Source organism: Caretta caretta, chromosome 21 (assembly GCF_965140235.1).
Source record: "Caretta caretta isolate rCarCar2 chromosome 21, rCarCar1.hap1, whole genome shotgun sequence".
NCBI classification, from domain to species: domain Eukaryota; kingdom Metazoa; phylum Chordata; order Testudines; family Cheloniidae; genus Caretta; species Caretta caretta.
In genome coordinates this window covers 9397012-9683373 of record NC_134226.1, presented here as the reverse complement: position 1 = coordinate 9683373, position 286362 = coordinate 9397012, and the positions used below count along the sequence as shown (strand labels likewise).

General features: G+C 48.5%; 2 protein-coding genes and 1 long non-coding RNA gene across 10 annotated transcripts; 2 read left to right on the top strand and 1 right to left on the bottom strand.

The window, feature by feature from the left end:
- Nucleotides 1-82099: 82099 nt before the first annotated feature.
- Nucleotides 82100-224876, top strand: FOXP4 (forkhead box P4). Of its 7 annotated transcripts, none has more exons than XM_048826603.2 (17): nucleotides 82100-82511; nucleotides 125784-125988; nucleotides 147246-147335; nucleotides 166547-166669; nucleotides 169369-169455; nucleotides 182689-182836; nucleotides 183979-184183; nucleotides 184617-184721; nucleotides 190763-190850; nucleotides 194052-194135; nucleotides 195584-195785; nucleotides 195884-195960; nucleotides 197426-197527; nucleotides 210646-210767; nucleotides 212061-212127; nucleotides 213299-213459; nucleotides 214127-224876. In XM_048826603.2, exons 2-17 carry the CDS (start codon nucleotides 125800-125802, stop codon nucleotides 214269-214271), a joined length of 1995 nt encoding a protein of 664 aa, XP_048682560.1. In that variant the 5' UTR covers nucleotides 82100-82511; nucleotides 125784-125799; the 3' UTR covers nucleotides 214272-224876. The 7 variants fall into 7 exon arrangements, with proteins under 7 accessions (XP_048682560.1, XP_048682559.1, XP_048682558.1 ...); XM_048826602.2 differs by having other exon boundaries at nucleotides 184614-184721; XM_048826601.2 differs by having other exon boundaries at nucleotides 182686-182836.
- A 17192-nt stretch (nucleotides 224877-242068) lies between these two features.
- MDFI (MyoD family inhibitor) lies at nucleotides 242069-281172 on the top strand. Of its 2 annotated transcripts, none has more exons than XM_048826950.2 (5): nucleotides 242069-242415; nucleotides 242789-242893; nucleotides 265979-266197; nucleotides 277708-277977; nucleotides 279333-281172. In XM_048826950.2, exons 2-5 carry the CDS (start codon nucleotides 242800-242802, stop codon nucleotides 279587-279589), a joined length of 840 nt encoding a protein of 279 aa, XP_048682907.2. In that variant the 5' UTR covers nucleotides 242069-242415; nucleotides 242789-242799; the 3' UTR covers nucleotides 279590-281172. The 2 variants fall into 2 exon arrangements, with proteins under 2 accessions (XP_048682907.2, XP_074978059.1); XM_075121958.1 differs by lacking the exon at nucleotides 242069-242415 and adding an exon at nucleotides 242438-242612.
- On the bottom strand, nucleotides 270798-273423 carry LOC142069752 (uncharacterized). The gene is made up of 2 exons (XR_012665706.1): nucleotides 273052-273423; nucleotides 270798-272561 (listed from the first exon to the last, which is right to left on the bottom strand). It is a non-coding gene; the product is annotated as an uncharacterized LOC142069752 (long non-coding RNA).
- Nucleotides 281173-286362: the final 5190 nt, after the last annotated feature.

Below are 286362 nucleotides of genomic sequence, written 5' to 3'. Positions count from 1 at the left end.
CTATTCAGATGAATGCTTGCTGATGTTATTCTGCACTGTTCACTCTGCTCTAATTGTACGTAAATCCCGTACCAAAGACTTTCTTACCCTTCAGTCTATGGGCTTGTCTACACTTGAAATGCTTCAGCAGAAGAGCTGTGACATCACCGATGGGAGGGGTTTGCGCATCAGCATAGCTAATCCACCGCCCCGAGAGGTGGTAGCTAGGTTGACACAAGAACTCTTCTATCTACCTAGTGCTCTCTACACCTCTCTGTTTAAAAAGCCCCCTGATTTTCATGAGCCCTTTTCCTCGGAAACAGAAAGAAAGGAGGGAAGGTAGTTTAAGGGAGGAATTGGAAATGGGTCACACCCTCCAGGAAAGTTCTCAGACCTTGCAAAGTGGAGCACACCGAGAGTCCGGGGACTTGGCGTTTTGGCTTCAGCTGCACAAATGATCCTGAGGCATTTTCTGCCGATAGTAGCAGTTTCAAACAGCCCCGTGTTTGCTGCCAGCCCCACCGTGCAGCAACTTGTTCCCCGATTACGTCATCCTGCATAAAAGGGGATTATTCAGACCTTGGTTTCAGCTAAAACAATACTGCAAATTAGCTAAACGTGTGCTCCACTCTCCTTCCCTCCCTTCCCCCCAATCTTCTAAGGGACAAGGGCCGCCTGGTTCAGATGAGGAGGGCAGGTTGAAATTAGACCTGCTCCAAGGTTCAGGGGATTAAGTCACTGAAACCGATTTTGTGGGGTTTAGAAAAACACCCATTTCCTTTGGGCGGGGACAAAAACCCTTTGAAAACAAGACCCACCACGAGAGGCATTTCGAGCAGCTGGTTTGCACTAGGGAGAACCCGCAGTGCTTCCAACCCCCGGCACCTTCCCAACCAGCAGACCCCGCTGCCCTGCCCTGCAGGATCCCGCCATCTCTCTAGCTCTCCCCATTCCTCTGGCTTCCCAAGTCCCCTGCTCCTTCCCATCCAGGAGATCCAGTGCCCTCTGCCCCAGGATCCATAAATTTCTCCAGCAGGCCCCATGCCGACTCAGTGCTCTGTACCCTGAAAACCACCATCTCGCCCCTTGCATACCAGGCCTCCTGCCCTATCCATCCAGCAGACCCAGTGCTCTGCGTGCCAAGACCTTTGCCTTTCTCTTGCAGTCCCCGTGCCCGCCCCTCTCAAGACACACACCGTGCCCCTCCCCCCATGCACCTCCCCACTCAGCAGACCCTCTCACTGCAGGATCTCTGCACCCTGAAGCCGAAGCAGTTCTCCCCACCCTGCATTCCAGGACCCTCCCACCTGTCCATCTGCCAGGCCCCAGGAGCACCAACCCCTTCCAGAAGACCCAACTCTCCCCCGCCATCCCATCTCGTCTCTATCCCGCCAAGCCCGACAAAACTCCAAGGAAATACAAGAGCCAAAGCGAAGCTCAAACATTTTTGTTCTCGCCATTCACTTGGGGAAGCGGGGTGGGGGGAAGCGAGAAAAAGGGGAGGGGGGGACAAAGGGGGTTTAATAGGCTTCAGTGACAGCACAATGTCCACATTGGGAAAAGATTAATGATGAAAATTAATCGCATGACCTTTCTTTCGAGGAGCTGGAGGTGAGGCGAGCCATTAAAGCCTCTTATGTTGTAATTAACGTTTGAGGGGAGAAAAGACTGGCTTCAGAATGGATGTGATCATTTAATTAGGGTTATGCATCAGTGCCGCAACAGGTTCAGGGAAGTCATAATTTAACTATAGCTTTAAATTACCCAGTCAGAATGCGGACGGCAGGGTTTAATGACAGAAGAGCTGTGCCACCGAGGAGCAGGGAAAACAATTAAATAAACACCTCCAATGGCAGAGGGCGAGGGGCGACAGACACAGAGGCAGAGAGGGGCGTCTCAGCAGGGAAATCGCCAGGATGACAGCGTGGGTTTGTTTTAAGGAGAATAGTATAAAATCGGAGCGGGACCAAACCTCAATGCCCTTTCATCCCGATACACGGACAGCCTGATGTGTTCCTGCTGATGCTGGCATAAACCAGGCCTCCAATGGGCCCCATTGTCCTCTCCCTCACCCCACGGTAAAGCAGGAGCAACTCCACCGAAGTCAACATTTTGTTGGTGTGAAGCTGGTGTATTTGCAGAATCAGGCTCTTTGCAACTCCCTGGGGTCTGTGATGATCCCCTCACTAAATATTAATAAACCAGAACATAGAAATCGTCACCCTGGATCAGAACAATTAGATTTTAAAACTACTCCAGCATTCTGTCTCTGACAGCAGCCAGTATCAGATGCTTGTGTGAAAAGTGCTAAACACCTGACAGTCGACTATTGTGAAATAAACAAGTGATCAGAGTTTTAATCCTGGATAGCAAGCCTGTGTACATCGGTGAACAGTTACTCCCATAAGTCATCCCATTACTTTCAATGTGTGTGAGTAACTGCTAACCAACGTGAGTAAAAGGGTTACAACCTGACCCATAATGCAGTGCAACTGACCCTTTAACATCTCAGCAGTCCTGCAGAAACAGAATGTCTTTTTGCAGGAACTCAGAGTTATTCAATGGAATTCATCCAGTGGAATTTTTAGGCACCAAGGCTACCTTTCAAGGGATTTAGGGGAAGAGTTAATATATGAGCTGCTCTGCAAAAAATGACCAAAAAACGGAGGCAGAATTGTTATCTACAGTAGATACATTCTGCAGGTAAAGAAATATATTTTCATGGATGTTCATTGACTTGTGCTTAAATGATGCAAGAGCATAAGAAAATTTTAATTATTTAAAATATATATAATGCTAGAGGTTGGGATAGTATGGGGATTTTTTAGACAATGAAAAAATAAATGAAAAATAAACAAAATATAGACAAAGAGAGATGTGGGCTTTTTTTCTCTCAAATATGCAAAAATGTCCACCTGGCAAATGCACCAGCTGCTTAAATGCCACTGATGAAAGCACCTCTTTTCAGTCGATGAAACAGGAATTGAGTCTTGCAGGTCTGCTAGCAACAATGCAAGATTCTGTTGAAAAAGCTCGGCATGCTGACAGAGGCGGGAGCTCTGTGCTCTGTGGGGCTCTATTGTGGTGATTCTAAAGAAAAAGTTGTGTTCTGTTTGAGTTTGGTACATTTAACAGATTTATTGACTATTCGGTCCAGTATGGATGGGAGTATATGGTGGATGGCAGGTAGAGGTGGACACGTAGAGTCTAGGAAAATTATATATGAAAAAATATATAATGCAAATGCAAAAGAAAAAGCCAAAACAAAATAAAAAACCTCACTATGTTGAATGCGTTGTTAAAGGTCAAAATTAAAACATGCGCAATATTACCAAGCATGCAAAAACCACGAGTCAGGTCCCCCATATCAAGAGATTGCCTTAAAAATAATGAGATTTTTAAAACTAATACATTTCAGGGTCTTTGTATATGCCTTCTGGTTTTGGAGCCTTGAGGGGGCACGTTTTCAAGTTTTTCTCTGCAACCACAAGGGCTAGACACTTACCATTTATTTCTGAAATGAAAGCTGAGATTCTCATGTAATTCCATGGCTCTGTGAGCTGAGGCTTTAAGATAAACGCCAAATATCATGAGAGATAAAATCACAAGAGTTGGCAACCCCGTGATTCAGGAGTAAGGAAATTGAAAAATTAAGATCCCCGGCAACAATGCTAAATCAGACACACTACATAGACTATAATATTAAAAGAGACAATGTCAGGTTAAATATTGCAGGTCAGATCCTGTTCTCATTTAGATTGATGTAAATCTGAAATAACTCTGATGACTGCAGTGGAGATGCATGGGAGTAAAACTGGAGTAAATTAAGATCAGCATCTAGCCCTATTTTTAAAAAATATCTTTACTAATCATAACAGCTCAGACTGGTAAAAGTGAAAGAATTTTAAAACTCTCCTTTACTTTTCACCATTTACTCTGCTTTTCATTTCAGTTTCACTCAGCCCAGGGGGACTGTAAATACAAATGTGTGTGTTTCACTTTGGTTTCTTATCAGTTTCACTTTCTGGTTCTCTCACCCTAGAGCAGAGCTGCAAATAACGATGGGAGGAAAAAGGATTTCCTAGCCTTCAAATATCTTCAAGAGTTCAAATTTTTCTTCTTTCTCAGATTCAGACAAAATGTTAAAATCTTAAAAATATTTGTATATACATATAAAAACAACGAGGAGTCCGGTGGCACCTTAAAGACTAACAGATTTAAGCTGAAGAAGTGGGTTTTTTACCCACGAAAGCTTATGGCCAAATAAATCTGTTAGTCTTTAAGGTGCCACCGGACTCCTCGTTGTTTTTGTGGATATGGACTAACATGGCTACCCCCTGATACTTGTATATACATATCTATGTTGTTTTTTATTTTGGGATGATTAAAATGTTTCATTTCAATTTCAAACTTTTTTTAAACCCCCTTTTTCAGTTTAAATAGCTTAACTTTTGTAACCACACTGTCATTTCGATCCAGAATACCAGAATTTTTCCTTTTGAAAATGTCAAACTGCAATGTTTCGACTATTTCAAAACTTTTTTTTTGCAGCTTCTTTTTTTAATTGGGGAAATTCATTGCACCTGACCTTGTTTCACAAACAGGTTCAGTTTTGACGAATTGGCATTTCTGAGGGGGGAAAATGATTGATCAAAAAAATTCTAAGCAGTTTGGGTTCCAGATCACAAGGGAAAATGCTTGCATTTGAACAGAATAATCAATAACATTCTTTAAAGGAGGGAAAAAATTGAAAACAATCTTATTAAGCCATAAACATGAATATTAGGCTTTGGAAAACATTTTTTGGTTTAAAAAAAGCGCTTCTGGGACTGCCCTTTTAACATACTATACTTGTGCTTTGTGGGCAAGTTACTGTTCTGGGAAACTTCTGAATGTGATTCGCCTCTCACACTACTTTAACTTCAGGGGTTCTCCTGATTTACACCAGTGTGAGAGGTGATCACACCCCTTGTCTTTCCTGCATTATGATGCTACTAAAGTCAATGGAAACTTTTCCAGTGACTTCAATGGGAGCAGTACCAGGTCCTTAAATTCTTAGCCTCAATGTTTCTTCAGTATAGGGTTTGTTGGTGTGGGTGGCGAGCACATCTTTGCCTATGTGTTTTGCTTGTTTTTTCTAGAAGGCGAATGAAATAGGTGCATTTGAACCACGGCCCATGTTGGCTCCAACCATTCTGCATTCAACATTTTTATGCAAAAGCAGGGATGCAGCCATTATTTCCCTGACCTCCAATTAGGGTGACCAGAATCCCTGATTTTATAGGGACAGTCCCGATATTCAAGCCTTTGTCTTATATAGGCACCTATTACCCCCCACCCCAGTCTCAGTTTTTCACACTTGCTGTCTGAACACCCTACCTCCAATCTAGACAGTTTCAGGTTTTTGGAAGATTTGCAGGTTTTGCAAGCTAGGAGCATTCGTTTTAATCACTCTGCAAAATTGCATTTCCTTGCCCCGCCCCATACCTAATTTAACTGCAGTCTTGCTGTAGCTCCAACTGCTTCTGCACAGAATTGCCTTGACTAGTTTCAGGCAAAACCTTGCACTTCCTCATCAGAGAGCTGCACTGGCTGGGGAGTGGAAGCGATGGGATTGGAGGTACCCTGTGATCGGCGTGTTTGATGTTAGTGTGAAAGAGCAGAACTGAGTGTCTCATGTCACCGTCAGAGATGGGTGGCTAAGGTGTCCCCCACCATTTTCCTGGTTCCTATGGCCCCAATTCAGCAAAGCACTTACGTACTAAGTATATGCTTTACTTTTGTCGAAGCTGAGCCAAATGCATAAACAGAGGCAGCCAGTCGTCAAAAGAACTGCTCCGAGGCTTCAAGTGAAGTCCGTGCTTAAGTGCTAGGCTGAATCAGGGGCTATATGTGAAAGACAATCTCTACTACTCAGTCAGGTACATCCCTGTTGTCTCAGTGGTTTGACTGAATTAGCAACCTGGGACAGCACCATTGATCTGACTCCACTTTGGCTTTGGGTCAAATGCGAAGGAATCCAGGATTCATTCCTTAAAAGACCTAATTTGTGGCCTGTCCGTGATTTTTAGCTCTTGCATGGTCTCGAAACCGTGACACACACCTGGTTTTTTCCCCTACTCGCTGAACGAGGGTTTGTTTTATTTTCTCTCTCACTCTCTGCTATTAAATCAAGACAAGAAGTTGCAAATTATAGGCTATAACCCCCTCATGGGGTCTTAAGGATACTGGAAGCGGTGGGAGTGACAGCTGGACAGGTTTCATAATCATCCGATTTATAACAGACAAGCACCGGAGAGGCTGCATGATGTAGTGGGTTGAGCAGGGGGCTGCGTACCAGGGCTCATGGGTTCTGTTCCTGACACTGTGTTGGGGTGAGTCACTTTGCCTTGCGGTGCCTCAGTTTCCCGTCCTGTAAAATGAGGATAATGGTGCTCATTTCGTGGGGGCGGGGCAACAGGCTAAGCGGCTTCTTCTGCTCATATGTTTTAAGATCCTGAAAAAGAAGCACTTTCTACAGGAAGGACTTGGGCCTGCACCGCACAAGGCCGGTGTCCTGGGTGGGTAAATGCAGGGGGACCCCAGCACAGCTTTGCTGCATGACTGACAAATTACTCTTGCCTCCCAGCAGGAGTGAGACCTACGCCAGGTGCGGATAGCTCAATGCCTTTGTTATTATTGTGTGTATACCGAGATCAGGGCCCCATTCTGCTCACAATCTAAATAGACAAGACGGACAAAGGGTGGGAGGGGAAACTGAGGCGGGGAAGTGGTTTGCCCAAGGTCACCCAGCAGGTGAGTGGCAGAGCCAGGAATACAGCCCAGGTCTCTTGAATCCAGTGCCCCACCCATGGGCCCAGACTAGCTCTGTGTTACCATAATGGGGATCCCGCTGAAGGCCCTGAACTAGCCCACCATGTGAATAGTCTCATTGGTGTCAATTGAGTTGCTCACATGCTTAAAGCTGAGCACTTGTTTAACTACTTCGCTGGACTGGGGCCTAAACCCTCATCTCCTCAGATCTACCCCCACCCTAACCCGTGGGTGACAGTAGCAGCCGGGACTGTAGCAACCCCCCATCCCCAGAATTCCTTGGCTGCAAGAGAATTTGGGCCTTAACCAGGAACATGCTCAGAAAGCAATCAATGGCTGAGAGTGCAGTTTCTTTTCAGCTGCTGGCGTTTTGAGGGTCGAAGCTCTGGGATCTCCCATCACTTCCGCTCCGGCCTTTCTCCCTTTCCTGCCCCTCCAAGATTCACACCGCCAAGGCCGGCTTTGTGGGTCCACATGCCTGCAAGTGGAAACCTCGTCAATCTTCGCCACTGACTGCCCCATAAACCCTGACGCCCTCAAAAGGGGAAAAAAAAAAAAAAAAAAAGGAAATGACTTCTCTCCTTCACGGAGGTCTCGTGGCCTTAAAACTTAATAGTCTCTCAAATGCCGTAATGCAAGAAGGGGCTTTTATGGACTTGACAAGGGATAATATTATTAAGGTGTGTAATTATCTTAATTCCGGTGTTTCACAAGTTTGGGGTGGGAGGGAGAATAAAGCCCTTTTGCTGGGGAGTTCTACGTCTCTGCCTTTTTACCTACCGTGGAGGTTGTTCTCTCCAGCTAGGCTGGACCTCCTCGGCCAGCTTTCCCGGGCCATCGTCACTGAACGATCCTCCTCATTTTTCAAACAGATGGTCAGGGTCCTGGTGAGAGGTTCAGCCCTGGGGCAGCTCTCTGGCACGTTTGAAGCGTGACGGGTTCAGACGGGAAGGTTGGGTAAATAGCCTGGTGACTAATGACCAACCATTTAAAGCTTGTGCTTGAGTCAATGGAGAGCAGATGGAGAGGGCTGGGGGTGGAGGAACTTTGCAGCGGCATCAGGAGGAGTTGCAGGCACACTGGGGAAGAGAGCGAGGAAGAGACCTCTGCCAGAGTTTCTCCAGATTCTGCACGCTGGTAGCTCCTCGTGTGTACCCAGGGCCTCTGAAATTCTGCTCCCCAGAGAGACAGATCTAGATCACCTCACCACAGAAGCGCAGATCGCTATGGGGCAACAAGAAGTTACGTCCGCTTTAAGCAGGGGCCTGGCACTCAGAACTCTTGAGTTTTATTCTCAGCTCTGCTAGTGATTTGTCCTGTGATGCTACAGAAGTCTTTTTTTCTTCTTTGTGATTTTCACCTGTAAAAATGTGGATCATGCTTTTTGCAAAATGCTTTGAGATCCTTAGATAAAGACCAGTATATTCTAATCACCAAGATTTACCGGCGAGAAAGAGCAAACACACAAATATCTATCTATCCATCCTATATTAAGACACTAGACTGGAAGCAAAGGCAGTCCCTGCAATTTCCTCCTGCCCTGTTCCCACTTTAACCTCACACCTCTCTGTTGGTTCCTTTTCCTTTTACATTTGTTGCTTTTGCTCTCCTTATTTTCCTCTTTTCTCTCTCTTTTACCTCTCTGAGCCAAAGTGCCTGTCGGGAAGGAGCTGGGGTGTTGGAGTCCAGCCACTGCCCAGCTTTCAGCGTGTGTGGGCAACCCCAAACAAACAGACTGTAAATAAAATACCCTCTCTCTCACACATGTGCATATTTTCTCCATTACCTCGGCTAATACTGTCTTTCTTCCATCTTGAGTTCAATGTTGGTTTTTGTCTCTTTCAAACCCCTCCTCATCCTCCTCCCTCCCCCTCCCCCTCAATTTATTCCAGCTGTGAAAACCTTTTTGCCATCTCCTCTGTCACACGGGCAGATAGGTGAGTGGCAGGGAGAGAAGCCTCTTTAAGCCACTGTGGATAATCTATTCCACATGTGCATGCTGGCAGGCATTCCACCACCAGCGCTGGGCTGGATTGCATGGCTCCTGGTGAAATCATCTTGGCCGTTAACAGGCTCTGGCCCGGACGCTTCTCCTCTCAGGCTGGAGGAAAGCAGAAGCACGGATGCAACTTCCAAAATTTTATTTCATGTATCTTTATTATTATTACTTATTATTAAGGCTTATTGCTTTGGGGGATAACACACATCAATTTAAGGGAACCCAGGGAACAGAGGAGAACAGACAGGGCTGCAGAAGTGAAAGAAAGAAAGAAAGAAAGAAAGAAAGAAAGAAAGAAAGAAAGAAAGAAGAATATGAGGTTATAGTTGGGGGATTAACCAAATACCCAGCCCTGACTATCCCCATATTTTGTGGGTTCATAAGCTGAACATGGTTCTGCTTTTCACAGCTAGGCTCTATCTCCGTTTCATAGAGTTTAAGGCTTGAATGGACCAGTAAATCATTTAGTCTGACCTCCTGCATAGCACAGGCCACAACATTTCACCTCGGTGTGTTGAGCCCAATCATTTTAGTCAGACTAAGAGATTTCAGTCCTCAGGAGGCTATACTGTTGTGTGCTACAGGCAGAAACCAGGCGAGACTGAGGTACACCAATGCCCCTGGGAATTGGTTCAGGGAGAGACACCCGGGTGATTCATGCCCTGTGCTCCAGGGGAAGGCAAAGTATTCTTTGTCCTTTTGCAGCACCTGCCACACACAGATAGCAAAGCGCTTTAGAATTAATCCTCACAAGGGTCTCCTATGAGATAGGTGTCGTCTTCCCCGTTTTATAGCTGAGGGGCAAAGAGATGAAGCAGCTTGCTCAAGGTCAAACAGCTCAAGTCAGTGGCAAAGCTGAGAACAGAGAACGCAGCATCCTGATACTGAGGTGTCTGCTCCAACCCCCAGAGAACACGTCCTCAGGGAGCTGGGCATAGAACCCAGGCGTCCTGACTCACAGGCCTTACGCACTAACCCACTAGGCCCCTCTGTGGCTAACTGGGATACAAGAGAAATAAACCACATGCACTATTGCAGTCACGTGATGCTATATTAGTCAATGAACGTGTCCTTGATCATAAGAACAGATATGCAGAGAAAGCTCAGATGGCCAAATCCACCCTTTCTCTCTGTTTTGAAATATATTTTTGAGGTTTTCGAAAAATAAAATGAAAGTGTTTTTGGCAGTTGGCAGGACTTTGTGCCCGAGCCAAAGTGAACTCCTGTCAGTCAGATTTATTTCTCCATCCCTCTGAGCTGCCAGTCAAAGGGATACAGGGGATGGATCACTCAGTGAAGGTTTGTTCTGTTCATGCCCTCTGAAGCACCTGGCATTGGCCACAGTCAGAGACAGGTTACTGGGCTAGATGGACCCTTGGTCTGACCCAGTCTGGCTGTTCTTACATTCCCCGGAAGAAGGCTGACAAAGCAGGCCCTGGAGACTGCTAGTGAGGTTGGGGGTGGGTAGAGGTCAGTTAAAGCTTTTAGTAAGATCACTTTATTTAAGAGATGGTTTCTATGAGTCTATGGCTCCCATTACCACGGTATCCGAACACCGCACAAGCATACAGGAATTTACCTACACAATCCCCCTGTAGGCAGGGCAAGGCTAAAATCTCCACTGTACAGATGGGGAAACTGAGGCAGAGAGAAATTAAAGGCCTTGCTCTTGGCACACAGGGAGTTGGTGGAAGACCTAAGAATCAAACCAAGACCTCCTCATCCAGTGTCTTACCCACAAAACCATCCCTCTCTGACCAAAAGCACCCCTATATTTACACCCTACACGCTATTGTAATAATCTTTGTAGGAAATATGCCTTGTGAGGTATCATTTGAAACCTGATAACTCCCTGGTCAATAATATCATGGAGAGATGTATGTAGCAACATTACATGTAAAGTTATGAAATCCCCCTGTATGAAATTATTAGCACACCTTCAAAACCAAATAGTCCTGTCTAGTCAAAAGTTGTTAAACTTTAGGTCTATCCTAAATAAAGGAATGTGTGTTTACCTCAGTTAACATATAAGTAGTAAACAGAGTCCTCAAGACAGCAAGGGGAGGAAATGGCAGGAGATAAAGCAAATCTGCATTTCAGCAAACACTGGTGAGAAGAAAGAAGACGGAGTCTCCTACCCCACCATAGTCCATGTCACCTTCCTCACCATCTCAATAAACTGTGCTCTGAAGGGTAATCTTCAGAAGAATCCACTTTCAAGTTTCACTGTACTATAAAAGAAAGGGGCAGAGAACCCCAAGTTGTCTCTTTGGACCTCTGGGAAAGATCTTGACCAAGGAGAGGGTCAGTCACCATCTGGCTGGAAGACTGCAGGTGAGAAAGTCCACCTTGAAAAAAACCTTGAACCAAAACTTGTTAGAGTAAGTTTTAGATTTTTAGATGCATGCTTTCACTTTTATTTGCTTGTAATCATTTCTAACTTTATCTCTTAGGATTTTAAGTGAATTCAAGCATATGTCCTTTTGTTACTAAACTTGTTTTATTAATCTAAACCAATCCAGGGCTGTGTTTAAACTGAACTGTTTGGTAACTCCAGTTAAAGTAGCAAACTCTTGCATATTGACTCTGTGCAGGGCAATGAACCTTAATATCTGGGCTGCCCAGGAGAGCAGAACATGTGTCTTAATATCTGGACAGCACAGAACACATGTTTGGGGAAAATTCAGGACTGGGAGTGGATTGGAGTCACCCTGCAGGTAGTAACCAAGGCTGCTGGAAGCCAGAGTGTGGCTGGTGTGTTGCTGACAAGCTGCTGGGGTCAGAGTTGCTGGACCAGGTCTGCAGGCTACACCCAGATGCTTAGGCTGTGACCTGCATGCCAGTAGGCTGGTTGTGAGTGGTCCAGGGTGGGCACTTCAACAGCAAAGAATTGTGAGGCATCCAAGGTTACGGGGTAGGCAGTCTGGTCTGGATTGCACCCTGGAATGTGACACCCTCCCATGCAGTTCTAGCTTGCTTCTGTTTCTGTGTCAATTGGGAACGTGAGTCCATCAGAGCTACTTATTGGGGCCCCATGAGTGTAGTGGCTGATCACCTCTTAGTGTATGTACACTCACAATGCTTCTGTGAGGTAGGGCAGTGCTATTATTCCCATTATTGGAACTGAGGCTCAGAGCGTAAATGACTTGCCCAGGTCACACAGGGAATCTATGATGAAGCAGGGACCTGAACCCAAGTTTCCGGCCCCCTGTCCCTCCAACTCAGAATGGATGTTGTAGGTAAATGCATCCTGATCCAGGGGGAGCGGCCTGTATTAACCATATAATGTATATTTTACATTTCTAAACACCTATCCAAAGACCACAAACGCTCTGCAAGTATGATGAGATGAAGGAGGGCTTGGGATAGTGTTGGAAGGGGGCTTCAGGTGCCAACTGAACGAGAGGAGGCAATCCTCAGTATGGGGAGGAGGATGGCACAGATCAAGCAAGTTGGGGAAGTCCTCCATGGGGAGACGGTGGGTAGGGAGCAGTCCTCAGCAGGAAGGCAGTTTCAGGTGAGGACTGTGCGTTGGTTTCCCCATCTGTGAAACGGAGACACTTGCTTTGCACACCCAGGAAATGACAAATTGGCACAAGTTACTTTACTCTGCCATGAATGCACCTGTTTTCTGGCCCAGTTACACCTGATGCGTCACTTGCACCAGTTTTAACGTTGGTACGGAATTTGGATGGGAGCCATCCATGAGAGTTACCCAGGCTGCTTTGCCTGAGCTTGGCCAAGTGAGGTTACACACATACCCCGAACCCCTTTTCACCTTTATTCTTGGCTGAGGCTCCAAGGGTGGAAATTGTAAGATCCTATGAGAAGCTATGTACGAGCAGCATTTCCAGCTGGACCAGAAGGCCTGCAGGCTGAAGCGGGTTGATGATGCTAGATGAGTTTGGAGGAGCAGATGAAGTTCAGAGTGCTCACCCAAACTAAAGGGAACCCCAAACTTTTGATCATCACTAGCAGAGAGAGAGCCTCCTGCCATAAACACACACACACAGCAAGATGCACTTTCCTGATACGTGCATCTCTCTAATCGTCAATTAAGGCAATTCAGTTATCTCCAAACCCACAAAGGAGAACATACCCAGCTCTATCTATCTACCTCTCTATCACACACACACCTTTCTCTGGTGCCCTGTTCTGTTCATTCCTCCTGAAGCATCTGGCACCAGCCATTGTTGGGAGACAGGAGACTGGGCTAGATAGGCCATTGGTCTGAGCCAATCTGGCTGTTCTTATGGTTCATCTTTAACTCATCTTTAACAGATCCCTTCCTGTTTCTCTCCCTCCCCTCTGCCAGGGATTCCAAGCAGGAACCAAGGTGAGATGGGAGTGATGAAGAAAGCAACAGAGAGATCAAATGAAATAGTGGGAGTATAAATTACCAGGCAGACTCTTTCCACCATCTTGGCTTCCCCCTTTGCTGCACATCCCTCTATCTTGGGTTCCCAGCTCTCTTTGCACAATCTCTAGGTGGTGTAGCTCCCCTCCATTCTCATCTCTCTGTGGATCTAGTGCCTTGCATTGCTCAGCAGAGACCTCTCTGGTCATTCCAAACAGCAGCAGTGATGGCTCTGAGAGGAATCCCAACCTGTCCTAGGGATGTGAAAGCCTTGCTGATTGGAGGAGAATGTCGGGGGACTCTTTTCTTCCATTTTAAAGTGTATTTAGCACCACAGAAATGTGCTGGCCTGTTTGAGCCTAGTATTAGAGGCTGGAGCCTGTCAAAGCAGCAGAAGGCCAGCACGTCATGGGGCCACAGAACCCAGGCATCAGTCGAAGACCAGGGACAATACAATTACGGGGATGTAGGTAATAGGGTTAAAACAAGGGAAGCAGAGAAGGGACAGAACGGGCAGTGGCAAGATGAGCTTCCCGCTGATGGCCTCGACCCTGGTTTGGATGGTCTCTCTAGTGGGGACAGGATGGTCGTCTCCAAGCTCATTCAGGCCCCTGGCCATTTGCAGAGATTGCCAGAAAGGCACTGTCGTATGTGATGGGGGTGGATTTTTTTGACACGGATGCTGGGAAACTGGGCCAAGCATAGGTGCTGGAACCTGGAGTGCTGGGGGTGCTGCTGCACCCCCTGGCTTGAAGTGGTTTCCATCATATGCAGGGTTTACAGTTTGGTTCAATGGCTCTCAGCCCCCCCCACTCTACAAGTTGTCCCAGCCCCGCTGGGGCCAAGACACAAGCTCATTTCATACAGGCCACCAAAGAGCCATGGGGTGGTGGAAGCTTTGGTTTCAAATACTGTTGGGCCTGGGTTGAGTGCCCTCCTGCAGTCTAGGTTTGAATATAATGTCAGGAGGCATAAAGCATGGCCAGATCAGTGTGTCTAGGGGACAGCTTCACAGCAGTAGCGGGGCTCCACAGTGTCCCTGGGAGGAGAGGAAAGCAGCCCAGCTGCTGTCGTACTCCACATGGGGATGTTGTCTACAGAGTTACACAGAGACCCTGAGGCGGGGAGAAGAGAATAATCTCCCTGAATTTCCCCCAGATGTGTGGTGGGCTCACATGATTGATGGCATCTGTCTTTTGCTTTATTAAACTTGCCCGGCCATGTTCAGCCCTGGATTTGCAAGTGGCTTAATGAGCATTAAGGAGGAATCTTTGGCAGGACAGAGAGATTTCAGGGGTTTGCTGAGGCAGTGGCAGGAAATGTCCCATACAGCACAGTGCATCCTGTGGGGAACTCGATCCAAGACCCTGGGAGGAAAGGCCAAGGCAGGAGATAGGGGTGACAGCTCACATTCTGCGCTCTAGGGTCCTGATCTGTAGCCCCTGGCAATCAGTGGGAAGATTCCAACTGCGCTTTGAATCGGTTCCTATGCGGGGAAGTCAAGATGGCCAAGTTAACAAAAAGTTTGGACGAGATTTGAAGCCTTTTAAACCAGGCCAGCAGGGATGAGTGAATGAGCCAGGGCACTGGCAAGATGGTGCTTTTTACTTCCCAGTTCAAATCTGACTGGATCAGTAGCTGACCTGAATCTGTTACAGTTCAGAGGCCTCCACGGAACGACTTGGTGCTTCGGTCCAATTTCCAGCGGACTCAAAAGCCACGGTCTTGATGGTAGCCCGTCAGCTGTCTCAGCACAAAGGCCAAGGACTGGGCTCAGGCTTGCTACCATTGCGCCAGGTCATCCAGTTTCACTCACACTTAGCAGCACCTTACTGTGCAAGCAATCCCACCGAGCTAGCTGGTGACTCGGGTTCCATGCCAACACAGGAGACCATGAGGAAGTCAGAACCCACCCCCACCATCCCATCCCACCACTGCATCCATTCCCCAGACCTTGGGGCCAGGCATCCAGGATTCATCCTGGAGTAGTGAGGGCGTGAATAGATAGAGCTTTGACTCTGACTCTCCAATGCACCAGCCAGCAATTCGCTGCTTGTGTAGGTCAGCAGCAAATAATTACCACTTTGCGAGAGCAAAAAGGAAGCAGGGAGGGAAATGAGTCTTAGAGGTTTGTCCCTACAGCACCGCCCTCCTGGGGTCTTGCAACTTATGTGCATCCCTTGTTCCAGGCTCTGCCTAAGGAAATAGTGTAGCCCATTGATTTCAGCAGTAAGGTACCACTTGGTGTGAACAAAGAGGGCTATTTCTAATATGTTTTCTCTCTGTGTATCAGCCTTTTCTAGCCTCCCTGCCTTACGCCTTTGACTCAGGCTGAGAAAACATTTCACAGCAGCCGTGTATTTATATCTCTGTGTGTGTGTGCGTATATACATATATAGTACTTTTCATTTGCAAACATTCACTAATTAATTGAAGAGCTCATTAAACATAAAACTTGCTCAGCTATTAGAGAATGTTTTGCTTCCCCCACCTCGGCTGCACCCCTGGGAAATTACTTCAGGATGTTTCCATAAAGATCACTGGACACATCTCACGGCATGGAACACGATGTAAAACTTACACGTGCGGTGTCCCTGGCCAGATCCACCCCTTGTCAATGTTCACTGGGTGAAATTCACCCCTCTGCAGAGGGCCTGGCACAAGGCGCATGCATAACTAGGCCCAAACAAGCCCTCAAAATAAGCAAGACATTAGCCTTTGTGCTAGATTGCTGCATTCAGGGTGAACTACCATACCCACTGATCATAGCTCCTTCATGAGCTATTCGCCTTCCTCTTTTCCTATCTGCTCTCCTTCCTCTCCTTCCTCCTGTTCTCTTTTTACGCCTACTTCCTGAGCTTGCATTGTCCGTTCCAAATTCTGCAGGGTTTCTCTTGCTCCTTCTTCATTAAGATTATAATTATTTTATTATTATTTGTAGTACTGTAGGGCATAGGAGCCGTAGTCATGGGCCAGGACCACTTTGTGCTAGGTAGTATGCTACTTAAGTTTCTTCTTCTTCCTCTGCTAGTCTTTCACCTTCGATCCTGTTCCTACGCCACACCCTCTGCTTCCGTCTACAGCATAGCCAACCCCAAGGGTTTAAAAATTATGACTTAAGCCCCTCACACCCCCAAAATATCACAAGATTGACATAAAAACCATGAGATTTTTTTTTTAAAGAAATACAGTTTGGGGTTTTTCACATTTACCTTCCCATATTTGCATGCTTTGGGGTTAGGTTTTCAAGCTTTTCTCTGCAACCGCAAGGACTAGAAACTTTCTTTTTAAGTGAAAGCTGAGAGTCTTTGGTGATAACAGGATTGCAACAGCTGGGGATTTAAGAACCACCCCGACTCCACATTCCCCCCACCCCCAACCCCTGCAACCAAATATCGCAACAAAATTGTGGGAATGGCAACACTACAATCTACCAGCTCTGTTGGCACCTCTTGTCTCTGTGACGGAAGGCTGTGGTTGGATTCAAGACTCAGGCCTATGGGGCGTGGGCTCATCCTTCCTAACCTTGACAGTATAGGGCAGCATTTGGGCCATCTTGCAGTGCATGGAATCTGCAAGGAGCCACATTAAACACAAGTCCCAGCTCTGAAATTCAAGTGACTTTGAAATTTCCCCATTGTCCTGTCTCTCTCCCTTTCCTTCTTTGGCCTCTGTGTTTCCTTCCTTCTTTCCTTGGCCACCTTGTTCTCTTCAGCAGCTTTTAAGTGCCTCCCCGCCTTGCTTTCTGTCTCTTGTTTTTTTGTGCCTCTCTTTGTTGGAATTAGTCAGGGCTCAACTGCCTCCACTCCCCAAGGAGACCCTATTTCACCCTGCCTAAAGTTCACCGCCTTGTCAAACCAAGCTAATCTCCTGCAGGGGAGGAAAAAGCCTTATTTCAAACTGCTACACATTTGGGGAGGGGAGCTGGGGGAGAGGAGGAGGAGGTCTTCCTGGCTGCAGCCTGAAAAGACCCAGGACAATAATACCCCTTTTGTTCTAAGCCAGTGGGAGGGGGGTAGGCGGTAGAAATGAAAGATGGGGAATATTAAAGGAGCAGGTGAAAGACATGTGTCTTCAGCAGTCACAGATAAGAACCTACCCCCTTCTAATCTGACTGAAGCTTATTATCTTACTGCCACAGTCATTACTATTAATATGAAATACAAAAAAGAAAACGGCGTGAGACAACAACCTTACGGGACTGGCTTAAGGCACCAGCAGACTCAGAGGTAAAGCTGGCGACCCAGGCCAAATTCACCGCTGGGGAAAACAATTTATTCTATGTGTTTGAGACTGCAAGCGCTCAGAGGTAGGGACTATTTGTTACTTCTCTGTCCGGTGCCTAGCACAATGAGGCTCTGATCCTTGACTGGAGTTCCTAGCCATATACCGAGATACCAACATATAATATAGGATCAGATCCTGACATTGTTTCTTGGGCAAAATCCTCACTGGAAGGTTGGACTGAGAGAAGACCATGTAAAGCCTTCTGAATCTGACCCACTGTATGTAAGATCAACCTTCTCCAAGGCAATAGATTTCCTGAGCCAGCTAGAAAGAAAGGTAACAGAACCTACTGAACATTGAACATTCCCTGGAGGCTTGGTTCTAATCCAAACGCTCCCATTTCTTCTGACCTCAAACAAGTCACTCGTTATTGGCACTGTGCAAGTAACCGATCATTTGGTTGGCTGGCCAAAGCGAAAATTCAGGCAAAAAAAATAATTGGTTGGGGTCAAACTAAACATTTTGTTTTGTTTTTGAGTTTTTAAAACACTAAACCGGCAGTAACATTCAAAATAAACAGTGATTTTGAACTGAAAAATCCAAATGTCAGAATGGCACCTGTCGCTTTATTTATTCATTCATTCATTCATTCATTCTGGTTTTTTGTGACTGAAACAACTCAGCAGATTCAACATAAATTTGCAGGCTGTTTAGCGTCCACTCAAATCTGCACTTTTCAGTGAAAAAGTTTCAGTGAATAATTTCAACCCACTCCTTTATTCATTACTTATATAGCAGAAACATCCGAAGGCACCAGACAGGATCAGAGATGAATTGTGCTAGTAGAAATACATAGAAAGACACAATCCTTGCCCAGAGGCGCTCACATGCTGAATCTCTCTGCCTCAGTTTCTCTGTCTGCAGAGTGGACATAACAGTACTCATTAGTGCTTGTTGAAATATTTGGTAATTTAAATAAAAATCTGACATTTAAAATTTAATTTACTAAAAACAGGAAAATTTCTGACATTTTCACCCTTCTGAATTTTTCAACCAATTACCGAGCAGGTTAGAAATTTTTACATTTCAAAATTTTGTTAACATTTCCAGTTGCAAAATTTTGAATTAAGGAAAAGAAAATCAAGAAAAATAATAGAAATGTTTACAAACTTTCAGCCATTTTTTTTCAACTATGCACAGCCCCTCCTCAGGGGGGCAGGTCATGAAGATTATTTAATTAAAGGGGGCTAATGCATTCCCATTGTAACACTACAGACGTGAAGAGAGTTACAGCAGGGATGAATTTGGCCCTCGGTTCGCAGATTGATTTAAGGTTGCTGGAGAGGAAGAGTGGATTTGTGGTTAATACCCTGGTCTGGGATGCTGCAAATCTTGATCCAATGCCTGGCACTGCCCTGGACTCAATGGACAACCTTGGGCAAGTCACTGCATCTCTCTGTGACTCATCTCCCCATTTGTAAATTAGGGAGAATAGCATTTCCTTTGTCTTTTTACAATGTAAGCTGTTCAGGGCAGAGACTGTCTCTTACTGTATATTGGTACAGCACCTTGCACAATGGGGCCCAGATCTCAACAGAGGCCTCTAGATGCTATGGCAATACAAAATAATACTAATTAAGTGCTAAGAATCTGTAGAGGAGGACATTTCATATTAGAGGTCATGGCCTGGACAAGTTGTTGGAGGTGAATCTCAGCTGTCACTGGTTAGTTCCCAAACTCCCCTCCTCCCGAAGCCGAGCTGGGTGCACAAACAATGAATAAAAGGAGCTCTCTAGCAACGGGAGGGGTTGGTTTTGTTGCTGTTTGACAGACCATGTTTCTGGAATGCGGGTTGCCTGTGGCTAATGCTTTCTGTGCACTGGGGCATGAGCCGGTGGACACCCAGTAACGTGGGCAAGTTTGAGAGCCTGGTCTCATTGTGCATGTGCGTTTTCTGAACATAGGAGGGGTGGGAGTGGCCAGCCACCTCTGGTGGGAGCCTTCGAGGCAGGTGTGCAGCGGCCGGGGCGTGGGGGGGGAGGGGATGAATGTGGGGCAAGAGGGGCTGAATTAACCTTTGCCCTCCAAGCCAATTCTTGCTCCTCTCTGGCTCTGACTTGAGGAAGTAACTTGTCGGGGAGCTGATAGCAGCAGGCCTAGCGTAGTGAAGCTGCTCCTAAGTTTTGCAGCACATTTGAGCCTGGGCATGGAGTGCCTCCTGCTATTCCAGGATCTCCACTCTGCCCACTCACCTCAGAGCACCTTCTGCTCTCCCAAGGCCCTAAACCCTCTTACCTCGTTCACTGCCCTGCCACGGTATCTCTGCTCTGCTTCGATGCGCCCTGGTAAGAGTAAACCAGTCACACCTCCCCCTCCCTCCGGCAGTCCGGTCTCATCCCCAGTCCGCTCCCTCCCTCTTCCAGCCTGTTCCCGTCCCACCCGTGCTCCACCCACGACCCATCTTGGGATGTCTCTGAACCTGGAGCTGCTGCAGAGGTAACACACAGCCAGTTTAGCTAGCTCTGCACTATACCCATAAGCTTCCTGCAGTGGGAGTATTCTCTTACTCTGGGGGAGGAGGGCTAATGTCCATCGTGTGTCCCCTTCTGCACCAGCCTATCTCACACAAAGGGGCCCAAAGGCACAGGATAACTGGGCCCTCGGTGTTTCCCTGCTGCACGCACCCCAGCAGAGTTGCTGCAGTCTTTCCGGAAGCGGAGTTGTGAATGTGACTCCCAGCCCTCCCCCTCTGCCGTTCCAGCACTCCCGGAGCAAGTGAGGCCAGGGTGCTGAGGAGGGAGGTCTAGAGAAGAGACCTCTTGCTGCGTTCCTGGCTCTAGAGCCCAACCCAGGAGCCAAGCCCCCTCTCTGAGGCAAGCAGACATCAGCCCCTCAAGGCTCCTCTCGGTGCAATTCCTCCTGCCAGAACTCCAGCACGGAAAGCTGCTGAAAAGAAAGATAATGAACTTGACTTCTGAGCAGGCTCTTTGTTGCAAAGGCTGAAGAACAAACAACCAGCCTTTCTGGCACAAATAGGACTGTTGATCTTCCCGCTGACCTTTCCGGTTCCTTCTTGCATCCTCCCTGCTCCATTCCCAGCTTCTCCAAAGGGGGGGGAAGGTAGTAAAGGAGGTAGGGGAGGGGGGGCGGCTTCCCTGCCAAATGTGCTCCATCCACGGGTTTCCCTGCTCGATGACATCAGACAGCCCTCGACTGCAGCTGCGTGTGCTGTAGCTGGGAGAAGATCCTGACAGCCGAGCAGCAGAGCCACGATGATTTGTTTGGATCACTTTTCGTCACTTATACGGGGCCACATTGTGCCCTTGTCTGGCTCAGCGGAGATGGGGAATAAGGTCCCTTTCACAAACCCCCAACTCGGCCTTGGGACCGCAGCATGGCCCCTTACTCTGAGGCTGGAAAGTGGGGGTGTGGAGAGGGTAGAAGCTTGGCTAGTCACTGGCCAGGTGACCTTTTCCAGGACTGTAGCCACTTGCCACTGATCTCCCATGAGTAAGAGAGGAGCCGGGGAGGAATTGTGACTCTGAATCGCAATCCCTTCCATGGGGTGCTTCAGGGCAGAAGCAGTTACGTGTCCCCACCTTACTCAGAGCTCGGCCTAGAGGCTCAGTCTAGTCCACAGGGCTTGTGGTGCGTTCTGTCCCATCTAAGTTCCCGATCCTGCAAACACTTCCAGCCCCAGTGCTGCTGGAGAGGTTACAAAATGCCCCCGGTCTCCACCTGGGGACTCACTGCTGCCCTTGGCTTCTTTGCACCTGGATAACCAAGGGCAGAATCGGTTCTGCAGAGTTCAGCCTAGCCCGGCAGCCGTTCCCAGGGATACCAGGGGCTGTCGGCAGCGGTGGGAGGGCTGGAGTGAGGGTGAGGCGGCAACGTGGAATGTTTGAAAGCGGCCTCCTCGTACAATAAACATGAACAGATGACCCCGGAGCAGCGTGCAAGGGTTTGAAATAGTCTGTCTGTGCACTGCAGAGGCGTGGGAATGCAAGAGCCGGTTACGTCATGCCGGGGACACAGGGCAGCCTCGGGGACCACATTTGTAACTGTGGCCTGCGAGTCAGAGCTACAGCTCTTCTCTCTGTACCAGCAGGGTCTCTGATTCACTCAAGTGCCTCTCACGCACAGCACTGCAAACACAATCCATGCATACTAGACATATTTGTGTGCAAGTGGACTAGATAGATCTGAATCAGAACCCTGGGCCCATCCCCTGACCTGGAGCCAAACTTAACAAACTTGGGCCCTTCTCTTTAGTGAGTCCAAATCAGAATCCCAAATCCAGTCAGTCTTTGACTATAGGAAAGCTCAGGTCAGGGGCAACTTCTCTTGCACTGGGCTCGTTTCAAATGTATAGTCAACGGGAGTCAATTTGATACTGCATTGAAAGGGTGATTTTTAATACAGAAGCTGATTAGTGATAAAGGCAGATTTTAAGGTTTGGCATTTGGGTTCTGTTGGGATAAAGGCCTTGTCTTCCCTATGCAAAAAAGTGTGTTTATTAACCTCAACCAGCTAATACAGATTAAAACGACAACTGCCTTGTCTACACTTGGATACTAAAGTGCTAGCAAACGCCTGTTAAAATACCCCTTTTTTTCTAGTGACCCAAAAGACTTATCCAAAAAAACTCTACAAACTTGTTTGGTCTCCAAAACTGGCCTGGATATTTCAGGAGAACAGGTTTGATCATGACTATTTGATGCTCTTGGTTCTAGTCCCAGGTGGAAACTGGAAGCAACTGCGGGACTCATATCCAAACAGTTTGGAGCCTTTAAAAGGTTTGGTTAAACTGAGTTTTGGAATGAGTGAAGTTCCAGAGAGGGAACACAGCCTTGCAGTTAACATGCAGGTCCAGAAGGCAAGAGATCTGGGTTCTGACTCTGTTATGATAATATACTGTTTTATGTGTTTTAAAATGTCTGAATTGGGCTTGTCCTGGCTTCTGGGCTACTATTTTTATTTCATACAAAAAGGGCAACCCTTTAATTTCATTCTGAATTAATTTTATTTTAGATTAATCAAAGCAACAAACAAGAAAGAACAAGAGTAATGTCTCCATGAGAGAGCGTACTGTGTGTGTCTCTTGTTTGACAGTCTGCATAGAACTGAATCTAAAAGGGATGCCTGCCATAAGATCAGAAGAGTCTGTAGAGCTTTAAAGGTGCAATACACAGAAAAGAAAAGGCATGACAGGTCTCCTCCATAACCAAACAAGACCTCCTCAAACAGCTTAATTTCAGTTTTATAACCTTATCCTGCGTCAAACTGAGGAAATTCCTCAAATTAGTATTATAGGACTGAAACTATAATCTGGACACTTTTCTGTATACAGTATGGCTGACACAAAAAATCATCAAAAATCTTATCATTCTTATTAAGTTGCATGTTGAAAGATGACGTGTTTAGTTTAAGACTGATGTATATTTTCACAAAATTAATCCATTTAAGCAATGATAGGGACCCAAATAATATCATGCATGCTGGCGGTTTTCCATTCCTCTTTTTCAAAGTTAGGTATATATTTTTTTGCTCTAGACAGTCTGAATGTGCTGTTTCTTATCTAATCTGGTATTGATGTGTCTGTTAAACTAGGTATGCAGCGTGTGTCACTTCTGAATGCTGGCATTTGGGATTGGTGAACCAGTCTGGATAAGCTATTAATACTTTGCACTTCTGCCACATAGAGGTTTCTATTTGCAGATCTTAAAGCACTGGTAGTTAGTTAGTTAGTTAGCCTTTAGATTTATAAAACAGTAACATCAAGACACAGTAGAAGCCTCTGACATGTACATAAAACCACATCAAATCAAGGAAAGAGACAGCAACACCGTACACATAACAATGCTAAAGAACCAGACAGACCCAAAAAATAAACCAAATTCCCCATATTACATTAAATTGCCCAGCAATGTTTGCTTCTTCAGTAGCTCTCTTAAGAAGGTACAGGCGTCCCTGAAGGTCAGCAGTTTGGGGCTATTTTGGACATAACAAGCATTAATTAAGGATCATGAGATAGGTATTTTGTTGTGGCTTTTGCTCTTTACACAACAAAAACAATGTGAAGAAACCACATAGGCACAGCTGGGTCCCAGATAACCACGTTTGCTACATACACACAAACATGCAGACCTAGTCACATACATATTGTTGCTCCGGCTGGTTTCTTCTGATGGATTCTAAAACACAGAACATGGTGAGCACCTGCGGAGGGCTCACAGACTATTTAAAAGGATGCTACTCTATTTCCCTATGCTACTGTAGTATTATCTCTGTTTTACAGTTGTGGGAGCTGAGGCCCAAAGCATCTAAAAGCCAGCATTTGCAAAAGTGGCCTCTGATTCTAGTTGCCTCAATTTTGAGGGCGCCTTGGTCCTGATTTTCAGAGGTGCTCCCATTGACTTTAGTGGGGGTGCGTGGGCTCTCAGCACCACAATGATTTCAACTGGGCTCTCAGAATCAGGGCCCCCCCCTTAATGATTACTCTACTCCCCCAGAGAGGGGAGGTCAGGCATTGGATGTGATTTGAAACATCACATGGCCGATGACTTGGGCATCTGTTTCTATTGTACATTCTTCCTGCATGTGTCTCCTATCCCAGCTCAGCTCAACCAGCTAGGTATCTCTTCCATTCTTGTCCCTACTCTGGGCCTAACTTGGGAGACATCCGGCTAAATTCACTCCTGACAGTTATTGACTTCACTGGAGCTCTGCATCTTATTCCGACAACAATTAATATGAGCATCACCTATTCACAGAAGTCTTTCTCCCACACTGGTTCCAGTCTACTGTGTGTGTGTGTGTGTTTGTGCATGTATTCTGTGTGTACAGGATGTCTGAATATGCTCGTGGGAAGATTTGTGATGCTAATGCGAATGTGCACTTGTGTTATCTGTCGGTACATGTGCTGTCTGTGTGGTATATGCATTTGTGGCTTGCTAAATGCCCTGGGTGAAATGCTGGCCCCACTGATGTCAATGCAAAACTCCTATTGATTTCACCCCTACCTTTTTCTGGCCCTTCAAATAAGTTAAACTATTGGTATTTGGACCAAAAACCCCTACCCTTCTATGTGATCTTCAACACTTCTGTTTGTATAGATATGTGCTCTGTTATTGTGGTGGTATTATTATTTATCACCACCAACATGCCAACAGTGTGCCAGGAGTTTTATACACAGTAGGAGGGCAAAGTCTTCCTTTCAAACACTGCCGCTTGGATAATAACATGAGAGGATGCCATGTTTCTAAAACTAAACTGCCTCTTATTAAGAGAACTGTTTATAGAAATGCTACAGTGGCATAGAAGCCAGCCTTCCAGCTATGTGCATGTAGACTGGCTTCTGGGTCCCTCCTCCAAAACTCTTCCTTTCTGCAACCTGTTCTCCTCCCACCAAGTTCCATACAGGTTGCTAGATTCTCTGCCCCGAAGAGCTTGAAAGTTACATAAACAATAAATCACAGGACTGATGAGATGGCAGATGTGTATACATGTGGGTGTGAATTCCGTGTTTCCAGTAGAGTAGGTCAGAAAATGGTGGCAGTTTTGGAAAATTTTGACTTTTGAGCAAAAAAATCTAGATCTGAAATATTTCAGCTGAAGACGGAAATATTTAAATTCCCAAATGGTGCCATAGAGCCTCACGGGACTGGTATTTCAGGTGCTTCATGCTCCCATTTTCTACTATCGGACAGACTCCCTGGTCAAACTACATCTCCCATGATGCACTACTGTCACCATTTTTGGTAGAGGAGCCAGTGTTTCATAGGAGTTGCCCGGCCACAGTGCATCATGGGAGACTGTGGGGCTGGCTGGGGATCCCAACCCATCAGAGCTCAGCAAATTACAACTAAGTTACTGTGGTGGCATTTTTGATTGCAAATATTTCTGTTTTCAGGCATTTGTTTTTTCGACGAAAAGTTGAAATTTTCCACTGAAAGCAGGAAATATTGTTTAGTCAAAAAATTTTGCATCCAAAAAACAGTTTTGGCTGGTCTTAGCTGACGGTCAGTCTGGGCTGAGGGCTATATTTATGTTCTTATACCTTTATGTGTCTATAAACTGAAAGGCCAAAACTTTCCAATCAGAGTGGATGCCTAAACTTAGGCACCGATATCCATATTTAGGCAGTTAAATAAGTAGCTTGCTTTTCAGAGTCACTGAGCCCCTGCAGATCCCACTGAAGTTAATGAGAGTGGTGCCTTCATATGCCAGAGCTGAAATCAAACCTCTGGGTGTTTGTGCATGCGTCTGATAATACACTCCGTGTGTTTGCCTATATGTCTGAGGGCCCGTGCGGGCTGGGTGTTTGTCCACATAGACTATGCATACTGCATGTGCCATGCTATTCACCGGAGCCTCAAACAGATCCTAGCAAACATAGGTGCTGGACCTAGGGGTGCTGGGGGTACCCCCTGGCTTGAAGTGGTTTCCATCACGTATAGGGTTTACAGTTTGGTTCAAAGGCTCTCAGCCCCCTCACTATACAAATTGTTCCAGCACCCTGGCTAGCAAAAGAAAAAAACAACAACAGTGGAATTAATAAAAAGTGGGATTTTTTTTAAGAAACAGAAGTAAGAAAGCTCAAAAGGAAAAGGAGCTTCACCAAGTGACACTTAATTCAAAGCTTTTACTTTGGCTTTTCCACCTCAGAAGCATGAAAGCAGCTAAATTAGCAAAACAGAAGTAAACTGTTGACTGCTTCATTGCAGTATTAAGTGTGATAAATGGAGGTTTTGTTCAGCCTCGGTCCAGATGTTGTGTCTACGTTGTGGGTTCCCCCCCCCCCCTTTTTTTTTTCTTTTTTCTTTCTTTTTTTTTACATTCTTGGCCCAGAGCCCATATATATTTTGGATACTGCAGGGAGTATATAATATCATTGGAAAATGATGTGGTCTGGTAACCTTTTAAATAACATTTCCTCCCTCCTCTCTTTTCTAATAGTTTGTTTTTCTTTCCATGTTTTCCTTTTATTGGGGGGGGGGGGATTTTTTTTTTTTTTTTAGAAATTAATGAGGCCAAAGCTTTAAAACAAACAAAAAAAACTTTGCTATTTTCCTCCCTTAACGGGAGAGAGCAGGGGAGAGAGTAAAGGCACTCATAAGGGCGCTGGATAAGGATGTGTGTGAGACACTTTTTTTTTTCCGGTCTAAAAAACTTTCCTGATTATTTTTGAACATTCGCAGAAAACTCAGCCCATCAAGCACAGTAGGGATTTCTCCATAGATGGCAGGTTTTGCTCACCTTTCGCCTTCTATTGGCATTCTTAAACCCCCAGAAGGTGCTTCTTTGAGTTTTCTAGGAAGTACCTGCCAAGGCTAGAAGCTTCGTGTGAAAAGGGGAAGTTGACTTGCCTTTCCCAAGTTTAAAAATATGGTATCCGGCAGGAATTCAGACCTCCCAATTTTAAGAAAAACAAACAAAGCAAAGATTGTCAGAGCAGGTCCCAAAGAGCTGGCCTGCCACCATGCAAGTCAGTTTCTGCATTCTTTTAAACCTGGGCCTCCCCTGCTTTGGACAATGCCCACTCACCTGATATTCTGTTCCAGCATCCTGTGAGTAGCATCCAAAGGAGAGAAGATCAGAGAGATGCTTTTTCTGTCTCCCTAGCAGAGATACAGGGGTCGGAGCCCTGGAAATTGCCTCCTGGTTTTGCACTTTCTCCCTGTATTTCAGGGTCCCATTAGGCAAAGTGACATTTCCCTATCTCTGCTGCATTTTTTCACAACAGGTTGGCAGCACATTTCAACTTTGGTCCCCCAGGGAACCACATTACCCAGCCTGCTTCACTTGCCACAGTGTTGGCCACAGAGGGCCAGGTGCTCATTTCTGAGGGTCATTTGTTGTATAAATATTCAGACTTGTCAGAAGTATTGTGCATTTGTGATAAGAAGCCTTTCAAGCCCTCAGCTTGCAGTACACTGACCGACAGATCCTACAACCTGCCTACAATCCAGTTCACCTTCAAACTCTACCACGTCCATAGACCCAGCTGCAACATAATAGTGTCCACGTTCTCTAAAGAACCTTTTGGTCTCACTTATGGAGATGAGACCAGCCCAACGTAGCTACATCAACCTAACTTTTAAATATAGACCACGCCTGAACCACATGCCAGTACTGAACTTTGAGAGACCATCACACAACTAGTTCCAACAGCTAAACGCCATTCGGGTCCATCTACACTGCAAGACCACACTCTGTTTTAACCGTGCGAGGATGATACTGCATTGAGCCAAGGCCCCCTGCTGGAACCAAGGATCTTAGCTCCTGTCCGCACTGTGTTAGGAACCGTTCAATGGTTAAACATGGTTTCTAACATAGTTTGGATAGCCAGTATGGACAGGGCCAAAGTGTATTAGAATAATCTGATTTAACTCATCTATACCAGTAATGATAACCTGTAACCAGTAATGTAACCTGTTTACCTTGAACCAGATTTGAAGCAATTTTAACGATACTTAGCCTTTTCACAGCACTAGATGTGTCCAAAGCACTGTATAAAGGATAATAATACTCTTACTCTAACCGTTTGTCTTGTCTGCTTAAGTTGTAAGCTTTTCAGGGCAGGGACAGTCTCAGACCAAGTGTAGGTACAGCACCTACCACAATGGGACTCTGATCTGGGTTGAAGTCTCTAGATGCTACCGGAATACAAATAATACATTAGCATCCTACTAGAACATCCTCCCAGCATCCCAATGAGGTGGACTTAAAGATGACACCTTCCTACCACGAGGTGAAATGTTAGCATAGAGAGCTCCTGGGTCCTTTGTCACTGATTCAAGTCCGAAACCAAGCACAATGACCTAGTACAGTGGTTCTCAGACTTTTCCATGCCACGGCCTCTTCCTCAGGGCTCTCATCCCATCAAGGTGAGTTTTAGCCAGGACCCACCTCCCCGTATGGGGAGGACAGGACGCTTGCAACCTCCTGCCACAGGTTGAGAGCCCCTCACACCTCAACGTGTGACCCAGCACACAGGTGAGGTCTCCTTTTTTCCTCCCATGTAATTTTCATGCCTTGTCTGCACTGGGCATTTGCCCCCGTTTCAGCTCCCAGCCTAACTTCACCAGTTGCAAACCCCTTGGCGTACACTGGGAGAAGCCACCACAAGCTGCAATTTGCACAGACGCCGTTTCAAACAGGGGTGAGCTGCATCAGCGCTAATAGTGGCTTTCCCTGCTTGCACCAGAGGTTTGCGCTGATGCAGCTACACTGGTGGCTGGAATGGGGGCAAGCCCCCAGCTACAGGCAAGGCCTCATGTGCCGTTGCTTCAGATTTGGGGGGGAATATAAAAAGGTGAGAACTTCAGAAGATAAAACTGAAAAGCAGCAGCCGTTCGCAGCAGTAAACACCTTGGAAACTTGCTCCCAGTTTCTCTTTCTCCTCCCCGCCTCCCCTTTCTCTCTTAAGGTAGCAGCTTGGGAGCTTTGCCAAAACATTGCGGTCCCGTGGGGAAGCTTTCCTCTCAGTGAAAGAGTCCTTACGCCTGCCAGCCCAATTAAAACAACGTGAAAGGAAAGCAGCATCTGGAATCGCACTGCCTCTCACAGCCAAGTCACAATTGTTTAGTCTGAAAGTCGTTTCAGGGAGAGCTGGGCTGGCTGGCTGTGCAGTGGCCCCCACATCTGGAGCTGCGGCTAGACAGCCTCTTTGGCTGCAGTCCTGTGTGCATGTGCATTTTTGACTTTCGGATATGCTGACAAGTTAAGAAGTCAGAAAGTCAGTCACAGTAACAGCCTTAGTGGCCCCTTCCTCCCTCCTCCCCTTTCTGACACACACCCACAGAGTTGACTAAATACAATTTTCTGACATCCTTTCATCTGGAGAGAGTTTCTTCCCGTTCCAGGCCGCCGCTCTGGTCCCATATGAGTTATCTGAGCCAAGCCAACACATATGAACAAAAGTCCTCTCTTTAATTTACACTTAGAGCCCTGTCCGTGCAACTCATGTTCCACCTAAAGTGAGGTTCCATCATGCCTGTTACTACCTAGGTTTCCTTGAGGACGGCAGGCAGGAATTCTCTGTCTGAGAGTCATCTCTGAATCATATTATAGATGATCTAAGGGGTGTTGCTCATAGTTTGGTTGGCTAGCGTGGTCCTCAGGGAAGCTATGGAAGCCGTGACCGTGATTTGATATGGTTGTAGCCTCAGATGCACCAGGGTCAGGGCCTTGCGTGATGCACTGTTGCATCTCAGCAAGAAGGGAGGCCATGGTGCCTCATGGAAGATGTAGTCTTGCCAAGGGCTCAGTGCACAGAGGAAAACTGGGGCCTATTGCACTGGAACCTCAACTGCCATGAGGCACCGCAGTGGCATATCCAAATTGCAATTTTTGCTTTTCAACAAAAAGTTTTTTTCACCAATTTTTTTCAGTTTTTTGGTCAACAATTTTTGGTTTTCAATATTTTGCTGAAAAGTCAATTTCCCCCCACCACATGTTCTAATAGCCAAGGCCAGAAAGGACCATCTGATCATATTTGTGTCACTAGGCTATTGATTAATTAATATATGTATATGTATTTTTACAGCACCCAGAAACATACCAAATCCTCTACCAATATGGGTCCTCTTGCCCTCCCAGGAGACTAGACGTGCCCAAAGCACATGGGAACTTGCCCAGGTTTTCCCGGAATTCACTAGCACAAAGGCATGGTGGGTGTGAGCAGCTTTCCTGCCTTGAGAACAATGGTGCTGTGCAGATATGTTCACCAAAACCATGACAGATGGGCACATCAGAGGCTGGTTACACTTCTCATAGTTCTGCAGGATTGGCAGTGCAGTGAGAGGCCTAAGAGAAATCCCTTTTTATGATTGAAATACTTCCCTCTGTGCTACCGAAAACATGGCCACAATCTAGCTAGCAGCTCCTTGCCAGGCTTTGACTTGTAGCCTTTGCTTTGCCCAGCTGTGCTTCTGCGGTATTAATCCGCATGCTGTTTCAAAGCAGTAAAAAGATAATAAAAGAAGGGAAAGTTTCCATTTTAAGAGATGCAGTTGTAGCAGACCGGAGGGCCCTGTCTGCCATCTGCAGCCTTTACTTAGCAGTGTTTTAGTCTCAGATGCATGCCTGGCTGCCTAAGATTTCTCAGTGTTTTCATTAAGGCCAAAAATTTTCAAAAATGGCCACTGGTTTTGGGTTGCCCAACCTGGGGCATCTCAATCTTGATATTCAGGCAGGCGGAACGCCCGTTGCAGCACGCATGCAGCTCCCATTGACTCCAGCAGAGCTGGCCCCACTAATCCCATGGGAGGAAATGCAATGGCTACAGGATCTGAACACTAGAGGATCCGAAGTTTCATGTTGTCCCTTTGTGTTTGATATTTTGGTGCCATGTCCATGTTGGGAACCCACCCACATCCTCGCAAGTTCTGCTTTGAGCTCTGGCTTCAAATGAACAATAAAACTCAAATGGAGCCTCCGATGATACGGCTCCGTTTTGCTGGATTTCAGGTTCAAACTCTATGAGGCCACCAAATGTTGCTTTGTTTCCAGCTAGTACTATATATTGTCCGCCGGCTACCCAAACCTCAGCTCAGATTCACTCACACTGTTGGCCCAGGTTCACACCAGGCCTGTTCCAGGTTCATTGAAATGTCCAGGAATCCAGCACAAGTTCAGGGTTTGTAACGAAAGGTTTGCTCGGCTCTCACAAAGGGTTGCTGTTTACCCAGATGGGCCTAGGTAGGCTGCAAGAGAATGCCTTTAGCCCCTAAAGGTTTGGGTTTAGTTATTTTATGCTGATCAGGGCTTTTATTTTAACATTTTCCTTGTGTGTGTTTGCCTGGATGGCTACAGACGAGGGGTGTTATTCCCCTACTCGCATAGCTCTCATCAAACTAGCGTGAGTAGAAATAGCCGTGGAGCTGGGGGGCGGCGGCAGCTGAGATGTGCCGGGTACGTACCCACTGGCTTCAGCTCACCGCACTCACCACAGCTCAGCCAGGCCTGTGCTTCTCTGGCTACATTGCTATTTATACTCACTGTAACAGCTAGTGCCAGCATGTATACACAAGCAGGGGAATCACACCCTCTCACTCGTAGCCTATGTGTGTGTACGTTTGTCTATGTGTGTGTTTGCGTGCCCGTGCATATTTTGGGTGTGACGGTGTGTATACATGCAGTGTGTAGGGGTGTGTGTTTGTGTGTGTGTGTGCTAAACAGGTTTAACAGCTCTTTAGGGATGGGATATGTTGTTTCCAAAGTCTCACAAAATAATACATTGTTCACCAAGCTCTCCTGCATAAATAAATACCCACCATTTTCTCTTTTGACCTTTACTCTCTTGCCGGGTTTCTTGTAAGTGCAGAGCATACGAAATAACCTTTTATCTTTAAAGAAGCCTGGAGCACTGCACCGCTCTATTTTGTGCGTGGGATTACAAGCCAGAGCAATTGCAGGGGCACGTCCAGAGCTATTCTTGGGCCATGGGAAGAAGGATATTAGAGTACTGCCAGCTACAGCATTCAAAGATCAAGATTCAGGCCTCCAAAAATCCTGAGATTGGGTTAAAAATCATGAGATTAAAATTATTATTAATAATAATAAATCAATGCTATTGGGGTTCTTTTTATCTGCCTCCTGTGTTTTGAACCTGAAGGGTGCAGTCAGGTCATATTTTCGGTGTTTCCAATGGTTCTGATTTTATTACAAGTCTCGTGCTGTTTGGTCTATTTCTTAACCTTCCTGGCTTCCTGGAGTCTTGCGAATACACAAGAATCTCAGCTTTCTTTCTTTCTTTCTTTCTTTCTTTCTTTCTTTCTTTCTTTCTTTCTTTAAAGAAGTACATTTTAGTCCTTACAGTTGCAGAGAAAAACTTGAAAATGTGACTCCTAAAGTTCAGAAGCCAGAAAGCTCATTAAAAGTAGTAAGACAAGTAGGGCTGGTAGCTTACATAGTCAAAGACATGTAGAAATGAAGGCATCAAGTCCAACCCGCTGCACTGAGGCAGGACCAAATAAACATAGACCACCCCTGACAGGTGTTCTTAAAAACCTCTAATGATGGGGATTTCACAACCTCCCTTGGAAGTTTATTCCACACCTTAACCACCCTTACAGTTAGAAGGTTTTTCCTAATCTCTAACCTAAATCTCCCTTGCTGCCCATTACTTCTTGTCATACCTCAAGAAGAAAAAGATCCAGCACCCGGGGGGGTAAAAGGAGATACAAATATATCACATAAGCTTCTTGAAAGAACAGAAGGCCCACAAATGCCTGGTCATAGCCCCATACCCACCGGAGTCCAAACTGAGGTCAGAGGTGACTTTCTTGCAAGTAGCAGACATCGACAAATGTATTGTTTTTAAAATTTCAGGATTTTTAAGCCACTCTCGTGGTTATGGGGGCCTGCTGCAAGAGTTTGGAATGCCTGGGAATTCACCTCCTGTGATGCAGCCGCCCTGTGACCGCTGTGATGAGCCAAGAGAGGAGACTGCAGTGCAATCATGGGAGACGTAGTCGGACGAGGGAGCCCGGCCTATAGCGGAGAATAGTGGCATGAGGCAGCGGGACTACAGATCCCATGAGGCACCACAGCAGCATTTTAGAATCAAACGATTTCAGTTTGGGGCCAAAATATTTTACCAAAAACTTGAACATTTCTGTTGAAATACCCGCCCCCCCCCAACAATTTCTGACCAAGTCTAGTACAAACTGCTTGGTGTAACTCCCTCCCTCCCCCTGTGGTGTCTCCATTTTCCTGTCTGTGAAACAGGGGAAACAAAAAATGACCTACTTCCCACAGGTGTAGTGAGGCTCCATTCGTTCATGCTGCTAACGTGCTTTGAGATCCACAGATTAAAAGAAAGGGCAGAGTATGATCAATATAACTTATTATTTCATGGAGCATTTTAAAAAGTTTCTTAAAGAGAATAGGCCTAATTCTGATCCTCATTTGCACTGGTTTTGCATCACTCATCTTCGTGATTCATACCCGTGTAAGAGCAGAATTGGGCCCGTGTCGTTTGATTCTCCAATGGAAAAATCCAAGGCTATTAGATGACAAAGCTTTTCTCTGATTTAGAGATCTCACCCCATCCATGCAGTCTCCCTGTTGAAAAGCATTGCACGGTATTGATAACTCCCTGATGGATGCCTTGTTTACCAATAAGAAAAGGAGTACTTGTGGCACCTTAGAGACTAACCAATTTATCTGAGCATGAGCTTTCGTGAGCTACAGCTCACTTCATCAGCTGTAGCTCACGAAAGCTCATGCTCAAATAAATTGGTTAGTCTCTAAGGTGCCACAAGTACTCCTTTTCTTTTTGCAAAGACAGACTAACACGGCTGTTACTCTGAAACTTGTTTACCAATGTGGGTGTCATGTGAGCATGTGATAGGCCGGCAAGAGCTGTAAAGAGGATGCTGTGTAATGCTACACACCTGTGGGCCATTCAAACAAAGGAAAAGATTCCTATCCCCTTGAAACACCTTACAGTGGAAGCAAACTTCGGGTCAGATCCTCCCCGAACAGACCAAAAAGGAGGGACTACTGAAAAGGGAACTGTACTTTCTTTATATGGAAATATACTGTCTTGTCTTACACTTAGATTGGAAGCTCTTTGGGGCGGGGGCTAGCTTTTTGTTCTCTGTGTGTACAATGGGGTCCAGGTCCATGCTGGAGTTTCTACAGGCTGTTGTAATGCTTTCATGGGACAGAAATTACCAAGCCCGCTGTCTCCAGAAGGACAGAATACATACACCCATCTGCTGGCTCAGCTGAGGTTACGTGCCTCACTTGAATGCCACAGCACTGAGATGAATTATAATAAAACAAGAGTTAATTTATTAATGAAGAACAGAGCTTGAAGCGATAGTATGCAGAGATAATAGAAACAGAAAATGGTTACAAATAAAAGTGTAACACGCTTTCTAGTGACTAAAAATTAACAGGCTGCAATCCTTGCCTCAGGCAGCTTTCTCACCTACAGCTACTTCTTAGCGTCACCAACTCACATGACTGGTAGCCACCATTCAAAGACCACTACTGACCTCTTTGTTCCCTCAGTGATGGATAACAAGATGCCCTTTTGCTTCTCCTTATATTCCTCAAAGTTTCCTTGTCTGTATCTCAAGAGCCAGCATGATCCCCTGGGATTCAGACTCCAGTATGTCCTGACACCACGCTGTTTCATCCTCCTGGCATTTGGTGTTCACCTCAGATGCAAATGAACTGCCCATCGCTCGCCCTCCCTCTTGTCTAAAAGAAAACCTGGTTTTCCCTTTGGTTGGTTACAGACTTTGAAGCATAATATCAGTAAGTCTCCATAATTCCTCCCAGAGTGCTAATACATCCATTTCATAATGATATTAAGGACCAATGTGTCCCCAGCTTTCACGTGATATCTCACGTGACATTCTTTATAGACAAGTACTCCCTGACAGCACGGTGATAGGTGTAGTGAGTTTGTCAGGCTTGATGGGAACTGCTGTTACATGGCAGTGAACCCTTCGCCAGTGGGCTGTTAGGGTCACAGTCGTGTTCTGCAATCATTCAGTGCTCAGGGTGTTTTCAAAAGCTTTGCTTTTTTCTTTGCTTGGGCATAGCAACAAGAACGCCGCAGCACCCCACTCAGGCTCTCTGTTTGGGAAACTCACCCCTTAAAGGCAAAGTCCCCAACAGCACTTCTTCCCTTCCCAGCCAACGTTTACCACTGTACAACTAATAAATTATAATTATATCTGTGCCCCAGTCTGCCTGTACTTCCACCAGTGCAGATCCTGGTTAACCCGACTGATTTCAGTGAATTTACTTTGCAAGGGGGTGAGCTAAAGCCCACTGAAGTCAATCTAATTAATTGGATTAATTGGATTAATTAATTAGTTAATCTAATTAATGGTGTTACTCTGGATTTACACTGGTGTAAATGAGAGCAATATCTGTCCCCTTCTTACACAGATTTCCCACCTCTAGCAGTGGGGGAGCCTCAGAGCGTGCCCTTCCTTGCCTGTTTTTTAATCAGATCCATTGCAATCTTTACCTTCTGCAGTAAATTATCTCTGAATGCACTTTAAAGCATCAGGTTTTCCTATCCAGCTGTTCATACTATTCCCAGGGCTTTCTGGTCTCTCTCGCTCTGACTCTCCTACCCCCTCCTCTAAGTGCCCAAGCTTGTCTCCAGAAGCAGAGGAACTGGCTGTGAGGTTTCAGGTGTTGAAAAGTCTCTTTGGAGGTGAGCGCAAAAGTATTTTGCCCTGGGGCCAGCAGGTAAGAGCCAGAAAAGGGGCTGTGGGCAGGAAAGGCTGGATGTTTTCATGTAAACACTGAGTGAAAGAGGCTTCCATCTGCTTGAAGGGAAGGGGCGGGGGAAATTAAAAGCCAGAAATGTTTCTTCTCTCCCTCTTTCTCTCCTTGCTCTCCACTGCGTCTGGCTCAGGAGAGACCTGCTCTAGAACTGTCTAGCAAATAAAAACTAAACTAGGGCTTGTCCACACAGTTAACACTGGTTAAACAGTTACACTGGTTTAAAGGAGCTTATTTCCCTATACCTGTATCCATACAAGGGGTGTTGTGCTGCTTTACCTATACCAGTTCAGTCAAAGCGGTGTGTGTAGACAAGGTTAGCTTAAATCAATTTGGAATCAGTTTAAGCTAAACTGAAATACGAGTGTCACCCAGGTGTTCGCAGTATAACTGCATCCACACTGAGGGAGCATCTTGCTTTAATTATACTGGTCTAATTAAAGTTGTAGAAGATTTGCGTGTAGAAAAAGCTTCTAAGGATATATCTCTATTGCCCACAAAGCCTCGGTTCTGACTCAGGTTTGAGCCCAAGCCCTACGTCCATGTATATACAAATCAGTCTAACTTGGGTCAGCAAGCACTTGGGACCTGGGCCCTAGGATCCTGCTGCAGGGGCAGGTCAGAGCCCAAGTCCTGCTGAGACTTGGGTCCAAGTCCTGTCATTTTGCAGGGTGGATGCAGCTCAAGCCACAAGCCCAAATCAGAACGTCTGCATAGCGCAGTATGGATACATTAACACGGCTATGAGACCTAGATCCAGCAATTGTAAACCCATCTTTACAATGTAGCATGAATGCTTAAGCACGGGCCTGGAAACACCAGGTGCACAAGTGTGGGTCCCACAGACCTGGGCTTAGTGTGCTGTGTTGACATACCCTGAGTCGTCATTGCAAATTGGGCCATGGCTAGCCACAAAATTACTCTGCTTTAACTAGAAGTGTGCTTTTTTAAAGTGATGAATCTGGTGCAAGCCCTGGCGTAGACTCTATTAAATTACTTTAGACCTGACTTTTTCAATTTTAGCTTGTCTACTCCTTACTCCATTACGCTAAATCGATATAAGCTTATTGGAGACAGCGTGGCCTAGTGGAAAGATCATTGGGCTGGGACTCAGGAGATTTCAGTTCAACGTCTGGATCTGCGACTGGTTTGCTGAGTGACTTTGAATAAGTTGCTTCACTGCCCTTTGCCTCAGTTTCCCCGTCTGTAAAATGGAGATGATGATAGTGATTCCTTTGTAAGTGCTTTGAGATCTACTCATGAAAAGTGCTATATAAGAGCCAGGCATTATTATTACGATGAATTAAGTGTCCCGACAGGGGTGTTCACTGATTTAACTAAACTAGTTTTAAAAACCAATGTATGTTCAACCAGTGCAACATTGTGTGTAGCCCAGACCTTAGGTTACAAATTTGCCACGAGATGCTAAACATAATTTCAGAGTCATCTTAGCCAATTGCTGAGATGAAAAACTTCACAGGAAGAATGGAAGTTGCGGCATAATGACACGGGATGCTGTAGCCAAGGAGGAAGCATGTTGTGTGCAAAACTAATGAGAACCAAACTTTTCACTCACCCTTCCCCCCACACGCGCACACGGTTTCTGGGTTTATTTTATATTTTTCCTCATAAAGGTTTGGGCCTGTGTTACTTTCCTATCAAAGCCAGTGGCGGCCCCTAGGATAAACATGCGGTCAGAAGACAGAAAACTCCAGGCTAAAACACTGTTCGTTTCACCCATAGCAGCATAAACTGAGAGGCTTTTAAGAAGGGCGAATGGTTTTCAGTAAATCTCTCATATCAGCAGAAACCTTTGAAAGCGTTTGTTTAAAGGCTGTGGAGATAAACAGCCCAGCCAAGTGTTTGTTTAAGATGTATGTACTCAGTGTCGACTGGTAGGCCGGTATTTATATCAATGGGGGCAGGAAGGCGAGCCAGGATCCTTTTGACCCTTTGCTAGCTCCGACTGCATGAGCAGGGCATTTTAAGAGCTGGAGGGACTCCAGCCTTCTGGCATAAAGCACTGGCAGTCTCCTCTGGGTGTCATGAAGGGAAACCTGGATGTAGCTGTGGGTAAAATGAGGCAGCAGGATCAGAACCTCTGAGAAGTACTGACCGGTTTTATGTGATCGCTGTTATTTTTTGTCCTACAGTTGTGCTTAAAGGTCCCATCCGAATTCAGGGCCCTATTGTGCTAGGTGCTGTATGAGCAAATGCATGGGAAGAGACTCCTTGCCTTGAAGAGCCTGCAATCTAAATAGACAACAAGACAGGAGAAAGTATCTTTAACTCCATTTAACAGAGGGGGAATTGAGGCACAGACTTGCCTTAAATCACACGAGGAGTTTGTGTCAGAGCTAGGAATTGACCCCAAATCTCATGGGTGCCGATCTTGTGCCTTAACCATGCGACCATCCTCATTACAATGAACGTCAAGGGCTTTGCTGGGGCTACCAGGGTTAAGGTTCATACAAGATTATTCCATTTTGAGTGAAACAGATTTTTGGGAACGAGATGCAGGACGGGATTAGACACAGCCTAGCAGCCGGCTGTCCAGGCTTGCTTTGATGAGTGTAGAACAGATGTGATTCCAGAGGGATTATACCAAGACAATGGGTGAGGAACAGAACCCAGATAGAATAGAATGAGGCTAAAGCCCATTTTAGCAATTATAGGGGAGCAGCAGCATTGTAGAATGGATAGGCATTGTAACAGAGGACAGTCACCATAATCTGGGCAGGGTGTGAACATGGTAGAAGATCATATTATTATTATATTTATTATATGTATTGCGGTAGAACCTTGGAGCCCCAGTCACGGATCAAGTCCCCATGGTGTTCGGCACTGTACAACCAGAACAAAAAGCCTCATTCCAGATCCCTACCCCAAAGAATTTAATGCAGTGGAAGGGATGGGAAGTGAGATGATCAATTCGCAAAGACTCCATTGTTCTAGACGCGAAATTCACAACAGCAAAACAGTGACCGACAAGCAGAGCTGTTCAAAAAATGGTTATTGTGGTTCTTGGGAAAGTTTGGAAGTTTGTTTAAATTTTCTCAGATTTTTTTTCAATGAAAAACTGAATTTTTTTTATTGTTGCCAACCAAAGTGATTTGGGATTTTGTCAAATCACTGGAAAAGATGGGAGCGGGGAAGAGAGAGAAAAAGAAGTCCCCCCTCCCCCCCATAAAAAAGTTGGTTTCCAAAAAAAGGCCATTTTTCACCCCAAAATAATTTTGACCAGCTTTACTTGTATCGCAAACCAGGTGAGGAGAGAGGTGTTTGAGGAAAGCCCAGAGTTTCCTTTGAGTCATATTTATGCTTCCCTCCATTGCCTGCTAAATTTAGCTCTGGGAAGCCAGCTTCCTTTTCTCTGTGTGTGAGTCTCTCTCTCTCTCTCTCTCACACACACACACACACATACTACACACACGCTGGACATGGCAGAGACACCGCCAGCGTAGCACCTGAGCCTATAAATTATTGGTGCTGAATCTCTGTGCAGCATAGGCTTCGGGGAGAGGCTTGAGGAGGTCAAATTGCCCTAGTCTGACAGGTTGGGAAAGCCCAGTCAGCCAAGACAGAAGGTTTTCAGACTCTCTGGGAGACACACCTGTTCTGTCACCCTCCCTCCCATACCTGCCCCTGCAAATTGTCTGGATGGCTCTTTTAAAAATAGTAATATCGGACAGGAAGGAACCTCGTGGGCTACTAAGTCCAGTCCCCTGCTATCACAGGCAAACCTGTCATATCATCCCCTCCATAAACTTTTCAAGCTCTATCTTAAAGCTAATTCTGTTCTTTGCCCCCCCCCCCCCGCCCCAACTCCTATTGGGAGACTGTTCCAGAACCTCAGTCCTCTGGTGGCTACAAACCTCTAATTTCTAGCACTAATTGATTCCTGGCCCATTTATCCCGCATTTGTTCGTGGGCCAACGTTGTCCTTTAGCTTCAGTAGCTCTTATCCCTCCCTGGTGTTTACCTCCCTGCCGTATAGAGAGCAATCATCAATACTGGCCACTCTGTCTCCTAATGACACACAGCCCAGTTGTGCTCTTGGAGCAGGTCTACCTTTGAAACGATGCTGCAGATAACAGGAGAGCTTCTCCCTTCGTCATAGCTAATCCATCTCCGCGAGAGGCGGGAGCTATGTTGATGGTAGAAGCCCTCCTGTTGGCAGAGTGCTTTCTACACCGGGGGGTTGGTTGGTATAACCATGTCGTTCAGGGGTGTGTTTTTCACACCCCTGAGTGACATCATTATTCTGATGGAAGTGTATAGCGTAGACCTGGCCTCAGAAGAACTCCAGCTGATTGTAACCTCAATGGAGTTGCTCTGGATTTACACTGGTTTAACTGGGAGCAGAATTTGGCCCATTTCCTGTGATTGGATGGTATGTGGAGTCCCACAGACAGTGTTAGGCATATTAACAACAGTTGTAATACCTGACTACAACACCAACGCCCCGGGTGAGACGTCAGCAACGGAGATCAAACCTGGGGCCTCTGAAGCTTAAGACATGAGCCTTTAATGCCTGAGGTAAAAGACAGCTCTGTTAGCTAAGATTGTAGCAGTCTCCTCAATCACTAGTTGGCCTAGCCACTACTAGAAGGGGACAGAGTGCCACATGGCTTAAGATATCTTATCTGTCATCCTAAAGGGTCCGCAGAGTTCTCTACGAAGATAAAATATACGGGTACTACTTCATCTACCATTGCTGGGTGGGGGGAACAGTGTCTGTTTAACAACACACAACAACACTCTGCAACTGTTTAGGATAGGGACGCGAAGGAAAATGCTCTATGCAAGTGAATCTGTAGGATGGAATTTAGACCATCCTTATTTGGTGTAAATCAGCATAATTCCATTGACTTCAATGGAGCTAAATCGATGTACATCAAGCCCAAAGAAGGTAATTATGCAAACTGGAATCTGGTAAGGACACCAGGGTTCACACTCTTGCCAAACCTGCCATGGGATTTCCAATGGCTCTCAAGGGTCACCACCTCAGATTTAAGTCTCATCAGAAAGATAGAACCTCCAGCATCCTGGGAATACTAACACTATCCAGGGACGGAGGGTGATTTGATTTTGTCTTGGTGCATAGCTTGCCTTATTCATCTTAACTTCTCTTAGAATTAGTGAGTGATTCCTGTGGCTTCCTGGCCACAAAGCCATCCTTGAAAGCAGTGACCTGGATGATCTAATTCTACTAATGCACAGAGCTGCAAATGCCTCGCATGAGTAAGGAAGTCATCACCCTAATTATACCTGGGGCTTTATAACCAGTTAAACATCTTCCACAAATTCCTGGCCCTAATCAAAAGATTATTATTTATCGTTTATTTTGCATGAGCAGCCTCAACTAGGCAGGGGTGGCAGTTCCATTTGTCACAGGCATTGTACATATCTCAGTAAATGATCGTTCCTAATTCAAGTCCAGTAATAATAGCAGGGAACAAGGTGAGACTGAGCCTAGAGTGTCTGAATCCCAGTAGCCTCCCTTTGGATCCCAACATCAAGGTAGAGCATGGCTAGGAAGGAATGAAAGGCTCCTGCCAAAGAGAAGAATGGGAGTAGATAGAAGCAGCAAAGCAGGGGTGCCTATTGGCTGGAGGGTTTGCCCAGCTGCTGCACTGAAGATAAAAGGTTTTGAAACTAACAGCTGGAATTAAGCAGCTGAATCTATCTATCTGTGGCCTTATCTGGCCCCAGTCACCGTGGTTATCTGAGTGCCTCACACTTTTTAATATATTTATCCTCACATCCCACTGCAAGGTAAGAAAGTGGTACTATTCCCCGAGCAATTAAAGCCCAAGTTTAGATCTTTATGTGCCTAAATGTCTTTGATGATTTGGGTGTAAATAACTTGCCCAAGGTCGCTCTAAGAGTCTGTGGCAGAATACAGAAGTGAATATGGGTCTCCAAAGCTCTGGACTGGAGCACTAACTACTGGGCTATCCTACCTTGCCAAGGTGGTCTTGTGAGCCTCCAGAGCTATAACTGCAAATCACGTGTCCACCAAAGTAATTGTGGAGTTTGTCGCTGTTGTCGTTTAATCACTGATTCCATATTTAAAAGTTCAAAGCGAGTTTGGGGCTGGCAAAAGATGCTGGCTTGAAAGCATCTGGAGACTGAAGTCCTGCATTTATCCATAGAACAAGGAACAGGAAAAAACTGTGTAAGTTTCTCCAACATTGCCGTGACGGGCATGAGAAGATGCAGTCTGTGCAAATCGTAGAAGAGTAGGGTTGGAATGGACCTCAGGAGGTCACCTAGTCCAACCCCCTTCTCAAAGCAGGCCAACCCCAACTAAATCATCCCAACCAGGGCTTTGTCAAGCTGGGCCTTAAAAACCTCGAAGGATAGAGATTCCACCACCTCCCTAGGTAACCTGTTCCAGTGCTTCACCACCCTCCTGGTGAAATAGTGTTTCCTAATATCCAACCTAGACCTCCCCCACTACAACTTGAGACCATTACTCCTCGTTCTGTCATCTGCCACCATTGAGAACAGCCGAGCTTCGTCCTCTGTGGAACTCGCCTTCAGGTAGTTGAAGGTTGCTATCAAATCCCCCCTCACTCTTCTCTTCTGCGGACTAAATAAGCCCAGTTCCCTCAGCCTCTCCTCATAAGTCATGTGCCCCAGCCCCCTAATCATTTTCCTTGCCTGCCACTGGACTTTCTCCAATTTGTGCACATCCTTTCTGTAGTGGGAGGCCCAAAACTGGACGCAGTACTCCAGATGTGGCCTCACCAGTGCCGAACAGAGGGGAATAATCACTTCCCCCTATCTGCTGGCGATGCTCCTACTAATACAGCCCAATATGCCGTTAGTCTTCTTGGCAACAAGGGCACACTGCTGACTCATATCCAGCTTCTCATCCACTGTAATCCCCAGGTCCTTTTCTGCAAACTGCCGCTTAGCCAGTCGGTCCTCAGCCTGGTCCATTTGATCCTTAGCCTCTCTGCTGCTGATGGCTAGGAGCTTAGTTAATATGGTGGTGAGGGCCGGGTGAGTATTTAGATAGTATTTAGATGGTTTTGTGGGGATGACACTTATCTACTAGGATAAGGATGGAAACCTACCAAACTTATTCCCAGCCAACCACTTTAATGGATGGTGGCCCCTACTCTGGTCTTTGTCATGCTCCTCTTCTAATTGTATATTTATTTAAGACAATACTTCCTGAGAAGCAGCTTTCCCCATGCAACTGGAATTCATATCTCTGGGATTCTTATTGCCATTCAAAAAACACCTATTTCCCCCCCACTAATTTCTGTACAAAGGAAAACCCTGTGTAAGAAATTGATTTAAAACCTAGAAGCCGATACTTTTCTTTTCAAGCCTCTGTATTTCATCTTTCTCCTAAGAAGGGAGGAAGCCCCTTCTGTTGAGTATACAGCCTGTAATTTCCTTGTCAGATCCCAGCCAGCAGGTCAGTGTTGTGACTGACTGTGTGAGGATAGCTCCCTTAAGGGTAATTACACTAAATTCCCTTTTGAAGGACAGCTTTCTCTGGATATGATACAAGGAATCCGCTTTTTCCATTCACTTAAATTCATGGATTCAGCAGCTGTCACTAAGAACCCGGCAGTTAGAGACTTACATCTATTCCAACTTCAAGGTGAGTCCTGAAGAGGAGGTAATTACAGTATTGGAGACCGAGGGGCTAATTATTTAACATTGGTTGAGTTGCTTGGAAGGGAAAAAGGGACCAGAAAGCGTGAAGAAGGGAAGCACCTTCTCAGGTCTATGTCAGCAAGTGTGGAGAATGGGAATGTCTCAATTCCAGGACATCCTGGATTGAGAACGTGGAGAGTGGAAAGCCATTGGCTCTCAGATTGTCCTGGGATGATGAATGCAGAGAATGGACATGACTTGACCCTACAAGCATTTGCAAATGGAGAGGGAGGCAATGGAAATGCCTTTCTTCCAGGAGACCCAATGAAAGAGAAAGCCAAAAGCTAAGACTTTCTCTCCTCGAACTGCCCAGGTGGGGAGGTTGTGTCATTTGAAGGAAAGATGCTTCGGTTTGGAGGTACACAAGGAACGATTGGAAAAGTCTTGGATCTGGAGTCCAGGGAATGAATGAGAGAATGAACCAGAGGACTATCTCCATAACTGAGAGAGTGAACCAGAGGACTATCTCCATCCTGTGACTGTCTAGGATGGAGAATCCAAGAAAGGGGTGGGGAAGTGCAGAGAATTTGGAGGATACGCCAGAGCTGAGCATCCCCAGCTGAGAGACAGCATATTGCTGAGATTTCTAATTCCTGAAAGAAATTGATGAGGATGGAAGAAAGCTTGGCATTTGATCCAAGAATAGTCCCTATACATATATGAACTTTTCTCTTTCTTCCTTTCACCTTCCCAAGACTTCATTCCTTACTTCTTTTCATCCAGATAGTTCCTGGGGGTGCACCCTCGCCGCGCATCCAAGAGTCACTCATCAACAACAAACAGTTAAAAGGAAGAAAATAGGCTGGAAATATCAATGCACTTTGGTAACAATAAACCCTGCTTTTAATTTATGCTAATATGTAGGGTTGTGGTGACAGTAAGAACAAAATTACAGAGTGGCTTTCTAGCTGGTAATTATCCCCCCATTTTCGTTGCTCGGGAAGATGGACACACAATTATGCTCTCTTGCTGTATATTAATACGGATTCTTGACATCTTCAGCAGACCTGGAGCTGTCATCGGGCTTTTTGTCTACTTTAATTGAAAATTAATGGTTACTGTGTTACCACGGAAACCGTGGCAATGGACGCCAATAGCGCTCACATATCAAACAGGCACTGGTGGCATTATCTGTCCCTGTTGACCTTGAAAGTTAAAAGAAAAACTTAAATAAAAAGAGGGAGGGGGGTGGGAAATCCACCCTGAAAACAGAGGGTTGAATATTGTATATTGAAGCGGGGGGGGGGAAGAGGGAGAGAAAAAAAAAACGTGGTGTCTTTTGTATCTTGAAGGGGAAAGAGGGGGGAAAAAATAAAAGGGCCTAAACTGAAAGTGTCAGAGTGGCAAAGCGGAGAATTATATTTGAGTACAAAAGCATTACGGCCCATCTTGTGAGCAGCTCTTGGTGAGGTATTGATGTTCTGATGGGGCTGTGAGGTGTATTATACCATTAAAATGCAGAGGATAGGCCCAGGCGAAAGAGTCACGGTGGAACTGACACAACATTGCGCAGACTGTAATGATGGAGTGAAAGAGTTGTGTCTGCCGGGCCATCAGTTTGAAGACATAACAAAAGAGCTCAAATGGGTCATGAGGATTGGGGTGGGGGAGAAAGAGAAGAGGGGTGTGTGGGCAGGACTAAGGGGAGAAAGTTAATGGTTGGTTGGAAGATAAGAGATTTAAAAAAAAAAAAAAAGAAGGAAGAAAGAAATAGATTGGAGGGAAGAGAATCCAGATTTGCTTCGAATGGAAATGTTGACTGAATGACGGGTGATTGCAGCAGCGTTTGGTTCAGAGGGGCCAATAGCTGCTCTGGAAAGGGCCTTTGAACTATCCTACCTTCCAATTCTTAATTTGTAATGAAAGAGATGTCGGAGCTCGAGCAGCTAGGTGTTGGGGCTCAAGCAATTTTTAAATTTTCCTAACTGATGCACCAAGCCCAGAGGTGCCGGGGCTTAGCCCTGGCACAAATTAAGCACTGCTACCTTCTCTCTTTAGTAGGACACAGCAGCTGGGACTCTGATGACACACTCTCGGCTCACAAACCCGGGGGGGACTCTGGGATAGCACAGCTCTTAATGTGGGCTAGAGGGGGTCTGGGATAGCCAGACTCCTAAGGCAGGCCAGGTGGTCTCTGGCAGTAATTGCTTGTTCATGCAGGCCAGAGGAGATAAAACCCCTCCACTGCTGGCCAGAATGAGCTCTGATGGTAAGAGGTATGGTAAGAGGTATATCTTCATAAATGATCTGGAGGATAGTGTGGATTGCACTCTCAGCAAATTTGCGGATGATACTAAACTGGGAGGAGTGGTAGATACGCTGGAGGGGAGGGATAGGATACAGAAGGACCTAGACAAATTGGAGGATTGGGCCAAAAGAAATCTGATGAGGTTCAATAAGGATAAGTGCAGGGTCCTGCACTTAGGACGGAAGAACCCAATGCACAGCTACAGACTAGGGACCGAATGGCTAGGCAGCAGTTCTGCGGAAAAGGACCTAGGGGTGACAGTGGACGAGAAGCTGGATATGAGTCAGCAGTGTGCCCTTGTTGCCAAGAAGGCCAATGGCATTTTGGGATGTATAAGTAGGGGCATAGCGAGCAGATCGAGGGACGTGATCGTTCCCCTCTATTTGACATTGGTGAGGCCTCATCTGGAGTACTGTGTCCAGTTTTGGGCCCCACACTTCAAGAAGGATGTGGATAAATTGGAGAGAGTCCAGCGAAAAGCAACAAAAATGATTAGGGGTCTGGAACACATGAGTTATGAGGAGAGGCTGAGGGAGCTGGGATTGTTTAGCCTGCAGAAGAGAAGAATGAGGGGGGATTTGATAGCTGCTTTCAACTACCTGAAAGGGGGTTCCAAAGAGGATGGCTCTAGACTGTTCTCAGTGGTAGAAGATGACAAGACAAGGAATAATGGTCTCAAGTTGCAGTGGGGGAGGTTTAGGTTGGAGATTAGGAAAAACTTTTTCACTAAGAGGGTGGTGAAACACTGGAATGCGTTACCTAGGGAGGTGGTAGAATCTCCTTCCTTAGAGGTTTTTAAGGTCAGGCTTGACAAAGCCCTGGCTGGGATGATTTAACTGGGAATTGGTCCTGCTTCGAGCAGGGGGTTGGACTAGATGACCTTCTGGGGTCCCTTCCAACCCTGATATTCTATAATTCTATGATTCTATGGCAATATGACCCCTGTCCTCAGTATGGGGCAGAGGAGGGCCTGTAGGTGAAATGCACAGAGATAGCCCCCTCCCAGGTGGGATGGGAGGACCTCAAGGTGGGAGACATGAAAACAACCCCTGCCTGCTTTGAAGTTAAGGAAACCTTGGGTTTAGCAATAGGCTCTTCCTTTTCTCTTTCACAGCCCTGCCTGAAGTGAGGTGGGACATTTCTTTTCTGGGAAGTGCTATTAAATCCAGGACTCATATTTCCTCCCATAGTTCCACCTTCTCCTTCACTGACCTTCCCCCCTCCTGGTGCACTGAAGGGTAAACACAGAAACTTCCCCTCCAACCACGCTGTGGCTTTAACTTTCTTTTGGTTGAAGCTAGAGAGAGAAAGCCCCCTAAGGAATAAAATGAACTTCCCAAAAGCTGTTTCTCTAGTTCAGGTTGTTGGGGTGTGGACAGCTTAGGGACCTCTTCTAGGGAAAGATGCCTTTCTTTGCAACAAGAGCGGACATGGGGCCGTGATGTTTAATGATGAGTTGGGGGTCTGACCTAGCTCCTGTTACAGTCAAGGGGTGTTTTGCCATTGAGGTCAATGGGTGCAAGACCAGGTTCATAGGAATTCAAGATTTAGGCCCCAGGGCTAGACCAGGCCCTGACACAGATGGGGTCAGAAGACAGCAGGCAAAGTGCGCATGGCCAGCAGTGGGTGAGGAAGTCCATGGTGTGGTTGCTGCCATCTTGTAGGTTACGTGACTTGAAGGAAAGGGAAGCTAACCGCAGCTGGGAGTGGTGGGATACCATATCGGCCATCGTACACAGTGCCCATCTCTTCTCTCTGTCTTGAGGGAGGATGGTGCAGTGGTTAGGGCACGAGCATGGGACGTGGAAGCAGAGCTGGCTGGGATTTTTTTTGACTAAACTGTTTTTTGTTGTAAAATGCCAATTCTTTGAAACCAAAACTTTTTGTGGGAAAGGAATTGGTTTCAACAGAATTTTTGCTGGAAGGAATTTCAGGTCAAAACAGAGAGAACCTGGTTTGAAGCGAGGACTTCAACCTCGGTCTCCACATCCCAGGTGCCGGCCCTCACCAGTAGCTTATTCTAGTGTCTCTCACACACATTCTGCCTCTGTTTTATTTTATTTCATTTTTGTTTGTTTTTGTGGGGGGGAAATGAAAGGTCTGGGGTTTGTTTTGATGTGCAATGGGAAGACATTTTGAAGTTTTTTTAATTTTTGCATGATGGGAAAATCATTTCCCACCCAGCTCTACTTGGGAGACCTGGGTTCAGTTCCCTTTTCCATCACAGACCTCCTGTATGACCTTAGGCAAGTCACCTTGTCTCTCTGTGCCTCCCCACCCCCAGTAAGATGGGGATGATAACATTGCCGTACCTCAAAGGGTTGCTGTGAGGATGAATACAGTAAAAATTATGATGTCCTCAGGTATTATTGTAATGGGGCCATGCCAGTACCTTAGCTAGACTGAAGATTCATTTGCAGGGCACCCATTGTTTCATAGCAGGGTCTTCAGCCACTCCTGAGAGAACATCTCAGCTAAAGTAAGAAAGGAGCAAGCAAGGATCCAAGATTCAAACTAACCTTCTGTGCAGGTTCACAAAAGGTTGGTTAACTTCTCCCTCTGCCCCTTCCGAATCCTGTTTTCATTGTTTTGCAGCATCTTTGTTTTCTGGTTCCTACAGGGAGCCCAATGAAGGCCAAAATAAATCCCCAGAATGGAAGTTCCATGCTTCCATGTTGGAAGCAGGGAGACTTGGAAGTCTTGAGAACGAGCGTCAAACTGAGGCATAAGGTACATCAGGGCCGGCCCACAACATTTTGGCACCTGAGGCGGGGAGCTCAAATGACGCCCCCGTGCCCCCTTGCTTGGGTCAAAACTTTGAAAGTCTGGGTCCTAGTGATGCCACCCCCCCCTCCAGTCTGGCACGTGAGGCAGCCGCCTCAGTTCGCATCATGGTAAGGCCAGCCCTGAGGTACGTCAATGCATGGCTGCGAGTGAGCCTCAGACCCTGTCCACACTAGAACTTTCAACGTGTTTGTGACAGGTTAGTGATCTAGTTTGTGTGCACACACAATAATCCTTGGTTTGTAACCACGACAGCTAACCATGTGTTGACTTTTCCAACAGCCTGGCACAGAGCTGTCTTCCTGTAACCAGTTCTTGCACTTAAGATGGGAGCACCTATCCATGCCTGTATAACGGCTTTGGCCTGGCTTCCTTCACACTAACTCCTTTTGAGGTAGGACATCCCAGAGTGTGTCGGTCCATGTGTTGCTGATGCTTCTTTGTGTGTGTGTGTGTCTTCCTGGCACTCCATCCCCTGCTGAGGCATTATGGGATAGTTACCCATGTCTTCCCAGAATGCATGGGGAAGCAGCGAGGACTCACAAGTGTGACTGACAAGTGTTCACAGTTGTGAAAAAAGTCTCCAGGCGAACACAACTGAACTGGGTTGTTGTACCCAGGTTGGGCGAGGAGGTTGTGACTCATGACTTAGCTATAAAATATGGTTGTATGTCTAGAGATTTACTGATGAAGAGCGAAGGTGTACTTGAGGCTTAAAGAAACCTAAATGGGCCCAACTTGCATGCTGAGGGGCTGGAAAAAGTTACCCCCGTTTTAGACACCAAGGGCCAAATTCATCCCTGGTGGGGCTGCATTGCGGATGGATTAGACTCCTTCCACATCACATCTGGATTTGGCCCAGAGAAAATCATTATTCAAGAGCTTGCCCAGCGCAGTTATCCAGGTCCAGGGGTTCCGGGAGGTTCAGAAAAACAGCTGGAAGGTGAGATGCTTATCCTGAGGTGTAAACCCTCAGAGGTTTGCCCGCCACGCACGTGTTATGTTAACGTAAGTCTTTGGAGGCAGCAGAGTCTAAGTGGTGGTGAGGTGAACACCGGGCCTTTTCAGGAAGGTAATCTGGGGCCTTTTAAAGTTGAATGCCCAGGGACTCAGTCTTCCTTAAGAACAAACAAGAAGACAAACACAACAGAAGCACGCCTGAAAGCCAGACTCGTTTTTCATTTCTCTGCCTCCCTGATCCCAGCCGTAATCCCTGCTCAGAATGCTGTCAGCCCGACTGTTCTGGAACTGACATTGCTGCAGGCATCTTCTCTGCTGACTTCCCTCAGATCTGCCTCCTCCTGGGATGTCTAAAGAGGACTCCGAGATTTCTGTGTTACTGGATGATTCACTCAGTGCCCTCAAGCAAAGTGCTCCGGGTCCCTGGGGGGGAAGAAGCGGGAGGGGGGTGGGGGGAAGGCGGGAGTGTAACGCCATCCCGTGCTAAGGGGATAAGGGTTATGCGGTGTAGTACGCGAGATGTCTGATTGCAGACGTTGATCATCAGAGCTGGCACTACGGCCCAAGCGGCGGCTGGGTTCTCTTCCCGTTCCCCCTACTGCCGTGCAGCCTGGGCCTCCCTCCTGCACGGAGGGGCAGGTCCATTTTGGCACAATCGATACCTGATTCTGAGAGACGGTCATAATGGAGACACCTTGCCAATGTGGCTGTCAGGCAGCAATAACAACAATCCTCTGCCCTTCTCCAGAGTCTTTCACGCTGATGCGGTATATGTTCAATGGTAGGTAGGTAGATAATCATGCTAATAACTAGAACCAGACAGCAAGATCTCCAAGCACTTTATAAACGTTTATTAATTGGGTCTCACAACGCCCATGAGGTAGATCAATGTTATCAGCCCCGTTTTACAGACGGGGGTGGGGGATGAGAACCAGAAAGGCAAAGTGACTTGTCCACAGGTATGTGGTGAGTCAGTGATGGAGTGAGGAATAGAAACCAGGAGTCCCGTCTCCCAGTCCTGTATTCAAATCCATGGATACCACTGACTGTCAGTGTCTTTTGTAGCATAAGGAAGGATAGTCTTGCAGTTAAGGCATTGAGGCAGGGAATGAGAAGGGAGTCAGGGTTCGGTCCCTGGCTTTGCCACAGACTGCGTCTTTGACTTTGGGCAAGTCACTCTGTCTCTGTGCTGCTGATCCCCATCTGTCCTCAGGGAGCCTAGTACCGTAAGCCACCGTATTACCTCTCTGTTTCAGCTCTTGCTGAGGCAATGTGACAGCTGCCTGCTGCACCTATCTTGCCAGCAAACTCCTCCAGATGGCCAGTCTAACTTGGCCCTGCAGGTAACATCTAGGGAACCCCAGTTCCCCAGAGGCATCTTTCTGCAGTGTCCAGTCCCTCTCACTGGACATTCATAGAAAGTAATCAAGTTTGCTGTCTCCAAACAGACAGAATACACACCAGTCTTTTGATTCAACTGGGATGCACAGCTTATTTCAATGTAACAGTATTGTTATGGTAAAACTCAGTTTATTAATAAAGAACATAGATTTAAGTGATACTATGCAAGAGAAAAAGAGACCGGTCTGGTTACAAAAATAACCCAGTTTCTAGAGTCTAAAACTAAGTTCTAGCAAGCTTTATCTTTGCCAAAAGCAGTTTCTTACTTAAGTGAAGCCATCAGCATCTCCAGCCCGTCAGGTAGGAGGACCCACTTTTCACAGAATCAGAGGGTGCTGTTCTCTTTGTTCCCTAAGTGATGGATAACTAAGAGGTTCTCTTCCCCCACTTTTAGAGTCCAGAAAACTTTTGATATGTATTCTTTGTAAAGTAAAGCCAGACAAAGTTCCTCTCCCCTGCTGCTTGTTTTCGGCATGCTACAGGCACCAAGCCCCTTCTTCGTTCTCGGCGCAAATTGCTTTTTCTAATTGGCTTAATCACTTTGTTTACCTTATATGTAAATGTACTTTCCTTGTCCTTTGCCTGTAATCAAGCCAGGCAGAGCAGTAACTCCACATTCCTTTGTCTAGGGCAGGCTTGTTTATCACCTGAAGCCACCTAACTTTGTGGGTTCAGATTCCAGCCACAAAGTTGGGTCCAAACTTTCCCAAAGTCTGGGATTGTCTGTATGCAGGGGTCGTTTGGAGACTAGAGGGAATGGCATGCTGGATCCAAAGCATCCCCTTGGTTTGGACAATGGAAAACCAAAATAATTCTACAGCGAGAAGAAGTAACATGCTTACAGTTTAAACAAGTTTCCTCAATAAAAGCCAGCCAATCTGAACCTGCAAACTGCAGTAAACCCTCATAGCAGCTTTAGAATGAAATGAATATTTTTCACATCCCCTCCCGAGTTCCATGTATCCACCCTTCTCTCTTTCATGCTGGGGCCCTTTGCTGCTGTTCTTCGAGTTCACTCTGGGAAATGGTGGCACAGGAGTGGGGGTGCACTGAAAATGGATGGTGCCAAAAATGACTTGGGGAATGATGAGACAAAAAGGTAAGATAAAGATACAAAAAATAGAGCCCCCTCCATATTTTATTAGGGATGTGATGTGCAACCTGCAGTGTTCTTCATGATAAAGAATGGGGACTGGGGCTATCTTTTGGTTCTCTGTTTCTCCAGTGCCTAGCTTCATGGAGACCTGGTCCATGACTCAGGTTCCCATGCATTGTAGTCATATAAATAATAGAGAAAAAACAGAGCTCAGTTATAATGAATATAAAAAGAATTCTTTATGGAGGCTGCTAGTTATAGACAGACCTTGTTGTTCTCTCCGGCTTTCTAGCTGCCAGCTTGTGCTGTCTAGTGTCCTCACGTAGTGTCTCCTTATGTTCCAGCCTGGACAACGCAGTCATGGAAAGCACTGGGGATTCCACTAAAGGATCAAGTCTTGGAAAACTTGAAGTGCTAATCACTAGGAAGTTAATTTCAGCTGTAGAGTGGTGCTCACAGATCCCAGCATGTGGTGAGGATTTGATCCCTGAGATACCGAACCTTGAAGGGTTTTCTGTGAAGGATAAATGTGCAGGAAAGGCATGCTATGTATATAATCAAATCTCTTGCAAATGGTTATTATCATACGTTCTGTCTCTCCTGCTCTGCTCTGATTATGACGGTTTGTCTTGATCTCAGGACAAGTGTCTCGTGGACCTGCCACACCTCAAAGTCTGAGGCTGGAGGATATATTTCTTCTTCCCTTAAAACACACCCAGGGAAGCTAACCAAGCAAATTAGGAAGCTCCTTTGCCTTGGAGCTGCAGATGCTTTGCAGTCTAGAGAATCAAGTCCAGCCTGGCGTAAGCAGGTGTAATTACACAGGACTTGAATTTGAACCTAGAACTCTGAAGATTCAAGGAAGGCGATAATAAGGGACTAGACAGATTAGTAGTGGGATATGAGACCTTTTGACCTGGAGTTTTCAAAGAGGCCTAAGGGAATTAGGTACTCAGATCTGGAATCAGGCACCTTTTAGGCCTATTACTCACCAGTCAACTGTTCAAATCCAGTCCAGAACAATAGTAGTTACAATCATAGAATCATAGAATCATAGAATATCAGGGTTGGAAGGGACCTCAGGAGGTCATCTAGTCCAACCCCCTGCTCAAAGCAGGACCAATCCCCAATTTTTGCCCCAGATCCCTAAATGGCCCCCTCAAGGATTGAACTCACAACCCTGGGTTTAGCAGGCCAATGCTCAAACCACTGAGTGATGAATGCTCAGGTATCCGTGGGAAATTGCACTACCAGAATACACATAATAATGATTAATTGATCGTCATGTCTATGGAAATGCTGAAATGAACTGATGGTCTCCGACCAGACCTTAGAGTTCACAGCCCTCATCTCAAAACCACCACTAGGGCTGGTGCTGACTGGCAATCTCAGCATCGAGGCCAAGGACTGAATGGACATGGAGACTGAGACCTTCTTGCCCTAAGAGATGGGCCCACCAGGACTGGGTTGATGGGCATATTTGCAGATGTACTTGAGCAGCTTGTTCTGTGCTTAAATAGAGGCTGAAGCTCCACGGTTCTGTTCTAGTCTATTCAGGTTCTTGTACCGTGCCTTATCACCATGATATCTGAGCACCTAAGAGAATCCTCTACAAACTGCCCTTGCTGAGTCCCATGCTTATTTTATCCCAGTGATTTTGAGTACAGATCTGCTTAGGTTACCTGTAATAAGACGTTTTTTGTCTGCCAGCCCTACCAAGGCCCACTGGGATCTGTGAGTCAAATTGGGTTCTTTCCTTCTTGTGGACCATCAGCAGTAATACAAATTCAACAGACCAAAGTCTGCCCTAATGCCTGGGCAGCCCACTTGCCTTTAGCATGGTGGAACAGAAGCAACTGAGGGCCAAATTGGACCCTACACATAGAAGTTAGTTGACAATTCTATGGATGATGTGTGAGCCAGAATGGAAAACAGCTCCCTTTCCTGGGGCCATCTTGGTTCGGCAATATTAGCTAGAGGAAAAAGCAGTGGCCAACTTGTTTTCATCTCTAAGTCAGCAGATCTGACTCACGATACCCACAGGGAGGGGAGTAGTTCTGTGAAGTCAGAAACCGAAGCACAGAGAGGGAAACTGCACAAAAAGTCCAACGTTGCACATTGAATCGGGGGTGGCCCTGTGACCGGAACCCAGGAACTACCTTCTCCCACTCCAGTGTCAAGTCAATCAATCTTCAATGGGAGTGACCTGTATCACTTTAAATAGAGAGACCTCCACTGGTGAAATAAATTTCCCAGCCCTTAAACATATGACTCGGGGTCATTCTGTGTGTGTGTGTGTGTGTGTGTGTGTGAAAAAGAGAGAGAGAGAGAGAGAGAGAACAAGCCTTATTTTAGACAATGGTCCTTTTTAAAAATTCCCTTTTCCATGAAAGACCTCCACTGTTTGGTAGGGCAATGCAATAACAAGAGGAGTAACAATCAGGTGTTTTACCTGATGGAATGTTAACCTTCATCCTGGGTTTGTTGCTAAGTTGGACAAACAGTACTAGACATACACTTAACTGGTAGTGCATATATGATTCCAGCGTTTATTGACCATGAATGGTTGTAGGATAGCTTGGGCAATGATGGAGAACTAGCAATATAAATTAGGCCCTGTTAAGATTTGCCTCCAACTTTCAAAAGTCAAAGGTCCCCATGGCTACTCAAAGACACTTAAAGTGCTTGAATCTAAGCACAGAAAGGATAAATATTTTGGTGTCTTAAACTATGGCATGGCCTTCCTGGAATAGTGCAGAATTTGTAATAGAAGAGCAGAGAAGTCCAGAGCAGAGGAACAAGAGAATCAAAATGCCAAATGTGTGTATGTGCGGGGAGCGGAAGCTGGTTATGTTTCTGGCAGGCACTTCAAGATTAATATACATGAAATCTCTCGAGAATGTTTTTCATACATTTTAAAATTTGATCAGCCATATGAGGAGGTGTGTTTGCTAAATTTAATTGATGTAATTCAAACACAGCAGAGGCTTTCAGATTATGGTTATACAGAGTAGGTGTCATATCGAACATCATGTAAAAGGTATGATTAAATGCTAAGTAACAAGACCTAGACCTCAGTGTAAGGTGGACTGTGCGATGGGTCAGGGAGTCTGGTTTCAAGAGGCATGTGTGACGGAGACACGACACTTAAAGCTATTTCAGGACAATGGCCCACGTTTGGCCCTGGTGTAATTCTACTGAAGTCCATTAAATTACTTTAGAGATCAGTTTTTTCCCATTCAATCCAGTTCAATCCAGGAATCTATCACCATGGTATTGGAGTGCCTGGTATCTAAATTGGCCCTAAAACGATGTTACAATTCACTGACTATTTACTCAGCAATGGGATTGGGCTCCAAAGCAACAAGCCGAGATGCATGGGGCTGGAACAGCTGATTCAAGCTCACTGGCACATGTCACGTGATGCTACCTAGGGTGCAAACCACCTGTAAACAATGGTTACTTCATCTGTAGACATATCTGATGTCACCAGATAGTTGCTTTCCCAGAACTATGTGTGGGAAAGGGGTGTGATGAAGGAAAACATTTGCTGAGTACCGCTAGGGGAAAACCAGCAGAAGGGCAGAGCAGGGCTTCTCTACCATAGAATGTGGGCTCTGCCCTCAAAGAGCATCACAGAAGAGAAAACACTGATTGCTAAGGGATGGTGCATGGGCAAATCTAGAGGGACAATTCTATTAGAGCGACAGAGAGACTAAGGTGGTCCATTCACAGCAGTCACACACACAGAATGATAAAAGTAGCTCCACTGAAGAGCAGGAGCATGACTGGACCCAAAATCTGTAAAGTGCCCTGGGATAATTCAGAGTGAAAGGAGTTATATACATGTGAGATTTTCTTCCCTCTCCACCACCACGACTACCTCTCCTCACCACCCCTGCTGCTCCTTCTCTTCCTCTGTTGACACCATCACTGCTGCTTGTTTTAGTGCTAGAATGAAGATTTTTTTCCTCCCACCCCAACATGGGTTCTCTGGGAGTCTGAGAGCGATCTGGATGTTCTAGGAGTTCTTTGGTCCTCCCAGTATCCTCTAATGAGCAACAGTGCAGTAGCCAGGGGACAGGTCCTGGGACTAGGAGTTAGCAAACCTGCTCACCTCTGCCGCTGACTCAGTGACTCCCCTCGATTAAGTCATTTGACCATTGTGCCTCAGTTTCCCTACCTGTAGAATGGGGGTAGTGATACTGACCTGCTTTTGTGCAGCACTTTGAGATCCTTGGATGAGAAATGCTATAGAAGAGCTGTTTATTATCTACTCTCATCTATTTAGGCTTGTTTCTTCTCTCATGCTGATGTAAATCAAGAGTAATACCACTGAAGTCAACTGAATGTAAAATTGGTGCAAGCTGGTAGAGGATCAGGCCCTCTATATCTGAGGTGCTCATCATCATATCTGGGTGCCCAGTTTTCAACTGGATTTCTTTTCCAAAGAGCCATGTTGTCTCAAGGAACTCCCCTCTCCTCCCTCCCCCGAGAGCAATAGGGTTTGAGGAATCCAAACCCAAAAACTTTTGTCATGGGACCAGAAAAATAGCCAGTGTATGGAAAAAATCAACTCTTTCCTGAAGGGAAAAAAAAAGCATTAGAAAAAATGCCGACGTATTGAGCTGTGACATATGGTTACACAAATAGAAACCACAGAGGGGAAAATCATGTTTTCTCTTTCATTATTTATCACTCTCTAACCATCTCCAGCTGGGTGAGTAAACAGCCTCATTGGGCTGTAATGAGAACAGCCTGCTGCCACTGTGCATGCAGCTGCCGGATTCCAATGGTGTGAGGAGTGCATGTGTGCGTGCGTGTTTGTGTGTGTGTCACCTCGCCTAGCCACTGTCTTGGACAGTAAACAGGGTCCACGGAGACAAATCTCCAGTTGGTTTCCTCCCACTCATTGCTACCGCTGTCCATTGTTCCTCTTTTTCACTCATTTTCCCCCATCCCTCCATCCCGTTTGCTTGTAGCTATCTCTGGTACAAGCAGGATTGATGCTATCACTGTCCCAAGCAGGATGGGGGCAGTGTAAACTGTGCCATGCAGACCTGTGCAATGTGCCTACGGCATTCTCCTCTGACTGAGCGCTAACTAACTGCAGACTTGGTGTTAAATTAACCACGCAACTCCCTGTTATTGTTCAGGGGAATTATGTGCCCAATTTCCCCCCTGCACCACATTGCAAATTGACTCCTAAGTGTCCCGTGAAATGGCTACATAATTCACACATTTAGGAACTGGTGGCACAAATGTGTTCCAAGCTGGGAGATGATGGAGAGCCAGATACTTTATTTTATTGTATCTTTTTTGGAGCTGTCTCACTCACTTTAATCTGTCTCTTTTAAACTGATCTCTCATTATTATAGAAATTAGAGATGGGGGGAGGCACTTGCCCCCCCCCCTTTCCTTACAGCAGGATCCCATCCCAGGATCTCAAAGCGCTTTAAACACCTTAACAAATTAAGCTTTACCACCCTCCCTGTCCTGTGACCTAGGGAAAGTGAACCAGGATCAATTTCCACTCTTTAAACTCTGTGCGACCCTGGAGATTCAGAGCAAGTGACCTGCTTCTCGTGACTGTACTTTAACCACTAGACCATGCTCACTGACTGTGAGTCTGGTCCAACTCCCATTGGAGTGAACCGAAAATCTCCACTGAGTTTCAGGGGTGCTGGATCAGATCCTATGGGCTCATGAGAGATTTAGCATTGTCTTTATTGGTCAGCCTCGAAGGGCCTCACCCAAAGCCCACTGCAACCAGTGAGAATTTTTCCACTGCCTACAATAGGCTTTGGATCAGGCCCTTAATTCGGTCAGAATATTGTGGTGTTTCATCCTTCCACCCCTCGCTGATTTCCTGTTTTACACCCATCTCTCTCCCATGGTAAATACCAAAAATGGCTCCTCTCCAACTGACTTCAGTGGGACCAAGTTCTGTGTCTTTACTCCCCAGTAGGTAGCTTGTCCAAGTAAGCCCGAGAACAGGAGCCCATAACACACCTACATGCCACTTACAACACAGGTCCAGTAAACACTCTTGCAAAAAGCAGCTTCAGCTAAGACAAGAGCTGCACAATTCAGCGTGAACAGTGCTGAGGAAAGAAGTGCTAAGTCAGAGGCTCCCGGCAGAGACATCTCTTCTTCCAGGCTTTTCTATACTGTACCTAGGGGCAGTCAGTCTCCCAGCCTCCGGGTTGCCCAGTAACAGAGCCAGGCCTATTATCATAAGCAAATAAGTGTGAACATTTCAGCATCTCATTGAAACATTGAAAATGGCCTGAATTTGGTGGGGAAAGTGTACCATGAAATTAGTGAAAGCAGGTCACTTTTAGTGACAATTACCTGTTTCTCAAGTCAAGAAGGGCCACGTTGCCATTTAAAATGAGCAAAAATTTGAATGACATTTGGTCGTTTATGAAATGTGTTTGTAAACAGACCTATCTGAACGAAAATTGGCCCAATTTTTTCAAGTCAAATAAGGGCAACATTTCCAGCAAAAATGGGCCACCTTTTGTTTGAAATTAGGTCAGTTTTGAGCAAAGGCCATGAAAATATGGGAAACATTTTGTATTTTTTTTTTTTCCTATGGGAAAATTCTGGTTGAGTGACTTTTGATGGAAATCTCCCAACACTAAATTACAACAAGAGATGCAAAAAAGGTGTGAAAGTAAATCTGTTAGTGCATTGGCCCGCCATTCCTGCTCGGGGATTGTCTTAAAAAAATCATCTTGAACAAACTGGGAAGTTCACCAGTGCCGGAACTGGTGTATTTTCCAGTGGGTCTGGAGAAAAGGACTAACATTACCCCTGGTAAAAATTATGTTTAAACCAGATCTAATTTTCCAGTCTAATATAACTCCTTCGTACGCAGTGAGCCAGGCCATGATCACACAGATCTGGTGGTAAACTGTAATTATATTTGCGTTAAGGCTCCTTTATTCTAATCATGCTATGTACAGCACACTTAGTTTAATGGACCCAAAATGACCAGCACCACCCCCCACCCCCAAGTGAGAAGCCTGTGTAGAAAATCTGGCCTTGCATTTCATGCATCTGCTTAACTTTAAGCACATGTTTAAGTCCCATTGACATGGCATTTAAAGCATGTGCTTTGCAGAATCAGGGCCTTTCTACAGTACCTACCTATCATATTAATCATATTAGGCCTGATCACTGCAGGTTTTCCTCTCAAGTGGTTGCTCGTGTATGATCTTACGCCGCTCATTGCTTCTGAAATCAGTTGAGGGTAGAGGAGCACTAAGTTTGAAAATAGGGAAGAAAAACAGTTTTAAAAAAGGTTTCAGAGTAACAGCCGTGTTAGTCTGTATTCGCAAAAAGAAAAGGAGGACTTGTGGCACCTTAGAGACTAACCAATTTATTTGAGCATGAGCTTTCGTGAGCTACAGCTGATGAAGTGAGCTGTAGCTCACGAAAGCTCATGCTCAAATACATTGGTTAGTCTCTAAGGTGCCACAAGTCCTCCTTTAGTTTTAAAAAAAAAACCACCCCCAAAACAACACCAAAGGTAGGTTGGATTCAGCATCTTTGGTGTTTTGAAAAGAAGATCTAAAAATCATGTTTTAAAAATCCCAAAAGGGTTATTGAAAGGGCCACTTGTAGGGAGGAGAGCCCTGAAGTGTTTGTTGTGCATTTCGTATCCATGTGTGAAAAGGCGCAGCATTGGTGATTTCTGCCCTGCTGCTCTTCTCATTTTGCTGAGTGGAGACAAAGGGCCTGGTTTTCCCCCTTTTCCGTCATCATTCAGTCCCGGACAACATGGATGTGAAGCGTTACCCTTCTAATGCGGCAGCATTTTATCCTCTGCACAAGTGTAAACGGTACAAAGATGGGGAGAATCAGGCGGGGAAACTCAGTTTTGCCCTTGGTTTGGAAGAGAAGAGAAGAATCAGGGAAATTTGATTAATCCCAGGGTGAATCAGAAAAATCAGAGTTCTGATCCACTCTGCTGGAACGATTTCCTATTAACCTCTATTTTTTCCAAAATTTTCCGGTTTTCCCTTTTATTGCAACAAATAATTAAGAATCCCAAACGTTAATACTTGTCTGTGCTCTCCCACACTCTTTAATAGAGACTTGGTCTGACTGATTTATGTCAAATTTGACACAAAAAGGGAGGGCTCAGTAGCGGAGCTGTTTTACTCTGCGCTGCTGCTAGGGAGATATGTCTTTGCTTCCCAGCCTGGCCTTCAGTTTGCTTGAGCCAGCAATGGGCTTAAGCTCCAGCAGTCCATCCCTACTTATGCACTTAAGCACATACTTAACTTTAAGCAAGTAGGCTGCATTGAGGACAGTAGGATTTAGGCATATGTTTACGTGCTTGCTAAACTGGGACAGATTTAAGCATATGCATAAGGGCTTTGCTGCATGGGAGCCTAAAAAACTGTCAAGTACAGAACATTTTTGCCAAAACAGATGTCCACTGGGAAATGCCATTTTGATCAAATCAATTTTTTTGTGTGTGAAATCATATTGATTTTGACAAAAAAAGATGGAGGGGAAAAGTTTCAAAAATGTCCCATTTTGACACAGAATGAAAAGTTTTGATTTTTCTCTTTAAAATCTCTTTATTTTGAAATTTTACTTCATTTTATATTAAAAAGCATTGAAGTAGAAATGAAATGTTTTGAATGTATCGAAGCAAAACCCTTCAATGGACCTGACATAGTTTTTGTTTGTTTGGTTTTTGTTTGTCTTTCTAATTTTGTTTCACAAAACAAAATTTGGAATTATGCCTTTTTGTACCAATTTGGGATGAAAAAAATGTCAAAATCTGGGGGGATGGAAATCTCTTTTCTTACCAGCTCTGCTGCCACGGGTGCCGTTGGGATGGGGTGTGTTTTGTCCTGTGTAACACATTTATATTGACACTATGCCTATAAGAACTGCATAGATAAATTGTCAATACAGTGTATGGACTTGATTCTGACCTCACACCGGTGTAAATCTGGAGTAATACCATGGAAGCCGATGGAGTTACAGCAGCGTAAAATCAGAGGGAGAGAAGAATCAGGCCCCATCCCTGTTGTACGGTAAGTAGATTAACTCCAGTTATGGAACAAAACAGTTTTGTGTCACCCCTATAACTTATGATTGCTTCCTGTCACAATGTTTGTTTTGGAATTGTCTCCATTTTGGGGGGGATTGTCTCTGTTTTTTCAGGGCAATCTCATGTCCTGCTGCTCTAACTTGGGAGACATGAGCAGGTCCCAAAATAACTTTCAGGGGCCACAAAAACCTGTGATGTTTCTGACAAGAATGTGCTTTGACATAATGTCACCCATATCTGCATCCTTAGCCAATTAATTACCATTGAAAATTTGGCCCTCTCTGCCTCAGTTTCCCCATCTCAAAAATGAGGACAAAGACATTGGCCTTCCTGTGCAGTGTGGCCTGTATAAGAACTGAGCGTTATTCCTAAATGGCAATGCTATTTTTAAAAAACTGACAGTGTTATATGCAGTGTTGTTATAGCCGTGGTGGTCCCAGGATATTAGAGAGGCAAGTTGGGTGAGGTAATATATTTTATTGGACCAACTTCTGTTTGGTGAGAGAGACAAATTTTCGAGCTACACAGAACCCAGACCTGAAGAAGAGCTCTGTGTAGCTTGAAAGCTCATCTCTTTCACCAACAGAAGTTAGTCCAATAAAAGACATTCCCCCACCCGCCTTGTCTGTCTATGTTATAAGAAGTTTTGTGAACTATGTATTCCCAAGCAAATCCTTCCCCACCTCTTCACTCCACAGGGACAGATTCTGATTTCAGTAACCCTGGAGTAACTCAGGATTTACACCTTGGCATCACAGATCAGAATCTGGCCCCCATGCATCTCACCCAGCCAGACGGCTGTGAGTGTTATAACACCATTTTCTCTCAGCATTGCTGACTTTTTTCCCCTTTTCTCTTTAGTTACCCTGTTAACATTCTCTCCCTGTAAACTTTAATGAACTGTCGTCAGACAAAAGTAATCGCCAATCAGTAAAACTTAATTTTACAAAAAGACAAAAAGAGGCTGCACTCTAATTGATGGAAAATTGGTCGTTTCTTGTCAGGTTATTGTTCATTTCCTGGTCGTTAATGACTGTGTTTTCTACCAATCAGGACTCTGAACAGGGATCCCATAAAATATCTTCTAGTTTCTTATGCCACCGAACTGTACATTACTTGCTGCCCTTTAAAGTAACCTTGTCAGGTCAAATTTGGTTCTAAATGTAGCTGTTCTAAAACCTAAAACCAACAGAAATATGTCCACTAATAAACTTTTAATGAAAATTCCAATGGAAATATTTTTTTAAAAATAAATACATTTCCTACCCCCAAAATTACTGCATCATCTTCCTAGTGCAGTGAAAAGCCAACAGTGAAACTGACAAGAAACAAAATGAAACTGACTAATCTATTTCCGTCATGGCAAAAAACAAAACAAAAATCAAACAAAGTCAATAGCGAAGAGTTAATTTGATTTTTTTAAATTCCTTTCTGTTTTAATAATGTAAGGTGTTACTGGTGATGCAGGTAAAGGAGCTTTCCAGTCCAATTCTGATCTGACTTGCACCACTGTAAATCAGGAGTAATTCCACTGATCTCAGTGGTCTTGCAATAACAGTAAAAAGGCGGTGTCAGAACAGGACTGGTTTTTAAAAGATGGGATTATTAACTAGCCACTGTCCTTTATCACGCTGCTCTTGGGAGAGAAATAAAACACTCACACTTTTCTTTTCCTTCAGATATTGGCCACTGAAATTTTCCCAGAACTGCCTCACACTACCCCACTCACTATTGTTCATTATTTATAGTATGTATGGTAGTGCCCAGAGGCCCCAATTGGGCCCCATTTTGCTAGATACTGTACAAATAAATATATATTAGACAGTCTCTGCTGATGATATGGCCAGTCTAAAACTGGAGTAGTTATATACCAGGTATGGGGACAGAGTGGGGAATGAGGGGAAGAGAATAACTACCAGACATCACCAATGCCCCCTTCCCAAATTCTCACAGCACCAACCGGCAGGAGCTGCTCTGGAAAAATGCATGTTCTACACAGGCTATTACGGTAATTTGATAAGCCAGTTCTTCGTGATATGAATCTTTGCCTTCGTTAAAAGGAGGGGAAAAAAAAAACCATTGCATTTTGATGGCTCACAGGGACAGTTCATTAAGCAATCAACTCTTTTAATGAAAAATTTCTTTGTTAAAATATTCATTGATCTGCTGCAGTTTTGCATGGAGAAAGGAAAGGACTGCGTCCCAAATGCTTTTCTGTCAGAGTCCTCCCAAGCACGCACTCAAAACAGAGGATTGTGCCCCAGCATTACAAACATGGTAATTCATACATCAGACCTTGTCAGGTGACCTTCAGGGAGTCCAACCAAGACCCCCGGGGTGAAGCAAAGATTTTTTTTTTCTCTGTCTCACCATTATGCCTAGTGATCACTGAGGTTTTACACACCGTACCCTGGTCTCCTTCTGAGCAAAGCAGACATCAGACAGACAGTAGCAGACAGAAAGTGGGACGGGCGACTGGCCTATATTGGAGGGAAACGGGGGCCCCCGTTTCGATGGCGTAAAGGGAGTATGCAGGGGCCAGCTGCTCCACTGGTGTAGCTTACTGGCAGAGCTAGAGAGCGGTCAGTTTACACCAACTGAGGAATCCGCCCGTGATGTCTGGGGCAACACTGTGCCAAAGCAGCAGGGGATGGGGAGAAAGTTGAACTGAGAGCAAGGGAAAATAGGTGAACATGAGGTGAAGAAGAAAGCGCTGGCACGAGGAGCTGGGCCAGTAGCAGCAGGAAGTCAGGAGAACAATGGGCAGAGAGTGGCCTAAGAAGAGAGTGAGGCAGGGAAATAAAGGGCCTGATTCTCTTCTCTGAGTGGTGGAAATCAGCAGGGGCTCCTTCAAAGTCAATGGGCTTAATTCCCAGTGGGTGTAAGGTGGCACAGTTCCATTTGATGTCAGTGGGCCAGATCCTCAGCTGATGTACCTGAAGTCAGGGGAGCAAGGCCAGTTTACACCCAAAGGAGATTTGTCCCACTGCAGAGACATGAGTGTAAACGAGAGGAGGATCAGACTCAGAGAGCAGGAAGGAGACAGAATGAAGAAGAGTTAGAGAGAGAAAGAAAGAGAAAATCAAAGGGAGAGAGATTAAAATTCCCAGCCAAAGGGCTGGAATCGGCTCCTTTTACTCGCTCTGACTAGTGCGCTGCCCTGTGAGTAATCCCACTGCTTTTAAAAGGGGAGGCCACTCACAGAGTGAGGTACCACTCCCTGTGTGAAAGGATCGCTCCCTAAGGAAACCATGCAGACAAACATTGAGTGGTGTGTACAGGATATGGATGAGTAACGTTATTTGAAAAGCAGACAAATGAAAAGGGGTGGGGGGGACCCAGTCCTGGCTCACGGTGTCCAAATGAGCGAGAGGTAAAGCATAACCAACTCTAGGCAGGTAGTACCACAGCCCTTGGTCCCTTTCCATCTGGCACAGCATCAGCATTAAGCACTGGTCAGCTGTACATAGTTCTGGAATTACATCGTTCCCCCGTGTTCAGACACAGCCTCCGTAAACCCACCAGCTTTTCTTCTTTTGGTCAGGGACGAAAACTCCCCTTCTTCCCCCCCACCCCTGGCTGATTTAAGCCCCGATCCAGGGATGAGGATTCTCAGGTGAAGCAGGGAGGTTTAGAGGGTAACGTTCCAGTCCATGAGAGCCCAAGGCTAGTGGCCTTTGGGGGTGTGGGAGAAATGGCTGTCATTGGAGTTATAGGGCAGAAGGAGCAAAATCAGAGAGGGTTTATTATTAAAGGGATGATCATTTTAGGAATGTTTCCCTCTGCCCTCCTCAGTATAAACTTGGTTGTAAACCAATTGCCTTGATACCTGTTGCCACTCCCCCACTAATATGTAGCACTTAAAAGCCTTTTGCAGGCATGGATTAATTAAACCTCCCAGCCACCCTCCCTTCCCCCAAGGCAGGTCAGTATTGACAGCCCCATTTTACAGACGGGGAAAGTGAGGCAAGGAGCGATGAAGGGATTTGCCCAAGCTCACAGAGGGAGTCGGTGTCAGACCTGCATTCCAATTCGTGTGCCGGCTTGCAGTCTCATGAATCCCTTTATCCCATATTCCAGGGAGGGCAGATAAACCACTGCTCTCAGTGCTGGATACACTGGGTGGTCCCTGCCCCCCACTCTCCTAGGTTCCGGGCTTGTAAGGGGAACTACATCACTTGAGGATGCTAGCTTGGGAAAATGTGATGGAAACTTTTGTTGACTAATGCTAGCGGAAGTCAGGCAAGATGGATGGGGTAACAGTGGGGTGGGAGGGAGAGATCAACTTTTAACCCACTGCAAATAGGAGTCTGTTTCTTTAAATGTGCAGCCAGGAGCCCTCTCATCACTTACAGTAAATGTATCACATCATTTCACTGCCTTACGCAACATGAGCTCAGTGTCCAAGCACTGGCCACAAACCCAGCTGGCAGATCCCAGGCAAATGCAAGGATTTCACACGGATTACATAGGGCTCGCAGAGGCAGCCACACACTTGGGGGATGTGTGAGCAAGGGACGTGGCCACACCTGGCAAAGACACCACCCACCTTTGCTCTCTCAGAGGCCCAGGAAATCTGAGAAGACCCTGGCTTCAAACCACCCTTCGCTTCTCCTTGGTCCTGTGATTCTGTACCTCCCCATGCATCTCCCAAGATCCAATGAGTCCATAGGCCCCCCACTTCTCCTGGGCTCCACTGATCTTCCCCTCGCCTCCACTGGGACCATGGAGATTTGTCCAGTTCTTTAATCCTCCTGTGAATCCATGATGCTGGCTTCCTCGGGTGAAGACAGAGCTCCTTTTCCAGCCAAAGCTCAAAAGAGCCAAGTCTCCTAGATAGGAGAAAAGCGTGTCTCCTGAAGACACAGCAAAGCAGGAGTGGAAGATAAGTAGGCTGGGTTTGGGTTCTGCAAAAGTAAAGTACAGGTGGCTTGAATCCAAGTCCCATTTGATCCAAACCACAAAAGTTGGGGGCAAGGAATCAGGATAAAAGGTTCTGGGTTTTGGCCCAGCTCCACAATTAACCCCCCTCATGGCCAGGATGTTGATGAGAACCAAAGGACGAGCAGGAAATGTCAAAAGGCACAATGCAGCTGTTGTGCGAAGTCACCCTCTTGGGTCGAGGACACATGGGACTTGGCTCTGTGGCAATTTCTGAAGCTGATATTAGAGCGGCTCAAAAAACGGGGAGTGTCTTTGGTGGAAAAAAGGAAATGTCATTTACTTGACATTTTTATTTAAAAAATCGACGTTTTCAGATTTTTCTATAAACTCTGTCTCCCCAAAAAGAATAAAAAGAATACTTTGTTTTTCAAAACCAAAACAGAAAAGTTTGTTAATTTTCTGGGTGGTTTTTTTTCCATTTTGCCACTGAAAAAAGGGAAAGAACGGGGAAGGGGTAGAAAGACATGAAACTGAAAATTTGGGCGGAGGGCGGTGGATTTTATCTTTTTGTCAAATAATCAGAAATTTACCTTTTTACTGAAAATTTTCTCTGAAAAGTTTTACTTTGAAAAAGGGCCATTTTTAATAATAAGAAGAAAAAGTTTTGAATGAAAAAGTTGGACCAGCTCTAGCTCATCTGCTTTCCACATCATATTCGAGTCACAAACCGGTGAAATCCGTCCATCCCTACAGGTGGGCCACGAGATCGCACCCCATTCTTTGGTGTCACAGTCCGCTGCCCTGTCAGACTGTGCACACGCTGGGTCATCTGTGGGAACTGCTCCAGCCAGAGCACAGTCCTCCTGCACTTGAGCAAAAGAACGGAGTCCACTAGCTGGAGTAGTAGTGGCTCTTCTATACGTCAACCATTAAAGGGCCAGAGACACTTGTGGCCAGTGTTTTGCTGTGACGCTTTCTCGGGGCCTCCAGAACCTTGTTTCCCATCTGCCTCAGCATAAAAGGGATCTGCTGGTGCTAAATTCAGTGACAACTCCTTGCCACTCCAGTTTGTTAGCCAGCCTCACAGATTTCTTAAGACACGGCCAGTCCTAACTTTGCCTTGCAGGTTACACTGGGAGCCCCCAGTTCCCAACCCCCCCGGAAGAGCATTCACCTGCAGTATCCAGTCCCTAACACTGGACACTCTCCGAAATTACCAAATCCACTGGCTCCAAAGAGACAGAATACACACACCAGTCTGCTGGCTCAGCTGTGGGTGCCCACCTCACTTGATTGTAACAGCACTGAGATGGATTTATAATTAAACAAGCATCAATTCATTAATAAAGACCAGAGCTTTAAATGATACTAAGCAGAGCTAATAGAAACAGAAAATGGTTACAAATAAAAGTGTCACATGCTTTCCAGTGATTAAAACTTGACCCAACAGGTTACAATCCTTGTCTAGGATAAGTTTCTCACCTAAAGCAACCTTTCAGCGTCACCCACGCACCCTGGCTGGGGATCCACCATTCATAGAGTGCAAAGAGCACAGATCTCTTTGTTATCTCAGTGACGGATAACAAACAGGTTCTCTCTCTTTCCTCTTATAGTCCCATAATCCTTTGAGAGGTGTTCTTTTGACTATATCCCCAGAGAAAGTTCTCCTTCCCTGCTGTTTGTGCTCCAGGGAAAAGACACCAAGCTGTTCTTCTCACCCTCCAGATAACTTGCTCTTCTGTTGACTTCAAATGCAAATACAGAAGCCTTTGTGCTGGTTTCACAATACTGTACTTGATTCACGACAGGTATCTTGGCAGACAGGTAAATCCACTTTCCTTTGTCTGGGGAAGACTTGTTTATCAGCCAGGCTTGGTGGCATGATTTCAAACAAATGTTTAGGGTACGTAGATAATTTTTTCATTAACAGCAGTACACACGTCATGCAACTCCTATGATAACCAAGATGATGTGTTTTCATTGTATATCTTACATGAAATTCTTCACAGACAAATACCCTGACAGCACTGTGTTAGGTGTAGCCAGTTTGTCAGGCTTGATAGGAGTTGCTCTTACATGGCAGTGAACCCTTTGCCAGTGGGTATTGAGGGGCTGTTAGGGTCACAGTTACCTTTATGATGACAACACACATATGAGCCACTAACCGGCAGAATGTTGGAGACTGTGAACTCAGGATGCAATCTGTCCTCTCTGAAACATCCCGCTAACTGCGCATACTTCCCCACTTTGATGCTCTGCCTTATTGTCTGGGAGTAGATAAACCTTCCAGGAGCCAGCCCTAGGGGCCTGATCTAAAGCCCCGAGAAGATCATGGCAATTTTTCCATTAACTTCAGTGGGTTTGGGATTTGGCGCTAGATTAAAACGGGCTTGAAGAGCGAAGGGTCTGAAAACTTTCGGGGTTTGAATTTTCCATTTTTTGATGAAAAATGAACATTTTCAAGTTTAGTTGAAAACAGAATTTTCCATTGAAAATTTCATGGAAAAAGTTTGAATAGCCCCAGTAGTGTTGCCTGAAAGAGGCTCAGGTGTTATGACCCACAGGCCTCAAACTCAGGCCCACAGGAGCAGCCATGCTTCAACCCTCCATTTGGCAACCCAGGAAGCCCAGCCCCCGTTTGAGGCTCCACCCCGATGCCCCATGGTGGATGCCTGCCACCTATTGGCCCACTGACCCTTCTTAAGCTAGCAACAGGAACAGGAGGCTATCTGAACAACGGTGATCCACTCTGCTCTGGACTGCATACCATGTGCCTCCTGCTTCCCTAGCTTGACTTCCCGGCATCCCGACCTGGCTTAGCTCTTGACCTCTGACTTGTGGTTCTGGTCTCCAATTTGTCTCCTGCCTCTGACCTCCGACTATCCTGAGCCGGCCTGACTCGTGGTTCTGATCCCAAGCTTGTCTCCTGCTTCTGATCTCCTGGTATTCTGACCCAGCTGACTCTTGACGCCTGACTGTGGACTCTGGCTCTGGCCACTAGGGATGGCTGCCCATGACCCAGCCCTGACATCAGGCAACAGAAGAAGCTTGTCTCTCTGGAAAGGGCTCAAACTGCCCTTTTCTGGAAAATTACAAGCTACTTTTCTGGAAAATTAAAAGATCGTGCCTGCCTTTGGGATAAGCCGCATTCTCCTGCTGCTAAAACAATACTAACTCTTTGCCCTCCCAACTGAGGATCTCAAAGCGCTTTACAGCGATCAGTGAATGAAGCCTCACAACACCACGGGGTGGTACATTAAGGTATTAGCGTTATCTTTGTTCCATAGATAAGCGAGGCATAGAAGGGCGGAGTGAATTGCCCCAAAGTCTTACCAAAAATCTGTGACAAGAGGCCTGATCCAACAGTAGCATAAGTCACTGTGTTACCTCTGCCAGCAGACTCCTCGAGACTCTGCCAGTCTAAATCTTGCCTTGCAGGTAACATTCAGGGAACCCCAGTTCCCGAGTTCCCCAGGCGTGTCTTTCTGTAACCTCCTGTCCCTCTCACTGGACATTCACAGAAATTAACCAAGTCCACCGTCTCCAAAGAGACAAAATAAACACCAGCCTGTTGGTTCAACTGGGGGTGCACACCTTTCTTCAGTAGAACTGCACTGAGATGGTTTGCAGTAGGGTATGTCTACACTGCCCACCAGATTGGCTGGCAGCAATCGATCCAGCAGGGGTCGATTTATCGTGTCTAGTCTAGACACGATAAATCGATCCCCGAGCGCTCCCCGGTTGACTCCTGTGCTCCACCGCCGCGAGAAGCACAGGCAGGGTCGACGGGGGAGCAGCAGCAGTCGACTCACCGTGGGGAAGGCACCATAGAATCATAGAATCATAGAATATCAGGGTTGGAAGGGACCCCAGAAGGTCATCTAGTCCAACCCCCTGCTCGAAGCAGGACCAATTCCCAGTTAAATCATCCCAGCCAGGGCTTTGTCAAGCCTGACCTTAAAAACCTCTAAGGAAGGAGATTCTACCACCTCCCTAGGTAACGAATTCCAGTGTTTCACCACCCTCCTAGTGAAAAAGTTTTTCCTAATATCCAATCTAAACCTCCCCCACTGCAGCTTGAGACCATTACTCCTCGTTCTGTCCTCTGCTACCACTGAGAACAGTCTAGAGCCATCCTCTTTGGAACCCCCTTTCAGGTAGTTGAAAGCAGCTATCAAATCCCCCCTCATTCTTCTCTTCTGCAGGCTAAACAATCCCAGCTCCCTCAGCCTCTCCTCATAACTCATGTGTTCCAGACCCCTAATCATTTTTGTTGCCCTTCGCTGGACTCTCTCCAATTTATCCACATCCTTCTTGAAGTGTGGGGCCCAAAACTGGACACAGTACTCCAGATGAGGCCTCACCAATGTCGAATAGAGGGGAACGATCACGTCCCTCGATCTGCTCGCTATGCCCCTACTTATACATCCCAAAATGCCATTGGCCTTCTTGGCAACAAGGGCACACTGCTGACTCATATCCAGCTTCTCGTCCACTGTCACCCCTAGGTCCTTTTCCGCAGAACTGCTGCCTAGCCATTCGGTCCCTAGTCTGTAGCTGTGCATTGGGTTCTTCCGTCCTAAGTGCAGGACCCTGCACTTATCCTTATTGAACCTCATCAGATTTCTTTTGGCCCAATCCTCCAATTTTTCTAGGTCCTTCTGTATCCTATCCCTCCCCTCCAGCGTATCTACCACTCCTCCCAGTTTAGTATCATCCGCAAATTTGCTGAGAGTGCAATCCACACCATCCTCCAGATCATTTATGAAGATATTGAACAAAACCGGCCCCAGGACCGACCCTTGGGGCAGTCCACTTGATACCGGCTGCCAACTAGACATGGAGCCATTGATAACTACCCGTTGAGCCCGACAATCTAGCCAGCTTTCTACCCACCTTGTAGTGCATTCATCCAGCCCATACTTCCTTAACTTGCTGACAAGAATACTGTGAGAGACCGTGTCAAAAGCTTTGCTAAAGTCAAGAAACAATACATCCACTGATTTCCCTTCATCCACAGAACCAGTAATCTCATCATAGAAGGCGATTAGATTAGTCAGGCATGACCTTCCCTTGGTGAATCCATGCTGGCTGTTCCTGATCACTTTCCTCTCATGCAAGTGCTTCAGGATTGATTCTTTGAGGACCTGCTCCATGATTTTTCCAGGGACTGAAGTGAGGCTGACTGGCCTGTAGTTCCCAGGATCCTCCTTCTTCCCTTTTTTAAAGATTGGCACTACATTAGCCTTTTTCCAGTCATCCGGGACTTCCCCGGTTCGCCACGAGTTTTCAAAGATAATGGCCAATGGCTCTGCAATCAGAGCCGCCAGTTCCTTCAGCACTCTCGGATGCAACTCGTCCGGCCCCATGGACTTGTGCACGTCCAGCTTTTCTAAATAGTCCCTAACCACCTCTATCTCCACAGAGGGCTGTCCATCTCTTCCCCATTTTCTGATGCCCAGCGTAGCAGTCTGGGAGCTGACCTTGTTAGTGAAAACAGAGGCAAAAAAAGCATTGAGTACATTAGCTTTTTCCACATCCTCTGTCACTAGTTTGCCTCCCTCATTCAGTAAGGGGCCCACACATTCCTTGGCTTTCTTCTTGTTGCCAACATACCTGAAGAAACCCTTCTTGTTACTCTTGACATCTCTGGCTAGCTGTAGCTCCAGGTGCGATTTGGCCCTCCTGATAACATTCCTACATGCCCGAGCAATATTTTTATACTCTTCCCTGGTCATATGTCCAACCTTCCACTTCTTGTAAGCTTCTTTTTTATGTTTAAGATCCGCTAAGATTTCACCATTAAGCCAAGCTGGTCGCCTGCCATATTTACTATTCTTTCGACTCATTGGGATGGTTTGTCCCTGTAACCTCAACAGGGATTCCTTGAAATACAGCCAGCTCTCCTGGACTCCTTTCCCCTTCAAGTTAGTCCCCCAGGGACTTTACCACAGTAAATCGATCTAAGTACGTTGACTTCAGCTACGTTATTCGCGTAGCTGAAGTTGCGTAACTTAGACCGATCACCCCAGTGTAGACCAGGGCCTAGAATAAGTTTCTTAATAAAGAACATGGTCCGAAGTGGTCCTAAGCAAGAGAAAAAGAGTCCGGTCTGTTTACAAAAATAACCCAGTTTCTAGTGTCTAAAACTTAGTTCTAGCAAGCTAGATCTTTGCCAAAAACAGTTTCTTACTTACGTGAAGCCATCAGCATCTCCAGCCCGTCAGGTAGGAGGACCCACTTTTCACAGAATCAGAAGGTGCTGTTCTCTTTGTTCCCTAAGTGGTGGATAACAAAGGGGTTCTCTTCCTTCCCTTTTAGAGTCAAAACAACTTTTGATATGTATTCTTTGAAAAGTAAAGCCAGACAAAGTTCCGCTCCCCTGCTGCTTGTTTTCAGCATACAGGCACCCCTAGCCCCTTCTTCGTCCTCAGGGCAAATTGCTTTTTCTAATTGGCTTAATCACTTTGTTTACCTTATATGTAAATGTACTTTCCTTGTCCTTTGCCTGTAATCATGCCAGGCAGACTGGTAACTCCACATTCCTTTGTCTAGGGCGGGCTTGTTTATCCACTGCCTCCCCAGCGTATTTTAAGAAGATAGTTCCTGCGCACACACACAACTCTTTATACACAACCCATGCATGCATCCCGTAATGCTATTCATGACCAGCATGTCATCAGTTTTTATACGCTACCTTACAAGACGCTGTGGGGCTAAGTATTTTGACAACAGTATGCCCTTTGCCAGTTGGCATAAAGGGGCTTGTAGGTCACATAGATACTCTTAGAATCATGGAAATGTTGGGCTGGAAGGGACCTCAAGAAGTCACCAGGTCCAGCGCCCTGTGCTAAGGCATGACCACATAAACCTAGACCATGCCTGAGAGGTGTTTGTCCAACCTGTTACTAAAAACCTTCAGTGATAGAGATTCCACAATCTCCCTTGGAAGCCTGTTCTAGAGCTTAACTGTCATTATAGATAAAAAGAAAAGGAGTACTTGTGGCACCTTAGAGACTAACCAATTTATTTGAGCATGAGCTTTCGTGAGCTACAGCTCACTTCATCGGATGCATACCGTGGAAACTGCAGCAGACTTTATATACACACAGAGAATATGAAACAATACCTCCTCCCACCCCACTGTCCTGCTGGTAATAGCTTATCTAAAGTGATCATCAAGTTGGGCCATTTCCAGCACAAATCCAGGTTTTCTCGCCCTCCACCCCCCCACACAAATTCACTCTCCTGCTGGTGATAGCCCATCCAAAGTGACAACTCTCCACACAATGTGCATGACAATCAAGTTGGGCCATTTCCTGCACAAATCCAGGTTCTCTCACCCCCCCACCCCCCTCCCAAAAACCACACACACAAACTCAGTATCCCGCTGGCAATAGCTCATCCAAAGTGACCATTATAGATGTAATATCTAATATTTAACCTAAATCTCTCTTGCTGCGGATTAAGCCCCTTGCTTCTTGTCCTACCTTCAGTGGACAAGGAGAACAATTGATCACTGTCCTCTTTGTAACAGCCCTTTATGTATTTGAAGACAGCTATCAGATCCCACCCTCAGTCTTCTTTTCTCAAGATGTTTTTTTAACCTTTCCTCATTGTTCAGGTTTTCTGAACCTTTCATCATCTGTGTTGCTCGCCTCTGCACTCTCTCCAGTTTATCCACGTCTTTCCTAAAGTGTGGCACCTAGAACAGGGCACAGTACTCCAGCCTCACCAGTGCCGAGTAGAGTGGGACAGTTACCTCCCATATCTTACATACAAACCTCCCGTTAATACACCCCAGAATGATATTAGCCTTTTTCGCAACTGCATCACGTTGTTGACTCATACTCAATCTGTAATCTACTATAACCCCCCAGATCCTTTTCAGCAGTACAACCCCCCCAGCCACTTATTTTGCATTGTGTAGTTGTGCATTTGATTTTTCTTCGTAAATGAAGTACTTGGCACTTGTCTTTATTGAATTTCATCTTGTTGAATTCAGACCAATTCTCTAATTAAGGTAGGTTTGAATTCTAATCCTATCCTCCAAACTGCTGGCAACCCCTTCCAACTTGCTGTCATCTGCAAATTTTATAAGCATGCTCTCTGCACCATTATCCAAGTCATTTATGAAGATTCTGAGTAGTACCGAACCCAGGACTGATGGCTGTGGGACTCCACTTAATACACCCTCCCAGTTTGACATCCTTCTGGGCAGGCATGTACAACCTACACTGAAGCCCGTATCACCACGTCTTCACTGCTATTGTAGCTGTACCTCCAAATGAAGTGTAGACATATCTCTGAAATCTTCTTGATGTTACTATGGCCAGCCTTAATGTCCTACAAGTGATGGCAGTATTATGTAGCGCATAGGAGCCCCAGTCATGGGCCAGGACCCCAATGTACTAGACGCTGTACAAACACAGAACAAAAATATGATCCCTGTCCCAAAGAGCTTACAGTGTAGGCAGAGAAGCAAAGTTTTAGCTCGTCCAAATACCTTTTAATTAATATTTTCCCCCATTGGCATAGCTAAACATAGCTGGATTTTTGGACTCATTTCTTGTCTTGTGATTCCTTCCTGCCTCTGACCTCTAAAGTAACGAACACTATTTGATATGTCACCAAAGTGGTTAAATATATGTTGAGAAATGGGGGTAAACATGCATTTTGATGGGAATCTTCACTCAAAGAGGGTTATTTTCATTCAAAAATGGGGCTCATTTTGGATCAAAAATTCAGCTCATTTTCACAGGAAAACAGGGCCACATTTGGTCAAATAACTCACAAAACCATAACCTTTTATTCAGACGCTGGGTCTTTCACCAGTTCACGAAAATGTGAAAAATCTTGAATTCTGCGCTGGTGTGCATATCTCTAGGAATACCTTACACCCCTCCTTAAAACAAGAACACAACACTCAGTGGTGAGGCTGAGACAGCTCTCAGGATAGGAGAAAACTGGGATGTGGGTCGTAATTTCAGCCTAAATTATACAAACTAGCACTTGGAACATGGACAAACCAACTGCAATGGGGGTGGCGGCTGGTTCTTGGCTCTTTACGGGGACCCGGGCTGGCCCTCACCTGTGACTTATTAGCTGCCTCCCCTGTGACCAGTCGGAGGCTGCAAGTGACCTGGTCCTTAGATAAAAGGCCCATACGCCACTCAGTTGAGAGTGAGATCTGCAGGGAGGGTTCTGTAGGAGATCCTGGGTCAGGGATCAGTCAGCAGGACCTGGTTTAATTTATGTTGGATTGTTAGGAAATAAACCCCTGCCTAAAGGCAGGGATGTAAATTCTGCCAGTGTTGGGAGTTTTATTAGGTGCCCTGGCTGATGAGATGGCCCCTCTGGCTTATACCAACCCCCTGGCAATGTTCTACCTCAATGGTGCCTTCACACAGCACACAGAGTAGTGACTGGTAGCGGTGATTCCCAGGAAAACCCAACTTCTCAGCCTCTCTGGGGGATTCTCTTCTCTGGTGTTGGCTCTGCATTTGCTAAGCAGCAGAGGCGTCTCCCAGGCTCATGAGAACCATCCCGTGCATTCAGTTTGTACCCCTGCAGAAAAGAAAAGCTCAGCGAGGAAAGGGACTGAAGATGATTCTTGTTTTCACCTGCAGGCTGCAACGTGAGGCTTGAACTATGATGCTGAGATGGGGATGTCAGGGGGGTGTCAATGGGGTATGGAGCTTTTGATGCAAGGGTGATGAAGGATGGCCATATAAGTAGATACTTCTCCAGGAAGCTGCTGATCTGAATCCAGCCTTCAACAAGGATTGAAGATTATTACCAACTTGTGGCTGTTGGACAAGTGGAATGAGTTTGGACTCATCTTGTACAGTCCATCTTGTAGAAAACCATGGACATTAACTGGCAGTCTCAGCAGAAAGGTCAAGGAGTGACTGGATATGAATGATGAGCTGTTCCCTAACCCCTAGAAGTGTTCCCTCCAGATCAAGTTTGAGGTAGGGGAAGCTAGCACTGCCATTACCCATGCTGTCCCTGCTCTGTGGATCGCTAGAGGCCTTCAGGCCCCAGGGCAGTGTATCATGTGCCTTTTGCCTGCATGGAATTTACTAGGAACTTTGTGAAAGTTCCAGCGATATTTGCAGATCTCGGGTCTGACCCAGCCTATACTCACTCGTGGGCAGGGTGCTCATGGAACCGATCAAAGGTCTTGTCAACGTTTCCTTCGTTGGCAAAATGACTCTCCAACAAAGCAGAAAATATTGGGGGGGGCGGGGAAAGATTCCAGGGTTTTCCCAAAAATTTTTTGGAAAACTTTCTTCTCTCTCTTTTGCAACATCCCCTCCTCCCTCCCCTCAAATTTTTGGGTTTTCAACAACATGAAAATATGTCTGCCGTTCATCAAATTATTTCAGGGGGGAATCATTGCCCAACTAGCTCTGGTGCTCGCTAGGTGGAAGTGGTCCCACTGAAGCCAAGGGCTGTTCTAACTTGCACAAGCAGATAATGGCTCCCAAGGGGCTGCTTCGCCTGAGCACCTCAGATTTCAGCCCTGCTCCATTCTGCACCTGCAAAGCCCACCGTGGAATGGCCCCTTTGCAGAGGCACTGGGGCTGGCTGTTTCTTACTCTAGGAGAATCCTTAGTTGCTGCCTTAAGGCACTAAGTCCCTTTTGCACTGCTGGACCCACACAAAGGGGATTCAAGAAGGTTTGAGGATCTGGCCCATTATGTGAATGGCACAACCTCCTCACTCCCAAATGGTAAACTAGGGCCCAACACTGAAAGCAGCTGAGTGCCTCTTGCAAGTGGCTAAAGTGCCCTCTACTCCTGGTTTGAAAGGGAGGGGAGGGCATTCAGCCCCTTGCAGATTCAGGCCATTAAATTATAGGTCAACCTGATGTAGCGCCTAGGAGCCCCAGTCATGGGCAATATTATTTGCTAAATAATGTTTCTAGAAGCTCCCCAAGCTCAGGGATGCAGATGGGTCCCATGGGGAAGTGCGCGGGGGACACTGCTAGGAATTTCCTGCCACCTGCTCGGGGCAGCTTCACTCCAGGTCAATCTACAGAAATCACTTCTACTGCAATAGGACACAGAAATTGAGGCAACCAAATAACAGGATGCCAAGGGCTTTGAAGAGACCAACCAGTGCTTGAACTGTCCCCAGAAGCCTGGAGCTAATAATACCTGGTGCTTGTATAGCACGTTTCGTCTGCAGATCTCAAAGTGCTTTACAAAGGAGGTCAGTGTCCTTATCTCCATTTTACAGATGAGTAAACTGAGGCACAGAGCCATGCAATGACTTGCCCACGGTCAGCCCGCAAGCCTATGGCAGAGTTGGAATAGAACCCAGCTCTTCTGAGTCCCACTCCAGTGCTCTAGCCACTCACAGCTCCCCAGTGGGGAAAGCAGAGGTGAGCCGACACCCTGGGCCCTGCTGAGGCAGAAGGGTGATGGGGGGTGTCTCAGTGTGAACTGAGACACTTCTCCAAGTGGAGGGGGCCGCAGGAATAAGGTGTGAAGATGGGGGAAACACATGAAGGTGGCACTGAGGACAGAGGGCTGAGAAGAGCATAGGGGGGAAAGGAAGATATAAGGGGAAGCAGAATTGAATGTGATGACAAGGACCCTGGACTCCATCCCTACGGAAGGACAGCGCTGCCTGGAAGGCCGTTAAATGACAGGGTGCAGAGAGCTCCTTCTGCACTCTGCTCCATTGTGTTCCATCCAAACAGTGTCTCACTCACCCTTCCCACGCTCTGGGGAAAGGGGAGGAGCACCGGGTTTCACGAGCAAATGTTTCCACTGCCAGGGAACACTTTGTCCTGGGTGCTCCTTTAGCTAAACGCTGGCTGGGCCGTGCCTGTGCCCTGCCCAAGAGTAACGTGCACCCTAGACAGGGAGGGAGATACCTGTGCATTCAGCATCTTTCATCCCACGGCACTTTACAAGCATTCCATCTACAGGAATCACTTTGCCCACCATTAAAGTGCAGCCACCTCTGGGGTGGGACATGGCAGCTGTTTAACAAGGCAGGACAACGCTGCATGCCATTTAAGAGAGAGAGTGAAGAAGTCTCCCATAGGCAATTGAAACTGCACATAAGCTAGTCTGATTCATTCTTCTGTCTCCTCGCTGGTGCCACAACAGGCTGATGCTCTGAGCACACAATGATGGTTATGTTTCCACCCTTTGGGGGGCTAAGCTGCACCCCCACACTCCCAGCTGTCATCCCCTATTTTCTTGCGGCATCCTTCAAGACATGTGTGGGGAGTGTTTCTTTCCCACTTGCTCCCCTCATGTAATAGACAAAGAGCCCCATCCTACAGCTGAGCACCTCTTACAAGGTGCTGAAGCCAATGGTAGCTGAAGCCTGATTTGCACCAACCCTGAGGCAGGATCAGTCCCAAAATTAGCCCTGGAAATGGGCTGCCCATGACGTCCTAAAACCCCAAGTGTGTGAAGAGTCTTGATTTTTTTACCCCTGGTTCTTTTAATTAGTTAATTAAAATCTTCCCCTAAATTATTTATGGGACTTTTAAAAATTGTTAAGTTTTAAATCCTTTGAAAGCAGATCCTTGAGCACCAAAAGGTCAAGACCCCTTGGCTTAGAGGATTCACTTTGGGAGGCCAGAGCATGGCTACCACCACATCATACCACGGGTGCCATGTGTTCAGAAAGAGAGCCAGGCTCAGTCATAGCACTTAGCGCTGTTCATCGGCAATGTGCTTTGCACACACTGATTAGTGCACACATTCAGAAGGGAGGGAGGTATTCTAGCTCCACTGGGGAGCAGACATGAAGGGGGTAAGCACCTAATTTCTTCCACTGAGTACCCAGAGTTGGTGCTGGGGAAAAGGATTCAGTGAAACATTTCAGTTTCTAAGCCGTCTCAAAATATTTGTTACAGGTTTTATTTATTGAAATGACCTTGGAAATGTTTTGTTTACTGAAAGTCCGGTTCTCAGTAAGAAAACATGGTTTGTGATAAACTAAAGCTTTTGATTGAAATACATCATAAAACAGTGTAAACCAACGTCTGACAGAGCTCAGGGTGAGCCCTAACTGGGAGGGTGTGGGGAGGCAGGTTATTTTACATCTGCCACTGTAGCGTGATTACCCCTTTGTCTGAAGCGGGCCACGTTGGAGAGAGAAGACTGGGCTAGGTGGACCTTGGTTCTGATCCAGTCTGGCAATTCCTATTTCCGAGCTTGGAAAATGTATAAACAATGGGAAATTTGGTTAATATCGACACTTTTTTGCGGAAAGTTTCTGTTTTGAATAAAAAGCTATTTTTTGACCCAAAGAAGTCTAGTGCCAAAATGTAATTCTAGTCCTACCGGCGGCCTTCATCTGGAGCCACAGGTGCCCAATGCTTCCAAAAGTTGGGCCCTCAGTGCTACATTTTCAAAAGGGCCCATCATGCACAATTGGGGCCAGATTTTCAGAAGTGGGTCCATGATGGATGTTAAGCTAAATCTGGCCCTGATTCGGGAGTCTAAAGGATCTCAGAAAGGGCTGACTCCCACTCCTGTGGTGTAGGCCACTAGCCTATGTTTCTCTCTGTCTCTGCAACACCCCCATGCCATAGACCAGATGCTGATGGTCCCTCGCAGTTCTTACAACTGGGGTGGTGCCCATTTCCTGGTCTTTGTAATGAAAGAGGTTTGGGACAAAACTAATGCCCTACCAGGAACTTAGAGGAGGGCATAGCTGACACCTATAGCTGGGTGGCAACTGGATTTTCTGATTCGCAGGAAAATCCACAATTTTGAAAAATGTTCCACTCCAAACTAGACTGAAAACAGCAAAAGAATGAATTGAAATGAAATTCTGACAAAATTTGTTTCAGGTCGATCGAACGGTTTCATTTTAGATGAGACCAGACCAGTGCATTCCAGTTTTGACCTTTGAAAATGTTTTCAGATGTCTGTCTTATTACAAAAAAACACAATCAATTTCATGTCAGAGAGTTGTTTCAAACAGAACAAATGGACACACTGAGTTCTGAAAAGGGACCTTATCAAAATGCTTTGCTTTGTTTGTTTCAAAACAAAATGTTGTTGAAATTGACACCTTTTTCTAAACATTTTAATTTGATGCAAATTGCATTTTTTTTATTGAAAAAATGTTTTGATGAAATATTTCTCACCAGCTCCACGGAGCCTCCCACCACCCCATGAGCCCCAGCACTGCGAATACAGCCAATGGGGCATTCAGCCTGGCTTTCTGTGCTATGGATCAGCTGGTGGCTAGATATTTCTTCCTCTCCCCGGAGATTCTTTTCTCTCCTTCCTTTCCCCAGCGTGGGGGATAAAGGAGATTCAGGGATAATGCCGATGAATGCAGGAGGTGGGGAAATAGATTGGCTGCAGGGTTAATAAAGAGCAGGCTTGGAGAGGGGAGAATTTGGGTACAAGGAGCAATAGTCTGATAGAGTAACCAGTTCTCACTTTATCTCTCTGGCCCTTAATGGCCACTGACAAAGTGTTCGCTGCCATGTAACAGCAACTCTTGTCAAGCCTGACAAACTCACTACACCTAACACGGTGCTGCCCCACTGTTTATCGGTATAGAGTGTCGTGTGAAGTATCAAATGAAAGCTGGCGACACACCGGTCGTTAATATCATTGCATGATATATGGCTGGCTGGTGTGTAAAGCGGTAGGTACGTCTGCTGGAAACATATTCCTCAAATATGCTTTGGAGGCTGGGTTGATAAACAAGTTTGTCCTAGACAAAGGCACGTTGCTTTACCTGTCTGCCTTGAAATCAGTTGTTGATCAAATATTGTGAAACCAGAACAAAGGACAATTCGTTTGCATTTTAAGTCAACAGAAGAGCAAGTTATCAGCCTGGCCATCAACTTCCTGAAACGCAAACAGCATGGGAGAAAAACTTTATCTGGGGATACACTTTAAAAGAACACCTCTCAAAGGTTTACTGGGTCAGAAAATGGGAGAGAACCCCTTTGTGATCCATCATTGGGGGAAAAGAAAGGCCCACCCTCTGTGTGTCCCTGAACAGTGGATCCCCAGCCATGTGGGTGGCTGATGCTAAAAGGTTGGTTTAGGTAAGAAACTTATCATAGACCAGGTTTGTAACCTGTTGAGTTTGGTTTTAGTTGCTAGAAAGCGTGATTATACTTTTGTTTTATTTGTGACCATTTTCTGGTTTTATTCTCTCTTAAAGCTTGTTTTATTATAAATCCATCTCAGTGCTGTTGCATTAAAGGGAGGTGCGCATCCACTGCTGGGCCAGCAGACTGGTGTGACAGCAGACCTGGTAACTGCTGTGAGTGTCCAGTGTCAGGGGATGGATACTATAGGGGAATGCTCTCCCAAGGGGGTTGGGAACCGTGGACATCAAGGATTCCCTGCAAGTCAAGGAAAGGACTGGCAGAGTCCTGAGGACTTTGCTGGGCTGGCTAACAGATTGGAGTGTCAGGGAGCTGACCCACAGTTTAGCACCAGGAAATCTCTCTCTTGCTGAGGCAGGGGGTTCATAAGGTAATTTATAGTTCAGGGCCCACCGAGAAGGCATCACAGGGCCAGATCCACCAAGGGTATTAAGGTCTCTAGCTTCCATTGAAATCAATGGAAGTTAGGAGCCTAAATACCTTTATGGATCTGGGCTTCTGGACCTTACTTTCCCTGTCTGTAAAATGGGGATGACAATCCTTTCTCTCAGCCTTTGTCTGTCTTGCCCATTTAGATTGTAAACTCTTTGGGACAGGGACTGCCTTTTGCTATGTGTATGCATCTAGGAGATCTCGGTTCAGTTCCTGGCTCTGCCACAGACTCCCTGTAGGACATTGGGCCATCGCTTTGTGCCTCAGTTTCCCCCCCTCTGTAAAATGAGGATAATAATCCTTCCTTTCTCTCTTCCTTTGTCTATTGTGATGATAAACTCTGGGAGACAGGAGCTGCCTGTTCCCACGCAGGTTTGTGCAGTGCTTAGCACAGCGTGGCGCAGATATCAGTCTAGGTGCCACCTCAAGAGAAATAATTATGATTAATAAAACAATAATCATAATGGAACAGCCGGGAAGAGAAATGAAACCACCCCATAGCTTGACCCCTTCAAGTTTATTCCGACGCTGTCCCTATTCAGCAGGATCCAACCCGCCGGATCCCTCAGACATAAAAAGAAGAGATGGGTTTCCTTTCCTCTCCTTCCCAAAGCCTCCCCTCCCCATCACCTCTTCTTCCCCAATGTGGCGCCTTCCTCTTCCCTCCTCCCGGCGCGGTGGGGTTGGAAATGTGCTGCACCTGCTTTAGATGGATTATGGTAGAAGTGGAAGTAACTCTCTCGCTCTCGCTCCCACCCCTCCCCTCCCCGATCTCAAGTCACATCTCCCGTGCGGACGCAGCCCCGCTGATTAGCGCCCGCTCTGCCCGTGTGAATGGGACACAGGGAGAGGAGGGCGCAGACGGACCCCCCCACCCTACCCTGAGCAGAGGAGGAAGAGGAGCCGGGGTGGGGGGAGGAAAGAAGAGGGAGGCCCCCCCCAAGAAGTCATCCAGCAAAGTGGGGAGCTGGCAGCACCCCCAAGCAGTGCGGTCATGCGGGACCGGGTCTAGGGGTTCTTCCCCGCTCTGCCCGAGGCGGCGAACTTTGGGGACCCCCCCCCACCCCCACCCCGGAACTGGAGAAGTTTCTCCCCCCGCCCGCCCCCTCCCCCAGCGGAGATCTACCCATGCCCCAAGCGGGGGGTTCAAGTTGAGCCTTGTTTCCAGCCGCTGTCGAGCCAAACAGGTTGGTGGGGTTGTGTGTTGTGGTGTTTCGTGTGTGTGTCGCTTTGCGTTTGTTGAACTCTCAAGGTGGGTGAGTTTCAATCGCCAGGTCTCTCCCCCCCCCACGCACCCTTGCAGAGGCGGCCTGTTTACACCGCCGCTCGGCTTCCCTCCCCTGAAATATTTTTCAGCCACTAACCCAGAAAGTTGCTAAACAGGCTGAACAGCTGTTTTCTTTCTTTCCTCCTTTCTTCTTTGCAGAGGCGGGTGTGGGTGTCTGTTTTAACAAACAGGTGGGGGGTGGCGAGAGCTGCTCGCGCGGTGGGTGCCCCAGTTCCCTTTTTGTAAAGGAGGAGGGGGGGGGGATTGCAAACCCTTTACAAGACATATATTCTTTCCTCGCTTTGTTGTTTCGAATTGTGCACCCTGCCCGTTTGAACCGCCCCCGGAGTAGCGAGCCCCAGGAATCTCCCCTGCGCTCCGCCTGGCTTCGCCGTCCGCAGGACTTCTAGGGGTCGGCTCTTAGTTTCCCTTCGGGGAGGGGGAAAGACGGGGCTCGAAGTTAAAGGCTTTGTAGCCTGGTCTCCCTCCCGCCCCCCCCCCCCCCCCCGGCAGCCCTATCGATCGCTTGGAGCGTTGGGTCCCAGGGATCGCGAAGGTGCATCAAGGAGCTTCCAGACAAAGAGAAATCTCTGTCAGGAGCAACTTTTCAGCTGAGACTTTGCATGGAAGTGGCGTGAAAAGCGAGGGATTTGGGGAGCGGGATTTTTTTGGGGTGTGTGTGTATGAATTGTTTATATTGGGGACAAGGGAATGAAATTCAGAGGGGGGGAACTGGGACAGCGTGTGCATGGCGGGGGGGGGGGGGTGGAATTGGAGGTACAGTATTGATTTGCCTTATTTTGTGTGTGTGTGTGTTTCTTCTGGGTGCCTGGAGGGGGGCGTTATAGGAGACAGCTCCTGGGGTTTGGGTCGATCAATCCGCCCTGGGTGTGTGGCATTTGCTTTGCGGGGGGGGGGGGGGGGGAGGGTCTCACAGTTTGCTCTGATTGACAGGATGGGCAGATTCAAAGTTATTCACATGTATGGGGCTCTGAGTAGAAAGTGTGTGTGTGGGGGGGGGGGAGGGCATGATGTGGGGACAGCTGTATTTCTGCCCACCTCTCTCTCAACCGCACAAAGCAACTTTCCCTGGGAGCCGGGAGGCCTGTGGAGATGAACAGGAAACTTCCAACAAGAAAACCAGCTCTCTGGCAGTGTCTTTCCTGTTGGATTCTCGACTCCAAGGAAACTTTTGCTGACAATATTTTTTCTTTCTCTTCAGTCCCAGAACCTGCTCTGCTCTGTGTTTATTTTTAATGCTTGCCAAGGGAGTGGGGAACATCTTGTGAATTAATTACTTTAAAAAAAAATTAACCTTGAGAAATAAGGTTTAAATTAGCCGTCTTTCTGCTAGGGGAAGTAATGCAGAATAACCTCAATAGCTATTGTAGTTCAGTGTACTTTGCGGGGACATGTTGCATTTGGTCTTCCTTTGTTGGTACCTGCCTTTTTATTTCCCCCCATAGGCCGTTTTATTTTAATGTTGTCTATTGCTGAGTGTTTTAAAAATAATTTCAACATAAAACCTGCTGATCTGGGCCATGTGATGTGCCAACAAAATAAACTTCCCCCTGTTTAGAAATAAATCAAAACAAAACAAGTTTTAAAATCTCTGCAAATTTCCTAAAGAAGCAAACTGAGCCCCAACAAACCTTAAACAACCCGCAGAGAAATTGTTCCACCCATGAATACCCTGATTGGTGTGAGATTAAAATTAAAGTATTTAAAAATATTTATCTAATAAATAGAGAGCAGGCAAAAATAAGACTAAAAACAAAATAGGATTTATATTGATTATTAAAACTTACAGGGCAAGGATTCTAACTCAGCCACTGTACAGTGAAATTCCACATTGTGATTTGCTTGTGCACATCTTTCCCCTAATGGCACAGTTTGTGAGCCTTTCTATATTTCTTTGTTTTAAAAGTGTGATGGGGGCTTTGGGGGCGGGGGGAATCCCTAAAACTTTCATACAATGCATGGTAGTCTGTATGAGGGTGTCTAGCTGAACCCCTGTAAACCATCGCTAATAACAATCATTTGGAAAGGGTTTATTATTAAGTACTATTCTTTAGGGAGTTCAGAAATCCCAGGCAGACCTTGTTTTAAAACTACTGGCTAGTTGGTGAGGGGTGTGAGGACAATTCTGGTCAGTTGCTTTCGTCAATGGAGCGAATAGCTTCGTTTGAGACAAATTCCAAGTGCAAACCTTGGCAAAATTAATGATTTTTCGGTTCGTTCAAAATTGTCTTCCCCGTCTTGAGCTTCTGTCTGCTCTCTTCCCTCCCTCTACCCCCCCAAAAAAAGTTTAGTAAGTGGTTTGTTAGCAGCAGATTACTCTGAATATTTCTTTTGGGGATAGGGAACTGTTTTGAGTTGGCAAGCACATTTCTAAGGTGTGTATGGAGGAGAACAAGTGGGCTGTAATTTCAGTTAACCTTTCCGTTTGGGAATGGCTTTTTTTAAAAACAAAAAGAAAAATGTATCATTTTTTCTTCCCTCCTCCCTCCTTTTTTAATTCAAATAAAAATGTTAATGGGGAGAACAGGAATAATTTATGAGTATCTAAAAACTAAACTTCGTTTGCACTGTTACTCAGAATAACGTTCAAAAGCACATATATTTAGAGAAAACACACTGTGATTTCTCTATTCCTAATATAGTGCTAAGGAATTAGAGAGGAATTTCAGCACAGATTCCTATCCAGGATCTGTTGCCGGCTTGAAGTAACTGATCAGCCCAGATGAGTTTTGCTTTGGAGACTAAAATGTACATACATTTGTCATTTACCACAGTCAGAACCAACTTGGTGTCCGATTAAGACCTCACTTTACAATACTTTTGGAAAGGATGTGGGGTATACAATTAAAATGTTGTTTTCTCCATTAAAGGGGGGTGTTTTTAACCTAAAGTAGAAGTGAGTGAAAATTCTTCCTGTGAGTTTAGAAATTTACACAAGAAGTGTATTATGCTGGAGAACGGGCAGTTTGGTGTCAAATCAATACACATCTTAGACAGACAGTGTGAGGCTGGCAGTTGTGTATTTGTGAGTGTGTTTCATGCCCTACTAATATTGTTGACTAAACATAAGTACATCTCAGATTTTAATGAAATCAAACTCACTTTTTGATTTTATTTTGAGGATAGTCTGTTTTTAAAATCAGCCTTGCTTATGCACATGCAAAAATTATTTGTCAAATGTAGCCCCCATTTTTTTTCCCTAAATCAAAACCTTTGAGAGTTCAGGATGGAATACGGTGAACATAAGGACGAAAATTGTATGTGCTGACCGAGTGAGTCGGGGAGTATTTGTCAGTTCTCCGAAGCAGTCAGATGGTTCTAATTCCAGTCTTTATTCTTTACTCCTTGTGGAGCGGGGCTTGAAAGGGGAGACTTTCTAAGCCCCCACATTCCCTGTATTTTAAAACATTTGGGCTAATATTCTTGAGTTGCTATTTTTTTATTATTATTAAAAAAATCGTTTTCCCCTTCTATCTTTGCTTCTGTAGTGAATGTGGGATTCTAAAGTAGAGAAGAGGAAACCCTCTGGTTAAAACCTGATGCAAATAATTTGTTTTATGCTTTGAACTGATGAGGATACTAAAAGCAAAACCACTTCTATCGTATGGGCCCCATTTCAGAAGAGAAAGTTTGACTAGTCTTGGCTGGGGGGGAAATAATCTGAACGTCATGGAATATCAAAAATGCACTCAAACTCCATCCAACCTGTCTATCCAGTTAAGTGTCTAGATGGAGAGTGATGGGATGCATCTCTGTGCTTTCCAAGATTCTGCTGCTGGTGTTAAGTGAAAATGTTCCGTTTGCAGCGAGATGCACCCAGTGGACTGATCTATCCCAGCCCGGTTGCTTGTGCACCTGTAAAGGAAGCTAGCAATTCCTTCTGCCGGTCCCCAAGCTGATGGCTTCAGAAAAAGCAATAAAAAGGAGTATGCACAATACATCTACTATTCAGAATGTCTGGCTCAGTGAATCTAAGCAGAAAAGTTGTTTGTTGCCTCTGTTTTGGGGAGGGGAAAAGAAAGTAAGATGCTAAGGAAAAATGTTTGGGCCAAGTAGATTTTTGTGGTTGTTGTTATTCCTGAGTGGATTTACCTGGAGCAGAGGATTTTAAAATAAAATCTATTAAACTTCTTGATTTTCATGGGGAATTAAAATGAACAATAATAATAATAATAAAAAAAATCCAGCAATGCAACACCGGAGGAATCTGGTGAATTTCTAATTCAGATTCTCCCTTCTGAAAGAAAGGGCTGAGTTTATTTAAAAATTGGCGTGATCTATAAAATCGAGTGACACTAAAATATCCACTTCAGACACGTTGTCGCTTTCTTTTCTAATAACCAGGCTGGAATCCAAGTGCACTTGGTTGTGAAGTTCTTTCCCAGAGAGCCCTAAGAGCTTTTCTTTTCTCATGGTGGATCGGGGATGCTTTGAATCTGATAAGGTTTGTGTCTCGCTAGGGGGCTGGCTTTGAGTCTTTGGGGGGGAGGGGTTGTTTTTTGTTTTTTTGTTTGCTGAGTAGGTGCAGAAGGGGGAAGAGGTACAGCAAAGATTTTCCCTTTGTAGCAACAAGGTGTGTGTGGGGGGGGATGGGGTGGGGGGGGAGAGCGCTGTGGAGCGGGAGGGCAGTTCTCCGTCCTATAGAAAGGAGGGATAATGTGTCTGCAGCTTTCCCCCCTTCTTCTGCATTCATTTTTTTTTTTATTTGAGGTTTTGTTTTCCGACAGGGAGCGAAATTTTGTAGCCTCGCTCCCATGTTTTTAAAAAGAGTCTCTTATTTTCAGCCCAAACAGCAACCATTCTCCCCAGCCCTACCCTCTGCTCTCTGTATTTCAGTGGAGATAAAAGATGTCATTCTCTTTCCACCTCCCAGCCCCTATTTCTAGCTGGCAGGTGTGTTGGAGAGGGTGGGTAGCTAATGAATATGCCCTTTGCAGCAGGGTTAGGAGAGGACTTCATGACAGCCTAGGTTTCTTGCCCTGTGTTAACAAGGCGACTTACTGCCATGTATGTACCTGGTGGTGGTGCTTCAGGGGATTGCAGTCGGATAGGAGAATCAACCTTTACCTCTGCTTGTGGTTTGGCCTTCAGGCCAGAAGGAACTCTTACCTGTTCCCTTTGGGTGACCATGTATTTTAGTCACCCCCCCCCACTCACACACACTAATTTGCTACACCCCAAGTGTCCTTAAGTCATGTTAACAGTCTGTCTCTATCACCTGCCACTTCTTAAAGCGATAACTTGGAAATTCCACTCCTGTTCTCTTTGATTTTTAATCTCTCTCTGTTTGGCACTGGGGCATTGTTAAACAGAACAGGATGCCACCTTTCCCTCACGCCTCGGGAGAACTGGCCACGTGGGAGGTTAAATACACACCTCCAGAGCTGTGTGCTCAAAGGGAAGAGGAGTTCAGTGGTACCCAGAGGGGGGGCGTGGGACTCTGTAGATACACTGAGAGCAGGGAAATGCATCCAGCCTCTGCAGAAGAGAGAGAACACTGGTGTATGTGACTTAAAAAAATCACCCAAACTTGCCCTAAAACCCACAAGGGTTAACTGTGCGCTTGCAAAGTCCTCTTTAAAATATTTGAGATGACATCAACCTTGCAAAATTTGTTGTCATTTTCGGTGATTTTCTTCTATATCTGTTCGGTTTTTTTTCTTTTACCCTCCACCCTATATCAGGTCATTTCGCTCATTCTTTAGAACAAGCTTACGCACCCACCGGGGTGCTGGTTCTTTTGGTACCCCATAAGCAACCCCTTTTGCTCACTAGAGATGGAACTTTTGTTTTATAGAAGTGGGGAGAAAAGGTTTGGGGAGTGGTTTGTTTTTCAGGTTGGGAAAAATCCTGTCTGTATCTTTTTCTTAGAGTGAAATTTACCCTCCAGAAGAGGAAATGCGGTTGGGGAATGCAAAGAGTTGTTGATTCTAAAAACTTGTTTGTAATTTTTTTTTTTAACTGAAAAGAAGAAGCGATGATCTAAAATGCAGGGGGAACAGTGGTGAGTCTGGTTTTGTTAAATCTCCTTTCCCCTTCTGAATGAAGCCACTTCAGGGGATCGAGCTACTGTTGCTATCGACCCAGCAAAGCTTCATGGGGTGCAACATCTTTCTTACAATCCATGCTTCTTCCTCCTTGTCCCCACCCCAATGCTTTAATGAGTCAGACAGCAACAGTGGGGAGGGAGATGAGATACAAGTGGTGGAGAAAAAAGTAATTTCATCTGAGATCTGGGTGAGATGGAATATAGGGCACAGTTCATCTTTTCCCCACCCGTCCCCAATTTTGTTTTGTAAAGATCTTGCTTCCCTGGTTGAAGAGAGATCCTATCTAGGGATAGGATGGTAGTTGTTAAAGGATTGCACTAAAAGTATTGCACTGGGACATAGGTACCACGTAGCTATGCTCTTATGTAGACAGAGAAACTGTCGAGCCCCGTGTTCATTAAGTGGCATGCACAGTGTGTCTGGCTTCTTAAAATTGTGCCTAAAATCTGCTTTTGCCCGGTCGTGAGTTTATCTTCTCTCTTAACGGAAACTGGTATCCGTGTTTACTCTCGGCTGCAAGTGCCTCCTGTGTTTCATGCCCTGGCAAGTTGGCAGACCGAGATCCTTTCGCTCGGCTCACCGACGGAAACCCTCCTGGTAGGTCGCAGTTGCTGGATTCAGAGGAGCAGCCGCAATTTCTTTTTTTTTTTTTTTTTTTAAAAATTGATTTTCAAGGAGGGGGTTTGCAAAGTGGAAGGAAAATTTTGCTGCTCTGCTGGTTTGTGCTGAAGCCGAGAGCCCTGGTTCCGGTCGTATGGCTTCGGTGTGGGTTTGCCGTAGCGAAGAGTGGAATAATACAACTTTTTTCTTCTAATAAGAGGACTTTGAAAACCATAGGCAGCTGTGAAAACACGTGAGGGCCCTTTTTTTAAAAAGGTAGTAGGGGAAAAAATGCCATTGGGGGGCCCTGTTTTGGAGGTCACTCGAAAGCGGTTTGTTCTGCCTCCCTGGCAAACCTCACTCGCGTGACCTCAGCTGGGTAGAGCGTGGGCATTCTCTGGTGGTTAAATTGCTGGACTGTGAGTCGGGACCTGGGTTCTGCTCCTCACTCTGCCTAAACTGATGCGAGAGTTATGGCAAGTCCCTTCAGCTTGCTTTGCCAGGCAGTGTAGTTAGGGTGACCAGATGTCTTGATTTTTTTAGGGACAGTCCCGATTTTTGTGTCTTTTTCTTATATAGGCTCCTATTACTCCCCCACCCCCGTCCCGATTTTTCACATTTGCTGTCTGGTCACCCTAAGTATAGTAGGGATAAGGCTGTTGACCCGTTCAGTTGAAAGGAACACTGGAGCTCTAAGGGCGAGGGAAAATTCCATATTCTCTCCTTCTCTATGTAAATATAAGAATGTGAGGGGCTGATGTACATTAGTGGACCAGATTCTTTTCTCATACTACTGAAATCAACGGCTTTACTCTAGACTTACCTTGGGGTAGTTTAGAGCAAGATTTAGCCCTGGCTCCCTGTATCTAAATAATGACTCTGAGCGGGCTGGATTTACACAGTAAATGCATGTGTATATGGATATTATGTAGGAGGCACGGGGAATGTATTGTGTGTGTGTGTGTAAGAGAGAGGTTTGGATGGGCAACATGGCCAAGTATCTAGTAAATAGAATGAAGGGTGTACTGGGTGTCAGGCACTGGTTCAGGATCTCTTGGCATGTGTTACGGCTCCCGTGTGCCCTGGGGAACAAAGCAACTTAAGCACACGTGAGGCAATTCCATCCCCACGTTCTCTGCGCATGTTTTTGTTCAGGCCCCAGCACTTCCGTTCAAACAGGCAGAGGGAGAGGCCAGGTTCTTAAGAACTGTTAAGAAGCAGAGTCCGCGCCATGGATCGCCAAGGCACGGGCAGTCCGGAGCGAGATGAGCTGCTCCCTTATTGCAGACCGTGTTGAAATAACAAATTTCAACACCACTCAGGTCGCTTGCAGAATAACTAGATTTATCTAGTGGGATTTAATTGCACTGAGGTTAATCAATACAAAAAGTTTCAGCACTGCACACACCCAACCCACCATCCAGGGCAACAACCCTGATTGAATGCACTTCCCTTTCTCCTGCCCACCCTTCCAACCCCATGCCCCGGTCCGACTCCAAAACTGGTGGGAAGTCATGCAGGGCTAGAATTCTCTAATTGCCCTTCCTGATCGGAAGGCTGTATTGGCTCCCCGTCCTGGCTGGCTGGTTGGTGGGGGGGCTGTGACTTCGTTCTGCAGAACCTTATAAGAATATAAAAGGAGATGCGGCCTTGTGACGAAGGCACTGGAGTGGGACTATGCGTATGAACCATGGGGTCCTGATCACGGGATGCTACCGTAATGCACAGGTGATGCTCAACTCGGCTGATGGAGAGAGTTGATCGCAGAACCCCACAAGAATCTAGGCCAAGATCTGTACAAGCGTGTTTGGAGCTGAGGAAAGAGTGTATTCAAATTCTGTCTGTCTAGGCATTTTATCTCGTGGCCCTCATTTAGATTTTTCTGCCTGCGAGTCGTTGGCAAGCACAGGGTGACTTTACTCAGACATACTCATTATTCAGAATCCATTTGCCCAGTGAATTTCCGCAAATCATTCTTAGTCTGTGGCTTGTTTGCAAGTATGTTGAAATTCAAGCTCTGTCGGTGGGTTTCAATTGGATGTGGAGAGTCACGCGGTATTATCTCTGCTCTCTGATTGGATAGGAGCTACTCGTGGGGTCGAGTTTCTGGCACGAACGCTCCTTGTGTCTTGTTTTTTACAAGTTGGTCATTGGCTCTCGGCAAACGTTCCTTGGGTTCTGTGAACATTTCTGCTCGGGGAATGCAGCCATGTTGGCGGAAAGGGGTGCCCGACTCTGAAACAGACGGTTTCATAGCTGGACCGTGTCTTTGGAGAGGTGGACATGCTGGCTTTGGGTGGCCTAAAAGTGGTGCCAGCAAGCGGCCGGCCATCAGCTGTGTAAATCGACGGGCGTCTGCTGGAGAGTTTATCCAGGGCCGTTGAAAGCAGCACATCTCCCCAGTGACATGACCTTTCTCCATCTCCTAGTGGTGGAATGGCAATGTCTGGCTGGACGGAGTGTGACAATCCCACTCCTGTGTCCTCTTATTCTACGGGCCTGCCCCTACTAAGGCAGGCCAAGTGGAATGCAGCACTGCCGCGACCCACCGGCAAAAGGTCCTGAGGCCTTCACCTCGCAGCGGGTGTTAAGCCCTAGCATGGCCTTTCTCCCACCCACCTGAGTGCCCTGTGCTGGGCAGTGTTTGTCCCGGGGCTTTGAAAGAGTTAACGTAGCCGTCGGCCTGCAGGAGAGGCCCACCAGGTCTCCCCAGCGGGTGGGCTGACTTGTGGCAAGAAATACCAGGCAGAACGGTTTCTTGTCAAGTGTCAGTGGAGCCTTCGCCTCCTCCGGACCTGGCTCCTGGGGATGGGAGCCGAGGGAAGGGAGACTGGCTGGAGGAGCGCAGGGGCGGCGGATGAGAGGAGACCCAAGGATGCTGAGGGGCAGGAGGGGAGCATGGCGTTTTTAAGAACCCACGGCAAGCATGCTGGGAAGGTCCCAAGAGTTGGTCCTGGCCCTGCCCGGCCCAACAGCTGCCTTTTGCCAGGCTCCCGTTTCATCGGGAGGCCCTGTCTCCCTCCTGGTTTCTTGGTTTCAAAGCTAGGGCCTGCAATGCCTGCTTAACTGGAGGGGAAGAGGGCCTTATCCCGTCATCTCACATAATCCTGCCTCCACTGTAAAACTCCAGCAGCCATCCAGGCCAAGTCCAGGGAGAGACGCCTGTCTCAGGCTTCTTCTGGGTGGGGAAAAGGAAGGGGAAGGCATTTCTCTCCCTAGATCCCTGAACTTTTTTTCATTTTAATTCCTAACTGAGCTTCGCAGCTAGCAGGAGCCAGATGGTAGCTTAAAACCACCCCCCACCAGCATCAAATAATTTATTGTTGGAGCTCCCTCTTTTCCGAAGACGGCAGCGTTGGCAGCCATGGGACCCAACAGGTTGCTCATTTGAGTACAGTGCCCTGGCTTCCTTTCTTCTCCTTGTTCTTTGCTGGGGGAGATTGATTGAGCTGGGGGGGGGGGAGGCGTGATGCCAAGATGTTTGCCCACCGGTTGCTTCTTTTTATTATTCTGAAGAATAAAATCTCCCAAATGATCCCCCTCTAAGTGGCAAGAAGGTAGTGGGGGAGGGAGCAAGTCCCTGAAACAAGTAGTAATCCATAACAATGAAAGCAAATTAGTCCAGTTTAAAAAAACAAAACAAAACAAAAAAAAACCCCTCAAACTTTTGTGGCTAACGAGGCAGGAAATGTGGATTTTTAAAACACACTGCGCCAAACGCCTCCACAATAAACACTTTCCTTGGTGAGATGGGCTCGGGTTGGGGGGAAGCCACAGGCTTTTAAAATTAAGATGCGCTCCTTGCCTTTCGTCAGCTTGATTTCCAGCGTATTCTCACTTTCCCTTCTCCCCTCTTTCTTTTCAGCTTCCCGCGGCCTCTGACAGAAAATAGCTTTCACTTCGGAAGGGAGAAACTTTTATTTGTTTACTTCCACAAGCAAAAAATCTTTAGTGGGTTTTTTTAATGGGCCCAGGGTGGTATATTCCCACTCGCCCTCCCCCAGCAAAAGGAACTGATGTTTGGACCCAGCTCCATATATAAGCAAAGAAAAAACGATGTGAGATTTTGCTTCTCGATGGAGCCCAGATGTTCGCCATTAATAAATTAAAACCTCCAATATAAACGACTTCTGGTTTAAAAAACAAAAGGCGCATTTGTTTCCTATCATGCTAGTAACTCTGGTTTTGAGGGTTGTGTTGAGGGGGGTGAGTCGAGGGACGGGGGAGACAGTATTCCTCAATGACTCCTTGGTGTGTGTTTGAGGAGTATTCTGTATTTCCTGTTGCTGTGACTTCATTTCAGCATCCTTTCAGAATTGCTGTGCTGCTCTAGAGCTCCCCCACCCCACCCCGGGTTGTCTTGGTTTATAGTCCTTCAGATTCTCTCTCTCTCTCTCTCTTCCCCCCCTTCACCCCCTGGCTTTAAAAATTAGTGGATTGATTGTGGTTGTATTTTTGGAAGCTTCTTGTTTAGACGATGAGACTGCTCAAGCAGACGTGCCTGGCAGTCTGATTCAGAACACATGAGACTGTGGGGACAGGGTCTGTTGAAAACCTTAAGGTAAATAGGTGCGAAATGCCCCAGCGGTACTTAGATACTGTGGGCCAAATTCCCTGCTGGTGTAAATTGGGGCTGCTCCATCGATGTCAAGAGCTGTGTCCACTTACTCCAGTAGTCATAAACAAGAAGTATTTTTTCACACAGCGCACAGTCAACCTGTGGAACTCCTTGCCAGAGGATGTTGTGAAGGCCAAGACGATAACAGTTCAAAAAAGAACTAGATAAGTTCATGGAGGATAGGTCCATCACTGGCTATTAGCCAGGATGGGCAGGGATGGTGTCCCCAGCCTCTGTTTGCCAGAAGCTGGGAATGGGCGACAGAGGATGGATCCCTTGATGATTCCCTGTTCTGTTCATTCCCTCTGGGGCACCCGGCATTGACCACTGTCAGAAAACAGGATACTGGGCTACATGGACCTTTGATCTGACCCAGTATGGCTGTTCTTATGTAGAGAATTTGGCCCACTGATGATGAACATGTTGGAACTGCCTAAGGGAGATACTGTACTGAGTTCCAGCAGAAAACTCACTACACTTCCAGGTGGCTTTTTAAATATCAAACCCAAATATTTATGGACTGCCAGGATGCCCAAATACACTTTACCAAGTCAAAATCCCTGTGTGTGGGAAGCTGGGATCCCATCCTGCAGTGTATTTTAGCACTGTTTCGATCTCTGTGACCTTGCCTCGGGTGCAGCATGTCCGATGGCTCCGGCTGGGACATGCTGAGCTGTCCTTGCTGAATAGGGCACCAGGGGAAGCACTATGAGTTTGTAATGAGGAGGGAGCTAGTGAATTCCACTTGTAGACCCCCACTGCTGGCTTTGATTCGGCTGGGGGAGATGATCTGCGGGATCTTGGTCCGTTGAAACCGACTCCTTCCGCTGCCAAGTGTGTGGATCTGTTGTCTGAAAGGTAGAGCGTTGCGGTGCGGGGTGAGACTTGAGGGGTTCAGCTTCTTGGATGTTGAAATAGGGCTCTGACATCATGTGCCACCCCCCCACAACATCCCTGTCCATGTGGAGCCTGTGTCTCATCAGTAAGGGGACAGGTTGTTCGGCCCTCTCCTTGCGGACAAGGTTTGAGTGGGGGAAGGAGTCAGGTATGGGGGCACGTCCTGCTACATTAAGCATTCCCTTGCCTTTGGTCTCTTGACAGCATTGCCTGTGACTAGTTAATACCAAATAAAGAAGAGGCGATTTTCCCCTTTCCCCCCTCCCACCCCATCTCCCAGCAGCAAGGGAAGCATGGTCTCTTGTCCATCCCCGGAGGGTCCAGCCAAGCAGAAAGGGCTTGTCAGCACCCTTGTACTCCAGAAGGGGAAACATGCTGCTTTGGAAGAGCTCCTAATCCGAGACTTCTGTTAGCCTTCTGTAGCGAGCCACAGCAGAGGAGGAGAATAGATCCAGGATTAAGGGATTCCCAGTGGGCTGTGATTACACTGAGTTGGAAGAGACTCAGATCAGAACCTCAGGTCTATATTAGCCATCACCCCACGCCCCCCAACATACTTCCTTCAAGGGAGAGTTCAGGTCCAGCTCCAGACCGCACAGTTCATTCCTAAACCTTACCATGGGCCCAAACTTCAGAGAGATTTGGGTCTGAATTTGTCCTCCTGGCTCCATCTCTCTCTGCTGCGGGGGCGACGGGCAGAGACTGACTCTGAACCCTGCGGTGACCTAACCTACCTCCCTTTACCTGGACGGACAAGCTGATCTAGTGCAGGTTTTTCTGTAGCTGTGGTATCCAAGCATCAAGAACAGTCAAGAGCCTTTCTCCATACTGCCCTGTGGGGCAGGAATAGATGATAGAGGATCATTGCTCCTCCTGGCTCAGCATTATTCTGCTTTGGGACACGGACAGTTTCCCCTATAATGGGGGTTTCCTCTATCCCTAGCATGGGAGGGGAGGACCTGCTTTAAGGCCCTCATCTACAACTCACTGAAGTCAATAGACGTCTTTTCCTCAAGGTCAGGGGGCTTTGGATTAGGCCCCTGATGAAACTCCGTTTCAAGTAAGAATGGACCCAAACCTTGGGTCTTAATTTTGACGGCCCCAAAATTAGGGGATGTCTGATCAGCCCCTCCCCATGCGGCTCTCACAGAGGCAGCCGAACCTTCCTTGCTTCATTAGAAGGGGGGGTGAAACTAAAGCAGCTTCGTTGTGAGTGCCGATTTCCCTCCGGGTTTCAGAGCTGACGGAAAAGAAGCTCTGAAAGGCTGGTCTGTTTAGAAAGGCAGTAAGAGAAAGTTTAAGTCAAGTGTGGGTGCGTGGTGCGGGGGGGCGGCAATTGTTCAGGGATTGAAGCCAGTTTTGGTGAAACCCTGAAGGGCAGCACCATCTAGTCAATTACCTGCTGGGTGATGGGCGTGGCAGCCTCCCGCCCGGAAGCTGATGGTGGAGACTTCTGGTGCTGCTGAGTTTTTGGCCTTGCAGGCACGTACCCCTTTTGCGCAGTGCTGTGGCTCCTGACAGTAGCAGCTTCCAGCAGCCTCTGGGGGCTGGTCTTGTCGAATACGGGGGTACTGAGCGAACGACAGAACCTGTACCTAAAGAAGGCCAGTGGAGAGGGAGACAGTCTCGGCTTAATTCTTTACTATAGTGGCCAGATCGGGCTCTGTGAGCGGGACCCATGTCTTGCACACCCCCCTCCCCCCCAAGAATTTAAATCTGCAATGTGACTTGTCAAAGTGCACCCCCGCCCCCCGGAAGGGATTGTAAGTGCAAAGAGAGCGATGGGAGCAGCATTTCCCTGGGCGTAAGGTGGCCAGAGGTGGCTGCAGCTGGAGGGCGAAGGTGACAGGTGTTGCGGCAGTGGGGGGGGGGGGGCTGTGTGTGTATCTGTCTAAATTGTTGCTAGGGTGGAAATTCTTTGGCTTTCTCTCTGAACAGCTTGCTGTCGTCTGTCTTGTTTTGCAATGATTTGAAGTTGGAGGAGGGAGGGCTGTGTGTCTGTCCGTCCCTCCCTCCAGCACAGCAGCCTCCCTCCGTCCCTCTCTCCCTCCAGCACAGCAGCCTCTGTGATCTGATCTGGACCATTTTCCTAGGGACGACTGTCTTTTTCCCCCATACCTTGATCACAGGGATGGTCTGTCCTCTTCTCGCTGCTCTCTCTTGTCAAAGTTCCCCATCCTGGTCTGGTCAGCCTGGGAAGCAGTGAGTGGACAGGGACCTTACCCTGGAGTTTTCCTCCCTGGAGCCCTTAAAGAGGTTGAGCACCCTCCAACTTGTGTGCTCCAGGCTTCCCTGCATCTAAAGCAATTGCCAAAGAACATCAGTTGAGCCCCGATGCAGCAAAGCTTGTGCTTAAGTGGCCATAAGCCTGCCTGGCTTCCAAACCTCTGGGGAGGAACCATCAACCCTGGTAGCTGATTGCCCTCCTTGAGTGTGTGTGCAGAGATGGGATTTGACTTGCCTGGGGCAAGAGGTAGCCAGCGAGGAGACTGGCCCAAGCACAGGCTCAAGGACAGGATGCTGTGCTGATGTGGTGAAAAACACTAGCCCGTGTTCTGCAGGATTCTCTCTCCTGTTCTTGTTTGTGGCACAATCCCGTGCTCAGGTTCATCCTGCAGCTTTTACATGCCCGTAGGCTGGGATTTTGACAAGGACAGGGTGCCAAAGTCCCGATGGGCTCCTTTGGGAAATCCCAGCTGGCTTGCGTGTGTAAAGGCTGCACTGGGTCCGGTGCCCAGGCAGTCCCAGCCCATCTGTGAGCTCTGGGTGTGGGCAAGAAATGCGAGCTAGCAATGCTGATGAGCTATCTGATTATTTCAGTGCCAAGAGGTGTGCTGGGCTGGCTGATGGAATCGGAAGACCCGGTCCCTACTTGAGCTGCAATGGGATGCATAATTTCTGATCGGAGTAATGCCCGACAGCCCCGATATGAATAAGGCCCCATTGTGTTCTGTGCCATAGAACTACATAGCAGACCGTCCCTGTCCTGAAGAGTTTAGCCGTGGCAAGCGAAGGGAACACATGCAGGGGAGGGGATGGGGTGAGGGTGACCTGGGTAACAGCTGCACTGTAACACGGTTGCTCAGTCAGGGCCCGCGTACCCCTTGATGTTTTGCTTGCTGCTGGTAATTCTTATCAACTGGCATTGGGAAGAGGAGGCATGGGTGGGGTGGGGTGGGGAGGTGTTGACGTGGTGGACCTGGGTTGGGAAGGCATCCCAAGGAAGAGGCATGCTGCATAAGGCCTAGAGTTGGTTATGGGAGTGGCAAACAGGACTCAGAGACTGGTGCTTTTGAGGTACAGAGGTACCTGCTTTAGACACGGAGACCTCAGCTTTCATGCTAACCTCTTTTATTATTATTCTCCTCCCCCCCACCCCCAATCATCATCCACTCTCATTCATCTGTTTTGTCTGCCTGGTCCTGACCGTACCAATTCTCTGGGATGAGAGACTGTAGTCTTCATTCACCAGTACCGTGCCTAGCACCATGGGGCTTGATCCCTGGTTGGGGTTTCTAATGCAAACGATGACTAATCCTCCTCTTGGGGAGGAAAGGGTGGAACCGATATTCTGTGTAAACCCAAATGCCCTTTTCTGCCCCTGACACCTCGTGTGCCGGGAATTGGTGGGCAGTGATGGCAGGTGGAGACATGATGCAGAGTGTTGCGGCTTGCGAGCCATGCATCATAAATTAATATTTTAGAGAAGGAGCCGATTTTTCCCCTAAAAGGAGAGCGATTCCCCCCCCCCCCCCCCCCCGTAGGCTCTGAAATGAGGATGTATCTGTAATGCCACACTGCTGTGGTTCTAATAGTGACACCACATTAATGGTAATAATCCCTTGGAGTTATACAGTGTCTTCCATCCTGAAGCATTTTACAGACTACATGGAATAGAGGGATGGCTTCACCTGCTGCTGAAATGCAGCCACCTCTGGGGTGGAATGCTGGTAACTACCTCCCTCCTCCCATTTGTTTAATGTTTGTGCATTATTAAATTCAGCGTCTTAGGAAGCCTCTCTTCCTTGGGAGGCAGGCTGGTCCAATGGTTAGGGTGCTCCAGATTCAAATCCCTGCTCTGCCACACTCTGCGTGACAAGTCACTTAGTTGCTATGTGCCTCGGTTTCCCATCTATAAAATGGGAATAATGTTTCCCCTAGTTCACGGGGGCGCTGTGAAGGTAATTCCTGTTAAAGATTGTGAGGTGCTTCGATCCTAATAGGGGTCTCATAAGTACCTTAGACCTCCAATGCTGTGGTATTCGACTGTAAACTGAGAAGGCGTAAAAGGCCTTTATGTCTTTGGCTTCTCTAAATGGCCAAACTTTGCAGTGGGAGTCTGAAGGAGGCAATTGATGTAGCTTGCCCTGACGGTGCTCCGTGGTGGAGAGAGGTCTGTGCATGCCAGGACTGCCGGTTGGGCCCCCTTCTCTCTCCCTGGTGCACGCACACGATGGAAGTGGGCAGGAGCATTGTCCATGCTCACACGCATTGTCACGCTTGCGCAGGATCAGTTGCGTGGCAGGCGGCAAAGAGCAAATGGCTGGGAGGGGGGAGGGTTGTTAGACGCTCAGCCAGATTCAGCCTTGATGTCATGAAGCCCAACTCCACACAGGTCAACAGGCCCTAAATCGGACGCTTGGACCTGCCTTGGCTCCGTGTTGGCCTGTCTGTCCTCAAGGCGGTGGGGTTCTAATATTGGCAATGCACTGGTCCCAGCTCCCTGCTTTGATGGGGGCGAGGGTAGGGAGGCCACCCAGCTGTATTAACCCCTTGGCTGCTGCTTGTCTGGAGATGGGACTCGGCAGGGCCAAGTTTTCGGAAAAGGGCTGGGAACGTTGTTTGCTCTTAAGTGAGAAGCGTAGTAGGTGTGGCCGGGAGACACTGAAACTTCTGAGCGTGTGTGTGTGTGTTTTCTGCCATCCGCCAGCCTCCGCTCGCAGGTGATCTACATAGCTGCCTCCCACCACTGCTAGTAGCCGGGAATGGAGCCTGTGAACCCTCTCTGCAATCGCTTCCCTTCTTACCGAGCTGCTAACAAAGCTAGTGCCTCTGGTACCAATGACAGGTAGCAACACGTGCTCTTTCCTCCTCCTACCCCCGCTGCTGCCGAGGTACTGCTAAAACAATGAAGAGCTCTCCCTTTTCTCCCCAGCTCCATCTAGTAGATAGCCACATCATCCAAGCCCCTGGATGGGCTTTCTTCCCCCTAGCTAAGACATCACCTCTTTTCTGAGCCCTGCCCCCCCTAATTTTGAACTCCCATTCCCTTCCCATGTACTGCAGCCTTTAGACGTTGAAGGGAGTGAACTGTCCCCCATATTCCCCCTTTCACCCCCTGGGTGATTACCACTGAGAGCTCGTTGGTTATCAAACAGGTGACCAGGAGAGTGGGGAGGACAACATCGTAAATTTACAGAGCACCATGCATCCCAAAGTTCCTTGCTACCTTTACAGATATCTACCCACAAACTGCTTCCCCTAGGGTGACCAGACAGCAAATGTGCAAAATCGGGACTGGGGTGGAGGGTAATAGGAGCCTATATAAGAGAAAGACCCAAAAATCGGGACTGTCTCTATAAAATCGGGACATCTGGTCACCCTAGCTTCCCCCAGCTACTGAAATGCAGCCACCTCCGCAGTAGAATGCGGCAGCTGTTTTGACAATGCACAGCAGCGTTCTGCAACAGGGCAGGAGCAGAGAGAATAGTGGGATCCAGCTGAACCTCGAGAGGGCATTTCAGGGAGACAGAATACAGGTAAAGAGAGACTCCAATCTGGGTACTGGAGGCCTAAATCTCACTTGCATTTAACTTTATCCTTTTGGTTGGCGATCGTTGTGCACAGCCGTCCCCATCTGGCCGTGTGCTTGGCTGGACGGTATAATATTTGAAAGTCACAAAGCTTAGGGAAGTTCTGGTCCCCCCTCTGCTATATGTGGGACCTGGCAGATTTTTAAAATAACCCATCTGGCAGAAAAGGCTCTTAATGCTACAGCAGGTTTGGGGTTTTTTTTATTAAGCTTCTTTGGCAGCTGCAAGCTTCTTCAGTGGGGGCTAGAGGTGGACACACGCCACCTCCTCAGTGTTGAAGCTAGAAGGGTGGATCACAGATTCTGCTGATTGAGCTCGGCAAATAACGAATGTCGTGGTCCATTGGCAATTTTGAAAAATGTGCGTGTGTGTCGGGGTGGGGGAATTTCTTCAGGTTGGATCTAAAATGTTTGTTGAGTCAAAAAGTTTGTTTTTGTTTTCTCCGGAGTCCAACAAAGCCCTTTGTTTCTGTTTGGACCAAGCTTTTTTTTTTCTTTTTTTTTTTTTTAAATGTTGTTGAATTATTAAAAAGAGTTTGGATGCAAAGTGGTTTCAAACCAAAAAACTGGAAACGTTTTGGTTTCGCACGATGTTAAAACATTTTGATTCTCTTGGAATTGTTTGGCAGGTGTTTTCAGAACAAAGCAGTGAAATTGACATGAAGGGCTGAGACTTTGGGGTACTGTCAAATCAGCATTTCATGCCAAAGAAGTTGTGGCTGAAAAATTTGTCCCAGCTCTCAACAGAGGTTGGGCACATTCGGTGGCATATTGCATTGCCTGAAAAGTCCAGCACAAGTGGTACTTACTAATATAGATAACTAGGTCTGGGTGGCATTGGTGGTCTCGTTTAATGGGTGACTTTGCATCTGTAACACCTGTCTCGGGATATTTTAGGAGGTGGGGGCAAGGGGCCCTCCCTTCTGAAGCCTTGATCGAAAAATGACTTTTGATCAAAAAACCTCACAATTAGAAGTGGTGAAAATGTTATGCCTTTCTTCCCACCCCTCTCCCCCCCAGAATAACATCCTTTTGGAATTAAAAGAGGGCTCTTGCTTCAGGGAAACAATCAAGAGTTTGGGTTGCAAGCCAGAAAAATGTTTCTGGGGTGTTCTTTGTTTTCTCATATTTTTTGATATATCAAGGCCACATCCAACAGATTCTGAAGAAAAACCTCCACTGAACTGAGGCTGAGGCTGAAGCTGAAGCATGAAGCATGAAAAAGCTGAAGCATGTCCTTTTATTTATTTAGTTTAAAAGCCAGAAGGGGCTTTTTTAGTTACCAGCTGGTGTGATCTGTGTTCAGCAGTAGATCACATCTGTAATCTCACCGAGTGATTCCTGCACTGAGCCCATAACTTTAGACTGAGACTGAGCTACAGCATAGTTTAGGAAACCATCCGCCCTGTATCTAACATGCGCAGGGTCGGATGGGGTCGTATGCTTCAGCTTGCATTCTTGATGCACGAGCCTGACTTCCTGCACCTTTCCCAAGGCTGTACGTTTTCTGTGCTTTGTGTTCTTAGACGTTCAATGCCGATGGCCCAGTGCACCCCAATTGCCTAGCTTTATGGCGTCTCTCCTCTGCTCCCCGGGCCTGTCCCCTCTCTCTCTCTCTCTCTCTCTCTCTTTCGCTGCTCTCAGGGTGGGGTCTGCACTCTTCGGGCCGGACTTGCCAAGATATTGAGCACCAAGCAGACTCTTTACAGCTGCATTTCTCCCAAGAGCTCCTCCCGCAACGTGCTGGGCCCTCCTGAAACTCTGCCCCCAAGTGACGAGTCTCTTGTCCTTTAAGCCTCTTGCTCCATCTCTCCCCTATCCCTTTGCCTCCCTTTTGGTTACTCTTATTCTCGTCTGTTCTTTCCCTCCATTGGTTGCTGTCCCTCACCTTGCCGTGATCCCATCCCCGACTCCTAGGGCTTCCACCCAGCATCTGGGTTCCCTGGGACTGGGAGCTTTGCTGGTGCCCTCTCTTCTCCCATGAGCACACCCTTCTTGGGAGCCTTCCTCCACTCAGGTCTCTGCTTGTCCTAAGAGTTCCCAGGGTGGTGGGAGGTGCAGCGCCGGTCCGAAGCCCTGCAGGAGGAGACTTGGCAGCGTGGCTGAGCGCAAGAGGCAGAGCGCATCTTAATGAAGCATCAACCACGGCGAGCTGGGACGCTTCTGTGCAGCCCCTAACTGCCTAGCACAGAGCTATGTAGCCTTCCTCAGCCCTTCGCTGTTGGCATGTGCTGGCGGGGAGGGGACATTTCCCTTCTCCGCTGTCTCCGGCCTCCCATCCCTAGCGGCGTTCTTTGAAGTCACAGATAGTTCGTGGCAGATCCCACCAGGACGCGAAGCTGAAGCAGAACCCCCCCCCCGTCCTAGTGACATGCGAAGCTGTTCCCCATAAGATGCAGAGCGACCAGAGAACTGCTATGTAACCCCTGCTGGGGTGTGCCGGGGCGGAGGGGCACTGCAATGGTTGGGTCATTGAGTGGCGTCACGAGGCTGTTCCCGAAAGAAGGCCCGGGGGGAGCGAAGCTGGGTGGGCTGGAGTGAGGCAATGCTGCTGCCTGAGATTTTCTTGTCTGATGCTCAAGGCGGGTTGTCTTTCTTGCCGATTGCCTGGGTGGCATGTCTGTGGTGGCATGAGGCCCATTCAAAATGGCTCCACGTGCTGGTCCAACAGCTGCTGTCCTGAACGGGAGGGGTGGGTGGTCCCTCCTGGCAGAGGACTCCTATAAATAGCGAGCCTATGTGTAGGTGTGAGCTCCCCAGCTCTAAAATTTTGGGTAGATATTTTGCAAATGGTGACATTTACACCTGTTATCAAGTGGATCATCAAGTGGATCACCTTTGGATCCTCTTTGCCTTCAGTGGAGTGGCATCCACTTGTAACGGGGCTAAATTTAATTGATGTGACTGTGACTAAGGCGTGTAATGGAAGGTAAGCATGTGTTTTCAAGCACTTTGCTGAATCTGGGCCTGACCCAGAACCTGTGGCATTGAAAAGACTTTATGGGACTGGATCAGGCCCGTAGAAATCAGTATTTTCTGGTATATGCATGCGTCACTGGTAACGGGGTAGCCATGCAGGACATCTCTTGTGCATACATGCAAAGATACTTAAACCTGGGTCCGGACTGACAAGCGATCAAAGAATTTGTGTGGAATGTTCCAGCATCGGCGGTATGTAATGGTATGCGATGGCCAGAGTGATGTGTGGGTTTTAAACTGTGGCACCTACCAGGGCCGCCCCCCCCTCCTTTTTTTTTTTTAAGAAAAGTTTGAGGACAACACGTTTGTAGTTGTAGGATTTTTTTTCTTATGCTGATCATTTCAATCCAACTTCCAAATAGGATTTTGAGGAGGACATGTTCAATGCGTGACAGACTAAAGGAAAACGTCCCTTCTGATCCAGATCTGGTGTGGTCCATGGCTGAAATAAACTAGAGAAAAGAGCTGAATAAGGCTGTGTCCATGGGCCTGACAACGTGATAAAACAGCCAAGCTTCTCTTGTGACTCCAAGCCCTGAATTCGGACTCCATTGATGTGTGTTTGCTCTTTGCTGACAGCTACTTGCCGTGTGATTCATGTATGACGTATGCTTAAGATACCATTCGTGTCCGTATATGTATACGTGCATGTTGGCGCTATTCGTGGCTTTCTGTCATGTTTAGCCATGAAATTCTGGTTAATCCTCTTGTGGTGTTAATCCTCGCTTGGCTCAGAATATTTACCCTTAAAACATAAGTGCTAAAACTGGGAAGGCAAAAGAAGCTTCCTTTTTGGGGGGGGGGGGGGGGGCTGTGCATATTTCATGTCCCAGTCCCTGTGTAAATGGAAATAGCAGGTCGCTGTGACTGGGATCCTAGGGCATCTTCTATCTATATTGGGAGAACCATATTTTTGTCTTTTTTTGTTTGTGTTTTGTTTTTTTTTCCCCCTGGAGTTTGGATTTTTGTTCCCTCTGATTTTTTCCTTTCCCTCGTTCATTGTTGTTTTTTGTTAATTAGGTTGTGATGGGGAACTGTCTCTATCCAAAAACAAAACCGCTGAGAAATGCCGCCCGCCCCTCCCCAAGTGTATGTGCGCACGCGTTCGGAGAGAGATGGTGGGGAGGGTGCTTTTTAAAAAAATTTCTTCATAAAGCTCCTTAAAAGAGAAGCCCAGTCTCCCCCCCCCCCGACGCTGCCACCTCCCCTCCCACCCCCCTAATTAAACGATTTGAATTTTCACGTTAACTGCTTGGCGCTTCCTCGGCGCCTCAGATGATTAGAAAAGGATATTCATTTATGCCTTTTAAACGCCGCCCCGATTAAAATCAGAGAGATTTTTTTTCCTTCATCAAAATCTAACATCCTTGAAAAATTAATTTGATGCCTCTTGTTATCAATTAATTGAATCTCGTTGGGAAAGAGGCTTGTACGGCGGGTGGTTAGAGCTGGCCCTTCTGTTCTTAGCTGCTTCCCCCCCCACCCCTTTTCCCCTTCTGCGGCTGCTTCCAAACACTGTGACATTATAAAACTCTGTCGTCTTTTTTTATTTTACTCATCTCATAAAATAAAATAAATGAATAAAACTTGGTCTCTTTTCCCACCCTCCACCCCCACTCGCTTGAGTTCTCGTCTGAAAGGAAAAACCTCTTCTCTTTCTCGGCCTCCTTTCCTGTAACTTCACGGGGGCGGGGAAGGGGGGGGCGAGAAGGAGAACTAAAGTTCGTGCCTTAGCAATTCCGCAGTGTAGCAAAGCAGCCGGGGTCTGTCTGTCTCTTCCTTTCTTTAAACGGGGATATTGGATGTTTCATTCGAATCTCCCTCTTTTCAATTAAAAGCACTCGGCTCCTTCTCTTAAACCCACTCCATTCTTCTCCTCTGTCTCTGCAGCCCGAGAAGCGATTTTCCTTTCTTTAATATTTCAGCTCTTCCCCCGAGATGAGCTGGCTGCCTTTTTTTTTTTTTTTAATAGACTCTCTCCCTCTGTATTAAACTTTTCCAATCTTTGCCCCTCCTTTCTTTTCCCCCTCTCACCACCTTAAACAAAAAAAGGAAAAAGTTAGAAAATTAAAACCTGGATTTTTCACAGGTTATTTAAATAATAATTAAAAAGTAGAAGAACTCACTTCATTTTAACTTTCCTTCTCCTTTCTATGACTCTGCCAAGTTATTTCAAACTTGGATGTCTCCTCGGTTAATAAACTCCCTGTTAATACACTCTTGGGAATTGGGGGATGTTAGTGGGGGAGTTTTAAACTGATTCTAACTGGTGTAAGAACATAATGGCCATGCTGGGTCAGACCAATGGTCCATCTAGCCCAGTAGCCTGGCTTCTGACAGTGGCCAGTGCATGATGCTCCAGAGGGAATGAACAGAACAGGGCAATTTTGAGTGATCCATCCCCTGCCGTCCAGTCCCAGCTTCTGGCGGTTTAGGGACACCCAGCTCATGAGTCTGTGTCCCTGACCATGATGGCAAATGGCGATTCATGGACCTATACTCCGTGAATGGATCTAATTCTTTTCTGCTAGTACTTTAGGCCTTCACAAGATCCCCTGGCAACGAGTCCCGCAGGTTGACTGTGCATTGTATGAAGAAGTACTTTCTTAGGTTGGTTTTAAACCTGCTTCCTGTTAATGTCATTGGGTGACCCCTGGTTCAGGTGTTCTGTGAAGGGGTAAATAACCCTTTTTCTCCACACCAGTCATGATTCTAGGGTCCTCTGTCACATCCCCCCCTTAGTCATCTCTTTTCTAAGAGAACAGTCCTGATCTTTTTAATCTCTCTTCAAACGGAAACTGTTGCATACCCCTAAATTTCCCCCCCCCCTTCTCTGTACTTTTCCCAATTCCAATTTTTCTTGTTTTTGAGATTGACTGACTGGAACTGCATGCAGTATTCCAGGTGTTGGTGCACTATGGATTTATATAGTGGCATGGTGATATTTTCTGTCTTCTCCATCCCTTTCCTAATATTCTCTCAGCTGTGTTGTTTTTTGGGGACTGCCACTGCACATTGAATCGATGTCTTCAGAGAACTAGCCACGAAGACTCCCGGATCTTTCTTGAGTGGTAACAGCTAATTTAGACCTCATTTAGACTTTGTTCTCTCATGGGTACCCTAGTCCGTTCAAAGTAACTGAAGTGAGAAATCCCTGTGGTATTAACTTCAGTATGAATGACTGCCCACCACGCTTGTTCAGCCCCGTTGCCCAACTGCTGGCTGGCCCCTCTTCCTCTTGGATAGCCGATTTTGGTGTCTTTTAAAGGAGTCTGGATACCCTGAACGAACTTCCCCTTTGGAGCATTTTCAAAAAAATCCTTTAAATTATACCTATTGTCCAGTTTGTGTGAGACTCTGTTGCTGGAGAGTGTGCATAGAATGGAACGCTGGCAAACTGTAACTGAGATCCCTGAAGTTTGGCGTCATCTGTTTATCTGCAAAGCGAGCTTAGCTTTCTCCAAGCTGCCTGCCCAGAGCTTGTGGGATAATTCATCCTCGCTGCCTGTTTTGATATCTCTGCTGGAATGTGCCCGTGAGAAGGGTGGCTTTTGTGATTAGTCTTGTGGTGGCAGCTGGGGCCCCATTGTGCTAGGTGCTGTACAAATACGTAGTAAGAGACATTCCCTGTCTTAGAGTCTGTGTAGGAAAGCCTAGGAAACAGCGCACAGAGTGGGGAAGTGACTTGTCTGTTATCCCACAGCAGATCAGTAGCAGAGCAGGAATAGATTCTAGCTCTCCGGCTTCCCGCACAGTGGCTGACCCACTGGACCCTGTACAATGTGAATTTTGCTTCCGTAGGGGCTGGAGTGAGATCACCAGACTTGCTTTGTAGATTCACTGAATAATCTTCAGCTGGTAGCTGTCATTGTTCACTGTAGCTGAACTAGGGTCCTAGAGGTGAAAGGTGCCGTCTCCCATTACCAATCCGCAGTGGGCCATCTAGTCTCGATTTTTGTCTCCCTAAGGGGGTGTGAACGTTGCTTTGCGGCAGAGGGCTACGGGTCGAGTGGCGACGCTGCCTCCTTAGAAATGTGAGGGCAGCAGGGCTGTGTCCTGTAGCTTTGTGGCTTTTTGTTGAATTGAATTTCCACTTGCACTTCCTCTGGGAGGAGGGCAAGTGGCTCTCTCAAGAGCAAACGCCCCGGGCCTACTGTAAGCTCCTCCTACTTGATATGATGGAGAACAATGAGCCCAATGACAGGTTTCAGAGTAACAGCCGTGTTAGTCTGTATTCGCAAAAAGAAAAGGAGGACTTGTGGCACCTTAGAGACTAACCAATTTATTTGAGCATAAGCTTTCGTGAGCTACAGCTCACTTCATCGGATGCATACTGTTTCCACAACAGTATGCATCCGATGAAGTGAGCTGTAGCTCACGAAAGCTTATGCTCAAATAAATTGGTTAGTCTCTAAGGTGCCACAAGTACTCCTTTTCTTTTTAATGAGCCCAATGCTCATCCGGTGTAAATTAGCATAGCTCAGTTGAAGTCAGTGGAGAGGCCGCCAGCTATAATGCCCCACCGTTTCCCTCCCTGCTTCTCTGGATCCTGCTTGCTAGGAGCTTGCTGGCCTTTGAAGCCTGGGGCCTTTCTCAGCTCCTTCCTGCCAGGAGCACTGCAACCCTCTGGACTCAGGAAGGGGTAAAGATGGATCATTAGAGCTTTAATCCCATTCTTTTTGATCACTAGTGGTAGGAGGAGGGTTAGCCTCTGCTCAGAAGGGGAGAGGGTGGGTAGGAAATGGTGTGTCATTGGTCTAAGTACTCTGTCTACAACCTGAGGGATGAAGGACTGAGCTCTCATGAACCTGTCTCCCTCTACCCTGCTCTTAGCTGTGAAGCCTAACTAGCACTTACCTACAAGTGACAATTACTGTATCTCCAAGGTGGGATGGTCGCATTTACCCCCACTTTACCGCTGAGGACACTGAGGCACTGGGAAGGGACAAGAACTTGCCCAAGATCACACAGTTGGGTTAGGGGCTGCACCTCGATAGATTATAAACCGACCATACACTGGTGAAGCTGTGTAGGAGATAACTAAACCCCACATGTCTCTGCCATTCCCAGTAGATTGAAACATCTGCTGTGCATTGACAGGTGGACTGGAGTTTCCCAGGCTTTTGGATGTCCCTCTGCAGCACCCCAAACAAATGGAAAAAGCAGTAGCTTTGTGAGAGAGGAAAAGTGCCCTGAGGTATAAGGGTCTTTGGAGCAGGCCTACCTGTCTGATGGGCCGGTGACACTTTCTCAGGGGGTCCAGCACTGTAAGTCCGGGTACCCTTCTGCCCCCCTAAACAAGGAACTGTGCGGGAGCTCCCTACCACTGCAGGCTGTTAGCCAGCCCAACCAGCTCTGTAGGACTCTGCCAGTCCAGACTTTGCCTTGCAGGTTAACCCTTGGTGTATGTCAGTTCCCAAACTCTCCAAAAGCGTCTCCCTGCAGCATCCAGCCCCTGTCGCTGGCTGCCTGCAGAAATCCCAGGTCCACTGGCTGCAGACAGACTACACCCCACAGCCTGTTGGCTCAGCTGCGGATGCGTGCCTCACTGTACCGTAACAGCACTGAGATGGATTTATAATAAAACAACCATACGTTGATTAATGAAGAACAGAGTTTGAAGTGATACTGCGCAGAGATAATAGCAACAGGAAATGGTTATAAATAAAACAAATAAAATCATGTTTTCTAATGGCTAAAACTTGACCCAATAAGTTACAATCCTTGTCTAAGGTAGGTTTCTCACCTAAAGCAACCTTTCAGACCCCCCCCCCCCCCCGCGTCTCCCCCCACACATGCTTGAGGCTCCAGGGAGTGCAAAGAGCACCGACCTCCTTGTTCTCTGAGTGATGGATAACCAAGGGGTTCTCTCTGCTTCCTCCTATAGTTCTTTTGTAGTGCATCCCCACAGAAAGTTCTTCTCTCCTGCTGTTTGTGCTCCAGGGAGCAGACACCAGGCTGTTTTCTCACCCTCCTGATAACTTGCTCTTCTGTTGACTTAAAATGCAAATGCAGCATCCTTTGGGCTGGTTTCCCAATACTTGATTCACAACAGGTACCTTGGCAGACAGGTAAATCCTCAGTCTAGGGGAGATTTGTTTAGCAGCCCTGCTTGGTTACTTGGTTTGAAACGTATGTTTAGTATGTACAGACCACTTCGTTTATTTAACGCCTGCATGTGCCTCATACAACAGCTTTGGTGGCCCGTATGATGTAAGTTTTCATCTGACGTCTTACATAATGTTCTTGATCAACAGATACCTCAGCGCACTGTGTTAGGTGTAGTGAGTTTGTCAGGCATTGCTGTTACATGCAGTGAACCCTTTGCCAGTGGGCACTGAGGGGCTTTTAGCATTACAGGGCCACTCCTTTCTCGTAGGGCAGTCGGAGTTGTACTGCTTGCTAGAGCGTTGTGCTTTGGTCTTGGTGCCTTCAGGAAGGGTATTGGGGGAAAAAGTGGCAAGCTCTTTGGGGCAGGCACCGTCTTTGTTCTGTTTGTACAGTGCCTAGCACAATGGGGTACTGGGCCATGACTGGGGCACCTGGGTACTACCCCAGTATAAATAATTATAATATCCATGGTACAGAGTGACTCTGGTTTGTCTGTTACTTCAGAATTCTCTGCCCCGCCTCTTCTAGGCAGCCAGAGAGTTCCAGTTCGGTAGCAGGGTCTAGTGGATCGGGGTGCAGGAGATCTGGATGTGCCCCTGAACTGCTGAGTCATCTTGAACAAGTCTCATCCCCGCTCTGTGCCTCAATTTCCCCTCTCCTTTGTAAAGATTGAGGCATGTATTGTCTCCCCCGGTGTGTTTATACAGCACCTAGCATGATGAAGCCCCAATCTCAGTGTGGGCCTTTAGGTGCTATTGAAATACAAATGATATCCGGATAAGTGGGGAGTCTAAACTCTCTGCTCCAAGGCATTGCTTGTGGCTTTTGTGCAGTGTGGTTCCAGCGAACTCCTGGTCTTGTTGAGAATTAGAACCAGTTAGATGAAATGGGCACAAATCGGAATCCCATCTCCCCCACCCCACTGAGCTTTGGGACCGCTTGGGTCTGCATCCCACCTGGGCAGCTCATGCAATGGATTCAAATTCGGAGCCTGGCGGAACACTCCATAACTTGGAGTCAATCTGGAACCAGATCTGTGTATTTCAGCTGGGATTTGAGTCCATTTTATCCTTCCCCAGCCCTTCCCCCATCTTCACACTGATAGGCCTTCTCCCAGACATATGCAGTGCTGGACAGGCGCTTAATTCTAGCGCTGTAGCAGTAGACGGACCTGTGGGAATGGACCACTTGCTGTTCGTTGTATAAAGTGCCCTTGGGACTGGGGTACAAACCACAGGGAACCTGGGAACTGTAGTCCTATCCTTTTATGAATGGGGTGGGACTGGGTGCCAGCAGCACCCTTGCTACCCAGCAGGCTGTGGCTAGCAACCATCCCTTGTTCGGACTTGGGCATCCCTCCAGTCACCCACACATACCGCTCCCAAACAGCGAGACAGGAGCCCCTGTGTGCGACGTCACTATTTAATTAGACATCCCTGATTAACAAAACTTGGCGTTCGGCTTCCTCCTGCCCTCATCTTTCCTGGCTCCGAATCAATGGCTTTGATATGCTAATTAGGGAGTAATTTAATTTCAAAAGGCCGCAATTAACAAGGGTGTTGTGGACATGCTGTAGTTAAGCGGCGTAATCTAATTTGCATTAGTAACAAGCAGGGACTAATTAGAAGCTTAATTAGACACTTAGATGGCTCTTGTGTTTACTTTCTTAATGAGATGGAGTGGGGCTCTTTTTTTTTTTTTTAATCTTTTCAAGAGCTCAGCAGAAGGAAGTGGTGGGCGAAGCTGCAGTCCCAGCGCCTGGCACGTGCCCTGCACCTTCGCTGGCTTTCATCCATAGCCATGCATTGCCAGAGTAGACTCTTAGGCTTGACCTGAGGTGCCACATCCGTGCAATGAGGCTCAGATGTCAGGAGAGTTGTTTTAAAGATGAACGAGCTGTTCCTAGAGCTGATTAGGAGGAAAGGGGATAGGCTGGGAAATAAATGAAGGGATTAATTGAATAATCCAGCTGAACAGTGTTTCCGGGAGCACCTTGCATCCAAACTGATAGACAAGCTCGGGATGGCCTTGAGGCAGGAGCGTATCTGTCTCTGGGGTAGAAGATGGCGGCTTGTTGAACAGCTCACTTCCTGTCCCAAACGGAGGTGAAGAGGGATACCAACACGGCATCCTGCGGCCTTGTGGAGAAGAGCTAGCGTTGCTTACCGAATCCCCAGGACCGTGGCATTCCCCATATTGACCTGCTGGGGCAGTGATACAGTGCTGGCTCGGTACGAAAAGTGCCCCCTCCTAAATCATCACAGCCTTGAAACCCTGGCGATGCGGGGACAATCCTCGCTACAACTCTCTGTTGGGCAGGCTCAATCGGAGACCGCCACTGATGTGCAGAGAAGCTCATTTCGGAGAGAAGTCTCCGTTCCTACCAGCGCTCTGTGCAGGGTGAGTTTAGAATCCCCAGCCTCGCTCATTCGTGAGCTTTTCCGGCCTGGCATCTGCTCACCATGCCGAATCCTGGCTAGCCTGCAGTTTCTGTGGGTCGATCTCTGCTGCTTTGAACAGCAACAAGATCCGTTGGTTGTGCTCGGGGCCTTCAACTCAGATGTCCAGCTGGACTCTCTGCAGTTCTCAAATAGCGGGACCCAGCTTTCTAGGGGATGCTCTTCCGCAGGTTTTTCTCACTTCACTCCTTTATAAGTGGGAAGACGAAGTGCTCCATTTGAAGCCTGCACATGCTGCATCTTCTCATCTGCTGCTGCATCCAGGAGGATTGGAGCCTGCGGTCCCTTGCTAGATGTCTCTAGAGCCCAGGATGAAAAGCAAGGTACCTTGGAGTTGGGTGTAGACCTTGGAAGTTTGCCACTAGCTTTGAGAGGGGCCGTGTTGTTGGGGATCATAAGCATCCGCAACCGCTTATGCTTATACCAGAGGTGGGGTATATATACGCTGCTGGGCCTGCATAGAGATTGCTTGACGTGTTCCAGAAGGTTCAATGAAATGCCTCCACTGGAAGAGGCTAAAAGCTGATGAAATAGTTTGAGCACCTGAGTACTTGAGGCAGGGAGGGAACTCACTGAGGGGTTTATCTTCAGTGTTCTTTCATGTGGTGGGGTGGGGACGTTGCTGAGGTTGACTCCTTCCAAAATACATTGCTGGGAGCGAGATGAAAGTGGGAGATGAAACTGCCCGTAGGTGCAATTCCCATTAAAGTGGGTGCCTGGACTTAGCCAATCCCTAGTTCCTTCAATCTCTTCCAATTTACGGTAATGCTTTAAATTCGTTTTAGCTTTGCCAGCCATTTATTCTAATCCCCTTTCCACATTTCCATGTGTTTGTGTGTTAATTAAAGGGTAAAAAGCCACTCTCCGAGCAATCCCAGCTTCGCTTTGGTCTCCTGAGCCCAAAGCCTTTTAAGATTAGCGAGTCACTTCCTGAAGAGTTCCTGGTGCCCAGACCCGGGGAGGCGGGCTGGCTCCGCTTTCTATGGCTCAGAGCAGATCTGTGTTTGTGGTAGCGAGTCAGAGACATTCCAGCAGCCTCTCTCTCACTTCGCATGGGGCTTTTTCTCCCGGGTTAGAGTTATAAAGCATTCCCTGGAAGCACCTGTGTCGTGAACTATAGGTCTTCGGGGCATCTTAGGTGTAATCTTCCTTTCCCCCACAGCACCGTGCTTCCTCTGCAGCGTTAGCCTCTGTGCTAAGGTTGGTTCCCCTAGTGCTGGCAGCCGTGCCGCGGGTACCTATCTGCAAGACCGCTCACCTCCTGGGTAGCTGCAGTAAGATGAACGTGCTCCCTGGAAACCGGTGCTTCAGGGGAAGACCTCGCTGCGCTCAAAGGGGCAGTGACCCAGCCATGACGCTGGGCCTCCATCTCCTCCTGTCTGCCTTGCCTTCGGACCTCAGTGAGGCTGGAGCCAGAAAGAATGCATTAGGCAACCTGGTTTGGGTCAAGCCTAGGGAGGGGCTTGAGCTGCCGAGTTGGGATGCAGATGGGAAGCTCTCTAGGCGGCTTTTTGGATCTGGAGCGTCTTGGTTGAGGGCCCGCCGTGAGTGAGAATAGCTCACCAGAGCCTCTTGCTGCTTCTGGCCTGGCCAGAAATCCTCTCTCGTGAGTCACAGCAGCAGGCATGTTGCAAACGCTTGGCCAAGCCGCTTTTTACATTTTCGGCTCACTTTTGCAGACCGACGAAGTACAAGTTGTTCCAAGGAGCATCTGAAATGCCAGGTACTTCCTGACCCTTGCAAGCCTAGACCCCTTTGGTTACAGGGGGCTGGGGCGAGAAGAGGAGAGACACTCGCTAGCCTTCGCTCCTCCTTGTTTTACCAGCCTTCCTTTTTTCGAGGAAGCGAGTTTTTTGCATTTTCTGCAGCCCACACGGAAGGGAGCTTATCGTGACAGGCAGGTATTGAGTTGGATTTTCCCTGCACTGAACCCCTACTTCCCTCTCCCCCCCCCTCCATTTTGGAGATGTGGAATTTTACCAGCTGACAATACTTAGCACTGTAGTAGTGCTCACTTTTTCTCCCGAGGCCTGAGTGCTTTTCCACGGAACGAGCCAGCATCCTTGCCCTTATTTGACAGGAGGGGTAAAAGTAACTTGCCCCACCTTGCTGTTCTCACTCTTTTTGCATTAATGGTAAGGAGGGGGCAGGTGCTTTTCCTTCTGCCGTGACTCAGAGGATGAGCAAAAGGTGCTGGAGGTGACTAGAAGGGGCAGAATCATCTAAGCGGAAGGTCCTGTGGCAGCTAACCACAGTGATTTGGAGGGAGAAAGGGATTTAAATGAGCGAATTTACTGTACCCTGGCTTCTCCCTATGGAGGGGTGGGGAGGACAGATTGTGTGTCACACATCTCACCGTAACCGAATTTATTTGCCTAGGGATTGCAGAGGCTGGGAGGGAGGCGAGTTACCAAGGCTCCAGCAGGGGGTGCACCTCTTTGAATTGCTGTGATCACTGCACCGACTAGAGGCCACGTTTACGGGGGTAACACAAATATTGCTGCCCTGCCTGCAGTAGTGGGGAGGGGAGGGACGGCAGAGCGAAGCCAAGGACAGGGGAGCCGGGGAGGCCCTCTGTTACTAAGCAGCAGCACGTAGCTCTGCTTAGGGTCCGCTGTCGGGCCGCTGATCGGTACTGTCGGCAGAGAGCAGGATAGTGAGCTCCAAGCTCTGCCACGCCAAATACTGTCTTGCACGGGGTGAGGAGGGAGAAGAGCACGGTGCTGGCAAGGCAGATGAAAACCCGATTGCCAGCTCGTTGCTCCCACTTCATAGAGCGGGGAGGGAATAACCTACGACCGCTGTGGGCAAGGTGGGGAGGGGAACATAGTGAGTGGGCTGGCTGATCTCCCCGTCAGATACTTCAAATGTGACTGGCCTTGGATCCCGGATCTCCCCCAGTTCCAGGGCCCAGGCACATCCTGAAGTTTCTGTGCAGTTTAGACTACATAGTTTCGGGGTGTGTGGGGGGGAATATTGCTGCTCTGCAGTTTCCACTCCCCCCTGTGTAAATAATACCCTGCTGGCTTCCACTCCTGGATAATCTGCTCCTGCCCTGTCTCTCACTGTTCTTAACAATATCAACACTTTACCTAGGGAATGAATCACACACAAATGTGAGCCTGTATTTTGTGCGTCTGAGCCCTTAACTTTGTGTGTCGTCCATTCTGTGTTTGTTCTAATTGGGTTTGTAAAATCTTCAGAGCAGGGGCTGTCTCTTATGTGTCTGTACAGCGCCTAGCACGCTGGGGCCCTGATCTCAGTTGGGGCCTGTATACCGTAATCGAAGTAATAATCTCTGAAAAATGCTCTACAAAGTTACAGGCTCTCTCAGAATCGCTGTAATAAAAACAGGAGGTAGATGAGGGAAAAAAAGCTAAAATAGGTACTTATTTTACCAAGCACCTCACAATCTTTACTCTCTCCATCCTCCCAATCTCACTGTGAGGCAAGGCAGTGCTGTTATCCCCATTCTGCAGATGGGGGACAGAGAGACGAAGTGAGTTGCCCAAGGTCATACAAGAAATATGTGGCAGAGAAGAGGATTAAACCCAGGGGTCCTGTACCATCCTTCCCTCCTCTGTATAGATACATATAAATGCTTGATGGTGATGTGTATGTGTATTCAAGAGCCTAGCGCTGCACATATGTGCATCCTATAAGTGGCCTCTCTTTAAATCGCAGAGGAGATGTGTTTTGTGCATGGGCGTGCTCAGCAGGAGGTCTGTCCTGATAGCAAAAAGAGCTGATCTGTGCTCACTCTCCCAGAGAAACTCTGGGCATCCATCAGTCTGTTAATCGTGCTAATTAGAGAGTGTGGAGGTGTTAATTGGAAAAGCCTGGTATTGTGCCTGTTTGGGGGAAGAAAATGTCAATAAAAATTAATTGATGACTTGGCATGGCGCGTGTGCTTTAGAGGTTAGCAGCAAGTCAAAAGATGTCAAGGCAAATGTTACTGCTCAGATTAAACAATTGTTAATTAAAAAGCAACAGTAATTAATACTCTCTCAGCCATATGGTACTGCTAAAGACAGAGGGCTCTCTCTTTGCCCTTTCACTAATTCTCTCTTGTTTCTCTTTTCTTTTTGTTGTCATATGAAAGGTGCACGCTAAAGCAGGCAAAAATAGACAGGAAAATGGAAGGGCAATTCTTAAACAAAATGACTTTGATTCTGGCCGCAGGAAAATGGTAATCGGTGACATGTTTTTTGTTTTGTTTTTTTTTTTCTGTGAGGCTTGTCTCCTGAGGCAGTTTCTTGAGGCAGGGCCCATATATCGGTGTGTCCATACAGTAGCCGTCAGGATGGGCCGCTGATCCTGACTGGTCCCTTTCAGTGCTGCTGTAATCAAAATATTTAACAATAAGAGATGTATGAGGGGAGAAAGCTAAACCAGGTTAAAGACTAAGGCCATGTCTACACTACCCGCCGAATCGGCGGGTAGTGATCGATCTATCGGGGATCAATTTATCGCGTCTAGTGTAGACGCGATAAATCGATCCCCGGTCGCTCTGCTCTCGACTCCGGAACTCCACCAGGGGTGAGAGGCGGAAGCGGAGTCGCCGGGGGAGCGGCCGCCCTCGATCCCGTGCCGCAAGGATGTGAAGTAAGTGATTCTAAGTCGATCTAAGATAACGTCGACTTCAGCTACGCTATTCTCCTAGTTGAAGTTGCATGTCTTAGATTGATCCCCCCTCCCCTAGTGTAGACCAGGCCTTAGGCTCTGATCCTGCACGTAATTTGTCCATTTGCTTGTGCATAAGTTGAACATGTGTTCAAGTGTTTGCAGAATCAGGGCCTGACCGTACATGTTGGGATAGACTGTTTTTTCTCTCTCAATCTTCCAGCATCATACGTGGATCCACCAGCCCCAACTGAGCCAAGATTCAGAATAGCTTTTGATTCATAATTTTAAAGCAAGGCTGTAACAGTTAATACACACACCATCGGTTTAATTTTTTTAAAGGTTTTACAAATCCTTATTGTAAAGAGAGAGTTTCATTATTATTATATATTTTAAAATACAGCTTAAAATATTTTAGCCTTCCCTGGCAGTGTTAGGAAACCAACACAGCAGTCTCCCACTAGCATTGAGAACAGAAAAGTGAAATTTACTAGACTCATTGTGAAACTGACCAGCGTGGTGTTATTGACCAGAGGGATTGCCAGACTAGACCAGGCCAGTGGCCCATCTAGTCCAGTATCATATCTCTGAAGCATCTGATGCTAGCCGCTATCAGAGGAAGGGGCAAGAAATGCCATATTTATGCAATAAGCTACCAATAGGGAAAGATTTCCTCCTAATTCTCAATAGCTAGACTTGAAATTATGCCCTGAAGCCAGGAAAGTTTACTTAATCTCCAATACTCTTTATTTATTTATTTTTAACATTTCCTATTATAACTCTGGATATTCCTGTTATCCATATAAAAGTCTAATCCAACTCTGAGTCCTTTAAATCTCATGGCCCCAAAGATAGCTTATGGCTTCTGGACATACAAAGACCTCCGGGATTCTCTCTGCTTCTCCCATTGAAACTACAATACTCATGCTTAATGTTGGAGATGGTTGGAAAATAGTTAGTAGTCTCGGGGTGGGCGCGGAAAATGGAAAGAAATGGAAAAACTTTGTGTTCTGGAATTTTTTGGCTTTTTGAAAATTGAAAAGTTCTCATCATTTTAAAAAAGAAACCCGAAGACTGTCAAAAGAAACGAAAATTCTCATTTTCAGGGAAAAACATTTTCAAGTGAAATATTTGGCCCAGCTCTGGCTTTAACATGCTCTGGCTGGAATGCTCAGCTGTTACAGGCTTGAACCCTTAAAGCAGGGCAGAAATGGAATGAAGTGATTTGGGACTGTGGGAGAAAGCACCCAGGCTCCAGCCCGAATCTCTACACTGATATTTTTAGCCCAAGTTAGCAGAGCTGAGCCAGCCGCAGCTGTAAACTATCCTAAACCACTTAATACTTGTGCCTCAGTTCCCCCTCTCTAGAATGGGGTAATAGCACAAGGGGGTGGTGAGAATAAATACATGACTGTGTGGTGCTCAGATGCCATGGTAACAGGAACCACGTAAGAGCCATCGATAGCTGTCATCTTGGGAAGGCACTCTACGGCTACAGTGATGAGCCTGGGTTAAGAACCCATATAGGCTAGAAGAATGCAAGTGAATTGAATGAAAAAATACAGGGGAAGAAAAACTGAGACACAATGGAGGGGGAAGAGGCAGCATGAGCCAGTGGTTACAGCAGATTATAAAGCATGTGCCTTTCTATTCTCTACATGACTGTGTAAGGAGGAGTGTGATCTGATTGGTAGACTGGAGGACTTGGAGTGAGGACTCCTGCGTTCTTTTTCCTGACTTTGCTTCTGGCCAGACTTTTATGGGGAACAGTCGCTTCATCGCTCTGTACCTTGCTCTCCCTATCTCCGATATAGGTATATTAGCTATGCTTCTACCTACCAAAGTGTGGATGCATGGATTGATTTGTTTGGAAGATGCTTTGAGATCAATACACAGCTCTGAGCACAAGCTCGGGAGCTGAATGCAGTCAGCACACTGGATCTGCCTACGTTTTTTGCCCACAATGTCCATAGGCAAACATAGTCTCTCTTTCTGGTAATGTCTGTGATCCCTTCTCAGCAAGCGTCTCAGTCCTTGGAGCAACATTCCTCGAACTCACGCATGTGCCCTCGCATCCCTGCAAGTGTGTCTCAATATTTTAAATAAAAATAAAATACAGTAATCCCTTTAACCTTGAATTCTCCCGTAGCTACAAGTATGTCACTTTGTGCGTGTGTGTGCACGCGAGTGTGTGTTTTTGATAGTATGAGGACTACAGGAGGGAGCCGGCAACTCCACATGGGAATTAATGTCATTCATACACCCTGCGGAAATGACTTTTGAAATGCATATAATCTCAAACATGCAAATGAGAAGCTTGCTTCACCCTGTTTAATATGAATGATCAGCTTCTGAATAGCTATTATTACACGCCACATTTCAGCAATTATGTTGTTCGCGGTTTGTCTTTCTGTCTTGCAGAAAGAAAAAAGAGACAGAAAAGAAAAAGGATAGGAGGGGAAAAAAAGACAAACAGCTTTCCCCCCCCCCCCTTGTCCCTTTTTTTCCTTTTTCTGTTTCGAGCTCGTTGACCATCTCTCTGATCGTCAGCTGGCGAGCACCGTGTCTATTTCAGTTCTCCACTTGGCGAGGAAAGGAGCTGGCTTGAATGAAGCAAAACTGCTGCATTCTGTCTTCCTCGCAAAGGAGCGAAAGAAACAATTTTCCTATCAGGGTACCACGTCTTTCCAGTCTGCTTGATGGGTCAGTGTCCAAGATCCCAGATGATGCCTTCAGATGAGGGGAGTCCAGCATTGTGCTCAACCGCTTCTCATCGGTATCAGTAGGTTGGATTAATAGATCTTTCTAACCAGAAAAGGCTATTATGACCATCTACTCCAACTGCTTAGCACAGGCCAGAGAATAGTGTCCTGCGATGACTGCTTCAAGACCACTGACTTGTGGCTGGACTAAAGTATTATCGGGCTTAATTCATCAATTTCGAGACTGTACCTTGCAGCATCTTAGAGCTACATGTTGCGACAGCAGCTCCCATGGGTGCCTCCAACCCCAGCTTCGTCAATCATGCATATTGATAGAACGCACCTTCCGTGCATGCACCTGTCAATAATACCACCAAGCAGGAACTCCCATCTCAGCTCCGTGTCCAGCCACTCTTTAAACCTGTCCTCAGATCATTACAAATCTTGTGCTCTTACATAGGAGCCTCTCATCCGCGATTCTCAAAGCATGATAAATGTCATCCGAGTTTCTCAGAAGGTGAAACTGAGACACAGAGCGGGGAAGTGACTTGTCTAAGTCAGGGTGAGGAGTAGAACCCAGGAGTCCTGGCATCCTGTCCCCTGATTTGATCATACTGCTGCCCCCACATACATATGGAATAGAAAGTTCCGTTGCAGGTTCACCATGCTCTGTAATGAGACAAATGAAATTTAATAGGTAGCAGGTTTAATACAAACAAAAGGAAGTATTTCTTCACACAACGCACAGTCAACCTGTGGACTTCATCCATCTTGCCAGAGGATGTTGTGAAGGCCAAGACTATAACAGGGTTAACCCCCCGCCCCCCACTAGAAAAGTTCATGGAGGATAGGGGTCCGTCAATAGCTATTAGCCAGGATGGTGTCCCTAGCCTCTGTTTGCCAGAAGTCAGAAATGGGTGACCGGGGATGGATCACTTGATGATTCCCTGTTCTATTCATTCCCTCTGGGGCACCTGGCATTGGCCACTGTCGGAAGTCAGGATACTGGGCTAGATGGACCATTGGTCTGACCCAGTAGGGCCTTTCTTATGTACATCTGTCCAGATTTAATGCGTGCAGCCAGCCTGTTAGGGCTATATATATTTTTTACTTGATGACATGTAGCTATTTCGTCAGATACATCTCTGAAGGGAGGCAATTTCATACAAATGCCTTGTAACACACATCCCATGGTTTTGAAAGAGAACCCTCCATTACAGCTAACAAGTCGCTTGCTGGTAAAGCCCAATTGCATAAAGATTATTAATCCGATCTATTCGAAACCAGTATGTGTAACTTTTCAGAACTCTCATATTCCCCATCTGTGTAAATATAAGCGATAGAGAGGAAGCATGGGCTAGTGGTTAAGGCACTGGACTGGGACTCAGGAACTCTGAGTTCACTTTCCATCTCTGCCACAGACTTGCTGTGACCGTGGGCAAGTTTATATGCACCCCGTTTTTCAAGAGCTTGGCTCTCTCTTTTAAGCCTTTAAATGAAGACTAGATCGTGAAGCACTCAGCATCAGTGGATCCTGTTTTGACCCTTCTGGGCAGATTCTCAATAGAGCTCTGCATGTGGTGTGCTGGGCTCTTCTGAAAATCTGGCCACCTATTTTGGTGTCCTAAATGGGAGCTAAGCTCTTTAGAACATCTGGCCCCTAATCCCTCTGTGCTTCAGTTTCCCCATCAGTGAAATGGGAATAATCTTCCTTTGGCTCCCTGTGAAGATAAAATCCCTTAATGATTGCAGGGTGTTCAGATGCTACAATAATGAAGGCCATAGAGAAGCCTCTAGCTAGACAAAATAAAGTCTTCTGGGATGGAAGATTCTGTCACAACAGCTCACTCATTGCCAAGGTGTAGAAGAGAAAATGAAAAGTTTGTAATTCATCTACGAGTGAATTCTGTCTGTCTAATGCAATTCAAATTCTGTCCCAGTGGTGATGATGCCGACTGCAAACAAGAAGCATGGGAAATCTCACAAGGAGTGTTTGTCGATCTCTTCGCTTCCTGGCGGGAGCTCCCAAGCACAAATGAATCCAGGCTGCTCTATTCCGATCCGGATCTGAACTTCCCCATAATTCAGGCTGGCCAAGGGCAGGCTGTTAAGTTCTGTTCTAAACATTTATGTGTTTGGGTCCAAGGGTGGGGGTTGTTTGGGCCCAGCTCTGCTCCTAAATCCACACACACACACACACACACACACACACACACCCCTTCTCTGATGACATGCCAGTACTTGTTATACTTAACGTGAGTTGGAGTAGCCACTTGCTGTACTCACATAGGTATTTAGTACTGCCCACAATTGTGTAGGCAGCTTGTCTTCTGGGCACTCATCCCAGCACTGCTCCAAACCATGGTGCCTTGTGGATGATTGAGCACGGACTTCTAGGAGCCCTAGCAGGTGCCCAGGGGGAGCAGAGGTATAACCTTTTCCTTTCCCCCAGAAAGTCCCATGATTGCTGGAGAGTGTGCAGGCCACCTTGGAGCCAGGTGGGAGGTTGCACTGCACAAGCAAACCATACCATGGAAGAGACAGGTGCTGAAACTGGATGAGGAGGGCGCTCTTCAGAGGGCAAAGCTCTGCCAATAACAAACCTGCAGAGCTTGTAAACGCTTTCCCCCCCTGCTCTTGCTGATGGTCTCTGTACAGATTCAAGGGACAAGTTCATAGATTGCAAGGCTAGAAGGGACCACGGTGGTCATCTTCTCCGACCTCTACAGAGACCCGCCCCACAATAATTCCTAGAGCAGATCTTCTTTTAGGAAAAACATCCTGTCTTGATTTAGAAATGGTCAGTGATGGAGACTCCACCACAACCTTTTGGTAAATTTTTCTGATGGTTGTTTTCAGTTAAAAATTTGCACCTTATTTCCACTCTGAATTTGTCTAGCTTTAGCTTTCAGCCTTTGGATCGTGTTAGACCTTTCTCTGCTGGAGTGAAGAGCCCATCATTAAATATTTGTTCCCCAAGTAGGTACTTCCGGACTACAATCAGGTCATCCCTTAACCTTCTCTTTGTTAAGCTAAATAGACTCAAGGAGCTCAATCTAGCTGTATAAGGCATGCTTTCTAATCCCTTAATCTTTCTCATGGCTCTTTTCTGAACCCTCTCCAGTGTATCAACATCCTTCTTGAATTGTGGGTACTAGAACTGGACACAGTGTTCCAGCGGTGGTCACACCAGTTCCAAATAGAGAGGTTAAACAACATCTCTACTCATTTTATGCATCCTGGGATCGCATTAGCCATTTTGGCCACAGCCTCACCCTGGGAGCTCATGTCCAGCTGATTATCCACCCACCCTCAAATCTTTTTCAGTCACTGCTTCCCAGGGTAGAGTCTCCTATTGTGTAAGGATGGCATGCTTTGTTCCTAGATGCCTACATTTGCATTTAGCCATATTTAACGCATATTGTTTGCTGGAGCCCAGCTTACCAAGTGCTCCCGATCGTTCTGCATCATTGACCTGTCATCTTCATTATTTACCATTCCTCCAATTTTTGTGTCAACTGCAAACTTTATCAGTAGTGATTTTATGTTTTTCTTCCAGCTCATTAGAAAAAATGTTTAAATGGTGTCAGGCCAAGAACTGGTCCTTGCGGGACCCTCCCAAAAATATACTCATTCAGTGATAGTTCCCTGTAGACCATTACCTTTTGAGACCATTCCATGAGCCAGTTCTGATGTGTCTCGTCTCATTGGGTTTAGCCTGGAGTCCTCGCCCCCTACCCTCTTCAATCCACAGTGGACAGGAGCATGTTCTGCTTTGCATGGTGCTGGTTGGCTTGCTTTCCTTGACAGTGAAACAAAGCTGAGGGTGGGGGAGGTTGCATCTCCTATGGTGGTGATTAAAAGCCATTGCTGGAACTGAGGAAATTTATGGGCTGGGATATTTTTAGTCTCTCCAACCCTTTAGCGTCTTGCTATGTGTGGAGGGGCTGGTTTTCAGTTAGAGGAGATCCTTCTCATAGACTTATTCACAGTAGTTATTCTGCAGCCCCTCCAGGATGACACACGCCAGCTTCCCTACCTCTGTGGAGTGAAAGATTCGTGGGTAGGTTCTCCCTACGTAATGGCCCCTAAGAAAGAGAAACCATTTTGACTCCCCTTCCCATCCCTGAGCATTTACCCATGAGTTGTTAGGGGAGGGGGCAAATGGGAAGGGCCGGGAGTGTGAGAAAGGGAAGCTCTATGGGAGGTGGTGCTGCTCACCTCCTCAGACTGGCTCCAGCATTGAGTCGGTACTGCAGCCCTCCAAAAATCAGGAGATCATAAAAAAGTGAATAAGTTTGGGGTTCTCTCTATTCATCTTGGAGGTTTTTGAGCCTTTAGGGGGCACTTGGGTCACGTTCTCGAGCCTTTTTCCACAACTGTAAGGGTTAGAAATTTTTCTTAAAAAAAAAAAAATACACCAAAATCTGGGATTCTCTCTTAATAAACTGACTCCAGGAGTTGAGGCTTAAAGAAAAACACCAAAAACCACTGCTGCGTGTGTGATATTGAAGGGCGAGGGGTGATGAGAAGTCTGAGGGGAGGGTCACTTCTGGTGGCTGATGCATCTTTTTGAAGAACTGCTGCTCCTCAAATTTGAATCATGCATCCCATGTTGGCTTGGCACTTGGTTGTGCGCGATTTGTTCTTAACACGCTCTGCTTTGTGTCTGCACTTGACACCATCTCTCTGGTTAGAAGAGCTGGTTGAAAATATTTCCAGTGCAACATTATTTTCCATTGAAAACGCTCATTTGAGAGAATTGAAACATTTTTGCTGGACTGTCTCCATTTTTGTCAACATTTTCAACAGGAAAATATCAAAATGTCCTGCTTCATCTGTTTTATATGATATTTGAAATGATCAAGTCCAAATGCAACCTTTTGACCTTATGAAAAACAAAATGCTTTGGACTATTTTGTGTTTTTTGTGAAAAATTCCAAGATTTCTACTTTTTGTTCCAATTCAGGATGAAATACATTTAATGTCAAAATCTTGGAATTTCCCACCAGACAGAAATTCTGAGTTTTTTACCAGCCCTGCTGTTTGTAACACAATAAATACACAGAGAATCTGGTCTGCTCATGGTGCTGGAGATGTACGAGTTGGGGCTGCCTGTGTGCAAATCTGTAGCCCCTCTGTAGCCACGCGTATTTCAGTTTAAGGGTGGCTTTATTTTGGTTTAGGTTAAACTGATTTCTACTCCACTGGAACTTAAGTGAAATAAATCACTCTCTTAAATCAACAGAAGAGGGTTGCGCACATGGCCTCTTGGACCAGTTTGAAATCACAGCTGTAACTGAAGCAGTGCATCTCTGTGTGTAGACAGGCTCGCAGGTTACGGCACAGCCTCACAAAGTTCAGGTGTTAATGCAGGTGAGAGAGAGCACAGGATAATGGTTCAAGTGCAGGAGAGGCAGGGGGAGGAAGGATTCATAATTTCATAGCGCTGAAGACTAGAAAGGGGCCACCAGATTACCTAGTCTGACCTGCTCTGCACCACAGAACACCAAATTTCACCCCCATGGCCCCTACTGATCCCAAAGACTCTAGGTGCCTGAGGACTGAAATGTGTTAGTCTAACTAGACTACGTGCCTCTGTCAGAGCATAGGAGAGGCCAGGGTGCCACCAATGCCCCAGGCCCCTGCAATGGAAGGGAGTGAGTAGGTGATCCCAGCAGGCGAACCATTCCCCACATTGGAGAAGAGGCAAAAACACCCCAAGGTCCCTGCTAGTCTGACCTTCCCAGTCCCAGATCTGGTGATCAGTCAGACCCTGAGCATGTGAGCATGACCCACCAGCCAGGCATCTGGAGCGATGGTTCATTGGGGGGCGGTGGGGAGTGGGCTTTAGGGCGGGGTTCAGAGGAGGAAAGAAGAGCACTTCTCCAAGTCAGTGGCGGGAATGGGGGTGGAGCTGGGGTGAGGAGAGCCCTGGTGGGGTGGGGAAGACCTGAGTGGCTGGAGGTGGAGGTGGGTCGTGGTGAGACGATGCCCCAGGTGGATCTTGACAGGCAGGATGGTGGGGTGTTGGAGGAGGAAATGGTGCGTGGCCCCGCCTTGAGCTCACTGCTCAAGGGAAATGGTCCTACAACTCCTGCTAACCAGCTGCCTCGTGTGCCAATACTGGGGGCTGCAGAAAGGGCAGATGCAAGGAGGGAAGGGGAACCCTGCCCTGGTGAGGCCAGGGTAGCAAGTACAGGCAACACGCATTGGGGGGCTGCTCTCCCCACAGGCCCTCGTAGCCTGGGGGTAACCCCATCCAGCACCCCCAATAACGCTCTGCTCAGGGACGCTGCTGCTTCTCATTGCTCACCCAGGTCCTGCGAGCAAGTCATGATGGTTGAATCTGCCTCGGAGACAATACGCTCCACTCCCTCCAGCCAGAACGGGGTCAGCAGCCTCACCAACCAGACAGACGGAGGAGGCGGTGGCGGCGGTGGAGGAGGAGGAAGGGAAGGAGGCGGCGGGGAAACCAATGGGGAAATGAGCCCGGTGGAACTCCTGCATTTTCAGCAGCAGCAGGTAGGAAAGAGCCTCTTTCTTCTCTCTCTCTCTCTCTCTCTCTCTCTCTCTTTTGCTCTCTTTTCCCTTTGTCCTGGGGTTTTTTTTTTTTTGGTTTTGGGTTTTTTTGCATCCCCCAGTCTTTGGGCTTTTGGGACATCTGGAGACCTGCACTGGAAATCCTAGAAATGTCGAGCTGGAAGGGACCTCGAGTGGTCATCAAGTCCAATCCCCTGCGCTGAAGCAGGACCATTCCTGACCCGTGTTTGTCCAACCTGTTCTTACAAACTTCTAATGATGAGAAGTCCACAACCTCCCTTGGATGCTTATTCCAGAGCTTCACTACCCTTACAGGTTAAATATCAGGAAAAACTTTAACTTCGTCTCCTTTGCTGCAGATTAAGCAAAATGCTACTTGCCCGACCCTTCAATGGACATGGAGAGCAATTGATCAGTCCTCTTCATAATGGCCCTTAACATATTTGAAAACTCTTATTGGGTCCCCCCCAGTTGTTTTTTGTCAAGACTAAACATGCCCAGTTTTATTTAACTTTTCCTCAGAGGCCAGGGTTTCTAAACCTGTTCTCCTCTTGAGTCTCCAATTTGTTCACATCTTTCCTAAATGCTGGCTCTCCAAATTGGACACAAGACTCCAGCTGAGGTCTCACCACTGCAGAGTAGAGCGAGTCAATTACCTCCCATGTCTCACGGCACTCCTGTTAATAGACCCCAGGATGATATTAGTCTGTTTTGCAACTGCATCATGTCGTGGACTCATTTCAGTTATGAGCCACTATCTGCCCCAGATCCTTTTCACAAGAGCGACCACCTAGCCAGTTACTCCCCGTTGTGCATTTGATTTTTTTTCCCTAAGTGAAGTACTTTGCATTTAGCTTTTGTTGAACTTCGTCTTGTTGATTTTCAAACGAGTTCTCCAATTTGTCAAGATGGTTTTGAATTCTAATCCTCTCCTCCAAAGTGCTTGCAACCCCTCCCAGCTTGGTAGCATCGGCAGATTTTGTAACATGCTCCCCGTTCCGTTATTCAGGTCACTAATGAAAATACTGAATAGTACCGGGCCCAGGACTGACCCTGCGGGACCCCACTTGGTTCCTCCCAGTTGGAGAACGAACCATTGGTAACTATTCTTTGAGAGCACCCTCATATGAAAGATGGTACTCAATCGGATCCCTCTCAAGTATTGTCTGCGGTGGCATCTGGGAGAACACGATAGCTGCATCCGCTCCACCTGACCTAGGCGCCGCATGAAAGAGGAGGCAGGTGGGGCGGGGCTGCAGTTCTCAATACTTCAGTAAGCTTCTGCCATCCAGCAAACCGCACCTCACCTCAATGTGCATGCCTTGCTCTGGGCCAAGCTTGTCACTCGTTTTCAGCCAAGAGCATGAGTCTCCAAGGACGCCGATGCTGCTCGTCGATGGGGAGTTCAGACAAGGACCTCACCTTCTGGCCCCTAAAGATCCCCCTGGTACACGCGTCACCTTAGTTTTGGGATGTTAGCTCCGATGCTCGGGCCAAATTCTGGCATGGCCAATTGCACCCCACCTCCCTCAATTCTCCTGCAGTTTCAGCTGGAGATGGCGATCTGCACTTCTGATTGTTCTTTAGTGTTGCAGTGCGCTGTTGGAATGGGTGATGTGCTCTGCTTCAGAGATGGCTGCGTTTCAGTGCTGGCAGAGTGACCCCTGTTTTGCTATAGTCCGTGTGGCTCTGGGATCCTTTCATATGGAATAAATGTAAGACGGTGTCAAAAGCTGAATGCGTGGTGGTGACATGTCACGGGAGGGAAAGGGCTGCGAGTTCAAAATGATTGCAAAAACCCTCTGGGCATAATGTAGGTAGCTGCTTCTCTCTCTGCTCCATGGGCTTTTCCTCTTTACTCTCGGAGATTACCGAGGTCTGCTCATTCTCTTCCATGCCTTGGGGCTCACAGCCCTGTAAGGAGGGGTGCGCTGGTGAGTGTGCGTAGGCCTGCCTTTGTGAATCCGTCTCTGAGCACGCCTGTAGTTGCACAGATGTCTTTCTGCAAATGCATTTGTGTGCATGAGTCTTGGGCTTGGTGTGCCAGTCAGCTTATGTGTGCATACGTCTCAACCTGTGTGTGCATGCATGTATTTCCGTGTGCATCTCTGTGCTCGTGGACATAGGCCCCTTTGCCCATGCCGAGTTCTGGGGTGTATTGGTGCACATATAGCTTGATCTCTGCATGTATGCACACACATGTAACTTGAGGGATACATGCACACCGAGCTATGCACATGCCTGCCAAGTATGTGTGCATACGTGCAGCCATGCTTGTGTAGTTTGTGTGTGTGTGCGCACACACACAACTCTCGCTCACTGTGCTTGAGTGCAACTAGGGGTGGTATGGGGGGCGCATGTGTAGTTTAGGCTTGGGGGGGCGGGGAGGATTGCATGCATGCCTGCAGGTTACCTTTTCAAAACAAACTTCTGAGAAAACATAAATTTTCCTCCTTGGATACTAAATAAGGCAATGATCCCAGCCTCGTGTGGAGATCGCCTCCCTGAGCCATAAATTCCAGCGTGAAAGCTGTACAAAATTGCTGTGTCTGATACTTCAGTAGCGAGCGCTGTAAATCCATTACCTGAATAACAGCCGTTTCTCACGCAGTTAAGCCACTGTTCCCCTGATCTGAAGGGTAATCATGCATGTAATGCTTCTCCGAGTCACCCCGCCGAACGAGATGCTGCTCGTCCTCTCCCCTCCCCGACGAGGAAGGGGGGGTGCGGTTGCCGTCGCAGTGCCCTGCAGAGAGGGCGCTGAAATTCACTTAGTGGCAGCGTGTGCTTCAGACTCGCCTCGCTATGGTAAATAGGAGCCGTTTGTTCAGTCACAGCTGGGACAAGGCAAAGGGGATGGCGGGCTGTGTGCTCGGAAAGCACAAGTGACTCTGCCAGAGCCCCGGTGGCTTTTGGCTGGGGACCGGGTAAAGGCTGTTTAATTCCCATTAGTGCCTGGCATTCCTATCGCACCTGCTGTCCGCTGCTGCCCCCCCCCCCCCCCCCCCCCCCCGGTGAATGCTCACTCGCCCCCTCGCGTGCACCGGGTTGCTCGCTTCCCTTCCCACATCCCCGGGTGCTGCATGCAGGCTGCTGGGGGTCAGGCAGAGAGAGCTGTGTGTGAGCACCAGAGGCTCATAAAGCATGTCAGAAAGGTTAGTGAACGCAAGGCTTGCAGCACCGTGCCCATGGAGGCAGGGAAGTGCTGGTGGTATCCCTGTTTCATGTGTGGGGTAGGGGAAAGAGGGCAAGTGACTGGGCCAAGGTCATGTGATGAGTCAGTGGCAAGGAGGCCTAATCCAGTTCTCTAGTCACTAGCCTGCCCTTCCCTCTCAGAATTGGGGAATGGAAGCCAGCACTCATGGTAGCCCTCCCCTTCCAGAGCTGGGAACAGAACCTGCGATCCACTAGACCAGACATGGTCTCTGACTAGGTCAATGTATCTAGATGGGTGATTCTTAACCTTTTCTGTACCTAGGTCCCCGTTCCCATCCCAGGCACCCCTTGTGCCTAGCAACGTGGGCTGGGTGGGATGGTCTCGACCCCCAGATCAAGAATGCCATGATCAAGATACCCCGTAGTGACGCTGTGCTAATGGAGGGTAATTCAGATCTTTGTCAGACACAGCAGTGGGAAGAGCAATCCGTGTAGCGGAGAGGCGATTTGGGGATGTGGATTAAAAATTCTCTTCGAATCTTTTCCAGCCGTTGTGGTCATCTGGTCACTGAATCACTGAATGCATTACAAAGTGCTCCTTTAGAACTGGCTGGTGGGCTGAGGTGGAGAATCTACCCATCCCTTTAGCCCTCGTCAGCCTAAATCGTATCCCTGATGCTGTGGTTTCTTGGCCTTAGCAAATTCTCTCCATCCTGACATTCCAATGGTGTTCGTATCCCAGCCCTGCAGGCACCACCGCCCATCTGGGTCACTAGTCGGGAGCGATGAGGCAATAGGGGATGTGCTTGGAGTCACAAACTATTCCCGCCGCTCCTCCTTATATAACCCAGGAACAAGGGAGAGCGGGATGATGATGTTTTGACGCTGGATGTAATTACCCTGTGGAACTCTCTGGCACAAGGTTTTACTTGGTGAGCTTCCAAACATGAATGACATCTGCAGTGACAGTAGCTTGAATAGACATTCCTAAGGCCCATCAATCTTTGTGCTTCAGGGAACAAGCTGAGCACCAGCTGGGGTCAGGATTAAATGTCCCCATATATAGAGTTTTGCACAATTAGGTGCTTTATGAAGGTTTTCTACTTTCCTCAGACACCTCTGGCATTTACCCCTGTCGAAAGCAGGATACTGGACCACTGGGCTGTTCCTGTCTGCTGGTTCCCATGTCTCTGCTTGTGCTGAAGTTCCTGAAATGTCTTGGTTTAGTTTTTTTTAACTATGCGAATTCCATGGAGAGTTTAGAAAAATCGTTTATAGGCCATTGAGGTCTATGGGGAGGAAATCATTGGATTGATGCCATCCCTGAAAGGGGGTTGCAGACACATAATCATCTAGGGTTTAAATGCTTGGAGAGTTTCGACAAAATTGTCCCCAGCCTAACACAATGTGCGTTCCTTATTAACACTTAGTTTTGCAAGCCTGGCGTAAATAAACCTCTGGAAGGGAGGGAAGGGGTTGTTCCATTTATAGAGGTGAAATGACTTGCACACAGCAGGAAGAGAAGTCAGAACGGGGACGAGAATTGGGAATTCCTGGCTTCTGGTGCGGTGCTCGCACTATGAGACTGTATCTCTTTGTCTCTCTAGAAGGTGTGTGGCTTTCCGACTGATCGTGGGGGGTGAGAGAGGTCACGGGGAGGATCCTGGGCAGAAGTTCCTCTTTTGCCAAGCTGGGTTCAAGCCCCAGAATTGGGCTGCCTGTGGGTCTGGATTTTGGACCAGGCCCCGGCCTGAGCTTTTCGTTGCGTTCGTTCCGGTTGCCACCAGTATATCGCGCGCTCTCTTCCCGCGCTGAGCAAGTGCCCGTCTCCTGAGCTCAGAGTAAACAAGGCCGGGAAACGTGAGCTGGGCTGTGGAGTAATGAGGTGACAGAAGGAGAGAGAGATAAACAGAGAGAGTCAGAAGTCAGGCATCTGACAGGAGTTTAGACTGAAACAAACAGCGCTGGAGAGAGCGTGCACGTCATTTTTGAACAAGACGGAGTGTCTGTTTCCACGCAACGGGCAGAGCTGAAGAGCTTGTTTAAACAGAGATGAAAGGAGTGAGGTAGCTGCACGACCTGCAGCCGGCGCTTGGTCCCGGGAGGGGTTGCCGAATTTGAGTGCAGGAAAGGGGGTTGGTCCAGGCCGGGGGACATCTTGAGAGCTACCTGCCCGAGTTTTGTGCTAGGAAACTAGTCTGTCGTTCTCGGGACTTTCTTAACCCTTTGCAGACTGCAGACGCCTCCCAAAGGGCTACAGAGGGATCCCACTCAGGAGGTGATCGCCCTGTTCTCACCAGAGCTCTTGGCCCAAGTTACCATGTTGTACCTGCAGTGCTATACGCTGTGGTTTAAGAGGGGAAGGGAAGAAGAGCTGTTCCGATTGAAACTGCTATGACAGGGTAAGAAGCCAGCAGATTGGACTTGCCCAAGCTGGACAGGGTCCTCAGCCTGAACGCCTCCCTAAAGAACTGAAACAGCCATTCCCATAAAAGGGGCAGCTCCTATCCTTGGCCCTGCTAGAGACCACACCTGTCCAGTTATTTCCAGCACGGGCCTTTGCTTGGTGGGGTGAACCCCGTGTCCCTATGGGCACACCTTTTGGGGCCTGGGAAGGTGCCAAAACCATTTGGGGGCCCACGAGAGTCCTTGCACCACACTCCGTGCAGGTCAGTCTCTGCAGACAGCCCAGTGTGACATGACACGTGTGTCCCACCAGCTTGGGTGTCCTGTTGGGCTTGACTAACTTGAGTGCACAGCGCCACCTTCCCAGTGTGTGTGCAGGTAGAGACCGATGGCTTGGCTTCCTTGCCACCAGATGTAATATCTCCTGTGGAGCTTTAACTGTGACTGATTCTTTCCCCCCACCCCTCCAGCCCCATGCTGCAATCACTATTCCATGCTCTTGTTTCTTTCAAACCTAGGTTTTGCCAGGCAGGGTCAGACCAGGGGTCAGTCTAGTTTTGTGCCCGTTCTCTGGCAGCGGCTAACTTGAGCTGCTTCAGAGGAAGGTACAAGAAAACCCCATCATGGACAGTTAAGGAATAACCTGCCCATAGTCAAAGCCTCTCTTCCTGACCTCAGGCAGTTAATGGTTGGTTTATTCCCTGACACATGAGGATTAACACAGCCCTTCCATCCTTGTGTTTGGTCTAACTGAACCGTGGATGTTCTTATTTTTTTTATACACGGGTGGTGCTTGAGCTGAACCCACTAGCCACGCAGATTGCACACTTGGTTGTGCAAAATGGGCACGCACCATGCGAAGAGGGACGGCGTGTGCAATGATGCCCAATTTGCACGCGCACGCCCAATTTGCATGTGCACATACTCTGCAGCTTCAGCCCAGGTGCCGATGGTTTTAGAGACTGTCTGAATGTCATTTTGCTCTGGGATCTCATGCCAGTTTCAGTACCTGTCGTGCTGTCCCAGGTCTTGAGCAGCGTAATATCTGTGTTAACCTAACAGGCCTAACCAAGATACAAATCTAGCCCTTGGAGTCTGGGTCGATGTCCGAGGGCTGGGTTCTGATCTTGGTTAGCCCTGCTGGGTAAACGCAGAGTAAATCCATTGCCATCAGTGGGTTCACCCTGGATTTACACTGGGGTAACGGGGATGGAAATCAGGCCCCTAGACAACAGCCCCCGACCTTCTCAGACTGGAGCGTTAGAAACAGCTTCCTGCCTGGCTTCCGCAGGCCCTTTCTGAACAGGGTGGAGGGGAGGGAGGGATCTTTCCCCTCCCCATCCCCCAAGCAAGGTGATGCCGTTAGGCCTAAATCCCTGGATTTCAATGGTGGGGCCCAGTTGAAAAGCATCCTGGGATTCAATAGCGCGCGCTTACATTGTGGCAGGGGTCGCTGGAGGGGAAAGGCCAGCCGGGGTCATGGGAGGGTTGCCTAGCATCTGGGAACTCCCACAGTGGTTGCTGTGGGAACGTCAAGAGACCTCCAGCATGCTAACATCCTGTAATGGGATTCAAAAGGACCCGGCTCTTTGCACATTAATGAGTTTTTAACTCGGGGGGCTAGTCCCCGCCCTGCTCCCACCCAACAAGGCACCCAGTCAGGTGGGGAAGCTGGGAGGACTGGTGGAACTCCTTCCTTTCCATGGTCCTCAGGGGAGAAGGTCAGGATGGAAACTGGGGACTAAGGTGGTGAGTGGAGAAGAATCACCCGTAGCAGGATGAGTGATTTTGGGGGGGGGGGGGGTGCCAGATACCACAGCAACAGGTCCGCACTGCATCCCTGCTGCCCACTGACTGCCGCTGGCTTCACGGGGGCAGGAACCCCGCAGGCAGCAGAGGAGGAAACGAACCTCACAGAGACGCCCACTCCAGCTTTCGTGCCAGACACTTGGTCAAGTGACTGCCTGGGAAATGGTGGCCCCAACGGGTTGAAAAGCCTGGTGCAGGATGGGTCTGGTCTGAACCCGAGCAACTCCTTTGGCCTCCCCTGCATTCCTTCATGCTCCATGTCTTTGTCTTAAATCTTGTGTGGCTGGCTCTATGAATCTCAGGGGGAGCTCCTGTCCCTCTCTGAATGCTGATACTGATCGTAGGCTTGTGGTGGGACTGGGCTGACACCTAGCTCTTCCCACACCTGACAGGCTTCTGGTCAAGATTTTGATCTAGTGATTCTGGATGTCTCACTGTGCCCGGTGCCCAAATGGATGTGCCTTAAATTTGACCTAGCTTCTGGAAAGTGCTGGACCCACCCTCTGGAAATCAGGCCCCTTGAAGGTTATTTCTACTTGAGTACATAAAAGGTGAAGAACCCCAAATGTCTTCTGATAATCTTGGATCCAGAGATCTCCTCTTAAAATGGGGGCTAAGCCTCCTGTGCTGTGTGAGCCTGGAGGCCAGGTTGGGTCTTCAGAGGTGAGTCATAAAAGTGATCGTCCTAGCATTTCCCCCCAAAAAAGTGGCTCTCGTACTTTGGCCAGACTTGTTCCAAACTTGGTTCGCTCCATTCTGCCTCCTGCAATTTCCCTCACCTCTCCCTGCAGTTTGAGCTACTTAGGGTATAATCTTCCTATCAAAACCAGTTGTGTGCTGTCAAAAGTGTTGCCAGCCCTCACTCGAGAGGTGGCTGCATTCCACTGATTGGTGTGTGTATCTAATGTAAAATGTATCTGGAAAGATTGAGGGGTTTTTGGGGGGGTGTTTTTGAATCCCTCAGGAGAGAAGGTGTTAGTGGAATGTAAGGGATCCATGTTATGTTTTTCCATGTGTCTTGCTTCCTATAAAGTTTAGCTCTTCTCTCTTCCTCTTGCCTAACCCAGTTGACCTCGCCCTGTAGCCAGTGGCGAATACAGGCCAACGGGCAGGAAGTGCATTTCATCTCCAGAAGCAGCCTTAGGAGGTAAACCTATTCTAATGTCACAGGCTTAAACTTCTGCTTCCCAGCTGGGTCTGGATGGAGTGACATTTCATGCAGCCTCCTGCTGTCTCGTGTCTCCCATCAATGAGCCAGCATTCAGTTGCAATTGTCTGTGCAGGAGTTTTTTGGGGCTCTGGCGCTGACTTAGAGGGGGATTCTCTGGGACAATTGGAGACTAATGGGGCCAGCTCCACCATTGGGGTGGCCTTCCCTGCTTCCCCTCCCATGCTCTCCTTCGCCATTCCACAGGAGATATCAAACTCATGAGTAAGTGGAAATATGCTTCCGGAGGAGGGGGCCAGATGTGCCTCTAGGCACCTCTTGAGGATAGTCAATGGAGCTGCTCGGCCCTATGATGTCTAGTATACTTAGGCGCCTCTGGGGTCACGATTGTATCTAGCCCCCCAATGGGGAGCCTCACTGTGGCTTCAGCCTGCTTGCCCCAGACAGGCAAGTCCAGCTCCTCCAAGACCTGGGGCCCAAAGCAGGACTTGGCCAAGAAGCAGATGGGGAATGTCTGCAGCCATGGCTATCCACGCATCGCAGGGCTCGGGAAGGACAATGTCCCCCCGGGCAGGGAGTGGGGGGGGGGGCGGGCGGGTGCCTAGAACCTTCGTCTCCAAGTTGCCAGCACTCTGACATTGCCCTCGAGGAGTTAGGGAAGACTTGGTCTCCTTGAAGTCCCTTTGTTGCAGGGCTTTAAGGGAGGAGGGCGTTGCTGCCATCGGCGGGTCGCTCAGCATGGTAGGCACTTCTTTTGTGTGTGTGACTCGCACTAGACAAGGGAACCTTCCAACTTCAGGCAGCTGGGAGAGGGAAGGGGAAGGGGAGTGAGAAGGAGGGAGGCAGTGAGCCAGAAAGGGAGAAGAGGGGGTAGGTGGAAGGAGAAGGGGAGGGAGGTTCAAAACAGGGAGGAGGAGGTGGAGGGAGGCAGGGAAGGATTAGGAGCTGTCTGGATGGGAAGCAGGAGGAGGAGGAGATCTCAGCAGGGACGGGGAAATGATGGGATGGAGGTGGGGCACAAGAAGGGAGGTGGGCTGATAACAAGGGAGGGTTTTGTCTTGGACAAACAATCAGAAAACCTGCCTTTTTAATTAACCCATGGGGGTTTTCAAAAATGACTTTTAAAGGCAGCTCTCTACACCAAAACCAAACCAGCTGGCAGCGCATCCTGGAAGATCAACTTCCCAACCAGCAACTAGAGCTCACTCATGTGGGAACCCATACAGGAGGTTCGAGACCGTGAACTCTCTTAGTCCAGATTGAAGGCTTGGATTTTCAGTGCAGTCAGGTGCCTGACGCCCATGGAAATCTCCTAAATCCTAATGAGTTTCACTGGGACTTGAGCACCTAACTCTCTTTATGCTCCTTTGGAAAACCCCAGCTTCAGACTGCACAATGCTTGCCTCCATCCCCAAAATCAGCACCCCCTTCTGCTCCTCCCTTTGTCTTCGAACCTGTCAGCCTGAGGCCTCCTGGTAGCACACTTTCCAAATTGCAATTATATAGAAAGGGCCCATCTGGAAAAGCCATCCCATCCGTCTGCTGTAATATTTGTTCTGTGCTTTTTTTTTTAAATAAAAATAAAAATACTATTTATTGCAGGCAGATGTAAAATAAATGTTAAGGTATTAAAAGCAAGATACCAAACTTATAACCATATCAGCCGTTTTTCATATTTAAAAGGGAATGGAGGTGGTGGTGGGGAGACTCTGGTGTGGATGACACTGTGCTATAAAAGCATGTGGTCGCATTTCACATGTATTATGTCATATGCTATTATTAGGGTATTTCAGATAAAAATGAGATGAGAGCACTTAAGTGAAACTCATCTCTCTATTAGGTTGCCTGATTTATATTTCATATATGACTGAGCATAAATGTTGTTCCTTCCCCCCGCGCGCCCCCCCCCCAAGCGTGGGGAGAAGTGAATTGTTGGGAGCAATGGTCAGACTTGTTCCTTGTGTTCTTCATTAGTGAAAATGGATTTAACTCCTTTAGCCAAGGAGGATCGAAGTCCAGAAGCGTTAGGGTGTGTGTGTGTGGCAAAGGGGAGAACATCTGGGGCCGAGAGAGAGTTGAAAAAGATTTTTCCCTTTTGTAAAGAATTCTGTCGTTTTTATTAATTTGGATCTCTTGGAGCCATTTGGTTCTGATTATATGAGAATGGGGATGGAGGAAGTGGAGTGAGAGAGTGGATTTCAATATGGCATCATTTACTGTTAATATCCATCTAAAAATGTCTGTGTGTGTATTATTTTAGTAGTTCTAATTCTGGAATGTGACGATGTCATTTTTATGAGGGTAGCGTAAAAATAATTTATAATCTTTTTTTATTCCCAAAAAGCTCTTTTGGGGTAAAAGGAGACTGGGGGGGAAGGAGAAAGTGTAGTATCATTTGTGTAGTCCCCTCTTTCCCCCCACCCGGCTCTATTAATATAATTTCTGTGGTGGTTTTTTTTTTAATCATTGGAGGTTAAGGCCCCATTCAAACCTTTGATCCCATCCAGGAGGGAATTCCCTTTGGTTAGTTTCAGCCAGTGTTTTACCCCCATGCTGTATGGAAATCCACATCCTCCTGCTGCAGCAGAGAGCACTTGGTCTTATGGTCTCTCCTGCTGTTCTGTCTGGGTGACAACTGTTAATTAAAAATGTGGGGTTTTTTGGTTTTTTTTAAGACTTGGCCTGAATACTTTTACGCTTTTATTCTGCAAAGATTTTTCCAAAGTGACCCAGTGATTTTGGAACCCCGACTTGAGACCCACCCCTCTGAAAATCATGCCCCTTTTTGGGGGGGGTCTCTAGTTGGGCATCCCCGATCATAAGTCACTTCTGAAACCATAGGCTTGTCCTCTTTGGAGTATTAAAAGTACTGCCCATCTGGATTCTGTATGTACCAGCATCTACCACCATAGCATCTGAATGCTTAAGCACTGCTCTTAGCCCAGTGGCTACCTTAGCTGGCTGGTAAGGTCCTCCCTCTCCCAATTCAGAAATTCATTTAACCACCTGCATCCATCCTTAATGCTGGGCCTTGAAGGTTATCAAGTTCTGAAGAGCCCAAAGAAGAATGGACAGAGCCTTAAGGAGAGAGCCTCTACTGAAAACGCCTTGCCTTCCATTCCTGGCCTCCCCTCTAAGTGATCATCCCATCCCATCTAATCCAGTCCTGACTTGGATGTGCTTCTCTTGCATTTCCATGCTGGTTAGTTCTGGGGCTTCTCCATTCATTGGTCCTGCGGTGACCCAGCTCTCCCCAGCAGTAGGAATAATGCCTGGCTCTTGCATAGCAATTTTCCTCTCTAGTTCTCGGTGCTGTACAAAGGTGGTCAGCATCATTATCCCTGTTTTACAGCTTGGGGGAAACCGAGGCACAAAAGTGCAGCTCAGGGAGGGGGAGTGACTTACCCGGGGTCACCGGCAGGCCAGCGGCAGGAATGGAACCCAGGTTTCCTGAGTGGCAGGCTGCTGCTCTAACCCGCTAGGCAAGAAGGTTGTTCAGCAAATTGACTTGCCATAAGGGCTGATGAAAGGCACAGATTTGACGCCCATTGGAGACCGTGTGGAAGCTCAGTCTCTAGGGCCCGTTCAATTTTTAGTCTCTCCTGGGGCTGCCAACATGGAGGCCACGGAGTTGTAACTGGTGGTGATTTTTTGTGATTGAGATCGAAATAGGACTTCTAGGAACGAGGGATGAGAGGCACCAGATCCATCTCATACAGGAGGACAACTTCATCACCAGGTTCATTTGCTCCTTGGCTTGCTCGCCAATAGATATGAAACCTGGCCTAAAGAAGGTGCATTATTCCAGGGAAGAATTAAATGCCATGTGTCTTGGGTGGAAAGCTGGATAGTAGACTGTTCCCGCTCTGGGATCCCCACACACTGACTTGTGATGACCCGCTTTCTTCTGAAATTAGAGGGGGGAATATAGCATGTAGTATTTATTTCAACCATAGCATGAACTCAAAGGAATGAGCTCTCAGGTGAAAAGAGAACAGTCTCTCCAGACTCATTAGCCAATAGAGCTGTGGTTGTGCAATTTTTCCAGTGCATCCTGGTGGGAAATTCTTCGCTACAGTAGAATCTCTTATTTCTTCTTGGGATCTGATACTAGCATAACACTTCTGTTGTCTGAACATTGTGTTCGCCACACCCGGGATTAAACTGAGACTCTCTTTTCTTTTTTCCTAGTAGTTCTTGTTGCTCTGGAGTTGTACAGCCTAGCTGCAAAGAAAATCAAGTATGAAGCGTATACAAAGAAATCCAGACACCCCGATTCAGAAAGCCCTGGGCTTTGGGGCAGTTTTGTATTTGGATCTAGATGGGAATTTAGAAATCGGGGAAACCTCTTTTTTTTTTCCAAGGAACTAAGGGCTTGTATACATGCAAGGGGCTTTTTGATACTACTTTTTACTATATCTGTTTTAGAATCTGGTGTCGTTAAGTGGTGTGATCCTCTAATGTGGACTCCGTTATACCAGTGCAAAGGTGCTTAAGTTGTACAAACTGTACCAGTATACTGGTACAACTGCATCCCCGCTAGGGGTATTCCTGATCTTAGCTCTGTTGGGTAAACACTCCTCACAGATATAGTTAAATCAGCACAAAACCACTACACAGGTCAGGTCTCTTCCCCTTCCGCCACCTCAACATTTGCATTCCCTCTGCTCAGTAACAGGTTGCTGCCACTGGTCTTGTAAATGAGGAAGCCAGGCGGTGTCAGCTGTTGATGTGAGTGTCTTAAATCTTACAAACTTCTTTTTAAAATGGGCTAATTTACTGATCAAAGACAATCATCCAGAAGACAAATTGGACACAAACTATTTGTTCCTAATTGTGGCTATCGCGCTAATGACTCTTTGAATAGCACTGTGGAGCAGGGTACAATTTAACTCCCCCTCCCCCCTTCCCATTTCATAGATCATTAGCAGGAGGTGAAGGCAAATTCTCTTCTAAGTGGGGACCTTTTTTTCTTTTTCACATGTTCTCAAAATTAAATAGCAAAGAATTATGGGTAATTTGGACTCCATGCTTTCTAGCTTTAAGAGGTGGTTCCATACTAGTAACTTCAAGTGTTGCTTTTTGAAGCTAATCTTCTGGCCTGTTGAAAGAGGTTAACAAGTGCAGGTGACCTGTCCAAAAAAAACTTGCCTTTCATCTCTACTCCCGTCTCAAGGTGGTTCTGGCCCTGGTGGGAGCCCCAGGTTGGAATCTGGTAAAGAAAGCACCTTTCATAAATCAAGCAAGACTTTTGTAAGCGTGGCTTCACTGTTTCCTGAGGAAAGACAGCAATGGACTACAGTCATCTCTGGGTGGCAGTGAATATCCCATGACGACCCGCTTTCTTTGCTTGGCAAGTGTCTCCCGCTGAGTTTGTTAGAGATGGGCCAGAGCTGCACCGTTCTGCTCCCTCAAGGTTCTGGGGTGTTGAGAACCAGGATTATGGATTGGGCCGGTCTCTGAACCTTTCATACACTGGCAAAATGGGTCACCTGGGGATCAAGATGAAAATGAATGATGTTCCCTCTCTGATCGTGCTATTACCCTCACCCCCACAACTGGTAAGTAGGAGTAAAGTGCTGGTTTTTGCCCATGCAGCTAAGCCAATGCATCTCAGTTCTCGCCAGCAGCTGTTCAAGATCTCAGCAGCCTCTCCTCCGTAGTGGATGTTGCCTCAATGCCCATTTTCCCCGTGGTGATGGAGTAGCTGACCTGAAGGCTAAGCCCCTGCGAAAGATGAAAGGCTTATGCCGTGCGTCCCCATCCTCCTGGATGGCTGTCTCAGAGACAGCCCTTGGGTTTTGCCAGCCAGTGCCAGTCATCTCCCATTCAATTCTAACCCACCAGCCTCAGCCCTGGCTTTGTGGTGACTTAAATCACACACAAGTGGGCCCTGTGGGCACGGCTCTCGTCACCGAGGTAGAAGGGGGAGCTTGGAATGCAAGTTGCTAGAGTCAGTCAAGTCTGCGGGGTTAGAATGAAACTTTCCTTGGTGGCAGATCCAGTCACTGCACGGCACCTTGCACTGAAGCAGCTGGGGCTGGTGGAGACAGCATGATGGAGTAGATGGACCCCGGGTGTGGTGCATCCTGGCCATCCCTGTGTCACATGACCAGCTCAGTGACTCTGAGACATCGGGTGAGCGCACTAACAGTGTAACGCCGGTCTTCACCACCCAGCAGAGCTGGGAGGTGCTGTACCCCAGCCTCCTGGTCGTGCCTGTGTGCCGCTGGCTGTCTGATTGAAAAATGCTCGCACCAAAACAAAACTGGTACCAGCCCTCTTAGCAGCAGGTGGTTGGAATGGAAATCTCTCCCCCGACCCCCACGCCTGGCAGATATCTCTGTAACTCTTCTGCTGGTTTCCCTGGCCATCTGGAGGGGGCGGAGGGGTAGGAGAGAGGGGGTAGCTTCTCTGGGCGAGCTGCAGGGCTGTCATGGGGAGGCCCCTGTGCGAGATTGGAAGGCCATGCCATTTTTTCCTGTAAATCTTGTAATTTCGTGCTTCAGAGCACAACAAAGTGAGAGAGTCAGCAGGGAGTGAATTAAATTGCCCCCTGAGAGCCTGTTCGGGGTGGGCCTGGCTCCTGCATTCCATCCGCCCCTCCTTGCCTCCCTCGGCATGCGTGTGCCCGCACGTCACGGGCATCCCCGTCTCCAAGTGGCAGGGGTTTGTCCCGTCTCCCCTGGATCAGCCTGGCTCGGAGCCCTTTGGACACACGGTCTGGCGTTGGCACGAGCCGTATTCTTCTTGTTCAAGTAATTTGCCAGCTTAATAAGCCCATGCAGACTTTTACAGGGTTCCCAAAGCCTCATAAAACCAGGGGCTGTCCCCGCATCTATCCCGCGAACAAAGCTCTCCTTGTCTGGCTCGTGCAGTTAAAAATGGGTATCTTGGAGCCCTCTATTGCTGGCTACAGCAGCATGGTCTCCTTTGGCAACTGGGCTTCCGATCAGCTCAGCCATCACGCTGCGGCATTGCCTTCGCTCAGCTTCTCTCCTTTTTGTGTGTCTGCTTTTTCCTCTCTGTCTCATGCTTAACTTCTAGAGAGCTGTTGGGAAAATAATTCAGAGAGTTTGGAGAGAGAGAGAGAACTCTGGGCAGGCAGCATTACCTAGTGGTTAGATCAGGGCAAGACAGGTAGCTGGCACTCATGGATTCCTCTCTGGACTCTGGCGCTGACCTGCTGTGTGATCTGGAGCAAGCCACTTCCTCCTCACTCCATGCCTCTTCCTGCCCTGATCTGCAAAATGATCTCAAAGTACTTTTTGCCAAGATCAGCTAATTTAGCCTCGCAGCTCCCCCTGTGAGTTCAGTGTTGTCCCCATTGAAAGAGAGGGAAACTGAAGTTTGGGGGCAGGGGGATTGTTAATGGATTTGCTTAAGGTTGCACAGTAGGCCAGCAGAGTTGGGGATAAAACCCAAGGTCTCACTCCAAACCGAAATCTGCCCTTCCTCTTACAAAGACACTGAAGCGTGGAGGTCCTGGGGCAAAAGTGGCTACAGAATAACCTCACTGTGCAAGACCAGTGAGAGATATAGTCAAAGGTGACGTAGCTGATCTTTACACATAGTGCCTGTGGGGAGCAGGCTGAGGTACAGCCACGAGGGTGTCCAGGTCTGCTTGTGCCACTGCAAAGAATTGTGCAGTGCTGCCCCGTGTTACATCCGTGCAGGCTTGCTAGTGCCTGATTGTGTGTTCCCGTGCACCTTTGGAGTGCCTCTTGCAGCGGACATGGAATTTCTGCTCCTCACAGGGATGCTGCCAGCTTGAAATCTAGTCCGCTTCAAAAAAGGAATTTTAGAAGTAGCTTCAGGTTCTAAACCTGCCCCCGAATCCTCTGGCCAGTTTTTTCCTTTTTCCTTTTTGAGGTTTGATTTTTCTCTGCCTTTTTGCTGTGTGAAAGGCCCACACCATCAACAGAGGAAATTGTCTCCGCGGGGGAAGCTGTAATACCGAGCCTGCACAAACCACTGTCAGATGGGAGGAGTGGAGAATTCAGCGTTTATTTTGCAGCTTGTGTGAACACAAAAGTTTTATAGGTAGAGGTACAACCCTCCTAGTGTGGACTAATAGTGGTTTAAAGATATCTTAGACTGGAATATCTATTCCCATGTGGGAAAGGGAATCTGCTGTACTGGATTAAGGACCTTGATACTGTCTCCACACAAGCTGTTGCAGTGGTTTAACTTTCGGTAAGAATCATGCCCCTAACTGATCTAGTTACATCAGTACATAATCTGTGCGTAGAGCAGGCCTTATGTAGGTAAATAAAAAGAATTTCAGACAGATTTCTAAGTGGATGATAATGCATCTTCTGTCCTTACTGCAGGCTGGCAGGAATTGTGCTCATAATAATAATTTACAGTAGCCTCGTTCTAGTCTGGGAGTTTGTGCAAAGATCTTTGGGGTTTGATCATCCTGCAGCAGGTTCACGTGTTTGTTTGTTTTGTTTTTTTTCCCCCTCCCCTTTCCCCACCAAGTTTTCTTTTGAACAAACTGAAAAATTCAGCGTGAAACTGGGTAGAAACTGCCCTGAATTTTCAGGTGGAAACAGTCATTTGGTAGTTTTGCACAAACCCGTCAGCCCAGGGTTCCTTGAGAAAGAAGTTTTGTGAACCCTCTGAACTTGTGTTCACTGGCAGAGGGAGGGGGAATTGTGTTGTTTGTTTGATTAGCTACCACAAGTTAAAATGCTAGTGATAGTTTAAACACGTTAACATTTTTATACAAGAACCTTGGTGCTTCCCTCCATGCTGTGCTCCCTATAAACATCTGCAAAGCTACCTCTTTATCCACCTTCAAATTCCTCCTCAAAACTCTCTCCCTTGCCGTGATGCCTTGACAATGGCTAGCTGATGGTGCACTGAGACATCTGTCCCTCACGCTGACCAACATTGTCTCATCATTTCCTGGTCCTCCCCCATCTGTCAGGATCCATCTCCTGGTCTCCTGTCTTGTATTATACTTCAGTTGGAAGCTCTTTGGAGCAGGGACTGTCTGTTCTGAGTGTACAGGGCTTAGCACATTGGGGTCCTGCCCCATGAGTGGGACTCCCGGGCACTACAGTAATACAAATAATAACGAGTTATCAGGTCAACGTAAAGAATACAGGAGAGGGTAGGGTTTGCCTTGATGTGCTCATGCACGAGAAAACACACTACCTTGTCTTCCCTAGGATTTTACCTTGTGTTTGTTCCACGTACTAACAGGAGGTAAGAAAATACCATCTTTCCTAGTGAAGATGTGCCCTTGGCGGGTTTGTTTTGGGGTTGTTTTTTTCTGATGATGAAAGCTAAAACCAGGTGAATTCTGGGCATGATTTCCTTGTGGTCATTTTGCACTGGCTGCCTACTGTTCTCCTGGTTCCCACCTGTAATGTGAGTCCCTCTGACGAATTTCTTGTCCCCCGACCTCCGCTTCAGCCTTGAAGCACTCGATTGGTGCCCAGCAGCGCACAGAGGTAGGTGGGTGAATTGTTCATTGTTCAGTAGTCTTGTGTTTTCCAAAATGCTGGGAGTCCATCCGTGCTAGTGGATTGACTTAAGTGCCTAAATACAGTCCTAAGAGACCAATTTTAGCCTCCCCCTCCATGTGTTGTGTTTTGAAGATCTTGGGTTTTTGGTTTTCATTGATTTCATGGAGTATAAGCCAGAAGGGACAATTAAATATAGTCTGGCCTCCTGTAAGTCTGAGACTATTCAATTCCCCCCTGTTACCCCTGTGTTGAGCCCAATAACTTGGGTTAGACTAAAGCATTTTGGTCTTCAGGAGTCTAAAATGTAAGTGTGCCCCAAATGGAGAATAAGAGAGACTGGGTTGCCACTCTCCAGAGCGGTTGCACGATTCACAAACGCAGCTAAAAACACAGCTTGGCTCCTGTCTGCGCTGCAAAACTGACATGTGCTTTTAGCTGTGTTTGGGACACAACTCCTTTTGTTTGCATCCCTTGATGTGGTATATTCTGACAGTGTAGCTGGAACCGCACCATATTGAGAAGTACTGTACCACAGTGTATTCATGTGTGTGCGCATGTGTTCACTGGAGAATGGTGTCTAAGTATAAAATGACAGGTTTCAGAGTAGCAGCCGTGTTAGTCTGTATCTGCAAAAAGAAAAGGAGGACTTGTGGCACCTTAGAGACTAACCAACGTATTTGAGCATAAGCTTTCGTGAGCTACAGCTCCCTTCATTGGATGCATAAAATGATTTTCTTTCTGTGTGGGTAATAGATGCAACCTGCAATAAGACCCCCAGCTTCAGTAGCCACTTCGAAATAATCTGAAGATTTGTCTCTTACATCTTACAGTTTGTCTATACGGGGAAATGGACTGGGATATCTATCGCTTTGGAAGCGGATTAAGCCAAACTGGAAAAGGTGCTGCTGCTCTGGAATAAGAGACTGCACACAATGAGCTAATCCAGAATAAGGAATGCTCTTTCAAGTCACACCCTGCCTTACTGCAGAAATAACTTCCTGGTGTAGACAAGACCTAAATTAGACCCTTGGTTTAAACAGTAGCCAGCTAATCTTTTTGTGATGGTCCATTGGATGGCTGCTTGAGAGGGGTTTTAGTGTTTGTGCATGTTTGGTCAACACAAGACAAAGATTAAATAGATAATTATGCTGACTGTACGTGTGTGAACATATAATTATACTGTGTATATGCTATATATGTGATGGACAACCTGATTTGCTTGTGTCCTGTGTAATGTGCACGCAACAACACGGATTACGTTGAAAAGGCATATTCATTAATCTAATGACACTGTGTATGTGTAATTATGTAGGTAACTATATTATGTGCCTTACTCCTACCCATATGCATTTGTATATGTAATTACTCTGGGTATATGCAAGGGAGTGTGCTAATCTCTCCCCTTTCGAGTGTAAATCCAGCTGCCCCTCCAAACAGTGTGTACGGTACAGTATATACTGTATAAATGCCTGACGGAAAGTAACTTTGTTCTTTATAGCTGGAAATGTGGAAAATTAACAAGCGGCTCTTTCTTTGGGACACACCCTGCAAGTGCTTCCACCGCCTCGGAGCACACAGCCGCCTCTTGGAAGCCAGGGCCTTGATTTACGGCCGTGGCGTTGACAGCTCACTGGAACCCACATGCTGTTTGCAGCACCGCCAAGCTGGGCTATGACCCTCCGACCTCTCCCCCTCCACTCCCCCCTCCTGTCTCTGCGCTGTAATAAAACCCTGTCTTGCAGGCAGGACTACAATGACTTTGTTGTTCAGAAAGGTACCTCCCCCCCCCAAAGAAAATCTTTAAAAGCAAAAAATAAGGAACGTATGAGGAAACGGACCTGGGAGCAGTACCACAGGATTGTTTGTGTTAGAATTCATTCCCTTCTCTTTGCCTGCTCTCAGCTCCTGAATGAAACCTCTCTGTCTTGTGCTTCCCTTGCTCTTTTGCACACCCTCTCGGTTTCTTTTGCACGTTTCACCAGCTCTAGTGGACGCTTTGGCTCTTCTGCTCATTTGCACGCGTGTGTTCTCTTGTGCGCTCCTCGTGCTCACAGGCTCGTTCTTCATTGTTGCTCTCTTCCTCGTGCCCAGGTGCACTCGCTTGATTGGGCTTGCCTCCATTTTCACCCACCGTTTCCTCCGCTTGCTTTCACAGCGTGTTTTTGCATGCTCCTTGACTGGCAATCTCACCGACTTGTGCTTTTCTCCAGCACCAGCGAAGCATTTCATTTTTAGTTAATGCAAGTGACTTAACAAATGTTATTGAAAACAAATCGGTGAATGCTCAGGAAACTAATAACACTTTCCAGGCAGATGCCCATACAATAAACAGATTCATGTGCGATCGCTAGTAAGTACCGCTAAACTCCTCTCCTGCATTGCTGAAAATGATCTGCAGAATGTCCACATTCTTTCACTGGTTATTCATTTGGGGTGAAATTCTGCTCTTTACTTGGTCTACTCCTCTGCTCCCCTCCATCCACCTACCAAATGGATTTAGCATCACCACACCCCTGTGAGGTAGGCAAAGATGAGCATGCCCATTCTACAGATGAGGATCTGAGTCACAGACCAGCAAAGTGACTTGCCCAAGATCACACAGGGAGAATCTGTGCTATAGCTGAGAATAGAACCTGCCTCTCCTGAGTCCAAGACCATCTTCCTCCTAAGGCAAGCAGAGAAGGCTGGTTCCAACAAGTGAGCTGCTTTCTTTTAGTGCTATTCCTTACATTATCCATCTCTCTCTCTCTCTCATCCAGTTAACCTTAAGGGCCTGTCTACACTGCAGTCAGACACCTGCAGCTGGCTCGTGCCAGCTGACTCGGGCTCTGGCTAAGGGGCTATTTAATTGCAGTGTACGCATTCAGGCTAGAGCCTGGCCTCAAGGACCCTGCACGGTGGGAGGGTCTCGGAGCTCAGGCTCCAGCCCCAGCCTGACCGCCTACACCGCAATTAAACAGCCACTTAGCACGAGCCCTGAGCGCCCAAGTGAGCAGGCACGGGCCAGCCGCAGGTGTCTGGTTGCAGCATAGACATGCCTTAAGGGGCTTCCTGAGACCACTTTGTCCTGTTGGCTGTACCAGTAAGTGAGTCTGTCTCTGGTTGGATGGTATCTAGGCAGTGAGCACATACACCGGTAGATAAGGCACAAGAAGCTCAAAAAGAGAAATGATCTCTTCTCCACCACCACCCTCTTATCTTTTCTTTTTTTGTTTTTTCAGGCTCTCCAGGTGGCAAGACAGTTCCTTCTGCAGCAGGCCACGGGGCTGACCTCTCCTAGCAGCAATGAGAACAAGCAGCCCGCAGTCCAGGTGAGGCAGAGAAGCGCCTGCAACCAGACCCTTGTGGGAAGCGTTCTCCTAGCACAAAGAGAACTCCTTCGCTGGGGTTTGGCACAACCTCCAGAAAATCATTTGTGTCCTGGGTGGGCTTCCCAAGATTGCCTCCGCAGCGTAGGAGCATCATTGACTTTCAGCAGGATGGTGCTCCTAAGCGATTGCAGGTGCTTTGGGAAGGCTCATCCAGTCACACACACTCATGCGTGCTCTCACTCTCCCTGCCATAGATTCCATGGCTTAAAACCACCTACAGGGAGGTCTCGGGCTCCATTACGACTCCGTAAGATTTTTAACCACTTTATAGAGTCCCTGTCGAGTCCCTGCCCATCTCCTTTGGGCTTCACCATAAGAGAATTCAATTGGGGAAGGAGGGGACAATGTCTCCGATACTTGGGATACAGGTTAAATTTCAGGAGAGGAGTCTTCACCCCCCCCCCCCCACGATCGCTCTTTTTGGGCTGCTGGTGCCAGATGGTAAATGCTTAGGGGGAGGATTAGGACAGCTATTGCAAATCCACCTAGCCTGTGGCTTCTTCATTTCACCCAAGGAGAAGGTCTCCTGCGTATGTGGGTTCTGGGGGGCGGGCTGGCGGAGACGGGACTCCGGTAGCAGGAGGCTGTTTTTCAGTAGGTGCGTATTAATGAGCTGTGTGTAAGGGGCGCATGTTTGTGGTGGGAGAGGGTTGTGGGAGCATAATATTAGTGTACGTGGAAGATTTGGGGTTGGGGGGGAGAGTGTGTGTGAGAGCAACAGAGGTACTCATATATATCATGGGACCATATGGAAGGATATGACACTAAGGCCATGTAGCTATCATGGAGAGGCTTACATTGGGGTAGATGTGGGATAAGGGGTGGTGTATTTTATAGTCTGACCCAGGATGATGGGCAAGGGTCCAGGAAGGAGGTGGGGTGGGTGGGTGTTGCCAGGTTAGAGAGGGAGATGGGGTTAATGACCTGGCCTTTCACCTCTGCAGATCTGGTTTTAAATCCTGGCTCAGGTCACGAGTGGAGTTGCATTTGGTGGACTCCTGTAAGGCCCCATTTGCCTGCATCATAAAACTCACGATGCATCTTGGCTGCAAAGCAACCAGTGGTCAGTTCAACAGGAGCCTGGATTTGGAATCCCAAGCAGGGGAGGGCTGCTCTGGGTCAGGAATGAGGGATGTTGGCACATCTGTGGAGCAAGGGAACAACAGTCGACTTCAGTATCCCCGGCTCAGGCCGGTCCCGTTCATCCCTCTTTTCCTGAGCACTCAATTGATTCACAAATTAAACACAAGGGAACGTGCTTGGACTTACCCCTCTCCACTCAGAGTGGTCCTGTTGCTCTGTAGCACTGGACACCGCCCTGGATTTGGCAACCGAGGACCTGGCGAGAGAGATGGAAGCAGACGCCTGTAGGGCGCTGGACCCTGTGGAAGGACTGGGCAAATCTGTCTCGTATGGCAGTGGGAGGGTGTCCCAGGAGTCTGAGACACCCCACCCATGGGGGAGAGTCCCCTGGAAAGCATTCTTGGGGCCAGCAGGCACATGTGCTGGGGTGAGATGCTAGGACAGCTTGTGCCCATGGCTCTGGGGCGAAGGGTGATACCCTGGCTCTTCCCAGGAAGCTCGCTGGGGTCACTGGTACTACGAGGTGGGGGGTGTTTACTGGCAGTGGGATTTGAACCTGGGACCTGCCGCACTGAAAGCATGAGCTAAAAGAGTGACTCATGAGATGGTAGCGGTAGTAGGTCTTTATCCTCTTACAGGGACCAGCTGCTAGAGGGAGAGAGATACCAGGGTGCTTTACACTGGCATTGGCAGGACACTGCTGAGCAGGAGAACTCGGTGCTGGCAGGGGGGGTAAAATCGCGGCAAGAGGGAAAGGGGGCTGAAGCCTGGCCCCACCCCCTCAATCTCTACAAGGGGGTGACCATGGTCATGGACCCCCCCCCACACACACACACACACACCCTTTCACAGGCAGTGCCCTTCTCTACCCTCGGCCTGTTGACGGCAGGTTCCTCCCGCCAAGGGGGTCAGCAAAGGGGGCTAACTCCAAAAAGAGAAGGAGGGGGGAGAGAAGCAAGGCCCAAGTGAATGTAAAGTGACAATTTAAACAGCTGTGTGGAGGGGCTCTCCCTTCAGGCTAATTAAATTTATCGGGCGAACAGCAGGTTACCTTATTAGATCCACGTGGGTTTAATTAACAAAGGAAAGTAATTAGCACAAATTCTTTCTGAGCCAGAGGTCCTTCCTATAGCAGGCAGAGCTGTCTCTGAAGCCCGCTGGAGGTGGGAGGGGGAACCTGGGGCAGGAGGGAGGAAAGAAAGGTTGGTTTCTGCTCACCCAGGTGCCCCAGAGAACGAGATGCTTGGGACAGTTTTGTTGCCGTTTGTTTTCCTCCCCCCGGTCTGGCAACACATGCCTGGAATGGGATTAAATTCATGCCCCCACCTCACTTTTTATTATTTTTCCTTCCTCCCTCCTGTTTTGTGGCCAGCTGTATAATTGCCTCCTGATCTTTTACCCCCGTCTCTCTCTCCGTCAGGTGTGTCTCATTCTCTGCACTTGCTGGGGCTGGGCCAGGGAAGGTCTTTGAGCGGCTGGGGGTCTCCACCTCCCTTCCCCTCTCTTGGCAAACCTGATATCGAGCACATTACAAATTGAGGGGGTTTGCCTCGCCTCGTGCCTTCGTTCCCCTTGACCTCAGTGTGCTTCGGATCAGGCTTGTGGCATGTTGTGGGTTGGAATAGCTTCTCTGTAAGAGCACTGGAAGTCCCATTCCTTGAAACCTTTTAAATTTTTATTTGGGACAAAGCACTAGGGGAAGGAATCCCACCTTGGCAGGGACGGGAGACTGGGCTGGATGACCTAATGGATCTTTCCCATCTGATTGCTGCAGGCTTGAGACTCCCCAGAAAACCTCCATCCCTTTAGCAGGATAGGATGGAGTCCAGAGCCACTCTGAAACTGGTCTCCATTTTCGTCCCACCTGCCTTAGAGGCGCAGACCCGCTGTAGGGACAACGGACCTGCTGCTGCTTGGCCTTAATGGGTTTGAAAGTGAAGGGGACGAGGGGAAATCACAGCTGCGGTATTAACAGTAATTAGTCAGGGCTTCTCTCGCGCAAGCAGCCAGCTTTTTCCAATAGTGTTTTCAGGAAGGAAATGCAGTCATTGGATGGAAAATATCTTGAAAGAACAAAGACAGTAAGAGTGAAGTCAGATTCCGGTTACATATCTCTGTGTGTGTGTGTGTGTGTGTGTGTGTGTCTATTTCTCCATTTCTCTCTTTCACGTTCTGTTTTCCCTCCTCCTGTTTCTTCTCCCCTGGTGTGTGTCTCTCATTCTGTCACTGCCTGTTTATCTTCCCTTTCACCCTCAGTCCTTCGTGATCTGCTTTCTCTCTTGTTCTCTGTTCCTCCATCCCACCCCGCCCTTTCGCTGCTGTCTGTCCATCCATCTGGCTGGCTTGTTCAGAGTTAAGAGTCCAGCTTTCTGCGCCCCCCCTCCCCCCCCCCCCGCCCTTTTGTCTTGCAAAAGAACTTGTGAAAGTTGTATGAGTCAGGAATAGCAGCCTGTCTCCCCGCCCCCTCCTTCCCGGCTTGCCCCTGCCCAGCAGCTGGAGGAGGATTTGAAGGAGGGGAGATAGAGGATTAAGCAGACTCCTTTGAAAGGAAGTTTATCTAACGGGGAATGGTGTGGATGAGATTGACCAGGAGGCTTTCTTCAGTCTGAAGTGGAGAAGGAGAGAGGCTCTTGTATGGTGAGAGTGCACAGGCGGGGAGCAGGGCTTCTCCACCACCAAATCCAGTGTGGGGGCAGAGAGCATGGAGTGAAAGGGGGAAGCACACCGCTCTTGGAGGGCGCTATGGAATCAGAGGCCGGGGGAGACTTTTGTGAGCGAGGTTCCTAAACAGCCGTCACTTCCATTGACTTCAGTGGGCGACGCAAGTGATCAGCACTTGTTCAGGCTTAGGTCCCAGAGGGATCGCTCCTGCAACCCTTGTGTTGTCTCACTTGTCTGGCAGGAGTTAGGCGTGTGGGCTGGCTCCCCAGGCTGCTCTTTGTCTGGCTAGCGGCCTGATCCTGCACTGGGCTGCTGAGCTCGCACTGACTTCCCAGGGAGCTGAGGGCATTCAGACCCGCTCAGCACCGCCCTGTGGAAGCACAGTCGGATTGGCCATAGAAACTGGTTTCTCCTGCGCGCCTAGTGCAGTGATCTGGTGAGCAGGGCTCTGTTCTGGTGAGCACAGCCTGTCGTTTTCACGCAGGGCCCTCTGTCTGTCTAGTTAACACCATTAGGCTGTGACACACAGCATCATTTAATAGGAGACTGGATGAAACAGACTCTGGGGGTTCAGGCTGGCCTGATTTGCAGCTCTCGATTAAATCCAGATAAAAAGCTCCTCTCTTTCAGCTGAGTTTCACTTGGAGATTTCTGGAGTTGGTTCAAAATGAAGGGGACACAATCCCCCATTCAGGATGAAACCAGTCCCCCAAACCCCCTGCTGGCATCTGAGGCCCTCAGTCAGCAGTCCGTCCTGATACAGCAGAGGAATTAAGCATATGCTTGACTTTTTAAGAACATACTCAAGTCTCGTTGATTTCAGTGGGACTTAAGCAGGTGCTTAAATGCTTTGCTAAGTCGGGGTCTATTGGATTTAAATAGAAAAACTGCATGGAGGTTAGGGTCTGATATCATCTGGCAGGCGGAAATGTCTATTATAATAATACTTAGCTCTTCTGTAGCGCTTTTCATCAGTCAATCTCAAAGCATATTACAAAGGAGATTGGTACCATCATCCCCATTATACAGACGGGGAAACTGAGGCACGGAGGGGGGGAAGTGTCCATCTCATCATGCCTTGGATATCATGAAAGGTGGCCACAGATAGATGGATAGATATATTTTTTTTTGGATGTCTCATTTTTTGGGCACTCTCCCCAACGCAAGACTGATTTTTATTCAGTGGCGCTGAGGATCCACAGCTCCCAGGGATGCCAGTGAGAGAGGTGGGCGCTCAGCACTTTCTGTGAAACCAGGCCCCAGATCTCAGTTGGGGTGCCCCCATTCTTAGGTGCCCAACGTCAGCTGCCACTCTTGAGAACTTGGGCCTCCGTATGTCAGGATCTGGCCCCTGTTCTAAGGATCCTTGCTGATGGGATACATCTGGGGCATCGAGCCTGGCTGTGATAGTAAAGATAATGATGCTTATGTGTATTTGAAAAGCAATAAGTAGCTGCTGAGCTTGCTAGGACTCCGTATTTCAAATGTGGAGCCTCCCGCAATCCTCTTTCCTTCAACATACCCAGAGGTGCAGTCTGAATGTTACCAAAAATTGCTTTGCACCATTAAAACAAAACCTCCCCTTTTTCTCCCCTAAAAAGAAATTGCATGTGGGTGGTTACTGTCACTGTAAGTGGTTTCTTCACCCAGCATGGCATGGTTTGTGTCCCTACATTTCCGCCCCCAGGAATTCAATAACGAAACTGCCTGCAGAGCCCCTTGCTCCAGTGCAGGGGCGCTAGATGATGCTGGAAGAATCAGTTCAAGAAGTGTCGATAAAACACCTAATGCACAATGCTCTCCTGCCTCAGTGCGGGTGTGGTGTCACAAGGCTGGTGTTTTCTAGTTCCCATGTGTGTTCCCATCTCCATGCCAAGTGAAAGCCTGCCAAGTCTTAACTTGTTGATCATGAAAGGAGCTGAGTACCTGCAATCCTAGCTGATCTGAATGGGAGTCTCAGGATGGGTCTCATAGCTCCATGGGCAGGTCACGCTGAATGACATCTCTAGATCCAGACTCTCCTGAACTCTCTGAGCTTTCCCAGTGAACTGCTACAGTTGTTATGAGGCTGGGGATCAGTCATGGGCTGTTTCAAGCCAAGTCCCTGGTTCAGATGCAGCCCATGTCACCAAGTGGATGAAATTTAACATTTGGTGGCTGTTCATTGGCTCTGTGTGGGATGAGTTGGGGGGGGGGGGTTCAGTCTATATCCCATTAGGTGTGACTCTGGATCAATGGCTCTCAACGCTTGCGACCCAATGTGACATCCTCAGGGCCATACAGATAGTGTAGATATCGTGTGGATCCGGCCCACATAACATGTAAGAGAGCTACATATGCGGCTCACAATGGTAAATAGGTCGAGAACCACAGCTCTGGATACTGGAAGCCCCTCCAACTTTCTTTTAAAAGTGAGTTTAGTGCTGGTTACCAGAACGATGGACCTGGAGACTAAATCCCTGTTGACCTTTAGAACAGATGTAAGAGAGACATTGACAACTACCCCCTAGGGTGCCTTGGAAGGGGCGCCCTCTTGAGGTAAGAAAGAGGGTTTGATCCCTATTCCCACTCACTCTTTGGACTGCCAACAAGCACCAGTTGCGGTGGGAGCAACTTGTGAAACGGATGCTGCCTCTGGGATCTGGCCCGAGACCCACCAAGCTCATTTCCCATCAGCTGTCAAACAGCCATTCGGTGGGCACTACTTTGGGTCATTGTCATCGTAGGCCAGTATTGTACCCGAGGCCTGGAAGTGTCAAGCTGTATAGCCTGTTTCCAGTCCCTTTTAGAGACTAGGCAGCTGGGATCCCTGTAGTGCCACTGTCCCATGCTGCTCTGTGGCTGCGTAGAGGCCATGAATATCCAGGCAAAAAGATAGCAGTTTCACTCAGGAACCACCCCCCTTCCTGTCAACCTAGAAGCCATAGCATGGATCAGCAGGTGGCCAGCTAGGAAATAACATCCCATCCTGCTCTCTGCCTGCTGGGGGTGGGGGGAGACTCCTGTCCCCTGTGGGACAAGGTCTCTCGGACTAGAAATGTGTCTGTCATGGGAGAGGGAAGAAGGAGCTGAGGGTTTGGCGCAAACTTGTGGAAATTGCTTTTTCTTTTGTCTGCTGCGGCAGGGAGGGCGCTGAAGCGGAAAAGTGTATTTTGTTGATTTGAAACTTGAGTGAAATGGGTAATGAAGACAGATCAATAGCGGCTCCTCCGCGTTCCCTCTTGAGGACAACTAGAACAGCCCCTTTGAACTCTGCCGGTGCAGCACTGAGATTTTTCCACTTGAACCTGCAGCGCCCAGGTCTTAGGCCCCTTTCTCCAGTATCCCCTTCCCTTTGGCTGGCTGGCCTCTGCCAAATAATGATTCCTAACCAGTGGCTTGGTCCACACCCTGCAGGCTATAGGAATAATACCAGCCCAGGGGCCCAGCTGCTCCAAGGAGAGCAATGGTGTTTGGAGAGCGGATGACCAAGAAGTCACTTCAATTCTGTAAGACTTTGTTGGCCTGACAAGCTAGATGAGCGTTGCCAAAGGGTAAGGAGGGATAGCTCAGTGGTTTGAGCGTTGGCCTGCTAAACCCAGGGTTGTGAGTTCAATCCTTGAAGGGGTCATTTAGGGATCTGGGGCAAAAATTGGGGATTGGTCCTGCTTTGAGCAGGGGGCTGGACTAGACCTCCTGAGGTCCCTTCCAACCCTGATATTCTATGAAACGAAGAGAGCGCCCCACTCAGGTATCTGTCTGAGGGAAATAAGATTCCCACCCCCACCCCGGATAGACACCTGCCTTTGGGTTTTGATCCTCTGCGTCTGTTTTGTCAGTGATGCCCATTCCCAAGGCGGGAGCAGCCTGGGATGTGGTGTGATGCCTTCTCTCCCTGGGGTGTGGCAGATTTGGAAAGGGATCTTCAGCCACGGGAAATGTTCAGATGAGGGGCACTCTCCCCTGCTGTGGGGATACATGAGCCATCTTCCTTTTAACTCGTATGGCCTTTCAGCTCAGCGGGGTACTATTCGTTTCTGCCTACTGGGGTGCCTGGCACTGGCGAGGATGTGTGCAGGTGAGACCATACAGCATATTCATAGCTTTTACGCCTGACTGAAACATCAAACTCACCTGCTCTCCTCTGCACAGGTGCATACACTCGCTCACATTCACCCACATACTTGCTCTCCTGCCTTCACCTTTGCCCAGAAAGGCTCCCTCGTGCACCACCTCTCCTGGGCGCGCTCCACGGGCTCGCCCCTGGATCCGTTCCCAGTTGCCACAGCACCCTGTGAAATCGCTCTCAGCAGTGCGGAGAGAGCACTAGACGTGTGTAAAACACAACCAGAAAAAGGAAGGCTGGTGCAGTGGCTAGGGCACTACCCTGGGACTGGGGAGACCTGGGTTCAACTCCCTGCCCTACCCATATGAGCTTGGGTCACTCACGTAGTCTCTCTGGCCCAGATTTTTTTTTTTTAAAGGTATTTAGGGGTTGTGGCACTCAGCGTTGCAATGCCTAAGTCTCATTTTAAAAAGTGATTTGGGCACTTAAGGGCCTAAACCCCATTAACTCTCAATGGGATTGTTGTCTCGTAAATGCTGAAACCCCTTTGGAAAGTGAGATTTAGGTTCCTAAATCAGTTAGGCCTTGCAATGCTGAGCGCAGCAACACCTACATACCTTGGGGATCTGAGGCCAGATTTTCCATCAGTTAAATGGGGATAACCGTACTTCCCCACCTCACAGAGCTGCTGCGAGGATAAATACACGGGGAACTTGTGAGCTGCTCAGATATTGTGGTGATAGGGGCCATATAAATACCTAAGAGATCTATCCAGAGAAACCATTCTGCATTTGTAGCTGTTTGTACTCACACCAGCTACTCATGGTATAAGGTAATGAAGAATCCATCTCATGTTCTCATCTATACGCAAAGTTCACTGTCTTGTTCTGATTCTCCATGGTATGTGTATATTGCTTGACGCTCTCGCTGCAAGCCTCCTCTTGCCTCTGTTGAGTTTTACTATTGACTTGAAACAGCAGAGTAGATTCCAGGGGCTGTTTCCAGGCTTACTCAGTGGGGTTTTAAATTGGGAGTCGCTCCCCGGAGGTCCGTGGCATTATTGCAGCATAATATCAGAATCCAGGTACGAGTGTTTAAAGCCCTCCCTGTTGCCTTTTAAAACGGAGTCGAGACCAAATAAACTCCAGAGCCTGAAACGCAGGCAGCCACTTCCTGCAGCCCAGCTGGAGATGTGTCGGCCTGATGCTTTCTTGGGATCCGGCAAATATAGTGATGGGGCTTGGGCTGGGGCTTGCTCTCAAGTGGGGTGGGTGTATCTGGGGGGGGATTCGTCATTACAATCTGTTGTTCTTCTAGTCCAAATTCAAAGTGAAATGCTTTGGGCCGTCTGCCTGCATGGAGCAGTATCCCAGGTAGAGAGTAGATGAGAATGTCTGCGCTATAGGGGGATATATGGCTTATGTGTCTATCATGGTCCATCCACTTAAAGAAAAGCCATTGTAAGGTTGGTGTTGGCCAGGTATTTGTTCCCTTTCCTCGTCTAGCTTGTCCCATCCCCGTCGCAGACCCACTTGATGTGTTTTGTGTTTTGTTTTCAGATTCAAAAAGGATGTTCTTAAAATTATCTTTATCTTAATCATGGGCTTTGAGTTCCTATCGTACAGTGCCCTGAGCTGTGTGGCCAATATACATGCTTTCAAATGAAGCTGGTGTGTGTGTGTGTGTGTATATATAATATATAGTGTGTATACCTAAATACACACCTTGATTGTGCAGCGAGATGCACATGGTAGGCCCATGTGCTGTTTTATGGTCCCACTCCAGTAAATGGGATTCTGGCGTCTGCATGCAACAGATTACAGGATCAGGGCCGTAGCGGTGCAGCTGGGTTTGCTCTTCTGTGTTAGCTTTTCGACTGGGATATACGGGAAAGGGTTTAGTTGAGCAAGAAAAGTGACTAAAGACCTTTCTCTCTAAATGCTCTAACTTACTGTTCCCAGCTTGCTCATTATGTTGCCTGACCCTTTGTGTTTCATGTAGTTTCCCAGCTTCTTGGAAATATGCTCCTATGATTAACATTGTTTCTAACTGAAGCTGAAGATCTGTCCATTAACTCTTTGAGGCTGGGCAAGTTGTGGGTTTTCTAATATTCCACGTGCGAGTGGGGAATGGCCCCAGCCCTGACTTGTGAAGATAAATTGCATCTCTCAAGCTTCAAACTTTTGTGTCTCCTGAGATAAGAGGATTCGCTCCCTACGATTGTGGAATCATGGGTCCCCACCACCCCTGCTTCTCCACTACTGCAAGGTTCCTGTCTGGGATATCAACTCCAGGAATGAAGGGGGTCTTTAATTTCCTCCTTCATTGAGTTTCGGACTTCCTTTATGCTGCTCCAGTAAGTCAAACTCCAAGCAAGAAGGCAGTTCAGCCAACATAGTCATTCAGTGTGCGGCTTTCCCCTGTTCTGCTTCACTAATGAACCTCAACCCTGATCTGGAAGGAACGTTCTCTTCTGGGTTGCAAAGGAAGGTTTATTTTTCACAATGCTCATTCAGTCCTGAAATCTCTTTCCTGTAAGAATCCTGCCTACCAGAGTCTGCTCTGTGACGCCAGTGTAAATCCCATTGAATGCCACTGGCTTCCGTGAACTTGCTTCAAATTTATACCCAGACCAGAACTTCCCCTTTAACATGAGACTTGTTTTCCACCCACAGACTGGTTATTTCCCCCCATCCCCTGCCGCCCTCCCGTCTCCGGCACTGTGGGATTAGAGCCAAGACAGCTCAGAAAATCACCCTTTCATCCCTCTCCTCCCGCCGATTCTGTTCTCAAATCAGAGATACAACGTCAAGGCATTTGTGAAAGGGCCAAAGCGGTTTAGTAAGCAGTTTTGTGGAATGGCAGTGGACCAAGGAGTGCGTCATTCCCTTCTTAGCTCGCTATCTGGCAGATGCCAGCTATGACACATAATACAGGCCATTCTTGGAGAGAAGAATCCAGCAGTCCAGGCTGCCAGGGCAAAGCTTTTGTGGTGATTCTTGGAGAGTTAATATTCAGAGAGAGGAAAACGTTCAGCTCCCAGGGAAGGGAGGCATTAGGGTGGCTGGAGATAGGAAGAGGTGTGGTGGGAGCCATTGAGCACTGTGTAGGCTTCCAAATGGCCATGCTGGTTCCTTCGCCTCGATTTGGACCTGCCACATGTTACCATGGTATGCCGTTGCTTTTCTATACTGCCCACGCTGCGTTAGGTGCTGTACAAAGAATAAAACCCAACCCCATGCCCCAGTAATCTCCTACTCTGTTAACATCTACCACTACTTAGATGCAGGATAAGGGCGTGGCCATTAATGCCAAATGGCACACTGCCTTTATGTGATGGGAGAACCAGTCAACCTGGCTGGGATTTGAGACCCTAGCGCTCTATCTGTCAGATTTGAGCATTAACCCCTTGTGCCCCGGGAATAAACGGTTTATTTTTCTCAGTGCTGATCTTTCTAGCAAGAGTTCATCTCTGGTTTGAACATAGTAGATGGCTCATTAAAGCCCTATGCCTAGAACACCAGGAGCCCGATGGCTGAGATTCCGGCTTAGCCACATCCCTAGCTATTGGTCGTGGCCCTTGCAAATGAATGCCCGCATGATGGGTGTATTGCAATAGCTGTGTGAGCAAGTCATGCTTTGGCAGCATGGCTCATGTGATTGTGTCTCCCATTAAGCCTGTCCCAAGCGGTGCGTTAAAGGGCTCCGGGTTAAGTAAGCTGTTCTGCATCCATGTTTTTAGACGTCCCCTGGGTACGTGCTGCTCGGTTCACTTTCCTCTTTATCATCTCCGATGTCATTAGGCGCCTTAGTGTGGCTGTTACCAGGCCTGTGGAGATAGATGGCTTGGCATGCATCTCCTGTGCACGGATAGCAGTGGCAACCAAGACAGTTGTTCAGTTTGAGCAGCTGGGAATCCAACTAGACCCCTGCGTCAGGAACTGGTTGCGAACGATGGGGGGTGGAGAGGGTGATATTACCTCCTGCCAGTGCTTCTGTTTGCTTCTCCTTGCGCACCGTGATCTGAGGATTGAGGCTTAGCTCTCTGCGTTCTCATGCATGCCCCAATCTCGCCCAGACCCTTGGCCTCATTCTCAGGCACACAGAGCTGAGCGTCCCCAGCAAACTGAAAACCCTTCGTGTCTCTTCACTGGCTCTCTCAACGGCCTCACGGACACGCTGGCTAAGATTAGATGCTCGCAGAGCCCCTCATAACAGAGTCCTGTGTCCGAGCCCTTTTGGGGACAACTCCACATCGCTCATCTGCCTCTAGGTTTGACATGAGGATCATTGTTTCCTGGGGAAATCTTGGCTGTGGTGTGAGGTAACCCTGGTAGACAGTCCTGTTGCCTCATCTAGTTTATATTTTTTGTTTGCCTCACTTCATCTCTCTCCCTCAGTTCCTCATCTGTGAAATGGGGACAATACGCCCCCACGTTTCAGGGGCACTGACCCATTTACAAGGTGCTCAGGTACCTCTGTGATAGGGGTCATATAAGTACCCAATAGGACTGGGCGAGAATGTTTGCAATGGACAGTTGGGTTTTCGACTCAAGTAATACTTTTGTGGAAGTTTTCCACTTTTCATAGAAAATTGTGACCTTTTTGTCAACAAACCTCAAACTTCTGGTTTTCGCCTGAAAATTTGGGGGAGGGGGAGGGAGGAGGAAATCTCCGTTTTCCAACCAGCTGTAGTACCCGGACCCATGGTGACCTGAAGGGACTTGACGTTCGCTAGATAACCTGAGCCAATGGTGCAGCGAGACTGGAACCTCTCCCCTCACTTAATGTAAGACCTGGAACGAGAAATCTTCAGCCTCCAAATACACATCTTGCGGGAACCAGAGCCCAGGTACCTCTCCGCCCCCACTTCTCAAGAAGCCACAAGAACCGTCCCCCGTGTCAGCTTGGCGTCATAGCGCAAAGGGGAAAGCCATTTAAGGCAGACAAAGGTTGTATGAAAATATAATTCTGCTTTTGTTAGCAGCCATCAAACTCTAAAAGGCGCCGCTTTTGTTTTCTTGTAACGTTGTGAAAACCTCATGTCGGATCGAGAGCTGCGGTCCTCACGACTAATCGCTTCTCCTTTGTGTTTTTAGATTATAGGGGCAATTAGTGTTGTCAAAACCTCTGGCAATTCTCTTTGCTCTTGACAGGGTGTCAGTCCGCCGGGCGAGAAATGGAAGGTGTTATAACTCTCCGGTAATTAGAATGCCTCCGATTTGAAAATGCCAGCAAACGTGTATCAAATAGGACACGCTGGTGGTTGGGGCGGGGGAAGACGTTTGGATGGGGGATGCAGATGAGCGATTAATTACAGGCTCTCATTCCGAGCATGTTGCCAGCTGATGAAAGGCAAAGGGAAATTAGAGTGAGGCTTGGCTCCCCGGGAGCGGGCACGGACTCTGCGCTCTCACTTATCCTGGTGCTGCCATTGCGTGGATTTGTGTCTCTAAATCTCCAAGTGTCCCACTGCTGGGTGAGAGAATGCCCAACTGGTCAGATCATCAACCGGGCTAGGAAGAGTGGTGACAACAGCTTATCAAACTGGTCATCTCATCTAATTCCTAGGGGAACAGATAGTGGAGACCACCTCTACCTCTAAGGCTGTTTAATGGCTGCCTTGCCCTGGTAGCCAAAGAGCCTGAACTCCCCATTTCAAGGCAGTGGCTTTGCCACGGCACGTATTGAGGCCCCCCTCAGTGATACATTTGGTCTGGTGACCAGGGTTTGCAGATGTCCCAATGGCGGGAGGGCTGTGCAGCTATTTGCAGGGACTAATTTAGCACTTTCTATTTCTGTGTGTGTGTTACCATAGCACGTAGAAGCCCCAGTCATGGCCCAGGACCCTGTTGTGCTAGGCGCTGTACAGACACAGAACCGAAAGGTGCTCCCTGCCCCTGGAGTGCTTGCACTTTTCCTCCCAGAGCGAGGAGGGCAGCAGTCCGGCTTCTGCCCGGATGAAGCGCTCCTGTGGCGTCGATTTCCCAGGCTGACTTTCATCCAAGATGCCTCAGTTGCAGCCTCTGGGTGAGCATGCAACAATTAATAAATAACTTTACAAGAAGTCAGCTGAGGGAGAGAGATCTGAAATGACAAATGAAACTCCACCCACTCGGGACACCTCCCTCTAGCATAAAGCCTGAGTAAATAGATAAGCCTTGCAACCTTTCTCAAAGGTCGGCAAACTCCGGCTCAGTTGGTCCAATAGGGTGGAAGCAGAGCAAATTCCATGGAGGGTGGCCCCCTCCATGAGCCCTGCCAGCCCCAGCTCCGCCCAGCTGCTGAGATGAGCCTTAAGGGAAGAAGCAGGTCTCTTAAGTAGGTGGGATCCATATTGTGGAGATCAGGCCTGGGTTCTGTTTCTAGCTCTGGGAAGAAGTGTGCTGGAGTGATTAGAGCTGGGAGCCAGGACTCCTGGGTTCTGTTCTCAGCTGCGCCGCGAAGTGACCGTAAGCAAGTTGCTTCACCTCTTTGTGTTTGTCAAATGGGGCTAGCAGTTACCTGTCTCTGATACCCTTGATTGCAGACAGCTCTGTAAGGACAAAGAGTTACTCCCTAGGTCCAAGGCAATAACTTCAGATATACCTGCAAACACGTAACAGGTCCCGTGTTGCATAAAAGAAGCACGGGTTGCTGAGAATAAGCAAGCCACCTTGCTCTCCAAACTCCAGCCCTTCCTGCTCTATGCATGACGGGCTGGTGGTTCTTTGCAGCACCCTGGCAGCACAAATCTTAATGAACACATGTCTGGCTCTGTTTGAAAAGGGGCCAGGGGGAGGGCGCACATCAAATACCCTCAGCTGCAGTCCCTGGAAGAGTTAGGCTCCCTTCGTCCCAGGGCCCTTTCATGGTGGGGAGGGGAGTTGTAGTCTGCAGCTGATATGGCCTCGGGCAAGTTAAAAAGGACTTGGGGGGGGCCCTCATTCATTCGCAGGGTTAAACAGTGTAAATGGTGGTGGTTGAGGTCAAGCGCCTCCTACAGACAAGAATAGGTTACTGCAGCTCTCTCACAGGAAGGTTGCCAGAAATGTTAACAGTGCTGGGGCGCAGCTACTTAGCAGTTAGAGGCCTGTGCTTTATTTCAGCTGCTCCCTGCCTGGCTCAATCTCTCCCTACAAGGCTGGGATCAAAGTAGGAGGTAACTCACCACCAGCTGGAACGGAGATCTCCTCTTCCCATGCCCCACATGTGCTCTGCCTCCAGCAGGACCAGAGAGCCAGGAAAATCTTCTGCCAGATTTCGCCCCCCCCACCTCCTGGTAACCTAGCCCTCAGCTATCGCAGGGTCACTCTGGCTAAGACCAATCTAGCGTGGAGCCTCCTTGGAGAGGCAGGCTTCCCTGCTGTGGGCCTGCCGAGGTTACCTGCTCTCATGGTGACGGAGAGCGTCTAGGAGAGTTGGTTTCGGTGGAAGAGGTGTTCTGCAGATGTCAAGGGAGGGCTCATGCTGCATGCAGTCCCACGTAGAGGCGAACGGAGCAGGGTTAACATGGAATGTACAATAGCTTTACATTCCATTCCCAGGTGCTGATTTCAGCTCACCCCCTGGGCTAGCATTGCAGGGTCAAACCCCTGGAAACTATTCTGGGGTGATGTCTGCCCCCTGCGTGGACATGGGGCAGGGTGATAGGGGGGCCCTGAAATTTTCAGGATCCCCTCCAATTTTTTCTGGCTCCCAAACTTGTCCGGGGCGAAAATCATTTCCCGAGCAAATGCCCAGGATCCGACATCCAATATTACCTCAAATCACAGGGGGCGCATACACGTGCATGCTAACGTAACAGAAGTCAGCTTGGCAAGCTCTCCTAGCGCACCCGGTCCTTGGCATCGTAATTACATGGGTTACTAATGTCAGCTGGCAATAGTGGTTGGCTAGAGATGATTGATACGTTCCTCATGTCTCTGCAAATCCTGATAACTTCTCCGCAGTCTGATTTTTAGAAGTGTTTTGGCCACCAGTGTCCCCTTCCCTCCTCCTTTCTCTTTCCAGCTCTCTCTCTAGCTCCCTCCTTTACATTTAGATCAGTGCCTAGAGAAGAGGAGCAGCACCCAGCACCTATGCTGTGAAGCCCTGTGCCCAGCTCGGGTGCCTGCTGTGAGTCAGATTAATTAGAACTGTGGTCTGTGGAGCACTTAAGTGTGGCTTATGGAGAGCTGGTTGGCCCATACGGTGCTGGCTCTTCCTCCTCATTTCTTAGTGACTAAATGATATTAAAGGAAGCTTGAAAAAGATCACCACTGGGGAGGGTGGGGGAACTGCATGGCAGCCAATGGGGAGGGGGGAAGGTCCACCAGAGAGCCTCTCAAGATGTGGGGCCCATACTGTGAATAAGGCCCCATGTAAATCACAATTTCACGGAAATCATGAAATTAGCCCAATTCCGTGCTGAGCACAGGGCCCCAGTCCTTGCTCTGGGCTGAGCTAAGCCAAGACAGCTGACGCTGTGTGGTGAGACACACACGCACTCCCTGGGATAAGCCTGGTTACCACCTTCCCCACCCCCCCTCCCCCCCCAATGGGATGGGGTCAGCCCATGAACCTCCCCCAGGAGCAGCCACGGGTGTTGGAAAAATGGCAGCAGTTCAGGGAGGGGACTCGGCAGCTGTGGGTATCCCATGAAACTCAAACAATCTGAAGCTGCTTGTGACACATGGCCTGTGAGCTGGAGTCCCAGTGGACTCTGCTGCTAGGAGGGGCTGCAGGTCAAACACCTGAAACTCGGGACGTGCAATCTGTTCCTCGCAGGCTCTTACAGTGCACCACTCCCCCCGCAGGGCCCCCACCCCACACGTGCCAGTTACCCATGGACATCAAGTGGAAAGGAAAGCCATTTTTCCCTTCTGCCTCCACATTGGACTCCGAGCAGCTCGGCTCAGGCAACCCCCAAGGGGGGCGCGTTCGCTGCAGGTTGGTCGCGGGCTTCTTCCGCCCCACTTCCAAGCTCCTTCGGGTGACGACAACCCCGTTTGGGAGCCGCGGCTGCTCTATTTCGGTCGTTCTGGAGCCCGCGTGGACAGCAGTATCCGGGACTGGCATCTCTTGATACCTTTCACATTGGGATCTGCTACTCAATCCCTTGCCCTTGTTCCCACCTCTTCCCGGCTTATCACCAGTAAGAACTTCTGCTCGCCTGGGGTCAGCGCTCCCCCTCCACGCCCCGCTGCAGCGGGCTTTCTGACCCGGCCTGCTTCCAACTGGCTATATTTTAATGCAGCTGCTGGAACCAGTTTGGAAGGTGAATGACAAGCCCAAATGCCTCCCCTTTCTTCTGGGGCCCCGAGCTTGTTAGGTGTGTTTTGTCTTAGAAGAAGGGGAAGGTGAGGCTGGGGGAGGGGGAGCAGGCACGGCACTTACCCTAGAGCTGTTGCGGGTTTTCGCCCCGAGTTGTTGCCAGCGCCTTCCCTGCATGCTGCAGCACAAAGGCAGGGTGAGGAAGAGACAGTCCGGGCTGTGGGCCCGAAAACGGGATGTTGGGGCTCAACTCCTGAGCAGGTGACAGCAGTCCACCTGGGAAAAGCCACGGGCCTCCCTCCCCATTTCTCAGAGCCATCCTGTCCTTGGATGGCCCTGCAAGCAGCCCCCTGCCTTGGTTTCCCTCTTCTGGGCACTTGCAGTTCCCTTCTCCCAGGGGGCTGCTTGCCTGCCCACAGTCTCCACTGTATGTGAAAAGGCAACCACCACTTTGACTGCCCTCCAGCAGCGGCATTACAAGCATGCTTGCCTCGGTTTCCCCTTTCTTCCAGAGACCCCGGGAACTCCACACAAGCTTTCCCCCTATAAAGAGCCCTTTTCAGGAGTAATTTCTTATAAGTCCCATGACCATAGCCAAATGTCCTCAGCACGGACCGAACAGTACATTTACTTATTCTCAACTCCCAACTGTCCATCGAGAGGCCAGGTACAGCTCCAGCATCTTACCCTGCCTCACCCTGGCCCCTCTAGCTGGGGTGCTTCTCCACCCTGTTATATTCTCAGGCCTGGCTCCAGCTCTCACCTGGAGACATGGGTGGGTTCACCCCTCTACCGTTCCCCAGCCTTTAGCCCTCCCTGGCCTCCGGCTCCAGCTTTTTGAGTCAGGGAGCCTCCAGACTCTCTGTGGACTCTGGATTCTGGACTCTCCTTCAGGGCACCCCAGTCCCCTGCCTGAGGACTGTGAACTCCATTGCTTTTGGACCGTCTCTTGTAACGCTCAGGGCAGCCTTACCCTAAATGGCCTAAAATAAGATCTGGGCAAGGTTCTGAGTCCCCACAACTTCCTTTGGCTGGATGGGAGTTGTAGCTCCCAGAAGGTGCTCAGCATCTCACAGGATCGTGCCCACTGTGTGCACCACATTCTTTCCAAATCATACGCCTTGCAGCTCAAGAATCTCTGCCCCCACCTTCCCACTGCAGCTACCTCTAAGCTAACACATGCTGCATAGCAGCAGTGGGCTAGAGAAGTTCTGGCTACCGTTCTTAGCAAAAAGTGCCATGGGGACCCTAGAGATGAGAAAACCTCTGACCCCTCTCCCCCATGGCTTTTGAGATTCGGATAAAATGGAGTCCGGATCCAAACCAGACATGGTTTCGCTTTTGCAAAACCCAAACCTCTGCTGGTTCGAGGGCCTGATTTTAAAGATACAGAGCATTGATTTTTTTTGTTTTTTCCTTTTACAATTGGATTTATGGGTGTGCAGTGCCTCTGAAAATCGAGCCTTTAGGGAATGACATCAGTGCTTGCAATTTTATCTGGAGATTCATGACGTTTGCTTAACACCTCGGCTCCTGGAATCATGTGATTACATGAGAATCTCCGCTTACATTTAAAATACGAGTAGGATTGTAGCCTTCATGGCTGTGGAGAAAAGCTTGAAAACATGACCCCCTTAAAGGCTCAAAACCAAGAAGGGAAATACCCCTTCCCCAAGAAAAAAAACCCTATATATTAAAAATCTCATGGCTCTTCTGGGCCTAACTTGTAGCTTTTGAATGCTTGGTCTTGGTGATGCTGGCTACGTTTTCAAATCCTCTCTGCTAGCGCTGAGACCCAAACCAGTTTTTGAGGGGTTTTGGAGCCGGGCTTAGCAGCCCTATATTGAGGGGGCATCATTCAGGGAACAACCCCGTGTCTGATTTGACTTCAAAGTGGATAGGATGTTCCTAAAGCATCCCCAGAGCCAGCCTACCAAGTCTGTGGATGATAGGAATTCGGGGGAGGATTTTTAAGGGCCTAAGATGGCGGGAAGCTCTGTTGCGGCCTTAACGAGGGAGCGATCACTAAAGCGGATCGCGACGGTGCTTGTAGCCGTAGGTGAGAACTTCCTCCTGGGAGCTCAGCGTGGGGTTGTGTTTAACGCGCGCTCGCTCTCTGTCTCCGCAGGTCCCCGTGTCTGTCGCCATGATGTCGCCTCAGATGATCACGCCACAGCAGATGCAGCAGATCCTGTCTCCTCCCCAGCTCCAAGCTCTGCTGCAACAGCAGCAGGCGATCATGCTGCAGCAGGTAGGGCCAGCCTGGGCCTCCCTTTCTCCGTCTGCCCTATGAGGCTGGCTCACTGAGCTCCGCATCCTTGCCCCATGGATGCAAATAGGGTCAGCACTGGCCAGCACTCCACACCATTCTCTCCAGTGTCATTGGCCTCTGTGTAGGGTGAGCCTGGGGCCCCTCTAAGGCCGTCCTGCAAGCAGCCTGGCCTTTTCCCTCTCTACGGCTGTCTCCAGTCCCCCATTTTGCTTGCCCTGGGGCTCCCAATCATGTTGGCACCATGGAATGGGAAGAATTGTAATTTATCAACCATCCCAGTGCAGCTGGATTCTGCTGCAGAGTCAAAATCCCTACAACAGTGTCTCCATTAAAACCTATTCAGGGTTTGGTTTCAGTGAGGAGAGGCCTGAGCCAAAGCCCGATGGGTGGGAACGTTTGGATCTGGGGTCAGGCTTTGTGGCTCGCCCCAGTCTCTCTAGTGGGCCCCGAGCCGGACTCTCCCTGAGTTGGGGCAGGTTTTTTGGATCTGGATCCAGACTTAACAGCTGGGTTTGTTCCTCGGAGTAGCTCGACTCTGGACTCTCCCTGAGTTGGGGCAGGTTTTTTGGATCTGGATCCAGACTCAGACTTAACAGCTGGGTTTGTTCCTCGGAGTAGCTCGACTCTGGACTCTCCCTGAGTTGGGACAGGTTTTTTGGATCTGGATCCAGACTCAGACTTAGCAGCTGGGTTTGTTCCTTGGAGTAGCTCGACTCTGGACTCTCTCTGAGTTGGGGCAGGTTTTTTGGATCTGGATCCAGACTCAGACTTAGCAGCTGAGGTTCGTTCCTCGGAGTTGAGCTTTCTCTGCATTCCAGAACACACACAGACACACACACACTGCAAAATGAGTGGAAAAAGAGGGGTGGGAGGGAAAGAACTCCAAAACACAAGGACGTGGGTAAACATCTCCAGCTGGGGGAGGAGAGGAGAGTAAGAAATCTCACAAGCATCTTCCACACCCTTCTCTTGCCTTCCCTACCTGTTTACTCCAAACACACTGATAAGGATTCAAGGTTGGCCCCAGGGAAAGAACAAAGGGTAAACACTAACCTGGGTGGAGTCCTTCTCGGAGCCTCTTGGGAGCCGGATAAAGAAACATGTTTGACTGCAAATTAAACAACCCAGGCCAGAATAGCTTGCATTCTCCACCAGAAGAAAACTAAACAGCACACCTCTCACCTCTTGACCCAATGTTCTCGGAACCCTGTTCAACCGAGTTCCAGAGACCTGGTTTTGATTGGCTTTCGGGTAAACAGCTTGGCTTTCCAACCCTGTTCCACAGACAGAGAAAGCAAAGTTACTGCTGTCAATCCCTGAGCTGATAAAGGTTTTCCAGCATCCAAAGAGGCGTTCAGCGGAAGCTAAGGCTTTCCCGGCTTTGTGGGCGCTTCTTTGTGGCTTTTATGGAAAACAGATCCATTGGGAACAGTTTATTTGGAGACGGGAGTTGGGGGAGGAGGGAATTTTAGAGCTGGAATTTACCCCTTCCTGAAAATCCAAAATACGGAACAAAAGCACCTTTTATCAGATGATCTCAAAGTGTATTACAAGCATTAAACAAACTTCCTGTGTAGTTATAATTGTCCCCGTTTTACAGATGAGTAAACTGAGCAGAAGTGGCTCGCTGGGGGGGTAGAACCCGCGTGTCCTGGCTCCTAGTCTCCTGCCCCAACTGCTGCTAGACCACAGCTCCTTCCAAAGTGAGAGCAGCGAGTCTAATCTGGAGGAGGAAAAGCAGTGAGAGAGAGAAATATTACTCAGAAAGGCCAGGAGTGCAATCTCGAGGCTTATACCAGCCAGAGGAAAGGGGGAAGAGACTTTCCTGTAGCCCCCTCCCATCATCACCATAGTATTTCAGCCTCTCTGCCCTCACGCTAGCCATTATGAGTGAGTCACCTTTACTCACGTTGCTGTTTGTTCGGGGAACATGTCTCATTCCCATTGATGGGTTGTTCTAATTTGACTGCTGCTGGGGCCTGCCCGTCAATCTCGGCCACACCCTTTGGCAAAGGGTCGCCTGGGGCTTAGAGGGGGGGTACTTCTGCTGGCTAGGGCAGCAGGTTGGGAGTCAGGGCTTCTGGGTTCCTTTCCCTACAGTGTCACAAGCTGACAGTGAGACTCCGCCTCCTCGCCCCTCACTTCCTCCCTCTAAAACGCAGATCATTAATTGCTAATACATACGATAATACTGAATTAAGTGCATGTTTGTTGCTGCACTTAGCAAAATGGGGCCCTGACCCAGCTGAGGCTTCTAGGCCGTACCCTAATGCAAATGATGATTAATAACAAGCGAGGCTTAATTTGTATATGTAAAGGGCTTTGAGAGCTTCAAGTGAAAGACAGTTGAGAAGGGGGAGTATGATCATTATTTATTAATTGTGCATTTTAATTATCCCAGAGAGTCAATATCGATTGTGGGTCTCAGTTCTACCATGGAGTTGGGCAGAGAGCAGCGGACTGCCAGTGCTGTCTTTAAATAGCTGAAATGTTGTTTCACCTGACTTTAGGAGCTGGGTATTTAAGCAAACCAACAAACATTGTGAGCCTGGCAGTAACGTGGCCAGAGTTGGCAGCCTTGTGCTAAGCCCAGTTTAAGAACCTAAGTGGTTCGGCATGGGCAGGATCTTCCAGCTGCCTTCCTGACGTGTGCTGCTTTCTGCTCTCCCTCCCCTCAGCTGCAGGAATACTACAAGAAGCAACAGGAGCAGCTTCACCTGCAGCTATTGACGCAGCAGCAAGCCGGAAAGCAGCAACCCAAAGAGGTGAGCTCGCCCACGCAGGTTCAGGGCACAGACGCCGGCACAGATTGGAACGGGTGCAATCTGAAGGGGAGGAAAGGTCGTGGCGTGTGTAAATCCTAGCGTTTGGGGTAGCCCGCTGGCAGGCATGTGTCGGCGGAAGGAGGGGCCCAGGGGGTAGGGGCATATGGCTGTGGAGGTGGAGTGGATAAATGAGGTGCAATGGGGCTGGGAGGGTGGGGCAGCTGGACCTAGGCCACCTGCGACACCTTTTCTTGTGGTTACCCTATCATAAAATTCAACATCGGGTGCATCACTCTTAGCTCAGAGTACATCATTACCGGATGATGCAGCTATCAAATATGCATGGAGTGTCAGAGGTGATGAGGTCACTTGGGTGTGAGAGCCGCAGTGTCCGTATGCCATGTCCAACGTAGGAACGTCTTTCCCATGGGAGCTCGCCGTACTGCCCAACCCACAGTCAATGTTTTGCCGGAGGCTTCTGTGCTGAGTGGATTCTTAGCCGAACAAATTTCCGCTCTCTGTGGAATTCTGCTCGTCGGTGGCTGTCCGTCTCTGGCTATGCGTAGGGTTGCATGTGCGTGTGCTTTTGTGCAAGTGGAATATGTTCAACAGCCATCAGCCCTGTGCTTCCTTCCCTTCATCCAGGAGGGATCTTTTCAAGAAGAGGAGAGGAAAAATCTTTTCTTTTCCGCTCTTCCCCGAGAGTCCCAAAGAGTCAAGAGCTGAACCGCTGGAGTTGGAGACCATGAGCCATTTTCTCTTCCTCATATTAGCTTGAGCCAGAGAGGGAGAGTTGGAAAAAACGAGTCATCAGGGAAAGGCTGAAATTCAGTGTGTTTGAGAGATGTCCAGTCCAATGGGTCCAGGACACGCAGGACCTTTGATCTGTGCCCACGCTGCACCTTGAGCATTAGCAGCACCCGCGTGTCAGCCTTTACCCAAGTGACAAGCACCGCTGCGCTCAGGCGAGGAGTTTGTGTGGGGCCAGGCCTCAGGAGGAACACTTGAGTAAAAGGTGCAATGAAGACCAGGGCCTGGATGGGGTGGAGGTGACATTTGGAGGAGGTGACACCCTCGTCCGGGTTCAGACTAGTAGTAGTAATAGAATGCTCTTGTATTCCTCGCCCTGGTGGAGGCGGCAGGTGCTGGGTATCTAGCACGGGAAGCCTGTTCTCCTGACATCTCCTGCCCAGTTTTGCAGGTTCGGATTAGTGGGGCTCAGACACCGGGGAGCGAATTATTCAATCTCTTGAGATTTCATCCATGGCTAGTGACAGGATCTCCATTTCCTACCTTTTTCTGCATAGTGGTTTGGGCCCCCGTGAAAGGGACCAGAAGCATGCGGTGGGTGAGGTCGCAGCAGCTGTGGGTCCCCCTGATCTGGGGCACAAGCTCCCACAGGAAACCACCTTTCCAACTCTTTCTGGAACTCTTCCTTGTTTGTGGGGTGGGATGGGACATGTCTCTTGTTCCTTGATTGTGGCTGCCCACTTAAATAGCTTTGCTAAGGCTTGTCTAGACAAGGGGGAATATTGGTGGTGTTATCTACTATCTCTAACGTGCTGTAATGCAAAGGGAGGCAGTGTGGTCTAGTGAATAGGGCTGTGGATTGTGCCTGAAGCGACCTGGGTTCTAGTCCTACTCTCTGCCTGCTGAGTGACCTTGGGCGAATCGCTTCACCTCTTTCCCTCTCTCTCTTCCCCATCTGTAAAATGGGCATAAGGACTCCCTTTTGTATAGCGCTTGGAGATCTGCAGATGACAAACACAGCGTAAAAGCTCTGTAGGTATTATTAATACAGGCACGCTGAACTACTGAAAAATGGATCTTGCACTAGTGTGGTGAAAACTCAATAAGTTAACAGGGTAAGTCACATCCGTACAGCACATCTACACTGGGCATTTGCACCAATATTACAGTGCCATTGCAAAAACCAAACAAAATCCCCAGTACAGATGACGTGTTGAACTTGTAGTGTTTTGATGCTAGATGTGGTTTCCACAGAATACCTGCTGTTTCATCCCCCACCTCTTGTGAGTACAGGTATGTCTGAACTGGAAGCGGGGAAAGAAAAAAAAAAAAAAGGAAAAACCATACCCGCAGTAGTAAGTCTGAGAGCCCAGATCAGCTGACTCAGACTCATGGGGCTTGCATTACAAGGCTAAAAATAGCAGTGTAGACATTCCCACTTGGGCTGGAGCTCCGGCTCTGAGACCCGGCGAGAGGGTTGGTGTTTGAGCTTGAGCCGGAACGTCTGCACTGAATCGTAGAATCATAGATATCAGGGTTGGAAGGGACCTCAGGAGGTCATCTAGTCCAACCCCCTGCTCAAAGCAGGACCAATCCCCAATTAAATCATCCCAGCCAGGGCTTTGTCAAGCCTGACCTTAAAAACTTCTAAGGAAGGAGATTCTACCACCTCCCTAGGTAACGCATTCCAGTGTTTCACCACCCTCCTAGTGAAAAAGTTTTTCCTAATATCCAACCTAAACCTCCCCCACTGCAACTTGAGACCATTACTCCTTGTCCTGTCCTCTTCTACCACTGAGAATAGTCTAGAACCATCCTCTCTGGAACCACCTCTCAGGTAGTTGAAAGCAGCTATCAAATCCCCCCTCATTCTTCTCTTCTGCAGGCTAAACAATCCCAGCTCCCTCAGCCTCTCCTCATAAGTCATGTGTTCCAGACCCCTAATCATTTTTGTTGCCCTTCGCTGGACTCTCTCCAATTTATCCACATCCTTCTTGTAGTGTGGGGCCCAAAACTGGACACAGTACTCCAGATGAGGCCTCACCAATGTCGAATAGAGGGGGACGATCACGTCCCTCGATCTGCTCGCTATGCCCCTACTTATACATCCCAAAATGCCATTGGCCTTCTTGGCAACAAGGGCACACTGCTGACTCATATCCAGCTTCTCGTCCACCGTCACCCCTTGGTCCTTTTCCGCAGAACTGCTGCCTAGCCATTCGGTCCCTAGTCTGTAGCAGTGCATTGGGTTCTTCCGTCCTAAGTGCAGGACCGTGCACTTATCCTTATTGAACCTCATCAGATTTCACTGCTATTTTTAGCCCTGTAGCCAAGCCCCACAAGCAGACTTGATTGACCCGGGGCTCTGAAACTCTCTGCCATGGGGAGCGGGTGTGTTGACAGTGTAGATGTACCCTAAGAGACAAAGGGCCCTTCAACACCCCCATATTGAGAAAGTCAAAGTTTTTGCGCACACAAAAAATCATTTTCAAAATCAGGCCATTTTGCAGGGAGAAGGGAAATCAAAAAATTTCCACCCACTCTAAACCTGCATCTTTGTTCTATCTGATAAGAAAGCATCTTAAGGTGATTGCAGGATAACTGTGTCATTAGGGCCAGTAGGTTCCTGTGTGCGGATAAGAATCCTATTTGTCTTCATTCCTAGAATTCCCCTATCTATCTGGACTCACTCAGTCTACCCCTATCTGGAGTGACAGCAGACTTCAGTTGTCTCATTTACTCCAGTTGATGCTTTAATCCATTAAAAAGCCCCTAGTCTCTTCTAGCTTGAGGACACAATCTCTAAGAGTGGAAGAAGTGGAAAGAGAACAGTCATCAGAGGCGTAGGAAGGTGTCCATGTTAACCTAGTTCCATTGGGCCAAAAGCATCCTCGGAATAATACCCATGGAGGCGATTGCCTTGTTGCCTTCTGTGAAGAGGGCTTTTCACTGTGTGTTCTTGGTCATGTCAGGCACCACTGGCCTACGCAGTGCAATGGTATCCCCTGTAAGCACTAACTCAATGAGAATGGGCAGAGGTCCAGGAAAAGCTGACCTGCCTCTCAGGAAGGTGTTTGCCGGCAGCTGGCATGGACTCTGTTTTGGCAGTGATCTTTCTGGAGTTGAAAATTTAGAGCCACGTGCTTGCGTCTGAATGAAAACTTGAGAGAAAAGACTGATAGCCTGAGAAATCAGCTGGACAATGGAGTTGACACATGGCCATGCCATCTAGTGTTCAACACCAGCCTAGATACAAACACCTGTAAGAGACCCAGTGTGGACACCCCATTGGTGAAGATGCAAAGCTTGTCTGCAATCGCAGACCACCACAGATGTGAGATGAAGCCCTCCCCACGTGCTCCGTGCAGGTGGTTCTTGTATGCTCAGGAGCCAATAAAGTGTGAATATCCTCCCTGCTCCAAGATGTCAGCCTATTGTGAGTTAGGCCTTGTCTACACTAGGAGGTTTTGCCAGTATAGTTACACTGGTACAGCAATCATGGCACAACCCTCTGCTGTTGGATCAGTTTAAAAATGCTTAGGCTGGTATAGTTTGTCGATAGTTGTGTCTGTGGGCTTTTACCAGCACGGCTAATCGAGTAACAAATCGCACATAGCTACGCCAGGAACATCTGTAAGTGTAGACGAGCCCTTACTTTTGGGGTAACTTCTCCTTGGCACTGTTTGATGTCAAATGCCAGGATCTGGCAAGTTGCTGGCTTACTGCTGGCTTGCTGGGGCCATCCGTTGAGCATTGCTATTCTATTCATTCCTTTATATTTCCCTTAGTCCCCGTCTCTCATTTCATCTACAGTAGAACCTCAGAGTTCCGAACCCCTCGGGAATGGAGGTTGTTCGTTACTCTGAAATGTTTGTAACTCTGAACAAAACGTTACGGTGGTTCTTTCAAAAGTTTACAACTGAACATTGGCTTAATACGACTTTGAAACTTTATGCAGAAGAAAAATATTGCTTTCCCTTTGTTTTTTAGTCGTTTACATTTAACACAGTACTGTATTTGCTTTTGCGTTTTTTGTTTGTTTTTTGTCTCTGCGGCTGCCTGATTGTGTACTTCTGATTCCAAATGAGGTGTGTGGTTGACTGGTCAGTTCGTAACTCTGAGGTTCTACTGTATTACTACTATTCCGGGGTATGTTTCTTTGCACGTGCTGCTTTTATTCTGTCTAGTATTCGTTTACTCCCCAATCTATCGGGGGGTGGGGAATAAACCATCTCAACTTGCCATATTTGAGATAAAGCCACTATTATCGGCCCATTCAGATCTGCCTGGCATCTTTAAACTGTTATTTCTATTGCGATAGCACCAAAGAATCCCAAGCAGGTGTTGGGCTCCCATTTTACTGGGTGCAGTGCAAACAAATGACACACCGGCAGTCCCTGCCCCAGAGAGCTCTCAATCCAGGATTTGGGCAAGATGCAATGGGGTGGGAGGAGCCTTTCAAAGGCACACAAAGGGCAGTTAGGTGCCTGACTCTCTAGATTTTTTTTCTCACTCACACACACACACACACACACACAGACACACACACACACTGGATAAAAAGACAAAGTGGAGAATTTAGTGGTGGGGGGTTATGGTTTGTGAGTCCTGTACAGCATTGGCATTTTATTCCAGAAGGCCACTTTGAAAGTCTTCTCAGAATGATTGAATTGTTAAATGATTTCATGCGTATTCTGCATCTCTGAGGTTTGTTTCTCTTTTATTAAAAAAAAAAAAGGCCAAAAAAATATAAAAGGAGTACTTGTGGCACCTTAGAGACTAACCAATTTATTTGAGCATGAGCTTTCGTGAGCTACAGCTCACTTGTAGCTCACGAAAGCTCATGCTCAAATAAATTGGTTAGTCTCTAAGGTGCCACAAGTACTCCTTTTCTTTTTGCGAATACAGACTAACACGGCTGTTACTCTGAAACCTGTCCAAAAAATATAGTTTGTCTTTCTGTAGTATGGACCTTGTTCTGGACTCCTCCCACATTTCTGTGCCTGGATGACAAGGGATGTCATCCACTCGATAAATTGCCCTGTTCCATTCGCTCTCTCTGAAACACCTGACACTGGTTGCTGGCGGAAGACAGGATACTGAGCTAGGTGGACCATTGGTCTGACCCAGCATGACAATTCTTATTTTCTTATGTACAAGCCACACCTTCATTGGCATCTCTGGGGAGCTTTTTGTCAGTCTCCTGCGTGGGGGTTGCTTTTGTGCCGTCTCTTGGTATGGCGAGGCCATGGGAATATATGCCCCAGAGGTCCCCATTCAGCAGTCCGTCCCTGTTCAGCAAAGCACAGGCTTAACTTTGGGCATCTGCTCAATTCCCCTTTGACTTCAGCAAGACTTAGGGTAAGTCTACACAGCCAAAGTTAAAGTTTTTTCGCACCCCTGATTGAAGAAAGTTTCAGCGCTGTAAGGGGCAGTGTAGGCAAGGCCTTAGAAGTGAAATGTGATTGAGTGCTTTACTGAATGAGGCTGTACTTAAGTATGTGTCTAAACACTTTGCCAAATTGAGGCCTTAGGGCCTGAGCCAATGACTGACCAAATCAATGGAAAGACTCCCATTGACTTCAATAGGCTTTGAATCAAGCCCTTAAAGGAGAGAACCATAGAAATGTAAGGCTGAAAGGGACCTTGAGAGATCATCTAGTCCATCCCCTTTATTGTTATTGCATTGGCCTGCAAGGTGGAGGGGTCAGACTTGATCCAAACTACGTCCTGGTGGCTGAAATATCCAGATATGCTTAAGAAACCCAAGAGGCTTAAATCTGCATTTCCCAGAGCATCTTTTCCCATTGGCCGCAGACATTATATTGCAGTGCCTCTAATGAGCTCTGACAAAGGGCTCACCTAGGGATTTACTTAGTTTAAAAAGCTGCTTATTGATTAATGATCCAACAGGAATCAATGCCTTGTTGTTTTCTAAGGATTCCTTAATTATTACTATGTTTTGGGGGATTATTCAGTATATGCTAAGTAATCAGAGGGGTGCATGTGTGTGAAAAAAGACTCTCCTAAACACCACTAAAGTACAGCCATGAAGCCTGCCTGCAAACCCAGCAAAGAGGTTTCCGAAGGGATCCCAATATGGAAAGGAGAGTTGTCGCAAGGAAAGGGCTCCGGACCAGTGCCCTGAGTGACCAACAAAAACAAGTTATCTGGGAAAGGAAGAGCTTTGGAATTATGGGCAAAGTGGATGTGTGTTAGGGATACTTTGAAGTGGTCTGAGCACAAAGAATCGCAGCTTGGAAGTGGGCCTTGGGACCTGTTTCACGATCAACATGCCATCTGGAAATGATGCAGTTCACTCTTGTGTACAGGGCCAGCACCCGTCCGATGCCTCACTTAATATGGCAGGCACCTGTTGTCTTACAGCTGAGTAAGTGGTGTGTAGGCCGTGGGGCAGCCCTTCTGAATAGGGATCAATTTCACAAACTGAATTAGGTGGTTGCCATTAAAAAGTCAACATTTGCCAATAGGAAGCACTTGGTGGTAAATTGTGATAACACTGTTTGCTAAAGGAATAGGGAATAACTGCATTACTGCAGATACCGCCATGTAGTAGCTGTTGGCCAGTGCTGTCTCCTTCATGGCAACCATGGTAGTATTTAATTACGAACCCCACTACAACGCTTGTAAGCTGAGTGACTTCTTTCCCTTCAGTTGAGTTCATGGATTAGTGTGGCGTGACTATAAGTTACCGACTTGTCTTCAGGTGTCAGGGGATCGGCGGGTGGGCATCTCTTTCTGCCTGGGTCTTTGTGTTGTACAGTGAGGTTCAGAACAGGTAGCAGCCTGCCATGCAGGAGAGTTTCAGATCTCTCCAGCTGGAACAGTGGAACCAGAGCATAGTTGGAAACCTCCTGAGGAGTGGGAGAAGAATAGGAAAAGAGGAGGATGGAGGAGAGCGCAGAAAAGTGTGTAGCACTATATCCTGTCCAGGCGGAAGCAGTGATGTGCCATGTATATCTCTTCCAGAGATCACTTGCAATGAGGTGGGGGATGGACCTTGGGAGTTTGAGGTTTGAACAAAGCAGAGTTTGCTGTCTCAACTTCCTTGTTTTGTACCAATGGGGTGAGAGTGAGCAAAGAGGAGTGGGTGGGTGCGTGAGAGAGACCAGGTGTGCACACTGGAGGAAATCGTGAGATGACCCTGTTGTCCAGCTGAGTCAGGAGTTGGGCTGGATTTTCCACCTACCGCATTTGAAATAAGACTTAAGGCATCTTGTAGTGCTGACCCTCTAAGCAAAGCTCTGCCACCCTGGCCTGAGTAGTTTTATTTTCATGGGGTGGGAAATTTACATCATTAGTATCCTTGCCATGTTCCTCTTCCACTTGATAAGTGCAGGCAAAGCAGAAGTGATGTCTAGGCGGGTGTAATTTTCTTGCTGCTGTCTTTTGAAGCAAGGCTGCTCTAAACAGAGCCAGGGTACGGGTGAACCCAGCAGTCCCCATTGTTACAAATTTGGTCCCTTTGTGCTTCCAAAGAACTTGGGAGGGAGAGGGGGATTTTTTTTTTTTTTTAAACGGCTTCTCTCCAGCCGTGGCCCCTGTGTAGCAGCTGATATTGTACAGCTTGGCGGGGCGGGGGGAGGCAGCGCGCGGGGATTGGCTGGCAAGTAACCTAGGCGTCAGATTAATGAAGTGCTCCTGTCAGTCCAGAGTGTCACGCCGAAACTCCTCTTGATGTGCTCATAAATCAAAGTGACGGCGCCTGTTACCCCAAGTAGCTGCACCCACTCAGCTGCGTCTAATGTAAACAGAGTGCAGACAAAACGCGGTACGGAACTCGGGCCCCGTCTCTGGGGAAGAGTGTGGGGATCACGGGGGTGAGGGGGAGGGACAGGACCCTGGATTGTTCCCTACTAGCCCTCCCCACTCTCCCCCCGTTTCATCTCCCCACCTCCACAACACGAGAGAACGGAGCGCCCCAACGGCCGCTGGTGACTGGCAGAGCGCAGTTCAGGAATTACTTTCTTTGTGTTTGAGATTTTTATCGGTGGGCCGATAAGCTTCATACTTCATTGGTTCTGTCAAGAGCGCGCCGCGGATGACCTCTGAAAGTGAAAGTGTCCAGAGAAACCCACAGACTATGGCAGCCGCACATCTTGCGGTGGGGGAGGGAAGGACACAAGCGGCCAGGCAACACCAGAAGGAAACTTTATTTTCCCTGGCAGAATGAATTACCCCCTCCCTACTGCTATAAGAGGGAGCTGGAGGGATGTGGCTTGCTGGAGGGCAAAAGGGTGGGGGTAGAGGGTATAGCTGGGTGTGAGGGCATGATTTTTTCCTTTTTGTCTTTTGCAGAATTTGGGCTATATATAACATATTTGCAACTACCCCACCTGATTTTGGGCAGGGGAGGAGGCTGGGCTATTAGAAATCCTACACAAGAAGGGCTATACTGGGTCAGACCAATGGCCCATCCAGCCCAGTATCCTGTCTTCCAAAAATGGCCAATGCCAGGCGCTTCAGAGGGTGTGAACAGGTAATCCTCATGTGATAAAACCATCCAAGACTCACGAAGCGTTTTTGGGGCACACATGGCCCAAGCACCAGCCAAAGCCCCACGGTGTTATTAATTTTGAATGACACTGAAGCCAGACAAAGCTGATGTGACTTTTGACACACACACACACACACACACACACACAAGCTCGGCAGTTTGATGGTTAAATTCGAACCTGGAGCTGAGTGTGAATGGCCTAAAAATGGCTGTGACCCCTCCCCTCCCAACGGGCAAAGGTTGGTATTTATTCAGTGCAGCTGTGGTTTTTAGAGCAGGAGACTGAGAGGCAGGACTCCTGGTTTCCGTTCGCAGCTCCAACCCCTGATGTCGGGCAAGTCGCTTCTCTGTGCGGCCGTCTGTAAAATGGGTGCGATCCTCCAGTGCCTCACACAGGGCTGTAGAGTCGGAAGAGCTTTGAGATCCCCCATTGGCGGGTGCCGCAGAGAGGTGGTCTCACCCTGCTGACTTTGTGCATTGAGTCCCTGCAGCTGCCGCGCTGTTGCCTGTACGTACACATGCCAGAAGCCCCTTGGAGGTGGTGTAGGGTTCCTAGGACTCTGGAGCAGGTAGATGGAAAAGATAAAGAGCCCTATTGAGTTATGAGGTGAAAGTGATTTGCCCTGGGGATCCTAATGACTTAATCCGCTCCCAATTTCCTTCTGTTTTACAGCCTGGAAGTTGAGTGAATGAGGCAGTGTTCAGGTGGCCTGATGTAACAGGCAGGAACCTGTGCTTGCCGAAAGGCCCATGGGGAAAGGAGAAAGTAAACTCTGGCTGCCGTTGGTAACAAAGGCAAGGGCTGGGCTCCCTGCCCTCCCCTCCAGGCCTACATGTGTGTGTCTCACACCCCCATAAAACCCTTCCCAATGAATGACTGTCTGGCAACCACTGAGCACAACTTCTGTCTCCTTTGGGGCCTTCAGGAATCTGCTCTCCTCACTTTTTCCCCACCAAAGTGCTGTGAAGATAGTCTTCCCTGGTCCCCTGGCTAGGAGTCTCTCACCCCCACATTCCTGACCTTGCCTTGGAGTGCGCAGGCTACCCTAGCGTGTGCTGGCTCCCAGGCACCCAGGAGTTAGAAGATGAAGGTTTGTTGTTTTTTTTTCTCTCCGAAGGGAGAGCACTATAGTCTGTGCCTTAGTCACCAAGCACAGGAAACCCCGAAACTTGGGGGATAAAGCCCTGTTGATTTCTCCTTTGGGAGCCATCCTGGCCGGGAGATGTGCAAGACAGGGTCTTGTCCATCTCTGGCCCAGTGATTGAGAACCAAAGATCTAAATACCCTACTGTTCTTCAAGGAAACCCAAGAGCTCACCTTGCTTTACAGACGCTAATGATTAACCCTCACAGCCCAGCACTGAGGTGAGTCAACCTCCTTATCCCCATTGTAGATGAGGAAACTGAGGCACAGCGAAGTGAGTGACTTGCCTAGAAAGATGCAATGAGTTGGTGACAGAGCAATGGGCTTCTGGTTCCCAGCTGTGCTGTTTAACCGCCCTCCTGCTTGCGGTCAGAAGCTCCTGGGTTTTTCCCAGTCTTGTCCAAAATGATCCAAACCTCTTGCACCTACCTGGGAATCTTCCAAGAAGAGTCTCTTCTCCCAGGATTTACAAGGTGTCTTGGCTCCCAGTTAGAAGCTCAGGGTTTAGTTGGGCAGAGGTTCCGGTTGGGTCAGTTCTTGGCGCTCCGTATGAGGCGGGGATGGATGACTGTTTCACGATGGCTCCAAGCTGTGAATCCTCACCCAACATTATTATATTATTTATTATCAGTATTACCCCGGCACTTAGGAGCCATAGCCCTGGACTGGGGCACCATTGTGCTAGGGGCTGTACAGACACAGAATAAAGGCAGTCCAAGCCCCCGAAGAGCTTACAACCTAAGTGAGAACATTGACTGTAAAAAAAACTTTTTCCTCGGGCCAGCCAACTTGGGGGAGAAATGCGAGGTATCTGTGTATGGACTCAAGTTAGGGGCAGTGCTCGAGTGAACTGTGCAGTGAAGACCAGGCCTTGTGGATTTTTACTTCTCCAGGAGCTCCCTGTCTTAGGTTAATGTGTATCTGAGATGAGAGAAGATTTCTGGAGCAGTAACTGGAAGTTTCCCAGCTTTCTCTGCACTCAGAGAGGCAATGCTTCCTTAACACCTGACATTGGCCGGCCTGTGTGCTGACAACAGGTCCAAGGAATCCAGAATTGGAAGGGTTACGGCAAAGCCCACTGCTGTGATGAGTGGGCAGGTATAGGCTCCCTCTCTCCCAGCTTGCCGCAGATCAGCAGCTGCCCTTTCCCTCCTCCCCCATTCAAACCTCTCCCCCTCTAGTTATGTCTTATGTGTTTCTTATCACCTCCCCAGAGATGGCTCCAGCCTAGTAGGGTTAGAGCAGTGGTTCTCAACCAGCACACAGCTGCAGCCCGTGTGACCTCTTAAGGGCCATACAGGTCGTATATATGTTGTGTGGATGCAGCACATGTAAACATGGAGAGCTGCATATGTGGCCCAGAGTGGTAATAGGTTGAGAACCCCTGAGTTAGTCAGCTGATAGGTGGGGAGGGTATGTCTTATCTGAGTGGTACCTTCTGTGGTCTTCCATGCAACTGCTTTACCTTTCTGTGTTGGTCTCTCCCAGCCCACAGGTGCAACTGAGGGTCTGGGTTCCTTCTCCGTGGTGTAAAATTAAAGGGGTGGAGGGACAAAAGACTGGCAATGAGCACAATTAGGGGCTTGGAAACACTGCGACCTGAACAGCCGGTATAAAGAGTGGGATTGCCCACTTTACAGTGCAGCTGCACGTGGTCTTTGTTCTGTATTTGTGCACCATGGGATCCTTGTCTGGGACTGGGGCTCCTAGGTGCTGCTGCAATACAAATAATAGCATACAGAATTAACAGATGGGATAGAGAAGGGAGATCGGGAACCTCCATTTTCCCCCCGTCTCATCAGTCAAGAACACGGGAACGTTTGCTGCAACTGTGAGGTGGCACATTCAAAACTGAGGAAAGAGAATACAATTACACATGGAGCCTGTGGAACTCATTGCCACAAGCTAGCCTGGAGGCCCAAGCTTGTGAGTGGAGCAAGATTCAAGAAGAGGTTAAACACTTATATGAACAGCAAGGCTATCCAGAGTTACAACAGTAAATACTCAAAGAGGAGGGGGGAGAAATCAGTTTAGCAAGGAATATAAACCGTCCTGTTACAGGCCATGAACCAGCTGTTAGCCCCAGGAGATTAGGTGGACATTTCCTAGAGGGCAAGTTCTTATACGTTATCTTTTACGACAGTGCCTAGGCACCAGCCAAGAATGGGGTCCCATTGTGCCAGGCTCTGTACAAATTGTCCAACAACTACCTGACGGCAGGCTTGTGATGCTTAGCTAATTATTTGGTAAAAATAAATATTTCTCCATAAAACAGGGATGTTATTTACCCATCTTAGCCTCTTTCCAGCGCTGGGAAAACACTCCTGGTAACCACGTTTGTAATATAGGGTTAATGATAACTTTGCCTTCTTCCCAGGAAGCTCAGTGGGCGAATGTTTGTAAGGCGTGTGGAGAGCCTCAGCCAGGCACTGAATAGCAGCGCAAAGCAGCGGTAGTGTTCTTTAGCCCCCTGCGTGATCCCACTGCACGGGCGTTGGAAATACTCATCGAACAGATGGAGCTGGAGCACTCGGGTGTTCTAAGCAAGCACACACGCACACTCACACTCTCTCCTCCCTCTTCCCCCCCCCTTCCTTCTCCTCCTCTTCCGATAGATCAAAGACTCTGTCTTGGCTACATGCTGACTGGCTACCGAGGACCAGCAATTAGGACAAAGATCTGTGCTGACCAGGCGTAGGGCTGATGACGGGAGCCAGCACTCCGTGGCGCTCTGCGGGGCCCGTCTTCCCTTTAAGGCCTCGGTTGCAGTGTCGAAAATAATGTTTTGATTTTTTTTTTTTCCCCTTTTGTCTCCTAGCAGCCGTTGGGGAATAAACAGCTGGCGTTCCAGCAGCAGCTCCTGCAGATGCAACAGCTTCAGCAGCAACACTTGTTAAACCTTCAGCGCCAAGGGCTGGTCAGCCTTCAGCCGGGACAAGGCACCGTTCCCCTGCAGACCCTTCCACAAGGTAAAGCGCGTGGCAAACCTCCGCCCTCTCCTTCCGTCCTTTAAAGCCCGAGCCCTCCGCTCCAGTCGGCCTGGTGGGCGTTACCCCTGCGAAGCTGCTACAAATGCAGCCTCCGAGCTCTTAGGCTTTTCGTAGCCACCGGGTGGTTTTCAACCCACTTTAGGCCTGCTTGAGTCTGTCTCCTTCCGGCACCGTCGTGGGCTATACAGGAGCGGTAACAGTGATTCGTAGACTCGATAGCAGTAAAATTGCACAGGAGCAGTTGAGGTATATTCTGTAAGTTCAGGGCCCGATCCTGCTGCCAATGAAGGAGGCGATGGGAGTTTTGCCTTTTAAATCAGTGGGAACAGGACCGGGCCCTAAGTTTGCGTATATGGTTCCTGTCTGTTTAATGCCCTGGCTGATAGAGGTTCCTGTGTGGGGCTGGTGGTACAGGCAGATGCTGGGAACGAGGGATGCGTGCCCAGAAGGCAGAGTTCTTCTGCCTGGAGAATGAATGACCTGTTTGCCTGTGGAGGGGTGGCCCATCTGGGTGAAGGGCAGAGGCCAGAGCAAGGCACGACTTCCCCTAGATTCACTCAGGACCCTCCCAGGTTTGGGTCACGCACTGGAAACTCCCCCCAGCTCATTCCGAGAGCTTCATGATCCTTTTGAAGCAAGCCTGGGGCCAGGGCCAAATGACCGTTTGCACCTGCCTGTTGAAAGTGTGCAGCTCCGGCAGGCAGGACAGACCGCCAGATGAAACTGGGCCGTTTCCACTGAGCGGTGGGTTCACTGGACCCCCACGCTCAGAACAAAACTTTGGGCAGGGGGAAGTCTGGGTGCCTCGTGGAGCAAAACCTGAAAGGAAGGTTCCCTCGCGTGCCTGCAAACCAGACCCACTGAATTTCCTGTGGCGATAGCCAAGGCAGTGAGAGGGAAGCTGGTGCTGCTGCCACCATGGCTAGATAGCGCTTAGGCCTCCAGGGCTGTCAGGCTGATGTTCTTCACCCACCCTCGATGAAACTAAAAGCTGCCCTGCACTGGGTTCTTCTCAGCACAGGTTACTGTTGGTTAGCAGTGGTTCTCCAGTCCATATCTTCACCCTTGTCTCTCTGCGTGTGTTTTTCCTCCTCTCTCCCTTGACCCCGTCCGGCATGTAGCTGTGTGTCCCTCGGACCTGCAGCAGCTCTGGAAAGAGGTCACCGCTACCCAGCCCGTAGAAGACAGCATCAAGCAAGAGGGCCTCGACCTGACCACCAACACTTCAAACTCTACCTCGTTTTCGGCCACCAAGGTCTCGCCTCCCATTTCCCACCACTCTCTCCCCAATGGACAGAGCGCCATGCTCACGCCAAGGAGGGACAGGTAGAACCGAGCTGGGGCAGCCTTTTATTTTGCCCTGTAGGTCTAAGAAAAGGCTAGATGGCTAATGGGTCCATTGTTTGCCTTAGGGAGTGGGGGCAGCATAGTCCAGTGGACTAAGAATTTAGGGAGCTGGGCTCTGTTTCCAGCTCTGTTGCTACATGGGCAAGTCGCTAAACCTCTCTGCGTCTCCACTTACCCGTCCGGGAAATGAGCTGTAATCATGTTCACCAGCCTCCTAAGGCTTGACTGATGCATTTGAGAGCCTTGGCTGAAAGGTGCTAGGAGATGTGTTAATATCTTGGGGTGGTCCTGGTCTGGAAGCTTCTTTGGAACTGCAGTAACCAGCCTGACATGTGTAAGATCCCCAATGTAACGGTTCATTCCTTCTCCCTCGTCTCTCACACACTCTCTCTCTCTCTCTCTCTCTCAGCAGCTCTTCTCATGAAGAGAACCCCGGCTCCCACCCTCTGTACGGACACGGAGAATGCAAGTGGCCAGGTTGTGAAACCCTCTGTGAGGACTTGGGACAGTTTGTCAAGTAGGTCGCCCCCCTGCTGTGTCTCTCCAGGGCTGTCGTTTCATTCCTGGCTCCCCCAGGTTGTGCAGCCAGTGTGGTGGTTTGCAAATTGCCCTGCGTTTGGGAGCCGTCCAGACCCTACCTGTCGCTAGCAACCTGTACTTCAGTACTGCTTTGGGCAGAAGAGGGAGGGGGTGGTCCTTGCACCTGCACCCCGAGCTGAGGGCAGTATAGGTAGGTCAGAAAAGCCATGACTTCCAACTGTCTGGGGTTAGGCAGAGCTCATCCTCTCTTCAGAGGCCACAAGTGTGGCCTTAAAAAAAAAACAAAAAAAAAACCACCTCTGGCTACGATTTTTCCACAAGTGGCTAGTGATTTTTTGCAGGGGCACCCAACTTAGCACCTTGCAGGGGTTTGATTTCCAGAGGGCTCAGCACTACCTGAAAGTCAGGCCCCTTTGGCGGGGGTGTCTCAGATTGAGCCCCCAAAATCACTCGTCCCTTTTTTGGAAACTCTGGGCCTTAGTGTCTCTGTGCCCAAGTTCCCCATCTGTACAAGGGGGATGATAGGACTCCCTGTGTCTAGGAATTGGAAACTCCTCAATTTAGCCAGCAGGTGAACTGTAGATTCAAGCATAAAAGCCAAATTGGGGCCCCCCATCCCATAACAAGGCGGTTAGTCTGAACATCCAGGGGCATGTGAGAGGGATGGGGGGAGTGTGTGCCAGAGGAGAAGAGACTGTAGGAGATCTAGAGAAATCACAGGACTTGGGTGGGGGAGGGCGAGAGAAGACAAATGAGGAAAGTTAGCAGCTCACCCTCAGTAAGGGGGGAAGAGAGAGAGAGCGAACACGCGCAAGAGAGAAGAGAAAGAAACAGATGGGAGCACGGCAGCTTGCTGACACCGCTTGTGGGCTCTGTCACTGGCTGATTAACTCTGCTGTCTAAGAGCCCTCTGCTAGCGTCAGGGTCAAACAAATTGTTTTCACGCTTCGTCAGAGGTGTACTTAATTAGTTCATTTGCAATTAGATCTCTTTGTAGCCGGGATTTTTAGCAAAGACATCAGAAGAAACTGACGGGTTTTTGTGTTTTCCCCCCCTCCCCCCTTTGCACTGAAGGGAATATTGTGGGAGTTGGGGCAGAGATGCACTGTGCGTGTGTGTGTCTATTTGTGTCTGAAAGACTTTAGTTTTACAAACAGCGTGTCAGCCGATCTCGCCAGCCGTGGGCCTGCCTCCCCACTTTGTTCAGGCAGGGAGTACCGGAGGGTGGAACAGGTGTCAGCTGCAGTGAATACCAAGGCAGGCTCAGTCAGGGGTAGGGAAGAGTGACTGCTGTGTGTCGGGGGAGATGGGTTAAGAAGGAGAAAGCATCTTTATTCAAAGGAAAGAGCCAGGAGGAGAGGACGGGGGCATTGTGCCTTGCTGTAGCTAAGGAACCAGAGAGGGGTTCCACCTAGTGGTTAGAGCAAGTGTCTTGGTGACTCAGGACTCCTGGGTTCTATTCCCTTCTCTGCCTCTGGCTTGCTACCAGACCTGAGGTAAGGTTTCGCCTCTCCGCACCTCAGTTTCCCCATCTGTACAATGGGTCTAATACTTAACTGACCTCACAAGCAGATTGCAAGCAGGGATGGGCCCAACCCATTATCACTGAAACTAGATCAGAAGCTCCGCAGTGTTTGGATCGCTGGTTTTGCTTTGACTCATGCAGAGTGGGGCACCATCTGTGAAGTTCCCATCTGAATCCTGAGCTTCTCCAATGTTTTGGGTAGAGATGGTTGAAAGAGGGGGAAGAATTTTTGCAAAGATATTTGTAAAAAATTTGTCTCCGTTTTTAAATTTGAAATGTTTCAAACAACTTGAATTTTTGGGTGCATCTGAATCCACGGGGCCAATTTGTACCCAAGTTATTGGGCTTCTTATACATGCTGGAGCAGTTTGAGGAACTCCACCCCTGGGCACAGAAAGGAAGAATGAAACTTTCTGACACTGAGATGAAAGAATGAAAGCACTTTCCAGATAAGATCCCCCCCCACCCTCAATTTTACACTTTCCTCCTTTGGCAGAGAATGCCACAACACTTGACAGCTTATTCTTCGCAGAAGTACTCATGTCTTAGTCCCACCATGCAGAGGAGCAAGGAGTAAAGACCCCTAGTCCATCTCCAGCTGGATAGGTAGTCGTGATGAAAGAAACTCAAACATTTTGTTGGGTTAGTTCAGATACAAGTCTGAAAGCTTGTCCCTAACATTTTGTTCTTGCAAGATAGGGCTGGGAATCTCCCATAAACAGGCTTTTCAGTGAGAATCCTGGTACCTCCTGCTGCTGGTTGGTGGGTAGATTCCATCTGGACAGCTTCTCCCATGGTATCTCTGTGTTTTGTCCCTAGTCCTGGCCGGAAACCGAGTCACCAAAATGACCATCATTTGCATACCAGTAGCATGCTTGGTTCCATCATGGATAGAGGCATTGCCTTTACACCTAGGAGCATGCAACCTAAATCAGACATAGAAAATCTGGCCCTGGACTGTCTAACAAGTTAGGCATGCATTGTGTGCTCGCAATTCACAACTGATTTGCTTGTGTGGTTACTGTGGTTGCACTCACAAATGTCACTTGCACATACAATTACCTGATTTGTGTGTCTGGTAATTACACCTGTAAATTAGACATGCATTTTGCCATGGGATTACACACCTCACTGATGTGAGAACCTAGCCCATCGTGTGACATGGGCTCATAGAGCCCCAGATAAACCGCCTTTTCCAAAGCTGTGCGTCTTGGAAAGTGGAGAGGGTTCAACCATCCAAACCACGGTGGGTTATTGTCGCAAGACTTCCTGGAAGGCATGAGTTTTAAATGGCTCTGAAGACAGGGAGGTTGCTTGGCACAGCACGCAGGGAGTTCCGAACAGAAGGGATGGAGCGAAAGTCAAGAGAAATGAATTACCGTTATCTGCACATGCATACGATCCCTGAGGAGACTTACGGTGGCTTCTGCAGGAAGAATCACCTGCTGGTTAGAGCACTTACCCAGGGTTGTGATGGAGAATCCATCCCTGGCTGTTTTCCTAAGCCATCTGCTGTAGTTCAGGCCTGGGTTAATTCAGGGAGGTTGTATGGCCTGTGTTGTACAGGAGATCAGACTAGGTGATCGCAATGGTCCCTTCTGGCTTTATAACCTATAAAACTATTCCTGGTGCTGCCGTCAGCTCTCCCATGTGACCTCGAGCAGCTACTTCCCGTCTCCGTGCTTCAGTTTCCCTGATACCTACTTCACGGGGGTGGAGAGTGGAAGCTAAATTAATTCATGTTTGTAAAGGCTTTTGAGGACTCTAATAATATTTAGCTCTTACGGAGTGTTTTTCATCTGTGGCTCTTACAGCAGAGGTCAGTATCACTGCTGCTGATTTACAGAAACTGAGACACAGAGAGATGCAGGGATTTGCCCAAGGTCACGCAGCAGGCCAGCGGTAGAGCTGGGAATAGAAACCATGTCTCGAGACCCGGTGTAGTGTCCTGTCCATTGGGCCACACTGCCCTAGATGGAAGATCAGTGCGAGGCCAGGTGACTTACTTATTTCTGATCTGATTGACCTGCCCCTAAAGGGACTTTTTAAAGTCATGGATCGATAAAGGAAATGCCAAACGTCACCCCTATAAAGTAAAATCCCAGGTACTAGAGAGCAGGGTTTTCCCCTCACTTGCCCTCTTAGGTCACATTACAGCAGCAGGACAATTACACTGCAAGTTGGAGCTCGGGTGACCGTGGGCCAGATCCTCAGCTGGTACCAGTAAGCCCATTGAGCTAGGCTGGCTTGACACAGTCTGAGGATCCCGCCCCGTTGGTACCGTGTGTGATGGGAGCAGAGGAACGATCCAGAGCATGTGGAAGGGGAAGAGCAAGGGATGGAACTGACTGGTCAGGGAGACTGGAGAGAGAGAGAGAGATCAAAGGGGGACAAATGGGGCAGGAGTGGGGAGTGTGCAGCACAGCGTCTCTGGGGAGCGTGGGACACGCGAATTCTAGCTTTGATATTGCTGTCGGCTTGTCAGCAGCAGCTGCCCCCGGCCCAGGGAACTCAGTTTCCCAACGCCGCAGCATCCAGGAACGCAGGCTCTCTGCTGTTTTGTTGCATGGCTCTGGTTGACCGTCGAGGGAGAGGTTTGATAGCAGGGATCTGTCGAGTGGCAGGGTCGGGGGAGAGAGAACAGAGGCCGAAGAGCGTCACGGCTCGAGGTGAAGGGAAAAGAGGGGGACGCAGAGCTCAGAAAAAGGGGAGAGGAGACACCAATGGCAGGCTGCTGACAGTGCAGAGCGCTCGCCGCACGGGGCTGAGGAGGCTCGCTCTCTGTGCTCGTTTAGTTAGCAGAGCTGACGGGGATCCGCATGTTGTGTTTCTTTACCAAATCCCCTCACCTGCAGCTGAGTCTGAAACGAGGGGTTCCCACATTTGCAAGGCCTAGGGCTGCTTTAGACAGCACCATCGTGGCAGGTGTATTTAAAACATCAAAACGTAATGCAGCCCTAATGTTTTCTTGCACCTTGAATTCACCCTGGCAGAGAATTATCCCTGCTCGTTCGGCGCTCACCAGCACACTGAGCCAGCTTTCCTCGTGTGCCTCAGTTGGAGGGAGAGGCAGGACTTGGGCTGCATTGTCAGGCTCAGAAGGCCATGCTTTGAGCACCCGGGGTTTAGCAAGATGAGGCCTGGAGGAGAGATGTGTCAGAGCTGTGTAGGGCAGGATTGATTCCTAGTCTGAGAGGCAGGGAAGAGCAAGGCATTCCCCTATTCCAGAGAGAGCCCATAGCCCGGCACCTCTCACTGAGCTATCTCCACTCTCCCTGGGTTCCAGACCCGGGGGTTTCTCTGCCTGTCCTGACATGCCTGTCTGTGCTCCTGGCTGGGATCTCCATGTGGTTGAGGGAGGAGATTTCCTGGCTGGCGGGGAGCACTCAACCTGGAATCATGACTAAGACTGATCCCGTATGTTCTTCCGTGAAAGCGAGCATGGGCCATTTTGATGCCATACACGTTTCCCAACAAGGGACTTTGTAAGGAGAAGGCTCCGCAGCCAAAGGTGGCCATGAGGTTATTGTTTTGATGGCAGAGAGAGAGGAAGGGGAGGGCCTTGTGGGTAAGGCATGGGACCTTGAGTCAGGAGCCCTGGGTTCTAGTCCCAGCTCTGCCGTTGACCTGGCTATATCCCCTCCTTGGTCTCTGTTTCCCCATCTGTAAAATGGGGATGATAATATTTACTTGCCTGGGGGAGTTTGAAAGGCTTCATGCATGAATGTTCATGAGGCACTGAGAGTCTAGGATGCAGAGCACCTCATAAACGCCACCTCCTGCCTTTGGGGAGTTCCTTATGGAATGCAAATGAATCCCCACGAGGCTGCCTGTGTCTGCCTAGAAACCTGCTCCTCGGGGGCAGTCGGTCTTTCCAGGTACATCCTGGAAATGGGATTCTCCAGCTGAGCTTAATGAGCCAACGGTTGTACCATGCGCGCACCTCCCCCGGGGCTTGGCTTGCAGGCTCACCCTCCACAGGTACCAACTGTTTGTTTTGGATTTCAATGGACTCTCTGTGGCAAACTACAGCTGAGGTGATCCAAGTGCTGTTGGGGAAGGGGCTGCAAGACCGTGTGATCCAGGGGGTAGGGCCCTGGCCTAGGAGGTAGAAGACCTGCTGTTCTCTTCTTGGCTCTGCCAACGACCCGCTGTGTGACCTTGGCCAAGTCACTTTGCCGCTCTGTGGCTCAGTTTCCCCTCCCATGCTTTGTCTTATCTGTTTAAATTGCAAACTCATCAGGGCAGGGACTGTCTTGTAATGTAACGAGCAGATTGGGGCCTCCAGTGCTCCTGTAATACAGATAAGAGGTGCTTGCAGGCTGTAGGTAGGTGCGGATTTAGTTGGGGATTGGTCCTGCTTTGAGCAGGGGGTTGGACTAGATGACCTCCTGAGGTCCCTTGCAACCCTGATATTCTATGACATGGGCCAGTAGGAGGTGCTGTGTTTCATGGCGGGCTCTGGGATATAAAATCCATCCTTCTCTGTCTAGACACCTCAATACAGAACACGCACTTGATGACCGAAGCACGGCCCAGTGTCGAGTTCAAATGCAAGTGGTGCAGCAGCTGGAAATACAGGTAGGTGCAAACCAAAGAGACCTGAAGGGTGGTGTTGAGTCAAACTCTTTACTTGCCCTGGATATAAATGGCAGAATTAAACTGTTCTCCATCGGGAGGGAATAGCTGGGTCTAGGGTGACCAGATGTCCCGATTTTATAGGGACAGTCCCAATATTTGGGGCTGTGACTTACAGAGAGCCAGGAAACGTGATCTTTGACAAATTATTGTTGGGCACAGATGAGCAGATCTAGGAGGTCTTGGCCACAAGAACGTGCAATCTTCTATAGCTGCCTTTAGGGCAGAAAAATAGTTGTCAATTGCACCTGAAAATTAGGCACACATTTTGCCATGCAGTCGCCCACCTATCTTAAGGAGAAGGGCCCTGTCCCAAAACCAGGTGCGGGTGCGCGGGCAGCAGGGGAAGGACTCAACCCCTCAAACCTTGGTAGATGACACATTCATGTACATATGAAACAACACATCGAATGGCTCGATCAAAAAAGAGAGACTCTCACTGTAACTAACATAAGGCACGGAGGCTGGGTATTTCAAGTGGAAATCCAGTGGAAGATGGATTGCACCTGATTTCCGCAGACTTCTCTGAACGTTTCAGCCAGGATGCTGCATGTCCTGTGCGTTTGCTTCTATAGCATGTGGGGGTTTGACACTGGCACAGTGGAACCAGTGTGTTGTGTGTGCTTGTGTTGCTATCTATGGCACCATGTGTACATGAATGTTGCGTAATGGTTGCAACCCGTGGGACTAGTGCAATATTCTGTATCCGACTCTAGAGCCAAATCCTAGTCATCCTGAAGCCAGGAGAGCTGGTTGGTGCTCAGCACTTCCAAATATCAGGCCGTGTGTTAGGTGCCTGAATGCAGACTTCGGAGCTCACCTGTCAGGCCCCTGTTTGTGGAAATCTCGACCTTGATTCATCCTGTGCGTTTCATACGAGCTGACTCCCCCCTCCAGAAGTGCCTTGTGTAATTAGTTAACAAAAGAGGGCGATTCAGAAGAAATGTAGGCTTTCCGCTGAGGTTTGCGAAGCGATCGAGGCTCAAGGCAAGAGAGACAGGGGAACTGTTGCAAGCAGCAGCTGCAGAAGGCTTTCATTAGCGCAGGCAAGTTCGGGTAAAGGGACAGGGTGGTGCCAGGTGGGCGAGGGGAGGAGGAGATAATCTATGAGAACTGCCTATGCGGAGTATTTTAATGACGTGTCTATACGGCACGTAGGCGACGGTCTCCACATCTCTCGCACGCGTGCTGAATGCAAAGATGCCTGGTGCGTGTGACCGTGGGTAGGAACTGTAGTGCCGTGTGACAGGTGTGCATCCATTGCACGGGGGGGTGTGCACGCATGTTGCCATTTTATTTACAGTTTCTCCCATGGGCTTCTCTGCCTGCCCTTTCCTGGGAAATACCAGCCCTGGAGCTTGTGTGACAGACTCCGGGGGTACTCTTGTTATCCAGGTTGCCTTGGCTGCTAGTTCACACCTGTGCTGGGGGGGAGGCAGAGGAGGCTCTGCTCGAGGAGGGAGTGGGCCAGCTGGTGTAATGCAGAGTGCTGGCAGGAGTTAAAGCAACGTAGGATGAAGCTGATGGCGGGGAGGGGACGAGGGAGGGAAAGGGGTGGACATTTTAAAAAAAAAAAATTAGAGAAAAAAACTCCCTGGAGCACTGGTTGGAAAGTGAAGTTGAGATTCTAAAGCCACCTGAGTCAAACCGTGTGATTCCATCCTGTTCCCAAACGCTCACTAAAGCAAGAGGTTGAAAGCAATTACTGGAACTTGGAGAGGGGAGGGAGGAGGTGGGGTGGGGAAAAAAAAAACCTGAAGGGATAGCAGAAAGCTCTGTGCGCGAAGAGGAGAAGCTGCCACCAGAGCTACCAATTATAAAGTTTTCAGCACGGCGCTCCCGCTGTGTCGGCTGAGAGAGTGTCTGCATCAGGAGGGGAGATCTGTCAGCTCTAATGAGAGCGTCGGAGCCGCTCAAACTTCCAGCCAACTCTGCTCCGGCTGCTGCTTTTAACTCCTTCCTCCCCTGGCTTCCCGCTCCACTCCCAGCGAAGGATCCTCCTCAGCAGGGGCGGGGGGGGGGCGGGAGGTAACCTCTTTGGGTGCCTCCTGGATTGCAAGCGGGGCCCAAAGTTTGAGGGGATGTGGCGGAAAGGGAAGGTGACATGTAGAGAGATGGTGTCAGGTCCCATTGCCTCTCCACAGCTCAAAATCTCTCCTGGTGCCACAGCGAATATTTCACCCTTCCCCGCACTCTGAAAAACAAACATACACAATTAAAGCAATGTTGCACCAGTGGGCGGATGGGTGGGCAGGTAGGTAGGGGGAAATGGGAAGGAGTGTGGTGGGGGGCGGGAATAGAGAGGTAGGATCTGATGCACTGACACTGGGCAGGGGAAATACAGGCTCACTGGTAGGGAACAGAGTGGGTGGACGGGAGAGGCTGATGATGGGAAGGAGAGAGCGAGAAGATGGATGGGGAGAAGTGGACTAGGCCCTCAGATGGAGGAGGAAGGCATGAATACGGAGCGGAGTGACAGCCACCTGGGAAACGTGGAGAGACGGCCCCAGAGAACAGAGGAGTGGGAGAAGGGAAGGAGTTTGGCGGGTGGGAGGGGATGGTGGATGGATAGGAGAGAAGATGTGTGGATGGATCTACATCTAAAGAGGCATGGAATTACTCTATTTTGCAATAGATTTTTCATCCCAGCACCTAGAGCGACCCCCGTCCAGCCAGAGGGCCGGGGCCGCTGCCTTCCTGTGCAGCCAGAGGCGTGGGCATGGCAGGCAGACACTCCAGCAGCCGTCGGCACACATCCAGGTCTTCATCCCCAATAGGAAAAGGCAGCTCTTTAGGGGGCCAGGGAAGCGATCCCATGGCCAAGTGCATGGCTTTCAGGAATGTTCGGTGTTACTGGGAAGATGCTAGCGGGGGGTGTAGACCACAGCACCGGCAGCCTCTTGCCATGGGAGAAGAAGAAAGGCCCCGGGATGGAAGAGAACAGCCCTGCTCTGTCACATAGCAGCACTCAGGGAACGTTGGCCAGACAGTGCCAGGCACGTGGGGGCCAAGCAACGGATGAGAGAGGAAGCTTGCAGCAGAAGCGCATTTCAGCGAGCACTCCCTGGGAAGCTGGGCGCTAGAGAGCCCTGGGAGTTACCCTGCAGCAACAAGTAACCTCTTCCCTCCTGCTTCGCCCCACAGCTGGCGAAAGAAAGCGAGCGTCTCCAGGCAATGATGGCCCACCTCCATATGAGACCTTCGGAGCCGAAGCCTTTCAGTCAACCTGTAAGCACCAGCCTGCCTTCTCCATCTGTCGCTCATCCCCTCGAGTTTCCTTCTTCTCAGTGCCTCCATCCCTGTCCCATCTGTCCGCCCATCCCCGTCCAGCTCTTCCAAAGCCCATTCCCAATGTCTTATCGCCACTTTCCTCTCTCGCTTCGCCCAGGGGTTTGAGCCAAGCCGTGCAGACCATGTCCCTGTTAGTGGCATGGTGGCAGTCCAAACTGGGCAGGGTCAAGGACATACTCAGTGTCTCAAGCCTGGTTATGATGTCCTTGGAGCAATGATCCCCGAGTGATCCGCTTCTGGTGATCTGTGCCCTAGAGGGCCTGGGCTTGGTTCTGGTCCATGCTGCTCCCTGTACTAGCCATCCAATGCTTTAGCAGGGCATAGCTCATGAAAAGCCCAGGTCCTGACGTCCTCTGTGTTAAGGAGGCTCTGGGGAATGCTGGCCTCCCCCCAGCCTGCTCCCTCCTGCTTGGTGCCATCACCCCGTGCTCCTGAGGAGTTTATTCGTTGGAAGGGTGGCCTTTCTCTCTCTCTGTTGGTCGCCTGTTCTCCCTATACTTTCATGGCTTCATCCCCCCAGGTCCTTCTGCTCCTGTTCAGTAGTGAACCTGGCTAGGGGCATGAGCAAACATGTCCCCATCAGTGCCCGCTCCCCTGTCCCCGTTAAAAAGCTCACTGAACAAAATTCCAGGCCAGAAATCGGGATCATTGCACCTATCCCCCGCAAACCATATTCAGTGCCCTTAATATCTTGGTACCTGATCCCTCGCCAGCTCCTAGCTCAGCTCTCACAAGGGTCTGGGGAGTACCCGGGTCAGACACCCCTAAGGAACCCCTGCGTGCTGCAGAGAGTAAGTCCTGATGACTCGGCAGTCATGTTTCCTCCTGAGTTGCCCCCGTGTGACGTTCTAGCGGTGCCCTCTCTAAGGTGAGCTGTAACGCCAAGGGTTTGACGCCGATCACGTTGCGGTGATTACTCCTGAATTCCACCTGCTGTTTCCGTGAGAGGCAGGAGTCTCTGCTTCCTGTGCATAATGCTTCACTTCCTGTCCTGTTCAGCGGCTGCCCACAGTCTCAACTCAGAGCTGGCTGCATTTCGGCGGGGGGTGAAGTGGTCCCTGGGTATAGTTGGTATGTTGGCTTGCAAAGTGCTTCGGGATTAAGACACTCGGGGTTGGATCCAAGTCGCACTGAAGCCCATGGGGACCTTTCCAGTGACTGCGATGGGAGCTGGATCAGGCCCTCATGGAGCTGCAATGTGTTGATAGCAGAGTTTTCCTGTAGCTGGTTTGATCCATGAGATTCTCCTTTAGTGCCCATTCCCCTGGGTAAGAGGGCCCTGTGCGCCCTCCCGTCAGCGTGGAACCGAATCGCTCTCCCTACCTAAGACCATCTCCACGTCCGTTCCCAACTGCTCTCAATTTCTTCCACCCCTGTCTGTGCAGCTGAACCTGGTCTCAAGCGCCACCCTCTCCAAGAGCACTTCAGATACCTTTCCAGATGGCTTACCTCATCCCCCCACCTCCGCCACTGCCCCCATCACTCCCTTGCGGCAGGGCCCATCCGTCATCAGCTCCTCCACCTTACAGACCATGGGGGCCATTCGCAGGAGAAACCCTGAAAAATTCTGTCCCCCAATATCTTCAGGTAAGAGCAGCAGTGGGTGGGTCATTGATGCTCATGTGGTATGAGTTACTAGATTCGGTTCCTTCATATTCTCTCTCTCTCTCTCTCCCCCTCTCCAGAACTTGCACAGAATCATGAGTTTTACAAAAACACAGACGTCCGGCCGCCCTTCACATACGCCTCACTCATCCGGCAGGTGAGGAACCCCCTCCAGCTCCGGGGAGCTGTGAAGGCAGCTATGTCCCGATGTGGTAGGCTGTTTGTGATTAGGGCTGAGAACTGGGAGGCAGGACTCCAGGTTCCATCCCCAGCTCTGCCACTGACTCACTTTGTGATCTCCATGGCCCTCATTAGCAAATCGGGACAACAAACTCCACAGGGGAGCATGGAGAGGGTTAATTCCTTAGGGGCCAGATCCTCAGCTTATGTAAATTGGTGTAGCTCCATTGCTCTGGTTGTCTCCAGATGACTTGGAGATCCTCAGGGAAAAGGCACTTCAGTCGTGTAAGTTGTTCATAGTAATATTTATTTCACAAAAATGATGAGGGTGCATTTAAAGACCTGCCTCTGCGAAGTGAGTTCCCAGTGGGTGGATATCTGCCTCACCAACACCACTGGGCACTGGTTGCCCGCTTTTACTGAGAGTCTCATCAGAGAGGCCCAAGAACTGGTCCATGAAGGTGGTGATCCTCTCTTCATCTATAGTGTTGATCCATCCTGATGCAGTGTGGGAGGGGGGCCGGCCTTGCCTGTGCTATACTTGTTCTGTGGATAATTGGGGAACCCCAGTCTCCAGGGTCATCAGCCATCACCACGGACTCCACACCTTAAAATCCAGGAGAGATGGGGCATAGAGGGACTCAGCATCCCTGCCAGTAGCTCTGTGCTGTCTGGCCATTTGTGTAGCATTCAGAGCACAGATGCCACGGAGCAAATCCGAGGACAGGCTCTGGGGCTTTGGGTATAGTCTGTGCCACTCCGTCAGCCTCTCTCAACCCCTCTAGCCCCACGGATCAAATGTGTGAGCCTTTGATTTGCATATGCAAATATGCTAATGGAGAAATGCAAATCTGAGCACTCCTATTGTTCGCTCTTTCGCTCTGTGGGGATCTTCAGAAGCCCGTGCCTGACACAGACAAGGTTCGCTTAGAAGGGTGATTTCTGCCACTGTAACTCCATTTAGCTCTTTGGACAGCAAGATTAGCTGAGCTTTCTCTGAAGTTAGATAGTTGGTTCAGCGTGTGTAACCTTTTGGCAGCACGGTCCAGTGGGTAGGGCATTGGGCTGGGAGTCAGGAGACCACCACTGAACTGCTGCACGCCCCGGACTTCAATAGCTCAGACATAGGTGAGAGGTTTATTGCAGGAGTAGGTGGGTGAGATTCTGTGGCCTGCGCTGTGCAGGAGGTCAGACTAGATGATCATAATGGTCCCTTCTGACCTTAATATCTATGAGTCTATAAGACGCTCCCTCTGCACCCGAACAGCAAGGTTTGCAGTGCTTGTGTGCTTTAAGATCTATGGGTGAGCCCCATCAACCTCTGGCTCTTCTACAGCTCACCCATTATTGCTGACAGGCACGATCAGTGATACAGACTCCTGGGATTGATGCTTTCTGAGTAATTGGTTTGGTTTTTTTGCCCCACCCACCCTGAATTCCAGGCTATCCTGGAGACCCCAGACAGGCAGCTAACGTTGAATGAAATCTACAACTGGTTCACGCGGATGTTTGCCTACTTCAGGAGGAACACAGCCACCTGGAAGGTAAAGCCCCACCTGGGATTTCATTCTTCACCCCCTCTCCATCGCTCGGAGCACTGGCAGTAAGTGGCAGGGTCTGCTGCCAGGGTGGCTTTTATTAGAGGTGGGCTCCAGATCACAGCTATGTAGGGCAGCTATGCATGCATCCTGGAGAAGTACTTTTCCCTCTGACTCTCGCCTATAGACGTGGTACTTTGGCGGCTTCTTGACATTGGAATACGGGGATGTGGGGTTATTTGCTGCAGATTTTTAGCCGAGTCATACATCCGAGAATGGCCTTGAGCTGTCCCGAGTTGCACCGTCCTCAGCGAATCGCTGTCTGATAATGTTGTCCCGTTGCCTCGTGAGTCTTCCTTCATGGCCCCTCCAGTTGGTGGCATTTCTCACACTTAGTGGCGCCGTGTAAAGCCATGACACACACAGGTCCGTTGGTCTGAGACAGGTGCTGGGGGTGGCAGGAGTGAGTGGAAGGATGTCGTTGTGTTTCCCTGAGCAGTCGGAGCATGACTCTGGATGGGCACGATTCTCCTCACAGCACAAGGCCTGTGAGCCACAGAGGTCCCTCTGAAGTCCTAGGATGTAAGGGGTGCCCAGGAGCAAATGTCCCCTTGTTCCCCCGGGTTAATAGAGAAATTCCCATTTCCAAGTGTACTGGGATGTCACCGCTCGTCAGTGTTACAGGGCAAAACAGCCCTGCTGGACTTCCCAACTATGCTCCACCCCTTTGCATCCGTCATGCAGGCAAACACCCTATGTGCCAGAGAGATGGGCTCAACTCAGCAGCTGGCAGAGTTGGCTTTGCATCATCTGGCCTTGTATAAAGATGGAACTCTGTTGAACTACACCTGCTTTGTGGGCCGCTGGATGGTGTGTGCCAGGGTGCCCCTGGCGGGGGGAGGATTATGGGACTGGGGTGGCAGATTGCAGGGTTTCCGAAGGGGGTTACGGAGCAGCTAGTGTGCGAGCACCTAACTTACCTCTCTGTCTGTCTTAGGGCTTCCTGTAACGCCCATCTCTGTAGCATCTTGAGCGCTGTCGAACTGATCCCTAGGGGGATTGAGCACCTGTAGTTCTTAATGAAATCAGCAGGAGCCCCGAGTGCTTGGTTCCGCTGCAAAATCAAACTCTTCTTTTTTTCTAAGCATTTATCTCTTTTCCCCCCCACCCCTTCCGCCCCAAGTGTCTTCAAACTCCAGGGAAGGTCGGATGTGAATGGCTGCTCACTAGGGTTTGTGCTCTCAGGTAGGGGCTGTTCAGTCCCCCAGGGCATCGTGCTGGAGTGAGCAGCTCCCTCAAAAAGGCTCAGGAACTAGGTCTTGAGCTAAACCTGTAGGTCTTGGGTACAGGAGAAGGGTATTAAAAAAAAGAAAAAAGGAAAAAAAAAAGTGAGACGCTAGAAATAGAAAATAAGGTTAATGATAACCCGGGGGCTGGTGTCTCGCTGCACATAGGACGCCTCAGCCAGGCTGTAAAAGTCTCCAGAGCCACCGCGGCTCTCGCTAGGATACCGATTCTCATCTGAGAGAATGAGGAGGAGGTTCTGTATGAGCTGGCTGCAGCCCGTCTTTCACCTTGGCAAAGAAGCGGGGAAACGTCGGGCTTGTTCTGAGAGAGGGTGGTGTTATGGGTCAGGCACCGGCGTGGGGCTCTGGAGACCTGGCTTCAGCTCACAGCTCTACCACAGACTGGCTCCGTGACCTTGTGCAAGTCACTTCATCTCTCTTTGCCTCAGTGTCCCCTCTGTCAAGTGAGGCTACCAGTCCTTCCTCTCTCGCCCTGTTCAGACTGTAAGTTCTTTGGGGTGGAGGAGCTGTCTCTTACTGTGTATGGACAGTGTCTTGCACAGTGGAGTCCTGAAGTCAGTTAGGGCCGCTCGGCTTTCCTTCCCCGTTTGTTGGGATTCATGGCACCAGGACAAGACAGGGTTCCCCAGGCAAGGCAATGGAGCTGTGATCTCTACGTGCCATGGAAGTCAAATCTGCATAGAAGCCTAGACCCCCCAAAACCTGAGCTTCCAGATGCATGCAGGATTAACCCCGGGATGTCAGTAGATTTGCACCCACCTGTCAGTAGATTTACCCCAGGCCTGAAGCTGGCCCCTTGGCCCTGCGGTTCGCCATGCACCTCCCCTCTGTTATTCAGGCTCCATTCCTTCTCAGTGCCTTTTCCATTCAACGGTTCAGGTCTAGATCTGGAGAGACCCTCACGGGGAGGCTGCAGGGAAAGACTGGGGGAGCGCCATCTCCGGTGGGGAAGGCACAGGGGTCGCGTTCCTGCTGCTGGGCACCACTGCTTTTCAGTCAGCCCCCACCCCCTCCACCCCATGATCCCATCCTCCAGACATGACATAATTCTGCCAGTGTCACAGGCAGCCCCTGATACAATCGTTCCCTCAGACGGGAAGCCAGAGTCATTGTGTAGCCTCAAACCCTAATAAGAGCTCGGCCCAGCCGGCTGCCTATTAACTGAACTGAGAGGAAGAGCCGGAGGTGGGATGAACTGAAGGAAATTGTCTCCAATGGAGTATGGAGTCCCTGACTCACCTGCAAGCTCCAGACTGTTCTTTATCATGTGTCTTGCGGTAGTGCTGCGAGATCCCGGCTAAATCAGAGCCTCCTTGTGCTTGGCGCTGTACATAGCCGGAGTACAAAGCCGCCCTTTCCCCCAAAGAGTTTACTCTCCGAATACAATGGGGGAGACAGAAGCACAGAGGGGAAGAAGTGACTTGCCCGAGGTCACGCAGCAGGTCAGCGGCAGAGCCAGGGATTGGACCTAGGTCTCCTGTCCTCTGCAGCAGCATTCCTCTCCGTGCACCTGACCCCGGGGCCGGTGGGGATAGTCGCATTGCTCATGCCTAGTATTGCTAGTTCTTGTGCAACTGAGCGCTGGGAAGCTTTGGGCGCTGGAAGACCTCCCTGCACAAGCCTCAAAAGCCTGGTGAACCTTCATGTTCAGGGCTGTGGCTCTTTGGTTTTCACCCATCCACCCCGCATGGCCCTTTATGGCTTGATCCTTCTCTGCCCCTTCCCCCACTGATGGGCCTCATCCTCTTTTGGGTTGCTTTTATTATTACCATTGATCCCTTATATTATTTGTACCAGGACTTCCCTGTGCTAGGCTCTGTGTAACAAGGACAGTCCTGCCCCCAAAGAATTTACAACCCAAGTCAAATGTTCCTAATGGCATCCGATGCTAATGCTAATGGGGATGAGCAATTCTCCAAGCTGGCTTCTCTGTGCCCCGGACAGCATGGCCTTAAGCGGGCCTCAATTAGAGCAAAGCTCAGAAGGTTCGTTTCAGGTCAGTGCCCAGAAGTATAGGTGAATAATCCCAGCCTTGAATGACACCAGGTGGGGAATCGCTCAAGTTGGTGGTTCTTGTGCTGGGATTGGTATACCCCACTGGATCAGAAGTCCCATCAGAGTCGTCTCTCTCGCAGCTTTCATTGCTTCCAGCTCTGGAGCACAGAAGTTCAAGGGCTGCTGAGAGCGTAGGGGGTGGGAATATTACATTCAAAAGAAGGTTTGGCTGGTGGGGGTGAGGCTTCTTAATTGAGCCAACCCAATTCACTCACCCTTAGTTGGCATGTGCCTCTTACAATGAATAGTTTGCTGCTGGTTGTACGGCTGGCTAGCGGTGGTTTGTATAGGAAGCCGTTCAAGGGTATAAGGAGAGAATGAATGGTCCAATGGTTAAAGCACTGGACGGGGATTCAGGAGACCTGGGTTCAGTTCCCAGCTCTGACACGGACTCCGTGTGACCTTGGGCATGTCAAGTAATCAGTTTGGGCCCCAGTTCCCCATCTGTAAAATGGGTTTAATAATCCATTCTTCATCTGCCTTGTGTTTCAGCTGGGAGCTGTCCAGGGCAGGGACTGTCCTGTACTATGGGTGTTTGCAGTGCCCAGCAAAATGGGACCCCATCTCAATTTGGAGCATCTAGGCACTGCCATAATGGGGAAAATTAATGAGAGAGACTTGTTCATGTTGCAGTAGAACAAGCACTCAGTCAGTGTGTGGAGCCGTCGCTTTGGTGTTCAAGTTCTCTGTTACTGTTCTCTAGAAACCCCCCTGTGTTGAAACCATAGTTTGTTTGTTTTCCTGGTATGTATGTATATGTATTACAACAAAATTCAACTCACTTTAACTCAAAGTAACATGGATCAAAGCACTTAGAGGGGCACTATGAATATAAAACTTAAAAGAAATATCTTTATCTGTGATTCAAATAACATCTTTTAGGATCACACTTTTTATACTAATGATGCATTCCTGAAGGTCTAATAAATGATTGCTAGATGTTTTAATCAACTATTATAGATTCCAACAGCTCAATAAGTCACTTATAACCATGGTTTATGACTAGAGTTTATCACAACGGGGTTTTTTCTCTGTGGAAAATTTTAACTTTTCATTGGAAAAAAATTTTTTGATTCTGAAATGCCACCACACCATCTCATGGGATTTGTAGTTCAAATGTCTCGTGCCCCCATTCTCCTCTATAAGCCAGGGTCCCTAGTTGAACTGCCTCTCCCATGATGCACTATTGCCTTCCCTCAGGGGCAAAGAAGGCTGTGCGTCATGGGAATTGCAAAACTGTGGTGTCATTTCTAAAGCAAAATATTTCAGTTTCTAGGCAGTTGGGTTTTTTTAAAATTCAAAATTGAATTTTCTGCAGAAAACTCTCTCTCTCTCTCTCAAAAATACTCAATTTTCCACTGGAGAACAGTTTCAACAGAAAACTTTCCACCAGCCCTGCTTGTAACACCATCTGCTGACATGCTTCTAGCTGTCTAGAACATATATTACTCATGTCTTTAACAGGCTTCTAACATCTATTATTAATCTTTTATAACTATTTATCTGTGCCTCATGAACAAAAATATCTTCCATCTTTCATACCATTCAGACAAAGTATTTTAATAGGCTCTCTCCCTTTCAACTATTTGTCCCACTTTACTTTTCATGCTCTCGGCTGGGATAGTGGAGAATAGTTTGGTTAATTTCACTTCCTGCCGTGTTTGTTTTTTATTTATCATCATCTATTGTCAAGGGAATCTCCCAGGCACATGTGCATATTATATATTTTTAAAAGTATGATTTCATACAAGTCAAACAAGTGTCATTTGATAGGGATTCCCCTCAATCCTGCCCCAATCTCTGGAACGAAAAGGGTTCACAGACGAATTAATGATACCCAAGAGATGAAACAGACTCCAAGGCAGCTGGCCAGTTGGCATGGACATCTGATCTTAGTCCATCACCAGATCAGTGACCAAGACCAGGGATGTTTCCATGCCATAGGCCCAAGTCCCTTGAGCCTGATATCTGGCAACCTGAGGACATCAGGCAATACCAGAGGTGTGCACCAGATGACTTGGCACTAGCAAGATTAAAGGCCCCGTACCTTAGCTGGCATAGATCGGTGCGTCTCCACGGACTTCAGCAGAGCCAAGCTGATTTACATCAGGTGAGAATCTGGCCCACAAACTTCAAGACTAGAAGGTACCAATGTGATTGTCTAATCTGACCTCCCACCTAGCAGAGGTCATAGAATTTTACTGACAGAAAAAAGCTTGGAAGCCTTTCCCGTAAAGTTTTGTACATCTCTCTCACTCACTCGCTTTATTAAAAACAAATTGAAAGGCCAGGCCCAAAACTAGCTGACAAGCGTCCCCTTTCCCAAATTGCCTGCGCCTGGCTGACTCACTGTGAATAATGGTGTCCAGGCAGGGAAGGGAGAGCCTAGGTCCCCACGTATGCGTGTCCTGCAGGATCACAGTTCAGCATTCAGGGCATTGCGATGTCTCGGGCTGGCAAAGCAAATTTTCAGGGCCCTTCGCTGGGGCTGCGAGACCTGAGCTAAGCTGTCCTGAAATCTTCTGAGCTACCATTGACTGTTTTAGGCTGTGATGGTACATCACAAAGAGCTTGTTTCAACAATTAGTCCCCTTCACTCACTCTCGTATGCCTTTCAAGGGGCACAAGGGCTGGTGCTACCCTGCTCACTAGACTAGGGATTAGCGTTCCAGTTCTCCTTTGTTCAGACATCCCTATTCCTCATCTCTCCATCTGCACACACCTCACTCTCTCTTCCCCTTTGTTTCCTTTGTTATCACTTGAACTTTTCTCTGTTTTCTTCCCACTTCGTCTCACCCGCCTGCTTGTCCGGATCTGACAACCCGGAGAGGCCAGCCTGGTGCAGTAATGTGGATTTAGAACCCACCCCCGTTGGAGATAAGGGGTTAGAAAGTTAATTTCTTCAGCTCAATTAGGCCTTTGTGCATGGCCAATCCGTCTCAGCCCTTGTGCAAGTGTACCAAGAACATAGCTCCGGGGGGGTGAGAGGAGAGGGGTATCCCCTCCTGTGGAAGGGAGAAAGTGGCCTGTAGAAATGTGCCCCCCTGTTTAGCCCGACCCTTTAATTCCCTTCCACTGCACAGAAGTGAGCTGTAGCATTAACCAGTGCTCTGGGTAAGAGGTCAGTTAAACAAGCCCGGGAAGGACTCCAGTCATTTGAACGGCTCCATGAGTTTCCTGCACCAGTCATCGACTCCCCCTGATGGCTCACGTGGAGCATTGCACCTGCAGGGGAACAGCTCTTTGCACGCCAGGCCAGCACAGTGCATGAGCACTTCTGCCAGCACTGCCCCGCACGGGTCGCATTGGGGATCTCACCCCCGCAGCGATCGCACCCTCAGAGCTGGCAGGTTTGTTTCTGGCTTGGGGGAACGCCACTTCCACACCCGTCGCTCTCATTAGAACCTGGCGCCGTTCACGGGGGGTGAATAATGGTTAGAACAAGGGACGGGGAGTCGGCACGTCTGGATTCCCCTCCTCACCCAGAGTCAGGAATAATGTCCAGGATTTAGAGCCGGGGAGACTGGGAGTCGGAACACCCGGGTTCTATTCCTAACTCTGGGCGTGTTCTATTTCTCCTGACTGCCTCAGTTTCCCCACCTGTAAAACAGAAACATTACAATTTAGCCGAACTGGCCAAAATTTTTCATTCTAAAACATTTGAGGATGGAAAAATTGCCTTTTCTCCTCCTCCCTCTCCCTTCTTCTCCCCCATCAACCCCCCCCCCCCCCCAATATTTTGTAGAAAACTGTTTTTTTCCCCTAAATTTGTAATTTTTTTATAGGGAAAAACTGAAATGTTCTAGTTTTGGAAGGGGGTCTCCACCCATCTCTTTTTCCTCCTCCTTTTTGCTATCTTCCTTTTTCCGTTTTGCCCCTGAAAAGAAGCGGGGCCAGAAGTGGGGGAGGGGGAAAAAGTCTTAGTCTTTAAAAGCAAAAAACTTGTTTTGGAAGGGAAACATTATAATAAAAACCCTTACATTCCCCCCACCAACCAGCTCTGACATTTCACCTCTTTCCTAGAATCCCGGCTGATCAGCAGGTAGGAGGCGCTGGGCAAGCGCAAAGCGCACAGAGAAGGAAGGAAGTGAGAGGCGAGGAAGGGGTAGTGGCGTGTTTCGGCGTGACGGTGCATGCAGCTGCAACAGCAGAGAAATCTCGAGCACGATGGGGTGGGGGCAGGGGTTGGGAGGGAAATCAGGGCCGGGGCATAAAGCAAACATCATTAGACAAGGCAAAGATGAGAGGCAAACAGAGCAGCCAAGCCTGGCACTAAATAAATACTGTCAAAATGCAAAAGCCACATCACAATAAGGCAAGGAGGCTGCCTGAGAGCAGAGGATCTGAGACGAGGCGGGAGAGACCTCCCCCCACACCTCAAACAGCACCCCAACACCAGCCCGGCTAAGCAGGCGTGTGACCTTACCCCATGGTGGGTGCACTCGAAACACTGGGTGGTTTAACCTCTTCTGGGAGCCTGGACCTGGCAATGTCAGACCCCCCGCTAATAAACTGCCCAGGTTGGTTTTTATATCTCAACCTGGCTTTCCTCACCCATCCCAATGTCCATTTCACAAGAGAACCATTAAGACTCGGGGCCATGCACTTCCAAGGGGTTATTGCTCTCTTGGCCTGCAGTCCGACGTGTTATAACAGCCACAGTGGGTCCGTCTACACTACAGTCAGGATGCATGATTGCAGCATGTGTAGGCATCCCCGAGCTAGGTTTGGCTGAGCTATTTTGGTGGGCTAGCAGAGAAGCCACAGTGTCCTGTGCTAGGTCATATCGGTTGGGCTTGTACTCCGACAGCTACCCCGTGCCAGCGTCCGCAACACTGTACCTTCACTGCTATTTGTAGCGAGCGAGCTCGATCAAAGCTAGGTCAGATATGCCTCCGTGTGCTGCTGTGTAGACATCGCCTGTAAGAGCCCATTCAGGCAAGCCCTGCACTGGGCTGTGCCTTGAAATGCAGCTTTATAGGTGTTGGGATCTGGATCTTTGTCCAGTGGAAGACAAAAGGGAGCTCCAGCCGTGAGTGGCACCTAGATAGACATGGTGGGCTTTCCGGTGAGAGAGGATCTACCTGTTCCTGGGTGGGCCACATCGTTCCTACCCGTGCAATGTTGCATTGAAGTGTATTTGCATGCAAGTCACTGTCTAAGGAGCTGCTTCTGTTGAGAACCAGGCTGGTCTAGTGGTTAGGGCATTGGCCTGGGAATCAGGAAAGCTGGGTTCAGGGAGGGACTGTGTCTCACTATGTGTGCGTTTTCGCTTAAAAAAAACAAACCACCCACGTCAGTGAATCTTAGAGCCCAGATCAGCTGATTCAGGCTTGTGCTCCAGTTTAGATGTACAGGCTCATGCTGGAGCCTGGGCTCTGAAATCTAGTGAGGGGGGGCGGGTGGGTCTGAGAGCCCAGACTTCAGCCCAAACCAGTCCTCTACCCTGCTATTTTTAGCCCGTAAGCGCGAGCCTCATGCGGCCAAATCAGTTGACCCAGGTTCTAAGACTTGCTGCTATGGGGGTTTTTTGTACATACCTTATGTGTTTGTACAGCACCTAGCAGAATGGGCGGCCTAATCTCAGGTGGCATCCCTTGGCACCATTCGACTCTCAGCCCGTGATCTGGGTACTCCATTGATTTGCATGGATTTATATCTGCATCCCCCAGAGCAGAATTTCCTTTATGGAAAAGCCCCTGTTGAAGTCAATAGGGATGAATCCATGATGGGGTTCTACCCTAAAATCCCGCCGCACTGAATGGAGAATGTGATCCTATCTGGAGGTATTTTGAATTCTGTTGAATTCTACAGCAAGGAAGAGAATTCTCTGTTAAATTACATAGAATGGTTTTAAAAAAACAAAACAAAATTCTTTTATTTTCCATTCAATTCTTCAGCACTCTCTCCTGGCCTTCCGAATGATTTTGATTCATTTTCCTCCCACTTCATGCCCCTATTAATATATACACACACACCCATGACAGCATTGTACAGTAACGGTGGGATTCTGCTTACATTTGGGTTCCTGAGTCATTACTGTACAGTGCCGGGGTATTATTTTTTAATAAGGGTTGTGGCCTTGCTGTGCCTCCCTCCTTTAATCTGGTCTTTGTTTGAAGGAGGAATCCCAAATACACACAGGAAGGGAGGAGGTGGGAGCTGTCCAGGAGATTTATTCATTCTGCTGTGTGCTAAAGGAAGAGCTCTGTTTGCTAGCCAGAGGGCACGGGTTGAAGGGTAGTGGGATCCAGTGTAGATCCCATCTGCCAGGTGACACCTTAAGGGAAAAAAATCCCGCTCCAAGCATCCAAACTCTTCTTCATCAAAGCCCCCCTGGTCAAAGTCTCTTTCAGGGGGACGTGCCACTGTACCGAAGAGCTGAGGGTGAGAGGTTCCCAAAGCGACGTCTTGGGGCTCCTGAACCAGTAGGGGGACCTTGGCTTGCCGCAGATCGAGCCCCTTGCTTGGTGTCTGTGGCAAAGGTCTCAAGTTCGGGGAAGGAACCCCAGTGAAAGAACCTCCCTCGTTTCCCCCCGCCCCCATTTGTTTCTAATGAGAATGGCAGAGCTTTTCTTTGCCAGTGGCCACGAGCTTGCTGCATGTGCCCCCTGTTTGTGGGAACAGCAATATGAGACCTGAGAGGCACCAGTGGGAACCCTCTCCCATGAGTGTTGGCACAGCTGCGGAAGGGGATGGGTTCGATTTCTTGTGCTGCCACAAGACTCCCTGTCTGACCTTGGACTAGTCACTTAGGCACTTCTGAATATTTTACCCAAAGTGACTTAGGAGCCTAAGCTGCACTTTCAAAAGTCGCCAAGAAACTTAAGTCCCACTAACTTTCTCCTAAGGCCCTAAGTCTGATTTTCGTAAGGAAACGGTTGCTAGCTTGTTAGGGGTACGTCTACACTGCACTTTAAAACCTGCAGCGGCAAGCCTCCGAGCCCAGGTCAACAAAGGACTGAAAACCAGCTGTGTAGACTCTTGTAACCCCTTCCAAGGCTTCAGAGGCCAAGCCCCACAGTCTGTACAGCTGTTTCTAGCGCTGTAGCGTGAACCTTGTGAGACCGAGTCTGTAGACACCGGCGCTGAGACTCACTGTCCCAGATTTTAAAACGCAGTGTAAACATGCCCGGTGCTTTTGAGAGTGCTACTTTTAATCTCTCTGTGCCTCAGTTCCCCATCTGTGAAGAAGTGGGAGTAATCCTTCCTCTCTCCCATGCTTTAACTGTTTTAGGGCAGGCACTGTCTCCCACTGGTTGTGTGTACAGCGCCTAGCGCAACGAAGCCCCGATCTCAGTTGGAACCTCCAGGCAGTGCCGCACTAGAAATAAGAATAATGCAGAGAGGCTGCTGACCCAGCATCCACACTGGATGTATCGGGTAATGGTGTTGCTTTGGCAAGAGCGGATGCATTTGTTCAGAGCTCGGGGAGGAGTCATACTTTTTGTTTGATTTTGGGTTTTTTTTTTAACGCAAAAAGAAGGAAACGGTCCAATTGGATGAGTTTTCGGGAACTGTAACACTTTCCAGGGAGCGGGTTTTGGTCCCGGTCCCCGTCTCTCCTTTTGCCATGTTGTCTTGGCTGGTTCCTTTGTTTATGCGGCCCCCGTTCGACCTTTTAAATTGCTGTTAATGTTTTAGCGTAACGAATTAGTCTCTCATCACGAATCAGGACTCGAAATAAAAAAAAAAAAAACCCTCTGAGGCCAACTTCCTGAAATTGGGGTCATTCTCATTTGCAAGGCAGAGAATCTGAGAACCTTAATGCAAGGAAATTTATTCAAAGGCAGAGCCCCGGCGTGATTAGGCCCTTTGTAATTATAGCTCGGAGAGATTCCACTCCAGCCTCCTGCCTCCCTCATGGATTAGCAAGTGAGTCGGAAAAATACACAGGATTTAATTAGAGGCAAATTAAAATTGGTAATGAAATAGGGGCAGTAGCAAATGGCAGGGAGTTGGAAGGGGAAAGGGGGAGCCGGTGTCTCTCAGGGCTGTGCCGTCTGCCTACGTGTGTGTCTCTTTATTTTACATTTAGAAATGTAAAGATGGGCGACAGAAAGGAAAAAGGGAAGGAACGGACTTCAAAAAAAAAAAAAAAGCCTGCTTTGCCAAGCGTCTCCAAGCTCAGAGTGGCGATGACTGCTTCTTGTGTGCCTTTCTGATGCAGCTCACCCCTTCCCTGTCCCAGTCTGCCTTTCCTTTCCCTCCGCCACCCACCAATGGCTCAAGATCTGGCTGAGCCGAGACTTGTGGAGGGCCCCAACTTGCCACCAGCTGAGCACCCACAGCTCCTGTTGGCGCAAGTGGGAGCTCAGAGCGCTGGGCAGTCTCACAGGATCGAGGTTGCTGGGCCTTGGGAAGGAAAAGGATGGGGTCGGGGGGGAGAGGCTGTTTTATCCCCAGGCCGGTTGGTTGAGATGAGGGAGGTGGGGATTCCTTCTGCAGGACCCTGCCTGCCGTCTCTCCTCCCCCTCTCCCTGGCTGGGGTAAGATGCAGCAAATGCTTTTGTTGAGGGGGGCTGGGGGGAGGTCATATATTCCCTCTAAGGGATGTGACTAGAGGTCTGTGCTGAGTGTAGTGGTTAGGGCATTCGCCTGGGACTCAGGAGACTTTGGGTCCGTTCCCTGCTTGATGATTCACTTCCTGTGTGACTTTGGGCAGGCCAATTAGTGTCTGTGCCTCTCAGCTCCCCACCTGCTGAAGGGGGATTCTTGCCCTGCCCTGCCTCCCAGGGGTGTGATGAGAAGTGCATTAAAGACTGAGATGCCAGGGTCACAGGGGCCATAGAAGGGCCGAAGATGGCTGTCTGGGCAGGGTATCAGAAAGGGTGCCGCCTGCCTGCCTTGGAGGGGTGCGATATAGCGCAGGGGCTTGTCCCCAAGCCCTCTCCTCACCTCAGTGCGAGGGGCCCGGAGGGGGATGCCGCTTTCCGTCGGCAGAGGCAGCGAGCGATTCTCCTTGTCTCAGATGGCTAGCTGAGCGCACCACATTTGGGGCTCGGCGATCGGCAGTGGGCTATGGTGGGCAGGCCATCAGTGACTAGAATTTACCATCTCGGATGGCTCTCAGGCCAGATGCTGGCGGGGAGGTGCCCACGCAAACTGGCATGAAACAAAATCCCCAAACACCTTAAGTAGCCATGAAGACTAAACCCCTTCCGCCGCCCCGTCCCCTCCTTGGAGATGATGTCCTGAGGGGAGAAATGCAGCATGGGAGACACCTGTACTGGCATTGGCCAAACAGTGTCTGGAGGGCTTTCATCTCTGGACTGTCGGTGCCACGCTATTGACGAGTGCTGCTGTCACGTAAAGCCCCCCAGGTCAGCCCAGCACGCAGGCGGAGGTGGCAAACGTCCCAGCGCCAAGGACGATCCCAGTGGTAGGACTGTCTAGCTCAGCAAGTGCTGTAGGTTGCCGTCCGCCCTACTTATAAAGTGTGAGGGAGCTGTTTCCAGAGCAGCCTCTGTGTGTGGTTCCACGCAGCGGTCGCTGTTAGTGTGTAGTTCTGTCCCCCGCCCACAGGCCGACCTCCCTGAGTAGCTGCTGAGCAGAACGTGGCTGGCTGAGAGCTTCCCCACCCCTACTGCTGCCAGCCACCCATCAGCACGGGAGGTGGGTTTGAGGGAGGCTCGGATGCTGGTGAGCAGGGCTGTAGGGGAGGAGGAGCGCGCTGGCTGACAGAGCCGGCTGTGGGTGGCAGGGAGGTGTCTGCTGCGTATCTTCCATCCGCTTTGATTCTCCCTTCTGTCCCCTCCGCAGAACGCCGTGCGCCACAACCTGAGCCTGCACAAGTGCTTTGTGCGAGTGGAGAACGTCAAGGGAGCCGTCTGGACGGTAGACGAAGTCGAGTACCAAAAGCGAAGGCCACCAAAGATGACGGGGTGGGTTTTTCTTCTTGCCCGCCTGCCCCCGAGAACCTCCTCTGTGGGGAGCTCAGCTGCGAAGGCAGGATCCTAGCTTGCCTCCAGGGCACTAGCGAGGAGGCGTGGCAGACGAATCCTATCACACAGGAATCACTGCAGTGTGCCACCCCAGGATTTCCACCACGACAAGCCTCACCTGCCATGTGCTCTTTCAGCAATCCACCCCTTAGCCTGTTAACCCTGAGATGGGGCCTGAACTGCCAAGTCTGGATCAGAAACCCCCACAGCTCGGGGATCTTCAGACCCAGGCTTTGGTACTGACCCACGCTGGCACTTCCTTGAACGTGCCTCTTTCCCATGCATGCACCCAGCTTCTGAAGCTAAACCCTATGCACTGCTCACAAGCATGCTCAGCCCCTCGCGCATTCGCAGCTAGGCATGTATGCACAGTGCTCACGCTTGCCAACGTGCGACTTGAGCATTCATCAGCTTGTGCATGGGCTTAGCCACGCTGACCCGTGCAAGCCCATCGGGGTGAAACCCGCGCAACGTGCAGAGGATCCCCAGCCACGTGAAGGCATTGTTGCCGGCACCGTCAGGGAAGAGCTGCTGACAGAGGCATGGGCTTGACTGCTAATCTCCTTCTGCCTCTGGCAGCCTCCTGGAGGGCCGAGGGGAGAGAAGCAGAGACCGAGGGGAAGAGGACAAGACAAAGAAACGAGGAGAATGGGGGAAGAGAATTCAGGGGTGGAAAAGAGCGATACAGATAAAGAAATGGGGTGGAAAGAAACTGACAAACAAAGGGAGGAAAAAGACAGAAACCTACGAGGGAGGGAAGGAAACAAAAATGTAAAGGAAATGCTGTTGTTGACTGGGTATAGGCCTGCAGGACTGTCCTTTAAAATGATCATAGAATATCAGGGTTGGAAGGGACCCCAGAAGGTCATCTAGTCCAACCCCCTGCTCAAAGCATGATGGCCAACCCTCTTTCCTTATCCGAAAGTTGTGGGTGGCAGGAACAAGCCACGAGCGGATCCGGGCTTGCTCGGATGGATCAAGCCCAGTGTGGATCAAGGGAGAGATGGTAAAATTGTGAGATGTCTAATGGCCATCCTTCATTCCTTACCTGCCTCCCTCTGCTGGCAGCAGGGCATGTGTCCAGGCTGGCCCATGGGCAGGGCAGCACCGTGGGGAAGTTGAAGTGCCAGGAGTCTGCTATTGCTTTGCCCTCCGCAGTGGAGCCCCATCTCTGACCGTGCCGTTCCCTGGGCCAGGAGCTAAGAGCCGCTTCTTTTTGTTTCTCATTTGCAGGAGTCCGACTTTAGTCAAAAACATGATTTCAGGACTCAGTTACGGAGCACTTAATGCCAGCTACCAGGTAAGGCTCCTCCACTGATACCAGTCAGCTTGGGCTTGTCCTCTGCTCCTGCCAGACCCTCTCCTCCTTGCCAGAGCTTTTCTGTGGTGCAATGGCCCAAACCAAACCAGGAGAGACACGCTCCACAAGCCCCACAACTTTGCTCAGCAAGAGAAAACCGTGGAGTGCAGCTATCAAATGCACCCCACTAAGCTGGGTTTATTAACACCTTGCCCTATTGCAGTGGTTCTCAAACTGTGGGTCCGGACCCCATTTTAATGCAGTCGCCAGGGCTGGTGTTAGATTTCCTGGGGCCCAGGATTGAAGCTTGAGCCCCACCACCTGTGGCTGAAGCCTGAGCCCCACTGCCCAGAACCGAAGCCCGAGCCCTTGGGCTTCAGCTCTTGGTGCAGAGCTCAGGTTACAGGCCCCCCCACCTGGGGGCTTCAGCTTTGCCACCCTCTTCTCCCCCTGGGGTTGTGTAGCAATTTTCGTTGTCAGAAAGTGTTTGCGGTGCAACAACATTTGAGAACCCTGCACTATTGGATCACTGACACCAGTCATCCCGTAACCCTTCAGCCCCCGAACGCGAACCCCTTTGAACACGTTGTTGTTGTTTAATACCAATCATTTGAGAGCCCTACCTCCCGTGATACATAATACAGGAGCCCCCCGATTGGTTGCTCTTGGATGATCCAGGTGCGCTAACCCCAGTGATTCCCTATTCCTTGGCTACCAATAAGCTGGGCATCCTAGCCTCCCCAGCGTCCTGCCCATCGCAGAGACATTGGCCCCTCGGAGTCTTGCTCTCCCTTTCCTGGGCCCGTGGTAGGTTGGGGAGCAGCTGTTAATGGATAGCAGCCAAGGTGAGGCATGGCATAGCCAGCTTCTCCGTAGCCTTCGTCTAGCTGTTCTCCACACGGCGCCCAAACTTGTGTGTCGTTGGCCAGCCCTGCTGTGCCGCTGTCGTACGGTGCTGCTGTCAGAGGGGAGGGATAGCTCAGGGGTTCGAGCATTGGCCTGCTAAACCCAGGGTTGTGAGTTCAATCCTTGAGGGGGCCATGTAGGGATCTGGGGCAAAAATTGGGGGATTGGTCCTGCTTTGAGCAGGGGGTGGGACTAGCTGACCTCCTGAGGTCCCTTTCAACCCTGATGTTCTATGATTCACCTGCTCTCTGTCCCTTTGTTACAGGCAGCCCTGGCAGAGAGCAACTTCCCCCTCCTGAACAGCCCCACCATGATCAACACCAGCTCCACCAGCGGCATGCTGCACATCGGCCACGACGACGTGAGCAGCACCGTGGAACAAGTCAACGGCAGCAGCAGCCCCCGGCTTTCCCCGCAGCAGTACAGGTGAGCAGCGGTTCCTGGGTGCTTTCCGGCCACAGCCACAGCCGTGGACACCACCGGAGGAAGGTGGGAACGCAAAGCTGGGGGAAGGGGAGACATCGGAAGCTTTTATGAAACTCCGTAAACCAAGAGGATGGGGCGGAGCAGGGAGTGGATAGATAGGGGCCCATGCCGCAGAACTCGGTGTTGGAATGCCTGCGTGCAGGAGGGATCGGGGGTAAGGTTTTGCTTTGGGTTCATTTCTGCAGTTAATGAGCAGAGCCAGGATCCTAGCGTAGAGCTTTGAGGGACTTCAAGTGAACGTAGGGCTGGTGAGCGGTGCCGGATTGACAGCTCTGGACACTGAAGGCCTCTGGCCGTCCACAGAGCTCATTCAGCCCGGGCAATGGCAGTGCATGCTTCTCTCTGCTCCTGGGTCTCTTCCCCGGCTGGGAGGGGCACCTGTTCTGGATGGGGGAGATGAGCCTTCGTGTCAAAGGGTGCCAATTGTGGGGGTTTTAGGGTGTTGCCAGCTCATCTCATACAGGCCATGGAACAATAGTTGGAGGGTAACCGCCTTTGGTCACAGCAGTGACTGCCGGAGGCTAAACAGGCCCTATCCCTCATCCCCCAAACCATCTCACTCCCTCAGCACAGGCTTTAAGCTTCAACTCCCCTTGTCTCCCTTCAGCCATCAAGTCCACGTGAAGGAAGAACCTGCCGAGGCGGAGGACGACAGCAGGCCCATCTCTCTCATGGCTACCACCAATCAGAATGTGACGATCCCAGAGGACAGGGACCTGGAGGAGGAGCTGCCGGTGGAAGACTTGTCTTAAAGGCTCTCCCTCCTCACCTAGGGGCAAGCACTTCGCCCCTACCCCCCACCCCAGGCGGAGACCAAGCATCGGCTCCCATCTCCTCAAGGTGACCTTCGGCGTTAACCTGACAAAGCAAAAAGGGTTTCTTCGGTGCAACCTGTTGCTGAAGGCACATCCCTCCTCCCCCAGACCTTCCCAGCCCTGTCCCGGTGACTCTTAACAGACTCCCACAATGGGGGACGTGCAGAGAAACAAAAAAAACAATCCCTCTCCCTTTGGTTAGTGATTGGTGAACGAGGATGGTAGGTTGTTTCTGTCCGAAAATTTCTCCTTATTCCCTCGCCCCGTTTTCCAACTTCATGGCAAAAGGAAGGCACCTCCTGTCACGTTGGTTTTCTCGGTATTTTGGTGGGTCTCAGTCCATGCTCTGGGCTTTTCCAGTGGTGACGGGACTATTCTGTTCCATGCGAGGTTCTCCCCAAGCAACGTTCCACGCAGCGGAGGCAACGTCCAAGCTACACCCCTCCGTGAACGTTCCCCCCACCCCACCGCCCCTTTGGAAAAAATCATCTGTGATGCCAGGAACCCACCAGTCATTCTCCCCCTCAGTGGGCTTTGCACTAGGAGAAACTTTTCACCTCACAGATGCCACCTGCAGATATCCACCCGGTGGCTGGCCTGGAAGTTCCGCTCGTCCCCATCTTGGTTCCTTTCCTGGCTATGGAGGAAAAGAACCGGTTGTGTCCATAGGAGCCTGAGCTTGGCGTAACCTTACGCAGCCCCATCACGCTGCTGCCTCGAGCGGGTCTTCCCGCCAAATGCTAAACCACTTGGAGAACAGAATAGCCAACCTGGGTTTATCTCCCTCCTTCCCGACGCCTGTTCCCTCTCTGCCCTGCTCTACAGTGGCATGGTAGCATCATGGTGGCGGTCCACTTTACCCAGACAAACGTAAACACTCCACAGCAGGGGCGGATACTCTGCCCTTGAGTTTTGTTCCCCTTGGCAATGAAGAAAGGACATCTCTCCCGCTCTGTCTCGTGTGGTGGAAATGTTGGAAGGACAGCAGCAGGGCCCGGGCATCAGAGATCGAAACGAGGGCCGAATGCCAGTTTGAATTCAGGGAAAGACTTGAGCCCTTCTCTGCCAAACAACGTATCTGGTTCCTTCTCCTCCTCCCAGATCCCCTTCCGTCCCCATTCTGTGTCGATGAAAAGTTCTCATGGGGTGAAACACTGAGCAGGGTCTGTGCCTGCTTTGTGAAGCCTCCCTCTTCCCTTCCCAAGGGCAGGGCATTTAAGGAAAGGGCGGTGAATGGAAGAGTCATCCCCTGGGCCATCCTGGCTTGGGTTGTCACGTGTGCTGGTTTGTATTAGTGAAGCTGAGCGGGACAAGACAGCGGAATCAAAAGGAGCGGGCGTGGGGACTGGCTCGGCTCTATGAGTCAAAACAGGAGCTCGGCCACCTGAGCTAACCGGGACAATCCTAAAGCAATACGTACTGACAGGTAGCCATGGGGCCCTTCTTCCGCTGTGGTCAGACAGAGCCGAGCTGGACCCAGGCACTTGGCTCCAGTTAGCCCACTGGCTTGGACAGCAGGCAGCCTGCAGTCCCGCCACCCTCGCCTTGTCAGAGACCTGGGACAAGAGCCATGGCGAACTGGGCACAAGCTGTTTTTTGTCAAGACAGGAAGATACCAAAAGATTTTTAGGGATAGAAGGTCCATAGTTCAGGTGAACAGACGGTATTAATGCCAAAAAAAAAAGAAAAAAAAATCCAAACACCAAACCCCTTCTCTCCCCCTTGATTTTTGTCGGTTGGTTATTTGTGTATTTGTTACCTCACGTCACACTGCCCAAGGGCTTTTCTCTTTGCAGAAAGCAGCAAACTTCCAAAGGTTCCTCTGTCCAGCCTCCCGGATGGGACGTTGCTACCCACCCCCCAGCACCAATGAGACTTTGGCAAGCTGAACTGTCTGGTTATAGGATTGGATCCTGTTTGGGGAGTGTTGGGAGATGGAGGCAGGTGGGTGTGTTTTTTGAGAGGGTTTAGTCTCCCGGTGCATCTCCAGAGCAGACCTGCTTCTCCTCTGGGACTTTCTCCAAGCTCTTTCAGGCCAGTGGATTTACCCCGAGGAGCTTATCTCAGCAAAGGAGCTTGTCACCAAAGCCAGCACGGCACCCCTGTCCGGTTCTTGCCTCACCTCAGCCTTTCTCTCCCTCACACCCAACCCTCCCCTCCCCTCCATCTCCTAAAGGCAAATTGCAGAAGCCAAGCTGAATGCAGAATTAAGTGCAGCTCCAGACACCCAATGGCTCCTACTGATGCAGGCCACAAGCGGCAGTTGGCATGGCAACGCACGTTTTAACGTGTTCTAAAGTTCCTCTCGGTGCCGATTTTCCTACACTCTCCTGTCGCAGACACCATGTGCCATTGAGGGACATCACAGAATTATGCATTCTGGGTGATCATGGGACCCAGCTGCTCACAGTTTGGATCTAGATCCAAGCTTGCCCAAAATCTCCCCTCACCATGCTCTGCCCCGCGAATAACCTCTCCCACTCCAGCATGTCTGGATGGAGCTAAAACCCTGGCCTGCTCTTTATATCCCCATTTCAAAAATCGGCAAGGTATAATTGAAAGTGATTTCTCTGTCGAATCAATCCTCTCTCACACCCAACCCTGCTCCAGGGGCTTGTGGCGAATAACTCGGTGCTCCTTGTAACTCGGTTTTTGTCTCGCTTTGCAGTCTTTCCCCTTTAAGAATGCAAGATGGAGTCATAGTTCACGAGGGAAGTACCCTCAGCCTGGGGCAAGCGGGGTCAGGGCTGGGGAGGATGCTGGGGGATTGACAAGGATCACATGAAGGAAATGGGTTGGACATAACTATACCTCCCTCTCCATCCCCATTTCCCCTCTCCCTCCTCCCCCCGGCTCCTTAATGGCAGCTGGTGCTTTCGGATCCCCCCTTCTCCACCCACTCGCAAGCTTTTAGCTGGGATCCCTCCAGACGGGCCCCATGCAGAGTATCCGCTCCTGTATGATGTAATTCAAATACAAAGCACCCGAGGCAGCATGCACAGAAATGGACACACGGTAACTTAAGAATATACGACAATCCCTTCTCTATAGCCTGATTCCCCACTCCAGGCCCCTGTCTTCTGCTGAGGTAGGTGGGTAGCCGTTGGCGCTCGGTCCCTCCGTACAGCCCAGACTGAATCGTTCCAGAAGAGGCCTCCAGATTAGGTGTCACAAATCCTTCCGTCTATCTGTCCTTCCTGTTAAATCCCTTTAGAGTCTCCTTCCACCAGCAGCTGGGACCCAGAATTCCCTGCCCTCTCTGCTGCCTAATAGAGCAACAGCTGACCATCCAATCAAGCAAAAAGGATGAATCCCTTCCCAGAACCAGTCAGGGTGATTCCAGTATTGACCAGAGGGGTCATTGGAGAGTGACACTAGTAATTCCCACCCACTGTATTCCCTGCCCATCCATGAGCAAGGGACCAGATGAGAGTTTAGAACTCGGATCCCCATGCTTTGCTGTTGCTGCTCTTGGAGATCCTAAAATGGGAAAGTGCTATCTAACTGCCATGTGTTATCTGCTTCACACCATTGGCCCCTGCTTTTTAAAAGCACTTGTTGAGCATCAGCCTGTAGATAACCCAGCTTTTTGGTCAACTTTGCACTCCCGCTCCCAGGTTTTCAAAGTCATGAATGGCTATTTAAGATCAGCGAGCAGCTGGATTCCCCACAGTAACCTACGAAAATTATCCACCTCGCACCAGAATCTCCCTTCTCCTTACCCTCTCTGTTAAATTCTGTGTCACAGAAACCTATGTTCTGACTGCTTTACAATGGAGATGTATCCAGTCTAGACAAAGTCTGGGGCGGGGGAGTGAAAACCAGTCTTTTATTCTTGCAGCTGGAATTCATGGAAGAAATGCCACAGTCCCAGGTCAGAATTGCAGCTGGCATTCCCCAGAGCCCACACTAGATGTCTCCTCGAACAGACGAGTTTCCCCCCATTCCACAGCTTCCCAGTCACATCTCTCTGAAACTGCAGAGAGATTGGAAAGTTCTGTCTGGGGGGGTAAAGGGGGAGAAGATGCCTTACAGAGAAAGAATCCTTCACACCTGTGGGGAAAGGCAAGAGTGGGAGGGGCAATTCCAGAAGGGTGGCAGCTAATGGAAGAAGGCAGTAGAATTCCTAATACCAGTCAGTCTCTAGCTACTTGTTTGGAGACCTCCAGGCAGACTAATAGCCATGCGAAGCAAGCTTGATCCCCAGGCCCCCCCTTGTAAAAATACAAAGGTGACCATGTTTGATAGACAACCTGCTGATGAAGTGTAGAAACTGAGAATAAAACCTCAGCTCCCCTTCCAGGCTTCTCTGCATTCCTTCGGGCACAATTCCATTCCAGAGATAGCTTCTCAAAGGTCCCTATTCCCTAGCTAACTAGGTTCCCCCCCACACACACCTGGCCTATCCTCTTCAGCTTGAGATCGCTCTTAAATCCCTCCCCAGCTCCCTGTACAGGCTGTTTTGCAATTGGCGTAACTGTTGACCAAAGACTTTTTCCTGGGCCAGAAGCATAAACCAAAACTTTTCCTTTTAACTTCTTTTGTGTGTGTGTATACGTTCACTTTGCTCTGTCCCATCTGCCAGCCAAAAAAGAGAGGCCCGCAGAGCTTTTTCCCTTTCCATGACTTTGACTTTTAAGTTATTGTTTTAAACCAAAGTTTACAGGTGCTGTGTGTACATTTTTACGAAGGTAGACCGGAATTGTGCATTACTGCTGTATTTCTGTGTTCTCGACAAAGGGTGTGCTAGAAGGGCTTGGGGATGGCTCCCATTTCATCTGTCTCCAGGGAGCCATCTCTTGCTATTGTCTCACATCTCTGACCCTTGTCTGTTATAGATCTTTGTAACCCCCTCATTTCAACCCCAAACCCCTCAGTGGTTGCCTTTGCTGCATACATCCAGATTTTCCCTGGGAATTTTGCTTCATTTTTGGGGACACTTCTTTTATTTCAAAAAGGGCTTATTGTTTCCCCTTTATTTTGTATCCCCCAAAGTATTAGGGATCCTTTCTCTCTCTTTCTTTGCTCTCTAGCAGAGATTCCCGTTTGCTTTGGGCAGCCAGTTTGGCCGAGAGCTCATTGTAGCTTCTCTTGAGGATGCGGCGAGCATTGTCAGTACTTGAGATATTTCAGAGCAGTGCGAGCCCAGGTCCATGAGACACGCTGCTGTTCCACTCGGAATGTGTCCCGCATTGGATGCGTTGGCCGGTTGGTTCCTTTGTAAACTGATCGCACCAGGTTTGGGAGCTTAAACTTCAGCACTGTTTTCTTCCGGAGTTTCTCTCTCTGCCACCGCGGTTGTTTTATTGTCCTTTCAAGCTGAAACTGTATTCCTGGCGCGGTCACCTCTGTCTCTACTTGTTCTCGTTTTTATTTAATATTTTGCCTGGTACAATATCCATTGTGTGCACTGGGCACCCACAGCTGGTTCTGCGGGGCCCAGTGCAGACGTGGGTGTATTAATATGGTGGCTCTTGGTACTGTGCAGTCAGGGTGGTGAGGATTTGACCTGTAACCATCCCCACTCGAGGGAGTCCTTTCTCTTTCAAAGTAGAATTGTCTCTGTTTAAACCAAAGCCTCTGCCACTCTGAGTTTGTTCACCTCGAGCGGGTTAAACCAAAGGCTAAGGGAACATGCCAATCCTTGGGGGATAGCGCTAACCTCGCAAGCCAGTCAGGAGAGGTTTGGGCAAGGATGGATTTGTTGTGCTCACGGCCGCACTCTAAAGCAGCAGTGCCTGACCATTGCCCAGCGGAGTGGGGCGCATTGACATCTTGTCAGGAGCAGTAGGACCTGATCCAAAGCCCATTGAAGCGAATAGGAAAAGCCCCATTAATTTAAACAGGCTTTGGATGAGACCCTTCATGTGACTAAAATGGAAGCAGGCTCCAGTCACTTTCAATATGCAGAGGTATAGCTGGAGACCACAGGTCCCAGCATGCATTGCTGCATCTCAAGCCAGGCTGCCTGGCCCCACCATGAAAGTCTAAATAGGGCTTATCTCTAGCATCAAGTCAGACCCCATATCTAACCATTTCTTAGGGTCCTGATCCTGCTTTTTTTGACATCAATGGGAACCCTTCCACTGTCCTTAATAAGAGCAGGATCAGACCTTTAATGGGGTTTGCGCTGGGAAATATCACCCGTGCAGGTAATCCCAGTGAGGCTACTAAGCATTGTGACAGGCCACGGAGACATTCTATCAAATGCTCATTTCCGAGGGTGATCCTTGGCCAGCTGCCGGCCCAGTGCCAGAGAGGCTCTTCCTCCTCTGCAACTGACTGTAGCTTTAAAACAGCACATCAAGGGTTTAAAAAAAAAAATCCTCTAAGTGTCTCAGAGACAGAAGTTGGTATTTTGTGTGTGTGTGTGTGAGAAAGAGTGAGAGAGTGTGAGTGAGTGTAAAATCCCTGCTTGGGCTCTCCTGAGAAATCCGCTTGCATGGACAGCACATGGTGGGACATCTTTGTGAGGAGTCAGAAGAGGCCGTTGTATGACCTGGGGAAAACCTACCCCAAAAGCGGATGTGTTTCTGTGAGCGCGAGGCATTTTTTCCCAGCTCCGGCAGAACAATCTTTCCTTTCTTTTTCCTTTGTTTGTTTGCTTTTATTTTAAATAGTCGCTCATTGGGGAGATGTGGTTATCTTGCCTCATCTCATAGCGCTGTCTGAGTCTCACGTCACTCCCTGTAACATTTGGATGTGTCACCAACGCAGTACTATCCCTGCGGAGCAAAGATGCCCTGGAACAAGCATGACTTTTGATGTTTCTCCAAGGAGCAGATGTTGCATCTGGGTCTGCGCCCCAACCTCTGTGTCACAAGGAAATTAACAAGGTTTCACATGACCTCATGGGTTTGCCTGCACAGATCAAGTGGCAAGATCTAGCCTCCAAACAGGCTCTTGTGTTCATTAAGCTGTAGACTAAGAGATTTCCTGTCTCCTAGCTCCCTATAGGTGTGGCCTGCTTCAGAATCTCAAGTTGCAATTGGATTTTAAAAAGCCATGTCTCTATCATGGGCTGCACATTTGCTGGCTAAGAGTTGTGGCTTTCATGCCACCTTCATCGAAATGTGAGCGTGTTCCTTAAAGAGTTGCTGTCAAGAATGTTCCCATGTATGGATTCCACTGAGTCTAATTAGTCTGTCCCCGTCCCTTCTCCCCTCCCCCTTTTAATGATTAAATTTTGAAAGGGAGTTTCAAAATCTGGTACCTTTTTTCATCATTGATGCTGTTCGTATATTGATATTGGCACTTCATTCAGCTTGGTGGGTGAAACTGGCCTGCTCCCTTTTTTACTTTCTGTTTATGGTCCATTTCACTTTCTCGTGCTCTTTGAACTTTTTCCCCCCAAAATAATTGTATGAAAATAGTTTTGAGGCTCTGTTTAGTGAAATTCCAAACCCCCCTTGAAAAAAGCACACCTGAAACTGGCTGGCACTAAACTACATGCCAGTTTCCACTCGATATTTAGGATATGATGATTTTTCGAGGCATGGAGCACTCTGAAAACGCTCTATCTGGAGCCGGTGGGAGCTGCAGTGCCCCTGAAAATCGGATCTGGAATTGAACAAAGAGGGGCTTCCCAACTGAGATGCCCAGTGCCAACAAAGATGGGAATTCCTAGAACAGATGCATCCACCTTATGGTTTGTCTGCCCCGAGAAACTGCATCATGTTAGAACATGTTAACTAACATGACTTAGCGCTCAGGTAGGCAAAGAGTCAGTGGACCTATGTGGATGTACGCCATCTGATAATGTGGCCCAACGTCTTTTTGTCTACATTGCGGATGCTGAAATTAGTTACAGTGGTGTAAATCCAGAGTAACTCCAGTAAAGTCTGCACAGTTACACCAGCGTGAGTGACAACCCTGTGGGCTTAATCTCATGTTAGCTCTAATAAAATGTGGTGGTTTTTTTTCAGCGTAGACAAAGCTGTAGCAGAAATTACTTTGGGGGTGGACAACACTCCTCCTTAACAGACCCATATCAAGCTATAGAAATGGGGCAAAATGTGATCCCGTATTCTTGGGAATAAACACCCACCCAAAGATGTGTGCACAGAACAGGGACACACCCTGTCCAATGTATCTGCGACACAATGGGTACCAAAGCTGTAATTTCCTCTCCGAGATCACCATTGTCAATCTCCTGGCACTGTCCTTGTGTTACAGCCTTGCCAAAGCATTAGCCTGATCCTGAAAGTTGGTAGGCCCGTGGCACGTTGCCACCTCATTCTAGATAAGCCAAAAAAGTTCAATTTCATTATTATTACTTTAGTAGTTTGATGATGTTACTTAAAAACAAACAAAAAACCACTGTATGCAAAACACACATACGCAGCTGCCCGTAGGATGCACACAAGTACTGTTACCAAAAAGCAACTGGCTTGTGCTGCTTTTTTCTCTGCTTGTCAACCATAATGTGTGTCCTTGTATGTTGTTATGCCATGATCTGGCTCAGAAGAGCACTATATAAATTATATATAAATATATATAAATATAAAGGGTTTTTTAAACTCTGTGCAGGTTTGGAATATCCTACAGCTCCAAGCTCTCCTGTTTTTCGTTTGTCCCAATCGTTCAAGCAACATTAAGTGTTTGTGTCACATTAAATGTGTCCAGTTTGATACTCAGGGGTAATTTTATTTCATTCTCTTACCCCTCATTGCCTGGCCTAGCCTTTTCCCAGAGTTGTGTATAATTAAGGTACAATAAATACCACACAAACCTTCTCTTGCGTTTCACCCAAACGACATACAGTACTTAAGTGGGGGTGGTTTCTTTTCACCCATTGAATTTTTAAAATTCGATGTCCGTTACCTCAAAACACGGTCAATGCAGGGGTGGGAGGGTTAAAGGACCAAACGCAAGGTGTGGCAGAAGTGTGTGTGTCTGTATATATTGAGAGATATATATACTGGTTTTAAACTTACTACCATGAGTTTTTTCTGTTGTTGGTTCCTTTTTCTCTAATGGCATTATTCTGGGCAGGGAAGAGCCCAGAAAGTTTAGAACCCCTTTCTGTAAATTAGGGCACTCTTCTGGTATCTCTCATTGGTTTTGCTTGGAGATTATTCCATTTTTCCATGTTGTCTTGGGTTTTATTTTTTTGTTGGGTTTTTTGTGTGACTAGCTTGTAGTGGTAGAGTGGTGAGGGGGCAGAGCAACCAGTGCAAGACAGGAACTGGGCTCCCTGGTCTAACCATTGCCAGTCGTTGTTTACTGGGAATTAGAGGAGGTGGAAGGGAGGACAGAGACAGCTGAAGTTTAATTCAACCAAAGGTCTTTTGTTTACATAAATATCCAGTGTCACCTTTTTTTTTTTAAATGTTTTATGTTCTTGGAAGCTTTTAAAAAATAAGAGCTGGGACCCAGCTGTGGGATTTTGCCCCCTGGATTCTGACTGACCCCAAAGTTCCAGGATACTCGGAATGAGGATTCAGTTTGTTGTAAACGTAGGCACCATCTGCAAAATAGGGACCTCCGCTGGGCGTTGAGATTTGGAACACCCCAAGGCGTGGTTAGATCTGCAGGGGTTGGTCACACTTAGCAGAAATGGGGTCACCCTCTGCCTTTACACGTGAGAAACCTGGGCTGGCCAAAGGGGACTGGCAGCTCAGCCCTTCCCCCAACCCTTTTAGAATTTCTGCCGAACTTGTAACAGAAGAACCATTAGCCAGTTGTCCTGTCATCCTTCCCCATTTTCCCCCTCCACAACAGTCAGAGCTCTGCCTCTCTGATCTTTGCGCAACCCTGGCAATAGTCTTCCAAACCTCTCGCTGAATCTCAGGTGGCGGGAACACCCAAAAACCAATGACTAGTGACTTCTAATCAGTGTCAGCTTAGCCATTCTGCACAAGCCATGGAGCCAGGCCCTGATGTGGCTTGTTGGTCTCAGTGGGTGGATGGAGGAGGGAGCATGGGTCTGCTGACTTGACCTGACCTGACCTCAGTTTGCACTTGTAGTACCCTCCATGGCCATTGCACGTCCTCGTTCTAAGCACGCTCAGTTGCAAAGGGACTTTGTTCTCCCTGGTCACAATCCCTAGCCTTTGGAAAAGGTGCCGTTGTTGCATAAGGAGAAAACCACCCCTGCTTTCCAAGTTTCACCCAAACTACGGTTCCAGCTGCCTGCTCAGCTCCCTGCGATTCAGACCGTGAAGCCTGCATTCCTCTTTGCTCTTGGTTCGAAGGAAAGTCAGGGGTGTGTGTGGGGGGTGGATTTAGACCTGCAGTGATGGTAACTTTATTATTTCCTCCTCCTCGGCGTTGGTCAGTGGGATAATATGAGATGGGGGAGGGGACAGGGAAGGTGGCGGGCGGATGTGCATAAACCTTGACTCCTTCCTCTCCCGCTGTCCCCATCCCTGCCATATGCCCGTGCTGTATAAAGGAAATAGCATTGCTGTGTATTTGTACTCTGAACTTCCGTGTGTCTGCTTTGGCAGACGGTAAACCCTTGTACAGTAGATCTAGCTGCATGTAATCTGTATGGACAACGGCATTATAAAATGCAATAAAATAAATTACCTATGCTGACGTATTGGCTGTGCTTTTTGTGGAGTGGGGCGGGGGGAACGTTCTTACCTTCTTGGTGTTTACAGGGGTTTCGGGCTATTTGGGGTTGGATGCCCGGAGCAGTGCCTTTAAAAACACACGTAACGGGTAGTCGCCTCCGCTGTTGAACACGCCAGACCATGTGCACATGCCAGACAATTGCCAGACAGATGTGAGTGTTTTTAACAGAATTCCCCATCCCTAGTCCAGCTGCATGACAGAACCGGAGCGGTTCGAAATGGGCAAAGAGTGATTGCGTCATCCAGCCCATTGCTGTGGGGAATCATGATTTCTTTTATATTATTGTAAGGCCTGGGAACCCCAATCATGGCCCAGGACCTCGTTGTGCTAGATGCTGTACAAACAGAACTATGTCCCGACTAGTTTTGGGGCTCCCACCACTCTTACTAGCACGATTCCTCCTTGGCCTGTTGCGAGGGACCTACTAAATTCACAGTCCATTTTGGTCAATTTCCCAATTTTAAAAATCATAAATTTCATAGTTTCAGTTCTTTAAATCTGAAATGTGACAGTGTTGTAATTGTAGGGGTCCTGGCCCAAAAAGGAGTTTGGGGGTGGGGGTTGGGGTCACGAGGTTATTGGGGAGGGGGAGGGTTTGCAGAACTGCTACCCTTACTTCTGTTCTGCTACCTTCAGAGCTGGGCATCCAGCCAACAGCCATCTCTCTCCAGCCACCCAGCTCTGTAGGCAGCGCAGAAGTAAGAATGGCAATACTGGGATACCCCCCCACACACACACTAAAATAATCTTGTGACCCCCTTGCAACTCCCTTTTGGGCCAGAAACCCCAATCTGAGAGATGCTGGTCTCCCCTGTGAAATCTGGATAGTATAGGATAAAAGCGCACAAAAAATCAGATTTCATGGGGGAAGAGCAGATTTCACAGTCTGTGGCATTTTTGTCATGGCCGTGAATTTGGTAGGGCCCTACACATCTCCCAGTTAAAGTTCCTCCTGATATATATTGTATTACAGTAGCATCTAGAGACCAGGGTCCTGCTGTGCCAGGTGTACAAACATATAACAAAGAGACTGGCCATGCCCCATACAGCTTCCATCCCAAGTATGAGATGAGAAACAACAGGTAGGTACAACAGACAGAGCAGTGAGAGATTGGAATTGCCCACACGGGTATCAGCTGGAGTCCCCACACAGCATAAAGTACCTGCCAATCTCCGCAGCCGGGCTCTTGCCAATCCCAGCCTTGCTCCATGGCCCCCTAGCAGAGGACGCTGTTGGGCTTAGCCACCCAGCCCTTATTTCCCATGACACCTGACGAGCAGGGATGGAGGAGAAAAAATGAATCCCACTTGTTTCATTCAATGAATCAAAATCCACTCCGTCTTTAAAAACGGTAAGGAAGGGGGAGGAGGGGGTCAGAACGTATCCTTTAAGCCATCGACAGCGATGATTGTCACCACTGTAGCTGAGCACACTTTGCCTTGCAGAGGAAAGGTGACCCAAGACTACAACAATAAACTTCCCCCAAGGAACTACACCCCAGATCACCAAAGATACTTGGGCCATTAATATCAGTGGCAGTTGGGAGCCTAGATACCTTTGAGGATTTGGGTCGAAGGCCCATTACAAACCTCCCACTGTCAGTGCAAGGTGCGCGTCTTTGACCTTACTTTCTCGACACACATGTTGCGCAAGGTTTGCGTATGTGTGTGTGTGTTTTTAAAACCATCTAAAACAGGAGGGGATGAGCGACCGAAGGTGACTGCTGTTAGTCGCCTTGCTCAAGATGCCACTGGAAGGTGCTCATGCTACGCAGACGAGCATGCTGAAATTTGATTATAAAAATCATTTTAAACCTCCAGCTTTGAATCCGCAGTGTATGTTTGTTACCGGGCAACCTGCCTGTCGTGCCTGAACACCAAAATAACCCTATTCTTAAAGGAGCAGCGTCACTTCACTGATCTACCAACAGCCATGGGAAAAGCACAGCAATATAAAACGAGGGAGGGGACCCTTCTCACTTCTCCTCCCAACACACCAGAAAACCGTTTAGGGGGCGTTTTCCCCTAGCACTTGGGCTCCTAACTCCTATTAGAAGTTAATGAGAGTTGGGCACCCAATTCCAAAAATTTCAGAGGTTTGATGACAAAATGGCAGGAATTTTTTTCTGCCTTTTTTTTTTTTTTTTTTTTTTAAGCAGCTCTGCTATGAAAGCATCTTCATCAATGGTGGGGCATTTCTGGAAACGGAATAACATTTCTAATAAACTCTTTTCATTTTTGTGGGGGTGGCCGGAGTTCAGATAAGCTAAGAACGAACCCAAACCAACCTTCAGTTCACCCTTAAACTTGACCCAAAACTTTATCAGAGTTTGGAAAAGTTTGGTTCACGCTCCCCCCCCCTCCCCCCTTATTTTTAAAGATGGAATCCCAGAAGACAGAGCTGGAAAAGATCCGATCAGTTACTTCATGCCTCTGCTCATGTGGAATTGTTCCCTACAGTACATTTTTCTTAGTGATCTGTTCAATCTAGGGGCCAAATTTCCAGTGGCTCAGCACCGACAAACCGGGATGGATTTTCAAAAGAGCTCAACTCCCACTGAGGCTGTGAAGCAAGGGTCAGAATTCCAAAAGCACCCAGCACTGAACAAGCTGAGCTCTTTGAAACCCTGCGTGCAAATGGAAAAGTTTTAAGCAATGGGGCTTCCACCACTTCCCCGCGGGGAGCCCGTCCCACAGCTGAATTCGCTCTTGGGAATTTTTGCCTAATGTGGAACTGTTTCCTTTTCTGAATTTTGTCCAATGAGCCGTGCTTACACCCCACTGCTTGCACCAAGATAACAATTTCCCGTCAGTGTTTAGACCTGTCCACTATTAGGAAACTGTTCTGACTCCTTCCCCATTCAGTTGACCTTTAGCCAAGCTGTGTCTATTCAGCTCTTTAAATCCTTCCTCCTAAATCCACGCCGCCAGCCCAATGGTTGTTTTTAGTGCTCTTTGAACTCTCGCCAATATCTTCCTGTTGGTGCCTGGAACTGAACGCAGTATTTCAGGTGCCATTACTAGACCTGTTCACCCTGGATCCCTCAGTTCAAACACACACAAGCTTTCCTAAACAAGTGTCCTATGTGGCCACAGACCTGTTAAACAATTTAGACTCAGCCCAGCCTCGCATTGGGTCCCGCCTCCATGTGTACCATTCAGATCATGCGCAAGGTGAAGGGGGGCTCTTCGCTCCATACAGACTGTCAGTTGTTATGGGAAATGTACGGCTTGGATTGATTTAACGCTTGGAGAAAGAGCTTTTTAACTGTCAAACCATAAACCTTTTCCTGAGACGTGAAAGCTCTTTTTGTCTGATTGCTAAACCAGTGTCCGGCTCAAGAAGGAGACTGGTGTACAACCTCCCTCCCAGCACCTGGGCCAGAATGAAACCAGGTGCTGGCAAAATGGCAACAGGAGGCCCCCGGCTCCCCTCTCTCTATCTTAGATGCCCTTCGGACTTCAAGATCTCATTTGACCACCACATCGTGAAAGACCAAGGTTCTGCCTGCGTGGATGTTCAAATACTCTCTGCCCCTCGGGATGGACTTTCAGAAACACTCAGTACGGCTCTAATTCTGCTCCTGTTGAAACCAGTGGAAGTTTGAACCATTGACTTCCATGGGAGCAGAGCTGGGCCAGTGTTGACTGCCTGTGATAATCCCAAACCATATGTACAAATACAGGGTTTGCCCCTGTACCCTTAACCAAAATCTCTTCCCCCCCCCCCCCCGCCATTTTTATCCAGCCTGTTATTCACGGGCTGCCCTGCACCCCAATGGTGGCTGTGTTTTAGTGACTGAGCAGCACTTTGGGAGGAAGGGCAAATAGGATTATTGCTTTTTGACCCCAAGAAAGAAAAGTTAGACTTTGGCTCAGAGCACAAAATAGAGAAGTTGGTTCTTATTTCATCTGAGCCAGCGAATTCACCCTTCTGTTTGTCATGACCCCAGTCTCATTCTCCTAGCACATGGCACTGCCGATTATCGCTCAATTAACAGCTTATGCCTGTGGTAACAAATTAGTGCAGATTCCCACCCGAGATACTTCCTGCTTCAGATGAACTCCCTGCTTTTGGGGCAAGCATCATTTCTCACTTGGAGTTCATTTACAGTCAAAGGGTCACTCATTCCAGCTCTCTATTGATTTATTGGCCTCCTTTGTCACTCCGAGTGTTGCAGTTGGTCTACCAGTATTGCTACAAGAGGCATTGAACAAAGACCAGGGGAGGGTCTGGGTTGGGCTTGATTGTTGCACTGAGCTTATCTGTAAAGAAAAGCAGTACTTTGGTCCAAGATTTCATCTAGAAACACCTTTTTAAATGGATGTCAAAGGACTTCAATGACCATATCAGAGCAAAAGCATTTACCTCTGATCTGTAGATATATCAGGGTGAAGCCAGTTAACTTTAGGGTGTCACATGGGGGATAGTTCTGAAGCTTTCCCGCTCTGGCTGGGCTGTTATGGGGCGTGAGATGGTGGATACACACAGGACCAGTCCTTGGCTGATGTAAATCAGAGAAGCAGCATTGATCTCAACAAGGCTGTTATGATACGAGGCACCAGATGGCGCACAAGGTCTGACAAATTTCTTTTTCTCAGCCTGCAAGCAGCGTACAGTCTTTGAAGACCTACTGTATTGTTGCTAGTTTTATGATGTGGTTTCTTGCAGGGGAGCTGTTGCAAACAGCAAGAGGGTTTGTTCTCTGGCTTAATCTCGCTAACTAGAGTCAATTCTTAGGGCCTGGGAAATGGGCAATGGCTGGGCCAAAATTTCAGAAAGAGGGGATTGCTTGTGTGCCCTTCATGACCACCTCTATTCAAGGCCTGATAGTATAGTTTACTTTATGTTGTACTATATACAAGAATATACCCAGATTCTATGCTCCGATTTCTTCTCCACTGGCAAGCAGAACTGCAAGACCCTGAAATTTTTGCTTGTGCTTGGCAGAGGGTTGATATAGGCTATGCCAACTTATGCGATCTGCGGATCTGGCCCATGTTATTTCTGTGGAGGGATGGAACTATTTTTCTTGCACCTAGAGTTGGAGGGGCTCAGTATGCCAAGGATGGGGATTTCACAGTCGGCAAGGACTTGTGGATAAGCACACGAGGTATGTGCATAGAGTGAGGAGGGTATGTGCTTGCTGTGTCTAGTTATTTGCATGCAAGGCGGGGTTTACTGTGGATGCGAGTCTCTGGGTGGCAAACCAAACTGAACATTAATGTCACTTTGTGCAAAATGGAGAAAGGATGGATTCTTGGAATCTTGCATTTAGACCAAATTCTGCTTTCAACTGCACTATGGCAGGCCAGACCATCCCCACTGATTTCCATGGAAATCCCTTAGTCTGGATTTACGCCGGTGAAGCCAAGAGGCAAAATTTGGCTTGCAAAACCAGGTTTCTTTCCACCTTAGTAAAGACTGTATGGTTAGGGCTATTGCTGGTAAAATTGGGAGGATCAGGGGACAGAATAATCTCTTCATGAGCCCTTTGTTAAAAAATGGAAAAAAGAATGTGTATAAATTCTTTAATTTACCACCACTGCCTGCTACCCGCTCTCCCACAGAATAATCATAACCAAAAAACTCATTAGAAACCTGTAGAATTAACCACTCTCTCGCAGCTCCCTTGTGACGCACAAAGCCCGGAACTGGGAGAACCTGTGGGTTTCTCATCTGTGATGCAAACATGCAGCACTCAGACTATGTCCCAGGCTCCTAGATGCCAGTTGTGGGGGAGCGGAGGGACAGAGCAGATGAAGTGGTGCACTGGGCAGCCGAGGTGGAGGCTGGGGGTGGGCAGGGGAGGTTGGGTCATGAGGCAGTGTTTGGTTCAGCCAGCCCTCAGGGATATGGACGTGGCAATGGTTGCTCTGAAGCTGAAGGCAAGGCTCTTCATGAGTGTTTACAGAGGGGATATGCATGATCACTGAGCATGAAGAAAGCACCTGACAGGCCTCACGCTGTTATGTCCCGAACCTAACTGGGTTTTGCTTTGATCCTTCAATTTCATTTGTAGCAGGGTCTAATAATCTCCATTTTCTGAACTGGGAAACAGGCCAGAGAGTAACTGTGAGTTCCACACAGCCAATGATTCTCTGTCAGCTACTAATTCTCTACAGCTGGTTGAAGCTGGGAATAGAGTAGCTGATCGCTGCCCATATACCCACTCCTCTTACACCAATTCTGAGTCTTTACAGCATCTCCTGCTGGAAGAGGCTGGGTCTGGGTCAGCTGTGAGAGCTCTTCACATTCAGTCTTCTTATATCAGTTCTTGATTCTCTGTTCACTCCTGCTGGCACAGGTGGGGACTGGAGCAGATGTGAGCTTCCGCCCAAAACCAGGACTCATACTCTGGTCTGCAGTAGACGTGGGCAAAAGTAATTGCAATGGAAGTCCAAGTGTTGTGAACTTGATCGCTTCCATATCTTGTTGCAACGGTGCGTCTGTTTTCAGGGAAAATAGGCTCCACCAACTTTTTTTCCACTTTGAAAACACGAGACATGTCTAAATTTTGAAGCCAAATTGTCGAGTGTTTTGGTTTTTATTTTGTGTGTGTGTCACATTTCTGTGAAGTTTCTCTCTCTCTCTCACACACACACACACACACACACACACACTCTGTGGGGAGTGTAAAAACCATTGAAAATCCATCTGCAGTTTAATACAGCCCATCATCAATGGTGATTCTGGCTGAGAGTGACGTAGCCCAGAATTCCCATGCAACCAGTTCCATACAGTGCCTCCTGCTGGTATAGGCCAGGGCTGCAGTAGGAAAGCATTCCCCCATGCAGTTGGCTGCCTGCACCATTTTTCCACAGGGTCACCTAGTTGTGAGAAATTGGGACTGGAGTACTTGGGCAGTGTCAATACTTTAAGTATTGATTGACACTAGTGTGGTTAATACACTAGAGCAGGGATACTCAGACTGAGGCTCGGGAACCGCAAGTGGCTCTTTGCAGCACATGATATTAAAACACTGAATGATTTAATGATTAACCAATCAGGATGCTTTTCATCTGTTATTAACCAATTGTAGAATATTTGATCAGTCACGTTGCTGTGAGGATAATTAGGGAGAGAGAGTAAATAAAGCAATGAATTCGCACTACTGTGGCTGTTTTGGGTAATGTTGATCACTAATTTGGCTCCTGAACCACTGAGGGTCTGAGTATCAGTATTAGTAACGTATCAGTCAAGACCACCTGGGTTCAGTTCTCAGTTCTGCCACAGGTTTGCGGATTGACTTTATGCATAAGAACAGCCATACTGGGTCAGACCAAAGGTCCATCCAGCCCAGTGCCCTGTCTTCCGACAGTAGCCAATGCCAGGTGCCCCAGAGGGAATGAACGGAACAGAGAATCATCAAGTGATCCATCCCCTGTTGCCCATTCCCAGCTTCTGGCAAACAGGCTGGGGACACCATCCCTGCCCATCCTGGCTAATAGCCATTGATGGACCTATCCTCCATGACCTTATCTAGTTCTGTTTTGAACCCTGTTATAGCCTTGGCCTTCACAACATCCCCTGGCAAAGAGTTCCACAGACTGACTGTGTGTTGTGTGAAGAAATACGTCCTGTTTGTTTTAAACCTGGTAATTTCATTTGGTGACCCCTGGTTCTTGTGTTATGAGAAGGAGTAAATAATTTACTTTCTCCACACTTACTTTGTGCCTCAGTTTCCCATCTGTAAAAGGAAATATTCTTTCTTTTCCTCACCCATCTGTCTTGTTTATTTAGGCTGTAAGTTCCTTGGGACGGGGATGTCTCTTACCATGTGTCTATACAGCACCTACCCCAATGGAGGCCCTATTATAATACAGATAATAACATTGAATAATATTCTCTACAGTGATTCCAGCTTGAGAGCTCCTCCCACTGCTAGTCATCTGCCCCATTTTCCCCACAATGACTCGTGCTGGGAGAAACTGAGGAACTGTGAGATGTTGCTATGTCACCAGGCACAGCATTCTGCCATCATTCCGTATGGCTCTGTCTTTCCTCTCTACCGATGAAGACGCCACACAAAGCCAGTAGGGGCAAAGTAATTTTTCAATTTCTGAAGGAGGATTTTTTTTTTTAACTTTTTGTCTATTCCCTTTTAAAAAAACTATTTACAGAAATAACTCGTGATCCATCAAAATATTTTTACTGAAAATATGAAACAGTGGGGTCATTCACTCAAACCCTTGCAAACCACATTCCCTCCACCCCTCACCCCATCCTGCCCCGAACAGAATGATTTGAGAGTGTAATTTTGTTTAGAGAGTTTGTGCGCACGCAAAGAACGGTAATTACGTAGACAGATCAGTTATGGCACTGGCCCTACTCAAACACGACTCAGCCAATTACAACTCCTCTCTGTATTGAGACATAGACTGAAATGTATGGCACCATTCATGGGAGGTTAACCACTTTGCTGCAGTGCGGTTTCTCAGATGGCCTGGTTTGGATTTTGTTTTTTCTCTCTCTTTTTAAACTGAGAAGAATTTGCCTCTGGTTAGATTTAGAGCATGTTGCAAAACATCCTGTAAAATGAAAAGTCAAGTCCTGTTGCTAAATTCTTGTGACAAATGGAAGGGTCAGATTCTCAGCTAGTGTAAATCTTGACTCATGCATTGACTTTGATGGAGTGACACTGATTTATACCAGCTGAGGATGTGGTCCAGAGGAGGAAATCTTCCAGGATGATAAGGTGCAAAATACCACCCTGAAATAGAAGGGAAGGACAGTCTTGTGACTAACTCACTGCTGGGCCCTGGGAGAGCTGTGCTTAATTGAACTCTGCCATAGATTTCTTGTGTGGACTTAGGCAAGTCACTTATGCCAAAATTTGCAAACGTGTGTCTATAAAGTAGGCCTCCTAAATAAGGGGCCTAGTTTTCAGAGGTATGAGCACCTGCAGCTTCCACTGGCTTCAGTATGATTAATTGGTGCATTTTTGTGGGATCCGTCTTCACTGCAGACTTAACTCAGATCTTATTTAGGTGTTATCCTGAGCCCCCTTCTGATCCACCCACACAACCCTCTGACCTAAGTGGTGTTTTCTACCCCAGCTAGCTGGCCCGGCTGGGACTATAGATCTACCGTGCCAAGTGATCTCTCAGTCGGGCTGGTAACCCACCCAGGATGAAGGCTAAATCACTCAAGTACTCAGAAGGACAGAGAGTTTCTCCCACAATTCACTGGGAAAGAATCCTAAACCGGCTCAGCTTACTACAGCACAAAGGACCACGCGATGTGCCTTCAGAAATCCTAGCAACACACACTGCGGAGCATAGTATCAGGGAGGACAAACTAACTCAGGCTGGACTGTGCAGTGTGGCAGGCTAAGATCTGGATGATGGTCACCCCAAGTTAATTCTGAAGTGAAGACAAATCCCTGGAAAATCCCACTGCTTACGTAGGCATCCAAGTATGGATGTAGGTGTCTAACATTACTCACCCCAGATTGCAAATTTTCTTTCACATCTTTGCCCTTTAATTTCCCCACCTATAAAATGAGGATGATAATCACCTGCCTCAGTTGCCAACAGTCCCTTATTTCTTCATCTCTGTACAACAAGATCAGCTATTGCTGAGTGCCGCAAAAAGCAGCAACAGAAACTCCTGGCGAATGTAGGTGAGTGCTGCTTATTATTAATAATAATAATAATAAATAATATCAGGAGGAGGGGTGGGGCAGGGGTGCTAAGAAAACAGTCCTTTATTTTTGAAATACAATGTTGGCATCCCAACGTAGTAAGGCGTGGCAAGGTTTGGTTTGTTAATGGTTGGGAAAGTGCTTTGAGATCCTTGTGTAATATACTTGGCAAGTGGGTTACCCATCCTGCCCTGTGCCTGCTCCACACAGCATGGCCGCCTGCCACGATTGCCAGCTAATGCACTGAGGCCTTATTTCAACATGGCTGCAGCTACGTTCTGCTTCTAGAGGGACAGGCCCTCCAGAGTCTATGGAACGTGCAAAACTGCCATAAAGGAACGTCTCAAGTTTTCCTCTGTATTAAAGAGGCGCAGGACCAATATTCACCCTCTGTGGTGCCCGTCTCAAGTGTCTGGGGTTTTTAAAGCCCTCCCAGTAGTATCGGAACAGGTGTCCGTGTTGTTACCAGAGCCCTCCGTGCCTGTACCGCTGTAAATAGCTCGTGCGTAGGACATGCACCTGTCGATGGCGCTTGAGAACATGTGGCCTTGGCCCTGGATTTTGCAGGACCCGTAAAGTTTGTTGTTGCTGGTGCTGCAGATGGCTTCCTTTGTGGCGCCCGTAAGACTCCTCACAAAACCAGCAGGTGCATTGGCACTGATTCACTCCGCTTCGCAGGCAGCGAAAAACACCCCAAGCAGCAAGTGCGAGCTCCATGTGGCAATAGTGCCTCTTTCTCTGAACAGGCCACCGCCGAAGAAGTTGTGTTAAGACCAAGAAGTGGGTGTCTGATCAAGTCGTTACTGACAGGTGTCCAACACACACACACACAATCCTCTCAGCTATCAGGGGGAGATGATTTAAATTCATCTACTCTGACTTCCATCTTTCAGGCCTTTATTTGTGTGTGTCATGTAATTGGCTGAATTAGTTTGTGGTTGATAGGTTTCAGAGTAACAGCCGGGTTAGTCTGTATTGGCAAAAAGAAAAGGAGGACTTGTGGCCCCTTAGAGACTAACCAATTTATTTGAGCATGAGCTTTCGTGAGCTACAGCTCACTTCATCGGATGCAAACTGTGGAAACTGCAGAAGATTTGTGCTGGAAATGGCCCAACTTGATGAATACTTTAGATAAGCTATTACCAGCAGGACAGTGGGGTGGGAGGAGGTATTGTTTCATGGTCTCTGTGTATATAATGTCTTCTGCAGTTTCCACAGTATGCATCCGATGAAGTGAGCTGTAGCTCACGAAAGCTTACGCTCAAATAAATTGGTTAGTCTCTAAGGTGCCACAAGTCCTCCTTTTCTTTTTGTGGTTGATACTGTGTTTTATTTTAACTTTATTTTATTTTGAATAAGGGAAGATAGAACCATAGCCACTGAGAAGAGAAGATCCTGACCCTAGTCATGGGCTGTAACCCTAATCCATGCCAGGCGACTACGGCCAGGAAACCAAAAGTAGGTTTCCAGCATTCCCGTGTGTCACTGCTTTGTTACAGGTTTTGGTGTTGAGAAGGAAACAACCTCAAAGTATCTACTTGGATTTCTTAAGAAAATTCTTAAATGTTAGCGATTAGAGCGGGTTTTCAAAAATGAAATTAGTTCTGTGAAAATTCTGGAGATCGTTTTAGTTCTCCATTTTCTATATGGAGCTGATTTCTTTCTTTCTTTTTGTTGTTGTTTAAGAAATTCTGTGACATATTTTTAATGGATTTTGAAATCTAATTTTGTTTTTGTTTTGAAAATATTCAGTTCTGAGCCCACCCCTGCCCCATTTGACTAAATCTACCAATCAAAATGAATAGTTGAGTAGGGAGGAGGGATCTACCAAAAAAAAGGAGGGTAAAAAGAAGCCTGGTAAATTAAAACTGAAAATGACCAGAAGAAATTTTCATTGAATAACATCAAAAAGTTTTCAAGAAAATTTTCATTTTTGAAAAAAAAAAAAAAAACCTTTTAATTAGAAAAATTTCAATCCACCTATTCGACGTAGGAAAGAAATGGTAACAAATGAGCCAGCTAAATTATCTAACTGGCTTCCATATGCTCTTTTTAGTTGCTCTTCTTAATCCAGATTCATCAGGTGCAGGCTAGAACATGGTTTGCAACAATGCTATTGCCTTTCCCTCTTCTCAGAAACTTCTAGCTAATACGAACAGACCAAACATCTGGTACTGTCATTAACACGCATGTAAGGTACTCAGATAATTAACTCTCTAGCTGCTGGGGTAAAACAGGAAGCCTGGGTCACACCATGTTGGCTGCACATGTTGCGGCAGGTAGTTTTGGGAAGTGATAGCCGCTTCCAGGGAATGATAATAATACAGGCATTCAAGTGTAGTCTACTAACGCTCGACTGTCACTTTTTGCTCTAATAGCCTGGCTTAGGGTGTTAACGAGAGGCCCCTGTTAAGCTGCATGTATGTGCTGGCTGTGTTTCCCCTCCTGCTGCTGATTGTAATGAAGATAGAGAAGAAAGCTTTGACTCCAGATGCCTGTGGGCAAATACTTGGAGAAGCGTGGGTGGGAGGAGGGCGTTAGGTAGGGTCTAAGACAGCGCAGAGGGTGCAGAGTGGGCTCTGGTGTGGACCATAGGAAACAAATCTGACTTTGGCCTTTACCGGCCCTGGCTCGCTCTGCTCCACCCCTAGAGCTGGGATTGTCCGCCTGAATGAGCAGTTTGTCTACGGAGGGGGGCGACTTGTACAGAGCGGAGCAGCTGGTGTGGGGAGCTCAACCCTGGCCGTGGTGTGAGGCAACTCCGGGCATTGCTGGGTGGCCTGTCTCATTCCTTGTGTGTCTTACTGTATCCACTATCCATCCCACCCTTATTATTTATTTCTATTACAGCAGCATCTAGAGGTCCCAGCTGAGATCAGGGCCCCATTGTGCTTGGGGCTGTACATTCATAGTGAGACAGCTCCTACCCTAAAGCGCTTACAGTCTAAATAGATAAGGCAGACAATGGGTGCGAGGGAAACTGCGGCACAGAGCAGGGAAGCCCAAATCTCTTGATTCCCTGTCCATAGCTCTATCCCCCGGACCACTCTCCCTGCCACCGCCCCAGCACTTTCCCACCCATATGCAGCCGTTTTCCTTTCGGTGACGGATTTATTCGTTTCCTCTCAATGAGTGCCTCTGCTTTGATGTGGCAGAATGATTTCCAGCCGCCTCGCAGGGACGTCTTTTACTCTGGGAAACCCCCTGAAAATGTCAGGGCTGGGGTGAGGTGGCTGCTTCCCGGGTTGGGTTTCCATTGCGGGTGGGGTGTAGGGGAGAAAAGCATCGCTTTCCAGAACCTTGCTCTGAGCCCCGGGCTCTACACACTGGAGCTGGGAAGCTGGGATGCCCTGAAAATTCCTCCCTGCCCCCCTTCCCACAAAGCCAGATCATCAGCTGTGTGAGGTTATGGGCCAGGCCATCCCTTTGTCTGTTCCTGCTCCAGTCCTTCTCTCTGTGCTTTCCCAAGCCTCTGTGATTTGTTCTGGATGTGCCCCTAGGGGCACAGGGAGTGTGCTGGGCTTCCTGCTGGAATTTAGAGCAGCCTTTAGATCAGATACCAGGATGACAGGTGTCTTTGATTAAGTTAGATGGAATGAGGGTGGAAAGGGGAAAGCTGTTTTAAACATGTTTCATAGGAGCAAATTCTGCCCTAAACTACACCTTTGTATCCCCATTAAATCGAACCAGGATTGCTGGGAGAAAATCAGGAGAGAAATCATTTGGAGTCAGTGAGAAAAACCATCGGAAAATCAATGGGGAAATCATTTGAGATCAAGGGAGAGGAATCACTGGGAAACTGGGGGGTGGCTTAGATGTGGCCTGTGATGTTTTTTAAGCCCTAAGAAAATTAGTTTTAGTTCTTTTTCTCATGGCAGTGCAAACGGCAAAGGATCAATAGGGAGCTGCTATCCGCAGAGGGTAGGCCACTCGTGGGTTCAAGGCAGATGCTCAACAGAGTAGCTTTCAGGATAATATTTATTCCCCTAGTCTAACAAAGTTTCTGGTTCAGTTTTTGAAGAAAACATCTTTCTGATGGGTTTTTTTTTTTTTTTTTACTGCTCCTATGACCCCTCTGTAATACTGTCTTACATTTACATAGCACCTTTCATCCCAAAGGGTCCTGGAGCACTGGAGCTTATACACCGTGTTCGAGGATCACTTCACCACCGCTGCAGGCATGCAGGTAGCCTGGGTCCTGTGAGATAGGACAGGATATGAGAAATGCAGTTCCCATCGAACGGATGACCAAGGAGGAGATTTTCAAAGTCTCTGCAAGGTAAGTTCTAGATTGAACGATAATGAAATTGTGATTCCATTTCAATGTCCCCTCCAGTTATTCAGAGGGCTGCATCATGAGACTGAGCTTTCTGCTGGGAAGGAAATGCTGCTCTTAAAGAACTGAGAAATGGTTGGAATGGAGGACGTGGTGTCCGGACTCTCAGCGAGTGTTCCAGCAGGACGCCTGGGTTCTTTCCCCACCTTTTGGGGAAAGAGTGGGGTTCGCTAATTAAAGCAGAGACCTGGGAGTCAGGAGCTGGAGGTTCTGTTCCCAGTTCAGGAAGGTGTGTTGTCTGATGTTTGGAGCAAAAGAGTAGGAGTCGGGTCTCCTGAGTCCTATTCCCAGCCCTGCCACTGATCTGCTGCGTGACCTTGGAGAGCCGGGTTAACCTGTCGGTGCTTCAGTTTATCCATCTGTGAAACAGGGATAATAACACTTACCCACCTCACAGGAGGGCTGTGTGGGCTTAATGAATGGTTATCAAGTGCTCAGATGAAAGGTGCTGGATAGCTGCAAGGTATCATTATAAAGACGCCGAGCGCACCCAGATTCGTCTTGGCAGAAATAAAGAACTGTCAGGGCCAAAGGAAAAAACCCAGTGGATTTGCCTGCTTGTCAGCATGAATCTTACAAGCAGACGAAAGTGCAGCGCTGACGTTTCAACATCAAAGTGTCGGCCTTCGTTCTCATGGACCTGGGCCACTTCCTATCTGTAGCTACCAGGAAGCAGGAGGGTGGAGTGAGGGTCCCATATATCCCCCCGGGAATGGACGTGGTAAAGGGGGAACTCGTGCTCTGATATCAGTTATGAAGCCCCCTGCCCCGGCAGAAACAGGAGGAAAGCAGTGGATGTTAAGACATGGGGGCACAGATAAGCAAACAGGAATGTGCTCCTGCCAAAGCACAGGGCTGACCTGTACCTAGGGTGATTCAGAGGCGTACTGCCTCCTAGTCAGGAAAGCCAAGGCACACCCACTGAGACATGCTCAGACGTCCCAGCTCCCTGGGTGTCACAACTCACGAGCGAGGCCAGCTCCTCTGTTGTAGCTGTTTGAAACGAACCCTCGTGGAAAACTGGCTGGGTCTTTATGGTGAGTGCAGCGGCTGGCCGGAGCGGTGTCAGGTCAGAGGAATAACACGGCCACTGTTTCAAACACCAGGAGTTTCTTAGCTCGGGTAATTATTTTTCTCTTATCAGGCTTGTCTGTTTAGATTGTAAACTCTTCAGGGCACGCTGTCTCCCACACTCTGTGTTTGTACAGCACCTCGCACAACGGGGCACAGCCCTAGCTGGTGTTTTGGGTGCTCCTGCAATACCAATGGTAAAGCAGTGCTCTCCATTTAGGATAGATCACTAAAGAGTGATCAACTTTTGCTAGGTTTTTTTATGCACCACCTTGTAGAATTGAATAGAGTATTCTAACGCCATGAAGGACCGTTTAAAAAACCTCCATAGAGAGGGTTTCGTTCTCTATTAGATCCTGTTAGATTTTACAGCAATTTCATACCGCTGTTTAATTTCTATACATCTTGGCTGGAATTTTCACAGACGCCTCAGTAAATGAGTTGCCTTTCAAAACCCCAGCCTCCATCCTTGCTAACTTCTTTACTATTCTCGCCCTTTTTCCTTTAGATGCTTGCTTCCTCAAGGGCACCTCCGACTTTTCTTCCACCAGGATCGCTCTCCCGTGGATTGTGTGTCTGAATTAGATCTTATAAAGAGCTCCAATCCAAACACTCTGTGCTGGTTGCTCTTTGGGCAGGACCATAGCCTGTGTATATGGTACTGGGCACAGAAGATAGTAGCAGTCATATTTCAGCAATGGCTAGAGGTGCTAACAGCAACGGGACCCCCTTGTGCTAGGTGTGGTATATACACATAGAGAAACAGCCCTTGCCCCCAAAGAGCTTACAGACTAAATACACAAGAGAAAGGGTGGGAAGGGAAAGAGGGACATACAGAGGAGACATGACTCACCCATGGTAACAGCAGGGCAGTGGCTGAGGTCCTGAATCCAGGCCAGCACTTTATTCACTGAACCACACTGATGGCTCTCTCTAAATTATAAATCTATGCTAGCCACTACATGGAAATGACACCCACGCCTATTCACACTTACTGACACTGCATCAATTCTGATTTCATTGGCACTGGTTTAAATCCAGAATAACTCCACTGATGTCACGGGGGTTACTCCAGATTTACACCAGTGGAGAATCTGGCCTATTTAATAAACTTGGAAATATTGGATTGTCAGGTTCGAGGAAAAAGCCATCGGTGTAAAAAGCAGTCTTAAAAAAAAAGTGGCAGTAGATATTTTATCTAAAAATGTTACAAAGTCAGTTCCCCTAAAGCAAGATATAAAGTAATATCACGAGTGAGTGTGGAAATAGTGACTCCAAATGTAAACTGCCCTTGCAATTAAAATATTACACTAGAAAAGGGAATTTGTGACTTGACTTCATTCTGTCACTTTAAACAGTAATACTGATAAGTCTAATCATATGTTGCCCTCCATCTGAGTATCTCAAAGTCAGTGAGTTAAACCACAAAACCCAATATTGTCCTCATTTTGTAGCTGGGGAAACTGAAGCACAAAGAGGGGAAAGTGACTTGTCCAAGGATGGACGGTGAGTTAGTAGCAGAGTCAGGAAGAAAATTGGTCTCTCCTGACTTCTGGTCATGTGTCCTAGTTCCATGACAATCCTTCACTCAGGAATATGTAGTCGTACTGTAAGTATATTGGGCCACAACTACATTGGTATTTGGGAGCATTAGTGCTGGAGGAGACAGGCGTTCATGCAACGCAAGGGAGGTTTTGATGATTTCTCAGTTTTGGCTCGCTGTCCCTTTTCGCTCCCTTGCTGCTGTTTGAAAATTGATCTTTTGAATTTAAAGAAAAACAAATTTGGATTAAAAACGTGGAGCTCAAAGACTTGAGCATTGGCAGAGGGATATAGTAAGCCCATGCTTGTCCCACATATCCCTCTCCCCACACCATACTTTGACTGCTTAGCTCCACTCCCACAAAAAAGAAATCAACTTTTTTTTCATTCCTTTTTAAAGTGGCTTTGTGGATTGTTGTGTCTGTTTGTTTGTTCTCACTGCTTTTTTTAAATTGTAGTGCCAACCAGCTTATTATAGGCTGCATGAACTCCAAATATCTCCAGCATGAAGGAAACTGGGTAATCAGCCCTGAATGCAATTTCCTGTGTGAGAGACGGGAGGCAGAGCTTACAGTCTGGAGATAGACTGCACAAACTTGTCCAGTTGTAACCTAACACTGCCCTGAAGAAAGCGCTGCACAGATAAAGAGAAGTGAAGTGTCTTCTTTATTTGAAATTGCAGGACATTCCTGGCAGGGACAAGGCACCAAGCAGGACGCTTTGAAGGAATATGTAAAGACGAAGGAAGGAAGACAAGTTGAAGAAATCTAGCTGAAGAGGGCTGGAGGAGTAGGGTGTTTGGAGAAGGGAGCAGCTGCAGAGACCTGAAGGAGACCTTCACATGGAGAGGACAATAGGATGATACCCCACTTGTGGGAGTTCCATTAAAGTGTAAACAAAAAAAGTGAGTTTCTCCAATGTGTCTCTGTATTCTTGGGGGAGTGGGGGGGAAATTGGCCGATCACAGGATTCCTCAACGCAGCTGGGACTGAAATGTGTCTGGAGGGAAGCTTATGCAGAGCTGGAGTTTCCTGCAGCTGAACAATCAAGCAAACTATTGTGCATGTGGATGCGGCAGTTGGGGAGAGGTGTCCTGCCGGGGTGAGTTAGAAATCCCTTCTTGGGGTTGTGTGGTTTCCTTCTTGTCTCTCCACCTAATGTCTTCATGCTGATTCATTCCATGTGAAGTACTCCTTTCCTCATGGCTGGGTTGTTTAGCAATCTTCAGTGAGCTTCTCTCTCTCACTCTCTTTCTCTGCATGTGGTGTGTCTGGCAGGTCCCAGTCAGATGTCCCAGGTGAGAAGTGATCTCTCAAGCCGTTCTGACTCACTCAATGGAGACCCCATGCCGGATCAGACACCCTTCCTGCCCACTAGTGCAGGTAAGCACAAGGGGCTTTTGTCTCTCTCGCTTTAAATTTACAGGGACTTGTCTCTCTCTGGCCACTGGCAGGAGCCCTAGGCTTCCCTGTTCTTTTTATTTGTTAAGTATAAGTCTTTGTCCAACTTTCTGGATTAGAAAGAGAATTGTAGTTCTTTGTGGCTGAGCACAATGTGAGCTAGATCCTCAGCTGGTGGAAATCAGCATGGCTCCTCTGGACTTAAAATAGCCAGGCTGCTTTACACCAGCCGCCATGTGCATATATCCACCGCACAATGGGGATCATCAGAACCCCAGCTGGTGAAATCCAGTAAAGCTAATGGAAGCACACCAGCTGATGATCTGTGGATGTGTGGAGGGGGATGGTGCCACTCGGACAAGAAACTTTCTTGGAAAGTTCCTGCAACTTTCCCATTCCCAATGGGACTTCACCAAGAGCCAGGATCAGTGGGAGCAAGGGCGCTGGGGATTAAAGGTGCTTGCTGAACTGTTTTCCCGGCTCGTGGAGGGGAGAGGATGTTTGCTCTGCTGGAGCCAAAAGGGTTAAAGAGCAGGCAGACTAAATGTTGCAGAGACTTATTGGCGAGGGGCTCACCGCCAGGCTTAAAGCCCACTACTTCCTTTCCCATTTTCTCTCTCTCTCTCCAAAGACACTATTGTGCTCTCGCATGGCTGGCTGTGTGGGATGGAACCCCTCCGGAGGGGAGAAAAGGGAGCTTGGGTTTCTTTCTGCTGCCTCCTGTCTGTGTTGCAGACCATGCAGCAGGAGCCCTGATGCAGCTGCACTGGGGCTTTGGCTTCTCACAAGAACTTTTGTGTCTATTCAGCCGCCGTGTGTTCTTGGGCTCGGGCCAGCTCCTTGCGAGATGCGGCTTCCCCCCTCCCTCACTCTGGGCCCTGATCCTATTAAATTTAATAACATTCTCTCGCCCCTGCTCCCTACCCAGAGAAAGCTGTCTCCTTTATTCCTTCCCCAGATCGGGCGTCAAGCCCCACAATCGGAAGGCGGGGAGGCTCTGTGTTGCTGTATGTAGGGGGCTCCATCCAATACCCATGGACTGGCCAAAGATCAGAGAAGATCAGTGCTCCGGTGGCAAACCATTGGGAGACCATGGGGCGGATCAGAGCCTGATCCTGCCACCCTTGCTCATGGCACGTGGCGCTGAGTCCCATTGATGCCTGTAAGATCACTCAGTAAATGCTACTGACAAGGGGCCAGGGCTGCAGAATCAGGCCCTAAATAAGTGGGTTCCCTGGATCCCCGATTGCCTCCATCTCCTCCTCCCACCTGGAGCAAATCCAGTGAAATTCCACTCCCCGTGAGAGCCCTGATCTGGTTCCATGCATCGTGCTGTGTTAGCTGCAATGTGCTGGCTCTGCGAAAGCCTCCTCTTGGAGCGTAGCTATTGTGTGTGGGGAGGGGAATCGACTGGACCAGACGAGCTTTCCAGGCTACTAGATGATGACTCTCCCCCAGCTGACTCTGAACGAGTTCTCGTAGACGTAATAAGCGCTCCTGCAATGCACTAAGACTGCTCTAGAACCCGAACTCTACGGGAACGTTATCCCGTTGTCGTTATTATGGCAACACCGTAACGCCTTCATTTGCATTTGCCGTAATGAGAACGCTGATTGGGCCGGGGTCTTTGGCTTTTTCCGGGGGGGGGGGGTGTCACGCACAGTTGGAGGACCTCCATCGTCAGCGCAATTGGCTTCTGCAGATATTTGCATGGAGAAACTAGACTGAAGGGCTGAGTGAGAGGAATGGATCAGAGCAGGAAACTGACCACTAAAGGTGAAACACAGCCTACCGTGTGTGCTGTCAGAATGAGACACAAAAGAGGCCAAATTTATTCCTGGTGTAACTCCACTGATGGACTTATCCTGCAATGTGCCAGGGCCCAGATTTCAGAGAATACATTCCCTTGTTATGTTCCCCCAACATTTCCAACCGGATACTGTGTTCCCCGCTTCCTGTCCCATACTCTTGTGTGCTGTTGCTGTTTGCTGTTCAGCGGCTGACATGTTCCACCCCAAAGGTGGCTTCATTTTAATGGTGGGTGAGCAGTCCATAACAACCGCTGCGGGGCTGGGTGGGTTTTACTTGGGAAGTTAGCCCGAGCCTCCGCTGGTACTTGAATCCAAGTCTTCAAAGTCCCATGCTAGCACCTTCACCACTGGGCTACATCTCTTCACAGCCTGCTCTTGGGGCATGGGACTTTGGCCTAGCTCTAGGTTGCTACATAGCAGAGGTTTGACAGGGCAAGAGTTCTCAGCTTTCAAAACACCAGAAGCTCCTACCCCTGTTTGCAAAGGCACCAAGTGCCATTGCTTACCAGGAGACGCTCACTGGTCCATGCAGACCCAGAGTTCCACCAAGAAGAGTCCATTCCTGCTCTTTGCTGAGGACTGAGGTGACATGTTTGTTGTTGTTTTTTATCCATCAGGGTAAGAGCAGCTGCTCCTTGCGGCCTTTCACTCTGCAGGATTTTCATCCTTGTTTGCAGGGCACTCCGGGGATGGCATCCAGTTTGTCCACACAGTGTTATTTGCTGACAGTTCCGTGCAGAAGCCTTGTCTCTTGGGAAGTTTCATCCGGCGATTCTGCCTCCCTGTTCCTACATCTAGGATTTGATCATGGGGATTTGAACCCAATAACCCTTTCAAATATAATTAAGGAAGCCAAATTAACTTGGTGAGATTGAGTTGATAAAATAGGTGGGGAAACTGAGGTGCAGGGAGGCTCAAGGCGAGCGAACATGTGGCAGAGCTGGGGACAGAATCCAGGTCTCCCCACTCTTAGTCCCATTCCTGACCACGGAACCATGTGGTTTCTACCTTGTGAAAAATGACGTGACCTGGATATTTCTTCTGGGATCTGTGTCCCCTCTCTTAGTGGCCGTCTCTGAAGATGGATCCCAGGTTATCACAACCTTCTTCTCACCGCAAGGAGAGCTGGACCCAGCTCCCTCTAGGTACCATCAAAGCAACCCCTTTGAATTACCAGAGGGCAGCACTAGAGAAAGATGAGAATGCTCTGGTTTCATGTCCAGCAGTGAACGAGTGAACACAGGCAGCCCATACACAGTCAGATGCCACCTTCGTATGGCAGCATGTTGGCTCGTACGGGCCAGTCTTTCTATGACCTTACTTTACCATGAATACCATACAGACTTCTCTTTCTTCCTCACTTCCCTAGAGCTGGTTGGAAAACATCAATTATTTTCTCATGTGGCATTTAGGGGCAAAGAAAATCTGGGGTGGGTTAGGGTTTTCTTTTTGGTTTTTGAAGAGAACTTTAAAACAATGTATTGTTTCACCCCCAAAAAATCTCCAGTTTCTTGATTTTTCATTTCCCTCCCCCTTTTCCAAAATAGAACAAATGGAGGAGACAGCTGACACAAAGATTGGGAAGGGTTGAAGAAAAAATGAAAATTGTAGAAAAGAAATGAATATTTGAGCAGGGTGGTTTTTTTGGGGGGAGGGGGAGCCATTTTCCATCAAAAAATTGGTTTTGATGGAAAAATTTCGACTAGTTCTACGCTCCTCCTCTCTCTCTTTCCCCTGCCCTCTTTCTCCTGGGTACACACAAAACCTTTCCTCCCCTCTTTGTCCTGTGCACCCCGGATAGTCTCTCTGGCCACTCCACACGCAGCATAAGCATCTCAGACCCAGTGAGCTCGACTCTGCTCCTGTCAGAGGCATGCCCAGCTGCCGGTGACTCCCCAGCACAACTGGGAGCAGGTCTTGGCCCAGGGTGTTTCGTTTCTTGGCTCCCCTTTGACTTCCACTCCCCGGCTTGGCTACAGCAGCCAGCAATTCTGTGGCTTCTTCAGTCTGAGCTGGGGAAGGGGGAGTGTACTTACCATGCGAGTGTGCGCACACACAGTGGTTTTTTTGATCATTCACAATGAGTTTGCCCTGAGGTATAACACGGGGCTGAAAGCAGTTCTGTCTCGAGGCTCCAGCCCAGCCCCCCTGTACTGCAGGCCCAGCCCCTGTGACAGGCCCAGACAATGCCTCTTTCATAGAGGGTGCAGCAGATGCCTCCCTCGGAGTGAAGCTTATCTGGAAATGGGAGCTCTGCTGAGCTGGGTTTGCTGGGGCGCAAACCACAGGTTGCCCTTCCCAGTCCGTTGTCCTGCCCATGCCACAGTCAGGATCAATGGAGGAGGCACTGGGACTGGAGGCCTTGTCCACACGGGAGAGTTTTTCCAGTATACGTTTTTCCACTACAGCTCTACTGGTGTAACTATGCCAAGAGACTGCGTCCACACCGCTTTGTGTACGCCGGCTTAAGCCGCTTCTCTTGTGAGTCATGCAGCTCTGTGCTTTTTCAAAATAACTGCACTCTTGGCAGGTCTCCCTTGGTGTCCTATTCCACCACTGCATTCTCTGCCTTCAGGGATTTTTCTCGTGTTGCACGGTCGGGTACCTTCTGGAACCTGCTGGCATCCTGGGACTTGGGGACAAACTAACAACTCCCATGATGCCTTTCCAGAATCATTTGGTTTTAGCAAGCCAGCACCACTTTCAAACTGCTGTCAGGCCGTATGGGGAAAGCCCTTCTGCTTGGCACGATCCTGACAGTCGGGGATACAGACAGTATTGGGGACTGAGGGATGGGGACTTTTGTTGTTTTGGTGGTCTCAGTCCACCTACCCTTCTGTCAGATGTGCTGCCAACTTGTCCTCACTGCTAAATTCGTACTTAAGACTCATCTACCTGCTGAGTTGCACCAGTTTAACGCCAGGTGATGCTTGAAACCGATTTAGGTTCTGTCTATACGGCGGTTTGCAGTGTAATTTCCAGATCGGGTAGCTATACCCACGTCCACACGGATTGAGCTCATGTGCTAGAAATAGCAGCATCACTGCAGCTGTACAGGTGGCGGGACAGCTAGCCACCCCAAGTACATCCCTGTCTGAAAGCTTAGGTACGTCTTCACACGGCTGGCCCATCGCACGGCCCATGCTGCCACGGCTACACTGCTATTGTGTACTAGCTTGATCAGAGCTAGCACTGGGCAGACTCATGGGTTCCAAGACCAGAAGGGGCAATTATGATCATCTTGTTTACCGTCCTGTATAACACAGGCCAGAGAACTTCCCCGAAATATTTCCTAGAGCAGAGTTTTGAGAAAAACATCCAGCCTTGTCTTGATTTAGAAATTGCCAGTGATGGAGAATCCACCACAACACTTGGCAAATTGTTCCAGTGGTTAACTACTCTAACCATTAGACATTTATGCCTTATTTCCAGTCTGAATTTGTCTAGCTTCAACTTTCAGCCATTGAATTGTGTTCGACCTTTCTCTGCTAGACTGAAGAGCATATAATTAAATCTGTGTTGCCCATGTAGATACTTACCGGCTGTAATCAAGTCACCCCTTAACATTCTCTTTGTTAAGCCAAATAGATTGAGCTCTTTCAGTCTATCAGGCAGGTTTTCTAATCCTTTATCAATCCTTGCGACTGTTCGCTGACCCTCTCCAATTTATCAACCTCCTCCTTGAATTGTGGGCACCAGAACTGGACACACTATTCCAGCCCTGGTTGTACCAGTGCCAAATACAGAGGTCAAATAACCTCTGTACTCCTACTTGAGATTCCCATGGATACATCCCAAGATCACATTCGCTCTTTTGGCCACAGTGTCACACTGGCAGCTCATGGCCAGCTCATTATCCACCCTAACCCCCCACATCTTTTTTCAGAGTTGCTGCTTCCCAGGAGAGAGTCCCCTATTGTGTAAGTATGGCCGACGTTCTTTGTTCCTAGATGTACACATTTACATTTAGCTGTATTTCAGTTCATATTGTTAGCATGTGCCCAGTTTGCCGAACCATCCAGATCGCTCTGAATCAATGACCTGTTCTCTTCATCGTTTACCACTCCCCTGATTTTTGTTTCATGTGTAAACGTCGTCAGTGATGATTTGATGTTTTCTTCCAGGTCATAGATAAAAATGTTAAAATGCGTAGGGCTAAGAACTGATCCCAGCAGGACCCACCTAGAAACACATCTGCTTGATAACGATTCCCCATTTACAATTCCACTTTGAGACCTATCAGTTAGCCAGTTTTTAATCCATTTAATGTGTGACTCATTAAATATATATCACTCTAGTTTTTTAATCAAAATGTTGTGCAATACCAAGTGACCTCCAGTTCCAGTGTAGACCTACCCTTAATTAAACTTGTGCAAGCCCATGTATGGATGCTCTTACTTTGATTTAGTTTAAATTGCTTATGTTGGAAGACTATGTAGGACTGTATATAAGGAGTGAAACTAGAGAAAGAGGGCCAGATTTCAAGCGGGACCTAGTTTTGTGTGACATTCGGAACTTAGGACTGCAAACCAGTGGCCAGTCCTCTCAGTATCCAGAGTAGCAGCCGTGTTAGTCTGTATCCGCAAAAAGAAAAGGAGGACTTGTGGCACCTTAGAGCCTAACAAAGGTGCCACAAGTACTCCTTTTCTTTTTCCTCTCAGTATGTAACCTTGGCCTCTCTGCATGCACAATGAAGATCTCTTTGTACAGCTCTGCCTGCCTGCCATGTTACTTATTGCACAGATCAGGAACAGGTTTAAACTAAGTGAAAATAAATCTTTTTTAAACTGAATTGGCACACTAGAGTTGGCAACAGTTTAAGTAACTTGATTGCAAAATGCATGTGTAAACAGCCTCTTTAAAAAAAAAAATTAGAAACAACCAACCAGTTTTTTTTTATTTTGCCCCCCCCCAAGAAACAACAAAAAGCTTTCCGCGCCAAACATCTATATTTTGTTTCTCCAAGTTTCGTTGCAATTAGTGAAACTGCTGCATTTGTTTAAAATTTCAAAACAAACAAACAAACAAAAGATGCTTTTTGGCATTTTCAAAGATTACAGTTTCAAAACAAAACAATCCCTCAACTGGGATCTGCTGTTTGCCCCGAGAGTGCCACGTTCTTCCTCCAGCTTCTAATTGAATTTCCTTTGAAATCGCCTGCCGAGATTCCGAGAGTTGCAGAACCCAGTGCAACACCCCTTTTGCTTTTTCTGGAGTTTTTCATATTTTCCCAGTAGCGTAACAAGGTGTGCATGGCAGTTGTGATCTCTCCATCTGTGTGCCCCATAGCCTGATCCCTCCTTGGGGGATTTTGTGTCAGGGCCTGGGTTCAACATGGGCCCTATGTATGGGACATCGTTCGTCTCTTTCACCGGCTTTGTGCTTGGGTTGTCCTGTCCTTGGCTTCTCAATGCCAGGCTGCATGGGAGGGTGGTGGAGATGCCGTGACCAAACATGGTCTTCTGGTTGAAGTGCTACTGTGCAACTCGGTAGCTCTTGGTTCAGTAGCTCACACTGCCACACGGTGCCACATGGCAAGTCACAGCTGCCAACATTTTCCAAAAGTGGCTAGTCTTTTGGGGTGCCTCCATTTCTGGGGCGCCCTATTTAGAGACATCTTAAAGGGGCCTGATTCCTGGCTGAGCCAAGCACCCGATCTCTGAAAATCAGGTCCCTTTAAAGGTGTCTCTAGCTGGAAACCCAAAATCATTCATCATTTTTGCAAAGTCTTGGCCTACTTTAGTGTGTGTGTGTGTGTGTGTGTGTGTTCCCCGTCTGTAAAATGGGAGTGACAATACTCCCTTCTTCTCACCTTTTGCCTTTCTTATCTATTTAGATTGTGAGCATTTGGGGGTGGAGACTTTCCCTTACGTGTAGTCTACGCTGCAAAAACAAACAAGCAGGGCAGTGCAGATGTTCTTACTGAAACCTAGTAACGGGAAGGGTCTCGGAGCCTAGACTCTAGCCCAAGCCCAAACATCTACCCTGATATTTTTGGCCCTGCAGCACAAGCCCCATGAGCCTGAGTCAATTCACCTGGGCTCTGAGACTTACTGCTGTGGGGTTAGTTTTTTGTGCAGTATAGATGTAGCCTGTGAACACAGACAGCACCTAGCACAGTGGGGCCTTGTTCTTGGTTGGGGTAGGTCTAACACGAAGAAGAAGAAGAAAAAAAGGAGAAACACCCTCTCTCTCATCCTCCCCAAACCTTTGCTGGGGTTCTGAAATGTTCTGATACTTGTCAGTGTTTGTGGCTTTTTATGGTCACTTCTGATTTTCAGCGAGGTCTTGTGAAAGTCCTGAACCCAAGCCCTGAACCCAGGCTTCAAACTTGCAGAGCTCATGGCTAGTCAGATCTGTGGTTTGTTTCCATTTGGAGAGCTAGGGCCAGATCCTCAGCGGGTGGCAACCATCATAGTGCCACTGACTTCAACAGAGCTGTACTGATTGACACCCGCTGAGGCTCTGGATGATAGATGAATCCAGAAGGAGGTGCAGATTCCAAACACCTTGAAGTCCAAACCCCGTGTTTTGGCTCAGGCTCATCTCAGGTGACAGGAAACATGCATGCCCAAAAGAACATGAGCAAAGCTTTCACTGGGATGTCTCCAACCAGCAGCAGAGAAATCTGGTGAGAACTAAGCTTCTCTCATCCCTACAAGGAAGGGAGAGATAAAGGGGCCTCTGCTTGACCTTTGGCCAGTGCTTTGTAGGTTTCATCTAATCCCCCAAACTCTGCATAAGGCACCTTAACACCCTATCATTTTGGAAAGTTTATTGCCCTCTCACCCAGGAATACACTCCGTCTTGTACATTCCAAGTTTGGCTGTAATGTCTCCTTCCCTGGACAAGGAGGTTGAAGATTAAAGAGAACGCGGTATCTGTAGAGGTCACGGGCTGCAGCGTCTGATGTAGGACAATAGTCTCTTGTGCTGAGCTATGGACTTTTGTGCCCAAATTGACCACTGTTTACTGTTGGCTTTGCTGAGGGGCACTCTTGGACCAGCATGTTAGGTACTGTTTCAGCTGCAGGATAAATAATCTGATTGAAAGAGGAATGCAGAGACCGGGAGTGGGTGGATTAGGGAATTAGCAATGGGGGCTAGAACTTCTCACCTCTTGGGCTAACTCTAGCCCTGCTTGGGAATGACAGAAAGATGGTATCAAATGATGACTGTTTGGTGTTCTCTATGTATGGCAGGGCTCGGTTCCTAGTGGGCTGGGGCCCTCATCATGAAATAGCCATCCCAAGTGGCACTGACAGGCATTGCTGGAGACTGAACTGCTCTTTCCTCACTATACGTGGCCGCTCCAGGTCAGGACTCAGGCATGTTGGCAGGGTGGGGAAATCTGGCCCTGTTGCTTCCCGTGCTGTACCTGTTTTGTGGATAAACAGGTGACTTCAGGCTGCACAGCTGTCAGTCCAGCCTGTCTCGCAACCGTTGTCAATTCAGATGCACCAAGCAGGATTGTGTTCACCCAGTCTGGCAACTCTCAATTCCAAGGCTAAGAACCCAGTGCAACGTGTTCTCAGGAGCCAATGCAAATTTGCATGGAAAGCAAGTTGGGCAATTTAAGGTCTTCATGAGAAATGACTTGCTCCACCCAAATGGCATAATCATTGGACTGCTTTGCAGTCATTAGATCAACAGCTATGTAATCTGTGGCCCGTAAAGCTTTGTGCTGCTTTTTTAAAAGGAGTTTATTTCCATATCGTCCTGACCCAGTTGAGGTAAGTGTTATGATCCCAGGCCCAGATTGGTCTGTCTATACTCAGTACCACCCCAGAAATTCTGGATTCTCTTCCCTCTTCTAGAAGGGGCGTGTTGTCTACTGCTTAGAGCAGAGGGGAAGCTGGGATTAAGGACTGCAAAATTCTGTTCTTAGCTCTGCTGCTATGTTGCCTTGGATGGACACCTCTCTGGCTTCCCCTTCACCTCCTTGGTCGAGTGGGAGTAGTAATAACTCTCTGTTTCACAGGGTTGTTGAGGTGAGATTGTATGAATGTAAAGTGCACTGAGATCAGGTACTGTAAAGAGGGGCCCTTGTACAAAACCCTAAGATGGCTAGCTGCATCTTAGAATGAAAGGTGCTCGATAGGTGCAAATTATTGTTCTTGTTAATAATGATGTGCATTTTGGCCTGCCTGAGTTCAGGGAACTGGACTTGATGACCTCTTGAAGTCCCTTTCAGCCCTACATTTCTATGGTTCTATGATCTTGGGTCCCTTGGTTTTATCACAACCCTCAGTCTTGCTGACACATGTACTGATCCAGCAAAGCCCTTAGGGACCATTCACAAGCTGGACATGTGCACAAATGTTTTGCTGAATCGGAACCTTACTGCATTTCAGCATCTCAAGATGTTTTGTAAGCTCCTCCATGGAGAACTCCTCTCTTGTCTGTTTAGATTGTATGCTCAGCAGGGCTGGGACTGTCTCTTTGTGCATATACAGCAGTTAGCTTGCTGAAGTCTCTAAGCATTGCTCTCATACAAATAAATAGTAATAAGGCTGCATTCTGATCTCCTGTAAGAAATATTCTTTGAATAGGAATTTCCCCATGACTTTCCACAGTAAAAGAATTCAGCTCACTTCTCTGCTACTACATCATCCTCTCTAATTCCCCACCAAACCTTCTCGCCTTGGGGGCCCGGGTCTCCAGTCGTGCACAGGCGGCTTTATTGCTTCAAATGTACATTGGGAAACTATTATTTTTGTTCATTTCTGGCTCGCTGTTCATCACAAGGAGACTTATTCTTGTATCAATGGCTGTCTTCATTGCAAATGAAGGTGTGTTTTTACCTCAAGAAAGGTAGGGGAGATAGGTTTGATCTCAACTAGCTAAATCAAGAGACAAACTACCTGTGCCTTGTTGCCATGAGGATTTTGCACTAAGATAGCTCTCTCCATGTAAAGACACACTTTGTTTTCGAAGTGAAGACATAGCCACTGACAGTGTTGAAAATCAGGAGGAATTGCACTGAAGTCAATGGGGTTTTAGCTGTTGTAGATAGCGGAAGAATGAAGTGTCTCATACGGGAGTTTATTTCCAGTTTTTAACCTGTCCTGAAATATGTTGTATTGTGGTGTTCAAACAGCTGGTGTTTTAGCTATGTGCGTCTCCATTTACTTTACTGTGCTGGTTTCACTTTACTTCTCTTTAATTTGAGGGGGGAGGTCTGCTCCGAGACACACAAATGTTCTCTCCCTCTAATACCGCGGCTGAGTCTTCTCCCTCTCCTACTTCTCCATGATGAGACTTCTGCCATGTCCCGAACTGTGAGCGCTTCCTTGGTAAAAGGGTTTCCTTGTACCATGCTGGGAGTGGGACATGGTTTGGGTCAAGTCACCTGAATGGTTTAACCTTGACTGTTTGTTTGTATCACAGCAGTGCCTAGAGGCTGCTACTCAGCTCAGGGCTTTATGGGTGCTCAGTATATAGCCAGTGAGAGACCCTCCCTGTTCCAAAAAGCATACAGTCTGAAGGTGGGATTTTCAAGGAGCCAAAGGGAGGAAAGTGGCCAGATTCTATTTTATACTTCGTGGGAGTTGAATGCCCTTGAAAAGCCCAACCTCAGTTCACAAGGGGGTGGGATAGGTTGTTTTAATATCCCATTTCACAGATGGGGAGCTGCGGCCCATAACGGATTACAAAACTGTCCATGAGAGGAGTTCTTGCAGTGATTCTGAAGCAGCTGGCACTGGCCATTGTCAGAGAGGGGCCCGTGGGCCGACCAGTCTGGCTGTTCCTATGCCTTTATGTCTCTACCCACCAGAGCACTATAAATAACAAATAATAATAACCCTGGTGTGGAGCTGGCGAGTTATTTGTGTTTTTGCTAAGGAAGTAACTTTTCATAGAAACAAACATTTGTGACCAAACGCCTCGTGGTCCAGCAGCCAAAATGTTTTATAAACCATCACCCAAGCGTGCCGAGAAACACTAGGGCAAACGCCACCAGTGTAACCAGCGAGGTATGGAAATCGGTGAAAGCAAAGCTGTGTTTGAAGTGTCAGGAGCTCACTGATTAGCTTGCGCTGTGCTGAGGTTTTCTGGGCATTTCTCTTCCCCTCTCCCCCTCCTTTCTCTGAATATCTTTGAATCTGAAAGGCTTTAGTGCATTAATTTCAGACTGAATGTAAATAAGCCATTTGGATTTCTCCCAGTCCAGCAAACTTTCAAAACAGAGTTTTGTTTTCTCTCTCTCTCTCTCTCTCTCTCCCCCCCCTTCTCCAATCTGGCACATGGTACTGAGGATTTTTCTCTGCACTCCCTCCACCATATTCTAAATCGCTGAATCAAGTTCTAAAATAGTCATTTGGGGAGGTCAGTAAACCACCTGGATGGATTAGGCAGTATACGTGGGAAAAGCAAGAGAGATCACTCAATCATTTTATCTGAAAAAAAAAAAAAAAAAAAAACAGATTAGAAAGCTCCCAAACCGTATATTGTTTCACAGTAGCATGTTGATAATGGCAAGTACCTCAGTAGAGTATATCTTTGTTTATCTCTCCACCCACCATCATCTTTCCTCTGACTAGTCATCCCTGAGAGATTAAAGGAAAGAGAAAGATGAAGACAAAAATGGCAAGAGAATCCATGCCTTCATTCATATGAAAAAGGGACTCTAGCCAACACGCCAGATACAGATGCTCTTCAAGTTTGGAAGGGCATAAGTCTGGATCAAACCATGGTAACTCCCCCTCCCTGTCCTCTTTGGAATGGGTCAAACCAATGTTCTAGGTCCAAACACCCCAAGTTTTGCAAAAAGAAGAGGTTTGCTTCTGACCTTGGCAATCAAAATACATCTCTAACTTCAGGGCACAAGGCAACCTCTAGCTCAGAGAATTAGGGAGAAACTTTCCCTCTTTAATTTTATATAGTTTCTTGTACCGCTCTCATCACCAAAGCCTGAACACGTTCCAGTAATGTATAAACAGACATAACTAGCCTCTGACATGTCAGGAAGTTATTCTTGAATTGTCCACTAGGCAATTTCTTGCCCCTTCCTCTGTAGCAGGTGGTACCACTAGCCATTAGAGATGGGACATTGGTCTAGCTCCACCGCAGCTCTGGTCTAGTAAGGTCGTTCCTATGTTGTATTTACGACATGCTTGGGGCAACTAAGTAATTAGCGATGGGAAGACCTCTAAAGGTTCAGCTAAGTACCCACAAGTTTTAGTACTCCAGGATTATGTATATGTACACCATTGCTGACAAAGACCTGTCAGGGATGGTCTAGGTCTTGTTCCTGCCTCAGTGTGGGGAGATGGATTAGATGATCTCTTGAGGTATCTTATAGCTATACATTTCTGCGATTCCTCTAACCCTTAGCCAAACCTCTTAGAGCTTTTCAATTGGGGTGTTGGCAATAACAGTCTTTCTTGGTCACTTCCTCTATTGTGGTCCACAAGAACAAAAGAAAATGAAGAGGAATCTAAGAAAGTATGCCAGTCGTCCTTGTGACCCTTGACTTGTATGAAATCTGAGGTCTTTCTAACCTCCCTCTGAAGTCAGAGCAAGGGTTAACCTGGGTTAGCTGAACTTGTGCTGACTATAGCTTGTCCCTTGTTTATACTCGAAACTAAACTGAATTCCGTCCTGGTTCAACTAACCTTGACTACTGATCATCAATTGCTGACGGTGCAATTTCCAATTGTTTGCAAAAGAGTTTTATGACATGTTGACTAGATCATGATAGCTAAACATAATCTAACTCCCCCCACCCCCCTACACACACACACACACCTTTTTATCCTACTCAAGAGCAGGCCCAAATGTTGGCCCATAAGTTTCACAGCTCCACTGGGAATGTAGTACCACAAAAATAAATCCATCCAATGAATGGAATGCCCTTCTACTTGTAGCAGGTGTTATTTTTGCACACCTTATATTGAATGAATGGTACAAGGTGACCAATTAAATAGGTGAAGATACATGGCTGACACATTACTCAGTGTCACCAAACTCTGTTTTTCCTGCAAATCCTGGGGTTTTTCTTAAAGTCCCAGCTTCTGGAGTCTAATGATGCCATGAACATTTCAGTTTTCCTTTTTTCTTAAGTAAGTTTCTAGTCCTTGTGGTTGAAGGAAAAAAATCCTGAAAATAGGATCCAAGTGCATCCTAAAGGCTCAGAAACCAGAAGGCAATTGAAAAGAACATTTTTTTAAAATAATCTCTCACTCTTTAAGCCAATCTCATGATTGATGCCTGATTCATGATTTTTGAATGCTTATTGCATCCTTTTGTTTCTGTGCTTATAAACAAAAATGGTTTCCTATGCCCAGTTGGCATTCATTTTCTTCCCCTCCAATATATTTTAAAAATATTATGCAGAAGTTATGTTGTTTGCTTCGTTAATGATGCACTACGGCTCCATTTTGTTATCTGAGCAGGACTCAGGCATGTACTTGTAAAATGGAAGGGGAAATCCATTAAACTGCATGAAGCCAACTGCCAGCGTGCTATCCTGGTTAAGCAACGGGCTCTCTGATCTTGGGCCTGATTGAGGCGCAGACGGTATCAGCGTTTGTATAAAAGTGTAATTGAGGAAGATGCAGAAATGAGATTTTAGTCAGCAGAGTAACCCAGTGATTAGGCCAAGGGGCTGGACCTCAGGACCCCTGGGTGCTATGCTCTGCCTCAGGTTCCCCACTTGTAAAATGAGGATAATAGTTGTCCTATTGGGTGCTGAGGCTTGAATGAAAGGTGATATCAAGATGCCCCATGTGGTAAAGGGAGGCTGGTGGGATGCAGCAGCTATTTGGCATATACATATCAGTATGTAACTAGGAAATGAGAAAGGTTAGGATCAGGCAATCCCCAATCCCAAAATGCCTGATGTTTTGTTAGCACTTAATGCATCAACCCCTAGTTGCTAGCATCTAGTCAGTGTCTGCTCACAGCTGTTTGTCCGGGGTCAGGGGTGACTCTGGATTCTGCTACAGGGGCTCAGCAGCTTCCCGGGGAGATCACTCGGAACCCCAGAAGATTTCAGGGCAGCCTCAGTCTGGTGTCTGCTTCTAGTGCCATGAACAGCTCTCTCCCTGGAGGTCAATGGAATGTCTGGCTTTGCGTGAGAGGAAAACAACCAATTCCTGGCCAGGGGGTGTTGAGTGAAGAATAATGTGGCTGAGCGGACAGGGCTCTAGGCTGGGAGTCAGAAAAGCTGGCTTCTGTTCCTGGCTCTGTTGCTGAACCTGCTGAGTGGTCTTGGGCAAGTCCCACTCTGTGCCTCAGTTTCCCTTCCCAGCCTTTGTCTGTCGTGTCTACTTAGATTGTCAGGGTGGGATTTTTAAAGACATTAAGGCTCCTAACTCCATTGATTTCAGTGGGAGTTCAGTGCCTAAATACTTTCAAAAAATCTGGCCCATAGCCCTTTGGGGCAGGGATGTTCTCTCACCGTGTGTGCGTCCAGCCCTCAGCACACTGGGGCCCTGAGGTGCGGCCAATAATACAAATAATTACGACAGCAAAGAGGTAAATATGCATGGATTTCAGGGGTCATTGAGGGTTGCTCAATGCCTTGCAGCATCAGTCTCCCCAGGTGTGTTGTGCAAAGGATTATCAAGCAGATCAGAGTCCCCAGGGCTGAACAAGGCTAGGTAGAAGCCACCTGCTCACAAACACTGTGTGGGAAAGCAAGTGCTGTACACATGTCTTTAGCTCCTTCTTCTCTTAGAGCATCTGATCCAGACAGACCCCCGCTGGGCACCAAACCCACACGTTTGCAATACAATATTGGGCACCTTGTTATGCCAAGTATCTATTTCAGTGATGCAAGAAGTATGCGAGTTCTATTTAGTGTTATACCTGATGAGACTGAAATAATATGTAACATGTGGCTACTTCCTCCCAGAAGGCATATAACTCCTGGGGTACCTCGCCAAGGGATGATTAGGAGCCAGGACTCCTGGGTTCTACTCCCAACTCTGCAGATGGTTCGCCATGCAAACATAAGGAGGTTATGTCATCTCTCTGTGCCCACCTGTAAAATGGGGATAATAATTACCTGCCTGTCTGTTTCACAAGGCTTGTTTCTAAAGCGCTTTGAGATCCTGAGATGAAAGCTGCTGTATGAGTGTAGGGTGTTTAGTTAATAGTATTGTTTTCCCCTGGGTCTGACTGGGTCTGGAAAGCTCCCAGCAGGGAAGAAGATGCAGGAGGGACATCAAAGCAGGGGTTGATCTGCCTTTTTGCAGGGTCCCTCGAGCCTGTTTGAAGTGTGAGCATGTCTGGGCAGTCTCCCTGACACCACTGCAAGGAAATCTGTCTGAGCTCCGGCCAGCAAAGGTGCCCACGCCCATGGGGCACTGAGCTGTTAACGATGAGACACGCGCGTTGACGCCAGATCATGCCAATCACAGAACCACAGAGAGTAGGAGCAACTCCTGCCACTCGGTCTCAGTGCCAGGAGAGGTTTTGGCCTGCTTCGGCAGCTCACGTGCTCTGTGGAATGCTTGTGAAGCGCATCGCGGCGGGTCTCACGTGTGGGCACGCGGCTGAAGAGATGCCAGGGAGTGAGTCAGTGCATCTCACGCAGGGGAGAACCAACTTGTCCAAATTCTCTCCTGCTCTATATTTCTGCCTGTTGTCTGGCCTGTTTGTTCCAATGGAAATGAATCTGCCAATTTCCTCCCTCCATCTCTCTGTTAGTATAGGAGACCTTGTGTTCGGTGTAATTAACCATGTATGAGCAGTGTGCCTCCCAGCCAGGTATCTGTTCGTCTGTCAGTATTACTTGTTTTGCATTAGCGTCGACAGCCTCCATTGTACTGGGCACTGCAGGTACATCAGAAGAGACTGTCCCTGCCTCAAAGACCTTATATTCTAAATGGACAAAAGGGGTGTTACAATCCCCGTTTTATATTTGCGGCACAGTGACTTGCTGTGGGGTCTATTACAGAGCTGGGGATTGAAACCAGATCTCCCAAGTCCTTGTTTAGGGTCTTAACCACAAAGTCATCCTTTCTCTCATCTTCTGGCAGGTGGTAGGCCCCAATTATCTGGAAGACTAATTTTTCAGATGTTGGGTCCCATCCTTTAGTCACTTGCATTGGGGTAAACCAGGAATGACTTTACTGAAGTCGGTGAAGTTACAGGGGGAGGAAACCTGTGTATGTGACCATCAAGCCCCTGATAATATATTACATTGTAGGCTTTTCTGAGTAGACAATCATGTCTTTTCTAATTTTTGAAGTGTTATGTCTATTTAGGGCACCCCATCAAAGTGTGTGAATAATAACCTCTGGGCCAGATCCAGCTGTCCGATAGCACTAATGTATGACCGTGTAATTCCATTCATATCAGTTCTGGGTTTACACAAATGCAGTGGAGAACCTTATGATCACATGGCCTGAAAGGTAACCTCAGGATCACGTGTGACTAAGGGCTTGAACCAAAGCTCACTCAAGTCAATGGAATTTTTGCCATTGGCTTTAGATCAGGCCTATAGGGCAAATTTTGCATGTCCTACTCAGGCCAAACTCCCAATAGGAGCATGATTGAGACCAGACAAATGACTGCAGCATTTAGCTTTGTGTGGCCACTATTTTATTTACACCCAGGCATGTAACAAGGTCAGCTCCCAGACTGCTGCGCTGGGCATCGCAAAATGGGGAAGAGATGGCCAGCCCTCTGTGGAGATAGAGGTGGTTAGGGACTATTTAGAAAAGCTGGACGTGCACAAGTCCATGGGGCCGGACGAGTTGCATCCGAGAGTGCTGAAGGAATTGGCGGCTGTGATTGCAGAGCCATTGGCCATTATCTTTGAAAACTCGTGGCGAACGGGGGAAGTCCCGGATGACTGGAAAAAGGCTAATGTAGTGCCAATCTTTAAAAAAGGGAAGAAGGAGGATCCTGGGAACTACAGGCCAGTCAGCCTCACCTCAGTCCCTGGAAAAATCATGGAGCAGGTCCTCAAAGAATCAATCCTGAAGCACTTGCATGAGAGGAAAGTGATCAGGAACAGCCAGCATGGATTCACCAAGGGAAGGTCATGCCTGACTAATCTAATCGCCTTCTATGATGAGATTACTGGTTCTGTGGATGAAGGGAAAGCAGTGGATGTATTGTTTCTTGACTTTAGCAAAGCTTTTGACATGGTCTCCCACAGTATTCTTGTCAGCAAGTTAAGGAAGTATGGGCTGGAAGAATGCACTATAAGGTGGGTAGAAAGCTGGCTAGATTGTCGGGCTCAATGGGTAGTGATCAATGGCTCCATGTCTAGTTGGCAGCCGGTATCAAGTGGAGTGCCCCAAGGGTCGGTCCTGGGGCCGGTTTTGTTCAATATCTTCATAAATGATCTGGAGGATGGTGTGGATTGCACTCTCAGCAAATTTGCGGATGATACTAAACTGGGAGGAGTGGTAGATACGCTGGAGGGGAGGGATAGGATACAGAAGGACCTAGACAAATTGGAGGATTGGGCCAAAAGAAATCTGATGAGGTTCAATAAGGATAAGTGCAGGGTCCTGCACTTAGGACGGAAGAACCCAATGCACAGCTACAGACTAGGGACCGAATGGCTAGGCAGCAGTTCTGCGGAAAAGGACCTAGGGGTGACAGTGGACGAGAAGCTGGATATGAGTCAGCAGTGTGCCCTTGTTGCCAAGAAGGCCAATGGCATTTTGGGATGTATAAGTAGGGGCATAGCGAGCAGATCGAGGGACGTGATCGTTCCCCTCTATTCGACATTGGTGAGGCCTCATCTGGAGTACTGTGTCCAGTTTTGGGCCCCACACTTCAAGAAGGATGTGGATAAATTGGAGAGAGTCCAGCGAAGGGCAACAAAAATGATTAGGGGTGTGGAACACATGAGTTATGAGGAGAGGCTGAGGGACCTGGGATTGTTTAGCCTGCAGAAGAGAAGAATGAGGGGGGATTTGATAGCTGCTTTCAACTACCTGAAAGGGGGTTCCAAAGAGGATGGCTCTAGACTGTTCTCAATGGTAGCAGATGACAGAACGAGGAGTAATGGTCTCAAGCTGCAGTGGGGGAGGTTTAGATTGGATATTAGGAAAAACTTTTTCACTAAGAGGGTGGTGAAACACTGGAATGCGTTACCTAGGGAGGTGGTAGAATCTCCTTCCTTAGAGGTTTTTAAGGTCAGGCTTGATAAAGCCCTGGCTGGGATGATTTAACTGGGAATTGGTCCTGCTTCGAGCAGGGGGTTGGACTAGATGACCTTCTGGGGTCCCTTCCAACCCTTATATTCTATGATTCTATGATTCTATGCACCTCTTTCTCCTAGGACTTGGGTTTTCAAGGAAGCATTAGAACATTTCCTCCCCTTTGCCCTGCTTTGAGGAGTTCACACACTTCTATTTCCTGCTCCAGCTCACTCTGAGTGTTGGACCCAAATTCTCAATGCAAACCTTTCCTGAAGCTGCTGAATTTCTCCTGGTTTCACATCAAAACTAGGCAAAATCACATGCCTGTGGGAAAGTCCGATAGAATGGAAGAGGGCTGAAAGCAACAGGGTTCTACAGAAATTACTCTAACAGACCTCAAAGATTTCATAGAGAATGAAGGTGAGAGAGAATTCTCTGCTGGATTCTACAGGGTGGTTTGAAAAACCTCTGGAAAGATCACTGTTTTCTATCGGCCTGTCCCATAAGGGGATTTAATCTTGATGTTCGTGTGAAATCATAAACCAGTCCAGATTTGCTGGTACGTAGAAAACAGCTGGGAAGCAGTGTCTCCAGGGTGCACATTCCACCTCCAAGCACTGGAGGGGTTAAATTCTGGGGAATCCCTCTGAACTTAAAAGTAGGGCTTAGCTAGGCTGAAAGGCTCAAGGATCTTCAGCTGCATTTTTCAGCCAGGATAGCATCACACATGTTTTTGCCTTTCCTACCAAAATCTCACGTGCCTCTGTTGACTGTCTGTCTTGGTGTTTATATTGCCCCCATCCATCTCCGAGCACCTCACCATCCTGAATGGATTTTATCCTCTCAACAGCCCAGTGAGGTGGGGAAGGGTTATCCCCATTCTACCAATGGGGAGCCGAGTTAACCATTCAGGAAGACTGTAGCAGAGCTGGGAGTCAAATCAAGGTCAAGTCAATCATTTCAAGCACCGAGCTCATGCCCTATCCAATGGGCCATCTTCCCCACTCTCTTTGTTGGATAGCTTTGTATGTACGAGGTTGCACTCTTCCCCTGCTTTTCTCTCCATTAGCCTCTCGGAATCTGGTCCAGAGTCCCCGAGAGTCAGGGCAGCGTCCCGCTGACCCCAGCAAACTTTGGATCAGGCCCTCCTCCTTCGTGTCATTATGGCCACTATAATTATATGTGTGAGGTCTGCCTCCCTTCCTCCCCGTCTGCCTCCTGCCCTGTCTGCCTGCATGAAGGATCTCTTGTTATCTTGAGTATAATGAGGGCTCCAAGGCCTGCCGCTCTCTCCCCGCCCTCTGCCCCTGCCCGCGTGCGTGTAGGACCTCTTGCTATGGTCAGTGTAATTATGGGTGCTTGGTCTAGCTTTATCCTCTGAAGGTATAATTTAGCTTTATATAAAGTGCGGTTCCGCCCCGATGCTGCTGCACCTCCAGCCCGTTGTATAAACGGTTGCTATTCTGGGAACCAAGGGAGCATGGGGGAGGGTAAGAGGTGGGTAGGCCGACTGGGAGGCCAGTGGAAGAAAGTGAGGGGGGCTCGGCAGAAAGGGGCCAACTCCTCACGTTCGCTGGGTCTCCAGCGGCCTCGTCCGCACAAGAGGAATGACCCATGTCTAACATCACACGATCCCTCTAACACGTCCTGCATCCAGACACCAAAGCCATCTCAGGGTGCTGCAAGCCGTGCCTGGCTGCTGTAGGGTTCCCGCCCACCCCCAGAGTTAACCAGGACTGAAGCTGAACGGTGCCCGATCCATCGTGTTTCGGCCCATGCGGCTGGAAATCCATGTCATGTCACAATAGCAGAGCCGAATGAAGTCCGCATCGGGCTGTCCCACAGTGCCGCGCTAGCCATCAAGCTAACCCAACACTTCATTCGCAATGGGCCCCAGACAGGTGGTAAGGATGAGGCTGCACAGGGCTTGGATTCTGGGGGATCTGTCCGTCAACTCCATTGCATGCCAACCGACACCCCTGCCTGATCTTGTTCCCCCATCTGGAGAAAGGGACTTGGAGGCCTGCCTCACTGAGGCTAGCATCCTCATCCATACCTTCCACCAAGTGCCGAGGGCTGGATGTCTGGTTTGTCCATCTCCTGTGGGCCAGGCCTCTTTGACAGAGACCTGTCAGACAAAAGCCAAGGCAAGAGAATTTCAGGAGCCGGGCAATCCAGAGGATTCTGGCTGAAGCTGGGATGTGTGACAACCGGCTGCTCAGTCTGTGTGGGTGTGAAGGAGCTGTACCTTTCCAGCAGGCTTCGGGAGCAGATGGCGTGTGCCTGATGGCCACCTCCTCTTTCTCACTGGTCTTGCTGTGCCGCTGTTCTGTTGCGGTAACAGCTCTCCCCCGTTTCTCGTGCAGCGGCGTCTCCTGGGTGCCAGCTGGGACTGCGGCAGCATGGGCTGCCTATCGCTCAGTGCCCTCTTCCTGCCATCTGGGGATCGCCCTGGGCAGATCCTCCTCAGAGCAGTGCCCTGGCAGTGCCCCCTATGGTTCCTGGGCCTTTCTTTCTGGAAGTGCCCAAAGCCCATGCCGGCGAAGGCTCCCACAGCATGGGGCTTTTTATTCACCCTGTGATAGGATGCTGCTGTGAGAAAGCAGTGCTGTCTGCAGGAGTCCCAGGGAGCTTCCACACGGCAGTGCCCTATCCCTGCTGGATAGAACCCCTGGCAGTGTGAGCTTCCCCACAGCAGTGCCCTGAGGGTTGCTAACTAGGGCTCTGGTAGCGTGGGCTTTCTCCCAGCAGTACCCAGGCGAGACTCCAGGAGGGTCTGAGTAAAAATGTCAAATTTTTTTTCCACAAATTATCATGGGGAAAATACGGATGTTTCCAATTTCATACCAGGCCGCTATGGGTATGTCTACCCTGTCTGCAGCAGGGAGCCTCCCAGCCCAGCTCAACAGATTCGGGCTCATGCTACCACACTAACAATAGCTGTGTTGGTGTCGCCTTTGGGGCCGGAGCTCGGGCTCTGGAGCCTGGGGCAGGAAATGGGCTTCAGGGCCGGAGCCATAACTTCCAAGTGCTGTCTGGTGGGTACTTTGAGAGCACCCGTGTGAGCTCTGCAAGGCCAAGGCTGGGAGCTCACTGCTGCGGGCTGCGTATGGGACAGAGCGGTTTTGCTTTTCACAGGGTAGCCAGTCGGACCTCAGACCTCATGACCGTTTCAAATTGCTGCATGTCTCCCAGGAGCAAACTTTCACATAGACACGACATCTTAACATTAGAAAATAAGCCGGGGGGTGGATTTAAACAAAACCAAACGACACACCAGCCTGTTTCTGAGTAAAACACCGGAGACATTTTATATGATTTTTAAATTTGAATTGTGAAAACCTAGTGGGATTTTCAAAATGATGTTTATTGAAGTCTTTTAAATCATGATTTGAGGACTTCAGTATCTCAGTCAGAGGTTATGGGTCTATTCCGGGAGTAGTTGGGTGAGGTTCTGTGGCCTGTGATGTGCAGCAGGTCAGACTAGATGATCATGATGGTCTCTACTGCCCTTAAAGTCTAAGTGTCTTGTTTAATTGTTTGTACAGCGGTAGCGCCTAAGGGCCCCAGCCACAGACCAGGAGCCCATTGTGCTAGGTGCTGTACAAACACAGACCACGATAGTCCCTGCCCCTAGAGACTCAGCACTGGCCTGACTCTGTCCCAGCAAAGTCAAGGGGACTTTTACCATTAACTGCTTGAGGAGCAGAGTCGGACCATGCTGAGAGCTTCTGAAAATGCCACCCAAAACGGCCAGATCCGAACTGGTGTAAATTGATGTAGCTCCCTTGGCTTCAATGGAGCTGTGCCTGTTTACGCTAGCTGAGAATCTGGCCCTAGGCTTCTTAACGTTCTTGTGAATAGTGTGCCCAGACTAGAATCTGGGACGCCTGCTGCCTTCACACTGTTTAAGGGTTGTGAAGGTGGAACGGATGATGGAAGAGGTGCTCATTGTTTCCTGGGACTCCCCACTCAGTCTGTCTGACTCCCTCTGTTGTCTCTGGTCTTATATTGCAATTGTGAGCTCCTTGCGGGCAGGGACTGTCTAGGTTCTGTCTTTGTACCGCACCTAGCAAGGTGGGATCCTGGTCCGTGGTATGCCAGCACATATAATAATAATTAGAACCCTACTGTCTTCCTCAGATCAGGAGGAGATCTCGAGCGCTTCCTCCACGCAGAATCCAGCGGTAGCACCGTCTGCCCTGTGCCACATCCAAGCTCCTCACCCTCAGGCCCCAGCAACGGAGGAGAAGGAGAAACTGCCAGAAGATGACAAGTCGCCGAACCTCCTGGCAAATGGAACACCACCTCCCAAAGGCGAGACCAAATTAGAGTCCATGGTCACTCCCGAAGCCGTGACACGTAAGTCTCTGCTTCTTTCCCATGGGTTCTGCTGGGGCGGGATCGGTGTCGTGGGCTCGGGTCCTTGAAATCACAATGGTCCCTCTCCCCTCACTCATGGGTTCAAAGAAACCCATAAACGATTTGGGGCGGGGACTGTCTTTTCATTTTCGGTATGTACAGCGCCTAGCACGATAGGCCTCGTCCCAGGTTGGGGCTTGTAGGAAATACCGTAATACAGACAAAAATAATGTCAGAGGCTCCTAGCAAGAGTGGGCACTATCCCTGTTCTTCCGTTATACTCCCACTCCCTGATAAAAGGAGGGAGCTGTATTTTTATCCCATACACTAGTATGTGGCACTAGTCCGGGTGGTGAAAGTAGGAGTAGCATCCAGTGAGGGGGTAATTGCTGCTGCTGTTGTCGGTAGTGTTAACCTTACCTGCCAAAGTTATACACAGGGACATGTGGGAAGAAGAATGCGGGACATGCCTTCTAACTCCTGTGAAATGCACCAGACAGGGAGAGCTCCCTGGAGGGACAGAAGGAGGAAATGAGAGCGGTTTCGCTAACATTACAGACTGTCCCTCCTACACCGGCATGTAGGCGAGTTAAGCAACTAGGGGTTGAAGACATGGCAGGACCAACCTGCAGGGATTGAGGGTTTAAGGCTACAGGGCATCTCTCTGACTGCCCCAAACACAGCTAAGGTCACAGTAGGGATGAAGATCTGCAGTTCTCACAGGAGAGATGGGTCATGTCCTTTGAGAGAGATCTGATACCAGCAGCTCTGCAGAGGGACAACACAAGGATCCTCTGCCTGGCACAAAGTGGGGGGTACAGCTCAGCTGGGGTAGCAATGATGAAAGCTGTGGCATAGGCAGGTCGAGAGCGTTTCTAGCACCGTGTGGTCTAAAGCTGGCTCTGTGAAGGGTCAGATGACACAGTGGGAAGATCGCCAGAGTTCTGTCTGTCTGTGGCCCTGCTATCGAACTACAATCGGAGGGTCACTGCAGCTCAGGCAGGCCTACCCACGCTAGCTTTAATCGAGCGAGCGTAGCTATGAATAGCCGTGATGGCCTGGCCACCAGACTGCATCCCTGGCCCTGAGCCTGGATTTAAGGATCTTGCCCTCAGTCTGGCCCTTATGCACACAAGAGTAAATCCCTTTTTGTTGGATAGTTCAGGAGAGTCTGTACTTTTCCAGGGGCAAGAAATGGATTGAGGCTTCCCATTGGAAAGAGGGACGGTGGGGGCTGAGGCTCTCCGTGCGGTTGACAAATTACCTGTAGTGCTGACTAGCGGGTCGGCCGGAGGGCAGCCAGGGAAAGGATAGCGAAGTAGGGTTGATGCTGATGGATGGACAGGATGCAAGTATGTGGAGTGAAGAGATCGCATGCTTCCTGTACGGGAGCTCGGAACTCTTTCGGGCATCTGAGTCACTCGGCAGTCAGGCTGTGCCCTGCACGGGGAGCAGGCTCTCCGCCCTCCTCTCTTTGCCGTGGATTGACCCACCTGTGCGGCCTCCGCATCAGCCCCTTGGTGGCTTACCTGGAAAGACAGCAAGCTCCTTTTGGAGTGGATGAACAACAACAGGGCAGTGGACAGGTAAGCAGGCTGGGGGTGGGAGGGGGGAATCCAGCCTCATGCTTCAGGGCATCATCAGATTGCAGCAGGAGTCAGGAAGAATTTTCCCCGCTAAATACAACATTGGTGAACTGCACTGAGATGAAGTTAAATCTTTCCTCTGACTCTCCAGCCATGCAGCTGGAAGGATGATATTGGACTGGACGGAACAATGATCTTAGGTACTTATCTGGCCCCCGTACCACAATATCTGAGCCCCTCATAATCTTTAACATATTGATCCTCCCAGCACCCATGTGAGTACGGGACTGCTAGTATCCCCATCGCACAGGTGGGGAATTGAGGCTCAGAGGCAATTCCTAAGTGAGTTAGGTGCCTAGCCCACTGAGGTGGCTTTGGAAATCCCATATTAACTGATTTACCCAGGGTCACACAGAGAATCAGTGGCAGAGCAGGGAATTGACCCCTAGATTAGCACCCCGACCCCTGGCCCATTCTTCTTTTCTGATTTAATGGCGGGGTGCGGGGGGGACAAGCAACCATGGAACTGGATTTGTTTGTGTAACTTCTCACCTAGTACCAGGAAACTTGAGCTCTGAGAGTGAGGCTCTCTCTCTGCCTTAAACCTCAATGAAGGGTCATTCAATGTGCCAGCAATGCCCCTCTGCCATTTACATTGGTCAAACTGGACAGTCTCTACGTAAAAGAATAAATGGACACAAATCAGATGTCAAGAATTATAACATTCATAAACCAGTCGGAGAACACTTCAATCTCTCTGGTCACGCAATCACAGACATGAAGGTCGCTATCTTAAAACAAAAAAACTTCAAATCCAGACTCCAGCGAGAAACTGCTGAATTGGAATTCATTTGCAAATTGGATACTATTAATTTAGGCTTAAATAGAGACTGGGAGTGGCTTAGTCATTATGCAAGGTAGCCTTTTTCCTCTTGTTTTTTCCTACCCCTCCCCCCCCAGATGTTCTGGTTTAACTTGGATTTAAACTTGGAGAGTGGTCAGTTTGGATGAGCTATTACCAGCAGGAGAGTGAGTTTGTGTGTGTGGTTTTTGGGAGGGGGGTGAGGGGGTGAGAGAACCTGGATTTGTGCAGGAAATGGCCCAACTTGATTATCATGCACATTGTGTAAAGAGTTGTCACTTTGGATGGGCTATCACCAGCAGGAGAGTGAATTTGTGTGGGGGGGTGGAGGGTGAGAAAACCTGGATTTGTGCTGGAAATGGCCCAACCTGATGATCACTTTAGATAAGCTATTACCAGCAGGACAGTGGGGTGGGAGGAGGTATTGTTTCATATTCTCTGTGTGTATATAAAGTCTGCTGCAGTTTCCACGGTATGCATCCGATGAAGTGAGCTGTAGCTCACAAAAGCTCATGCTCAAATAAATTGGTTAGTCTCTAAGGTGCCACAAGTACTCCTTTTCTTCTTTCAACTCTGGAAGAGGCTGTTGTGTCCCCATCGTTGGAGGTTTTTAAGAATTGGACAAACACCTGTCAGCAGGGACGGTCTGGGTTCACTTGGTCTTGCCTCGGTGCAGGGGGCTGGGCTGGATGCCTTCTCGAGGTCCCGTCCAGCCCTGCATTTCTTTGATGAATTTCTCTCCCAGCTGCTCTTTCCAACAGCCGCACCAACTCTGTCACTCTCCAGTTATGCTGTTTTATGGGGTAGTTACGCCGGCGTGTGTGACAACCAGACAGGGGGGACCTTTAAACAGACACTTCATGTTTACCATGTGGGGATTAAACACAGTGAAACCTGTTCTACCAGAAGCTGCCATTAAAAAGTCATCATTTTCCAGCAGTTACCCCACGCTGCTATCTGAGGCACCCATGAAATTCACTGTGCTTTGAATGGGAAAAGTGGTATCTCAGTAAGGTGGTGAATGTTTTAATGATGATCTCCGCTAATGGCCAATCAAAAATCCCTTGTCTGGAAGGTGTGGGTCTCTCCCTAATGATGAAACAACAATGAGCTGCAAATATCTTCAGGCTTTCAAGACCTGGGTCAAATTTCAAAGAGCTCAGGTCTAATTTCCAAGTGCTCAGGACCCAGAATTGGGGCCAGATTTTTCCAAACAGTTCAGTTCCCTTTTAGGTACCTAAGTAAATAGCCAGAGTTTTCAGAATTGCTCAGCACCCAATGTGCTGAGTTATTGGGAAAGTCTGGCCATAAACATCGCAATGGAAGCGGCTGTGAAAATCTGTGAAAGTTCCTGTGAAAATCTGATCTGTGGTGCAGGGCAAACAGATCTCGGGTGCATCTTGATGCATCTCCCTGTGGATAATACCAGAGGGAGGTGAAATGGTGCGTTGTGAAGTATAGGAATGGTTATAGCATTGGGATCCTGTAATTTATTATCTGAGAGTCAGCACTTATGGGGGAAGGCAGGGGGCTTTGGGAAGGGGGCTTTGGAATTGTTCCATGGTCCTGGTATTATCTCAGTATTGTGAGGGACTCCGAAAAATGACCTTCAGCAAAGTTGGTCGTTGTTCCTAAAACCTGGTCTTAGCAGGAAGAGACACTGCTGTGGTCAAATCCTCAATCCACTCAAAGTTCCTGGTGATGTGACTAGAGCCGAATCTACATAGTGCTAGGAGCTACTAAAGGACTATAGGAATTAAAATCAACGTCCTGGCCTCTTTAGGCCATTAAATATCCAATGACAATGTCCCCAAAATAGGGGCACTGGTCCTGGTTTCCTGGACCATTTCTAACTAGTTAATTGCATTCTAACTCTCTAAATTCTCCTTGAACTTGAAATTGGATACGAGACCCTCCTGGACTCACTTGTCATGCAGTGTTTCACTGTGCTGTTAAACAACTGTTGCATTCCACCCCAGAGGCGGCTGCATGTCGGAGGTAGAATGAAGTCATTCCTCCATCTCCCTTTGAGTGTTTTGGGTTCCTTTGAGTAGAAAACCGCCCTATAATTGTAAGATATTATTACTAACTCTGATGGGAAATTCTGGCCTGGCTTCTCTGCTGCTCCGTGCTTGTTTGAATCAGGGAGTGATTTTGATTTACAAACAATTTAATCTGAGGAATGCAAAGAAACAGAGCAAGCCAAACCATGTACACCAGGCACTTTTGTAAACCCTGCCATTTTCAAAACCATTGAACGATTGAAGCTGTAGAATATTTGTGGGGAGTGGGCATGTCTGAAATTCCTGACCTGTGCTTCTGGCTTTCTCTCTGTGGACTGTGTCAGACTCATGGGCCCCATGGGCCTTTCTTGCATCAGATTGAGCAGGGCTTTTGAAGCCTAGCTTACTAAAATCATACTGGAACACGCACTGCTAGACTCTGTCTACATCAAATGAAGGCGGGGACCTGGTTCCAACTGGGCAATAGAGACTGTTTTCCCCATAACTGGGTGAAAAAGATTAGTGTATTAGAGGAGGGAGAGTAATCTAGTGGATGTGGTGCTTTGCTAGGAACTCAGAAGATGTAGGTTCAATTCCCAGGTCTGGCTTTAAGCTGCAGTCAATTCACTTCCCCTCTCTGTGTTTCTGTTTAGACTGTAAGCTCTTCAGGGCAGGGACTGTCTCTTACTTTGGGTATGTACAGCACCTACCACAATGGGGCCTGGATCTTGGCTGGGGGGGGGTCTCTCTGTGTGCTACCGTGTGTGTACGATAAATAATAGTTTAGTTACAAGTAGGCTAAAAGTTGCAAAAAGATCAGGGGACAATCATTGGTTGTAACTGGATTCCCTGACTCTGGGCTTGAAAGACTTCTGTTGGCCGCAGTGGGCTTTGGACAGGGTTGACCTGAAGATGGGGCCTTTTAGAGGGGCTGGGCCCCAGACATGAGTTAGGGTCGAGCAGGACTGCACCCTCTCTGCCTCTCGAACACTAGTCTCATGACAGTCCTGAAACACACCCACCCGCCCCCTGGGCTATTGTATCTTCTCATCCCTTTAAGGACGGGAGAGATGCCATTCTAACAAATCATGCCTGTGAGCGGTGCGTCTGGGGGAAGAGCTGTGAGCCCGGCCTCCACAGGGAGAGCGTGGTGGGAGAACTGGGGAAATGGTCATGAGCAGGTTTCAGAGTAACAGCCGTGTTAGTCTGTATTCGCAAAAAGAAAAGGAGTACTTGTGGCACCTTAGAGACTAACCAATTTATTTGAGCATGAGCTTTTGTGAGCTACAGCTGAGCAGTTTCACTCCTGCCACAGGAGTTAAGGTCCTGTCAGCGCAAACCCATGTTCTCAGGGGCGGATTTAAACTCCGCTGTTGAAGTTCACTTGGAGCTTAGCCGAGGATATAAATGTATGTCCATGTGTGGCTATTTTATTATTATGCTAGCACTGAGAGACCCCCCTGAGACAGGGGCCCTATTGTATGTAATAGGTGCTGGACAGACACAGTACTAGATAGATCGTCCTTGTTCCAAAGAGCTGACAGTCTAACTAGACAAGGTAGAAAGGAAGTGGTGTTATTCCTAGTCCCTATACAGATGGGGCGGGAGTTAAGGGTCTGCTTATCTGAAGTGCTGAGAATTCCCTCCTTTAAATGACCGATCTAAGATGACACAGGGAGCCTGCGGCAGAAATGGGTATTGAATCCAGCCCAATGCTTTCACCACAAGACCATCCTTCCCCTCAACACAGGCCTTCATTGTGGCAATGGGAGAGCATCTAAAGGTTTCCTGGTTTGGAGAATCAGCTGAAAGTTCAGATCCTGCTCCTCTCTGTTGGTGTGTACGATCAGGCTGGGGATCTCACAAGGACAGGTGCTCACGTGCTCTCTGGCGCTTCTCCTCCTAGCTGGAAACTGAAAGTGAAAATCACCAAGCACCGCAAAGAGAAAAAGTTTGCAGGACGGGAGTCTGATTTAATCCAAGCTCGGTTTGTTCTTTCTTTCGTCCCCTCCCCTTCCTTCCTATCCCCCCTCACCCCTCCTCTATCTATCCCCCTCCTTCTGGATCACTTCGCCCGGTTGTTTTCACCTCCGTTTTCAGTCCCACTTTTCCCAGCATGCTCTGCCATGGAGCTTCTCACACCATCACCCTCCTTTAGGATCTAGTTGCTTAAACTCCCCCCCCCCCCCCCCCGGCCTCGTTCATGCTCTTAAACCAGGCTTAAGCACTAGTGACTGCCTGGGACCCCCCGCACCCGCATTATTCTGTGGGGGACGAACCTGCTTTGCAAGGCCTGCTACTTCCCTGCCAGCCATTTCCCCATTTCTGCTAGCCGGACCAAGTGTAGTGCTCGCAGCCCTGCTAGGATACCCAGGCTAGGAAAACAAGATGCTGTTTTCTTACCTCCATCGATTTTATTTTTGCCTGCGAGTGGCCTGGCATCCCCGCCAATGCGAGACAGAAGCACCTTGTGTTTGGAGGTCTTGCTCAATGCAGTCCCGGCCCTTCTCGTCCCTGCAGTTCAGGCTCCCTGTCCCACTGACGCCCCGAACAGAATGCGGCTACTGTTCCCCAGCTTGGCTCTAGGTGCCTTTGCCCTCAAGCCTTTCTCCTGAATCATCCCTTGTTTACTGACGAAAGAGAGAGAGAGAGAGATTCAAGGTTTGGCACAGACAAGGGCAGGCAGAGTTCTATTTATCTGGTTATGTTGCGGGCTGGTGAGATTGATGTTTAACCCTTCCTGATCTGGATTCCAAATCCTGTCTGTGGTCGATAATCAGGCCGACTAACCAGGCACGGGGGGAAAGGCAGGATTAAACTATTCTCCAGCTCCTCACCCCCACCCCCCCGCAATGCCTTGTTTGGCCACGGCAAAGTACAGCCCTTTGGCCCCAGCTAGGGAGATTCGCAATCCTGCCTTGTTTCTGCAGAATGCGAGGACAAGAGGGAGTCGCCGCTAAAGCAGATGTTTGTTTTCCTCCCCTTTAACGGCCAGCCATAGGTTGTGGATCCCTTTAATTACGGCATTGGTTTGTTTGGAGAGAGATCCATAGCCCAGCTTCCTTTCGGGGCATCGTCTTCTCAAGATCCCTCCTGACTTTCAGCCCCTGGGGTCAGGGTAGGGGGAAGCAAGCTGGGATCCACCCTGGGTTTTCCAATGTGAACACACAACTCCTTCTTGAGGTCAGCAGCCCACTTGTGGCCCTCAGACAGCGGATCAGCCTGGGCTGTGTCTGGGCTAGCCTGGTTTGGGAAATCACCCTGTGCTCTGAGGGTCGTACTCGCATAGATCAGTCCAGAGGAGTTTTTATCCAGGGCGTCATTTAGACCCTCTCTGAGCAGTGGTGGCAGCCCAAGTCCGGCCACGTTACCGCCAGCAGTGGAGCTGAACCGGTGGTGGACAGCGCCTCCACCAAAGGAGTAACTTCATTATTTGGTAGCAGCAGTAGGCTTTTATCCTTTTATATGGACCAGGTTTTCAGAAGAGCTCTGCCTCTTTGGTGATGAGCGCTCTTAAAACCCTGCCTTCCGGGCTCCCTTCTTTCCCGTCCTGTTGGTATGAATATCTTAGATGACCCCGTCACCATAGCAATTGAATGCATTGCAATCTGGATTGCGTTTATCCTCACAGCCCCCTTCTGAGGGGGGGCAGGGCTATCACTGAAGCAGAGACACTAAGTGACTTGCCCAAGGTCACACAGAGCAGGGTCTGAAACCCAGGTCTCCTACGTACCAGGTCAGTGTTCTAACCACTGGGCCATTCTTCCACCAAAGGACTCCACTCGCTCGTCCCTTTATTTTCCATCCCTTCTCCTCCCTCCTCCTCCTGTCCCCCTTGCTCTACTATGTCATCTTCTTCCTCATCTCTCCCTTTCTCCCGCTCCCCCCTTTGTGCTTCCCTTTCCCCCTCCCTGATGCATCAGGCCAGATCAGTGTAGCTAAGCCAACGGGGCTGCACCAGTGACACCAGCTGAGGATCTAGTTTCCAGCAGCCTCACATCTCCCTGTTTGAAGTTGGGGCGGATTGGAGGCCGAGGATTGGCTGGTTAGGCCGAGAAGGGAGAGAGCCTCACAATCTGGAGATGGCCCTTGCTGACAGCCCTCCACAAAGGGTGATAAGGAATAACCAGCATGGATTTGTCAAGTACAAATAATGCCAAACCAAGCTAATTTTCTCCTTTGATGGGGTTACAGGCCAAGTGGATAGGGGGAAGCAGTAGGTCTCACGTGCCACAGTCTCACTTGACATTTTCATAAGCAAACTAGGGAAGTGCAGTCTAGAAGAAATTACTATTATGTGGGTGTGTGAGTGGTTGAAAGACCGTACTCACCGAGTAGTTCTCCATCGTTCGCCCTCAAACTGGGAGGGGTTATCTAATGAAGTCTCATGGGGGTCAGTCCTGGGTCTGGTACTATTCAGTATTTTCATCAATGGCTTGGATAATGGAGTGAAGAGTGCGCTTATAAAATTTGTGGATGGCACCAAGCTGGGACAGGGTTGCCAGCACTTCGGAGCACAGCGTGAGAGTTCAAAATGACCTTAAGTATCAAGGGGTAGCCGTGTTAGTCTGTAGCCACAAAAACAACAAGGAGTCCGGTGGCCCCTTAAAGACTAACAGATTTATTTGGGCATAAGCTTTCATGGGTAAAAAAACCCACTTCTTCAGATGCATGGAGTGAAAATTACAGATGCAGGCATTATATAATGACACATGAAGGGAAAGGAGTTACCTCACAAGTGGAGAAGCAGTGTTGACAGGGTCAATTCGATCAGGGTGGATGTAGTCCACTCCCAGTGATAGATGAGGAAGTGTCAATTCCAGGAGAGACAAAGCTGCTTCTGTAATGAGCCAGCCACTCCCAGTCCCTATTCAACACAATGGTGTTAAATTTGCAAATGAATTTTAGTTCTGCTGTTTCTCTTTGAAGTCTGTTTCTGAAGTTTTTTTGTTCAAGTATAGCTACTTTCAAATCTGTTATCGAATGTCCAGGAAGATTGACGTGTTCTCCTACTGGCTTTTGTATGTTACCGTTCCTGATGTCCGATTTGTGTCCATTTCTTCCTTTACGTAAGGACTGTCTGGTTTGGCCAATGTACATGGCAGAGGGGCATTGCTGGCACATGATGGCATATATCACATTAGTAGACGTGCAGGTGAATGAGCCCCTGATGGTGTGGCTGATGTGGTTGGGTCCTACAATGGTGTCGCTAGAGTAGATATGGGGACAGAGCAGGCAACGAGGTTTGCTAATTACCTTGACGTATTGGAGAATTGGTCTGAAATCAACAAGATGAATAAAGACAAGTGCCAAGTACTTCATTTAGAAAGGAAAAATCCAATGCACAACTACAAAATGGAGCATAACTGGCTAGGGGGTCGTACTGCTGAAAAGGATCTGGGGGTCATAGTGGATTACAAATTGAATGTGAGTCAACAAAGTGATACAGTTGCGAAAAAGGCTAGTATCAGTCTAGGGTGTATTAACAGGCATGTTGTAAGTAAGACACAGGAGGTAATTGTCCTGCTCTGTTGGCACTGTTGAGGCCTTAGCTGGAGTATTGTGTCCAATTCTGGGTGCCAAATGTTAGGAAATATGTGGCTAAATTGGGAGAGAGCCCATCGGACAGCAACACACACGATCAGAGGTTTAGAAAACCTGAAGAAAGCTTAATAAAAGTGGGTGTGTTTAGTTTGAAAAAAGACAAATGAGGGGAAACCGGATAAGTCTTCCAGTATCTTAAGGGCTGTTACAAAGAAGATGGTGATCAATTGTTCTCCATGTCCACTGAAGGTGGGACAAGAAGTAATGGGCTTACTCTCCAGCAAGGGAGGTTAAGGTTAGATATTAGGGAAAACCTTCTAACCCTCAGGGTAGTTAAGCTCTGGACCATGGCCCCAAGGGAGGTTGTGGAATCTGTCACTGGAGGTTTTTAAGAACAGGTTGGATGAACACCTGTCAGGGATGGTCTAGATTTACTTGGTCCTGCCTAAGCGCTGAAGGCTGGATTTGGTGACTTCTCGAGGTCCCTTCCAGCCCTACATTTCTGTGATTCTGTGAAAGGCCTTTAAGCCCAGTAGAAATGGCCTTTCCAGATACCTTCCACGAAGAACAAAAAATGGCGTCAGGGCTCTCCCGTGTCTCCGCAGTTCAAGTAAAATGTTCCCAGATGGTTCCATTAGACCAGGGCTGTTTAAAGTTCTCTTTATAAATCTTCCCCCTAGATGTGCGGAGCCTTAAGCCAGCCTAGCTGGGTTGTACTTTCCACTCAAACATGTCTTTGATTATCTTAGTCTTGTCTACACACAGGCTTAACTGCATTTCGACGGGGGGAAATTTCCCCTGCCCATTCCTCCCCCCCTTTAGAATTTATTTATTTTTCTACCAGCTCCAATTATGAGCTTTGTAAAGAAGTCACCTTATTTATAGTGTTTGCTGTCCATGTTTGCCAAGAGATTGGCAAACCTTGCAGAGGCTGTCAAGCACAAAGCCTTAGATGCTGTATGAGGAACAAAAAAGCCTCCTCTGGCCCAACTGTGAGCACACAGGGTTGGGCTGTAGCTACATGCAGAGTTGCACCCATTTAATTCAAGGTGTGATTTTTAAACCAATTTATTTAAACCCGCACAAACCACTAATATTTGGGTCTGAGTGGTTTATTTCAATGTAGCTTAAACATGTTCCTAATCGATTTAAACTAAATAGAAATAACCCTGGTCCGAGGACAGGGTGAGGGGTGTGGGTCAGAGCCTGAGTCCCGCTGTGACTCAAGTCCAAGTCCTGTCATTTAGCAGCATGGACGCAGCTCAAGCCATAGACCCAAGTCCGAAGGTCTGCGTGGTGCAGTGTAGACGCGTTAGTGTGGATGCTCAAGCCTGGCTTGGAAACACATCCACACACCTGGGTTGAGAGTGCAGCCTACAAACCCCCTCTGTGTCCAGCAGCATCAGTAAGAATCCCCTTTATATGCATTAGAGCCAGGACCGGTCTTTTCTCTGCCACACGGGATTCTCCTCTGAGTGCAGCTTTCTCCAACACACTGCTGTCTCTTGCCTGCAGGCCAGCCCCAGGTCCGAACACCCCTGCGGGGTCTCCAGCCGTCCAGCCCCATGGACTGCACCCCTCTACTGCAGAACGGCGCCAGGTGTGTCCCAGACCTGGGCGGCGCAAACCGAGATGCAGGGAACGGCGTCCTCGGCTCGCTGCCCAACTCTCAGAAGCCTCATCGGAAGCTGCAGTCGCACTATTCCATCAACAGCCAGGGCAGCAAGAAGAGCAAAGGCAGCTCCAAATCTGCCTCCTCGCAGATCCCTGTGGAGGCCCAGCAAGGTACCAGCTGTCCCTGCCCACCCTCCACCCCCAGCTCCCCAAACCTCCATGTCCACTAATGGGAACAAGAGCTACAGTGCTCGAGAGAGAGATGGGAGCCCCCAGGATGAAAGGGGTGACGCCCACAGTTACTGCTTTGTGCCGACTGCCCCATGCTACCGTTCAAGCCAGGGAGCTGTTTGGATCCTGGTCCAATTCCCCCCACATTCTCTCTATTTGCTCTGGGCTGGCCTCCCCCGTCCCTGCCAGGTTCTTTGCCCCACCTCCTCGAGCCTCATGCTGGTCCTGTTAGTTCTGGGATCCCTGCCCCCTAATCTCATGACCCTCACATAGTTTTTGGATCCTCTTCAGTCTCAGTAATGTCCCTCCCAGCCCTCCACTAAGAGATCCCTTCACTAAGGGAGAACTAAGCCTCGCACCTGCCCCATAGATTCCAGGATGCTCTCTCCCCCTCACACTGGCCTTACATCTGCCCCATAGATTCCGGGATGCGCTCTTCCCCCTCACACTGGCCTTACATCTGCCCCATAGATTCCGGGATGCGCTCTTTCCCCTCACACTGGCCTCACACCTGCCCCATAGATTCTGGGACGCACTCTTTTCCATCACACTGGCCTTACAACTGCCCCATAGATTCTGGGACGCACTCTTCCCCCTCACACTGGCCTCACACCTGCCCCATAGATTCTGGGACGCACTCTTCCCCCTCACACTGGCCTCACATCTGCCCCATAGATTCTGGGACGCACTCTTCCCCCTCACGCTGGCCTTACACCTGCCCCATAGATTCTGGGATGCACTCTTCCCCATCCCTGCATCCCCACCCCCATTTTAAATGAAACAGCCCATTCTGGTAACGCTCCGTCCGTTTCTCACGGCTGACTTTTGGGGAGTTTTTTGTTTGCCTTCAGGTTTTGGTCTGCCTACCTCAGGGTTTTATTCTGCTGCCCATCACCGTAGTATCTGGGCACCTTCCACACACAATCATCAGCAATGGCCAAGACCCGAGAGGATTCCATGGAGTCTCTAAGCTCCCTGGGCAGCCCTGCTCAGCCCTCTTGTGCCTTTCGTGGGCCCCACCCCAGCCTGTGCGTCTGCAGAAGCCAAAGGCCCAAATAACCAACCACCCTGAGCCCAGCAGACCCGGGCTCGTCTCAGCTCTCTGCCCTGAGTGTAAGCGATTGTTTGTGGTGGTCTCTGTGGGAGCTGGGGGGGTTAAACCCTAAAACACCTGTTGGGAAAGTTCCCATCCAAGCCCTGGGACGGTGCTGTGCGTGAATAATGGTATCATTCATTTCTCTCCTCTCCCCCCCCTCACCACGCTCCCTCCCTGCCTCTCCCGTCCCCCTTCTCAGATTGCTGCGTCCACTGCATCCTCTCCTGCCTCTTCTGCGAGTTCCTGACCCTCTGCAACATTGTGCTGGACTGCGCCACCTGCGGCTCCTGCAGCTCCGAGGACTCCTGCATCTGCTGCTGCTGCTGCGGCTCCGGGGAGTGCGCCGACTGCGACCTGCCCTGCGACATGGACTGCGGCATCGTGGACGCCTGCTGCGAGTCCGCGGACTGCCTGGAGATCTGCATGGAGTGCTGCGGCCTGTGCTTCTCCTCCTGAAGCGGGGCCGGGGGCAAGGAACCCAGAGCCAAATCCCTCGCCCAGGCATAAACTGGAGGGGGCGGGGGTGGGGCAGGAGTGCCTGGGATTGGGGATCCCTTCCCCCCGCCCCCCCACTCCTTGGGCTCTCATTTTTCTTGACCTGCCCCGCGTCATGTGTTCGGAGGATCCTGCCGGTTTCCTGAGCCAACATTTGAGAGGGAGATGGAAAGGGGAGGAGTCCAGAGACCCCATCAGAGCCGGTACCCTGAGGCTGGAAAGCACCCGGGGATGGGAGTCGCCGCCTTAGAGCCATGGGACAGCGGACGATTCATTGGATACCTGCAGGACCCAAACACACTCTCTCTACCTCCCCCGGTGCTGTCCGGCTCGGTAACCCCAAGCGGTGGCTGCTCCCTGCCGCCTGAGCCAAGAGCAGGAGAGCAAGTCGTACAGAGACCCGTCTCTCCCGTCTGGCAGAGACCCTGAGCTGCCTTGTTGGGCCAAAGATCGGACGTGCACTGAGCCACCGGCTGTCTGAGGAATCGGTGAACGGGGCCCCCCCAACTGGCTGGCTGCTGGAGGGCTGTAGCAGCACGAGTGCCCCGTGGCTGGCAAAGAAAAGTGTCCCAGGTGCACGGGTGCCAGCTGCTTGGCAGCTATCGCAGGCGCACCCAGGCTGCTGGTTCAAAACTACGGCAAGGGCTTGGTGCCCGCTCGCTGGTATTCTAGGCTAGTTTGCAACTCGAAGGAATAGGCTGGTGTCCTCTGGTCAGCAGCTGGGTGTCGTGAGCCCACAGGGGTTTTGCAGCTGGCCTGCCAGCACCCAGAGTACAAAGACAGGACTTTTTCACAGGGTTCCCACAGGCCCGTCTAACCTCATGCCCTGCAGACTCGGGTGACGGGGCCCAAGGCGTGGCACAAAACGCACGCATCGGCCTCATCCTCCCGCCCCAGGCAGGAAGCGGTGATGCTGGGCAGCAAGGCACCGTGAACTTCAGGGGGCCGGCTGGGGTGGGAAGTTGGAGCTCGGACGCCTCCGCCTCCCTTTGCGGTTGGAAGTGGCTTCCCCGCCCCCTTCTCAGTGCTGAGGTAGACAGGCAAGTGCAATGAACACAGCCAGCTGCTCCCTTGTGGCCCCAGCACTTGGGCTCTCACACGCGTGTGTGCAGGGGCACATGCATGCACACACACACACACATACACACTTTTGCACAGAGCCTCTTCCTTAACTGCCCCTGTGATGGTTGACAAAGGATGCCCTGAAGAGCCTTCCCCGCAGAGAAGCTGCGTGTCCGTGCACAAATTGGTGAGGAGAGGAGATTCCAGATTCTCCCTGCTGCGAAACGCCTTCTCTCCTGGCCGCCTAGTTACAGGGGAAGGACAGACCGCTCTGGGTGCAAGCCATGCAGCAGCGGCTGTTGGACACCGCACCTGCCGGGAGGGCCAGTGGCTCCGGCTCTCTCTCCCGCTATGCCGGCCCACCCTGCTTGGGCCTTCAGCTGCAGGGCTGAGAGGAAATGCGCCCTGCAAAGGCTGGGGGGTTGTGCGGTTTTGTCTGTTTGATTTGTTACTGTAAATAAAGATCTTCCTGCATTTCTGACCCCCGACGTCTCCTGTGTCGTGTGCTCAGCCTGGGGCAGCATCGGGGGACCAAGGCCTAGAGCCCGGCAAATGTCCCCTAGGACAACTTTCCCCCCACCGTCCTCAGTGCCATTGAGCAGTGGTTCTGTCCCTGCTTAGGACGGGGTCAGGGATTGAGTGGGGCCCCAGTAGCAGTCTGGAGTGTATCCTCCTTGTTCTCTCTTCAGGGACACGAGGGAGGCTGGACAGAGAAGCCCGCTGGGATTTATTCCTCTGAGTATCATGCTAGGGGTGTTAAGGGAGAGCCCCCAGGGCACAGAACTGCTGGTATTTTGTCCCCCACTTTGAGACAGGGTACTGGGATGGATGTCTGCTTAGATATCTCCTGGGGTTCCTCCCCATGGTTCTATCTAGACACTTGCATGGGTTGTTCCACTGGATCTGCCTTTGTTAGAGTTTGGAAACAGCCACACAGAAAGGTGAACTGGTTTTAAGGAAGTCAGGGAATAAGCCTCTATTTCCAGGCTCTGTACCTGTGCCACTTCACCCACCTCTGGGGCTGGAACGCAACAGCTGCTCTGTGCAATGACGCTGCACGCAGTGTTTTCTGAAGGAGGGGAAGCCACGAACAGCGGCTGCAATTAAAACAGCTGCCAAGGGAACTTGGGGAGGCAGGAGATAACATGATTGCTAACCCTGAGTGTTCAAAAAGCATGAGTCAGTCCCCCAAAATCATGAGATTAGCTTAAAAATCGTGAATTTTCAATTATACATTTTGCGTTTGATTTGTTTGCCTTCTGGGGTTCGAGCCTGTTTTCCAGCTTTTCTCTGCCATCACAAAGGCTAGAACGTTTCTTTTAAAAAATGGGAGCTGAATGTCTCACAAAATCACAGGACTCCAGGATCTGGGGCTTTAAGGAAAACAGCAAATATTGCAAGACTTGCCATGAAATTGCAAGAGTTGGCAACACTGACCAGGACACTGAGGTTAAGACCCTGAATTCTTGAGAAAGGGCCCAGGGGATAAAGAACATGAGCATGCTGGAAGACAGTCCCTCCAGCAGCCCCTAGTACCTTGGTAGGGACATTGGATCATTCAGAGGGGAGAGTTCTCCCTAGTGAATCCCCCACACCACTGCCTGCCTGGATATTCCTTGGAGATCGCTGCATATAGCGAAGTCAAAGCCTAAGGGTGGCCTGGTTTCAAGCTCATCTCAGGGGTGGGGGGAACCAGGCCAAATGGGTCAGTTGGCCAGAGTGACACATGTTGGTTTTGCGCTCTGGGCTGCTTGCCCTCTGGGGATAAAGTTTCAGTGAACTAACTTATTTTTAGTGCTGACCGAATGCAGCACTGAGCCCGAGCCTCACGAAGTGAAAGGCTACAAGTGCACCGAGGGCCTGATCCAAATCCCACTGAAGCTAATGGAAAGACACCCCTTGATTTCGGTGGGCTTTGCGGCAGGCACAGCCCCTGAGTCTAGGCAGAACAGTTCTGCAAGCCTTCTGAGCTGACCCCCAGGCTCGGCCTGGCACCCCGATCCAATCCCATCTCCGGTGTAGCAGACAGAAGCTGGGTACAGTCTGTGGCTGGGCTAGAGAGCCCTCCTCAGCCCCACAGTACAGGGCCGGGGTAGAGCCTAGACGGGGAGAGGTGGGGATGGAACCGAAGAGCCGAAGGCAGTTCTTGCTCCTGGATTCGGTGACCAGATGTCCCATTTTTAAAGGGACAGTCCCGTTTTGGGGACTTTTTCTTATATAGGTGCCTATTACCCCCCCACCCTCAGTCCCATCTTTTCACAGTTGCTTTCTGGTCACCCTACTCCTGGAGGGCCTCCTCCAAAGTCCATTGACGTAAATAGGAGCCTGTCCACTGGGTCCTGGATCAGGCCCTAAGCTCTGAAACTGCATCCTTGGCAAGGGGGGCCGGGACAAGGCCTTTCCCCAGCCCCCCAATCCCCGGCCTCACTTGTGGTGCTAATTAGTGACTGCTGGCAGCTCCCGCGCTCTCCCCTCGGCCGGCCGGCGTGCCAGCTGTGGTAACGAACTCTGCCAGAGACGCTAATGGGGAACAGATTTCTCCAGCTGAACCGGGGTCTGCTGTCAGAAGCACAGTGCATGCTTTTGTCTGACGGACGGACGAGAGGAGAGTGGGAATGAGCACATACCACGCTCTCCCCCCGCACCCCCCCTCACTCATCCCCACCCTCCTGTGCCTCTCCCGAGCTCTGCACATCTGCATCGCTTGCCGCCGCCATAAGCGGAGAGAGGCATTTACGTGCTGGCCAGCCCCGAGGTGGTGTAGTTGTCCGGTCTCAGATGGGAGCTTAGCCTGACCGCCCTTGCGTCAAGACTGCCTCTTCTTGTGTGCAGGATTAAAAACCCTGAGCCTAATTTTGTAAAAACAGTATGCACGCCAGCCACACACCCTGACACGCATGTCAACGAGAAAGAGGCCAGATTTTCAGAAGAGCTCAACACACTGGGTGCTGCGCTCTCTGCCAAGTACATCACCAGTTATGGGTGATGAGCCCTTGAAATCTTGTCCCCCTAAATACCTCTGATGTTCCTGTGTTCATGAGCAAATGGGATCTTCTGGCAAACACATACACGGCCGCCTTGATTTATCTGCCCCTTAAATAAGTGGCTTAAAATTCGTGAGTAAGGAAGGGGAGTTTGGGTTCTCTGCATGGTGGGGAATGATGTATTTCTAAATGTATGTGATATTAACGCCTACATACAGAGGCATCCGATGAAGTGAGCTGTAGCTCATGAAAGCTTATGCTCAAATAAATTGGTTAGTCTCTAAGGTGCCACAAGTCCTCCTTTTCTTTTTACATACTGACGGCTGCACTAGAAAATGCAAATAAAAATCACTGCTCACTGGAGCTGGGCCTAACTGAAAGTGAGGCTAAATGCTGAAAAGTGACACTGTAAAAATGCTCTCAGGAGCACAGCTGGGCAAACAACGCATTTTTTGGTTCATTGGCAATTTGGAAAAGTGGAAGAAAAAAATCATTTCAGGGCTAAGGCGGTGTTTCGGTTTGACAAAAGGTTTCCTATCGATTTTGCCCATCGTTTTAACGTTCTTGGGTGTTTCTTTAATAACCTTAAAGGATGTTTTGAAACAAAAAGTTTTTTCAGAACCAAAATAACCCAAGTGTTTCATTCTGAAAACGTTGAACGTTTTGATGGGTTTTTTTCCTGATTGTTGTTTTGTTGTTTTGTTTTGGTGTCCAAACAAATAATTCCATGAAACTGACACGAATTTGTGACACGTTGCAGTGTTGTGATAGCTGCCTTTTTTGCTGAAAAAAGTTTCGTGTGAAAGATTTTCTCCCGGCTCTAATCAGAAGGCTCCAAATTTACTGTGTCTCTGTGACTCCAGATCAAATCTACTTGGCTTACAAAGAAAAATGATGTTTGTTTCCTACCAGCCAGCCCTGCACAGAGGCAGGCTGGCCTCTTTCCTTCTCGCTCCAATCCAGCAATCAGAACTGCTGACAGTGCACGAACCATGCTAGACTCCGGCTCACACCCACCCAAAGCCGAGCCGGCTCTGCGGAGTTCACAGGAGTAAAGAGCAGTCAGCAGATCTGATTGTGAATACATACAGGTTCAGTACTGCAGTGCAACCGGTGTCATCATTTACACGTGTGCAAAGTGGGTGTTAAATGCTGCTGCTCTCCTTTGGTGGCATTTAAAACCTATAGGTTTAAATGATGACACAAAGCACAGAACAATGCTGAATTAACACCACAGGGCAGCATTTCTGAGTCAGGAGGTTTTCTTTTTAGAGAGCCAGGGTATAAAACCTGAGAGGACATGCCTCTCCCCAGCTTGTGTGCCATTGCAAGCTCAGTGTGATTTCTCCCTCTTATCCCAACTCTCTCCCGCTTGATCTGTGTTATACTCTCTCTGCTCTTCTCTTTCTAGCTCCCGTCTTGGGTTTTCTTGCTCCTTTCTGGGCTCATTTTCAGCTGTTTCCCTTTTTCCTCCTCCTCCTCCTCCTTTTGAGTAACAAGTTGCACCCACATAGCACTTTTCATGAAAAAATGTCAAATCTCTCAATGAAACAGGGTAATGCGACTGTTTTACAGATGGGGAAACTGAGGCACAGAGCAGTGGGCCAAAGTCACACCAAGTAACTTGGCCGAAGTCACCCAGTGAAACAGTGGTGGAGTCAGAAATCCAGTCTCCCAGTTTCCCCTGCTCTAACTACCAGACTCTATTCCCAATCCCTCGTTTCCTTTCTCTTTTCACCATCTCCCTAATTTCTCATCCTTTCTCAGAGCAAGTTTGGATACAGAATTGCCCCTCCCACTAATTAAGCTGGTTATCCTTCCTGGTCTTTCAGCAAGCCTATCCCCATGCCTTTCCCTAATAAGCCAGCAGGAAGTGAATTCCTGCTTGGGATGGGGCTTGAGTCTCCAGAGCTCACAGAGGAAATTTGGCTCATGAATATTAAACAGAAAGTTACAGGGGCCTCATTCTTGTTTCTGGCATCAGGTCACCAGCTGGGTTCTGGTGTAACTCTCACCTCGCTTGCCTGCTTCAGCCCTGATGGACTATCCCCGAAATCTAACAGGATTTTGAGAGGAACTATGGGCCGGTCGCTCACCACAGCTTCCCAGGTCCTTCTGGGAAGGCAAGGCTTAAAAATGGGGTCTGCTGCAATTGCAGATCTGGCGGGCTCCTTTCCTGCACAGCAAAGCTGTAGCCTGTTATCTCCAGGGGGCTGCAGCTGACACTCATCACACACCTCTGTTCCTCCCTGCCAGTCTTAGCTTCAACCCTGTGATTTCTCCTTTGGAAGCTGAGGAACCCTGCACTGGCCCGTGGAATAGAATCCAGGAGGGAAGCCACAGGGCCTGAACAGAGCGGACGTGGGGATAAGCGCTCCTGGGATTCATATGGGATTTACTCTTTCCCAAGCGCCGCCTGTCCTGGAGCCCCCTGGGAGCTGGCTTTCCAGCCGAGGAAGCAGAAGGTGAGAAATGTTGACTTCGACACCAAACCTGTGTGTCTTCCAAATGGTTCTGCAGGAAGGAGCCCTCAGCCGAAGCCTTGGCCCTCGAGTTCTCTCTCCTGCAACCCGCTGGTTGTGGCGGAAGGCTGGGAGCTGTGGGGCCAGATTTGCAAGGGCTCAGCACCCAAAATGGGGGCTAGTTTTTCAGAAGAGTTCCTCTCTGTGTGCTGGGCTCCACTGCAGA

Bases quoted from the DNA above. Each gene is read 5' to 3' on its own strand.
- FOXP4 (XM_048826599.2), top strand. From the start codon at position 125,800: ATGATGGTTGAATCTGCCTCGGAGACAATACGCTCCACTCCCTCCAGC. The intron at 184,722-190,762 runs GTAGGTCGCCCC...TTCTCTGTCTAG, and splicing joins GACTTGGGACAGTTTGTCAA to ACACCTCAATACAGAACACG. The intron at 194,136-195,583 runs GTAAGCACCAGC...CTGTCTGTGCAG, and splicing joins CGAAGCCTTTCAGTCAACCT to CTGAACCTGGTCTCAAGCGC.
- MDFI (XM_075121958.1), top strand. From the start codon at position 242,525: ATGCAGAGCTGGAGTTTCCTGCAGCTGAACAATCAAGCAAACTATTGT. The intron at 242,613-242,788 runs GTGAGTTAGAAA...TGTGTCTGGCAG, and splicing joins GGGAGAGGTGTCCTGCCGGG to GTCCCAGTCAGATGTCCCAG. The intron at 266,198-277,707 runs GTAAGTCTCTGC...TCTTGCCTGCAG, and splicing joins CACTCCCGAAGCCGTGACAC to GCCAGCCCCAGGTCCGAACA.